Source organism: Schistocerca nitens, chromosome 4 (genome assembly GCF_023898315.1).
Source record: "Schistocerca nitens isolate TAMUIC-IGC-003100 chromosome 4, iqSchNite1.1, whole genome shotgun sequence".
Classification (NCBI taxonomy): Eukaryota; Metazoa; Arthropoda; class Insecta; order Orthoptera; family Acrididae; genus Schistocerca; species Schistocerca nitens.
In genome coordinates this window covers 984,781,186-985,047,998 of record NC_064617.1, presented here as the reverse complement: position 1 = coordinate 985,047,998, position 266,813 = coordinate 984,781,186, and the positions used below count along the sequence as shown (strand labels likewise).

Sequence of the window (266,813 nt, the reverse complement as noted above, 5' to 3'; positions counted from 1 at the left end):
CCTACATCCCTCTGAATCTGCTTACTTTATTCATCTCTTGGCCTCCCTCTATGATTTTTACTCCACATGCTTCTATCCAGTACTAAATTGGTGATCCCTGAATGCCTCAGAATGTGTCCTACCAACCAATCCCTTCTGTTGGTCAGGTTCTACCACAAATTTCTCTTCTTCCCAATTCTATTCAGTACCTCCTCATTAGTTATGTGATCTACCCATTTAATCTTCAGCATTATTCTGTAGCACCATATTTCAAAAGCCTCTATTCTCTTCTTGTCTAAACTGTTTATCATCCATGTTTCACTTCCATGCAAGACTACACTCCATACAAATACTTGCAGTAAGGACTTCCTCACCCTTAAATCTATATTCGATGTTAACAAATTTCTCTTCTTCAGAAATGCTTTTCTCACCATTGCCAGTCTACATTTTATATTCTCCCTACTTTGACCATCATCAGTTATTTTGCACCCCAAATAGCAAAACTCATTTACTACTTTAAGTGTCTTATTTTCTAATCTAATTTTCTCAGCATCACCTGATTTAATTCAACTACATTCCATTATCCTCATTTTGCTTTTGTTGATGTTCTTCGTACATCCTCCTTTCAAGATAGTGTTCATTCCATTCAGCTGCTCTTCCAAGTCCTTTGCTGTCTCTGAAAAAATTGCAATGTCATTGGCAAACCTCAAAGTTTTTATTTCTTTTCCCTCGACCTTAATTCCTTCTCCAAATTTTTCTTTTGTTTCCTTTACTGGTGTTTCCTTTACAGACTGAATAACATTGGAAATAGGCTACAACCCCGACTCACTTCCTTCTAAATCACTGCTTCCTTTTCATGCCCCTTGACTCTTATAACTGCGATCTGGTTTCTATACAAATTGTAAATAGCCTTTTGCTCCCTGTATTTTACCCTTGCCACCTTTAGAATTTGAAAGAGAGTATCCCAGTCAACATTGTCAAAAGCTTTCTCTAAGTCTACAAATGCTATACATGTAGGTTTGCCTTCCCTTAACCTATCTTCCCCCCCATGAACCATGGACCTTGCCGTTGGTGGGGAGGCTTGCGTGCCTCAGCGATACAGATGGCCGTACCGTAGGTGCAACCACAACGGAGGGGTATCTGTTGAGAGGCCAGACAAACGTGGTTCCTGAAGAGGGGCAGCAGCCTTTTCAGTAGTTGCAGGGGCAACAGTCTGGATGATTGACTGATCTGGCCTTGTAACATTAACCAAAACGGCCTTGCTGTGCTGGTACTGCGAACGGCTGAAAGCAAGGGGAAACTACAGCCGTAATTTTTCCCGAGGACATGCAGCTCTACTGTATGATTAAATGATGATGGCGTCCTCTTGGGTAAAATATTCCAGAGGTAAAATAGTCCCCCATTCGGATCTCCGGGCGGGGACTACTCAAGAGGACGTCGTTATCAGGAGAAAGAAAACTGGCGTTCTACGGATCGGAGCGTGGAATGTCAGATCACTTAATCGGGCAGGTAGGTTAGAAAATTTGAAAAGGGAAATGGATAGGTTAAAGTTAGATATAGTGGGAATTAGTGAAGTTCGGTGGCAGGAGGAACAAGACTTTTGGTCATGTGATTACAGGGTTATAAATACAAAATCAAATAGGGGTAATGCAGGAGTAGGTTTAATAATGAATAAAAAAATAGGAGTGCGGGTTAGCTACTACAAACAGCATAGTGAACGAATTATTGTGGCCAAGATAGACACAAAGCCCATGCCTACTACAGTAGTACAAGTTTATATGCCAACTAGCTCTGCAGATGATGAAGAAATAGATGAAATGTATGACGAGATAAAAGAAATTATTCAGGTAGTGAAGGGAGACGAAAATTTAATAGTCATGGGTGACTGGAATTCGTCAGTAGGAAAAGGGAGAGAAGGAAACATAATAGGTGAATATGGATTGGGGGGAAGGAATGAAAGAGGAAGCCGCCTTGTAGAATTTTGCACAGAGCATAACTTAATCATAGCTAACACTTGGTTCAAGAATCATGAAAGGAGGCTGTATACATGGAAGAAGCCAGGAGATACTGACAGGTTTCAGATAGATTATATAATGGTAAGACAGAGATTTAGGAACCAGGTTTTAAATTGTAAGACATTTCCTGGGGCAGATGTGGATTCTGACCACAATCTATTGGTTATGAACTGCAGATTGAAACTGAAGAAACTGCAAAAAGGTGGGAATTTAAGGAGATGGGACCTGGATAAACTGAAAGAACCAGAGGTTGTAGAGAGTTTCAGGGAGAGCATAAGGGAACAATTGACAGGAATGGGGGAAAGAAATACAGTAGAAGAAGAATGGGTAGCTCTGAGGGATGAAGTGGTGAAGGCAGCAGACGATCAAGTAGGTAAAAAGACGAGGGCTAATAGAAATCCTTGGGTAACTGAAGAAATATTGAATTTAATTGATGAAAGGAGAAAATATAAAAATGCAGTAAATGAAGCAGGCAAAAAGGAATACAAACGTCTCAAAAATGAAATCGACAGGAAGTGCAAAATGGCTAAGCAGGGATGGCTAGAGGACAAATGTAAGGATGTAGAGGCTTGTCTCACTAGGGGTAAGATAGATACTGCCTACAGGAAAATTAAAGAGACCTTTGGAGAGAAGAGAACCACTTGTATGAATATCAAGAGCTCTGATGGAAACCCAGTTCTAAGCAAAGAAGGGAAGGCAGAAAGGTGGAAGGAGTATATAGAGGGTTTATACAAGGGCGATGTACTTGAGGACAATATTATGGAAATGGAAGAGGATGTAGATGAAGACGAAATGGGAGATAAGATACTGCGTGAAGAGTTTGACAGAGCACTGAAAGACCTGAGTCGAAACAAGGCCCTGGGAGTAGACAACATTCCACTAGAACTACTGATGGCCTCGGGAGAGCCAGTCATGACAAAACTCTACCATCTGGTGAGCAAGATGTATGAGACAGGCGAAATACCCACAGACTTCAAGAAGAATATAATAATTCCAATACCAAAGAAAGCAGGTGTTGACAGATGTGAAAATTACCGAACTATCAGTTTAATAAGTCACAGCTGCAAAATACTAACGCGAATTCTTTACAGACGAATGGAAAAACTGGTAGAAGCGGACCTGGGGGAAGATCAGTTTGGATTCCGTAGAAATGTTGGAACACGTGAGGCAATACTGACCTTACGACTTATCTTGGAAGAAAGATTAAGAAAAGGCAAACCTACGTTTCTAGCATTTGTAGACTTAGAGAAAGCTTTTGACAATGTTGACTGGAATACTCTCTTTCAAATTCTGAAGGTGGCAGGGGTAAAGTACAGAGAGCGAAAGGCTATTTACAATTTGTACAGAAACCAGATGGCAGTTATAAGAGTCGAGGGGCATGAAAGGGAAGCAGTGGTTGGGAAAGGAGTGAGACAGGGTTGTAGCCTCTCCCCGATGTTATTCAATCTGTATATTGAGCAAGCAGTAAAGGAAACAAAAGAAAAATTCGGAGTAGGTATTAAAATTCATGGAGAAGAAATAAAAACTTTGAGGTTCGCCGATGACATTGTAATTCTGTCAGAGACAGCAAAGGACTTGGAAGAGCAGTTGAACGGAATGGACAGTGTCTTGAAAGGAGGATATAAGATGAACATCAACAAAAGCAAAACGAGGATAATGGAATGTAGTCAAATTAAGTCGGGTGATGCTGAGGGAATTAGATTAGGAAATGAGACACTTAAAGTAGTAAAGGAGTTTTGCTATTTAGGGAGTAAAATAACCGATGATGGTCGAAGTAGAGAGGATATAAAATGTAGACTGGCAATGGCAAGGAAAGCGTTTCTCAAGAAGAGAAATTTGTTAACATCGAGTATAGATTTAGGTGTCAGGAAGTCATTTCTGAAAGTATTTGTATGGAGTGTAGCCATGTATGGAAGTGAGACATGGACGATAACTAGTTTGGACAAGAAGAGAATAGAAGCTTTCGAAATGTGGTGCTACAGAAGAATGCTGAAGATAAGGTGGGTAGATCACGTAACTAATGAGGAGGTATTGAATAGGATTGGGGAGAAGAGAAGTTTGTGGCACAACTTGACTAGAAGAAGGGATCGGTTGGTAGGACATGCTTTGAGGCATCAAGGGATCACAAATTTAGCATTGGAGGGCAGCGTGGAGGGTAAAAATCGTAGAGGGAGACCAAGAGATCAATACACTAAGCAGATTCAGAAGGATGTGGGTTGTAGTAGGTACTGGGAGATGAAGAAGCTTGCACAGGATAGAGTAGCATGGAGAGCTGCATCAAACCAGTCTCAGGACTGAAGACCACAACAACAACAACCTATCTTCTGTGAGAAGTTGTAGGGTCGGTATTGTCTTGCATGTTCCTACATTTCTGTTGAATCCAAACCGATCTTCCCTGAGGTTGGCTTCTACAAGTTTTTCCATTCTTCTGTAAAGGATTTGTGTTAGTATTTTGCAGCCATGACTTATTAAACTGATAGTTTGGTAATTTTCACACCTCTCAGCACCTGCTTTATTTGGAATTGGCATTATTATATTCGTCTTGAAGTCTGAGAGTATTTCACCTGTCTCACACATCTTGATCACCAGATGGAAGAGTTTTGTAGTGGATGGCTCTTCCAAAGCTATCAGTAGCTCTGACGGAATGTTGTCTACTCCTGTGACCTTGTTTTGACTTAGGTTTTTCAGTGCTTTGTCAAACTCTTCATGCAGTGTCATATCTCCCTCCTCATTTCCATAATATTGCCCTCAAGTGCATCCCTTGTATAGATCATCTATATACACCTTCCACATTTCTACTTTCACTTCTTTGCTTAGGACTGGTTATCCATCTGAGTTCAGCTCTTGATATTCATACAGATGGTTCTCTTTTCTCCAAAGATCTTTTTAATTTTCCTGTAGGCAGTATCTGTCTTAGCCTAGTGATATATGCTTCTACATCCTTACATTTGTCCTCCAGCCATTTCTGCTTAGCCGTTTTGCACTTCCTGTCAATCTCATTTCTTAGACATTTATATTCCCTTTTGCCTGCTTATTTATTGCATTTTTATATTTTCTCCTTTCATCGATTAAAATCAACATATCTTGTGTTCCCAAGGATTTCTACTAGCCCTCGTCTTTTTACCTACTTGACCCTCTGCTGCCTTCACTATTTCATCTCTCAGATCTACCCATTCTTCTTCTTTTGTGTTCCTTTCCTCTGTTCTTGAGTCGCGATAGGCACAATGAAAAGATTCACACAGTTGTAGCATTCGGCCATAAAGGCCTTTGTCAGCAGTAGACACACATACACACACATGCACGCGAGCGCGCGCACACACACACACACACACACACACACACACACACACACATCTGCAGTCTCAGTGGTTTCAGTTCTCTGAGACTGCAGATGTGTGTGCAAGTTGCGTTTGCGTGAGTGTGTGTGCGTGTGTGCGTGTGTGTGTGTGTGTGTGTGTGTCTACTGCTGACAAAGGCCTTTATGGCCGAAAGCTACAATTGTGTGAATCTTTTTGTTGTGCCTATCGCGACTCAGCATCTCTACTCACCAGTAGCAACTTTCCTTCTCTGGTATTGTTACATTCCATCCTGGATTTTCCATTGTTTGATTTCCTCTGTTCTTGTCAATTGTTCCCTAATGCTCTCTCTGAAACCCTCTAGAAACTCTGCTTCTTTAAGTTTCTCCATGTCCCATCTCCTGAACTTCTTGCCTTCTTGCTGTTTCTTCAGTTTTAATCTACAGTTCATAACCAATAAATTGTGGCCAGAGTCCAACTTATGCCTCTGGAAAGTCTAACAATTTAAAATGTGGTTCCTAAATCTCTGTCTAATCATTGTACAATTAATCTGAAACCTTCCTGTGTCTCCAGGTCTCTTCCATGTACACAACCTTCTCTCTTAATTCTTAAACCAAGTGTTAGCTATGGTTAAATTATGCTCTGTGCAAAATTCTACCAGGCGACTTCCTCTTTCATTCGTTTCCCCCACTCCATATTCACATACTACTTTTCCTTCTCTTCCTCTTCCTACTATTGAATTCCAGTCCCCATGACTATCGAATTTTCGGCTCCCTTAACTGTCAGAATAATTTCTTCTATCTCATGATACATTTCCTCAATCTCTTCCTCATTTGCAGAGCTATTTGGCATATAAACTTGAACTACTGTAGTGGTTGTGGGCTTTGTGTCTGTCTTAGCTACAATAATGCGTTCACTATGCTGCTTATAGTAGCTTATCCACATTCCTATTTTTTTTACTCATTATTAAACCTTTTGCATTATCCCTATTTGATTTTGTATTTATAACCCTATATTCACCTGACCAGAAGTCCTGTTCCTCCTGCCACCAAACTTCACTAATTCCCACTATATCCAACTTTAACCTATCCATTTCCCTTTTTAAATTTTCTAACCTTCCTGCCTGATTAAGGAATCTGAGATTCCATGCTCTGATGCATAGAATGCCAGTTTTGTTTCTCCTGATGATGACATACTCCTTTGTAGTCCTGACCTGGAGATCTGAATGGGGGAAAATTTTAGCTCCAGAATATTTTACCCAAGAGGATGCCATCATCATTTAACCATACAGTTGAGCTGCAAGCCTATGGGGAAAATTATGGCCATAGTTTCCCCTTGCTTTCAGCCGTTCACAGTACCACCACATCAAGGCTGCTTTGATTTATGTTACAAGGCCAGATCAGTCACTCATCCCGACTATTACCCCGGCAACTACTGAAAAGGCTGCTGCCCCTCTTCAGGAACCACACATTTGTCTGACCTCTCAACAGATACCCCTCTGTTGTGGTTGCACCTACAATATGGCTAACTGTATTGCTGAGGCACAGAAGCCTCCCCACCAGCGTGTATATCCATGGTTCAAGGGTGGGGGGATGTTGTGTCCATCATTTAACAATTGGGTTACTATAGCAACTAATTTCAGGAAGAGAGATGACAAAGAAGAAATGGTGCCGGGGAAGAGCTGTCACCAAAGGGCAGTATGTTTTCAAGATGGGTGCATCGGATGCTGTAACATACGCTGCTTCTGTTGTAGATCTGGCAACATGTTTTTGCCTGGAAAGTGACTAGGCAGCAGGTCCACTGGACAATACGCTGACACAGCCTGTTGTTGAACAATGTGTACCAATCTTCTTCTTCTTCTTCTTCATCTTCTACACTTTAAGGCTTTTGCTCTTGGGCCTGTTCTGTCTCCACTCTTCACTGCTATCTCATTGTGGGTCTTCTTACATCCCTTCTTTCTCTTGGCTGATACATCATGGTCAAATGTGAGATTGTCTCTGCGCTCATTCTTTGTAGGTGATGTTTCCATAACGTTTTTGCTGTAACCCTCTGTACAACACTGGGATATGCACTGCAGCAGCATGCCGCTGGTGCGCTGCACTTCACATCTCCTGCCAACATGGAGCGGTTCCACTTGCTGTTTTTCTTCATTTGTTGTCCTCGGTGTCGAAGTACTGTGTTGCTACACAGGCTGAAAAATGGGGTTTGTAATTTGGACACTGAATACTGTAAATAATGTATCCGCATATGCGCAGTTGCATTGCACAGTCATTTACTTTCACTGTTTATGCAACCCCCCCCCCCCCCCCCCCCCCCCTCAATAATACACATGTATATATATATTTAAACTTCCCATAAGTCTCATTAATAGTTTGAAGATGAACCTCCACATACTGCTACAATAATTTACTGTTGAACATCTACGGAGCAGACACTCACTGTTTTTACACATGGCCTAATTGTTTAACACTTATTCCACAGGGAATTTGAAGCATTGTTGTTCTAACCAGCACAGGTTACTTATCTGAAACTCGGCTGTGGACTGACTGTCTCATGACCAAACATCGGGCCCTTATATATCCTCACAATAATAGGCACCAAACCTACACATTGTTCAGAGTTAAATTTACAGAAATTACAATTAAAACTAACTCATTAAATTAATTGAATATATTGAAAAATTCTGTCTTTTTAGCAGTTTCTTCTACTGCAAGAGTTAGGCTGAATTATTTGTTTTAAATCGTGAAATTAACAAATATCATTGCACAAACAATACTTTTGACAAACTGTTAATTACTTTGGAATTAATTAAGGTGTGGTTTTGCTAACATGTTTTTGAATATAGCCAAATAGGTGTTGTAAGATTACTAATATTCCGTCTTCCAGATGTTTATAATTAGTACAGAATTTATGTTTGTTTATATGTCAACAATAGAATTTAAGTTATGAAACAATTACTGATTTCACCCTATAATGAAAGATACTAACTAGGAATAGTCAAGATAAATTTAAAAATCAATTACATGCCTAAAACTTAAGCACAAAATTATATCTGGTGTTATATTCTTTAAAACTAAAGGCCAATATTTGTCTTTTATCAAAATGCAGATTATATTCATGTATGTCAATGGTAATTAGTTAAACATGAAAAAATGAATTTAAGGAGGCAGATGTCAAAACAAGAGGGGAATTAAATTATCCCAGCTTGCTTCATCACAAACCGTTTCTGCATGTGCTGGCCACCAGAGGCTGTCTGCGGTGGGTCACAAGGCTTGTGTACATGGCAGCCACTGCCCTGTCTGCTGGAGCCCTCCTCTAAATAAGGACACTGCAGCAGGCATTCGCTCTCAGATGTGTTCTTACTGTTTACTTGTATCAGCTTCTGTGTTTGTCGTTCATTTGTATATGGATGAATAAACTTTGGTTTACTGTGACTGCACTGTTATTTGTGTCTTGCATTATATCACACTTGGCAACAAATGTGGTATTCACTTCTTTGTGGACAGACTATTTGATTGTTCCTTTGGTTCCCACGTCTATGGAGTCAGTGCTCAAACCTCTCCTCGAGCAGAAGCAGGCTTTTTTTATGTCAACTACATTGACTGTGCAGGCTACCACACCACTGGCACACCCACTACCTTTCCCCCATTATGATGATGCAGCTGAAGACTGGGAGGCTTTCGAGAAGCAGCTTCAGCAAAATTTTCTCACTTCTTGTGTCCCTGATGCAAACATGTGTCAGACCTTGTTTCTTTCTTGGAGCTCTTGTCAGATTTATTAGTTGTTGTGCCAGGTAGCCCCTCTCCAGGAATCTGAATTGCTTTCATTCGACGAAATGTGTAAGTTGTTGTCAACACAAACATGTCGCAGCTTGTGTAGAGGTCTATCATTCTCAGAAACAGCCCATCAGTTCTATTGGGCTTGGACAGCCAAACTCCACGGCCCCCATTGCAAACGTCAGTTGTTACTGATGCTCATCACGATTGCTGTGCCGATTCTGTTGTCTGCGCTGCCGTCATTTGGTTGTCTCCTGACAAGGAGGTGTGACAGAGTGCATTGTAGTGTGAGAATCCGTCTTTGGCCAAAGTGTTAAAGATTTCTCAGTCTTTCAAGGTATCTCATACTGTGGGTGATCAGATTGAGGCTTGGCGTGATATTTCCACATTGGTTCATGTCCCAGGGCACTCCACTTCCGCCCCTACTCATCCGTCCTGGCCCGAAATCTCCTTACACTGCCTCCATTGCCCGGTTGAGAGTCTGTATGCTGAAGCTGCTGAACTACCACTGTCCTACCGCTGTGACTTTCTCCTCAGCAGGTATGCATGCTGTTTGTCTGCCACGCACGGCCACAGATCCTGTGCCACCTCCTCGAATGATTCCTTTGATCCCCAGTATTGGGCGCATCCCCCTTCTCTGTTATCCCCTGGAGTCCGCTTGTGGCATTTGCTATGGCGGCTTAACTTCACACTACTTGCAACTTTCCTGGTGGCTGTGAACCCTTCACCACCTTGGCTTCATGAAGTGGCCCACGTTAACCTTGCCCTTCATTTGCTTCCTAAGGAACCTATTCCAGCCTCGCTCTATCACCTCCAGTTTCACAACCTTCGCATGGAACTTCGCAATAGTACCTTTGTATGCACTGGTGGCTCTCAGACTGACTGTGGGGTCAGGTGTGCCTTCGTCATTGGCACCCGTGTCTTTCGATATCGGCTTCCACTACACTGCTCAGTATTTACAGCCGAGCTCTTCACCCTGTATCAGGCCACAGAGTACATCTTGTGCTCAGACTCACTCAGTGACCTTCAAAGTCTCTGTGCGCTGTACACCACCCATCCCTTAGTGCAGCGGGTCCAGGAAAACTGTCACTTGCTCACTCTTGGTGGAGCCACTGTGATGTCTGTGTGTGTTCCTAGTCATGTTGCCTGCCAAGCTGCTGACGGTGCTGCCAAGGATGCAGTCCTTGTGCCTCAGCCCACCAGTTCTTATATCCCTCCAATGATTTCTGTGATGCCGTCTGTCAGGAGGTAGTGTCCCTCTGGCATCACCAGAGGTCCTCTCTTCACCCGCTTCCCGCTTATTAAGCCTCTCCCAGCGGCTCGGATGACCTCCTCTCGGCCCTCCCGCTGGTAGGAGGTGATTTTAACCAGCCTACGTACTCAGCACTGCCATTCTAGCCATCGTCATTTGATAAGTGCCGCTACCCCACCACTTTACACATTGTGCCTAATTTTTAACTGTTCACCACTTCCTGACGGAATGCCCATGTTTTCACCATTTACGTTCCCGCTTGGGTTTGCCGTCTGAGTGATTGGCCGTTTTAGGAAATGACACGTGGGTTGTTGACCGCATCTTACTTTTTATCTGCCAAAGCAGTATGGTGAAGGCCATTTAATTTTTAGTTTTGGATCTCTGTTTTTGTATGGTGACTTTTTTAGCCCTTCCTCCACGTCCCTGTTTTTAACTGTCTTCTCTTACATCAGCTAGGACTGATGTATAGTTGTTTCTTTCTTTTTTAACTCCTCTCTCTGCATGTGTTTTCATGTGTGTTCTATAGTTTCATGTATGACCCCAGTTGTTTTTTGCACTGTAAAGGGGAGAAAAAGCTGCCTCCATCATCGCCTGCGATGTCTGCTGTAGGTGCTATGGATGTTTCATCAGTCACCACGGTGCCCGCATTGGAGGGGTATTACAGTCCCATGCACAGAGCCTGGTGTCTGGATACACACTGTGGCATTAGGCCATGGCACAGTAGCCGATGTGTTATCTATGAGTGCCAACGTCTATTTAAGGACAGTACAGCTGGCACCCGCTCTCAGACATGTTGTATAACAGGTGCACACAAAATTGATCCACATTGGTCACCAAAAGGTAATAGGCAGCGATATCAGTGGGCCAACTTTGTCAACATGAGCAGTTCTTGCTTGAAAGGGTGGATCTGTGTCTTTTTGTGCGCATGGTAAGGTCTGTTCATGGTTTGGAAAACAGCTGTGGTGTGTGAGGAAGCTGCAGAGAGACAGTGTTGGACATATACACAGTCATTTCTTCCATTACTCAACATGATTCCTCCAGAAACATGAAGAAGTCTTTCATTATTCCATCTGGCTAGTACAGTGCATTTCCTTCCGCACACAAAATCCTGGCTGAGCGACAGGCGTCGCCACGGACAGTGGGTCACACAGGTGAGGCTGCTTGCACAGTGGACCACTGACATGGCCCATTAACTCGGCGATGGTGCAGACGCTGCATTTGACTGTAACACTGAGCTGGTAGTAAATGATGTCAGTTCGTGTAGCAGAAGGTCACGGTGTTGCCCAGAATGATTCCAAACTGCTGCTCGCACTCTGGCAGTGGTGACTGATCCCAATGGCACCGATGGATACAGACTGGGTTTCACTTAAATGCACAGCTGGCCAAACGATGATGAGCTGCTGTGCAATGGTTAAATATTGCTTCCGTGCATTGACAGTCATGGAAGGTGTGACACTAATGTGTCATATCTAGTTATCTGGGATGAAGGCAGCGAGCTGCTGTCGTAATTGGTAGTGGGATGAGCTGGAGTTCTTCCTGGTTACTGCCCTGGTTTTGTAACTTGGACAGCACTGACATAGAAGTCATAGAAGTCCAATCAGTTTGAGGGTCGCTGACTGATGCCTGGTCGACTTCAGTATGTGGCTCTTACTTCTGCTTCAAGTTCATCTATAGTTTTTTCCCATTACGATATCCTCCCTTCTGCAAAGAAAATTTGCCCCCGAATTTTGCAGGAAAACACACTGGTTTACTTACAATTATTTGCAGTTCACATCCACTCACGGCATATCTTTGCACTATTTACATTTTCTCTCAACTGTAAAGTCTATATGTTCTCATTCACACATCTTTTTACTTTGTCTTATGTTTAGTTTTTTTATCAGCGGTATTGTTTCACACTGTGAGTGAGGAATGGGGCCCAAGAAGGCATCCTATATACTAGTCTTTTCACTTAATATTTACCTGATAAAATTCGCATCTCTCACATTCTCAGCTAGTTACATCACGCTCCTCCAGCAATATCGAACAGAAGTCTCCATTATAGCACTAAGATGTACCTCACATGCACACAGACAATATGACACACTGTGCAGTGCCAACTTTAAAAAAACCAATCAATCCCTTGATCTGCACACTTCTCTTTCTATTAAGCTCTACTGACACTTTATCACTAATGCTTAGAAAATAATGAATTCTATCTACAAGTTTTTACCAGTACCTTATAACCTATCGCTATCAGCTAACAGGAAGAATACGTGTACTGTACACTACATTTTGCCTTAACCTAGGCGGAACAGAAATGGTCTACGTGAACAGAACAATTCATGCACTGTCCTACTGCTTAGCGATACTGGTCTGTGTGAACTCTGTCCTTTTGCTCCATATTCTTATATCCTAGCAATTCAGAAAAGTTTGTTCTCAACAGTAAGAGTTCCATGCTAACGTTGCTTTTCTTGCGGATTCAGATGTTGCAACTTTGGAATCTATCTGAACCTTATTCCTCACAACCCATCGATAAACATGCAAAATACTTCTTCACACTCATTATTCTAACTTCTCAGTTTCGCAATAAGTCTCCAGTACTTCACAATAAACTCAATATCTCCACAAACAGATACCTCTCATTCTACTCTCATTCTCATACTCTAGTGCCCCCACTTCATTGAGCACTCCGATACCACTGACCCAGATACAGGCAGTATTAACAGGTTCACCTGGCCTGTTTTTTGGGAAATGTCAGGGAATTGTAAAGTTTTGGGAAAAGTCATGAATTTTTCACACATTTCTGGAATTTTGTTCATAGCTTCAAAAACTGCCCGCTTTTGTAATGATGCTAAAATATTTGAACTGCGCTATTAGTGCCAAGTGTTACAGAGTTCACATTACATGGCTCACTACAACAGGCTTCGCTGAGTAGCAGATGAATATCATGTACATGAGAACTTTTCAACCAGAGGACGTAATGTGAAGCAAAGTATCTGTGCTACAGTGCAGCTGGCATCTGTTAGTGTTTTGAACTGGGTGATGTCACAAGATGTGCAATTTCCCAAATTGGCATAGCCAATGTTAGTGTTGCAATTTGTTGCAATACAGTGATACAGTGAGATAATGGTATTTCTAACAGACAATTTTGTCTGATCGGTAATGAGAGCTAAGTTTGCCTTAGCGTAAGGATCTGTTACTGTGAGTGTTTTTCTGTAGAATTAGTTTTGCATTAAATAAGCAGAGCAGGTGTTTATTTGTTAGATAATGAAACAATAATGTCTCTGCAGTATGGATACTTTTTGAGAATGCACTCCAATAGTTAACTAAATAAGAAAGGTAAGTAATACAATGGAGCTGACAGACATGCTTGAGTAATGAAAAAGATAACTATAGGAGTGCATAGTTTCATGGCGATATGTACTAATAAAAGTTTCTCAGGCTTCCAGCCATGTCAAGTGATTTAAAATCCATGAGCTTTTGACCGAGTACTCCTCGGCCATTGTCAAGTGGTGACTGTCTTCTGGTTGCTGCTGTCGTCCTTATATAGCCGCACTGCCTTCTGTGACATCACTGGTACCCGCTCCGGTACCATATATGGTAATGTTTACATTGTGCGGACTCTGCACCCGCTTCAACATTCCAATGACTGGATCCCACACTGTTCTTAGCTACAGGCTGCCGTCTTTATTGAGAGTGTTGTCACAAATTTTTATTTTGACCACTTCTCTTATTACGCTATTCCAAAAATTGTTAGTCCATATGATAAGACATCTCGTCGAATGCAATACAATGACCGTTTTCTAATGCGTGATCTGCTACTGCTGATTTCTCTGGATACTGTAGACAAAAACATCTCTTGTGATACACACAGTGCTGTTCAATGGTACGCACAGTCTGTCTGATATAGAACTGTCTGCATCCACATGGTGTTTTATATACTCCTGGCATTCTGAGACCTTTGTCGTCTTTCACAGGCCTCAAGAGTTGTTGAATTTTTGGTGGAGTCCTGAAGATCTAATCGATTTTATGCCTCTTTAGGAGCCAGATTATCTTTCCTGTTATTGAGCCACAGAACAGCAAGAACAAAAACTTCTTAGAGTCCTCCTTGGAGTCTTTCGGCTTACTTATTTTCAGAAAGATAACTGGCAAAATCTGGCAGGTGTTATAGCTGTTTTCCTTGAATGCTTTCCGTAAGTGGCTCAGTTCCTTCGGCAAGTTTTCAGAATCTGAGATGGTTTTGGCTCGATGCACTAAGGTGCCCAGAACAGAATGTTTCTGTGACGGATGGTGATAGCTGTTAGAGTGCAGATTTCCACACTATTTGTTGTATAATATGTAGCTACTTCAATAGCATGATGCATAGATGCGTACCCCTGTCCATGCCCCTCTGTATGCACTGCTTGGCAGCAATGCTGCGCATGCCGATGCATCATGCAGAGAGCAGGCTGCTCACCTTGAGCTATGCTTACCTAAACAGTCAGACACGTGAGGGCAGCTGATGTTATTGCACGCACAGTAGATCACTCATCATAGCAAAACTACTGATATGTGAGCATAGCGATGGGTAACAGCTGGTTTGCCATAAAATGTAACTGTAATGTACACAAACCATTAGTACAAAAGTTTCTAAATCAGACGACTTAAGATTTATGTCACTTTCCAGAAATATGAACTTAACAATTAATGGGCACACTTTGGTTAAATTGCTGTAAAGAAGTAAAATGGGTTCTATAAGTTTACTGTGCCAAGGAACAATTAAATGGGATTCTCTAAGTTTACTGTGGCAAAATGTAAACAAAAATATGAAAACAACCTGATATTGTGATCTTTTTGCATTTTCTTGAATAATACGAGGTGTGAAACTTCCTGGCAGATTAAAACTGTGTGCCCGACCGAGACTCGAACTCGGGACCTTTGCCTTTCGCGGGCAAGTGCTCTACCATCTGAGCTACCGAAGCATGACTCACGCCCGGTCCTCACAGCTTTACTTCTGCCAGTATCTCGTCTCCTACCTTCCAAACTTTACAGCTCTCCTGCGAACCTTGCAGAACTAGCACTCCTGAAAGAAAGGATACTGCGGAGACATGGCTTAGCCACAGCCTGGGGGATGTTTCCAGAATGAGATTTTCACTCTGCAGCGGAGTGTGCGCTGATATGAAACTTCCTGGCAGATTAAAACTGTGTGCCCGGCTGAGACTCGAACTCGGGACCTTTGCCTTTCGCGGGCAAGTGCTCTACCATCTGAGCTACCGAAGCACGACTCACACCCAGTCCTCACAGCTTTACTTCTGCCAGTATCTAGTCTCGGTCGGGCACACAGTTTTAATCTGCCAGGAAGTTTCATATCAGCGCACACTCCGCTGCAGAGTGAAAATCTCATTCTGGAAACGTCCCCCAGGCTGTGGCTAAGCCATGTCTCCGCAGTATCCTTTCTTTCAGGAGTGCTAGTTCTGCAAGGTTCGCAGGAGAGCTTCTGTAAAGTTTGGAAGGTAGGAGACGAGATACTGGCAGGAGTAAAGCTGTGAGGACCGGGCGTGAGTCGTGCTTCGGTAGATCAGATGGTAGAGCACTTGCCCGCGAAATGCAAAGGTCCCGAGTTCGAGCCTCGGTCGGGCACACAGTTTTAATCTACCAGGAAGTTTCATATCAGCGCACACTCCGCTGCAGAGTGAAAATCTCATTCTGAATACGAGGTGTGTTCAAAAAATTCTGGAATTTTGTCAACAAAATTTTTCTACACTTACCTTTTACTTACTGTACGTGGTCTCCTTTGAAATAATCTCCTCCATCATTGATACACCAATCCCAATGCTGTTTCCACTTATGGAAGCAATCTCGGTATGCCTCTTGCTGGTCCATGCAAAGTGTCACCTGCAAATTTTCTTTTATATCATCTATTGCAGCAAGTCTTCGTCCTTTCAGTGGAGTTATCAGGTATGGAAATAAAAAGTAGTCTACAGAGACCATGTCTGTAGAGTACGGAGGATGGGGCAGCATAGTGGTTTCGTTTTTTGTGCAATAATCACGTACCAACAGGGATGAATGTGTGGGTTCTTATTGTGATGCAAGAGCCATGAATTGTCTCACCCCATTTCAGGCCTTTTCCTTCTCAGATTTTCTTGCAGGCGTCACAACACTTCCTGATAGTACCATTGATTAACGTTTGTCCCTGTGGCACGAATTCATGATGAATTAATCCTTCTAAGCCAGGAAAACTATCAGAATGTCTTTGACATTTGACCTGATGTGATGAGTTTTTTTGGTCATGGTGAACCCTTCCCTACCCATTGTGAAGACTGAATCTTGGTCTCAAAGTCATAATCGTAGACCCACAACTCATCACCAGTTATGATTTTCTTAAGGAACATCCCTGTCTCATTTGTGCAATCCAAAAGTTCTTCACAGATTGCAAGGCAAAGATGTTTCTGGTCTTGACTCATAAGCTGTGTGACGAACTTGGCGGCAACACAGTGCATTCCAAGCTGCTGTGTCAGGATTTCCTGACATGATCCAACTGAAATGTTACATTCTTCTGCAATCTCTTCGACAGTCAGTCTTCGATTAGCATGCACAATTTCATTGACTTTCCTGACATGAGTGTTGTCGATAGATGTTGTTGGATGTCCCGAATGAGGATCATCTTTAACTTATGTCCAACCATTTTAAAACCATGTGAACCATTTGTAACACCGATTATGGCTTAAGCACTCATCTTGGTGTGTCTCTGTAAAGATTTTCTTGAGTTTCGCGCAAAATTTAATCCAGACACGCTGCTCCTCTAACTCTGCTGTCTCGAAATTTGCAAACTGTGTGACACAATGTTCTACTCAATACAACACTGAACAATAACTAACAGACATATAACAATGACACTTCCAGCAATTGCACACTAAACACAGGCGTGTGCAGGGATGCCAACCGCATTTCGCTCCAACACACTGTTGGCGCAAAATTACGAATGCTCCAGAATTTTTTGAACAGACCTAAATAAAGAAAAGTGAAAATTTTGACAGAAAGCTTAAAAAACACACTAATACACAAATCTGACGAGTAACCTATTCTAATCTAATTGTTATTACAATCCAAATGACTTATCTTTACAAGAGTGCAAAACTGACATGTCTCATCTAGTGCAGGGCTGCCAGTGATGTTGCTCTGCAGCTCTTGCCATCGATTGAAGATTGTATTACTAAAAGCCCCTCTGATGTCCAGGAAGTTGAAGAGAGCAATTTTCTGAAAGTGTATTGATTTTTCCACTTTTGCAACAAGCTAATTAAGTGCTGTTTCACCTGATTTGCCTGTTTTATATATGTGTTGGTTTACATGTAGAGAAACCTCCTTTCCGTAAAATGCACATTAACCAATTTTTCTAATGTGTTTAGGAGAAAGGACGACAGACTGATTGGTCTCACGTCCTTAGCCCATGTATGATCACTTGTCCCTCACTTTGAAATGAAAAAACCATCAGAGTCCTCCAAGCATTAGGAATGACTCTTGCTGCTAGGCTGACTCGTGACATTCTGCATGGGAATGTAATCAGTTCCTCTCCTGTCTGTTGCAGTGGAGCCAGAAAAAGTCCATAAGATCCTGGTGACTTGAATGGTTGAAACATTCCCACATCCCACTGGATTTTTTTGGTTTCCAGTTCTGCCTTTGGTTTCCTGTAAACCAGTACCTTCCAGGGACTGACTCTTGGTTTGTGTTATCTGCCAGCATGCATTGAGGGAACTTAGTCATGAGGTGCACATCCAGTGTTCCACGCACTGCCCTTGTGTATTCACTATCCTCCTTCCTTACAGTACCTCATGGACTGGTTGGTATTCTAGTGAGGATTTTATAAAGTATGGAGTAAGTAGTTGTGCCTTCACCCTCCTCACAGTATACCGTCTAGGATAATAGCTTCGCTTGCTTAATCACAAGATTGTATTTAGCATGGGGCTCCAGATATTTTGCTCATTATCCTTTCTTTCTTACAAGGTTGAACAGCCTTTCTTACCTGCTTCCTTTGCAATCTCATGGTATGTTCCACCAAGGTGCATTCCTGTTGGCTCACTTCTTAATGGCAGGACAGTTTTCTAAGTAAAAGGTCATAATGACAGAGGGCACTTCATCCGCCATTTCCTCAATGTCTCCTGGATTCCTTACTGACAGGCATGAGTTTAGGTCTTTCCTATATGAGGCCTAATCTGTTTTCATAGGATTCTTATCGGCCATGGTCTTCGTAGCACTCATTCCAACCTTATACTTGATGTATGGTATGTGAGGTAAGATAAGGATGGCTCCATTGGCACATGCCATTGTTTGACAAAACTACCCATCAGAGTGGACCCAAAAGTTACATCAGTCACTTCTTCCTTTCATCTATTCCTAAAGGAAGGTTCCCTGCCACTGTTCAAGATTTCTACACTATTTTCTAGTAGAAATTCAAGTAGGTGCTCCCCTCTGCTGTTGGTGTTGTTGCTTCCCCATGCAAAGTCGTTGGCATTGGCATCACAATCAACCAGCAGTTGTTAACTCTGCTGTGAGCAGCTCTTTACTAGTTCCTCAGTTCCTGGGAAGGAGGAGCTCATCCTTGTAAGGAAGGTAAGCTGAAATCAGTACAACTTCCTTTGTGCTTCCTTCCTCACATTGTTTCATCCTGGTGGTCACTAAGACCAGGAACAGAAGTCTGCCAATCAGTGTGAATGAAATTCCATTCATAACATAAATGCATGTTAGGTTCTCTGAGACGTGAAATGCCCCCTTTATATAGCTAAGGGTCCTGGATCGTGACCACATCCAACTCCTGTCTTCCCAGAAGATGACTCAGGGTGGCAGTTGCCTCTTACTGTGTTGCAGCTTTAGCTGCAACACTTGCAGCTGTGAACTCACTGCAATGGTCCCTTTCAATGTCTTTAATTATCCTGATGGTAACCTGCGAGAACCCTAAGTACAGTTTCAGGTCCCGTTCACACATTGCTCTCAGGCATTCTTCACCAGCTTCCACCATAAGGGTTTGGCCATCTAATACAACCTTTTGGTTGATTATCCTCCTGTCCTCTGTCAAGACTGTCTGATCATGTACCCATAATTGCTTGAACAGTGTCTTCTTTGGGAGAGTATCCTTATGAAGTTTTGATGCCCTATCTGATATCTTTGTAGTCTTGAAGAGATCAGCCACTGTCTTGACCAGCAGCATCATTGCCTCCTATGGGGAAATCTTGGGCACCACCTGCTTAATTCAATCCACTGTTTCCATCATCTCACAGATGAATATTATACACCTTTGTCCAGACAGAGGCTGCTCAATTTGGGGACTGGGCCTGCATGCCCCTAATCTTCTCAAAGAGAGCCCATTGAATAAGCTCCAACTGCTATGAGGTGGTGATGACCAGTGGATACCCCTGTTGGATAACTGCCATCCTGAAAACCAAGACTGCGTTATTATGGGTCTGTTTCCCTATTTCTTGCCTTGTCTTTTTCTGTATCCAGTTGTTCCAAGAAATGGATGTATTGGCTCCTCCCTTGTTCTGTTGTTCCCTGTCTTGGAGGTAGAAGCATTCTGTTTACCCCCTTCACTCTGAGACAGTCTTTTTTGGAAGTCTTATGTTCGATACCCTTTAATGCCCTCCATTTATGATTGGAAGTCATATTTTCCCTTACTTTCCATTTTTGTTCTTTATGTTTTATGCTTTGAACCCTAGACAAGGATTGATTTTGACCCGCCCAACTCTTCATTGATGTTTTCCACTTGCTAGACTGGTCTCTCACCTGATCCATGTGTAGAAACAGTTCCATTGCTTCAAGCCCTGATGTTTGGTTATTTGAGGTCTCGCCAAGTCACTTAGTTTTTGTTTTTTTTTTATTCTGTATTCTCCATTTGGGTCCCACGAGCATAGGGATTTGTTAGCCCCACATAGTGCAATGCTAATTACTCTGGGAGGTCACCTGGTGTCTCTGAGGTTCCATTCATGACACATTTTCCCCGGTGCCACACATCTCTCTATATGGATCACATCACACATTCCCCCCAAGGGGCTCACGATTCTTTTATGAGTTCGTGCGTGGCGCACACGGGGCCCTGAGCTATTGCAGTCAATTATTCCTTCCCTGGCTGCATTTTCTTCACCCTGCCCTCCCTTCCTCCCACCCCTCTCTCCTTCCCCATTGCCACATCCTTCCCCTCTCTTGGTGTTCTGATTTATGTCGACCTGGCTATCCATCTGGTTTCCTATATTGGTTCCAATTTTGTTCCTTTTGCCCGTTCTTTCATCCTTTATGACCTTGAGGTTTGACCTCCACTTCAAAATTTCCTGTTTTTAGTGTGAGCCACATGGGGAAGAACTCCCTCCGTAGCATCTACGGTGTGGCTTCCTCTCCCCTCTTCCTTTCCCTCTCCCTTCCCCACTGTAGCCCCCTTCCACCCTGCTAGGTCACCAGCACGTGTAGCCAGTCGGTGTGATGGGGCTGTTGTGTACCCATATGGCTAAGCCCCCTGACAACACAGAGATCACACTACTGATACCTGAGCTGTTCCCTCCCCACGTATACCAAGGAGTGGTTGCTTGTCTTCTTGTAGCATTGGAGCTCCTGGCAATGGCTGCTGTGCCAGACAGCCCTTGCTGTGGCTGGGCGGCACCCGTGGGGAGAGCCCCTGGTCGGAATGGAATGGGGAGTATCAGGGCAGATGCATGGCGCATGAAGCTTATCAAGTTGCAAAAATCTTGCCGTTCTCAAATGGCTGTCTCTTTGAATGGTAAAGGGTCATTGAATGCTGCTTTGTATGATCCGGCAACCTTCCCTTCCCTGGCTACACCATGGGAGGAGGGTCAGGCTCGCTATCTTGGGACGAAACCCTTTCCCCGTTGAATTGACTTGTTTTGATTTTGACAGGCAAGCTAAAACAGCTTTGGTCTAACTCGCCACTGCCCGCACCGAAACCCGAGTTTACTGTGTGGTATCGCTCCGTGCAAATCTAGTAAAGCCAACCGATGCCCTTAAATAGTGCAAGAAGTCCCTTTACCAGTCTTTTGTTAGACACAATTTCTTCAGGTCTAGTTGTCACGAAGATTCTGTATCTGTTGCTCTCCAACGCCATGCATTCGAAGATTATGTGTGATGCAGTTTCTTCACCCTCATCATAGATCCTACATTTAGGGTCTTCTTCTGTTATGCTCAGTGTGTGTATGCATTTTTTGGAATTCCCATGACCAGTCATCAGTCCAGTCATGAGTTTGATCTTTTTCCTGTTTAATCCCAGGATTACAGAGCTTCTTTTAAAACATTGCTTGGGCATCATTACCTTACCATGTTTTTGTTTATGGACCTTGGTCCAATATTGTAAGTGCTGTTTCCTGAGGCAGTTCTGTAGTTCTAGTTTGATCATAGCCTTGGTGATTGTCAGTCGTTGCCCCCATCCTGACCAGTCTGTTGGCTTGTTCATTGCCACAGGAGACAGGTATCCCACAGAGTTCTGTGCTACGTGCCACACTCTTCTTCATTGCCATCAATGGGCTTGAGACCTCTGTTGGGCTTCTGGTTACCCCAGCATTGTACATTGACAATTTTTGCATCTGGTGCAGCTCCCACACAATAGCATCTGCTGAGTGCCAGCTCCAAGGTGCCATCTGACGGGCCTCTGCATGGGCTACCGCCCATGGCTTCCAGTTTTCTCCCTCCAAAATGCAGGTTATGCATTTTTGTCATTGACCCACAGTGCACCCTGATCCAAAACTGTATTTAGGCGACAAGCTCCTTGATGTTGTTGCACTGTCCCGTTTCTTGTGCCTTATCTTTGATAACAAGCTGACGTGGCTGCCCCACATTTGCCACCTAAAGACTACATGTATGCAGAAGCCTAATGCTCTCTGCCTCTTGGCCCACACATCTTGGGGTGCAGACCATTCCACTCTTCTCCGTCTTTACTGTGCTCTGGTCTTGTCCAGACTAGATTATGGTAGTCAGGTCAATGGCTTAGCAACTCCTTCCACTCTGAAACGCCTTGACCCTGTCCATCATTGTGGGGTGTGTCAGGTTATTGGTGCCTTTCACATTAGTCCTGTTGATACTCTCCTCACAGAAGCAGGGATTCCCACTCTACACATCTGACAGAGCCAACTCCTTATGTCTTACACAATCGCCATTCACCAATTCCCTGTCCATCCTGTGTACCCTGTGCTCTTTGCCAATGAAGGATGTCTCGCTCCTAACACCCACTCGTGGGTGAGATTGCAGGTTAGCATGTGTCTCACTTCCCTCTGTCAGGATCTCCATCTCCACTCACTGGACCGCACCCCGTATCTTTCCTCCCGTGCCCTCCCTGGGATAGTGCCTAGACCACGGATTAAGACTGATCTATTCCGGGGTCCTAAGGTCTCTGTCGCTCCTATGGTTTACCGGCATGTTGTATGTGCCATTCTTGCAGAGTTCCAGAGTGCCTCCATCTTTTACACTTATGGTTCTAAGACAATCAATAAGGTGGGATATGCTTTCATGTTTCCTACTCGCTTCAAACACCATATATTGCTGGGATCATGCTGGGTGTCTACAGCAGAGTTTCTAGCCATTCACAGGGCCCTCCTTTCATTTGTTCAGACTCCATGAGCAGCCTAAAGGCCATCGACCGATGCTACTCTCGTCACCCTTTGTTCTCTGCCATCCATGACCACCTCTCTGCCCTTGAGCGTGCTGCATATTCAGTTGCCTTTCTCTGGGTCCCAAGTCACATGGGTATCCCAGGGAATGAACTGGCTGACCATTTGGCTATAGAAGTAGATACTTAACCCCCTTTCCTGTCACGATTCCAGCTGCGGATATGTGGATCTACATAAAATCTCTCTTTGCTCAAAAGTGGAATGCCAGCTGGAGCGCTACTGCTCGTAGTAATAAAATCCGCACAATCAAGGAGTCTACTGCAATTTGGCAGTCTTCCTTCTGCTCCTCTCGGAAGCAGTCCACCGTTTTATGCTGTTTACGCATTGGTCATACCCAGTTCACCCATTGTTTCCTCCTACGTAATACCCACCCCTGCAGTTTGGTTATGGAGCCAGACTGACTATATCTCAAATATTGGTGAAATGTCCCCTTCTTTTGGCATTTTGTGTTAAGTAAAGCCTTCTCTATTATTTAAATTTAATATTAGCAGATGATCCAAGGATGGTTGAACTGGTCCTCAGTTTCCTCTGTAAAAATGGCTTTTATTTCCACATATAAGATTCTAGTTTAGTCTTGGGGCAGGGGCAGATTGGTTGTGTTTGGGACATCTTTTACAGTCTTCTCAGTCTGTAACCCCACGACTGTGCCCCTTTTTTCCAGTTTTTTAGATTTGGTCTCACCTTTTATTCCTTTGCCAACGGCCTTGCCGCAGTGGTAACACCAGTTCCCATCAGATCACCGAAGTTAGGTGCTGTTGGGGTGGGCTAGCACTTGGATTGGATTGATGACCATCCGATCTGTCCAGCACTGTTGGCAAGTGGGATGCACTTAACCCTTATGAGGCAAACTGAGGAGCTACCTGATTGAGAAGTAGAGGCTCCAGTCACAAAAACTGACAACGGCCGGGAGAGCGGTGTGCTGACCACATGCCCTTCCATATCTGCATCCAGTGATGCCTCTGGGCTGAGGATGACTTGGCGGCCGGTAGGTACTGTTTGGCCTTCACGGCCTGTTCGGATGGGGAGAGAGAGAGAGAGAGAGAGAGAGAGAGTTTTATGCCTTTACTGTATGTGTTTAATGATCATTATTTAATAATTTGACTCCCCTAATTGGATCCACCCACTTTCAACAGACCCTCTTTCTTCTGTGACTCACTTTGGAATCACGGGACTGATGACCTCACCATTCGGTCCCATAACCCTCTCAATTAATCAGTCAATCAACATCACACATTGGGTTGGATACTGGGAAATGGAGGTAGCACTATTGGAGTGGATGTGGGAGAGATGGGACATTGTGGGAGTTTCTTCATCTGGTTCATCCAGTGAGTCTTGTCTGGCATGGAAGACCCTGCCAATAGGTGTGCTACAGCTGGCATATACCTCAGCTTCATGCAAACATGCAAGTCTCTCTGCCTGCAAGGTCAGTACTGTGACAAGGTGATGTCCCTCTGAGGTGAAATTTAAGACACTACAGCTGCTTAGTGGAATCTTGCACAGAGAATAATTTAATCATCACCTTAGACAATATCTAATGATTATATGCTTGTCTTGGCCAGCAAAACGTTTATATTAACCCGTCTTCAGATCTGTAACATTGATGCACAGTATATTATCACACATAATTGTTTCAGTACATCATCAGTGCTCAAACTTTTTGAATTTAATCATTGTGAATACTTGGTTTAAAAATTATGAGAGAATGTTCTATACGTGGAAGACAACTGGAGACATAGGAAGGTTTCAGATGGAGTTCATAATGTTTTGACATAGATTGAAAAACCAGATTTTAATGAGTAAAACATTTGCTGTGGCAAATGTGAACACTGATCATATTTTACTGGTTATGAACTGCAGATTAAAGGAAATTGCAGGAAGCTAGGAAATTAAGGCAATGGAGACTGGATAAGTTGAAAGAACCAGAGATTATTGAGAGTTTCAGAGGCAACATTAGACAAAGGGGAAAGGGAATATGATAGATGATGAATGGCAGCTTTGAGAAATGAAATAGTGAAGGTGGCAGAGAATGTAACAGGCAATATGACATAGTCCAATAGAAATCCTGGGATAACACACAACACATTGAAGCTATAATATAATTTGGCATATAAAGAAACCTACTCATCAAGTGTTTTCTCTTGCTGCCTCTTGGTGAGTAGATTTCTTATCTATCCAGTTAAATTGTATTTTCTAAAATTGGTTATTTTCACTGATATATTAGCTCTTGTTGCCACCATTCCGTCTTATCTAATCCTCTTTTAAGTCTTTGTTGCCGTCTATATTGTTCACATTTTAGTCTGTTTCTGACATCATGTGCTAGTTCCTTCATTTATTTCTCTTTATCAATTATATTAACCAACACCTTGCTCCTAAATCTTTTCTAGTACTAATTCCTGCATACATAAATGGGGCCTGTGTTTTTTTTTTTTTTTTTTTTTTTTGAATTAGGCACATTTCCTTAACCTTTATATATGTTTGCTCCTGCTGCCACTTGATGAGTACATTTTTATGTAGCCAGTTGCATTATATTTTCAAAAATTGATTAGTTTGATTTGATTTAATTTTTATTGTTGTAGAGACCTCAGAGATCATCTGAGGCATTATGAAAGTCAATATTGCACAGTATAAATGTTACACAAATAATTATAAAAGCAAGAAAAATATTACACAAATATTATAGTACCTTCACACAAATACAAAACAGAAAAACTTCTGGTACACATTGATATTGCATAGTCAATTTAGCCAATTACAGACTTCCTCAAATATAGAATCATATACAAACTGATCACATAAAGCGTTGTCATGCCATATTCTTTGCTTCTCTTAAAAATTCATCAGTTTCATAAATACTGAATCTAATTGATGAAAGGAATTCCAGTGGTGAGCCAGTTCTAACCAAAAAAAAGAAAGCTAGAAGGTGGAAGAAATATATGGAAAGGCTACTCAAGGATAATGAACTTGAAGGCAGTATTTTAGAAAGAGGAGGAGAAATAGATGAAGATGAGTTCGAAGACGTGATACTGGGAGACTAATTTTACAGACCAGTGAAAGACCTAAGTAGAAACAAAGCCCTTGGAGTATATAAATTTACCATCTTGTAAAGTCATCAGATGATCAAAACCAATTGCAAAATGGCTTAGACAAGATATCTGCATGGTGCAAAAAGGGGCAATTGACTCTGAATAATGAAAAGTGAGAAGTCATCCCTATGAGTACTAAAATGAGTCCACTAAGTTTTGCTTACATGATAAATCACAAAAAACTAAAGGCTGTTAGTTCAACTAAATATTTAGGGGTTACAATTGCAAATAACGTAAAACCGGAACGACCACACAGATAACATCATGGGGAAACTGAACCAAAGATTGAGATTTATGGTCAGAAGACGTAGAAGATGCAACACGTCTATTAAAGAGACTGCCAACACTATTGTTGTCCATCCTCTTCTGGTGTATTGCTGCATGTAGTAGATCCGCATCAGATAGGATTATTTGTTGGTGCCCATCTACATAGGGAGAAATGGTCACAGCGATAAAATAAGAGAAATCGGAACTCTCACGGAAAGATTTAAGTGTTCGTTTTTCTTGCGTGGTCTTCAAGAGTGGAACTGCTGAGAAATAACTTGAAGGTGGTTCGAAGAACCCTCTTCCAGGCACTTAACAGTGAATTGCCGAATGATTATGTAGTTGTAAGTAGACCTACTTGGCTGCAGTCTCTTCTTCCTCAGTAGAATCCTAATTGTTTGCATAATCTAACTACATTGAACAGTAATGTATGCAATACCATGGATTTTCGGATTCACTAGTATATACATTTGTTTTCCTCAACATACTGTTTTGTGATGACCACTCTTCAACAACAAACAGTACTTCCCATATTATTTCACCAGTAACTATTGTAAAAACTATCTGGTAAATTTTCATCCAAAACAATACCATGAAACAACCAAATACAGCATCCTTATATCTTGATGTCTTAAAAAAATGTCACACTCAGTAGTAGTTCATTACTGTTATCTTTTTTAAGTTCACATATGCTTAACATTGCCTTATTTCACTGAGATATCTCTCAAGACAGTCATAAGTTTTAGTCTGTTATCCAAATTTCGATAGTTAATGACATTGGGCATAAGTATCCTTCAGAACATAATTCCCCAAAATCAGTGTAATAAATGAGATGTATATGCACGTAAATGTCCTGTTACTCACAATAGAAAGTCAGATTCCAGTACATTACTGCACTCTCTTTATATGGAGATGTTAACGTATTTAAAAACAACTGCATATTTTAACACATAAATATATACTGTGTGGTGATAAAGTGTGGATGGCATGTTGTTAAATGAATGAATGGTGCAGAGATGTTAGCACTGTGATTATGGTGTGCAGACTGACTATTTCTTGGGGCAGGGTTGTTTAAGTCCTGTGTTGTAAGGCTGCATGAAAACAATTGATGACTCATTAGTGATGATTCTGAGTTAGTGTACCAGTACACTTTATTATAACACAACACAATTAGGCACATAATGCAGATTTAGAAACACACAATGAAAGAGATGATCCTGATCATATATGAGTAAAACACAATACTTCCTGACATTGGTTGTGATGGTCATTATTAGGCATGAGTCTCACTAGCTAAGTTCCACCTTTGATGGCTGCAGGAATGATGTCCAGATGTGGGATGATGTGGCCCCAGGCTGGAATGCTGGATGGTGGAACCGATGAGCTCTAGATGGTGGGGCTGTGGGAAACGGTTGGCATGGGCTTGGTGGGAGCACGACGTGATGCTGCAGTGTGAGCCTGGTGGCTGCTCGATGCGAACTTGGCGAAAGCTCCATCAGATAGCCTGGTGAAAAGTCTGGAGATGAGGAGAGGACTGCTTGCTTGAGGTTGAACCATGACTTAAACACGCATTTCGTTGAGAAACATCCACGGGCACTTTGTGGGCACGTGATGCGTGTATGCAAACTAGTCCCCTCGATTTGCCATGCCGCTGTTGCTGATGGGCGAACTGTACTTGATGGATAATCATACCTCTGGCGGTGGCTAATACTGACCGACGTGGCTGTTAGACTGTTCATTGAACTTGCTTCAGAAAATTTTTCTTTGTGTAACAGTGTTTCTTATAGTTGTAACAGATCAAGTTTCTATCATTACTTTCTGTGGGAGAACAATTAGGTGGTTGTGAATGTCACATACTTGGTGTGTATTAAGGTACATATAGTTAGCTGCTGATGATTTAGCAAACTCATTGAGCCAGGCAGCATCTGTGTGTTATTTGTAATGTATAGGGAAGGTGCTTCCTTCTTTGCCTGTGTCAAACGATGGACAACTGTTACACTGTGAGTTACGCAGTATGTTCCATTGTGTTCTTATGTTTACTGTGTGGCAAGTGGTGTCCAAGTTTGTTGTTTGTGGAAAAAGATATTTTTATATTGGTGTTTCTAAATAAGTTAGCAATTTTTTGCGTTGCTGTGGCTAAATATGGAATGCTTGTGAAGATTTGTCTAACCAGTTGTTTTTCCAGTAGTTCCTCTATCACTGATGTTGGTTGGAATTTGTTGGATACATTGTCAGTTGATTTTACTGAATAACAATTATTCATTGAAGCTACTTTGATCGTATATATTTCTTGTTTAAAGGCAATATGTGTACATCTGTTTATTGTTAACAGTATATGTTGGTCTTCTGTAGATTTACATGTTATGTTTGTGTTGTTTATTAACAATTGTAAGGTCTAATAAGTTTATGCACTGGTTTGCTTCATGTTGTGTTGTGAACCTTATTTTATTGTAGAGTTAATGGAATAATGCAAGAAGTTTATAAAGTTCATCTTTTGTGGCCTGAGATTAGAGAAGAGTTTCACATACAAATATTCAGTACTAAACAACTTTTTCACCAACTTTATTTTTTCCTTCAAAAATATATTTTCCAGATGGTTGACAAACATATCAACCAGGAGGTTTTCCTGTTGATACCTACAACTAAGCCGTCTTTCTGTTGGCAGATTTTACCATTAAATGAGAAATGATTATGGGACAGTACTAGTTTAAGTAAACTGACCAATTCTTAAATCTTCTGCAACATTAGTTTATATGTTTAATAAGGTTTTTCTAATAATTTCAGTTACGCAAAAGTATGCTGTGTTTAGATCCATGTTTAACAGGGTGCACACATTACCTTTAAAATCCAATGCTATAACACTAGAAATAGATGGTATCAAAGCAATTAGAAGAATAATGGGTATTGCATTAAATCAGTGGACAAATTATTCAACAAAATAAGGGCCAATATCAGGAATAGAAGCATTACGGGAAAAACAGCTGATGCAAAAGAATCTTGAGAAACATTCACTACTTGGAAACAGCATCACAAATAATTATCAACTTATTTGGAAACACCAGTATAAAAATAGATCACTCAACAGACAACAAGCTTGGTATCCACTTGCCTCATACAGTAAACATAAACACCCCAATAACAGAACACAGTTGAACATATAAATTGCAGTGTAACAGTTGCCCTGAATTCTACACAGAGAAAACAGGGAGAACTTTCTGTACACATTACAAAGAAGACGCTAATATTTTCAGGTTCATCCACTTTGATAAATGCTCAGTAGCTCACCATGTGTACCTTAACAGACACAGATTAAGTTAGATCCACAACAGCATAACTGTACTCTACATAGAAAATAATGATAGAAAACTTGATATGCTAGAACAATTAGAAGTAATGTTACACAAATAAAATTTTTCTGAAAACATCATAAATCAGGGCTGGCCACAGTATGCCAAACCACTCATGTGCCAGGTGTGCGGCTGGGGCTCAGCCTATCTCAGCTTTGCTTGTTCCTCCTTGGAATTACCTGGTGTGGTGTGACATTTCCTTTAGCACTGCAATGAGGCATTTTTCTAATGGCACAACTCTCTCCACTTCTGCAGAATTGTGGTGTCAGCACTATTTACCCTTCACAATTTGTTTGTCGTATGAAGGATGTTCGCAGGTCTAGTAGCCTTGTGCACAAAAAGAGCAGCCTAGTGATTTATTGTCACGAGCCTTTAAAATGAATGGGAATGACAGAAGAGAGAGACGAGAATTCTCGATACCTCTTATGCTGTCACATGATCAACTTGTGCTGTGAGTTTGGTATGAAACAACATAGATGAGATTTATAGTTATGTACATCAAAAGCACTTGAGCTCAATTTGCAGGCATTGAACATGTGAAGAAATTCATGGTTCGAATAGTAAAATTTCTGAAGTTGTACACATTATTTCACTGTCAGCTGCAACAGTTTGCAATGGAACTGAATGAAGAGTATGGACAATTTATATGATATTGTAAAGTATTTTCGCTGAGTCAGGACACATACCTGGAATAATTTTTTGATTTAAAACCCACTATTGTTAAATTTATGAAGGAAAAGGAAGTGCAGGAATGAAAATAAGAACATCTGAAATGGATTGCAGACCTTACATTTGAAGTGGACTCAACTGCACACAGCCCACAGTAAGACACTGCAAGATGTGAAATGACTTATTTCTGATATAATTCTGAGGCATTTAAAAAGAAAATGGCATTGGTGAAGGGACAAATTGTGACAAAGCAATCCAGTTACCTGAGCTCACTGACATTAAAGAAAACTTGAGGTTTGAAGAATTCGTTTTGGGCTTGAAAGAACTGCAAAGATAGTTCTCCCAACATTTTGAGGACACTGCCAGTCTTACATCTGTTTTGAGGACACTGCCAGTCTTACATCTGTTTACAAGACTGTTTGCTGTTTGAGCCCCTAGAGCACATGCGGGTATAATTAAATGATCTGCAGGGTAATTCATGTTTTTGAAGACAAATCCTTTTATATTAAAATTATCCAGGATGTGTACATTGTTTTCCTGAGGTAGTTTCCACATCTCCATCACAAGGTCATAAAAGAGTTACAATAATTTGATCATTATATGTGTGTCAAAGACCTTTTTTTCAATTATGAAACTAAATAAGTCATGATTATGTGGCAACTGGAGTGCAAAAATCTGCAAAATTGTCTGCATTTGCCTACGTTTCAACAGTTTGTACCAGATAAAAATTATACTATGTCTTCGGTGCACCAAAAATAATTAAGCAATACCGAAAATGTGTTTTGTTTGTGATCTTTGTTGTTGAAAAATGAAATGTAAAACCACATGATATGCGACATGGCCGAATTGCCATTTAAATACAGCACATTCACAATTTCCTCCTCATGTTCAGTGTGACGCGGCAGTGAGGGAAGTGTCCAGCTAGGCTGAGCAGTGTGGCACTCTTGTCAGGGCACATCTCACAAGCCAAATTCTTGGCCACCCCTTTGTAAATGAACAGGCAGTTTTGCAAGTTTGTTGTATCTGAAGAAACAAGTATTTAGCAGGTGCAACCATCCATAACACAACGTCACATCTGATATCTGCAAATGACATATATATAATAATGTAACATCGTTGCATTATCTTACAAATATTTGACATCTGTGTAAATGTAAAAATATAACATCTTTACATTTGAGTGCCAATGGCCTTGCTGCTGTGGTAACACCAGTTACTGTCAGATCACCGACGTTAAGCGCTGTTGGGCTGGGCTAGCACTTGGATGGGTGACCATCCAGTCTACCGAGTGCTGTTGGCAAGCTGGGTGCACTCAGCTCTTGAGGCCAACTGAGGAGTTATTTGATTGAGGATTGGTGGCTCCGGTCTCGTAGATTGACATACAGCCAGGAGAGTGGTGTGCTGACCACATACCCCACCATGTCATGTGGGCTGAGGATGACGCGGTGGCCAGTAGGTACTGTTGGGCCTCCCAAGGCCTGTTTGGATGGAGTATTCTTTGACTTGTTTGAATTTTGTTTACAAATGTGCTGTGAGATGAAAAGCATATAGACATATACAGGTTGTATCAAAAAGAATCATCCAATTTGCCACATCTATATTCCTGAAACTAATAAACATATACAATGAATTTTGTTTTTTGATGAATGGGAAAATCAAAAAGTTTTTTTTCATACCTTTTCATAAGTCCCCTTTGAGTTACACTGCATATATCACTGCAGTATTCAAACCACACTGCAACAAGCCTGTCTTGAGTTTCAGCTTCCACAGCCGCTGTTATGCGATGTGTCAGTTCATTCATTGTCATTGGCAATGGAGGCACATAAACAGGCTCTTTTATAAACCCCCACAGGAAATAATCACATACAGTCAGGTTCAGTGACCTTTGAGGCTAGTAATGTAATCAGTTGGTCCAGTGCGACCATTCCATTGTTCAGTAATCCTTTGCTTTAAAAACTCCCACACTTCCAGATGCCATGTGGCGATACCTGCTCTTATTGCTACTACATGCAGTTCAGAACTTGTAAGGGGTGTCCCAAGAGTATATGTCTAACATACGATGACAAGAAGATAGAAGAAGTGGACAGTGTTAAATTCTTGGGATTACAGCTTGATAATAAATTCAACTGGGAGGAGCACACCACAGAACTGCTGAAGCACCTTAACAAATCTCTGTTTGCAATGCGAATTTTGTCAGACATAGGGGATATAAAAATGAAAAAGCTGGCATACTATGCTTACTTTCATTCCATAATGTCATATGGGATTATTTTTTGGGGTAATTCATCAAGCCAAGCTAAAGTTTTCCGGGCACAAAAACGTGCAGTGAGAGTTATATGTGGTGTGAACTCAAGAACATCCTGCAGAAGCCTGTTTAGGGAACTAGGGATACTAACTACTGCTTCCCAATATATTTATTCCTTAATGAAATTTGTCATTAAAAATATATCACTTTTTCAAACCAACAGCTCAATTCATGGAATCAATACTAGAAATAAGAATAATCTTCACAAGGATTTAAAGTCACTTAGTCTTGTACAAAAAGGTGTGCATTATTCAGGAACACACATTTTCAATAACTTGCCAGCAGCCATAAAAAGCTTAACAACCAATGAAATTCAGTTTAAGAGAAGCCTAAAGGATTTATTGGTGGCCAACTCCTTCTACTCCATTGATGAATTTCTTAGTAAAACCAACTGATTTGTATATAAGTACAACATAACTTCTGCACAATTTCAGTGCAGTAATGTGTTCATTGAAAATTTGTGTGTGTGTGTGTGTGTTAGTATAATCTAACTTCTGCACCATTTCAGTGCAGTAATGTGTTCATTGTAAATAAGTATTACAGTAGTTGTATTACCTTATAAATAAATAAAAAACTTTTTTATTTTAAATTCAGTGCATTAGTATTTGTAAAATGACTCTTAGTGTTCATTAAAAAATGACGATCATTCCACTTGGGACCTGTGGAATGGTACATTAGCTTATTTGTTTTAGTTGTAAATATTTGTCATGTATTGTTGTTTTTCTGACATGTTCCTCATCCTGGAGGACCTCCTCACTACGGATCAATTGGAATGAAAGTAAATCTAATCTAATCTAATCTAATTGGTAAACGAAGTCATTCGAGTTAGTTTCCAACTGTGGGAAAAGAAAGTTCTTAAGCATATCGAGATATGTGCTTCCTGTAACAGTGTTCTCGGGTGGGGGGGGGGGGGGCGGGGGGGGGGGGGGGGAAGTGGACTGTACGCCTTTTCCTGTGAAACTGCACAAAGCACATTAAATTTCAGTGAGCGTAGCTCATATTCTCACGTTATGACGGCTCACCTTTCCATTTAAATGGAATTTTACCTCATCACTAAACACTAAGCCTGGAAGAAAGCTGTCATCCTCCATCTTGCCAAGAACAAAATTACAGAACTCCACATGTCGTCATTTGTCACCTTCACAAAGAGCTTGCAGTAACTGAATTTTGTATGGTTTCATGTGTAAACAACGGCACAACACATGCCAGACGGACATTGGGGACATGTTGAGTTGTCAAGCTGCATGGCGAACAGATTTCTGCGGACTCCTTGTGAAACTATGGCCATTGCGTCTGATGTCTGTGTCAGACATTCGGGGATGGCCCAGTGATTTGCCTTTACACAAACCTTTTTCTCAGAATTGTCATGCCATCGTCTAATGCTCTGTGCTGTAGGAGGATCCACACCATACCCAGTATGAAAGTCACACTGAACGGTTATTACTGATCCGCTCTACGCAAAATGTCTCGACACCATTTTTTTTAGAATTGAAATGGTCGCACACTGTTGCTACGTAGCGGGAACTATGTAAAACTTGAGAGTTTACTCTTTCCAATAGTACATTGTTCACGCACATATCTCAAATAACATAATAGTTGTGATTTTTTTAAATCAGATGATTCTTTTTGATACACCCTGTGTAAATATCTCTACTACAATATGTCACCTCTCAAGATATCTCATTGTGGAATCTGAGGATTGTCTTTTATTGTTCGAGTCACTACATGGGATTTCTTTTTTAAAGAATGCATCAAAACACATAGCTACAGAGAACAACTGGCTTCTTTTCTTATTCATACAATAACCAACTCAAGTTGCAAACTTATTAAAGAAACAGTGCACTGATACCAGCTGTGACTTTACATTAACACACACATACTGTTTTTGTTTGCTACAATCTTTTTAAATCTCAACACATTTCCTTAAACAAATCAATGTATTAGTGCTTCATAAAAATTTGTAACCATAGTCTCTGAAAATAAATCTATGAACAAAAAAAAGTATTTTAGTTTCAATTAAATATCAACTTTTCTTTCAGTCTTTTAATAGCAATGCTATGCAGCCCAGTTAACAGAAATGGAAAAAGGTTGAATTTGGGGAAAACTTGTGCAGTCGCAAATTTTTGTACAGTGGCAGGTCAGAGTATCGTGAACAACATGCTAAATGTCCCCACTAGTGGGATGATAGTTTGGAGGTGTTCTTCTTGAATAACTCAAAAACAGAGCTTGTAGTGAAAATGATTTCCAGTTCATATAATTACACTACACCACATTACATTTACTACAAAATAGGTTCTATTTATTTTTTCTCAACAACTTATAGGTACTGCACTGCAGGGGATGGAAAAGCTGCAGTTCATTAAAGTAGTGGAGATGCTGAGTCGCAGATAGGTACAACAAAAAGACTGTCACAAATAGTAGTGTTCGGCCTGTAAGGCCTTTGTCAGAATTAGACGGCAAACACTCACATTCACACTCACGCAAACGCAACTCAAACAGACATGACTGCAGTCTCAGACAACAGAGGCCACATTCCATCCTGGATTTTCCATTGTTTGAGTTTATTAAAATAGTTTTTAATGATATGGAATTAATGTTTACTGTTAATCCATTAATTCAAAAGTGTATACAAAACCATAAGGAATATGTTGAATTTAGGGTTTGCATTAGCTGCATTCTAAATTTTGCACCACCCAACGTTTTTTTATGTTTTCTTTCAATTTTTCATTGGTTTTCTCATTGATCAGACACATTGTTTTCTTAGAGTGTTTCTGAAGTGTATGTGGAGCTAAGTTATATAATGTGACTCATTGTCTATGAATGAATACCGTATCTATAAGGGTACTATTAACTTGATCAGTTTGAGTAGGGATATTTGTGACTGATACCAAATTATAAGTGGATAAATGTACCTGTAGTTCACTTTTCCTGTCATATTTCTTTGAGAGATTTACGATGTATGAGCAAGTTAGTGCCTACTTGGGTAAACTAAATATAATTAGTGATAAACAGTTTGGATTTAGGAAAGGTAAATCCACAACAGATGCAATGGACTCCCTCGTAACATTAGTCCTAGATGTGTTCGAGGCTAGGGACGATGCCCAGGCTACATTTTGTGACCTGAGCAGAGCCTTTGACTGTGTAGAGCATGACACTGTGCTGAATAAGCTAGTTTATTATGGTTTTGATGACAACAGTATAAATATGCTCAGGTCTTTTCTAGAGAACCGTCAACAAGTTGTGTGCATTGGTAGGGAGAAATCAAATTTGGTTAATGTTAGGTACGGAGTGCCTCAAGGGTCGGTGCTTGGACCTTTACTGTTTATACTAATGATTAATGACCTGCCCTTATTCATAAAATCTCATACAATATTGTATGCTGATGACACAACTTTTCTACATAAAAGCTCTGATCTAGGTACACTGAAAACACTGACCGAAAATACCCTTGCTCAGTCCTCATTATGGTTCAAAGCTAATGGCTTCTTGCTAAATGAAAACAAAACCCAGACACTTTACTTTAGCCTCAGAGAGATTCCTAACTACCAGAAATTAGAAACTGTTAAATTTTTAGGTGTTACTATTGACAATAAATTGACATGGGAACCACACATTAAAAATATATTGGCTAGGCTTTCAAGAGTGATTTATCTAATTAGAAATTTAAGAAGACATGTTCCCAATGACTATGTGAGATCAGCATATTTTGCCTTCTTCCAAAGCATCATCTCTTATGGAATTTTACTGTGGGGTAGTAGCTGTCATGTAAATGACATTTTACTTTTACAGAAGAAAGTAATAAGAATAATAACGGATTCTGATAAAACAGAACATTGTAAACCTCTGTTTATTAAATTGCAGTGTCTTACAGTAGTAAACATATTCATCTACAATGTTTTAATGTACATTAGAAACAATGTGTCTAATTTTGTGTTGAGAAGTGACATTCATAGCCATAATACTAGAAACAGAACATCTTTAGACGTACCATATCATAGATTATCAAAATCGCATAACTCTTACCTAGTTCTTGGACTAAGGATGTTTAATAGACTAAGTGCTGACTTTAAAGAACTGCCTGTAAATATCTTTAAAGCTAAATTATACAAGCTACTAGTGAACAATCCGTTTTACTCCATTGACGAATTCTTTGAAGATAAAAATACTGTATTCTAACGTGTACCTATTTTATGTAAACCAATTCACTTCGATATAGTAGTTTATGTAGAAATAAATGCTCTTGACTTTGTCTATTGCTGTAATCAGCTGAACGACAGTAAAATTATTATTATTATTATTATTATTATTATTATTATTATTACTGCAATTTAATAAGCCCATCTGTCTGACATATAGCACAATAATTCACCAAAATGTTTCATGGTAATTTCTTGACTATAGACCTGCAGACTGTAAAAATCACAGGTATTACATTTTTCCAATAGTAACCTACAAACATGTAGTTCTATATCCTGATATATATGGGATTTACGTATTTCTACATTTTCGTATTTACATCCCTTTTTTATGAATTTGACACCTGTTCCCTTACCCATAGTGGATCAACATGAATATACGTCTAACTTATAACAACATACATTTTAAGATTTTCTATCTGTATGGTTATGTGGTTTCCAGACATATAAATACCATCAATTTCTGTCCAACTACTATGATCTTCCAATTAAATTAACAACTACTTTACTTTATTTTTTTATCCCCTAATATTCTGATGAAGAAATTGATTTCACTTTATAAAATGAACTGGGGGGTCTCTGCCAATTTCATTTCAATTAATGTTGTCTGTCTGAATTCTGCATTTGATCTTATATCCATGTCTCGCCTGACCAGAGGGATTTGCCTTTGTGTGCTGGTGGCCCACTTGGTTTTTTGTTAATAGATCTAATAGCTTGTCCTTACCCCTCTTATTCTGATGTAGGACATGAGAAGTGTATCCTCATCTTCCAATAGCAACTACTACAGTAGCATCAATATGAAATTTTGCGTCCATTTGAAGGTGCCCTCTCAACTCCATGTTTACTCGCCTATGGTAGACTAAACCAAGGGCTGATCATGGCGCCACATAACTTCCACAAAACCCACATTTGTATGCTCAGCAGATGCTTCTATTTTCTCCAGATCATCCCTAATACTGTACTTTTCCGTTTTTAATCTGGCTGTTTCCAGCTCCCCCAGTTATCAACACCTAATAATTTTTGTTCAAATCCATACACATTTGTACTAAGTTTTCTGTTCCCTGGTTAAGACTAGCAGTTGGTTTCACAAAATGTTTGACCTGGTACTTCGCACCTAATTTTTCCTGTAGCTGCTGGCCTACACCTCTCCTATGACTGCCTCCTAGCAGCAGAACTCTTCTTTCTATGTTCTGTTTTTCACCCAGCTTATCTGTAAGTTTCTTAGCATTTTTCTTCTGCTACCAGCATTTCTCATACACCTGTATGAAGTTCTTCTTTCTCTAATCCTGGTAGCTAGTGATATGTAGTGCTTAAGTGAATTTCAGATTTGACAGACAATGAAACAATCATAGCTCAGCAGTTCATAACTAAATGTCCCTTATTGATTTAAAACAATAGGAAAAGTACCAGCTATCAATAACATTGTCTCAACTTGCACGTCGTACAGCCTCATGAAGCAATGAAGGGTCTCAACTCATCAATGTGTGAGTTGCAGGGTTGATTTTGACGTACTGACAAGTTATGTAATTGTTATTTATAAATTCTGGAAAGTTCGAAGAATTTCTTGTTAATATAATGCTTATATGATTAGTTCAATACAAGGTTTTTTATTAAAGAAATACTATTTGCCTGGAAGACAGTTCAAACCTTTCTTTGCTCTTCCATGTGAATGTAATAAACATTCATTCACTACTGAGCTCTAGTTTCACTGATCCCACTTTCGAATCCAGTGCATGGTTCTGCTGACCATATGACTATGTCCAAGGGAAGCAGAGGCTTCATTTTTAATAGAGACAGCTCTCGTACCTATTACAAACACATATAGCTCCTTTGCAGCATTTTTGTTTATACCATTGACATTATGCCTATAGCGACTGCATTAGATATAAGAAATGTGATGCAACTTTTTCAAATTCCCGTGAATTGAAATATGAACTCTTACAAAAACTAAGGGAACTAAAATGCTGTGCAATCTTTGCTCATTTCGGTTATGAATCCTAAGATATGAATGGTGTGGTGCCTGAACCAGATCGGTTCATTTGAGTTTGGTGCAATTAATCATTTTTGCTATGTCAGGTATGATCCATTCAGCCTGTTCCAACCCTGGATGACGTGATACACTATTTCTCACGTATTTCTCCATTTATTCTAGAACAGCTCTTATGACCCTCCAAAAATATTTTGTCATCTGATTCAAAATTTTAGTTTGTCAAAGTAAATTGTGTAATTTTCGATTTTTTAGTTAAGAATTTCTTAATCATTTTACTTAAATTTTCTTCATTGAAGTGTGTCACAAGAAAGTCACTACAAGGAAAGCTGTAAGGTTTTATTTTTTTTCTCCCAAGCGTCTTGTTGAAATCAGCAACACTGCAGACAACTGTTCAGCAGTTTGAACAGTCTTTCAATAATGTGGCACACTGAGATGTTATTTATGCACAGTTGATATACAAGTCTGGTTCTGCTCTATTTCTTTATGGGTAAACTGTGTGCTGGCAGTGGTAACAAATCTGCCCTTGAATCATAGGTATTTAAAAATATATATTGTTATAATAGAGGGAAACATTCCATGTAGGAAAAATATATCTAAAAACAAGCTTTAAATATGTCTGCTTGTGAGATGTCTGCTTGTGTCTGTATATGTGTGGATGGATATGTGTGTGTGTGCGAGTGTATACCCGTCCTTTTTTCCCCCTAAGGTAAGTCTTTCCGCTCCCGGGATTGGAATGACTCCTTACCCTCTCCCCTAAAACCCACATCCTTTCGTCTTTCCCTCTCCTTCCCTCTTTCCTGATGAGGCAACAGTTTGTTGCGAAAGCTTGAATTTTGTGTGTATGTTTGTGTTCGTTTGTGTGTCTGTCGACCTGCCAGCATCTTTGTTTTTAGATATAAAAATATATATTTATATAAATGGTTTAAACACTTAAAAGTTATTAAAATGCATATGATTTATAAATAAAAATGTTGATGACTTACATGGAGACTGCAAGAGATCCACATTTCCTTATTCAAAGATAAGAGTATTTTACTCACACAGGTCGAAGATAGGTAAACAATCGATTCTCGAGCGCTGAGTGTGCACAGTGAATGTTATTGGTGTCTGATGCAGTTGAGCTGGAAGAGTGTTTGTGGTAATGGCATAGCAGGAGGAGATCATATTGCCTGAGAGTGTGAACCCCCTCACTGTGTGCTGATCCCTAGCAAAGAGAATCATACCAAATGGTGAGAATGTGATTTAGCAAAAGATGATTAAAAATATGGAGAGCTGATATTATGGGATTGTGTCTACTGTGCCAGCCAATGTATTGCAGTAAGGTCAGTGTATGCCAATTATTACAACAGTATGTTGCCAAAGTCTGATTGAAACAACTCCCCTAGTGGTCAGACTGGTTAGCATATATCCCTTAGATTAAAGTCTTTTAAATAAAGAAGTTAGACTGCTACATTATTAGACTGCTAACAATTCAGTTATGCAGTCAGAGGGGGAGGTGTGTATCAAGTTTTTTTTTAATGATTATATATATAAAACTGATGTCTTTGTCTGGTGTTTGATATTGTTAACATTGCTGCATGATTTACAATTGTCATGGCGGGAGGGGGGGTCGATAGCTGGTGATAGTAACTGCGTAAACATGTTTTAGGAGGGATATATTTGGAAATGATAGGTTTATGATCCCAAAACATGCCAGTCAAATGGGGAGGAGAGTGTTTAGTTAAACATGGAGTGATGAGTAAATCTCTGGGCAGATCTTATGGTGATGTAGAGGGAGATGGTTAAAAGTTTCATTGGGACATGATGTGAAAAGTAGTAGCTGTAATGCCTGGGGGATATGTTGGTTTGAGAGAAGCGGAGTATGATGGTTGGTAGTCCTACTCCACATCTTTCCATCACAGACCTCTTCTGAAATGCAACAAACCACCTCACCTACTGCTCACTTCCTATAACTTAGTGCAGTGAAGTAGTATGTATCTTTTTCATAAATACTATCGCCTATTCGTATTTAGAAAAAACAATCTCTTACTTAAAAGCCTTAATGTACAACCACTGATAATTTTAAATGTGAAGCTATGCTTCTAATATACACTTGCTTGCAAAACGTAAGGACGAATGTAACTGTCACATGATATGTCACTGCCAAGTAACATAACTTGATGAAACTAGGACCATCTGCAAAAAGAACAACTACAGTATAGTATGGAGGGCAACTGAAAGAAGTACATAATGAGACCAACAGAAATGACACTTTTATTCAAAGACAATAATTGCACAAAGTCACCATGATTTATTGTGATCCACTAGACATTACAAAAGGTGGGACATTGTTCTTAATAGGGTGTGTGATCACCATGGACAGTAATGCATAGTCTACAAGGTGCTCACATGCTGGCCACAAGGTTGGTAAGGAGTTCTTGTGGTAGGGTGTACCATCCATTCCTCTACCAGCATGACTGACAACTGCTGGATGGTCGTTGGTGCATACGGATGTGGTGCTACATGTTTTCCCATCGCCTCCCACATGTGCTCAATGGGATTTAAGTCGGGGGACAGGGCAAGCCAATTCATCCGCCAGATATCCTCTCATTCCGAGAGCTGCTTCGTTTGTACTGTTTGATGGGGTTGTTCATGAATATGTCGCAACACTGTTGACCGATGTAGTTTGTTCAAGGATTTATAGGTCATTATGCCCATGCAGTATTATGCCTCCACACTGTGAATGCATGGACCACCAAAACGATCATGTTCGATAATTTTCCTGGGTGCATTAAATATTCTCAACTCTCACCTAATGAGTGTACATCTACGATCACTATTCAGACTTTATCTGTTCTCACCTGAAAAGAGCATGCGACCCCCCCCCCACTCCTCAATGGTCCATTCTGCAGTCCGTATGCCCTTGGTACCACCTCAAATGGTGCCATTGATGTGCAGGTGTCAGTGGAACATAACATACTGGTTGTCAGACAGAGAGACCATCCCTATACAGTTGCACTGTGCGGATTGTGTGATTGTATGCATTGCAGTCTTGTTAAATGTGGTTACAATTGCACCCAAACTTCGATGTAGGTCCCTTGTTACCCGATGCATAATATAGCAGTCATCTTTCTGTTGCCGTTGACTGTGGTCGAACTCAACCTGTGCTTCAGGCAGCAATGACTGTGGTTCCGCCTGCTCCCAATGCACCTGAAACAATGGTGTGAGCAACATTAAACTCCTGGGCTACACTGGTCACACTTTGTCCTTCTTCCAGTGTCCTGATGATTCATCCCTCTGTGAAGTTATGCAAATGATGACTCTGGGCAACGTTATAATGAAGAAAACCACCACAGTACACCGTAGCTGCTCTTTAGTTGAAACACATTGTTTTTTTCCGCCCCTTCAACTGCCTCGTGTTGTGGGGCCAGCCCCATTTGGCGTTCCAGCTATGCTGATCTCATACTGGTGTGCTGTTCGAAGTTCCGTGCACGACTGGGAGACCTCTGGAAACGTGCTCCCACACATTCATTCATTTCCACTGAGTAGTTAATAAGTTATCTCATCTATAATTTTTGCAGAGAAGTTTATTTTGCAAATGGTGGTGGCTGAAGATCGAAAATGTACTGCTGTTAGCACACAGTCACTGTGATAAAGCATGTGAATGACTGAGGAATGACTACTGTATGGGACGATCGATATCCTGTCGGTGTGATTGTAAAGTGGCATATAGGTTGATCTATAGTGTTAACTTGAGGGTGGGGCACTGTGCGCTAATGTGTGCACCGATGATTGTAGGATGCCTACTGTAGACTGGACTTCAGGTTCGCTTATTATTCCGTACACTTCTGTTGTACACCAACTATATACATATATGCTTCAGACTGCAAAGAGCAGGTGTTGAGTGACAAAATGTAATGCTTTTGGACAAGTCTTTAAGTCCTATTTGTGTTGTACATGCCGTGGTCATTGCAATCTAGTAATGTATATTTTTGAATGGCGTACCTGAGAAATGCCGACTGTGTATACGACATGCAGTCTCCATTTCTACATACTGATGACAGTTTGAAGAATAGCTTCTATATCGAGAATGGAGGTTCTGCCCTCACATCTGGTAACGTCGTATACACAGTTCAATAGGAAAACATCTTCTTGACAAGAAGTGTACAGGCCTCATTTGAAGAACAATTGTTTCCAGTGTTTTCATTACCTGCATGTCTCCTGATGCATCATAGTACATGTAAGGGATGTCTGTAGTCAGTAACCTCTTTGTCACGGTCCACCGTTAATGCCTTGTGGGCTTGCAAATAAATTATACTGAGAGAGACCCACTAAGAAACATATTCAAGCTTTGATACTATATTGCCGCTTTTGGAGATTCTAAATGAAGTATTCTGTGTACGGTGTGAAATCCTCGTATACTATGATATATACAAGGTGACTTTTTGATGCATGTGGAAATGTTTCATGCAGATAAATGGAGAAAATTTGCAGACGAAAATTCCTCTTCCTTTTTACCACGTTTTATTAGGTAGCTTTCTCGACCCTCTCTATGATACATATTTTGCAATTTATTTTAAATTAACTCCCCGATGAGCCAGAGACTTGAAATTTTAAACTTAGTTCAGAATTGGTTGACAATGCAATATGAACTTTCTTTATGTCGGTATTTTCGATAGGGGTGGGGGTGAAGGTGAGAAAGGTTGGTGACACCAAATATCTCGGCTGCCCTGCAGGACCAGCTTGTTGTGCATGCACAATCAGAATATGCTCCAGGTGGTATGCGAGTGGATGGTTATGACTGAGGGGGGAAGAGGAGATGTATATTGCTCTCTTGTCTGTCTGTTTTGCACAAATTTTGCGATTGGTTTTAAGCTAACTTGGCAATGAGCTAGAGGCTTGAAACGTTACACATACCTCAGTACTGGGTAACAGTGCAGTGCTGACTGCTACGAGGCCTACAGTAGCCACAAGCACAGCCTCAGGCCTGAAGCCGTGTGCCTGCCGGTGCTCGTAGCAGACTCTCACGGCTAACGCCGAGTACCTGGTCTGGCCTGGTGGTGAGACATCCGTCACTCGTATGTGGCGGAAGGTACTTTGTCTACCCTGTTGTTTCTGGATGTGCTAGATACTTGAAACTTTCAACATAGTTCAGAACTGAATGGTAAACTCCCTTCTTGTCGGTGTGTGGCAGAGGGTACTTTGAATACCGCTGCTGTTTCCCCCTTTTCCTGTTCCAGTTGTGAATGGTTTGCAGGAAGAATGATTGCTGGTAAGCCTCCTTGTGAGCTCAGATATCTCTAACTCAGTCTTTTTGCGAGATACAGTACACCTGTAATATACCACATGTCTCTGTTATAATCTCATCAAAATATTTGAAATTGACTGAAAAATTTCATACATGCTAGACTAAAAAGCAGAAAAAATTTAAATAAAAATGAATTTTTAATATACCACAATTTTACATCGGACTAAAAAGTATCAAGTAATTTCTCCTAGACGCGAACAGATTCCGAACCCCATACAGAAAGTCCTGAAAATTCCTGTCTGGAAATTTTTAATGGCTATGAAAATATTTGTAAGGTTTTAAACGAAAGGTGTGGACTGCAAATAATACACTCTTACCAACTGATATATGAATAGTTCATCTTCTTACTGTTAACTGTTGCATGTGTCCCATATTTATCGTTTTAAATCTTACGAGTATTTACATAGCTTTTAAAAATTCACAATTACTAATTTTCCGGACCATCTGTATGGGTTAGGAATCTGTATGGGGTTAGGAGAAATTATTTTATCCTTTTTAGTCCAAATTAAAAACTCATTTTTATTTAAGTAAGTATTTATTTTGTAGCCACCTGTTTAGTCAGTAACTAATGTCAAATTTTTTTAATGGGAAATACCTTCAGAAACTATCTGTCGCCACAACTTGCTGCCGCATGCGGATGTTGGAAAAAGTAGCAATGCAGCAGAGTGGTGTGGTGGGAATGTGCAGGGAACAACATGTCACACTTGCTCACTGACGTTCCCCAAGTATTCTACCGGCCAGATGTTCCCAAAGTTGTGATCCTCTTTCCCTTCGTTGACTACTGAAACTTTTCCTGCATTTTGTGATCAAAGCGCTTCGTTTAGACGATGTAGTTTCACGAAAACTTTGTAATGGAATCATTTTGCTTATGGATTACTTTTATGTTCTTGCGACTAGTCGTTTTTGAGTTAAAGAAAAGTAGCGATATCTTTATAAATATTTGTGTACGTGAAAAATGGTACATAACTTTTCGATCCATTTCAGGATTACCTTTTACATCGTTTGGTTTTCCATACACATCTAAAAGTCACTTTGTTTGAATTGGTTGGGACAAAGGTGAGGAATGAAACGTGCTGTTGTCTTTTCAGAGGAGACATTCCAGTAGTGTCTTAAGTGATGTATGGTAACCATGGCAAACTGTAGTCCTTGTCATTGTCATTGGATGAGAATTGGGATTTCTCTCCTCTCGAATGAGAGTTCGGTGTCTCAATCAGTGCACCTCCAATACAGGGTGAGCCAAAAAGAACTCTACAACTTTGGAAATATATAGAAATTCACATCTCATTCCAAAGTTGTAAACATCCTTTTTGACTCACCCTGTATCCCATTGTCTTTGCAAAGCTCCATTCTCTCATCATCATACAACACAAACATAACATAACACTGTACGCACAGCCATTACAGTCACATACACTCATCAACATATGTACTTAAGACCTAACTCTCGGACACCGCGTGGAAAGGGGCCATTGTGTACGGAGGAAGAAAATCATTTTCAATTAGGCGGCTGAAGAACCCCATGAGGATTCTCAGCCGACTACGCCGTACGACTCTCTTTTATGAAGCTCGTGTGCAGTTCTCGTGTATGTGGAAACTTTAAGGACAGTTGATTTTTCGAGTCACTAACTTACCCCTTTCATCAGTTAGTGCCGTAGTGAAACCCAATATCCTTGTGAAATAAAGAATGGAACTGAAGGGGAAAAAACTGTAGAAGAGGCATTGCCGTGTCTATTTTTAAGATGGATGATGAACTGAGGCATCTTGAATACCTTATTTCTACAGAATCTGGGTCTTGGCGTTTTTACATTCATCTTACTTTGTACGTCACTGTTGTGGCTTTCTAAATGATAGTGGATATTACGATAAAATAGTTTTTTAGTGGATATTACGATGATCCAATGCTATCATCTTCGATTGTATCTACGTCTATGCTATTTTACTTTTCTGTGAACAACATATTGCATTTTGGTTGTCTTGTCCTTTCGGAACAAATCTACCGTAAGTAGACCAGAATATTTATTGATGTCTTCTTTAAGGACTGAATGGGTTTCAGAAAAGTGTTATTCCCATTGCTTTTAGATATTTATGTATTTTATTAAGCGATATGATAGCCTGAGGTCATCACTGGTAACTACCTTACCATACACCTGAGACTTACTAGCACATTATTTTCTTCCATGTATCAGATTCTCACAACGTAAGTTTTGTTTGCTTCTTCTGTTAATGATTTCCAGCCGAAAATGAGACAGTACAAGGTGATTTTTCAGTTGTGTGAGAAGAAATTAATCTTTGACGCGAAGACGTAGAGCAGTGAAATGTGCCACCAGGAATGATTCCTCCCCATTCCACAATAACAGTTAATAGTGTGTCTGGCAAAGGAGGTGTAGAAAAAACAGCTACTAAATTGCAAACATTTCAACAACTTTATTAACTGAAAAAATTATCGTGTACTTACATATATGCACAGGGCAAGCACTTCAAATACTGATACAGTTTTTACTAACTAAAAAGAATGGAATAACTTGAGTGTATCTTACGTTTTAACAATTAATGGTATGGTGCCGCGAACAAGTAACAAGTAAAACGTAAGATAACCAAGTTACGTATTCTTCGCAACGGCGCGTCTTCAGGAACCCAAAAAGTGAAAAATTATGTATGTTATTAACAGAATTAGTACATGGCATGAACAAATTTCATATACATCTGGAAAATGGATGACCGTTGCGTAATCTTCAAGTGTGCTTCACGGTAACTTTTCATATTTAGGAAGTTGGTGCATCACATTTAGCTATAAAATCAATCATTAACAACAAACAGAAAATAACACGTAGTATTTATGATATGTACAACCGTGAATATTGTCTTATGCACGTACCATTCTAGCTTTGTTTACATTAATGAGAGTTTAATTTCTCTTTCATTACTGGTACTAAATGAACGGTGTTAACATATTTAAATTCACATAAATACTAAAGCTCAATAAATACAGTTAAAAATATGGTACTGGTGTCATAAGTCGCGGATTTTCGCACCAGCCTTTTATGTACAGTGCTCCAGAGTCATTAAAATTGTACAGTAATAGTGTTTCGAATGCGCAGTGTCTTACGCTCTCGACATGTGGTCACCGAAAAATAGTCACAAGCTGTTCTGAAAAGCTGGTGCGATGTTATTGTCACGACATGAAACTTTGTTTCGTAGTTGACAATGAAGAACGTGTGCTTTAAGCAACGCGCGGGACGTGAGTATCTGGCGCTGACAGTGGGAGGCTCTGGGAGTGGGGGAAACAGAAGCCTGCGCCGTGCCGGCGCCGCTGCTGTCTGCGCCAAATGACACGTCTGGGTCAGACGTCGAGACAGGAAGGAAGGATCGTGTTCTGAAAACGAGAGAGAGGGTGGTGGGAGCGGTGATGGTAGGTGAATCTTTGGACGTCGGTCACAGCCGGCGGCAAGCGGCGGGCCTAGCGGGAATATGAGGGCAAGGGGGGGGGGGGGGGGGGATAGGCGATGCGGGGATGAAGGGTCGGGCGAGGGACGACGCTCATGTTGAGAGGGTGAATCGCGGAATATTTTTTCGCTCAGATTCCAGTGACAGGAAACCTTCACAAAGCGGGTGCTTTCTGGTCGCTGGAAAACAGGAACTTGTATGTCGCATCCTCTCAGAGAATGAATGGGGGCGAGGGAACAACTCGTTTTCGGTAAGGTGCCTAAAAAAATTCTCATCACCTGGGTAGATATCCGAGTATCAGGCAAGAGGAAGGGTCGAAGGAAGTTTCACTATCAAAACATTCATTAGAACCCCACCAGTTCGAAAGGTGCCTCAATCGGGACGAAGGGCGTGTGGTCTATTGGGTTTTTCTTCATTTGTGGAACTGGTTATGGACAGAGCACCGACTTTCCCTCAAAAAGCACTTCCTAAAGATGTTTCTCGGTGCTGTAATGGTCGGTTGGAACCAAATGAAGACACTTCCAAACTGGAACGGCACCACTACGTCAGTAGATGCAGTGAGCTATGTTTCGCTGGGCATTTTGATGAATGCTGATAAAGCGGCTTGTTCGGTTCACAGCTTTTAGTATAACAAAGTTTGTGCCTCTCAATTACAATAGTGTCGTTTTACTTCAGACTAAAGTGAAGTCTAATGATAAGGTCATTAGCGAAAATGTCCACGTTTGTACCGTAGACTACAGTGAGCGTCATACGAGATGGCGCTATCGAACTACCTATGTCCGAATAGCTGGATAGCTAGCTGGATGGACGATGTCTGAGAAGTACAAGCTGGACGTCTCCTTAGGTTCATCTTCCGCTGGATTCTGTCACTGCTAGATTCACAATGGAAGCACATTTGCTGGTGGGGATTTCTTAGGAGCTTTGTGTCAGGCCGTATTTGGTACTTTTTATAACTGTTCTTTTTCCGAGAAATCCAGTGTGGAGGAACTTTTTTGGGCGCCTTACAGCGATGTAGGATTAGGCAAGGAGCGAGCTCGCTGTGGCGACCGCCTTTGCGCGCTGTTGATGGCCGGAGGCGAGGCGAGGCGAGGCGTGGGCTGCTCAGTGCAGCTCGATGGGCGGCAGGAAGTCGCCGCAGCGCGGGAACCCGGCGGGCACCGGCGGCAGGTCGGCGTGCGTGCCCACGTGCACGATCAGGTTCATGCCGATGACGATGTGGAACAGGAAGTGGCAGTGGAACAGCCAGTAGCCTGCAACACACCGAGCGCCGCGCCTCTGTCAGCAGCAGTGAGGTGGGTCACGCAGAAGCAACACATCCGGCAAGTATTAGTGCCCCCAGGAACGAGTGCCTTGCTTTACAGTTAGTGATCTAACTACCAGTCAACCTTAATCGCCAAAACCCAGTAACTCTGCTGTAGCTGCTGTGAGTCATCCGTCCCACGGACCCCCGCTCCGTTCGCACACCTACAACCTATCCACATAATTTAAGTCTACAGGCTTTCATGGCCGTTGTCGCTGAAGTTAAAATCTTCTGGGTTGTTAGGCCACGTCATATTTCTTCAATGGACACCACAAGATCCTCAAGAAGATCCCAGCACAGGCGTCGAAACGTCGATCATTTCAAGAAATATGATGCGACCTAACAACACAGAAGATTTTAACTTCACTATCTACACAATCTTTTAACAAAACAGTAACTGTCTACTACTAGCTTGACCAGCGTGTACACTATGCAATCAAAAGTATCCGGACACCCCCAAAAACATACGATTTTCACATTAGGTCCATTGTGCTGTCACTTACTGCCAGGTACTCCATATCAGCGACCTCAGTAGTCATTAGACATCGTGAGAGACCAGAATGGGGCGCTCCACGGAACTCACGGACTTCAAAGGTTGTCAGGTGATTGGTTGTCACTTGTGTCATACGTCTGTACGCGAGATTTCCACACTACTAAACATCCCTAGGTCCACTGATTCCGATGTGATAGTGAAGTGGAAACGTGAAGTGACACGTACAGCACAAAAGCGTACATGCCGAACTCGTCTGTCAACTGACAGAGACCGCCGACAGTAGAAGAGGATCGCAATGTGTGATAGGCAGACATCTATCCAGACCATCACACAGGAATTCCAAACTGCATCAGGATCCTCTGCAAGTACTACGACAGTTAGGCGGGAGGTGAGAAAACTTGGATTTCATGGTCGAGTGGCTGGTCATAAGCCACACATCACGCCGGTAAATGCCAAACGACGCCGCGCTTGGTGTAAGGAGCGTAAACATTGGACAATTGAACAGTGGAAAAACGTCGTGCTGAGTGACGAATGACGACACACAATGTGGCGATCTGATGGCTGGGGGTGGGTATGGCGAATGCCCAGTGAACGTCATCTGCCAGTGTGTGTTGTGCCAACAGTAAAATTCGGAGGCGGTGGTGTTATGGTTTGGTCATGTTTTTCATGGAAGGGTCTTGCACCCCTTGTTGTTTTGCGTGGCACTATCACAGCACAGGCGTACACTGATATTTTAAGCACCTCCTTGCTTCTCACTGTTGAAGGGCAATTCAGGGAAGGCGATTGCATCTTTCAAAACGGTGCAACACCGGTTCATAATGCACGGCATGTGGCGGAGTGGTTACACGACAATAACATTACTGTAATGGAGTGGCCTGCATAAAATCCTGATCTGAATCCTACAGAACACTTTTGGGATGTTTTGGAACACCGACTTTGTGCCAGGCCTCACCGACCGACATCGATACCTCTCCTCAGTGCAGCAATCTGTGAAGAATGGGCTCCCATTCCCCAAGAAATCTTGCAGCACCTGACTGAACGTATGCCTGCGAGACTGGAAGCCGTCATCAAGGCTAAGGGAGGGCCCACACCATTTTGAATTCCAGCATTACCGATGGAGGGCGCCATCAACTTGTAAGTCATTTTCAGCCAGGTGTCCGGATACTTTTGATCACATATGTTCTGATATCTTTCCATAAAAAAATAAACTATATTCCTGCTGGCCTCATTTCTTTATTATGACACTCATTCACTAAAATAGCCAACTATAGTATGGTAAAAGTATCAGAAGTTAATCGGTAAAGGGACAAGCTGGCCTTAGAACTAACTGTAGAACAATAAATCAGATTCAAGTAATGAATGAAAGTTTAGGACAGGGCAGCGAGTTTGAAATGCTGCCTACTCTAGGATTATTATATTTTAAGAAAGTTTTTGATTCAGTTTCAACAAATCTGAACAGTAGACCTTGAGAAATAAGGCACTGATTCAACCTATATTATGTACTGAAAAATGTACGTCATTGCGTTAGTGCGAAATTGAGAATTTAAAAAACAATCAGGTGGAGAGGTTCCTTATCAGTTTATTCTCAGCAGACTTAGAGGAACCGTCAGATCTCTCAACTGAAAAAACGGAGGACGACTACATACATGCTACTGGAACATTCTTCGCCGATTTCGCCAGTGGTGCTTTTTATGTTTTATATGTTGATATGTGCCATTTGTTTGTAATAGTAAGATTTTTTGTTTGAGGGGCAGCGGAAATCAAGTTACCTTTGAATGGCACTCAACTTTTATGCATTTTAGCACACATGCGCAAAAAGAAGATTTCTCATGCCACTTCGCCATCATGAAGATCCATAGCGACGTACGTAGCCGACGCTACTGTACTGTGCTGCATTTGATGCAGATAAACTTCAGCAATGACTGGAAGAACTTTACAAGTTTGAAATTATGCCAGAAACTCAATTACAATGAAACTAATCAATATATCAAAAGGAAACTAGTACAAATCAGCGGCAAAACCCTAGAACTAGTCGATCATATACGACACGACGGATGGGGAAGAAAGTAAATACACGGGGGGTCAGAGCTGACCTGGAGTTCTTTGGTATACTAAATAGGCTTTTCAAATCTAAGCTTGTGATGTGCATGGAAGGCAATGTTAATAGTTAGTGTGTATTACTATTACTGCAGCGACAGTTCAGGACTCTTAATGGGCGAACCACTCAGTAACTGAAAGTTTGTCAGCGAATGATGGAGTAGTACATGCTAAGAATTACTGTTAGTTACGTGGTAGGTGGTGGTAAGTTCCTATGGGACCAAACTGCTGAGGTCATCGGTCCCTAGGTTTACACACTACTTAATATAACTTGAACTAACTTATGCTAAGGACAACGCTTACACCCATGCCCGAGGGAGCATTCGAACATTCGACGGGGGCGCCGCGCGAACCGTGGCAAGGCACCCAAGACCGGGCGGCTACCTCTCGCGGCTGAGGTACATGATAGCAAACAAATAAACCATGGGACAGAGTGGAGCGCAAGAAGATATTATGACTGTGATAAAAGTGAAATTGAGGTCGGTGGGGATGCAACCAGGCGATACTGACAGGCGGACCAGGAAAGTTCTTCGCTGGATTCCAAGTGAGAAGAAAAGGACGAAAACCATGACCTAATGGAAGGTGGGCAGACGACGTTAGAAAACATGGGGAAGCAACTCGGATGTGTATAGCCCGCAAATGCTGGGTAAAATCTAGAAGAGGCCTTTATTCAGCAATTAACGGTGATCTGCACATTTTTCCAGGTTTAACAAAATCCACCTTTTCCATACCATTTTCCCTTCCTTCCTACTCCCATCCCTCCAAGAGCTTGGTGTGAGATCCTATTACCACCCACCTCATCCTATTCGTTTTCCAAACATGCTCTCACATAAAATTCACACGAGCATTCGCCTTCCGGTCATGTTATACATACCACACACAGCATCATCAGAATCTATAAAAGTGTCAATCTTTTTCTATCTTTACTTTTCACACCTACGGTGCAGGCCCTTCTCGTGAAAATGATCTAGTGTTGTCACCTACAAAAAAAAGGGCAGCGTAAAACAACAATTTTGTTTTTGCTTAGGCGTCAGCGAAGTCTTTCACTCCAAGAAAGTGTCATATGTATCTTAATTGTTAAAACCCTGGTAGTTCATTCAATATTTATTGTTTTTACATGTTTTAAATCCTTTCAGTAAAGAACAAATTAAATGTTATCACAGAATCGCAGGCAGCATGATCTCTATTGGTGTGGTACTAGAAGAATGAAACATCAAAAAATAAAAAAAATAAAAAAATGAAGATAAATAATCAAGAATAGCTTCATTTATATTAGCTTTCTAACATGTTTCACCATCGAGATGACTTGCTCCTTATTTCTAAAGCACTTTTAAGAAAGTGTAGTTTTAATCTAGACGGGCTGCGTGTAGTTAGAAATTGTTTGCTCCGACACCTACCTGTAGTTTAAATATCGAAGAATAAAAGTACTGACAACACTGTGAATCGAACAGACTAACTTCGCATCTATCGCCACTTCGCCGCTGCCATTTAGTGACCTCGCCCAGATGCTGTTACCTACCAATCTGTAATCTTCCTGTCAAAGTAAACACGAATTTCAGTTTAACATACCTCTCTCGTTATTCAGGTTTATGCGGTAAGCCTTAATGAGTACCCTCACAGCTTATCTCGCAACCTGCTGAATACAGAGCGCAGGGAGAGTAAGAAAGTTCTCACGGTCTGCGCCGTATTCATCGCGACCCCGTGGGTATCGCCGACACGGAAGTATCGGTAAACCAGTTATCGATCTGATCTGCACCTCAACTGGGCTCTCGCTGCCATTTCTTTGACTATGACAAAATTTTCAGCTCTATTGTTCACGAAACTTTGTAGCGATGCTTCACGCCTTCCACATGGTTTGTATTGTTTTGAAATGCAGCTTACTGACTCCCTTTCTAAATACAGTCTCAAAACTTCCATCACCTCTCGCGTCTCAGTAATCGATCTCTGACATACGCCGTTCTAGAAATATGGTACAAAGTGTGTAGTATATTTGCACCAAAGCCGTAAATCGCAGTGACATCGCTCGAATGTTCGATGCACAAGCGAATACTTGGGTGTATTGTTCGCTGCATGAGCATGAATTTTGGTCAGTTTTAGCTACTTATTTTTTCAGTTAAAAACAATGTGTTATACGTTTCCGGCACTATTTTCGAAGGCAACGACTGTGCGAAGCATACTACATTCAACCTCTCTGCGACGTGTGTACTTTGGTTAATTTTATAAATTGCTTTCATTATTCGTTCTGTTGTTTAAATGCAATAGGTCTGTCTTGAATCTAGAAGACAGTGTTCAGTGGTGCGTTCCGAAGCACTATACAATAACAGCGAACAGTATAATATATTGCTCTAAAATATTACAATTTAACGCATGGGGTAAGTCATAATGACTGAAACGATGTCTTGCTGTTCTTGAAAAAAACAAAAATGCAACATGCAATTAATAATTATACACAAGTGTGCCATAATATAACGGCACAGATTCATTGTTTCAGTGAATTATACAATTGCTCGTGGCACATCCACGGATTTTTATCCGAATATGTGAAATTTGTATTTAGCAGTTCATCTAGAGAGTGATTCCGTGATGGTGTTACAAAATTTCAGGGGTGATGGAGAAGTGTTAATCTATCAATCTGAGATAAGGGACCATGGTCCGGAGAAGACCGAGTCGAAGGTCATAAACGAAAATATTTCTGATACTTGTGACATTGGAATACTTGTATCGCTGTAGCTAAGGCTGTAGAGTAGGCAGTCCTGACGAGCACTTCGATTCCAACATGATCAGCCCCACCTCGCTTTGGACTGACGGTTCGTGAACACTTGGATCCGACAGTCCTTGAAAAGTGGATAGGCAGAGGAGGTCCTGCTTCGTGGCCAGCACATTCGCTTGATCTCGCAGCACTTGAATCATTCTGTTGAGACGGAAGAAGATCTCCTGGCAAGAATTCTCTCTTTCTGCGACATTGTTCGGACGTCACTGGGGATGTTAGAATGGGTACAACACAACTTTGTGCGACGATGCCATGCCTGCATTGACGCTGGGAGACGTCATTTCGAAAAACTGTCATAAATGTAGCAGCTTGTGAAACTTGTGCATGTAAATGGGATTCATTATTATTATATTATCGTACCATAGACTTGGCACTTTGTGTTTCTCTGACATCACATTACGTGCGCCATCAACGGGTGAAATTGTCTGAGGGAACTGAACAGTATTCAGCAGGAATCGCGTATATAGTGGTCAGGATTCCGATGTTGGGGCCCTGAGTTTGAACGGTGCGCAAGTCTAAGACGGAACTTATAACTTTCGACTTGGTCATTTGCGGACTACGATCAGTTACCTCAAATGGCTACTTTTACCCTTCTGCAACATCCCTGAAAGTTTGTGCACATCATGGAAAGTGCACAACTCCATAATGCACAACCCACCTTACGCTATGCGCTTAAGAATAGCCTGCTTTTAGGTACACTATCATTACCTATCGAAATATCAATGGGGTTTGACGAATTTATCCGGCCGCATTCCCACGAATTATTTGTTGTCGTTACTGTTGTGATCTTCAGTCCGAAGACTGATAGAGACGGCGCTCCACGCTAATCTATGCTGAGCAAACCTTTTGATTTGTGCCTAACCACTACAACCTACATCCATTTGAAACCACTTACTGCAGTCAAACCTTGGTCTTCCTCTATAGTTTCTACCTTCCACATTTCGCTCCATTCCCAAATTTACTATCCCTTGCGGTCTGGGCGCTGCAGTCATGGACTGTGCGGCTGATACCGGCGGAGGTTCGAGTCCTCCCTCGGGCATGGGTGTGTTTGTTCGTCCTTAGGACAATTTAGGTTAAGTAGTGTGAAGCTTGGGGACTGATGACCTTAGCAGTTAAGTCCCATAAGATTTCACACACATCTGAACTATCCCTTGATGCCTCAGGACGGGTCGTATCGCCGGCCGGAGTGGCCGAGCGGTTCTCGGCGCTACAGTCTGGAACCGCTACGGTCGCAGGTTCGAATCCTGCCTCGGGCATGGATGTGCGTGATGTCCTTAGGTTAGTTAGGTTTAAGTAGTTCTAAGTTCTAGGGGACTGATAACCTTAGCAGTTAAGTCCCATAGTGCTCAGAGCCATTTTTGAACGGGTCGTATCAACCTATCCCTTAAGTCAAGTTGTGCCATAAATTTCTTTTCTTTTTAATTCTTCAGAATTCTTCGGTAGCACTGTATTTCAAAAGCATCTATATCCTTCTTATCCGAACTGTTTATCATCCACGTTTCAGTTCTGTACAAGGCTAGACACTCTAGACACACACCTTCAGAAAAAATTTCCTAACACATTAGTTTATATTCGATGTTGACAAATTTCTCTTTTTCTGAAACATTTTTCTTGCTGTAGCCAGTCTACATTTTGTATTTTATCTGCTTCAGCCATCGTCATTTATTTTGCTGCCCAAACAAAAAACTCTTCTACTATTTGTAGGTTAACATTTCCTAATCTAATTTCGTCAGCGTCGCCTGATTTAATCAGACTTCATTCTGTTACCAGTTCTATACTTCTGTTGATGTTACTCTTATAAACTCTTGTCCATCCAATTGCTTTTCTGCACGTCTCAACCCTTGCCGTCTCTGAAAAAATTACAATGTCTTCAGCAAACGTCAAAGTTTTTATTTCTTCTCATTTTCATCTCAGAATAGCACTTGCAAGTATGCCCGCAATTATTTGCTGTATTTATTACAATCTCTGTTTTCCTCTACACTTTTTACCCTGTACAGATCCCTCTAATACCAAGGAAGTTATTCCTTGATGCCTTAACAGATGTCCTACCGTCCTGTTCCTTCTTCTAGTCAGTGTTTTCCGGATGTTCGTTTCCTTGCCGATTCAGGCGAGAACCTCCTTATTCTTTACCATATCAGTCCACCTAATTTTCAACATTCTTCTGTTCCGATTTTTCCCACAGACCACCTCTCACTATCATACAGTGCTGTGCTCCAAACGTATATTTTCAGAAATTTCTTCGTCAAATTAGACCTTCGTTTGATACTAGATTTCTCTTGGTCAAGAATGCCTTTTTCCCCAGTACTAGCCTGGTTCTTATGTCCTTGTTGTTCCGTCCGTCATGAGTTATTTTGCTGCTTACGTAGCACAGTTCCCTAACGTCTTTACATTGTGATCACCAATTCTGATATTAAGTTTCTAATTTCTGCAACTTCTTATAACTTTGGCCTTTCTTCTATTTATTCTCTAAAGCTTGAGGTTTGTATATCCTTGTATGTTTTTCAAGTGCTCCCGGTTGAGCAGCACCAGTGTACCGTTCCAAGCCCACGATCGACCTGACTGGCGAAGGAATGACATAACATTTGGAGGCGACACCTTATATTGATACTTTCCCTGAGTGTACCGTAGAATATGAAAAAAAAGTCAAACAAAAGCAGGTGAAAGGAAAGACAGAACATACTGGACAAAAGCAGACTGGCGTCTGGCGCACTCACCGGGGTTGTCGGCACGGAACCTGAAGACGACGTATCCGTTGTTGGGCACTGCGATGGTGTCTTTAGCGGGTGGGTGGTTGAACTGACGGTGCAGCAGACCGCGCCTGTCCAAGTCTAGCGCGTGCTTCAGGTTGATCTTCTTGACGTTGCGGTCCGGCGAGCGGCCCATACCGATCACGTTGAAGGCGTACCCGTGCAGGTGGAACGGGTGGCTGAGGTTGGGCTGCTGGACTGTAACAGAGGCAGGAAGGCGCCGGCTGTGGCCTTCAGTCTCGCCCACACACCTGCAGCCACTGTGTTCTCTGCGCCATACACTAGACTGACATTTACATCCCAACAGATGGCCACTTATAGACTGGCCAGTTCATCTCTTGTGTGATGGTTTGAGAATATTGCTATAGAAGTTCTAAGAACATTGAAATACAAGTTAGAAAAACATAAGTGCAGCATTAATTCTCTTACCTTTTATTAACTCATCGGTCATTCGACCGTTTTCATGTGTTCCTAAACTTTATTTTACGTTATTGCACTGTGTGTCTACATAACAAGGTGATTCAGCTGCCCCTATTTATAGGTTTTATGCAACCTGCAATGCCTTCAAAAACCAGGTGCGACACTTTCATATTCTCTTGCTCACTATGCACAAGGTATTTGTTGTGCAGAAAAAATGATCAGGACCTTTCTGTAGGAAATTTAATGTAGTTAAATTTTGTACTGGGATACGTTTTCACTGGAGGCCACGGTTTTCGAGTCATTCGAGAAAAACGTGTTTGAGGGTCACTTTTGTACGTTTTTCTTGAGTAATTCGAGAACTATGGCCTCTAGGGAAAATGTATCACAGAACAAAATTTAACGATATTAAACTCCCTACAAAAAGGTCCTGTTCATTTTTTTCTGTAGGGCTTTGGCGTATAGCGACTGAGACAATGTGAAGATCTTGTGTGTGGTGTTTGAAGGCGTTGCAGGTTGCACAAAATCCATAGGAAGGGGTAGCTGAAACACCTTGTATGTAGCATCAAATATCGCCATTTCAAAAACTTCCCTTGAAATTTCAGGCCATGATGCAGCTCAGAGTAGATATTATTTTTGTTATCCCTTCCTCCCTAATACGCTTTATTCCTTAAAGGACCTGTTCTAGAAATACACAGTTGAATCACTTGTTTTGTTTTAGTTTTGGCAATATCTTACCCCTGTACCAACTTTTTATTCATAATTATTATTCTGATTCGACTTTTTTGTCTTGCTTGCGTATTTCTGAACATCATTCTGTGTTATGCAGGGCGCAGATTAATTTAATAGTTGCGCTGCTGGCTTTCAACTCTAAGAAAAATGTTGTCAGTAAAATTTACTATTTTCCTTACGTATTTAATCTTGTGTTGCTTATTGACTCTTCTAGATCTTAAACGGAAGGGATGATAAACTATTTCTTGGAGTTTATAGGCGAATTTTTTCTGGTGGTCCAGCAGGTATCTGTAATTTCGTCTCTGCAGACGGAAGAATCCCAAACTAATATTATTCATCGTGCTTTTTCATTCGACACTCAGCGTCGACGGAAAGCGTCATTTAGTTTCTCTTTCAAACACTTTTTTTTAAGTAGAGTTTTTTTCGTTCGTCTTCGTTAAAATTGTCACACATTGGTCTAGTGCGATATTCTGTTAAACGATATGTGTTGACAAGGACAGCATAACACGTATAAGAAGTAGCACTCGACAAGCGTCTAGGATGCGCTGCTGCAATGCAGTAACAGACACCGTGACGCGAGAGGATGCTCGACACGGGGCATTTCTGTTGTTGATTGATCGACGGCCAGCCTCAGCTCTAATTTAGCCTGTTACAGCTATCACATTCAAGACGTTTTCGCAGATCGCTTCTGGTGCCGAATCGCTCCGTGCTGTCTGCTACCGCCACACAGCAGGAATACGAGGGCTGTTCGGAAAGTAAGAACCGACCGCTCGCTATATGGAAACGACGACGAATATCAAAAATGTTTAGCTATACCTTCCAGCTACTTTTCTACATAGTCGCCCCTGTGACGTAGACATGTTATAGAGTTGTACCAACTTTCCAACATCCCCGTCTTAGAAGGCAGCAGCCTGTGCTTTCCTCCAATTCTCTACGCTAGTCTACAGCTCGTGGTCTTTAGCAAAATGTGGTCTTCATAGCCAGCGATTCATGTGAGCAGATATCAAGCTCAGGGGTAGCCAATTACGGACTGTATTGTGGGTGATCAATCACTTCCCACCGAAAACGCTGCAGGAGTGTCTTCTTTGTCCCTGGAGAGTGTGACCGAGAACTGTCATGCAGAATGAAACGCATGGCAATTATGTTATGTGGTCTGCATGACATCAGGCGAAATCTCTCATCAGGTCATCATACGAGGCGCATTCGGAAAGTAACGTCCAATTAGACGCGAAATGGGTACCACTGTGAAAATCTGATGGAAGTTTGCACAGATGTGTTGGGTAGTGTCTTTAGTGTGCCCGTCGACCGCTTTATGTCGCTCTTTTCAATTCAGAGCGGAAAGTGAATACTTAGAAATGGCTAAAACAACAGTGTCTCCGCCAAGTATGTCGATCTGGCGAGAGGTTTCACCTGAAGCTATGCAGCCCACATAACATAAATGTTACGCGTTACTTTCTTCAAGACAATTTTCAGCCGCATTCTGCAGGGGCAATGAAAACGCTCCTGCAGCGTTTTCGTTGGGAAGTGTTTGGTCACCCACAATACAGCCCTTAATTGGCTCCCTTCGTTGTTCATCTCTGCTCACATGAGCCGCTGGCTACGAAGACAACATTTTGGCGCAGACAACGAAAGGCAGACCAGCGTAGACAACTGGCGGAAAGCGCAGGCGGCTGCTTTATGAGAGGAGCGTTCTGGAAAGTTTGTACAACGCCACGACAAATGTCTAAGTTGGAGCGGTGACTGCTTTGAGATGTAGCTGGAAGGTGTGGCTAACTGTTGCGAATAAAATGTTTCTGATTTTCACTGTGGTTTTCATTTCGAGACCGATCGCCCTTACTTCTCGAACAGCCTTCTTAATTGGCAGGGTACTATATTTTCTAGGCATCTCTACATCTACATCTACATCTACATCTACATGGATACTCCGCAAATCACATTTAAGTCTCTGGCAGAGGGTTCATCGAGCTACCTTCACAATTCTCTATTATTCGAATCTGGTATAGCGCACGCGGAAAGAATGAACACCTATATCTTTCCGTACATGCTCTCTGTGCGCTCAGAAGTGAAAAGGGCGACGTGACGCAATGACAGGGGTACTAGTGATACTGCCCAACACACCTGTGGAAATCGTCATCGGGTTTTGACTGTGGTTTCTGTCTCGCGTCCGATCGGACCCTAATTTCCGAACTGTGCTCGTACTTAATCGCTGCTAGAGTACTGGTTATTCTTCGTGTTTTGGTGTCACTGTCTGTACATAAACCAGCACGCTATACCAATTTGGGACAGCCTTATCGAATAAGAACCCAAAAACTACACTGTTAAAAAAACTGTAATGAGAAACAAATGCATGAAAAGCACGATGTGCAAAAGTAGTTTGGACTGCCTCCATCTATACATTGCAAAGACGAAGCAGGAAGTACCTACCAGAATAGCAGCCCTCTATGAGGCAAATTTAACGATATAATTCTTTTACAGATACGACAAAACGCGTTGAACATGGGTTTTGTGCTGTTCTTGCGCTATGTGAATAGCGGGCCGCCTGGATGTTTTACACCACATTCCACGATTTAACAGAAACTAGCGCCATCGAGAGGAGCTATACGTGAGGTTTACGTTACTCTCGACGGAAAACGTAGTAAACGTTTTGGCGAGGTGTCAGTGAACTGACTGCAATAACAGCACAAAAAACCTATATTTATTGTATTGCCAGTCTATAAAAATCGTCAAATGAAGCTGACTGAGTTGTTAAGAGTAAGGTCATACTTCTCTATCATTGATGTAATAACGTCTGTATCGTGTATTCAATAAAGGTACTCAAGACTTGGCAACAGTAAGGGATATGAATTGTGAGGAGTGTCATAGCTTAGGTGATGTCCCCGCTCCCTCTTCTGATTTGAGTGTAGAGACGCGGGTTGCTCGTCTGTTGATGTGAGCCCCGCTGCGGGCTGTTGGGGACGGACGCCGCTCACCTTCGTCGACGAGCACCACCTCGACGATGGCGTTGAGCGGGACGTCCACCTTGTGCGTGCACATGCAGTTGGCGCCGCAGTCAGCCGGCCTGTTGTCACCGTTGCAGAACTGCTCGGGCGGGATGTCGTCGATCTGCGACAGCGGCGGCGACGGCGGGAACTGGAACGAGATCTCGTCCACCAGGCTGATCACGTGGTCGCCGTTGGGTGCCACTGCGGAAGAAATAGACGGTCAGCCTCTCTCGCAGCTTACTGCAGTCGTTGGAAAGTCAGAAGCGGGGCAGTAAAACGAACATCCGTGAATTACAAACTGTACTAGACTCACCGCAAAATGAGTGAAGACTTATGAGAATCTATTGTCTGTGGGTCCCAGCCCATGTAGGATTTGTTTACAATGACAAGGTAGACCAATTGGGGAAGGAGGCCATTGGTTCCAATGTAATGAAGGTCAGTCTTCCGTTCTCCGATTTCAAGTTACAGATACGGATATTGGCGGAGGAAGACTGTGCAGCGGTTGGCACTTTACAGTCGGCTTTAAAGATCAGTACTACGCTGCGATCCAACCAGCAATTGCAAAGCTCTCCCTGATTTCGAAAATTTCAGGCGACCGGGAACTTGGTCATTCTACTTATTTCGGGTAACTTTCAAGGATACCCTCTGTGGTACTGTCACAATAAAGCAGGAGACGTAAACTACTTTCTGCTTCCAGGAGCTTCTTCGAAGCAGAGCACGCTTACTGTAAATCCTTGTGGAATTGGGGATGCCTGTTCCACCAAAAGCTCCTGTTTTATTGTGTCACAAAGGCACTAAGATATGAAATGATAATTAAATCGACACCCTAGCTGCAAACGGGCGTTGATATACATCATTGGGGACACGTTGAAAATGTGTGCCCCGATCGGGACTTGAACCCGGGATCCCCTGCTTACATGGCAGACGCTCTATCCATCTGAGCCACCGAGGGCACAGAGGACAGTGCGCCTGCAGTGACTTATCCCTTGCACGCTCCCTGTGAGACCCACATTCCCAACATGTCCACTCCACTACATTCGTAGTGCGTCTAATAGATGTTTGCCCATCACACTGATTACTCGTGGCAGATTAATCTACCAAGTCCCATACGAGTTGGGGCATAGCGTGTGCGTTCGCACAAGAAGGTCAATGGCCGGGTAGCCATATTTAAACTACATATGAAGGTAGTATCTGTTCCCGAAAGAATAGATACCATTGACGACCGTGCAGCTTCTCTAGAATGAAATGATAATTAAATCGACACCCTATCTGCACTCAAATATACTTTTTGTTACTTTTTACGAGCTTTTAACAGATGGTTGTGAAACGTGGTTGCACAATCACATAACTCCAGGTTTACGCTACTTGATCTCTGTTGAATTCTTTTTTATGTTCTATTTTGTATATAGTTAGTATAGTGTCAAGATCCTTTAGTTACACGTATTGTCCCTACGTAGATACAGTAAAACAAACGTAAATCACTGTTCAAGCTCTTTATATCGCGATTTATCTGTGTGTATGTTTTTATGTTCGTACGAGCGTCATTACACAAGGGAAGTATGGTATATCGTGCGAACAAGTCGCATCGCTGTAATCGCAGTAAATACACTCGAAAGGCCGCGGAAAGCAGTACCGAAATCAACCGACAGATTGCTGTCGCACACGGGGATGGCGCAGCGCCTGAAACTTCAGTATGAGCTTGGCCGTCTTACATGATAGATGTAAGTAGAGAGGAACAGCGAGCAAAGGTCAAAATTGCCTTTCTCACTGGCATGAATTCTATTCAGCGTCATACGGAACTGCGAGCAGCTTTGGGTGACAGCGAAAACGTGTGGTACTGCTGTATAATGCAATCACACTGCATGATAACGCTACAGCCCACACAGCTGACGCCGTCAAGAATTGTGTGAAGCGTTGGGGTGGGAAGTCCTCTCCCATCCACCCCACACACCAGACCTCAATCCATACGACTTTGATCTCATTCGCATCTGAAGAAACCATTGTATGAGAGGAGGTTTGCAAGCATGGCGGATATCCTTACGGCATTTCGGCGACAGGTGGCCAATGACATTCAACGGCTTTCCCTTTGTTGGGAACGTTGTCTGGATCCTCTAGTGGTCTATTTTGAAGGAAAGTAGTTGAGTTTCATTCATTTTTGGTCCATTTGTACTCGTGCGCAATAAATTTACACGGAATTCCAATGCGTGTGTTTTATTTCACGCTTTGCCGCGACCTCCTTTACTGGAACTAAACTGCATCACATAAGCTCTGGGAAAAAGCCAAAGGAATTGTTATTTGCATCGACTAGCAACGATAGTTACAGTGCTTGTGCGTTGTAAAATCTCTGGGAAGGCAGCTGTTGCGCAGAGCGTGCGGAGAGATCGGGAGACGGGTTCCAGCGCTTGTAGTGGGCGGTGAGTGGTGTTAACGCTCTAGCAAAATGGCTTTGAGCACTATGGGACTTAACATCTGTGGTCATCAGTCCCCTAGGACTTAGAACTACTTAAACCTAACTAACCTAAGGACATCACACACATCCATGCGCGAGGCAGGATTCGAACCTGCGACCGTAGCAGTTGCGCATTTCCGGACTGAGCGCCTAGAACCGCTAGACCACCGCGGCCGGCAACGCTCTGGCAGTAGAGAGAACCAATTTCGGCGGCATCATGTACGAACGCCGGCCAGATGACTAGTAGCAGGAAGAAGGACACTGGACGGGCGGAAGAGGCTGTATTAATTACGATTGCCCGTTCCTGTAATTAGCCGTCGCTCCACAAGATGCTACCGTCTTCAACAACAGCAGCAGTTCCAAGCAGTTCCAGCAACACAGATTCGTCGTCGGCTCCGAATTTCGTAGCACGCACAGCACTGAAGCAAGACTGTTCATTGGTAGAAAGTATTATCGGCTAACCCAGCAGCACAATACTAAGATACAGTTTAAGTGAATATTTTCAAATCATTACTCGCGTGACTTTTAAAAATTTAACGACAAACGTTACGTAAGAGTGACTTCTCAGTTTTCTTTATCATTAGATACCCACTTAAAATTAGTGTCAAAAAACGTGACAACCTTCAGTTGCCACGTCAGTGTTTAATAATAAATGTTTTTCTTTCCCATCATACTGTACAGGATTTTGGCTGTAAATCGCTCTAGTGGGCTGGCGACCGTAATTATTTCCTTTTCGTTCATTAGTTTAACTTTTGGATTGATGATCAGTGGTACCCCTTTTCTGTCCAGTGTTGTTCGTGAGTGAATGTACAAAATAACTTTAATTTTTCCAAATTGTAGCCCTGTTCGGTTTAATTACTTTTTCATTTTTAGTAGACTTTTCTATCAGAAAGATCGGTTGTACACTTTCCCCCTACTTATCGGTGTTACTTCTTCGGGAAAGATAGCCTTATCCAATTAGAAAAATTCCATTAGGTATACACGCGATCCACGGTCATATTTTATATCGCAAGCAGGATAGGTCGATTAGTAAGGGGGAGGTTACAGTGGAACACTATGTTGTCGCATTATCGTAAGACATACTATAGTTGCCACGACTTATGGAGTGACCCTTGTATTAAACTGTTGGCAGATGGTTCAATAAATTCAAGTTAAGTTAGGAAAGAAAACTAATCACGTTCACAATGCCGTCAAGCTTCAGGATATTCACGCAAGAATTTCGCACTAAAAGTTTCACTCGAGCCATCCTCACACGAGACGTGAATCTGTACGTAGATTTGGATGGGAAAGGCCGCATCGTGTTTAACGTGATTGGTGAGGTTCAAACTGTCACAGTTGTGGACTTATAGAAAGTAAGGTGAGACCTTTTCGTGCGACATATTTTATATGATGGCTACTGAGCATGTATTAGCAGCTGCTGACAGCCTCGAATATCGAAACGCATTGCGGTGTTTTGTGCAGACTACTTGAAAGAGTATTGAAGGTACTAAGCGGTAATGATAATATAGTTGAGAAACGTTACCTCTCCTGCTTGAGAGGCGGAGAGCAGAAGTTTTTGTTGAAAAACTGCCTTTCTGTGGTGGTCCTTTTGCTATGGTATGTAGATATGCGCTGATGAAATTACGATAAACTACAAACGGTTGAACTGTGGAAATGAAAGGAGTACTTGGTGAAGTGTTACGTACCGAGGTATCTGTTGTAGACGTGCGGCACGAAGAGCTCCTCGGGCCTGTAGAAGAGGAAGCGGAAGGGCAGGAAGATCTTGACGTCGGGCCGCTCCTGCAGAATGCCGCGGTCCACGTGGCGCGCGTTGCGCAGCTGGTTGATGCACACGGCGTCCTGGCGGTCCGTGTTGCAGATCGCGTCCAGCGGGTTCAGCACCTGCGGCAGCCGCCCGGCGAATGAGCGCACCCACTCTGTACCTCCCAGGTGGTTCGCCCAAAGACAGGGTGACCAACCAAACAGTTCTCTCAGAGACCCAGACCAGTCTCATCACACGTGCAGAGACTCCCCGTTATCCACTTTGTGGGCTGTCCGTGCGTAGTTTGGCGATTTAAAAACTTATAAAAAACGACGCCTGAATATTCTGCTATAATCAGTCAAATGTTTTCCTTTCCAATACACTACTGTGGATATGAATCATGTTTCCGTATATTTCAGAACAAAATTCAATAGTCAGTTGCTAATACATTTTTATTTCGCTTTACTGGTTTCAACAAATTAATTTGGCGTCTTCAGATATATTATAAATCCTTAGACCTTGGCCATACATTTGTGCAAATTATAATAAGTATATTCTACATCTACATACATACTCCGCAATCCACCATACGGTGCGTGGCGGAGGGTACTTCGTACCACAACTAGCATCTTCTCTCCCTGTTCCACTCCCAAACAGAACGAGGGGAAAATGACTGCCTATATGCCTCTGTACGAGCCCTAATCTCTCTTATCTTATCTTTGTGGTCTTTCCGCGAAATGTAAGTCGGCGGCAGTAAAATTGTACTGCAGGCAGCCTCAAATGCTGGTTCTCTAAATTTCCTCAGTAGCGATCCACGAAAAGAACGCCTCCTTTCCTCTATAGACTCCCATCCGAGGTCCTGAAGCATTTCCGTAACACTCGCGTGATGATCAAACCTACCAGTAACAAATCTAGCAGCCCGTCTCTGAATTGCTTCTATGTCCTCCCTCAATCCGACCGGATAGGGATCCCAAACGCTCCAGCAGTACTCAAGAATAGGTCGTATTAGTGTTTTATAAGCGGTCTCCTTCACAGATGAACCACATCTTCCCAAAATTCTACCAATGAACCGAAGACGACTATCCGCCTTCCCCACAATTGCCATTACATGCTTGTCCCACCTCATATCGCTCGGAAAGTTACGCCCAAATATTTAATCGACGTGACTGTGTCGAGCGCTACACTAATAATGGAGTATTCAAACATTACGGGATTCTTTTTCCTATTCATCTGCATTAATTTACATTTATCTATATTTAGAGTTAGCTGCCATTCTTTACACCAATCACAAATCCTCCAAGTCATCTTGTATCCTCCTACAGTCACTCAACGACGACACCTTCCCGAACACCACAGCATCATCAGCAAACAGCCGCGCATCGCTATCCACCCTATCCAAAAGATCATTTATGTAGATAGAAAACAACAGCGCACCTAGCACACTTCCCTGGGGCACTCCAGATGATATCCTCACCTCCGATGAACACTCGCCATCGAGGACAACGTACTGCGTTCTATTACTTAAGAAGTCTTCGAGCCACTCACATACTTGAGAACCAGTCCCATATGCTCGTACCTTAGGAGCTTGCAATGGGGCACAGAGTCAAACGCTTTCCGGAAGTCAAGAGATATGGCATCCGTCTGATACCCTTCATCCATATTACAGAAACTTAATTAGTATTTGTTTAGCAGATGTCAATGTCTTCTTCATAGGGGTATAATGCCACATGTCCAAAACTGTACATATTGTATGTGATTATTGCAAACACAGACTGACAGTTTAAAGTAACTGAGTCACACCGCCGGCCGGAGTGGCCGAGAGGTTCTAGGCGCTACAGTCTGGAACCGAGCGACCGCTACGGTCGCAGGTTCGGATCCTGCCTCGGGCATGGATGTGTGTGATGTCTTTAGGTTAGTTAGGCTTAAGTAGCTCTAAGTTCTAGGGGACTCGTGACCTTAGAAGTTAAGTCCCATAGTGCTCAGAGCCATTTGAACCATTTGAGTCACACCTACGTACACGTCGAGCTATTGTGCTAGCTGCAAGGAACGTATATAGAGTATAACTAAGGTATGTAAACAAGGCGCTCACAGGTTTCGTTCTGTGTGAGCAAACTACTGAATGAGGATCACGCTACTTGTCGGGTAGAAAGATCTGCATGTCTGGTAATGATGAGTGGTGTCAGCCCATTTTTTTTTCAATTTTTTGACTTACCCAGCTTGGTAGCCAACCCTCCTATATGTTCAAGGCCAGTTACTTATCTGCACGCTTAACGAGCCATTTCCTTTGAAGCGAAAGGTCGAGCTGTTTCAGCCTATTGTTTCAGGCGAGCTGTGCGCGACTAATGCAGTGGACTTTCAAGTGTGACATGTAGCCTTTTTTTAAATTAATATATACAGGAATTTCCGACAAAAACGCGTGTATTTTGGATTATTTTTTTGGATTATTCGTGTTTTTCGTATCTGTGCAGTCTCGGGTTCGCATTAAACCAGATAGTCGCTTACTGTATTTTGAAAAGCAACGACTCCGCTGGCAGAGATACGTTAATTGACGATACCATTAGGTCATTCTTTCAAATTTTGAAATTTTTTGATTTGTCTGTTTTGGTATTTCGTTGCAAGGACATCCTTTGATTTTGTTTCCTCTATCTATATCCCTTCTTCTCTTCCTTTATTGTAATTTTATTTCCCTACAGGGATGAGCTGCTAACGGTTGTTTCCATTCTTCAGCCTTAGACATGAAATTCATTATGGAGATATTTGAGTGTTTCAGAAATAACAAAAGACAATTGAACAACAAACACGTATACTATGGCACGCGGCTTGATACGTCAGTTTAGATCACACTTGATGGTTTTATAATGTACAGGTGCTGATGATGAGGTTACATATTTTTGCCGATGCTGTTTGTGGTGGAAATGACAGTGTTTAGCGTCATTCTTTACTCCTGAGCTGGTTCTCGTAGACATAACTGGTACACTGGACGGGTAAGGCACGAGATATCAGGCGTCTGATCGCGACTGGATCATCGTGATCAGAAGTGCGGAGTCGCGTCAGTGGCTCTGTGCCGTCACTTCCAGCCGAGCATAATCACCGTCGAGAGGTTCATCTGCCGTGACCCACAACGTGTAGATCAACGAGGGCTACCAGCAGCTGACGCAATACGAGCCACAACCCAGAAGGTCATTCACCAGCTCACTACTGCACATGTCAACAGCTGTGCCCTCCAGAACACGATACTTAACGCGAGTGAAATAGAATGCGTGACACGGTTTTTGTCATCCCTCACAACCTGACAATATAGTAACATGATGGTATAACATACCAATCCAATGCTTTGGCGACTGTATCTTCTGCACCTCGCCAAGCAGCGTTAAACTCAACGAAAAGGAACATTCGTTTTGTTACTTACGTGCTCTCTGCTGGGAGAGGGCTGGGAGCAGTCGTGATAGTCTTTGATTTTAAAAAAAAGTTGCGACATATAAATATATCTGAACAGAGAGGAGTTCTTTCTGCTGGTACGAGGAAGAGAGGTCCTCTATGAAATTGTGATGCAGTTGTCGAATCGGATTAGATTCCATTTGGAAAAAGATATGGAATTTGTGTGTGGGAAAAAACTTCACGCATAGAATGTGGGTTTTTAAAGGTAGGTACGTTTTGTCGATAGGAAGTAAAGGATGGTTTGCAGCCTTCATTTGGCATTGAGGGACGTACAATTAATAGGACGCAAAAATGTCAGACGACTGTTTTCCGTATGTTGCTTTCTTCGCCGATTCTGCGGAGAACGTCATTCCACGTCTGTCCACCTAATTTGTAACATCCTTCTTTAGCACCACATCTGGACCTCTTCTACTCTCTTATTTCCCCGCGTTTTCACAGTCCATGATTTATTGCCAGGCAGTACTGAGTTCCAAACGTGCATTCTGAGAAATTTCTTCCTCGAGTTAAGGCCTATGTTGATTACTAATAGACGCCTTTTGGCCAGGCACGCCCTCTTTGCCTGTGCTGGTCTGCATTTTATGTCCTTGCTTCGTCTGTCATGTGTTATTTTGTTTCCAAGGTAGCAGAATTATTTAACTTCGTCTACTTTGTGCTCTCAAATGTTGACCTTAAGTTCATTGTTGCTCTCATTTATGGTGCTCTTCATTACTTTCGTCTTTCTTCGGTTTACTGTCAGTCCATATTCTGTACTCATTAGACTGTTCCTTCCATTCAACACGTCCTGTAATTCTTCACTTTCAGTGAAGATACGAGCCTCATCAGCAAATTTTATCGTTGATATTCTTTCACCCTGGATTTTAATCCCACTTTTGATCCTCCGTCACTGCTTCCTCGACGTATAGATTGAACAATAGGGGCGAAAGAGTGCATAACTGTCTTACACTGTTTTAATCCGAGCCATTCGTTCTTGGTCTTCCACTCTTATTATCCCCTCTCGGTCCTTGCACGTATTGTATACTACCCACCTTTCCCAGTAGCTCACTCCTCTTTTTTTTCAGAATTTATAATATCTTTCACCTTTTTACAACATCGAACACTTTCGACAGGTCTACACATCCACTTAACGTTTTTTTTTTATTTTTTAATCTTGTTTCCTTTATCAAGTCCAACGTCAGAAGTGCCTCTCTGGTGTCATTACCTTCCTAAAGCTAAACAGATCGTCATGTAACAGCTCCTCCATTTTCGAATGGAGGAGGTCAGGTTAGGAAATTTTATGAGCTGGTGAGCTACCGGGTGGTGAAGGTCAGTCGCAAGCCGGAAGCGAGGTGAAGTGCGTGTCATCTGTAATTCGGGAAGTGCGTGGTTAAGCTCTGGACGTGCCATGTACCACTATCATTTGCCTGCCTGCCTGCCTGTTTGTCGCACTGACAGTGTCGGCTAGATACCGAGACACGTGTGTATGTTTAGAAGCTCTTTGACGTCAAGAACGTGACCAACCGGGACTAGCCCACGAGTTCTGCAGCCGTGTGGCCGAGGACGTGACGTGGTCTAGCCCGTGCTAGCGCGGCGGTCGCACAGCCTCGCCGCCGATCTCTCACGTCACCGTCGTAAAAGTGTACGACCCCGTTCCGCACACACACTGCGACTCCGCCCAAAACAGCGACTCGCGAAATATGATAATGTACGCCCGATTCGAGCTGTAGATAAACAGCTGCTGAACGCTGATATTTAAGCCGGATTCGTGTTCCACGAAATTCTAAAAGCAGATGGAAAGCTCTGTGACTAGATGTGAACCGTTGGATGCCACGGCGGCCCCATGGTTTAATACGAATTTTACGTATACAGTTGCTTGCCAACAAGCACTAAAATAAGGAACATTTGTATTCGTTTCACAAAATGTGATTCTTGTACGCTAAACAGGAGAAGGATATAAATACCGTCAAACACTTAATTTTTTTTATAAACAATAGATTGTAAGTAGTCTTCGAAAAGAACTACTTGGACTGGAATGAGGTTTTTTTATCTAGGCATACTAAGGTTTTTGGTTCTAATCAACAGAAAATAGGAAATTACTTATATACGTTTTCGTTTCTCAGGCGATCGATTCCATTTATTTATTCCCGTGATAACATGCTGCTTATTTGTTATGCACTGCGTTCATCTCATTTGCGATGCTGTCTGGGTCGTGAATGACGCGCAGTTATCTTAAGTAGGCCAGGAACGTAATTATTATTACAGATGAAGAAGGAGATGAATGTTAGGTTGACTATTCTGCTTCATTTAATAACTTGGTCACAATCAAAGACAGCTTACTCTGATGGCTGAAATAGAACAGACTAGGAAAATTTTTGTACGTTTGACACAAAATAAGTCACCCTAGATGATGAACATACGATACGCGAAGCAGCTGTCTCTCAAGGATGGCAGCAATAGCGTTTTCCATGTTCTGCAGTCCCCCTTCACGCGTCTTGACGTTACTCGAGTACATCTGACGCGCGCGAGCGCGACACACACACACACACACACACACACACACACACACACACACACACACACACACAGAGGGAGAGAGAGAGAAGAGACACATGAGGTGATTTTGGATTATTATTTTTTCCTAACTGTCCTCTACTAACCGAACACCTCATGATCTAATATGGTTACACGTGAGATGTGTGAGTTACTTCATCTTGCCAAAAATATATCCACACTGTTCTTCATTTTCAGTTAGTCGATAACTACAAATTCTGTTCAACTTTACGAGCCAATTTCAGTTTCACTGTCTTGTATAATTAGTTGTATAGAACAACCGGCGAAGGGCTTAGGTAGCACTTACACGCTTATATGTAAATGCAGTCACCTTGCGTCCACCCGCAGCAAATCAGTGCCGTAAAAGATTCATAATGTTATGTGCGTTGTGGCTTCCCTTATATATAACAGGGCTATTTCATGATATGCGCCACTATTACTTTTATTCAATTTTTGGAATCTTTTGTCGGTGTGCAGTAAAGTTCGCGTAAATATAGTGAGTGCATGAACCACTTTAACGCCTATAGTAGCAAGTGCTGTTTTCTCCAAACTCATATATGACAGGAAGTTAAATGTTATCACCTCTTGAGGCAAAGCATCAGTATTATTTATGGCTGTGGAGTCGATTTCGCCCTGCTGTGGAAGAATCATATTTCTTTCTTCTTTTCAAACTATACTTTTGCACTATTTATTTTTACATTCATGTTTTACTTATGCTTGTATATGTAAAGAAATGGTAGTCTTCAGTATCTATTAGGAAAGGATTAGACACAGTGATGATGCTGCTGAAGTGACGGAATACGTCTGAATAACATGTGTCTAGCACAAAGCTGACTGAACACTTAGTAAATTGTGAATATAAACAGGATGGCATGCATGAGATCAGTATATCTATTTTGTTAATATGTACACATTTAATCAATTATTTGTTTTACAAAAAGATCTGAGATATTAAACATTAAGCGATATTTGTTCGTCAGTCCATAATATTAAGGGTGTTGAAATAGTATTCTATGATCTGGGAGGCGGTAGTGGGGATCAAAACAAGAAAAACAGGACCAGTAAACATGAATTGTCAAATGCATACTATAGGAGTTCTGAACACTTGTTCGGCGTCGCTAAGTGAATCATCTCTCTTCTACTGCAAGCTGTTTATTATTACGAACGACCTACACAATGTTGTAAACAAATAAATAAGAGATGAGAACACATTATTTTGTTACCGTGAAACAGCAGAGCTTCTGATGTAACCCGCTTGCTATTACATACGACCTGCACTTACGAGCAATCGCTCCAAGATGTCTGCCATTCCCTGTGTAGTTATATCATGCTGGTAAGAAAACCGCACTCTAAAAGCATTTCATACACTTACCAGGCCTAATGTATGTGCTGCACTTATCCAGAACTGTGGGTAAGATTTACAAAAACAGCGGTAACAGATGTTTACTGCATGTTGTATCCATGAACAGCAACAGCGAAATTTGTCCTAGGTTGTTTACTGCATTCTTTAGGCCATTCGTAATAGTAAAGAGCTTGAAGAAGAGATGTACAGCCGTGGACAAAACGAGCGAGAACCCTCGCCTTTTCGTTATGCTGATCCGCACAGCTTTAGAGTCTGCTACGCAGCATAACAGGCAAGGCGACGAAGTGCTACCAACATATTATGCAAGTTCGCTCAGATAGCTAGCACTGGAGAAACTCGCATCGTCTGCCACCACTTAGTGGGAAACGAAATACCTCAAGTATAAGCCAATGTGTTGTATTCGCATATATGTGACTATGACTTCGATTTAAAGTGTGGTTATGGATAGTACGTATCCTCAGGTTGCGAATCTAAAATCATGAATAAAGACAGCGGGAAATGAATTAGGCGTCCTTCCTCTTTCGTAACATCAAATATGAACTGCGCAGAAAATCATTCACCAGAAGTGAATAACTTTTTAGTAACACCAGATGATATTAACAGCTTGCCGGCGCTGGTTAGCCGTGCGCTCAACGGCGTCATATCGCGGACCGCGCGGCTGCTTTCGCCGTCAGTTCGAATCCTTCCCCGGGAATGGATGTGTGTTTGGTTAGGTAGGTTGAACTAGTTCTAGATCTAAGGGACTGATGACCTAAGCAGTTTGGTGGCATAGTTCTTAGAGCCATTTTTTTGACCTTTCGCATAAATTTTCTTTACATAAACAGCCGTGTCTTTAGATTGCGTTGACATAGCTCTCTTTTTTACACCACCAAGGGACTGTATACCACAGGAAGTGCGATACATTTTCGCTTATTATGTCCACCCGTACTCGAGATAAACGGGTTTTAAGGGTTGGGTAGACAGATAGACGGTCAAGAAAGTGACACCAGTACGGTTCCATTTTTACCGACTTAGGTGACGAAACCCTAATAACGAAAATAGCTACCACTGTTACTGAAGATGAGGGTCGCATGATAATTCCCCCTACTCTTTGTTCGAAATGTGCCAGTTGCAGTCGATACATCAGAATATTAATCATAGCTACGCTTTCGATCCAAATCATGCAAATAAAATCCATTTGCCTATACACATGGTAATTCAGATCCCACTATTATTTCTACCGCGTTTTAGATGTGCGAGCATTCCCATTGCTAGGAACACTTCGGCTGATGAACGTCTTCTGGCTGTGGTACGTCTAATGGAGAATTCGAAACATTGTAGAATACGTTTGGCAGCTACGCCGCCGTTTATTTCCTGGTGGTGCAGAATCATCCTACTAAATTTACTCGCTAGTAACAGTTTTTTGTTATTTCGATAAACATCCCGAAAGATTGTCACATAAGCGGTGACACAAAGGTAGACAATTCATATTTTTGAGTCCAGAAAGCTCTATGCAACAGAAACTGCAGATCATTTTGCCATTTTCATTGCGAAATTGCCGTCTTATTCCTGTCTGGGGTAATAATAGAGGGCTGTTTGACTGGGTTGTCTGTTAGCTTAGTCAAAGGTGTTCGCTACTGCAAGGGAGGTCTGATTTGTTTTCGGTTCTAATATCGCTGGAGGCAGATAGACTAACAGTAAAGGAATTTTAAGTAATTCTCGGGCCCCCAATATGTTTTATTCCTACCTTTATTCTGTACTGGCGCCCTGTGGATGTCGATATGAAACACTTGTAGAATTTCATATTTATTACTGACTACTTTTTCCGCTTCTGTTAATAATTGAATTGACTTAAGTGTGGCACTGAATGATTTTTAACTGAATTTCGTTATGAATCTTCACGAATTGCTAAATTTGCACACTTTCATGGTAGGTCAGCAACGCTAATCCTGTACGACTAGTCTGAACGTTGAAACAGACCATTTCGCTGCCAAATGCGCATAATATTTTGCTAATTCGTAACGATCTGGGGTACTTTGTCTCAGTAAAACCGTTATGTTATCTCGATAATCTGAAATTCATTTTTATTAGTACAGTTCATAGTAATTACCGTTTCTTCTTTCATTTATATCTTATATGTAGGTGTTGCGGTTAACACAATAATCAGCATTAATATAGTCTTACACATGATTGAAATAGTCTGACAAATTTCGGATAGTTTTTCAATTTCACGCCTGTGCATAGTATGCTGGTAGCACTTCCGTCACCTTGCCTGTTATGCTGTGTAGCAGACTTTAAAGCTGTGCGGATCAGCATAACGAAAAGGCGAGGGGTCTCGCTCGTTTTGTCCACGACTGTACGTCACAACAGCGAAGGTGAACGAGTGCTCGTAGCTGTCAACGTATGCATTTTAGAGCCCATGTTTATTGAACATTTTGTTCTTGTTTTGATGCATACTACCACCTCTCAAAATATGGAATACTTTTTTTTTTAACATGTATAAAGCGACAGCTTCATTAGACATTGTGTGCTGGTTAATTTGAACAATACAGCAGGGAAGAATTGACCATGGAACTGTGGAAGGAACAGTGTTATTATCCTGCTGAAATGATTAAAGAAACAACAGGAATACTTACCGCAATGCCTGGACAAGTTTTCGACCACAGTTCTGTACCGTCGACTCGAATGAAGGAGGGGGGATGGGGCATCTCCATAAGAGGAGAGAAAAACAAATCAGCACGTTATTAGGAGGGAAACTCCCCATCGCACGCGTCCCTCACAATTAGTGGTAAGAGGGCCCAGTGGACAGCCCGTCAGAAACTGAACACAGATCAAGCATGAAAACAGGAAGAAGGTGTACTATACAATACAGAGCTGTCGAGAACAGAAATGGCGTAGTGGTTAAGTGGCTGCCGGCACGGTAGCTCAGCGTGTTCTGTCAGAGGGTTGCATGCTCTCTGTAATAAAAAAACTGAGTGAAGGAATCAACGATCAACTTGAACGGATGTCTTGTGAAGTCCGCAACGACCAAACACAACAATCAACAACGAACAAAATGAAAAAAAAAGAAAAAAAGTGGTAAAGCAGTTGGGCTGTCACACGGGCGTGCCATGTTGAAACCTCCCTCGTGCGAACACTTTTTAAACCGCTACTCGCTGTATTCAAATTTGTATCTGTGTCGTGGTGTAACGTCCGTTTGGAACAGCGACGTGTAAGCTAGGGGCCCATAATGACAGTTGATTCTGCACAGCTACTCTATTAGCAGCCGAATGGAAGTGCCTTTCAAATGAGAACCGCAAACGTTTGATGACAAGGCGACAAGTCACCTAATCCTCCACCGTAAAACAGGTCTGGTGTGTCATATACGACATCACTGACATTACGTGTGTCATATGATAGGAATCTCTTATCGAAGCACCTAATTTATAGATTGGTAACTGAGTGACATATGCCTCCTTGCCTGATAGATCACTCCCAAGGAAACTATGAAAACATAATAATTTGTAGCATGAGCTGCAACAAATGAACGCAACGGTTTCACAATCAGTTTGTGCTCTGGCAAAACACATGTTTTTAACGTTTTTGAAGTTGCGTTCCGTTTTGGAAGTCTTGACTCTTGAATTGCTTTGTTGTAACATAGTTCACACCCGTTTATTTGTTGTTTTCGTTTCTGTGACACGTCTATGTGATATCTCGCCTGCTCTCGCTATTCATCATGTTACTTGCGACGGTAACGTATTCTTACCACATGTGTCATATTCTGTAAGCTATGTATAGTATGAGAACTGCCAAGAGTACAGAAAAAGAGCAAACACTTCAGTGACCGGATGGGCAGTTTGTAATGTCGTGAAAAAAAAGTAAATACGCACATAAATGGCACGAGGGAGATTGGAACAGAGGTCGCTCGCTTGGCAGTCCACCACGATGACCACTTACCCACGACGCCGTTGATGTTTTAGGCTGCTCTGTATTGCACAGTCCAGTACACCTTCTTCCTGTTCTCATGCTTGACCTGCGGCCAGTTTTTGACGGTCTACCCACTGGTCCACCTTACTGCTAAATCTGAGGGTGTTGGGATGGGGAGTTTCCGTGGTTAGTAATGGTCAGCCGACGCCGCTACCCTGTTGACTGGAAGTGAGCCGGCTGACTGACGGATGCGGCGCGCGCACTCACCACGCCCTGCGGCAGCCCCACGTCGTAGGTGGGCCTCTGGGTGAGCGGCTCGTAGGGCCCTCGCGCGTACCGCAGCACCCCCAGCTGCTGCACGCGCCGGTTGCCGCACTCTCCCAGGCCGCGCACCTGGATCCAGTACGCGCCCACCGGCTGGTCCGCCGTGATCACGAAGTCGTACCGCTCACCTGCACACAAGGGAACACCACCGTCACACCGACTCCATCAGTGCTCCAGGCCAGGCAAGCACACCGTACTTAGCTAGGTCGTGCTAACGCACCGACGCTCGACCGAGAGGGCAGATCATATAGGTAGTTTTGCTTGCTAGAATTAGGCGGAAAGTGGAGAAACGTTGGCTGCATAGTGTGCTAGGTCACCAATTTAAGCGCTAACCTTACTGAATGACACCCGAACCGTTCGGTTTTTTTTTTTTTTTTTTTTTTTTTTTTTTTTTTTTTTTTTTTTTGCGGATAGGACAGTTGTGCGCTGCGGTTCAGCATTTCTGGCCTATTCTCGAGGGCATCGTTTTACATAAAAAGCCATTCGAAAGCCAACATCGCACAAAATATTTTTTATTTAAGACAAACGATTTCAACAATCTTAGGTATCATCTTCAGGTCTTACATTTCTTTTTGGTAGCACGTGTTAATTTTAGGCTGACCTCATGCTCAAGATGTCAAGTGAATAAAACTCACTATATTATAAACGTTTATCATAGCCAAAATACACTGAAGCGCGAAAGAAACTGGTACAGGCATCCGTATTCGAATACAGAGACATGTAAACGGTCACAATACGGTGCTGCGGTCGGCAACGCCTGTGTAAAACGACAAGTATGTGGCGCAGTTGTTAGATCTGCAATTATATGCGTAGTACAGTTTCATTTTGAGAGCAACCTCAATTTTAACGTCATACATGTGAGAACGCGTAGGATCTTACCTCTGTAGGAAGGAGTAAACTCTCATGAACTAAAACTAGTTTGAAATGTGGGCCATAGTTTACTTGTTCCTTCTAGTTACTCACTCTAATGCTTGTTCATATCACAGACCGTTTGATTAACTGCTTCAGCATTCTAACTCAACGAGTCCTGACCTCTGCTGCTTCATTCTTTAGTCCTTATTTCGACAAAGCTCCCTGGAAACCTTAATCGTTACGAGGTGACTCACACATAATCAATGAAACTTAAAGGTCACATTCTTGCCGGTCATTTTACAATAATAATTAAAAACAGGAGTTCTTGTGCTAGATAATTATCGCCCCGTTATGATGGAGCTGTAACGAGCTGTTAAGGTGGTTTACGTACAGAAAGACCAGTCGTCACCTTGAGCAAATAACTGTCTCACGACCGCAGTGTAGCGTTTTGTGAGAACAATGGCGTGTGTAGGTTACGGCGGTTTGTCTCTTGTGCACCCATGCAATAAACAGTGGGCCCTCAACTTCTCGGCATTTCCATGAGAAAATGAGACTTTTGCACGCATATAAGTTATTAAACTACAATTTATCACAGCATTTTTGGATCGGTAGTTACGAGAATTTTGCCAGCCGTTATTGGGCGTGTGGTAGTGTGCATATGAAGGCATGTGACATGGCATAACAGTAAGGTTAAACTGAGCTGAAACCTTTATTCTTCTTAAAACAAAAAACGTTGTTCGCAGCAGTAGGTTTCACGCAAAACACAAACACACATACATGACCCGCTCCCCCCCCCCCCCCACACACACACACACAAATATGAGTGTCAGCTGAAGCAATTAAAATATGTTTGATGAAAAAATAATCAGTACGATCGTAAGACATAGTAAAGGTCTAACTAACTTGATAACATATACAGTAAAATTTAAAATGACAAGGTTTTGCAAATAATTAAAAAAATTCACACATGAGTGTCAGCTGACGCAATTTCAATATATTTGGTCAAAAAAATAATCTGTAGGATCGTAAAAAATAGTATAGGTCTAACTTGATAACACGTACAGTAAAAGTTAAAATGTCAAAATTTTGCAAATAATTAAAACAATTCATGTCTATCCTCCAGTCAAAGACATATACGGGTTACTTTCGTAAATCAATTAATAATATATACATGCCGTAAGTACGTCCTTTCCTTGTAAATAATATTTCATAATATAATTTTTATATAAATAACCAATAATTCAGTTCACATTTAAAGTCTCTTCGCCATGAACCTATTGTGAAAGTACTATCTATCTTCGTGAGAGGTGGAGGATGATTATGCGAAAAGGAATTCCTATATCCTTCCTTACAATGCTTGTTATGACCTTACTTTATTACTCACTGAGCCACTTGACAAAATGATCACTCGTCAATAAGAATTTTAATTTGAAATTTTTACGACTCTTCCGAAAGTACAAGTTTACGTTGATAAGCTTCTTGGAAGAAGACGGTGATAAACATAGTAAAAGGCATCACGACATTTTTCTGTAGTATATTTTTCTTTTCTCCCTGTGCTGTGGTGCTTTCATTCGCAAATTTGGAAAGGCTGACGTATCGAGTACTTGAATTTGTGTGATGAAATTTCTTGAACTGAGGTAGTGAGAGTACTAAGGAACGATCCATATGACTTTTTATAGCTGTAGTTTGCAGTTCGAGAGACCTTACCACAAATTTTCTACTATCTATTCCGTTCAGCTGATGTACGACGTCCTTTGCCGTCTTTGACGCAGTTACAGTGTCATCGCATGCCTCCAAGTTTTTATTTCTCCCCTTCCCAAATTTCTTCTTGCTTTCCTATACTGCTTGTTCAGTGTGCAGATTGAGTAACATTAGGGATGCGCTACAAATCTGTCTCACTCCTTTCTCAACTACGTCTTCGCTTTCATTTCCTTCGATGTTATGTCTGTAGTCAGTTTTATGTCCAAGTTTGAAGAACCTTTCGCATCTACATCTACATTTATACTCCGCAAGCCACTCAACAGTGTGTGGCGGAGGGCACTTTACGTGCCACTGTCATTACCTCCCTTTCTTGTTCCAGTCGCGTATGGTTCGGGGGAAGAACGACTGCCGGAAAGCCTCCGTGCGCGCTCGAATCTCTCTAATTTTACATTCGTGATCTCCTCGGGAGGTATAAGTAGGGGGAAGCAATATATTCGATACCTCATCCAGAAACGGACCCTCTCGAAATCTGGAAGCAAGCTACACCGCGATGCAGAGCGCCTCTCTTGCAGAGTCTGCCACTTGAGTTTGCTAAACATCTCCGTAACGCTATCACGGTTACCAAATAACCCTGTGACGAAACGCGCCGCTCTTCTTTGGATCTTCTCTATCTCCTCCGTCAACCCGACCTGGTACGGATCCCACACTGATGAGCAATACTCAAGTGTAGGTTGAACGAGTGTTTTGTAAGCCACCTCCTTTGTAGATGGACTACATTTTCTAAGGACTCTCCCAATGAATCTCAATCTGGCAACCGCCTTACCAACAATTAATTTTATATGATCATTCCACTTCAAATCGTTCCGTACGCATACTCCCAGATATTTTATAGAAGTAACTGCTACCATTAGAACTACTGACATCCTTGGGAGAGCCAGTCCTGACAAAACTCTACCATCTGGTGAGCAAGATGTATGAGACAGGCGAAATACCTTCAGACTTCATGAAGAATATAATAATTCCAATCCCAAAGAAAGCAGGTGTTGACAGATGTGAAAATTACCGAACTATCAGTTAATAAGTCACGGATGCAAATACTAACGCGAAATCTTTACAGACGAATGGAAAAACTAGTAGAAGCCGACCTCGGGGAAGATCAGTTTGGATTCCGCAGAAATATCGGAACACGTGAGGCAATACTGACCCTACGACTTATCTTAGAAGCTAGATTAAGGAAAGGCAAACCTACGTTTCTAGCGTTTGTAGACTTAGAGAAATCTTTCGACAATGTTGACTGGAATACTCTCTTTCAAATTCTGAAGGTGGCAGGGGTAAAATACAGGGAGCGAAAAGCTATTTACAATTTGTACAGAAACCAGATGGCAGTTATAAGAGTCGAGGGACATCAAAGGGCAGCAGTGGTTGGGAAGGGAGTGAGACAGGGTTGTAGCCTATCCCCAATGCTATTCAATCTGGATATTGACCAAGCAGTAAAGGAAACAAAAATAAAGTTCGGAGTAGGTATTAAAATCCATGGAGAAGAAATAAAAACTTTGAGGTTCGCCAATGACATTGTAATTCTGCCAGAGACAGAAAAGGACTTGGAAGAGCAGTTGAACGGAATGGATAGTGTCTTGAAAGGAGGGTATAAGATGAACATCAACAAAAGCAAAACGAGGATAATGGAATGTAGGCGAATTAAATCGTGTTATGCTGAGGGAACTAGATGATGATGATGATGAGCGTTTGGCGTCATTGGCCGGGAGGCCCCTCGCGGGGCAGGTCCGGCCGCCATATCGCAGGTCTTATTACAGTCGGCGCCACATTGGGCGACCTGCACGCCGGATGGAGATGAGATGATGATGAACACAACACAACACCCAGTCCCTGAGCGGAGAAAATCTCCGACCCAGCCGGGAATCGAACCCGGGCCCAGAGGTCGGCAATCCGACACGCTGACCACTCAGCTACTGGGGCGGACAGGGAACTAGATTAGGAAATGAGACACTTAAAGTAGTAAAGGAGTTTTGCTATTTTGGAAGCAAAATAACTGATGATGGTCGAAGTAGAGAGGATATAAAATGTAGACTGGCAATGGCAAGGAAAGCGTTTCTGAAGAAGAGAAATTTGTTAACATCCAGTATTGATTTAAGTGTCAGGAAGTTGTTTCTGAAAGTATTTGTATGGAGTGTAGCCATGTATGGAAGTGAAACATGGACGATAAATAGTTTGGGCAAGAAGAGAAGAGAAGCTTTCGAAATGTGGTGCTACAGAAGAATGCTGAAGATTAGATGGGTAGATCACATAACTAATGAGGAAGCATTGAATAGGATTGGGGAGGAGTTTGTGGCACAACTTGACTAGAAGAAGGGATCAGTTGGTAGGACATGTTTTGAGGCATCAAGGGATCACCAATTTAGTATTGGAGGGCAGCGTGGAGGGTAAAAATCGTAGAGGGAGACCAAAAGATGGATACACTAAGCAGATTCAGAAGGATGTAGGTTGCAGTAGGTACTGGGAGATGAAGAAGCTTGCACAGGATAGAGGAGCATGGAGAGCTGCATCAAACCAGTCTCAGGACTGAAGACCACAACAACAACTGCTACCAGTGTTTGTTCCGCTATCATATAATGATACAATAAAGGATACTTATTTCTATGTATTCGGAATATATAAGATTTGTCTATGTTAAGGGTCAGTTGCCACTCTCTGCACCGAGTGCCTATCCGCTGCAGATCTTCCTGCATTTCGCTGCAATTTTCTAATGCTGCAACTTCTCTGTATACTACAGCATCATCCGCGAAAAGCCGCATGGAACTTCCGATACTATCTGCTAGGTCATTTATATACATTCCTGTACTTCTGTATTTTATTCCTGCGATCTTCAAAATTTCAAAGAGTGTAATCCAGTAAATATTGTTAAAAGTTGTCTCTAATCTGGAAATGCTATAGACGTAGGTTTTCCTTTCTTCAACCTCTGTTATAAGATGAGTCGTTGATTGCCTCGTGTTTTTCTTCGTTTTTCCGGAACCCTTAATCCGTCGGCACACGGACCGTGCATCCGAGCGTTGAACGTGCCGAGTTTCTGACGTCATAGCGTGGAATAGCACACTCGGGAGTCTTTCCGAACGTGCAGTGCAATATCTGGCTTGTCAGATATTCTGAGCGTGCGTCTGAGCGTTGACCAATGAGATGGCACAACGCCACCTACGTCCCATGCACGCCGTCTCCCTTCAGTACAGAGTTGTGAGGCGCCATATTGGCATTCATTTTAAGCCTATATGTATATATGCCGTTTCTGAGTCCCAGCAAATTGAGAATCGCTGGAAAACCCGTTGTTAACTCTGTGATTCGTTCCAGTAAAATAATGAGAAACATCATATTCGTGGCAAAAGAGTTATTGTAACTTGCGTATCATGAGAGTAGGCAATTTGAAGGCAGCGACATACTGAAGATCCACCCAAAACGTATTGTTCTTGGTACAATTTGATACAATTAAATTTCAATTCGTAACATACCTACGATTAAGGTTTCCACCAAGGGGTAACGTAATATGATTACATGTTAGATGTGTGATGTTGGTTCAGCGTAATGACTACCATCACTGTTCTGAAAATGTTGATGTTGGTTCAGCGTAATGAGTACCGTCACTGTTCTGAAGAGTTGGCAGTTAGGGGCGGTGGTTCGCGACTCGACACTCCCTAACTTTTTTTCCTAAAATTCGCGTTTTTATTAGGTTCTGATGCTTTATTATTACTTTAATATAAATATAGACTATAATATTTGGTATTACGCAAATATAAGTTCACCTTTTTTTGAGGGGTGACTTTATTCGATTGGCTTAATCTACAGAAGAGCTTGCGCTACTTGTATAAAGATATTTTGCTCCTTTTTCTTTCACGCTTCGCAATTCACATGTTGCAAAGATTCTGCTACTGGGTAGGAACAGTGATCAAGTAAGACTGACCTTGGGGTTTTACTAAAATGTGAGAATGATGAAATAATGTTTATCTTAGGCAGAGAAGTATTCCAAATTTGTGCCGCGCTGTTTGTAATGGAACTTTTATAAGCCTGTGTCCTTATTGATTGGACACAGTACTTTCCTTTTCGTGGAAGATGGAGGAAATATGCATTTTAATAGAGCTAACGTGGGAATTTTATGCGCGCGCGTTGAGTAAACATTGTGATTTACGAACTAGAAGCATCCCTCAAACTGCCGCTGGAGTGCGTTCCGATCGCGTATACCACGTTGGGGCCCACGTACCGTGTGCACGAGTCGCATCGTTCCTGAGCGTTCAGCAGCACGTTGAACTTGGCACGCTCAACGTTATCGTTCGACAGCACGGTGCGTTTGCCGACGGCTTTACTGACTGGCCCCATTGTCGGGCCTCTCTTTGTCTTTCACTGCTCGTAACGAAACTTACTTTTACTGTTAGTATACCTGAGAAGGATATGATGGTGTTGACAGCCACGGGCTGCACAGGTTCTCCGTCGGTGGCGATGATGACGAGCGGGTGACCCTCGATGGTGAACTGCGCCGGGCAGACAGTGGCGAACGAGTTGATGAGGCGGAAGCGGTAGCGGCGGCCCGGGGTCATCGTGAAGATCTCCAGCGGCGTGTTCGTCACGAAGCCCGTGTTGGGGTCCTGCGGACAGGAGGCGCAGAGTTAGTTAGTAAGAGAAAATTGCCGTTCTCATGGTTTAGGCTTCCACTTCTGTCAGACATTTTCGTGAAGGGTGGTGTGGCAGAAAATCAGTTCGAGGCAATACGTACGTTGTTCTTTTACACGCGGCAAAAAGACTTAAAGTTTTTCGACAAAGAGATGCTCCCGGACGACCATTCTAGTGCGCAGCTAACGCGCAACAGAAAATATTGAGAGTTCAAAACCTTCATGGTTCAGAGTGCAGACATGTAAAATCTTGGAAGGTCCTGCCAATTTACGAGGGCTGTTCGGAAAGTAGGTAGTAAAATCCATGGAGAAGAAATAAAAACTTTGAGGTTCGCCGATGACATTGTAATTCTGTCAGAGACAGCAAAGGACTTGGAAGAGCAGTTGAACGGAATGGATAGTGTCTCGAAAGGAGGATATAAGATGAACATCAACAAAAGCAAAACGAGGATAATGGAATGTAGTCGAATTAAGTCGGATGATGCTGAGGGAATTAGATTAGGAAATGAGCTATTTGGGGAGCAAAGTAGAGAAGATATAAAATGTAGACTGGCAATGGCAAGGAAAGCGTTTCTGAAGAAGAGAAATTTGTTACCATCGAATATAGGCGTGTCAGGAAGTCGTTTCTGAAAGTATTTGTATGGAGTGTAGCCATGTATGGAAGTGAAACATGGACGGTAAATAGTTTGGACAAGAAGAGAACAGAAGCTTTCGAAATGTGATGCTACAGAAGAATGCTGAAGATTAGATGGGTGGATCGCATAACTAATGAGGAGGTATTGAATAGAATTTGGGAGAGGAGGAGTTTGTGGCACAACTTGACAAGAAGAAGGGACCGGTTGGTAGGACAGGTTCTGAGGCGTCAAGGGATCACAAACTTGGTATTGGAGGACAGAGTGGAGGGTAAAAATCGTAGAGGGAGACCAAGAGGTGGATGCACTAAGCAGATTGAGAAGGATGTAGGTTGCAGTAAGTACTGGGAGATGAAGAAGCTTGCACAGGACACAGTAGCATCAAACCAGTCTCAGGACTGAAGACCACAATAGCAACAACAACATTCGGAAAGTAAGCTCCGAAGAAGGAAACGCATGACAGTTATGTGGGCTGCATGATATCACTCGAAATCCCTCACCACTGCCTCGTACTTGGCGTGAGACACTATTTTTAGGCACCTTTACGTGCTCACTGTGCGATTAGATCCGCGCGGGGATGGCCGCGCGGTTTGGGGCGGCATGTCACGGATTGCGCCGCCCGTCCCGCCGGAGGTTGGAGTCCTCGCTCGGGCATGGGTGTGTGTGGGTGTGTGTTGTTCTTAGCATAGTTTAAGTAGTGTGTAAGTCTAGGGACCGATGACCTCAGCAGTTTGGTCCCTTGGGAATTCACACACATTTGTATTTGTGCGATCAGAACTAGAAAGAGCGATGTGACACGATCGACGAGGATACTAGAGACACTGCCAAAGACATCTTTGCAACGCTTCATCGGATTGTCACAGTGCTTTCAATTTCGCGCCCGTCCGCACATTACTTTCCGAATAGCCCTCGTAAATCGTCAGAAGCTAGCAAGATTTTATATATTCCGCACGGAACCGCGAAGGTTTTGAACTCGCAATTTTTTTTTAATGAAGGTACTTGAAAAACATCACTTTTCAGTTGCCATCTTTATACGCAACAGTTTTCGATCTTCACATGTTTTAAGGTCGTTTGTAACAGTTTACATGGCAATATTAAAAGTGCGGCGTCAGATAACACGAAAGTTGTAGGCTGTCTCCAACGAAAGGACGGAACCAGATTGTGTAACGTTAACGAGGATTAATAGTTTTACTGTTGACGACAGTCATGCAATATGGCTTTTAGGTTATTTTCAATTATTAGTTTAATATTTCTATGTAAGCTGTTACAAATGACCTTAAGATATCTGAATATCATCTGAACATTGACACCGGTTGTGTTTAAAATACAGGGTGTTTATAAATGAATATCGGGGTTTTAACGCTTTATAATATTTATTATATTGAACTTATAGTTATAAACGATATGTTAAATGAAAGAGCAACTAAAACAGTTTTACCAAGAACCTTATAAATGTTCAATGTGACCACCATCCGTCACATGGCACACATCAAGTCTATAGCCGAGTTCTTCCCAAACGTTGATAAGTGTGCCTTCAGTGATTGTAGCAACAGCTGCTTCAATCCGGTTTCATAATTCAGGTAGGTCTGCTGGTAGCGGAGACATGTACACACGATCTTTTATGAAGCCCCAAAGGAAAAAATCGCATGGCGTTAGGTCGAGTGAACGTGGAGGCCATGCAAAGCAAGCCCTGTCATTGGGCCCCTTGCAGCCTATCCAGCGCTCGGGTACAGTGAAGTTCAACTAATCGCGTACTTTGGTATGCCAGTGAGGTGGCGCACTATTTTTCTGGAAAATGAACTTCTCTGGCTCATCTTCTTCCAACTGAGGGAAGAGCCATTGCTCTAGTGTATCAAGGTAAGAGGTGCCAGTTACAGTAGGTTCACCAAAAGAAAGGCCCGTAAACTTTCCGCCGGGATACGGCACAAAAAGCAGTCACTTTAGGGGAATCTCGTTGCATTTGTACCACATCATGAGGATTTACCGAGCCCCAGGTGCGCACATTGTGAGTGTTAACATGTCCACTAAGGTGAAAGGTCGATTCATCACTGATGACAACATGATCCAGTAAATCTTCATCGTCATGAAACAACATTTCGTTTGCGAAGTTGGCACGTAATCCATGGTCTGCCGGCTTTAGAGCCTGTAATAACTGTGAACGGTGAGGATGTAGTTGTATGCGTTTTCTTAAAACATTCCAAACAGTCGACATGGGAACTTGTAATTGACGACTAGCCTTCCGGACTGATTTCTTTGGGCTACGAGTGAACGACTCTCTCACTCGCTCGACAGTCTCTTCACTAACTCTTGGTTGTCCTGTGCCTTCCCTTTGTAAAGACAGCTGATATCTTCAAATTGATGATACCATCTATGAATGTTATTGTCACTGGGAGAATCACAGCCGAACTTCAACCGGAACGCACGTTGCACAGTAACTACAGATTCGGTCTTTGCAAACTGCAAAACACAAAACGCTTTCTGTTCACTAGTCGCCGTCTTCGCTATTACCGCTGTCTAGCGGACTGCCGCAGAAACATTGCGCGCTGGTGCCAGACACAACTGTTTGAGTTGTTCTTTCATTTCACATATCATATATAACTGTAAGTTTAATGTAATAAATATTATAAAGCGTTAAAACCCCCATATTCATTTATAAACACCCTGTATTATTTATCAGCAGCTCTTGGCGGTTGAAGTACGACGTCTTTTGTATTGCCAATGAACAGGTCAAAATTTTGGAGGAAACTTGAGAGAAATCTGTATTTTACTAGCTTTTTGCTCATGGGTTCCCTCTCGTACACATGTATCACACATATCTACGAGGGCAGTTCAATAAGTAATGCAACACTTTTTTTTCTCGGCCAATTTTGGTTGAAAAAACCGGAAATTTCTTGTGGAATATTTTCAAACATTCCCGCTTCGTCTCGTATAGTTTCATTGACTTCCGACAGGTGGCAGCGCTGTACGGAGCTGTTAAAATGGCGTCTGTAACGGATGTGCGTTGCAAACAACGGGCAGTGATCGAGTTTCTTTTGGCGGAAAACCAGGGCATCTCAGATATTCATAGGCGCTTGCAGAATGTCTACGGTGATCTGGCAGTGGACAAAAGCACGGTGAGTCGTTGGGCAAAGCGTGTGTCATCATCGCCGCAAGGTCAAGCAAGACTGTCTGATCTCCCGCGTGCGGGCCGGCCGTGCACAGCTGTGACTCCTGCAATGGCGGAGCGTGCGAACACACTCGTTCGAGATGATCGACGGATCACCATCAAACAACTCAGTGCTCAACTTGACATCTCTGTTGGTAGTGCTGTCACAATTGTTCACCAGTTGGGATATTCAAAGGTTTGTTCCCGCTGGGTCCCTCGTTGTCTAACCGAACACCATAAAGAGCAAAGGAGAACCATCTGTGCGGAATTGTTTGCTCGTCATGTGGCTGAGGGTGACAATTTCTTGTCAAAGATTGTTACAGGCAGTGAAACATGGGTTCATCACTTCGAACCTGAAAAAAAACGGCAATCAATGGAGTGGCGCCACACCCACTCCCCTACCAAGAAAAAGTTTAAAGCCATACCCTCAGCCGGTAAAGTCATGGTTACAGTGTCCTGGGACGCTGAAGGGGTTATTCTGTTCGATGTCCTTCCCCATGGTCAAACGATCAACTCTGAAGTGTATTGTGCTACTCTTCAGAAATTGAAGAAACGACTTCAGCGTGTTCGTAGGCACAAAAATCAGAACGAACTTCTCCTCCTTCATGACAACGCAAGACCTCACACAAGTCTTTGCACCCGAGAGGAGCTCACAAAACTTCAGTGGACTGTTCTTCCTCATGCACCCTACAGCCCCGATCTCGCACCGTCGGATTTCCATATGTTTGGCCCAATGAAGGACGCAATCCGTGGGACGCACTACGCGGATGATGAAGAAGTTATTGATGCAGTACGACGTTGGCTCCGACATCGACCAGTGGAATGGTACCGTGCAGGCATACAGGCCCTCATTTCAAGGTGGCGTAAGGCCGTAGCATTGAATGGAGATTACGTTGAAAAATAGTGTTGTGTAGCTAAAAGATTGGGGAATAACCTGGTGTATTTCAATGCTGAATAAAACAACCCCTGTTTCAGAAAAAAAATGTGTTGCATTACTTATTGAACTGCCCTCGTATATCTCACGTATATTTAACGTATTTCACTCATATTTGTACACAAATTTCATCTGCATCTGTATCGAATTTCGCCCCACAGTTTCATTTGAATTCTAAGAAAAGTTTAATTCTGCCTGGGTAAGGAGTGTGCGGTATTATTGGCTCGCTACGGTGCTCAGTCTTCAGACCTGGTTGACGCACCGATCAGTAAAAGAAAAGAGACAGATGGCGCTTCATATTTTTGAAATATTCCAAGTCAGCTAAGTACAGGAAAGAAATTCTGATGGTTTTCGAACATTTTTACTTGTCACCCCTTCTCATTCATACCCCCTCCGCTAGAGGTATGAGGGGTTTCTTACTATCACAGTATTTTTAAAAAAATAATAATAATATATATATATATATATATATGCCAAATTTGGTTGAAACTGGTCCATATGTTTTTGAGTTGTGTTGAATTATATAGTCATGGTGGTCATCAGCTCCTCTGTGTGCGAGAAACAGTTTGTGACGCAGCCACACAGCATCATACGTTGTAAAGTATACTGGTGTTTGAAGCCACTGATTGTATATGTAAAGACGTCTTCTTTGCAAGGAAGTGAATCCAGGATTGAAAAATTAGAAAATACATTTATGGAAGTAGAAGGTGATATGTATCAGTTGCAGTTAATGTTAAAGAAGGGCCGGCCGCGGTGGCCGTGCGGTTCTGGCGCTGCAGTCCGGAACCGCGGGACTGCTACGGTCGCAGGTTCGAATCCTGCCTCGGGCATGGGTATGTGTGATGTCCTTAGGTTAGTTAGGTTTAAGTAGTTCTAAGTTCTAGGGGACTTATGACCTAAGATCTTGAGTCCCATAGTGCTCAGAGCCATTTGAACCATTTAAAGAAGGGTAAATCTAGATATGAAAATTTCTCGTGGATAGAGCAATGAAAAGTCCCGAAAGTGATAGAAACATCAGGAGTAACTATCAAATATCCGTAATAAAGTAATTTCTATTCAAAACTGCAATAATAAATTTGAGCAGTTGTTTAGTCAGTTAACATCTGGCAATTTATAGCTTAAGTAGAAAAGACAACATTAAAAGTCTTTCTTAAAATCAAGCAGTTTTTTTTAGATGTAACGAGTCTGAACAGGGCAATTGTTTTGCCATTTAACATTGCCGCTTCGTGATTCCTTTACAATAGACAACACTTAACCTTTTCAAGCACGTCTTTAGTTCATGAAAAAATTAAATATGAACAATTGTTTAACTAGTTAATATCTCTCAATCCATTTGTCAGTTAAAATAAACCGGGTATAAAACCTTTTTCAAGCTGAGCAATGCGTTAACACATTAAAGAAAGCAGTTTACCAAAAACTTGCTTACAATTAATCGTCTTAATAGAACCGTCGCATCTTCCTTTCTCTGGTGCTATTTCTGGTATCAGGACAGCCTTCCCTCAACTTCGGACAGTCACTACCTGCAACTTCTGCTGCTGGGTGGCTGCATTACAAACTGTTTCTCCAGATAGAGGACCTGATGATCATAATACGTAGCTGTCTTACAATACAGCGCTCAGTCGCACATATTACGGCTCCAGCTTCTTATGCAACCAACAAAGCAATCCCAGGCACCTGCCCCGGTTGACCGTCAAGAACAGCACAGCTTCTGGCCTTTACAATAGGCGGTTATGCCTGCAGCCGATCAGGTTTTTTACGTTTTACTAAGACCATGTTATCCTTCATACTTGAAGACATGTCTGTTATGTGATGTCATCATTGTAAACTCTTTTCGCAAAAATCCGAAGTTAGGCTGTGTAATTTCACTGGATGTTGTATTCTTCTTTGGTCTTCATTGCATTTTCTTCTGTTCTGTTGTTTGTACAATACCGCGAGGGTGGCCAGTGACTGAAACCGATAGTAAATAAGTAATTTTACAAGACAGTATTGTGTCATGCATTTTTCCAGGAACATACACGATGATTCAGATGCCCCTACCATCGGGACTATGCAACCCGCAACTCCCTCAAATACTCCTAGTAAGATTTTCATTTTCTCTCGCTTCTTACACACGAACTATTAGTCCTACAGAAAAAATTGACACGACATTTTTGTAGGAAATTTAATGCTGTTACAGTTTGTACCAGGATGCGTTTTCTATAGATGCCGGAGTTTTCGAATTATTCAAGAAAAGCGTGCAAAAGTCACCTCCAAACACGTTTTTCTTGAATAATTCGAAAACTTCGGCCTCCTACGAAAACGATCCCTGAACAAAAATTTAACTACATTATATTTCCTACAAAAAGATCCTATTAATTTTTTCTGTAGGACTATTAGTTTGCACGTAGTGAGCTAGGGAACAGTAAATTCTTGCCAGTGGTATCTGAAGGCGTTGCGGTCTGCATAAAACTCAGTGACAGGGGCAGCTGAGTCACCTTGTATATGCTGTTACTGATGGCCCGAATAAAATGTTTGGAAATGGAAAGTATTTCACCACGAAACATCAGTCCGGTATTTATGTAACTTTGTGGAGATGTCAGCACATTCCGAACTGGTGTCCATCATCAGTGATGAGGTGTGATCCCCAGAGGTACAAATATATTCTTGTACTTGTTGTGGCATGGAAGCAAACAGTCTCTGAATCTCGCCTAGAGGGATTTCTTACCATTCCCGAAACCTATATTGTCTCAGTTCACGAAGATTGCTGGCTGGAGCCTGGTATGAAAGTATACATATCTTCCCATCGCGCCCTAGGCATGGTCTGTGGGTGACAAACCACGATACCGAGCATCCCAGTTACGTATCCGTCCACATGTTCTTCTGGAACTCATCTAACGGTTGTTGTGGTGTCGGACTGTGGGAAAACGGCAGCTCGCCCGCCCTTCAGAGAGACGTCGGACGCGCTCAGTGTGTGGAGTACCTGGAACTGCCCCCTGCCGTTGATGAGCACGTTGTCCGGCTCCTGGCCGGGGTTGACGGCCAGCCGGCCGGGGAAGCGCTCGTTGGCGGACTCGTGCATCCAGTCGCTGATGAGAACCACGTGCGTGGTCAGGTCGTAGTCGTACAGGTGGCTGTTGGGGTCCTGCGACGGCGGCTGCCTCACCACGATGCTGCCGTACAGGCCGTCCAGCTTCTGCAGCCCTGTCGGCGAGAAACGGCAAGTTAGCTTCCCTCCTGTACCCCGCCCCTTCTGAGCTTTGTAGACGAAAGCAGAGAACAGTATCAGAAATTAGGCTTTCACTTGGGTAACGATGAAATATTGCCGGAGTGTGGCTAGGAACAGAGTATCAAAGTAATAAATTTCTTGTAGGACATTAGAAATTTGATTGTGTAAATCAACATACTATTTCGAAAAATTTAATGTTTATGGAATTAATAAACAACTAGTTTGAATCAAAATTAACAAAAATAATGCGAAACGTGTTACTGAATGATTCTGAAAACTGAGAAAATTTTTGTGATTTGGTGGAAGTCACGAATGAATTCCTTTACCATACAATTTTCTGTCCACTAAAAGAAAAATTCGGAGTAGGTATTAAAATCCATGGAGAGGAAATAAAAACTTTGAGGCTCGCCGATGACATTGTAATTCTGTCAGAGACAGCAAAGGACTTGGAAGAGCAGTTGAACGGAATGGACAGTGTCATGAAACGAGAATATAAGATGAACATGAACAAAAGCAAAAAGAGGATAATGGAATGTAGTCGAATTAAGTCGGGTGATGCTGAGCGAATTAGATTAGGAAATGAGACACTTAAAGTAGTAGAGGAATTTTGCTGTTTGGGGAGCAAAATAACTGATGATGGTCGAAGTAGAGAAGATATAAAATGTAGACTGGCAATGGCAAGGCAAGCGTTTCTGAAGAAGAGAAATTTGTTAACATCGAGCAGAGATTTTAGTGTCAGGGAGTCGTTTCTGAAAGTATTTGTATGGAGTGTAGCCATGTATGGAAGTGAGACGTGGACCATAAATAGTTTGGACAAAAAGAGAATAGAAGCTTTCGAAATATGGTGCTACAGAAGAATGCTGAAAATTAGATGGGTAGATCACGTAACTAATGAGGAGGTATTGAATAGGATTGGGGAGAAGAGGAGTTTGTGGCACAACTTGACCAGAAGAAGGGATCGGTTGGTAGGACATGTTCTGAGGCATAAAGGGATCGCCAATTTAGTATTGGAGGGCATCGTGGAGGGTAAAAATCGTAGAGGGAGACCAAGAGATGAATACACTAAACAGATTCAGAAAGATGTAGGTTGCAGTAGGTACTGGGAGATGAAGAAGCTTGCACAGGATATAGTAGCATGGAAAGCTGCATCAAACCAGTCTCAGGACTGAGGACCACAACAACAACAACTACCTCTTATATGTGTCGATGACCATGCAATTAATAGACATCGTACACGGTTGGTATTTTTTGGGTAAGTGATACAAATATTACAATTAATCAGGTCTGGAAGACAGCAACAGAAGAAACTATGGACAGCGTTTTTTTTTAAAAAAAAATAATAAGTAGTTCTGCGCAAATAATTTAGAAAAAAACAGAATATATCCAATTCTGTACGAGAAGTAGAATAACACAACGATTAATTTTGCAGTGAACACATGGTGTGTCGTGGGGCGATCACTCTGTTTTTTTTTAAAAATAATTGAAAAGCCACGATCGCTTCAATGTCGTTTAGTAGATGACCGGTTTCAGCACTCTGAAGGTGCCATCATCGGATCTGAAACGTGGATTAACATTTATAAAACCATATGGACATCATGGCACATGAGGCAGACCATCTGATAAAAATCATTTTGTATCGCTAAACGATATTGAAGCGATCGTGGCTTTTCAATTATTTTAACAACGAGTAAGGTAGAACGTGAAGAGGAGTCACTGAATGCTCAGTACATAGCATGGAAAGAGTCATTGAATGCAGCACGTCCTTCCACATTCTTCTGTAATCCAATGTTAAGCTATGTCTTTAATGAGTTCGTTGTCGACGAGACGTTAAAACCTATCTTACTTTCTTTTATACCATTTTCTCTTTGCACTGCGTACCATATTACGGATACTACGGAGCGTTATCTTTCTTACAGCTGCCCGTGTCATAATGCGTCGTATTAGTTTCTCGGTAGCAAACAAGTCTAAAAGCTATTGACAAGAATGGCGAAATCAGAATATCGTTTTTTAGATTGCAATGTACCGGTGTTCGAGAGGAACGGCGAAACTTCATTTACAAGTACCCGAGTATGATCGAAATCAAAAAAGTTTGCTAAATTGGCTTCTTATATATTTTTAAATTAAGAACTGAAGGCTTTTATTGATTTAAAATCTTCTAAGACAGTGACCTTGCCATTGGCTGATCACGAAATTTCGCTGTTAGTCTTTCATTTTTTTTCTTAAAAAGACGAGGACTGAAAAAAATTCGGAATTTTGGAATCCGCGAGGGTCTGCACAGTATTCTGGGACAGCATCCCCGCGACGACGTCTAGAACAATCTCTCGCACTTTAATTGCTGCCTTTCTGGACTCGAGTTCATTGTTCAGCTGAATACTGCTACGTTCTCTTCCGTACGTCGTCCTTGTCGCAACAACGTGGATCGTAGCGGTGTGGCAGCTATTAATGAGTAAGGGTGTTTTAGCAGTTCACGGGAACAGTGCAGATGATAAAACCGACAGAAAACTGTAAAATATCAGTTAGTAGGCTTATTGCTCAGATGTACACATGTGATTTACAAAACATTTCAAATGAGTTTAGAACAAGAAAAAATTCATCGCCAGGTTCTTCAGAAAAAAAGGAGCATTTTTTTTTATTAAAAATGAAACTCCTCCAGCTGTACTTAAGATTTTATATGTATTTGGCTACTAGTTTCGACGTTGCGTCCACGCCATCTTCAGGTTCAAATAGTTGAAATGGGTCTGAGCACTATGGGACTTAACATCTAAGGTCATCAGTCCGCTAGAACTTAGAAGTACTTAAACCTAACTACCCTAAGGACATAACACGCATCCATGCCCGAGGCAGGATTCGAACCTGCGACCGTAGCAGCAGCGCGGTTCCGGACTGAAGCGCCAGCCACACACAATTGATTTCATCAAAGTGTACGGACCTGAAGATGGCGTTGACGGAACGTCGAAACTAGTAGCCAAATAAATATAAAATCTAAAGTACAACTGGGGGAGTTTCATTTTTAATAAAAAATTATACCAGCTGTGTCCCACCTTCATCCTATTTAAATATGGATGTACGAAGAAAAGGAGCAATGTGGAATCACAACTATTTTCCAGAAACGGTTACTGTAGAGAAACAGGAACCATCGTATCTAGTTATAATTAAAAGTACGTGTCTCCCGGGCACCAATGCCATACGCTCATAATTATTATTATTATTGGAAATGGAAATGTGTGGCTAGGGCTTCCCGTCGGGTAGACCGTTCGCCTGGTGCAAGTCTTTCGATTTGACGCCACTTCGGCGACTTGCGCGTCGATGGGGATGAAATGATGATGATTAGGACAACACAACACCCAGTCCCTGAGCGGAGAAACTCTCCGACCCAGCCGGGAATCGAACCCGGGCCGTTAGGATTGACAGTCTGTCACGCTGACCACTCAGCTACCGGGGCGGACATTATTATTATTAAAAGTAGGTCATGAAGCTGAACTGTGAGGTAGGGCAGTACGCTTCATAATATAATTCAACTAGTGTAAGTAGGCTGTTAAGGTTTTTTTTTTATTGGTAACGCCACGTAGCGCTCTGTATGAAAATCACTGGCTGTGCTGTGTGCAGTCTGTGGCTGGTTTGCATTGTTGTTTGGTATTGTAGTGTTTGGCAGCTGGATGTGAACAGCGCGTAGCGTTGCGCAGTTGGAGGTGAGCCGCCAGCAGTAGTGGATGTGGGGAGAGAGATGGCGGAGTTTTGAGATCGGACGATCTGGAAGTGTGTCCATCAGAAAGAGTATATTTGTAATATTGGATATCATGGACTGATATATATATTATGATTTTTCAACACTATTAAGGTAAATACATTGTTTGTTCTCTATCAAAATCATTAATTTGCTAACTATGCCTATCAGTAGTTAGTGCCTTCCGTAGTTTGAATCTTTTATTTAGCTGGCAGTATTGGCGCTCGCTGTATTGCAGTAGTTCGAGTAACGAAGATTTTTGTGAAGTATGTGATTTGTGAAAGGTATAGCTTATTGTTAGTCAGGGCCATTCTTTTGTAGGGATTATTGAAAGTCAGATTGCGCTGCGCTAAAAGTACTGAGTGTCAGTTTAAGCACAGTCATGTATAATTTTTCTAAGGGGACGTTTCACTAGGAACGTCTATGAAAGATACAGTAACTGTTAACGGATGCTTCCTTTGACTCAGTTAATAACATTGGCTTCATTCAGTATACACAGCCTGGAAATTCATAATCGACACCAAATAGATGTTTCCAGCGAGTGTTTTGTTGTGTAATGGATCTACAGCATTGACAGGTGAGAATTGTGGTCGAGAGATACGAGCTGCTGCGGTATAAAATGCTAACTGATGCATACCGGCATAGAGCAGTTTACAAAAAGCAGGAGGAGATCGAGAGGGGGTTACGGTAGAGTGGCGACGGAACTAGCGTGAAGATAGAAATGTGTGCAGTTAGAAAGATGACGGTGAGGGTGAGATGTCGCTGTCGGTGGTAGCATACCTGTGTGGGCGTGCCAGAAGTGCGTGCCCGCGTTGCTGGCGGTGAACTGGTAGCGGAAGGTGTTGCCCTGCTGGATGGGGCACTGCGTGACGAAGGGCACGCCGTCCGAGTACTGCGAGCCGCGCTGCCACACGCCGTGCCAGTGGATCGTCACCTCCTGGCCGTCCATCGCGTTCTCCACGTCGATCACCACCTTGTCGTTCTCGCACACCTGCGGCCGCAGCAGGCGACAGCGTTAACGGCAGCCGGCAACTGGGCGTCTTACTGACTCACTGCGCCCGCGTTTGTTCAATCAGACCACACACCTCACTGCTTACACTAGAGACATATGTGTGTTATGCATGACAGCTAAACACCATGTGTCGATGCAGTGCTGCATCGCTTTGTAATGACAAGTATATTCGCCTAACTATTGTTCAGTGCATGCATGAGAGGGGATGCTTCTTATTATAGCACATATTAACTGTTCTCCTAGTTCCATTCACTGGTGGTGAGCTAAAAAGAATGACTCCTTAACACTGGTACAGTACCACTCTGAAATTCACAGAAAATGTGTATCACAGTCATAGTCACTGACACTATTTTTAACTATTGTTAAGCATCATCATCATCATCATTTAAGACTGATTATGCCTTTCAGCGTTCAGTCTGGAGCATAGTCCCCCTTATAAAATTCCTCCATGATCCCCTATTCAGTGCTAACATTGGTGCCTCCACTGATGTTAAGCCTATTACTTCAAAATCATTCTTAACAGAATCTAGGTACCTTCTTCTTGGTCTGCCCCGACTCCTCCTACCGTCTAATGCTGAACCCATGAGTCTCTTGGGTAACCTTGCTTCTCCCATGCGTGTAACATGACCCCACCATCTAAGCCTGTTCGCCCTGACTGCTACTTCTATAGAGTTCATTCCCAGTTTTTCTTTGATTTCCTCATTGTGGACACCCTCCTGCCATTGTTCCCATCTACTAGTACCTGCAATCATCCTAGCTACTTTCATGTCCGTAACCTCAACCTTATTGATAAGGTAACCTGAATCCACCCAGCTTTCGCTCCCATACAACAAAGTTGGTCGAAAGATTGAACGGTGCACAGATCACTTAGTCTTGGTACTGACTTCCTTCTTGCAGAAGAGAGTAGATCGTAGCTGAGCGCTCACTGCATTAGCTTTGCTACACCTCGCTTCCAGTTCTTTCACTATGCTGCCATCCTGTGAGAATATGCATCCTAAGTACTTGAAACCGTCCACCTGTTCTAACTTTGTTCCTCCTATTTGGCTCTCAATCCGTTTATATCTCTTTCCCACTGACATTACTTTAGTTTTGGAGATGCTAATCTTCATACCATAGTCCTCACATTTCTGATCTAGCTCTGAAATATTACTTTGCAAACTTTCAATCGAATCTGCCATCACAACTAAGTCATCCGCATATGCGAGACTGCTTATTTTGTGTTCACATATCTTAATCTCACCCAGCCAGTCTATTGTTTTCAACATGTGATCCATAAATAATATGAACAACAGTGGAGACAGGTTGCAGCCTTGTCTTACCCCTGAAACTACTCTGAACCATGAACTCAATTTACCGTCAACTCTAACTGCTGCCTGACTATCCATGTAAAGACCTTTAATTGCTTGCAAAAGTTTGCCTCCTATTCCATAATCTCGTAGAACAGACATTAACTTCCTCCTAGGAACCCGGTCATATGCCTTTTCTAGATCTATAAAGCATAGATACAATTCCCTGTTCCACTCGTAACACTTCTCCATTATTTGCCGTAAGCTAAAGATCTGGTCCTGACTACCTCTAAAAGGCCTAAACCCACAATGATCTTCATCCAATTTTTCCTCAACTAATACTCGCACTTTCCTTTCAACAAAAGCAACGAAGCTAAATTTCATTAAGTTATTATAATACCAATATAGAGAGAACAATATCTGAGAAGATAATACTAGTTTCAAAATGAAAAAAAAACAAAAAAAAGCAGTGAACTGCTGGAAGTAAGTATTCTTCCCCAAAATCGTTCATGTATTTCCACAAACCTGTCACCTATGAGCACTGTGCTGAGTGCAGTACAGCTCACTGTACATTGACTCAAATGTGGGTAATTGGTGAAGGCATCATTAGATGAATCTATCAATAAATTTCCGTGCTTAATTCTCAGTTTTGACATTGTTTGGACAACAGTGTTCTGAGCAACAGGACTGTCTCTGATAACAGTAGGTTATGTTCTCCAGTAATGACAGTTTCTTCCTTCATGACCCATTCAGCTGTGCTTTCTCTCTGGGTGCCTGAAGGTTCCAGAGTAGGTTAGACACTTTCAGCATAGTCAATATCTTCTCTGTAGAGGCATCATTTTTAGAATGGGTTTGATTAGCAAAATAAAGTGACCCAACTTAACTCATTTACTGTTGTTGAAATATGCATCACATTCACAACAAAACGGTTCAGACGCTGATAAAAGAAAGTTACAAGTTGTATACAACAGGGTCACGTTTACGTTTCAATAATTATTTCTGTCGTATTCATGACAATAAAGGGCCATCTCCTTCTAGATCACACACACTATTGAATTTTCATTGATAACACCGCACTAGCTCGTCTGATAGCGGATGTTCAATTAAATAACAGAATTTAATGGGGGCAGAGTAACCATACTAGAGTTAAATGATTCCGCTAGAGATTTTGTTAGTTTGCTCCTTATCTCGCTGGTTCGTACGATTGTGCTTTTTTGGAGGTTGTGAGGTATACATAGAATTCGCCCCCAAGAACAGTTCTTGAAGTTCTATAAGTAGATGTTGCTGTTATTAGAGCTATCATTCTACCACCATTTGCCATTTCAGATTCTTCGACACTTGTCTCACAATCTCCCACCACGTGACACAGTCCTTTTATCATTTCCCTTCTTCTTCTTTGTATGTGCTGTATGCCTCTTGCTAGTCCAAGATGGTAGGAATCTCACAAAGTCAAGCAACCTTCTAGTGTAGGCTGTACAAGCATTTCGTAATGATTTTATAGATAAATGTAAATACCAAAGTGCCACTGCACTAAATTCGAATCTGTAGCTTGTCCTTGATTCACCTTATACAGTATTTCAGTTTCTTACCTTCCCATATTATTATTTCCTAATATTTATATGATATTGCTGATTGTAGTTACTAGCTTTTTAGGTTTCGTAAATTCTGGCCTTACAAGGGGAGACCGCCAATTGTGAAATTCAGATTCGATTCATACTGCGCATAATAAAAGCTCATGGCCAGAGGTGTAATGTGGCAAAGCACCAAGATGCACTTCTCAGCCGTTGTCGAGAAAATCGACAGTTAAAAGAAACCGTTGCGGTGAAATACTCTCTACGATTAATAATTTTCTACAGCGTCGTGGCGCAGCGGTAAGCGCTCGGGTTCGTAATCCGAAGGTCGCCGGATCGAATCTCGCGCCGTGCAACCCTTTTTTTTAAGTATTTGTTTTTTGTAATTCAAATATATATATAAATATATATAATTCCCGGCAATCAGTTGCAACAATTATTCTTATAATAAGTTGTTGAAAGTCGTTTGTCGTGGAAAAACTGGCGACTTCGAACATCATTATGTTTTCCGCAAACAAAGTTGTATTTCACAAATGTTCTTAATTGTCTTCATAATGTTAACCACGTATAGTTAACGGAAGACGTAGAAACGGTATTCCGAAACGAATACGTATAGCGTAAGTCAAACGTTCGAATTAGAATAGAGACCCCACGAACACAAATTTGCTGCGTCAGGTATGAAATATAAACTCCGTTACTCGCTCGACACACTTGAAGGACAGATGTTGAATGGGCCGAAACGAGCCGCCGCATAACAGCGTAGTTGCCTGCTAACTTTGAAAGAAGGTAGATGCGGTCCCTAGCGCAACTTATAACATCGTCGAAAATCAGTGCGGACGGGAGAGCTTTGGTACACCCTGTTAAAAAAACGGAAAAATGGAGGCGGTACAATTGGAGAGCGATCCGCCTTCACCAACATGCATAAGCAATTCATTAATAGTATATATATATATATATATATATATATATATATATATATATATATATATATATATTTGAATTACAAAAAACAAATACTTAAAAAAAAAAGGTTGCATGGCGCGAGATTCGATCCGGCGACCTTCGGATTACGAACCAGAGCGCTTACCGCTGCGCCACGACGCTGTAGAAAATTATTAATCGTAGAGAGTATTTCACCGCAACGGTTTCTTTTAACTGTCGATTTTCTCGACAACGGCTGAGAAGTGCATCTTGGTGCTTTGCCACATTACACCTCTGGCCATGAGCTTTTATTATGCGCAGTATGAATCGAATCTGAATTTCACAATTGGCGGCCTCCCCTTGTTAGTTATCCTGGTGCAAGACGCCATTGCTGTCTGGGGAGACATCGAGCGTTAATGGACACAAGTGGTCCACAGTAAACCTCACGTACTCCACACCTGTCACAACGCGTTGCGTTCGATTACTATCACAGGTACCATGGAACCCAGATTAATGTCAGCCATGGCATTATAGCACTCCTACCGGCCTTTGTCTGCGCTGCTCTGCATGTTTCGAGCAGCTGTTCGCCTAGATGATGGCGTATCCGGACATGACAATCGACAAGGTGCAGCAAGAAACGTGATTCATCGGATTAGGGGACATATTTCTATCGATGCACGTTCCAGTTTCGAAGATTCTGTGCCTAGTGCAGTTGTAATAGATGACGTCGCTGGATCAACGTGGGAATACGAAGGGATCACCTGCTGTGGAGCCTCATTTTCAGCAGCGTGCACTGGACCTTGTGCTTCAGAACACTTGTGCCTCTACCAGTACTGTGCTCGGTCGTCAGATCTTCCACAGAACATCGCCTACCGTGCTTCCTACAATGATTCCCCATTCGTCTCTGCTTCGCTTATACCGAGTGGTCCAGCTGTCCGTATCGGTAGGTTTTATAGAATTGGCAGTGCCTTCAAAACCACCCGTGAGATTCTCATATCGTTTCGCTCGCTACGTGCAAACTATTATTCCTATAGAAGAAAATGAACAGACCTTTTTGTAGGAAATTTGATATAATGAAATTTTGCAGTGTCACTCGTATTCGCTGAAGGCAACGGTTTTCGACTTGCCAAGAAAAACGTGTTTGAAGATTATTTTTATACGTTTTTTTGGAATAATTCGAAAACTACGTCGTGTACGGAAAATGTATCACAGTACAAAATTTAATTTCATTAAATTTCCTAAAAAAATTGATTTTCATTTTCTCTTTAGGACTAATAATTTGCATGTAGCGAGCGAGAGAATACGAAAATCTTTCATGTGGTATTTGAATGTGTTGTGTGTTGCATAAAAGCCACAGGTAGCGGCAGCTGTACACTTTCTTTACTTCATCATGTGACTGCAACGCCAACAGATGGCATTTTAAGTCACAGTGGGCAGTTGTCAATCTTTTGGCTCATCGGTGTATATGTATTGTTTAATCTTTACTTTGTGGAAGATGTTATGTAACCACATGAGTATGTAGCACTTTCATTTCAGAACAAATATGTATGTATTACTCTTTACTTTTTTTCCCCTCAATATACTGAAACAGTTACACTTGTTGTCTGTAGCAGGGTGTGTTATTACTACCTGTTGTGAGTTATTATCGGGAGTTGAGACACCACAAAAGAGTTTAAAGCTTTACCACACTCTTCTTGTGATCAGCTACAATAGAAGGCAGATCCCCACTTGAATTTTTCTGCCCTCTCACTGTAATATAGAATGCTCACTGTTAAAAAGTTGCATCTGGTGGTTTGTATGCCACATGCATCACAAGGTGAGGGGGGGGGGGGGAAGGGGAAGAGGGCCTCTCGCCGGAGTCTGAAGCAGTGTCATGCCAGTGCCCTATCCGAAAAACTGGCAGAGAAAGTAAAAAAAAAAAAAGAGCACTCCGTCTTCAGGCCACGAGTGGCCTACCGGGACCATCCGACCGCCGTGTCATCCTCAATGGAGGATGGGGATAGGAGGACCGTGGGGTCAGCACACCGCTCTCCCGGTCGTTATCATGGTATTCTTGACCGAAGCCGCTACTGTGCGGTCGAGTAGCTCCTCAATTGGCATCACGAGGCTGAGTGCTCCCCGAAAAATGGCAACAGCGCATGGCGGCCTGGATGGTCACCCATCCAAGTGCCGACCACGCCCGACAGCGCTTAACTTCGGTGATCTCACGGGAACCGGTGTACCCACTGCGGCAAGGCCGTAGCCTGGCAGAGAAAGTGCACATTTAAAATGTTTTGGTTACATTTCTTGGTATTCTTGTTGGCGTGCTTCCTTTTCTTGGACTTCGCTGCGTCACGAGTGAACTCGACGAATGTTGCGCCAACTGCAGCCTTCTTACGTGTGTCACAGACAGGTACGTATAAACATTAGCTCTCACCGGCGGCTCGACTCCGAAATAATTACCGTTTCATAACCTCGCCGTAGACAAGCAATTAGGCTGCGTTTCTGTAAACCTTTCGAGCGACGAAGTCCTGAGTCAGTACTCTGTTGCACGGTTTCCCCGAGGACAGGAAATCTGCAATCATTGTCACGTCGCCGTGCCCCTAACGACGGGAAGCCGCCTCAGATTACGTGGAGGCGTGTCGTGAGACCCACTCACCTGTATGCTGGGCCCGGGCAGCATCCTGTTGACGGTGAGGATTCCGCGCTCGACGCCGTCGGCCAGCACGCACTGGCAGTGCGACCACACCGTGTTGGTCGCGTTGGGCGTGCACACCTGGCAGGCGCTGCAACACAGACACAAGGGGACGAGCAGGTGAGCCGAGTCCCAGGCAGGGTCCAGGTGAAAAATACACTACTGGCCACTCAAACTGCTACACCAAGAAGAAATGCAGGTGATAAACGGGTATTCATTGGACAAACATATTATACTAGAACTGACATGTGATTACACTTTCACGCAATTTGGGTGTATAGATCCTGACAAATCAGTACCCAGAACAACCACCTCTGGCCGTAATAACGGCCTTGATACGCCTGGCCATTGAGTCAAACAGAGCTTGGATGCCGTCTACACGTACATCTGCCCATGCAGCTTCAATACGATACCACAGTTCATCAAGGGTGGAAACTGGCTATTGTCACGAGCCAGTTGCTCGGCCACCATTGACCAGACGTTTTCAGTTGGTGAGACATCTGGAGAATGTGCTGGCCAGGGCAGCAGTCGAACATTTTCTGTATCCAGAAAGGCCCGTACAGGACCTGCAATATGCAGTCGTGCATTATCCTGCTGAAATGTAGGGTTTCCCAGGGATCGAATGAATGGTAGAGCCAGGGGACGTGTCACATCTGAAATGTAACGCCCACTGTTCAAAGTACCGTCAATGCGAACAAGAGGTGACCGAGACGTGCAACCAATGGCACCCCATACCATCACGCCGGGTGATACGCCAGTATGGCGATGACCAATACACGCTTCCAATGTGCGTTCGCCGCGATGTCGCCAAACACGGATGCGGATATCATAGTGCTGTAAACAGAACCTGGATTCATCCGAAAAAATGACGTTTTGCCATTCGTGCACCCTGGTTCGTCGTTGACTACACCATCGCAGGCGCTGCTGTCTGTGATGCAGCGTCAACGGTAACTGCAGCCATGGTCTCCGAGCTGATAGTCCACGGTGCTGCAAACGTCGTCGAACTGTTCGTGTAGATGGTTGTGTCTTGCAAACGTCCCTATCTGTTGACTCGGGGATCGAGACGTGGCTGCACGATCCGTTACAGCCGTGCGGATAAGATGCCTGTCATCTCGACTGCTAGTGATACGAGGCCGTTGGGATCCAGCACGGCGTTCCGTATTACCCTCCTGAACCCACCAATTCCATATTCTACTAACAGTCACTGGATCTCGACAAACGCGAGCAGCAATGTCGCGACACGATAAACCGCAATCGCGACAGGCTACAATCCGACGTTTATCAAAGTCGGAAACGTGATTGTACGCATTTCTCCTCCTGAGAAGGGGCATCACAACAACGTTTCACCAGGGAACGCCGGTCAACTGCTGTTTGTGTATGAGAAATCGGTTGGAAACTTTCCTCATGTCAGCACGTTGTAGGTGTCGCCACCGGCGCCAACCTTGTGTGAATGCTCTGAAAAGCTAATCATTTGCATATCACAGCATCTTCATCCTTTCGGTTTAATTTCGCGTTTGTATGACGTCATGTTCGTGGTGTAACAATTATAATGGCCAGTAGTGTAAAAAAATACTGTTAGACGTTACACAATGACACACTTTGATGATGATGTTTGGTTTGTGGGGCTCTCAACTGCGCGGTCATCAGCGCCCGTACGAAGTCTCAAATTTTCTCACAGTCCAATCTAGCCATAGTCACAAATGATATGATGAAATGATGATGACAACACAAACATCCAGTCCCCGGGCAGAGAAAATCCCCAAGGCAGTCGGGAATCGAACCCGGTACCCCGTGATCCACAGGCAGCAACGCCAGCCACTAGACCACGACCTGCGGACGACATACCTTGACAGACTGGGGAGTAATTCGAGCTGTGTTAGTATAGTGGGAAGTAGGTGCCTAGGCCGCTTGCTGTGGGAGGGGGCCGGGGGAGGGCGCGAGCAACAACGTGGTACCTGTGCACTCCTGAAAACTTCTCATGACAGGCTGTTCATGGGAAATTAAGTCTTCCTTTGTCACGGCGGTAGTTGCGGCGTTGTCTTGCATCGAAGGCAGGTGTGAAGATTTACAGAATGTTACCGAAACAAAGTTCCCAGATCATTCCCTGTCCCTTGCTGAAAGGAACCGTTGTAGCACGTTGGCGCGCGAATTACGCCACCTGTTCCCAGCACAGTACCCTCGTATATCTGCCCAACATACGTCCCCATTTCCCACGAGGACATCCCCTGATCCTGCTGCTTAAGAGTTTACATGTGTATGCCTACTGAAAGGATGAATCAAAATTTATGCCACAGCTGGGATTCGAACCCAGGTCTGATGCTCACTAGGCTAGGACACTAACCACTACACCACCCTGAGCCAGCCGATGTGGCCGAGCGGTTCTAGGCGCTACAGTCTGGAACCGCGCGACCGCTACGGTCGCAGGTTCGAATCCTGCCTCGGGCATGGATGTGTGTGATGTCCTTAGGTTAATTAGGTTTAATTAGTTCTAAGTTCTAGGGGAGTGATGACCTCAGATGTTAAGTCCCATAGTGCTCAGAGCCATACACCACCCTGGCACACTGGCTCTGCACAACGGCAGGAACCACCCTAGCGCGCGACCCTCTTCAGTACAAATTCCCATCCACGCCTCAGCCTACTTGGTATCCCCCCTAAACTCTAACAGCATTGCAGGGTCTCTCCAACTGTACTTGAATGGTACCCCAGCGTCGATCGAGACGGGAGATTCTGCCCGAAACTCAGGCACAGGTGGTTTAATCAAGTGAAACTATATGGTCTCAGAGACCTTTCGAAGTCTCAGACGTCTGTGAGGCATATGGATGAGCGATGAATGAAAATATACACAAAAGCCGGCGTAGTGGTTAACCCATCTGCTTAGTGAGCAGGGAAACCGGGTTTGAATCCTAGCCTTGGTATAAAGTTTTGTTCATCGCTTCAGTCTGCAGATACACATCACAGACGTTTGAGACTTGTCACTGGAAGCGTATAGGTTCACTTCATTGATATCTGTAGTTCAGTAGTTGACTGTGGGCAAACAGACGAACAATCTGTAGGTCTACTGAAACAAAATTCAGATTTGTAATCGCAGAGTGATTCTAGTAGACTCTGAACAACGCGTTCTTGCTATACCAAAAGCGTGTTTATCTGCACTTCACCTACGGTGTAAATGCATCTACTGAAAACAGAAAACAACATTTCGTGGGCCAGAAGAGAAGGGGACAACGAGTGAAAAATCTAGGTGGAGGAGATCTCCACTTCAAGAAATTGAGTGTTCTTAACCTCCATCGGGTACCAGATGGCACAAAATGCTGTCCTCTTGGTTCAGTCCTAGGCTCTTAAGAGCCGATTGTACGGGGCAGTTTGTGGTTGTTTGGAGGGTTTCGCACATTCATCTCGTCGAATGCTAGCCAAACAACCCATCAATGTAGCGGTAAAACCGCATGTTATTAAACTTTAATTATGACAGTCAAAACAAGAAGACATTAAAATAAAGCAATAAATTCACCAAAATGATCAGACGTGAAGTTTTGTACGCAAATACTGCTGCATAAGTTCAATAGGCGTTTTTAAAGATTTTTTTTGTTTCAGGCGTTTCTAAAGTTTATTTTCTTTTTCTCCACTTTGTGGAGTATTAATCAGTATAATTTTTGCTGGTTATTTTTGTTAGTGATCAACAGGAATTGCTCAGGTTTTCTGTTATCAGAAATGGCCATTTTAGATCCTTCTCGCCGGCCGCGGTGGCCGAGCGGTTTTAGGCACTTCACTCCAGAACCGCGAGACCACTACAGTCGCAGGTTGGAATCCTGCCTCGTGCATGGATGTATGTGATGTCCTTAGGTTAGTTAGGTTTAAGTAGTTCTAAGTTCTAGGGGACTGATGACCTCAGAGCCATTTGAACCATTTAGAACCTTGCCCCGTCTTGCACAAATTCATGTGGAATACTTGGAATGTTCAATAAAGAGGGGCACTAACTTTCTGCGTATGGAAGCTGTCTATGTCCATCTGAGAAAGCTACTCGTCAGCCGCTGCAGATGCCCGCGCTATCGTTCTTACCGCTTACGCTGTCCAGTTCCAACACCGAATGGAAGTGACTTCATTTGTGGCGACTCTAAAGTTGCTGCATGTGTTGCGTTTCGTGATTAGCGTTATGAAATAAAATTTTGTGTTTACCTATGGTCTGTGACGAATTGAAGACAGTTTTTGGTGAGTTTGCTATGCTCCATCGAGCCTGTTTACGTTGATAGAAGCAGTTTCAAATTGGCGAGGCAAGTTGTGAGTTGTCTGTCACGGTCCTGGCATTGACAACAGTTGCCACTATTTCGCAGTGACCCACGTCTCATATCCATCAGCTTGCGTGCATTCTGGAGATAACTGGAAGCATTCACACTCTTTTAAAGGAACATTTGCACATGTCTAGAGTGCGCGAAAGCTACACTCCTGGAAATGGAAAAAAGAACACATTGACACCGGTGTGTCAGACCCACCATACTTGCTCCGGACACTGCGAGAGGGCTGTACAAGCAATGATCACACGCACGGCACAGCGGACACACCAGGAACCGCGGTGTTGGCCGTCGAATGGCGCTAGCTGCGCAGCATTTGTGCACCGCCGCCGTCAGTGTCAGCCAGTTTGCCGTGGCATACGGAGCTCCATCGCAGTCTTTAACACTGGTAGCATGCCGCGACAGCGTGTACGTGAACCGTATGTGCAGTTGACGGACTTTGAGCGAGGGCGTATAGTGGGCATGCGGGAGGCCGGGTGGACGTACCGCCGAATTGCTCAACACGTGGGGCGTGAGGTCTCCACAGTACATCGATGTTGTCGCCAGTGGTCGGCGGAAGGTGCACGTGCCCGTCGACCTGGGACCGGACCGCAGCGACGCACGGATGCACGCCAAGACCGTAGGATCCTACGCAGTGCCGTAGGGGACCGCACCGCCACTTCCCAGCAAATTAGGGACACTGTTGCTCCTGGGGTATCGGCGAGGACCATTCGCAACCGTCTCCATGAAGCTGGGCTACGGTCCCGCACACCGTTAGGCCGTCTTCCGCTCACGCCCCAACATCGTGCAGCCCGCCTCCAGTGGTGTCGCGACAGGCGTGAATGGAGGGACGAATGGAGACGTGTCGTCTTCAGCGATGAGAGTCGCTTCTGCCTTGGTGCCAATGATGGTCGTATGCGTGTTTGGCGCCGTGCAGGTGAGCGCCACAATCAGGACTGCATACGACCGAGGCACACAGGGCCAACACCCGGCATCATGGTGTGGGGAGCGATCTACTACACTGGCCGTACAGCACTGGTGATCGTCGAGGGGACACTGAATAGTGCACGGTACATCCAAACCGTCATCGAACCCATCGTTCTACCATTCCTAGACCGGCAAGGGAACTTGCTGTTCCAACAGGACAATGCACGTCCGCATGTATCCTGTGCCACCCAACGTGCTCTAGAAGGTGTAAGTCAACTACCCTGGCCTCAAGATCTCCGGATCTGTCCCCCATTGAGCATGTTTGGGACTGGATGAAGCGTCGTCTCACGCGGTCTGCACGTCCAGCACGAACGCTGGTCCAACTGAGGCGCCAGGTGGAAATGGCATGGCAAGCCTTTCCACAGGACTACATGCAGCATCTCTACGATCGTCTCCATGGGAGAATAGCAGCCTGCATTGCTGCGAAAGGTGGATATACACTGTACTAGTGCCGACATTGTGCATGCTCTGTTGCCTGTGTCTATGTGCCTGTGGTTCTGTCAGTGTGATCATGTGATGTATCTGACCCCAGGAATGTGTCAATAAAGTTTCCCCTTCCTGGGACAATGAATTCACGGTGTTCTTATTTCAATTTCTAGGAGTGTAGATACCGCTATTGATTAGTGTGGATCAAAGAAGAGATGTGTTGAGGCACGCTGCTACTGTAAACAGTGTGCGAATAAGGTCATCGTCTTGTTACTGCAGTATAAGTCAAATGGACATGGGATGGACATGTAGTCAGGCAAATAGACGCTAGGTAGGGGCATGAGATGGACATTTAGTCGGCCAAATATATGGTAGATGGGCCAAAGGAATCCTTTATTGAATTCCGAGAGATGAGAAAATAGTGTATGACCTAATAAAAGGTTGGCTGGTGTCGCCAAAATAAACATGTAGGAACGACATGGATGCGCTTAGAGCTGAACACCGTAATGTTAGGAGAAGTTTACAGCAGGCATCCATCCAGCAACGAATGTCGGATGGCTGATCTAATAACTAACATTTACGTGTAACAACTGGCAATAGTGTTGGGTATCAGGAAATTTTACCCTAACAAGAGTCCAACTAGCAGTTTGTAACACTAAAATGTGCCGTGTTTACAAGAAGTTTCCCGATTTAAGTCGCACAGCTTTTATGCAGCAGGTGATGAGGATTTCTGATTCAGTTGCTGGCAGACATTTTGCGAAACCGATATTTCACGCCTGACTGTCGAGTATTGTAATGAGGAAGTAAGCCGTACATCACAATTCTCGGGAAAAGTGTATGGGAGAATTGCTTACTTGTGAATGACGTCTCAAACAAAACGGTCACGAGACGTGGTGGTGGAATGTCTTTAACTGTTTCTTACGCTCATGACGGCTGTGATAGGCAGGGAAGTCCAGTTATATCGAAACCGTCCTGTACTACACGGAAATGTTTGCTTATTCAGCTCGAGACTGACAGGTGAAGAAGCAACTCCGCTTCGAACGGAAGGGAACACGTCGCTCTACTCGCAAAAAGCTTCTCTCTCAAGTTCCACCGGCCATTCTTCAAGCGGAATTCCGAGGCCATTTGACTGCCTACCACGTACTTCTCCCGCAGGGGCTGTGACGACTGGACGAAAGAAACGGAGGCCTTAGAGGTGAAATACAATCGTTTTTGTCGCAGTCCGTCAGTCTGCAGGGTAAGGCTAGGAGTGAGCTGTACCGGTAGCGCACGGGGCTACCGCAACCGGACAACAGCTGTCGTCTAATTATCGCGTACATATTTGGACTTTTCGCCGCTGACGGCGCTCGTTCGTCGCAACTTGCGCCGCTGCACGCTTCGAACCAATCCTGTGAGATGCTGTGAAATGTATCCTTCTCTCTATCCTATCAAATGCATATTACATTCCAGTACATAGAAAAAACTCGAAGGGGTCGACGTACAAATGTAATCAATTTCTCTACAATGAATACAAAAATGAATTTTTACCTACTTCAGTTTTGCTCGCTGATTTATCAGGTGGCGTTGCCAGTTACCAGTTAACAATGGATTTCCAAATAAAGGTTCCCAGTTATTTGTTAACAGCATTGTGTTCAGTACTTATTATGTTACTCAACACAAATGAGCAGTATTCCTGTGGTAGGTGGCATATTTTGTTTACATCAAAATACATTCGTTGTGAAACGTGTTAATTAAGTGAATGAAGCCTATTTCGCATACGTTTTGGTAGTTTTCCATTTCTTTGCTTATTTTTGGTAATTGTTTTATTCAGCCCAATCAGATTAGAGCCCTTAGGAACATTTTCCGTCAGAACAGAAAATATACATACTAAATCCATGTAGAAAATTTGGTCCCTCAAGTTTTTCCTGTTTTTGCATCACTGTCGCCTAGTGAAATATACATAAACATTTGAGTAACTATTATGACGAAGTTGATAATTAAAAATGAATGATATTGGGGATGATAGTAATAATAATAATAATGAAGCAACTTTAGGTTGTAACAGCAAGGAAATATCTTGATGATTGATTGTTTAATCCCATATAACCTGGGACCTTTGAGAGCTTTAATGGTTCTCTTGGCACGCCCGGCAAACAGATTATCAGCTTCAGATAGAAGGATGAAAGTCACATAATCGAATTTCAGAAGAGAAGACATTTCTCATGTCGAACGTCAGAGCAGCGCCTAGAAAAGTATTGATAAATCAGGCGGAAATAAAACAGACAGAGGACTTTGAATACCCATCGTAGTTCATTCAGCTTAGAACAAGCAAATAAAAAAAACAGAGTCTTTAGTCGAGGAGTTGTGAAATGAAGTAATTAATATAAAAAATCAGGCAGAACAATTAGGAAACAAAGAAAAAAGTTTCTGCGGATGATTTTCGGCTCGGTGGACTGAAGGGAAAAGAAAAGACTACAGAAGAAACAAAATCAGTCTTACGTGAAGTCACGATCTCACATGACAGCAAAAGAAGAAGAAAAGGACAGGCGAGAAGGGAATCACTAAATGGTCGAAAGCTCACAGAAGGCGAATACGAGAATGTTGGGCGAAGCTTGGAGCTCAAGGAGGAAAAAGATTTTGAATACTTGGTAACCCAGATCGCCTGATTTGAGGTGGTAATAACAGCTCTAAACATATACATAAACAATAACAACAATACTTAATAACAATATCAGTTACAAGAAACATATTAATAATATAAATAACTTCAGTTTAAAGGCAGCATTACCCGCGCCACTATTTCCTTACTGTGCATAAATTCAGACGGATCATTTCAAGTAAGGGTTGGAAGGAGCTGGTGTAGCAGTTAACACATTGCCCTGCATTACAGGGGAGATGGGTGTAAATATCCATTTGGTCGTACTAATTATTTCCCAAAACCCAATCCAGGTGAGTGGTCTGCGCTCCCTAAGTCCATTCGTGTACAGCCGAATGAGTTTCCCGACCTTTTGTCCAATCAAGTCCAGCTGAGTCAGTGAAATACCCTCTGTGATCTATAATCCGAAGTTGTTTCAACCATTAAATTGATCAAAGCAGATTGAGAACGACAAAACAGTTTCTATTGTCTTTCAGAGATTGGAATTTTGGAACAGTGTTGTAGGTCTCACGAACTGTGTACCACTGGGTACGCACGTGACTGGCTAATGAAAACGGAAAGAAAATGTGTTAAATTTTCATTATTTTCTTGGCATTTTCCAGATTTAGAAACGTCTGGAAATGGGTACACTTATTTTCCTGTCATTGCCAATGGAGGTACTTGAATAACGCATCAAGCGAACTGATACTCATGCGTTGCCTGCAGCCATTGAAAGGGAGCGAGATTCTCGCACTTGTTCTAGTTTTATTGAGTTGCACGATAGTAGTGAAACTGTATTTGGCTGCAACTCTAATCCGTGGTAGGATATCTACAAATTTACGATTTTGATTACCTAATTTCAGAGGAACAGTGTTTGTAAGTACGTTTTATAACCAAGATGCGCAGTCGGGAACGTGTTTCAGTTACGCCTACTTGTTATTCAGGCGGTTAATTGCCCCTGCCCTGTAACCAGAACAGAGCGGCCGTGTAAGGCTGGGCTGTATACAGCGGCTACAGCAAGCGACGCCTTTTTATTCAGGTTCACCAACAGTGGAGGCTAACGAAGGTGATGGCTTTTTACAAGCTGAGTTTCTACACTCTGAACCACGTGAGTTCTATTCAGTTACATGTATGTGAAAAACGTTCAAGTATTTTTTAGACAACGGATATACACTCATGCTCATAAATTAAGGATAATGCTGATACACGGTGAAACAACGCTCTGGTGGACGGTTTGCAGGTTTAAATCAGCTCGGGGTATGACCATGCGGTGCATTTGACCTGCGGTCGTCGCACGGTGGCGTTGGCAGCAATCCACATACGCAGAGGTGTGTTGGTGCATGTCAGAGTACGGTGCAGCGAGTAGGTGTGCAGACGTTTTCAGACGTGCTAATGGTGAGTGTGTTTTGAAAAATGGCTCAAAGAACACATATTGATGACGTTATGAGGGGTAGAATACTAGGGCGACTGGAGGCTGGTCAAACTCAGTAGGCTGTAGCACGGGCTTTCCGTGTGCCACAAAGTGTGATCTCACGATTATGGCAATGATTCCAGCAGACAGGAAACGTGTCCAGGCGCTACAGTATGGGACGTCCACAGTGTACAACACCACAAGAAGACCGATATCTCACCATCAGTGCCCGCAGACGGTCACGGAGTACTGCAGGTAGCCTTGCTCGGGACCTTACCGCAGTCACTGGAACAGTTGTCTCCAGACATACACTCTACAGACGACTGAACAGACATGGTTTATTCGCCCGGTGACCTGCAAGGTGTATTCCACTGACCCCTGTTCACAGGAGAGCCCGTAAAGCCTGGTGTCAAGAACACAGTACATGGAAATTGGAACAGTGGTCCCAGGCTATGTTCATGGACGAGTCCAGGTATAGTCTGAACAGTGATTCTCTCCGGGTTTTCATCTGGCGTGAACCAGGAACCAGATACCAACCCCTTAATTTCCTTGAAAGGGACCTGTACGGAGGTCGTGGTTTAATGGTGTGGGGTCCGATTATGATTGGTGTATGTACACCCTTGCATGTCTTTGACAGAGGAACTGTAAGAGGTCAGATGTATCGTGACGTCATTTTCCACCAGTATGTCTGCCTTTCCAGGGGTGCAGTGGGTCCCACTTTCCTCCTGATGGATGATAACTCACGGCCCCACCGAGCTGCCATCGTGGAGGAGTACCGTGAAACAGTAGATATTAGGCGAATGGAGTGGCCTGCCTGTTCTCCAGACCTACACCCCATCGAGCACGTCTGGGATGCTCTCGGTCGACGTATCGCTGCACGTCTTCAAACCCCTACGACACTTCAGGTGCTGCGCCAGGCACTGGTGCAAGTATGGGAGGCTATACCCCAGCAGCTGCTCGACCACCTGATCCAGAGTATGCCAACCCGTTGTGCGGCCTGTGACCGTGTGCATGGTGATCATATCCCATATTGACGTCGGAGTACATGCGTGGTGTTTTGTAGCACATGTGCTTAGGGACGGTTTTCTCAATTTATCAGCAATATCGTGGACTTACAGATCTGTGTCGTGTGTGTTCCCTATGTGCCTATGCTATTAGCGGCAGTTTCGTGCAGTGCCACGTTGTGTGGCACCACATTCTGCAATGATCCTTAATTTATGAGCATGAGTGTAGAAATATGAAGAATAGGATCAACTCTGGATGGATTCTTAAGCTCCTCGGGCACTTTTGGTCACGCTTTTGCTCTCCTACTAAAGGAACTGCAGGCTTCGCTGAGAGGATCGACGCTGAATTTCACGAAACCCTTGACTTGTCGTACCTTATACACGCAATGGCCTAATTGTCGTAATTAGGAGGGGAGCAATGTTTAACAGGGCGGATCTATAAGCAGGAGTAACCGGAATCAGCACAGTCATTGGAGATCCTAATTTAACACTGTCGTAATGGATGAGTGGCATCAGGTCCGCTACCAGTGACTTTGTTACCATCTTTCGCCTACTTAGTCGGCCGGTACGTAACCACCGAAGCACGCCTTGGAGTAAATAGATCGTTAGGTTCGCTTTCCCTCGTGACAAAGTAACTAATGTGCTGGTATTGAAAAGCGTATGAATGCCTGCGGATATCTTCCGTCGACCAACAACACTAACAAGAACAATGTACCAAAGCTGGTGTTGGCATTCAGTAATGTCTCTTATCCATCAAAGCTAGTAGTATGTTCCCAATCACCTCAAAATCGACGGGATTTTTAATAGAATGAAACGAGCGAACAGCTCCTATCGTATCTCAAAGTGTAGCTCTGTAACGAACGTGACTACCGTTGTATAAACAGAGAAGTCGGTAATAAAAGTCCAAACATGACCAAATGGTATATGTTTAGGCTGTCTGTCTTGCAAGGGGAGACGCGGCATAGCTATGAATGTGGAGATGAGTGGCTTTCAGAGACTACTGCCGTTCATAGTTTCGGCAGTTGGTTAATTCCGTCGTACTGCATCAGAGCTTTCTCTCTCTCTGTCCTCGTTCAGACAGCGTCACTAGACGTTTCACCACTGCCGTGTTGTGGTGAGTCGTCAGCCAGGCATTCTTGACGGAAAAGTTGTCGTGCTTTCCCCAAAAGAGTTCCTACCACTCAGTGAAGAACGAGTCAGTTTGTAGCGTCTCTCCGCAGCGCACCTATGTTTGTTAAAGCACACGGCCATTATTCTTGATCACGCAATAAACAGAACAATGTCGTAACACATTCTGTGCTGAACCCTCTTTCCCACAGTCCCAGGCGATACTCACACGCCGGCCGAAGTGGCCGTGCGGTTAAAGGCGCTGCAGTCTGGAACCGCAAGACCGCTACGGTCGCAGGTTCGAATCCTGCCTCGGGCATGGATGTTTGTGATGTCCTTAGGTTAGTTAGGTTTAACTAGTTCTAAGTTCTAGGGGACTAATGACCTCAGCAGTTGAGTCCCATAGTGCTCAGAGCCATTTGAACCATTTTTGATACTCACACATGTAGTTGTGCTGTTAATACACACCTTGAACGCATCCTTCTCAGGCGAGGAACTCTGAGTCCGTGGAAGGCTCGGAAGGAGTTCAATGCGGATGACACATGGTATGGCACTGGGCTGGCATTAACTAGGAACGGAATCCAAATCCCCAACTGATCAACCAGATTAAAGTGTCTCGTGGTATCTGCACCCACTCAGGGCACCAGATGAAGCGGATGGTGGAGGATTGGGGGGGATTTCCACGTTCGGCAAGTAGTTCTAATATACCCAAGTGAGAAAGGGGGAGCGAGGAGGGGATGAGGTGGGCAGTAATCAGTGGAAACGAAAAGTAGACCACTAAAAATAATCGGTCAGAGTCTGCTTATTCTTCTCCATAGAGAAGGGACAATGACCATTTGGGAATACTGAAGGAAATAATTTTTAAAAATATGAAGTAATGTGTGTTAGTGCTTAGCTCTGCCAGTGGATTACGACACCCTACAAATGATTGTTTGTACTAGGTAATAAGTTAACAAATAGTTCAAATGGCTTTGAGCACTATGGGACTTAACTTCTGAGGTCATCAATCCCCTAGAACTTAGAACTACTTAAACCTAACTAACCTAAAGACATCACACACATCCACGTCCGAGGCAGGATTCGAACCTGCGACCGTAGCGGTCACGCGGTTCCAGACTGAAGCGCCTAGAATCGCTCGGCCACACCGGCCGGCAGTAAGTTAACATGCCGATAGTTTTTTGTGTTAGTAGTAGTAGGCAAACCCGCCCAACATTTAGACATGCCTTGTAAGGGACGATGGAAGGAAACGCTAACGCTGAAGACCGAGTTCTGAGCCGCAGAAGGGTTGGCTGTGACGTCAGCGTCGCAGCTTGCTACTGTGCACACATCGCGTGACCCCTGTCATATAGTCTACTAACCGTTCTTCAATCACAACTCGACCAGATGCAAGTGGAATGTATGTTGCGCATAGCACTGTTGTGGAAAGTAATAGGGGAACAGCTGCAGTGCATTACTCCGTATGCATTTTTCTCCTATGAACTCTGTTTCAGCAGTGACAGAATGCTCAGTAGTTTGCGAGGGCACAAAGTGACTCCTGGATAGTCATTATCAAAGGATGGTGAGGGAAGCAATGGTCCAGAGCCTGTAGGCTGCTCAAGGAGTCAGTACAGATGACGAAGGACTCACCTGCGCAGGAGCGGACATGTTCGAGAGCGCCAGAGATGGCTACCAACTCTTCATTGGAAACACTGCAGCCATCCGGCAAGGACCGCTGTCCAGTCTGGCCAACGTGCGCGTAAGCGAGCCATTTTGGCAGTCTGGAGAGCATTCAAAAGAATGAGGCCGACATGTTAAAGGCCCTACCAGCTGAATCCTTTCAGCGCTGCTACCACTACTGAGGACAACGACTGCGGCAGTGTATAGTTGCCGAATGGAAATACTTTGAAGGCAACAGTATTATTGTGTGAAACAAATAAAAACCTTGGTAGAAAGAATATTAGATTCATTACTTTTCCGACACACCTCGTATAATTTCGAAAATGCGTCTATACCTCTAGGTTCAAGAATGGTTCAAATGGCTCTGAGCACTGTGGGACTCAACTTCTGAGCTCCCCTAGAACTTAGAACTAGTTAAACCTAACTAACCTAAGGACATCACATATATCCATGCCCGAGGCAGGATTCGAACCTGCGACCGTAGCAGTCGCGCGGTTCCGGAATGAGCGCCTAGAACCGCTAGACCACCGCGGCCGGCTATACCTCTAGGTGCTGCTAGACTTAACAGGGCTGCATAAAGCTGTTGAGACGCGTGAACAGACTCGCTGCACCACGAATTGTTCGGTGCCGCGGCTGATCCCACGGGCGTGTGGCACTTAGTCTAGATCTAGGAGGACAGCGGGCTACTCACGCGCCCAGCACGTTGTAGAGCTCCAGCGTGAAGTGGTAGTAGCAGATGCGCGGCGGCTCGTCCTCGCGGCAGGCGCGCGCGCACTCGTCGGGCGCCGACAGCGACGGGTTGCGCCGCAGCTCGCTGAGCGCGCGGCTGCCGAAGTCGATGGTGCGCAGGCCGGCGGCGGCGGCTCCGGGCCCGCGCGCCGGGTGCGTCTGCACGAGCCCGTGGCTGGCCGTGAAGTAGTTGGTGCCCGCCGTCTCGAAGACGGTGTCCGGCAGCCGCCACGAGGGCTCCGCCGTCTGGTCCACCACGACCGCCGCGCGGGGTTCTGCCGAGGCACACACACAGGCATCAGGACAGAGTATTCAGGGGTTAATAGTACAGGCTGACAATTGTTGAAATGTCTCAAATACACTGAGGACTCAAAGAAACCAGTACACGTATCTAATATCGCCCCCGCGAGCACGCAGAAGTACCACAACACGACGTGCTATGCACTCGACTGATGTCTCAAATAGTGCTGGAGCCAACTGATACCATGCATCCTGTAGGGCTGTCCATAAGCCTATTAGAGCACGTTGCAAGGCATCCCAGATAGGCTCAATAAAGTTCGTTTCTGGCGAGTTTGGTGGCCAGCGGAAGTGTTTAAACTCAGAATAATGTTCCTGGAGCCAGTCTGTAGCCATTCTGGACGTGTAGGGCGTCGCATTGCCCTGCTCGAATTACCCAAGTCCCTCTGAATGCACAGTGGACATGAGTGGATGCAGGCGATCAGACAGAATGCTTACGTACGTGTCACGCATCAGAGTCGTATCTAGACTTATCAGAGGTCCCATATCACTCCAACTGCACACGCCCCATACCATTACAGAGCCTCCAACAGTCCCCTCCTGACATGCAGAGTCCATGGTCTCACGAGATTGTCTACATAACCATGTACATCCATCCCCTCGATACAATTGGAAACGAGACTCGACCGATCAGGCAACATGTATCCAGTCATCACCAGTGTGCTTTTGACGGGCAAAAGCGAGGCGTAAAGCTTTGTGTCGTGCATTCATCAAGGGTACACGAGTGGGCCTTCGGCTCCGAAAGCCCATATCGATAATGTTTCGTTGAATGGTCCGCACGCTGACAATTGTTAACGGCCCAGAATTGAAATCTGTAGCAATTTGCGGACGGGTTGCAGTTCTCTCACGTTGAACCATTCTCTTCAGTCGTCGTTGGTCTTCCGAGATTGAGGTCCACTCCATTCGAATTGTAGTTTTCAGCTCGGCCACAGTCTCAAACTGTCGTCGTTGCGATAAGCACGTCGCGCTATCATCTCCCATAGATTCGCAATAGAATTTAAATCCGGACTTGTCGATCGCTAGCTCAGAAATGGACTTCTTTTATCTTGAAACCACGACTTTATTTTGGCAGACCTGCGAATCCCAGCCTTATCCAGTTGGAATAGTAAATTATAATCGACATATTAATCATACATGCGTACCAATTCAATTTCCTACGTTCCTGTACAAGCATCGGACTTCATTTTGGAGTGCAGACATGCGATGATGGGCGCGCATTTAGCACAAAATGCTACCGAGACCATAACGCTGCCACCGCCAAAGTTTCTGTTCATCCGACCGTGTTCTTCAGCACGGAGATCGTATCGGTAATACTGGAAACTATGTGGCGCACCAAAATTCAACTACTTCTCTTCACAGAAAATTATTTTGTTCCATGACATATGTTGTTCCGCTAACTTCAGTTGAACCTCTTGATATGCAGTGTTTAAAGGCGGTGTGAAGAGCCGTTTCTTGAATACCAGTTTCACGTCTTGAGCCAGCATTAGTCTAACGGGTCTGGAAGTGACTGATAACTGCAAATCAGCCACGATTTGAGAGGAACACAAGCTGTTGACCTTTTTTTACGCACAATGAAACGTATATCTGATACTGACAATTTTCGTGTTTGGCCATATTTATCATTTTTCCCATACATTGCATCCAGTCTGACAACATGGTTGATAACAAAAATTGGAACGCACTAATATCTTAGCAATACGGTGATTAGATAGATCTATTTCTTTGTAGACCTTAATACTTGGTTGTTCGTCACCCCATAGAGGCCTTCCACGCGGCTTTATCACAATAACTGTCGTGCGACATTAGCAGACACACCTCCAAACTGTAGGTGTAGCGAACAGGTGACATTCATCACTTTGCGCGTCATCTACCGGACCTGCCTTTATACCAACTTTCCGTCCGATCCTACCACAAATTCCGCCTTTTTTTCAGCTTAAGTCCCTGGCCTAATTCAAATGCTGAGATTAGAGTCTATTTTGTTTTGCTTTGTTGTAAACCGAACGGGTAAAATACGTACAAAATCAATACGTAAAGAAATATGTTGTTACACAAATAACCATGTGCCTTTATACCCATTTCCACCACTGTATCTGGCGGTCAAAACGCATACGCGAGATTTACATATTCTCTCGCTCGTTACCCGCAAACTACTAGTCCTACAGAAAAAAATAAACAGGGTCATTTTTGTAGGAAATTTAAAATACTTAAATTTTTTATGGGATATGTTTCCGCTAGACGCCGTAGTTTTCGAGTTATTCAAGAGAAATGTACAAAAGTGACCTTCAAACGCACCCAACACTTCGCCCCTGCCTGTCGAGATTTCATGGCACTCCTTCCGACCACTGTACAAAAATTTGCGACTGCACGAATTACTTCCCACATTCGACCTTTCCTGATCTTCACTGACCGGCCTTACTACGCCAGTGGCTTAGTAGAGTACTTACAAATAGTAAAATTGACGTTTATGTAAATTTTTCCTAAAAATTTTGTTAATTTCAATAGTATGAAATAAAAAATTGCGTCGTTGTATTCGTCAAGCCTTCTGACTACGAAAATACTGTGCTTGTAAGGGGTAAGTATGGCTGGAATTGTCCACATAAGTACTTTTAGCGTAACGTTAACAAAAGCCGTTCTTCTTCCACAGAAAGGCAAGGATCTGCTGCACCAATTTAACTAAGTTTCGTGAAATACAGTACTGTCCAAACCAACCTTAGACCTCATAAACTTTTTACCTGTACTGATTGCCTTATTGGTCTTTTGTTACAGATTCATCCAAAACACAGCAGACACTCTAATTTTTACACAACCTTGAAGTGGCCTTCACCTCTTATGAAGAATGTTGAGCCGCGCAATAAACCGACAGGGCCGTTCGTACCAGCTGGGAAGCTGGACAACAGGTCCAGGAAAGGGAACGGCAAACCTGTTCCAGCAGAACGCTGTCTAGAAAGCGTTGACGCGGTGTCTTGCACGCAATTGTAGAGCCGCCGTACGTTTGAGGAGGAAAAAACCAGCTCCATAAATTGGATTAAGTGGCAACGAGAGGCGGCTGCTAACCATATGTAGTCCGACGCAAAAGTCGTCTCAAGTGCCATCGATGAACGGACTTGATAATCCAATTGATAGTGCTATATGTTCTCAAATGTCAATTCTGTTCGGTTCAAGATTCCTAGAATCGAGCCCCATTATACAAAGCGAGGCCGTGACACTCTAGCCACCAGATGACACCAGAACTGTCACGAAGCGCAGTATGGACAGCGGTCGGGTTGAGAAAGACTTGATGTGCAACTGTACTGCCGTAACTATTTGGAGTTACTGCAGTTTCAGTTCATCTCACAGCCGTTAGCAGGCACGTGGCGAAGAACCAAATGAGCTATCACAAGGGCTGAGTGCATATCCAGATCCTCAGGACAAAATACGGAGCGTTAACATGGGAGGCAGCTAACCTAAGATCTTAGTCATGATCTACCAGCCTCGGCCGGACATTTACAACCGTACGACTTGTAACACTCTCTTTAAGGAATGTCCCTCCCGCACGAAAATAAGAATCGTGTCTGGGTGGTCACGGTGTATACGAATGGCAAACCTCTTCCACAGAGCACTGTTGCCGAAGAAGTTGGACTGGTAACATGACAAGATTTTGTTTTCCTGTAGCTGAAAATATTTGTCTAAATTTTTTGGATTGTGTATAGAATTCTGAGTTATCAAGTTTGTGACCTACCCCTCGTGTTATTCAGGCTCTACATAAAAGCTTTCGGGTCTGACAGTAGCTTGTCTGAAATAAGACAAAGGACTTGGACGATCAGTTGCACGGAACGGATAGTATACTGAAAAGAGGTTATAAGCTGGTCATTGATAAAAGTAAACAAGGGTTATGGAGTGTAGTCGAATTGAGTGCGGTTGTGCGGAGGGAACTGGACTAGAAAGTGAGACATGGAAAATAGTTTTCATATTTGAGCAACAAAATAATTTGAAAGATTTGTACACCAAATGAAATGCTAGTAAATCACAGTTAGTTTGGTATATTAACATTTGGTGTTCTTTGAATGCAAATATAATGAAAATTTTCACTTTTTTCGGAAAGTCGTCACTTTAAATATCTTTGCATACTCAACACGTGACCGATACACAGTCGCTGATTTCCAGAGGTTGCGTTGTTTAGAAAAGCGCGGGCGCCTTAGTGGGTAACAAGCGAGTCGAGTCGAATCGCTGCCTTGCGCAGTAGCAGTTGTGGAATCGTGAAGAGAGGGTGTCGTTGTATCATGGCGGAATGATCAGCTTGGGTAGCAGACGTGTGGCACAAAGATTGCTATTTGAGATATTCCGTGATGCGTAACTTTTGGATGAGGGATGATTTTTAAGTTGACAGGATAAAGAAACAGCACTTCAGAAAAAGGCAACTTATTTTGTTAGCGGCAAGCATGAGTTCAGTAGCTACTGCTGTGCAAAGATTTTATTGTGTCCAGTAATATCTACGTGTTTGTAATCAGGGAGAACTATCAACTACGTGTTCAGTATTCTAATTATCATTTAGATTAGTTAAATAGTAATGTATTACGAATCCAAGAAAACAAATTTTTGTAATAGAAATATTTTGTAGAAGCAGACATTATCGAGTATGACGATGCGGAGAGAGAGAATGCTGGTTATTCGTATTAGATGGAGTTCACTTTCGGGTCATTAAAAGCATTTCAAAGTACTTCGTTTTGTCATTTATAGATATTTCATAAAGAGTATTCTCAATGTTCAAAGAAATATGTTCGGTAAAATTTGCATTGCCAAGACTTCCACGTTTGCGTGAACAATAGTTAATAATTTTGAAAGACAATCAAGAACTATTTCCCTGAAACATCAACTTGAAAGGAAAAAGAATAAAAAGGCAAACTGGCACGCAGTTATTTATTTCAGGTCATTATTTGCGGTGCAGGCACAGCAGAGCGAAGTTATTCGTTGTAGGATAAGAATTTATTGTACGGCCTGAAGGAACATTCGAAGATACTTCGCTATTGTAGCCAGTCATCTCCAGGTGACTGGCAGGCGTCCAGCTGAAATGTAGTGGAGTGAGGTTTACGACGACCGACTGAAATCCCGAAATTCACCGGGAAAATTTTATATTTCACTCCAAAGAAACATTTCTGGCAGAATATTAGGAGCAGATTTCAGTTAGTGAGGTTTCATGTAAATTCAGCACTCGCGTTTTTGTTATAGGGCACATTTAAATTATTTAACAATTATGAGTATTCTTGTGAACCATTCCTTTGTGCAATCTAATGTACAGACAGTCAGATACATTTTAGATTACTTATAATCATAACCCTAAAAAGTAATTTGCATAAATTAGTTCACGTTGAACAGTAGGGTCACGACACCGATCGTAGATCTGAATCTGGAATCGGAATTTAGAAGTCGGACAGTTCTCATATTTTCAGGCAACTTAAGGGGATTCATCCAGGTAATATTAACAGCGACCGGCGATATTTGGGCGGGAGCACACCCCGTTATTTTGAAGGCAAACTGCAACGGACAGGTCGCTGTTAGTGCAAATATTACGTGGCTGAATTCCCGTAAGTTGTTTGAAAATTGTGTACGCCAGGAGACACTCAGTTCTCAGATTGTTTTCGAGGAATTGAGTTACACACAGTTTCTCCGTAAGACTCCTAGCTATAGAGGTAACTTTCAAACCGACTACGGTAGAAGTAAAGAAGATAGCAAAAAAAGCGTTCCTGAAAAAGAGGAGTTTGCTAACAGTGAATATAAATTTAAGCGCCAGGAAATCTTTTGTGTGGGTATTTGTTTGATGGTGAACGATGACTCTAAACGAGAGGAGGGCAGAGGCTTTTCAAATGCAATGTTACGGAAGGATGGTGAAGGTTAGAAGAGAGCAGGGTTGTTTTGAAAATCAGCCTTATGCAAACACAATTTATTTTCGTATTTAGCCAGACATGTTTCGACACCTATGTGTCATCTTCTGTGGGTGATTTTTTTATTTCTGTAAAATGCAATATCAATTTTATAATAATTTATGTATTGTAGGACTAAGAATTACAAAATGTGGATTTTGCTTTGTTGCATTTAGACTTTCGCCTTAAGATTACATCGGTAAATGAACTGCATTATTATTCATCTGTTTTTTGTGCCCTTTCTCGTCGCTTTTTTTTTTTGACAGCATGTCATCTGGAAAGTAGCCATGCTGCGTCTGCAAAATGCACATATTGTAATTCTTAGGCCTACAGTACATGAATTATTATAAATTTGATATTGTATTTTACAGAAATAAAAAATCACCCACAGAAGATGACACATAGGTGTCGAAACATGTCTGGCTAAATACAAAAATAAATTGTGTCTGCATAAGGCTGATTTTCAAAACAGCTCAACTTTTAAATCACAAACACGGAAAAACGTCAAGAGGAGCTTCAAAACTTAGTAAAATTTCGAAGCGAGGTTGATATGAGTGTTGGGTGCAGTAGTAAACGCGGGTACGAGTAGACTTGCAGAAGTTGATTACCGTAGAGATCTGCGTCAAACTAGCCTTTACACTGATGAGTGCAACGGTGTACACGAGAGAGATATCTGGTGCACGTTGTGACAAGTTCTTCGAGAATAAACTAGCATTTTCGGAACGCAGACTTCCTTACGTAAAGTAGTATGTTTTGGCGTCACTGGAAGTTTGTAGAAGTAGTTTTGTCCGCGCCGTGTGTAACGATCCGCCTGTCCGCGGGTGTAATTATCGCTGCACCGGGGCTCTCGTGAAAGGGACCGCTCGCGTGCCGGAGGTGTACACGTTGGGTGTGAGACGGAGTCCGGGCTGACTTTCGCCACGTGATTTACGACTGACAGGAGGGAGCAGGCGCGAAAAGAGGGGCGGGAAGTGGGCCAGCAGCCGGCAGGGGGCGTGCCTCGCCCGCCTGCACCGCAGCCGTTCCGCCACGCGGCGTCCCTCTGACTGCGACAGGGGTGCCAAGGACTGTAGCTGTGCGAGCGAGCAGCACACCCGCAAACCGGTCTGCACTCGTCCACGACGCTAACCGAAGAACGCCACCTGCGTAGCCCTCGCTGCAGCCACACCGCTAGTGGAAGAATGTGCGTAGCAGGCTTCTGCGTGGAGCCGGCGCTCAGCCACTGACAGCACGGGTTCCGCTGTATAAGGCGCTGCAACTTGTTGGCGTATCGCCTGGCGCCGACGCCAGGGCCCGAGTAGAGATGTGTGACGTTTGCCGCTAGCATCTGGTGGCCGTGTTGCATATGCTCAGAGGGCGCTTTGCTCTTACCGTGCCCCTCGTGCCTCTGGTACCGGACAGCTATTGGCGCGACCCTAGTGGTACCGAGGTGCCCAATCGTTCGCTGCTGTTTACAGAGACTGGAGTAGTAATGAGTCATTTTGAAACGTAGACTCTCGCAATTTTGAAGTAACATTCTCCTCGATCTGCTTTCCTGTAGCGTTGTAAGATGGCAAGAATATGCCCTTTACATGAAGTCATTAAAGATCACCGAACTCACCTTGAGCGAACAGTAGGGCTGAACAAAAATGACTGACAAGGCACAATGCATCTTGTAGAAGGTATAGTATCGATGTATTGGAATAATTAATGTCGGGTGATGGTTTTAAAGTAATTCACGCGCGCGATATGATAACTTTGTGGAAACGCGTCGATGTTCTGGAGGATAGTTTATCCCAGGGAAGTATTCAGAGTTGACCGTAGCCGGATGGCGGCTGGGGAGCGGCGAAGGGAAGCGACAATAGGCAGCTTAGGGCGGCTCAAGCTCTGAGAAAGCGGTAACGGGGCGCGGCCTCCAGCTGCCTTAAGATGAGTGACAGTTAGTGGGTGGTTGCCTCCATGCTGGTGTACCGGGAAACAGACGGAGAACTTGTACACCTGTCGATAAATGTCCTTCGTCCCGTTTTCAGTGAAATGTGCAAGAAAGCCGCGCAAAGCTAAAGTGGAACGGTCAACAGAGGCCAAAATATGCGTGTTCACGACTTAGCAACTTCACGCTGAATTCACGGCCCGCAGAGTCTGAAGCAGATCAGGTGAAGAGCGACAGAATGAAATACGCTGGCCCTCCGATGGGAATGTAGGACCAAGGAATTTGAAGTACTTTCCTGGGAGTCAGAATTTCGGAAAAATTGGTGCTTTGTGCAGACACTAACCTTGATGGCTGGCCTGGGAGGAGCTAAATAGCAGAAGTTGAGAGGAAGGGAAATTTTGTGGGAATTTGTTCACTTCCCAGAGCAGGCATTGGTTGGCACAGGGAAGTGACGCATAATTAACGCGACTTGCGCTGCAATTGCCATAACTGATTTTGCTGGAGGGGAAACCGAGGCGAAGAGCGGACTGGCAGAAGTCTCGGTAGAAGTCTTCCGTTCCCAGCTTGCCTAGAGTGCGGATGTGGCGTTCTTTACTCAGCTTGCCTGAGAGAGAGTGAGCATCTCTGCAGTTTAGGACTTAGCAAACGGAAGGATTGAGCTTGCAGATAGGAAGTTTTGGTTCAGCTATGTACTGAGCAAGATAGCTAGGAGTGAATAGAAGAGCGCAGCTTTGCAGCACCACGAGGTCGGCCGACGTCCGAACAAAGACGCCGCCCCGCCACGCTGAATTCCGTCACATTGCGCCTGCTCCAGCTCGAGTTACGCCACTGATTAATTTGTTGGATCAAGTCAGCAAAGCTTCCACAAGGGTTTCATGCGCCGTGTATTGTAGAATTCTTCTCGCACTTCGCATTACGCCTGGGTCAGTCGATAGGAATTACTTTTGATTTATCGCGTTTTACTCCACGTAAACGCAATTTATTCCCACTGCCTGTTAGGAGGGTCATGTAATATGATGATTGAAGGACGTGAGTTAAAATAAATTTGTGTTAATCGACTGCATGTGTTTTCAATCAAGTAGTTGAAATCCCAAGTCACTTTCTTAATTAATTTTACGTTCAACATTTGCATCTGGTATTCAATAGCTGAATATAACATCAATGTGCACTCCTTTTTAATTAAAAGGGGTCAATTCTCAATCAGTTAATGTCAACACTGCCACCGCAGTTCAATCAGGAGTCACAGGGCCTTATTACTTTCTTTGCGTTATTCGATATTGCTACAGTTTTGCACTCTCTGTTGATCTGTTAGTCAATCAGCTGGGGTGAACACACGCCAAAACCAGATAAGTGACGGGTGGGGTGTTGCAGCGTAGACATCGTAGTTTCTAGGCACCTCAGTTACATTCTCATACAATTCGCTTTGAGCTAAACAGAACGTGGCTCATAGGAGAAAAGTGGACCATTACGGAATATGGGGAGTAGCTGACAACTGGTTCACCTCTTACTTTACCAATAGACAGCAAAAGGTCATTCAATATTCGTAATGTTGAGAATGGCGGTGATGTAGGGTCTGAGTGGGGTACGGTCAAGTGGGATGTGTCTCGGGGATCAGTGTTGGGGCCACTCCTGTTCCTTATTTATATAAATGATATGCCCTCTAGTATTATGGGTAACTCTAAAATATGACACTAGCTTGGTAGTAAAGGATGTTGTGTGCAACATTGGCTCCGTTTCAAATAGCGCAATTCATGACCTAAGTTCATGGCTTGCAGAAAATAAACGAACGCTGAATCACAGTAAGACTCAGTTTTTACAGTTTGTAACGCACAATTCAACAAAACCTGACGTTTTAATTTCACAGAATGAGCATATGATTAGCGAAACTGAACAGTTCAAATTCCTAGGTGTAGTGGAAAGCCAACGTTCAGGATTTTGTTCAGACTTAATGCCACCATTTTTACTATTCGAACGGTATCTGAAATGAGTGGGCGTTCGACACGAAAATTGGTCTACTTTCCTTATTTTCATTCGCTATTGTCGTGTGGTATTAATTTTGGGGTAATTCTTTCCATTCTGAAAGGATATTTTTGGCACAGAAACGGGCGGTTCGGGCAATAAGTGGTGTAAGTCCACGATCCTCCTGTCGACCCCTGTTCACGGGTCCGGGTCTTTTGACACTGGCCTCTCAATATATATATATATATATATATATATATATATATATATATATATATATATATATATATATATTTCTTACTGTCGTTTCTTGTTAGCAATATCAGCTTATTCCCAAGAATAAGCAGCTTTCTCTCGGTTAATGCTCGGCAGAAATCAAACCCGCATTTGGATCGGACGTCCTTAACTGTTGTACAGAAAGGTGTGCATTATACTGCTGCTTGTATTTTCAGTAAGCTACCACTCGAATTCCAAAATATCAGCAGGAATCCATGCGCTTTCAAATCGAAACTGAAGAGTTTCCTCGTGGGTAACTCCTTCTATTCTCTCGAGGAGTTCCTTGAAAAATTAAGCTGATTGTTGTTGGTATTGTCGCTTGCATTTACTTACACTTACGGCTTGCCTTTTTTCGGGTTCATAAACATTTCATTTTTATCTGTTATTACTTTTATGTTGTAATTTCATGTACTGACACGTTCCATTACCTTGGATATTAGCTCCTCAATTTGGTCCTATGGAACGTGACGTGTAAATAAAAAAAATGCTGTCTAAATAAACCCGTGTAGCTCTTCTTTTAATCTTATCACTTCCTTTAACTGCTCTTCAGAGACTGTATTAATGCATAGCTTGTAAGCATGTTTGCCAATTCAACCAAAGGACAACATGGATTCAAATATAACCATTTCATTTTGGACGATGTATTTAGTGTTTGGGGAAAAAGGTATCTGTGCACGGATTGGTGTGTTTTTCAAGGTCGATATATTTATTGAAGAAGTTTAAGTGGATAATACAAACAATACCGAGAGAAAAGGGATCATTAGCAATTAGAAAAAGTGAGATAAGCCGGCCGAAGTGGCCGTGCGGTTAAAGGCGCTGCAGTCTGGAACCGCAAGACCGCTACGGTCGCAGGTTCGAATCCTGCCTCGGGCATGGATGTTTGTGATGTCCTTAGGTTAGTTAGGTTTAACTAGTTCTAAGTTCTAGGGGACTAATAACCTCAGCAGTTGAGTCCCATAGTGCTCAGAGCCATTTGAACCATAGCCAAGTGAGATAAGGATTAGAGATACCATCTTAAAGCAACGTACTAGAGGAGATGCTGGCCTACGATAACAGTCATGATTTTCACAGTGCACTATGTCGATGCAAGAAAAAAATAAGAGATAAAGATTGGATACTGCTAGCTCCACTAAGGAACCGTTTATCCAGTCGCGTTGGTGGTCGACTGTGTTTCTGCATCAAGCAGCATCATAACGATGAGAGACGTTTCATCAAAATGGATCAACTCAGTGAGAGATTACGAGATTTACGGAAACGCAGGAACATTAAGCCTGAATAACCGGAGACAGGTGTAAATGTCAGTGGTGCATCTCAACCACTGCGTCACCTCTACTGCCACTGCGGTTCGAACCCGCTAGTTGGGCGAGCATCTATTACCGATACGAGCTGCTACGGAAGAGAGAACATTAATGTGTAACTCTCATTCAAGCTATGCGGGCAGGTGTCAGAAACAAGTAACGGGATGTGAGATAGAGGTACCCATTGTCTGCTGGCGATCTGGTTTTAAGGTCGAATGTCCTAAAACAACCGAAGACCGTGAAATGGTGAGGTGAGGTGAGAGAGAATGTGACAAGCTGTTCTTTTTTTTTTCTGAGAAGAGAATGGGCTAGGGGAACAAGTGCCGCAACTGGGCGTCGCGAGCAGCTGAAGGTCGCTGGAGACGCGAGAGCCCGGCGGGGGGGGGGGGGGGGGGGGGGGCTGCGACGGGGGGTGGCAAAAAGCCCGGCACCAGGCGGCGGCGCAAGCCCCCCCTCCCCTCCCCCCCGTCACGGGCGCTGCTTCCGCGTGCCGCTTTTTCGCCGCTGCGCGATATTTGGCCAGCGGACCGTGCAGCCGGCCACGGGAAATTCGAGAGTGCTCCCGTGAGGCGGCAGTCGTCCGCCCGTGCCCTGGTACTAACTGGCCCGCATTCAGTCTGCTCGCCGCCTAGGTCCGGGAAAACGTTTTCACCCGACTGTGTAAGAAATTTTTGCGGCCCAAATTGCCCTAGGGGTAGCAGTTACCGCTCAAACAACCGGTTTTCGATTACTTCAGTTTTTTTTTCACGTCTGTTTAACCTGAGTTTTAAAACCGCTCAAAATACCAGTTTCTGAAATAAACTATTTTCGGTTTTTATTCATACTGTTTCCTGTAATAAACATAAAAATCGGACAAAAGCTGAAAAAATTTTTGCTCTCTTACTTTCAACATGCTTAGAATCAAAATAGCCGATGTTTACAAAATTGAAAGAACGGTTGCGGCGTTGAAATGGTTCAAATGGCTCTGAGCACTATGGGACTCAACTGCTGAGGTCATTAGTCCCCTAGAACTTAGAACTAGTTAAACCTAACTAACCTAAGGACATCACAAACATCCATGCCCGAGGCAGGATTCGAACCTGCGACCGTAGCGGTCTTGCGGTTCCAGACTGCAGCGCCCTTAACCGCACGGCCACTTCGGCCGGCGGTTGCGGCGTTGACTCTGCTTCAGCGTTACCAATAAAATTGTAGGAATTTCGGAACATCGTCGTGACTGGGAACGAGACATGGCTCCGGTACGTCAACTCCGAAACTAAGTAACAGCCGAAGCTGTGGATGCTCACTTATACTCCCAAAAAGCCCATATCATTTAAGCAGACTCTGTCAGATCACAAAATGATGGTAACTTTTTTTTCGTCATCGCAGAGGAATTTTGACAAGAGATTTCATGAGAGAAGTTGTTGAGATTACTGGGACAGCACAGGTTTGTAATGAAACTAGAGATACGACAAGAAGTCGTACAAGAAGCACGCAGAAAGGAGTGCAGTATTCTGCTGCATCCATTTTCAATAAGCTACCACAAGAACTCAAGAATCTTAGCAGTAGCCCAAACACTTTTAAGTCTAAACTGAAGAGTTTCCTCATGGCTCACTCCTTCTATTCTGTCGAGGAGCTCCTGGAAGAGCTAAAAAATTAAGCAAATTCCAGTGTTACATTCTTGATTTTCTTTATTTAAACTTACAAATTGTCGCCTGAATATGTTTCTTATATTTCATTTTATCTGTTTCTACAATCGTGTTATAATTTCATGTATTGACTCGTTCCATGACCATGGAGACTTCTCCTAAATGTGGTCCCACGGAACAATAAATAAATAAAATAAAAATAAAAAATAGAAGTACTGCACAAAAGCTTAACAGGTCACTTAGTGAAACCTCGTCAAGTGGTGAATGACTGACTTTATTATATTCTCGGGATAACCCATCATCAGATATGAGATACATCAATTTCTACAGATTATATGTTACAAACGTAACTGTCCCAGGCTCCTAAGGCCAATCCAAAGCGAACCCTGCCGGCTAGTTACTAAAGGGATCATTGTCGTTCATGACAATACATGGCCCCGTACTGCGGATCGAAAAAGGAAAAACTCAAACTTAAGTCCCGACTCGGCACCAACCGACTTTCATCTACTCCCCAAGATGAACGACTTGGTGACTACTGAGCACTTCACGACCGACGATGAAATCAGAAGACACTGCCTACGACCACCTCAAGCAGCTGGCAGTACTGCTCTCTGATGGAGGAGAAAAGAAGCTGGTGTCACGGTGCCACAGGCGTTCGAATTTGGGTGGCGTAGCCGGCCGCTTTGGCCGAACGGTTGTAGGCGCTTCAGTCCGGAATCGCGCCACCGCTACGGTCGCAGGATCGAATCCTGCCTCGGGCATCGATGTGTGTGCTGTCCTTAGGTTAGTTAGGTTTAAGCCGTTCTGAGTTCTAGGGGACTGATGACCTCAGATGTTAAGTCCCATAGTCTCAGAGCCATTTGAACCATTTGGGTGGCGTACACGCGAAGACTTAAAGTCAACAGGAAATCCTGCGAACAACGGATGAGGGGCAACTGGGAGATTCGATATTCCCAGATATCTGGAAGCATTTGACACAGCGTCCGTCTGCAGAGTGTTAACGAAAGTGCGAATATATGGAATAGGTTCTCAGATATGTGAGGGGTTCGAAGACCCCAGTACATCGTGCCCGACGGCGAGTGTGGATCAGAAGCAAGGGTGTCGTCCGGAGTGCTCCAGGAGAGTGTGATAGGATCGATCTTGTTGTCTGTATACAAGCGATCGGACGGTTAGGTTGAGCGGCAAATTGCGACTGTTTTCTAATGATGCTCAAGTGTGCCGGGAAGTGTCGTCGCCGAGTGATTATAGGGGGCTGCAAGATGACTTAGACAAATTTTGCAGTTGGTGTGATGTATGGCTAGCTCTAAATGTAGCAAAACGTAATTCCTTGTAGACCAACACGAAAAACAGTTCTTTGACATTCGAATACAGTATTAGTGGCGTGTCTCGTTTACGCAGTCATGTCGATTAAAAATATAAAAACAATTTTGCAAAGCGATATGAAATGGTATGGCCAAGTAAGGTCGGTGGTAAGAAAGGCGAGTGGTCGACATCGGTTTATTGGAAAATTATAAGCAAATCTAAATTATGTATAAAAGGAGACAGCGCACGGAACACCAGTGCTACCCATTGTTGAATACTACTTGAGTAATTGAGATACTCACGAGGTCGGATTAAAGGAAGCCATCGAAGCAATTCAGAGACGTGCGACTAGGTTAGTTACTTGTAGGTTCGGTCAACACGAGGAGGAGAAGATTAGTATTTAACGTTCCGTCGACAACGAGGTCATTAGCGACGGAGCGGACGTCACAAGATATCCCTTCCAGTTGATCGTTGATTCGTTGACTGAGGTTTTTTTTTTTATTACAGAGAGCATGCAGCCCTCTGACCGAACACGCTGAGCTACTGTGCGGGTACCATCTGAGCTACCCAAGCACGACTCACGCCCCGTCCTCACAGCTTTACTTCTGCCAGTACCTCGTCTCCTACCTTCCAAACTTCGCAGAAGCTCTCCCGCATACCTTGCAGAACTAGCACTCCTGGAAGAAAGGGCATTGCGGAGACATGACTTAGCCACAGCCTAGGGGGTGTTTCCAGAATGAAACTTTCACTCTGCAGCGGAGTGCGCGCTGATACGAAACTTCCTGGCTGAATTGAAGCTGTGAGGACGCTTCGTGAGTCGTGCTTGGGCAGCTCGGTTGGTAGAGCACTTGCCCGCGAAAGGCAATGGTCCCGAGTTCGAGTCTCGGTCCGGCACACAGTTTTAGTCTGGCAGGAAGTTTCATATCAGCGCACACTGCGCTGCAGAGTGAAAATTTCATTCGGGAATATCAGTTTAACTTATGATGATCCCCGTAATCAACATTAATTTGCTTTCCGAGTGCGGGGCGAGGCAAAATTCGTCATGCTGGGGTTTGCCTCGAGATATTTAGGAAGATGACGCAAAGTGTAGACGTGGATGGCCGGGAGAGGATTTGAAGCCCGCTGCTCGATGCTGTGCCTCAGGCAACGCACCAACTAGTTCGGCCGTGTTGTACTCGGGCAACAGCCGAAGCCGGTTGCACCGTTCCCACGGGGCAGCAACGAGACTCGGCCAGGGACCCACAACAGACCTGCGGAGGGAGGCGGCGGTCAGCGCCGAGCAGGCAGGCGGTGCGCAGGCAGTGAGCTGCCGGCGGTCGGCGGTCTGTCGGCCATCCGGCTCGTTCCGCTGTGCCCGGGGCGGGGTGAAAGTCGGCCTGGGCCGGAACCTTGCGAAATGCTCAAAATCTGCCGGCGCGCCGGGACAAAGAACGCGGCGGCGCCGGGCCGCGCCACCTCGCGGAAGGACGCCTTTTTCTCGGCCGCCGGCGCGCCGGTTCACCGTGGTGGAGGAGACAGGCGGCGCAACGGGGGCCACGCGCCGTGTTGCGACAGCCGGGCGGAAGGCGCGCGCGTTGCTCCCAGCGAAAACGAGAGTGCAGGGGGCAGGGGGCGCGGGCGACCTCGAGGCTGCGGCGAGGTTGCTTTTTCCTCTCGCACTGATCCCCCCTGTATCTCCCTCCTGTACGTATTGCATTTGTACACATATGCATCTACCCGGAACAGGTTACTACCGAATTACGTGGTCATTCAGACTGAGAACACGACGCCAATTTCTTAACATGGCGTAACAAAAATGTTGTGACAAACTAAGAGGAATCCTAGAGGGTGTCTAGGGAAGGAAATTCCTGCATCTATACATAGACAGAAGCGGCAAATAAACTGATATAGGCATGCGAGTTGTGACAAACTAAGAGGAATTCTAGCGGGTGTCTAGGGAAACAAATTCAAGCATCCATACATAGACATAAGCGCCAAATAAACTGATAAATGCATGCGAGTTGTGAAAAACTAAGAAGAATTCTAGCGGGTGTCTTGCGAAACAAATTCAAGCATCCATACATAGACAGAAGCGCCAAAGAAACTGGTATAGGCATGCGAATTCAAATACAGAGATATGTAACCAGAATACGGCGCTGCGGTCGGTAACAACAAGCGTCTCGCGCAGTTGTTAGATCGGTTACTGCTACTAAAATGGAAGGTTATCAAGATGTAAGGGAGCGTGAACGTGGTGCTACAGTCGGCGCACGAGCGATGAAGTGGAAGATTTTCCCGTACCACCATTCCACGAGTGTACCGTGAATATCAGGAATACGGTAAAACATCAAATCTCCGACATCGCTGCGGTCGGAAAAAGGCCCTGATTCGTTCAACGTGATAGAAATGCAACCCTTCCGCAAACTGCTGCAGATTTCAGTGCTGGGCCACCAAAAACTCAGCGTGCGAACCATTCAACGAAAATCATCGATATGGGCTTTCGGAGCCGAAGGTCCACTCGTGTACCCTTGATGACAGCACGACATAAAGCTTTATGCCTCGCCTGGGCCTGTCAACACCGGCATTGGACTCTTGATGACTGGAAACATGTTGCCTGGTCGGAAGAATCTCGTTTCAAATTGTATCGAGCCGATGGACGTGTACGGGTATGGAGACAACCTCATGAATCCGTGGACCCTTCATGACAGTCGAGGTCTGTTCAAGCTGGTGAATGTTCAATAATGGTGTGGAGCGTGTGCAGTTGGAGTGATATGTGACCTCTGATACGTCTAGATGCGACTCTGACAGGTGACACGTACGTAAGCATCCTGTCTGATCACGTGCATCCATTCACGTCCATTCTGCATTCCGATGGAGTTGCGCAATTCCAGCAGGACAATGCGACACCCCACACGTCCAGAATTGCTACAGAGTGGCTCCAGAAACACTCTTCTGAGTTTAAACAGTTGCGCTTGCCAACATTACTTAGCATATCTGCGATGCCTTGCAACGTGCTGTCCAGAAGAGATCTCCACCCCCTCCTACTCTTGCCGATTTATGGACAGCCCTGCAGGATTCATGGTGTCAGTTCCCTCCAGCAGTACTTTACATATTAGTCGAGTCCACACCACGTCGTATTGCGACACTTCTGCGTGCTCGCAGGGGCCCTACTCGATGTTAGTTAGGCTGGTGCACCAGTTTCTTTCACCCTACAATGTATTATACAAATGTATGTTTATACGGGATATGTATCAGCTTATAAGTAACATGCGTCTGCACGGAACAGGGTACTACTGACGGCGTGGTGATTCCTATTGAGAACACAACGCGAATTTTTTAATGTGCTGTAACATTCCCTAAAACAAAACAAACATAATTGGTGGCCAGGTGTCGATGGGTGTGGTTTGTGAACTGGGAAGTTTCGATTTAAGAGAGAGGGAATCGGGCAATAACTTCTGCAGCTAATTGTGGAATGAGTTGATGAGGAGACAGGTACGTCGCGAGAATGGAGAGACTCAAGGGATTTGTGTGGGGCCTGCATTGCGCTTTGTAGAGAACTCGCAGTAGAAGACCCAAAAGTGTACTTTTCCGCTCTGATAGTGTCGCGAAGGTGCTTCTGTTTACTGTTAGCGCGTCAATAACCATGTGTGGGAAGCAGTACTTTTGAAGACTAAATCCTCGCACAAACGAAAAAATGGCTGACATCGAAATAAGTGTCCAAGGAATAGAAAAGCAACTGGAATCACTCAACAGAGGAAAGTCCACTGGACCTGACGGGATACCAATTCGATTCTACACAGAGTACGCGAAAGAACTTGCCCCCCTTCTAACAGCCGTGTACCGCAAGTCTCTAGAGGAACGGACGGTTCCAAATGATTGGAAAAGAGCACAGGTAGTCCCAGTCTTCAAGAAGGGTCGTCGAGCAGATGCGCAAAACTATAGACCTATATCTCTGACGTCGATCTGTTGTAGAATTTTAGAACATGTTTTTTGCTCGAGTATCATGTCGTTTTTGGAAACCCAGAATCTACTATGTAGGAATCAACATGGATTCCGGAAACAGCGATCGTGTGAGACCCAACTCGCGTTATTTGTTCATGAGACCCAGAAAATATTAGATACAGGCTCCCAGGTAGATGCTATTTTGCTTGACTTCCGGAAGGCGTTCGATACAGTTCCGCACTGTCCCCTGATCAACAAAGTAAGAGCCTACGGAATATCAGACCAGCTGTGTGGCTGGATTGAAGATTTTTTAGCAAACAGAACACAGCATGTTGTTCTCAATGGAGAGACATCTACAGACGTTAAAGTAACCTATGGCGTGCCACAGGGGAGTGTTATGGGACCATTGCTTTTCACAATATATATCAATGACCTAGTAGATAGTGTCGGATGTTCCATGCGGCTTTTCGCGGATGATGCTGTAGTATACAGAGAAGTTGCAGCATTAGAAAATTGTAGCGAAATGCAGGAAGATCTGCAGCGGATAGGCACTTGGTGCAGGGAGTGGCAACTGTCCCTTAACATAGACAAATGTAATGTATTGCGAATACATAGAAAGAAGGATCCTTTATTGTATGATTATATGATAGCGGAACAAACACTGGTAGCAGTTACTTCTGTAAAATATCTGGGAGTATGCGTGCGGAACGATTTGAAGTGGAATGATCATACAAAATTAATTGTTGGTAAGGCGGGTACCAGGTTGAGATTCATTGGGAGAGTGCTTAGAAAATGTAGTCCAGCAACAAAGGAGGTGGCTTACAAAACACTCGTTCGACCTATACTTGAGTATTGCTCATCAGTGTGGGATCCGTACCAGATCGGGTTGACGGAGGAGATAGAGAAGATCCAAAGAAGAGCGGCGCGTTTCGTCACAGGGTTATTTGGTAACCGTGATAGCGTTACGGAGATGTTTAATAAACTCAAGTGGCAGACTCTGCAAGAGAGGCGCTCTGCATCGCGGTGTAGCTTGCTGTCCAGGTTTCGAGAGGGTGCGTTTCTGGATGAGGTATCGAGAATATTGCTTCCCCCTACTTATACCTCCCGAGAAAATCACGAATGTAAAATTAGAGAGATTAGAGCGCGCACGGAGGCTTTCAGACAGTCGTTCTTCCCGCGAACCATACGCGACTGGAACAGGAAAGGGAGGTAATGACAGTGGCACGTAAAGTGCCCTCCGCCACACACCGTTGGGTGGCTTGCGGAGTATGAATGTAGATGTAGATGTAGAACTGGAGGCTTCTGTATCTTCCGTCGCCAGAGTTATAACCGGCTACCGGCAGGTCTGATTTCGGTCGTAGCTGAGCGGTTCGTCTCACTTGTATGAGTACTGTGTACTAGCTCTGCTCTTTGACGGTGTGCTCCTTGCTACGCGATACTCGGGCTTACGAGCGTGTCCTGAGGAACACTCTACCGATTTCCTGGCTCGATAACACCCTGGCTGTCGGAGAGATTTCCGGAAGAAAGTGAGCAGCCGGCGGAGATGACCTCTGGTGAAGACAATTTGCGCTCCCGGCGCTCGCTGCTTTAATGGGTCTCCGGTGGGCGAGTGAAACTGCAGCGAGATCGGCGCGGGTGCCTTTAAACAAGTGAAACTAGACTTGATGGGCTGGCCTGTAGAAGGTGCCCTCTGCGGTCAAACCGGAGCACAGAACTGCGCAGCTGTTGTTTACTACGCAGAATACAGGACATATAGTGAGTAATTTGATACAGTGTTAAAGTTCATGGCGAAACCTCCAGCTGTCATTTATTTTGCACAATTCGCTGCTTGTTTCGGTCAGTAACCATTTTATCAGGCTTAGCTGACATAAACGGCAGGAAAACTATACCATAATTTGAACAGAACTAATTTACTCTTTTAAGGCTACCATAGTACGCAAAAAAATTTCTCACGATAATTTTCGTCAGTAAGCAAGTCCACGTCGACAGCTAGTAACACACTGACCAGTGACCAGCGTGTTATTAGCTGTCTATGTGGACGTGCTTCTTGACGAAAATTGCCGTACACAGTCATTATTGTGAGAAGTTTTTTACTTTCTATTATGGGCTTAAAAGTATAGTTTTGTACAACTTATGGTATAACTTCCCTGCCGTTTTCGCCAGCTAACCTTGATAATGATCATTGATCTAAATCAGCAGCGAATTGTGCAGAATAAATGACAACTAAAGATTTCACCATAAGTTTTAATAATTATTATTATCGCCACCTGCAAGCATACATAAAAACAATTCAATGTACAAAACGGCAGTGTGTACGTTGATAAACAACGGGATGGTGCCTCGAGATGAAAGAGGAGTCCGTCGAGGTGTTTATAAAAGCCTACCGCAGTGAGGCATCGAAACGAGTATGACACAGAGAAAGCCGAAATACTAAACGTCTTTTTCCATTACTGTTTCGCAGAGGAAGATCGTACTGTAGGTATTCCTTTAAACCTTCGCACGTACTTCAGAACGACAGACGTGGAAATAAGTGGCTATAAGAAAGGAAAGCAAATGAAACCGCTCAACAGTAGAAAGGAAAGTGGACCTTACGGGTTATCAGCATGGCTCTACATAGCGTATGAGAAAGAACTTGCTCCCCTTCTAGCAGCTTTGTACCACGCATCGCTGGAGGTGCGAAGCGTCACTAATGATTCGAAGAAAGCGCAGGCCATTCCCGTTTTGAAGAGGAGTCGTCGAACAGGCGTGCAAAACTATAAGCCTCTATCTCTGACGTCGTTCTACTGTACAATTTTGGAACACGTTTTACGCTCAGGTATATTGAAATTTCTGTCCCCTGTACGAATGAACGTGGACTCCGAAAACAACGATCATGTGAAACCCAGGTAGCTCTCTTCGTCCACGAGACCCAGAAGGCAGTTCACGCCATCGCCCAAGCTGATGTCGCGTTCCTTGACTTCCAGGAGGCGTCTGATACAGTTCCGCACTACGCTAGTGGTCCCTTCTCGCTGAACTCGAGTCTTCCCCTCTACCACATCTCCTCCAGGTCCACTCACGCACACATCCAAGGTGTATACCTAGATCACAGCTTCGTCTGGACCTATCACAAGTCCCAAAAGACTCGTTTCATCTTGCGACCCTGCGCCACCTATTTCTGTCTATTCTTGACGCGTCCCACGGTTCAGAGGTAATTTACACTAATGGCTGGATGGTTGATGGTCACGATGGGTTCTCTTGTGTTCATGCAGGACATACATGAACAGCGCTCCTTGCCAGATGGTTGCCGTGTTTTCTCTGCTGAGTTGGTAGCCATCTCTCGCGCTCTAGAGCGTATCCGTTGCTGCGCCGGGCAGTCCTTCCTCTTTTGTAGTGACTCCTTGAGCGCCTTACAGGCTCTCGACCAGTGCTACCCTGGTAATGGTCAGCAAAGAATCCGCTTACACCCTCGAACAACATGGATGGTCAGCTGTCTTCGTATGGGCTCCGGGAAAAGACTGAATCCCAGGAAATGAACATGACGATAGCCACAGCGCTACTCATAAACCGACTCTGGAGATCGGCACGCTGGAAACTGATGTCCGATCGGTATTACGCCGTAAAGTTTTCGGGATCTGGAATACTGAATGGCGCATCCTAACTAGGCTTCATAAGTTACGTGCTATGAAGGAGACACCAAATGTATGGAGGTCATCCATACGAGCCTCTCTCAGGGACTCCATTGTCCTTTACTGCCGTACTTGGTTCACTGACGGTCATCCTCTACATTGCGAGAACCCATCCCAGGGTCGCTGTGTCCCTCGATTAACAGTGCTCCGCATCCCGTTGCACTGTCTCAATCTGGCTGCCCTGAAGCGGACTTTTAATCTTCCTCATGCATTATGTGTGGTGTCAGGCGCCAATGCCTTGACGGCTGGTCCAGCGCCTGTAACTTCGACGCCCTGCAGCGTCGTTGGATGACGCTTCCAGACGCGGGCTCCTATCCTCGACTTCTTCCTCAGTGCACCCTCCACAACCCCCTTAAGTGTGTCGCGACATTTCGGGGACGCCCCGTGTACCAGAGTTCTACCGGTGCAGTGCTGTTAGCAGTGACCTGCTAGGCGGCGTTCGCAGGCTGACGCGCCCACGAGAGAAGTGTCGCGCTACGGCGCCTCAGGCTGCGTCGCGTGACGCCACGGACGATAGCGGACGGAGGAGGCGGCGGTCCGCGGCGAGAAAGTGACGCGAGAGCTGCTGCCGAGGTTCCAGGCCGTGCAGTTAACAACTGCGCAGGCGCGACCGCACGGGCTTACCTTGCCGGCCAGTCGGCGGCAGCTGGGTGCACACACGCGTTACCTTACGTGTCAGTTTAGCGGCCCGTCGCGGCTTTGACAGACGAATCGCTAGCGACGCTCAAAATACTTTTGACAGGCCAAATTCCTTTAAAGGCAGACAAAAAATGTTATGTAAAGAATAGCCTGTTAACGTCTCTACATATTATAAGATATTATTTTACTTTACTTGTCTTGTTCCACTTCCATCACCCTCACCATTACTTCCGATATTTCAACACAGCTTTCATGGTACCTATACACAACGCAAGAAACTTAAAATCTTGAAGTATCACTGCTTTACTAGTTGTTGGTTGGTTGTTTTGGGGGAAGGAGACCAGACAGCGAGGTCATCGGTCTCATCGGATTAGGGAAGGACGGGGAAGGAAGTCGGACGTGCCCTTTGAAAGGAATCATCCCGGCATTTGCCTGGAGCGATTTAGGGAAATCACGGAAAACCTAAATCAGGATGGCCGGACGCGGGATTGAACCGTCGTCCTCCCGAATGCGAGTCCAGTGTCTAACCACTGCGCCACCTCGTTCGGTTTTCTAGTTGTATTTGACCTCAATTACTTCCTGTTTTTCAAGATTCCTTCATTCTATTCACTTCCTTCCGATAATTTTCATATTGTTTGTCTTTGAATCTACAAAATGTCCGTTGTTAGCAAGTTCTGTTTCATTTTATTCCGTTTCTTTTGTTGTTGATTTTGAGTGGCCCATTTGTTTCTCCTTTAGATCAAGAGAATCTTCGAGATTCACTTGCGACAGACAAGGCTCATCTATATCTACATCTATGCTCCGCAAGCCACCTTACGGAGTGTGGTGGAGGGTACTTGTGTACTAGTGTAGCTTATCCCTTTCCCTGTTCCAGAGGCGAATGGTTCGCGGGAAGAACGATAGCTGGTAAGACACTCTGTGGGCTCGAATCTCTCTCATTCTACGTTTATGGTCTTTTCGTGAGATGTAAGTAGGAGGAAGCAATACATTGGTTGCCTCTTCTGAGAACGCCTCTCTCGCAGCCGCTACTGCATCATCTCCGTGACGCTTTCGCGCTAACTAAATGAAACTGTAACGAAATGCGCAGCTCTTGTTTGGAGCTTTACTACGAGGGATACTCGGAAAGTAAGTTCCGATCGGTCAAGAAACGGAAAGCACTGTGAAAATCTAATAAAGATTTGCACTTATGTGTTCGACAGGGTCTCTAGTATACCTGTCGGTTGCATCGCATCGCTCTTTTCAGTTCTGAGCGTATGGTGAGCACATAAAGATGCGTAGAAAATAGTGTCTCACGCCAAGCATGAGGTTCTGGTGAGAGATTTCGCCTGATGTTATGCAGCCCACATTACAGAACTGTCATACGGTTCCTACTTCGTGACAATTCCCGGTCGCAGTCTGCAGGGCCAGTGAAAATGCTCCTGCAGCGTTTTCGATGGGAAGTGTCTCATCACCCGCACTACAGCCTGTAACTGGCTCCCTCTGTGTTTCATCTCTGCTCACATTAAGTATTGGCTATGAAGACAACATTTCGATACAGACAACGAGCTATAGATCAGCGTAGAGAATTGGCAGGAAGCATAAGCGACTGCCTTCTATGACGAGGGTATTGGAAAGTTGCTATAACGGTGCGACAGATGTCCTAACTGAAGCAGCGACTATGTAGAGAAGTAGCTGGAAGGTGGAGCCAACTGTCGCAAATAAAACGTTTCTTATTTTCAATGTAGCTTACGTTTTGCGACTGTTCGGAACTTACTTTCTGCACAAGCCTTGTATTTCCTCTATCAATTCTACCTGGCACATGTTCCAGACTGACGAGCAACGTTCAAATAGTTTCAAACGAGGGTTTTGTAAACTGACTCCTTTCTGGGTGGACTAAAATTCCCGAGGATTCTTCCAATGAATCTCAGTTTGGCATCTGCCTTACCTGCAGTTAGTTTTACGTGGTCGTTCCAAGTGAAATCGGTCCGTATACATACTGCTAGATGTTTTATGGGTGTAACTGCTTCCATTGATTTTTCGGCAATCGCTTAATCATAGAGTAACACGTATTTCTGTCTGTTTACACTCAGTACGTTACATTTGTTTACGTTGAGGGTCGACTGCACCTGGCACTAGGCTACCCCTTGGGCGGTAAAAGTGACTTTGTACGCTGACGAACAGCAGGCAGATCGTCTCGCAATGTTGTTTGTTAATCAGTGATTGCGAGTGATTGCCATAATCATCAGTGGAAAAGATGGAAGCTAGCTGCTGCGTAGACAAGCCTTCTCTCTTATGCATGCGATGATCTGTCGCCTCGTTGAGTGACAATTTCGTACACGTGTTTGGACCTGCAGTTTATTTTTTTTCCTATATACCGAAAAGATGGGAAATTTTAGAGGGTTCCAGGAAAAAAATAAACTGCAGATGGGAACACATGTCTGTAAACGTCATCCACATTTATAGGAGACAGAGCTAGTCTACGCAGCAGGTAGCTTCATCTTCTCCACTGTTGATTATGGCAAGCCGCGCGGGATTAGCCGAGCGGTCTGAGTCGCTGCAGTCATGGACTGTGCGGCTGGTCCCGGCGGAGGTTCGAGTCCTCCCTCGGGCATGGGTGTGTGCGTTTGTCCTCAGGATAATTTAGGTTAAGTAGTGTGAAGCTTAGGGACTGATGACCTTCGCAGTTAAGTCCCATAAGATTTCACACACATTTGAACATTTGATTATGGCAATCAGTCACGATTACTGAATGGCTAACAACATTGCTAGACATTCCGCCTACGGTCCGTCAGCGTACAAAGGCATCTTTGCTGCCGAAGGGGTGGCCTAGTGTGTCAGGCGCCAGAGCCTACAACTTGGACGCTCTGTAGCGTCGGTGCATGACGTCTCAGAACACGGCTTCCTATCCTCGATTTGTTCCTCAAGGCATCCACTACCACCCCTCTCTTATCCGCGACATTTGTGGGACACGCTCTTTAGGCGTATCGCTTGTTCCTCACCACAAGATCGAGTCAATGTCTATTTTCTACCTTTTATTTATATAATTCCATTCCTCGAATGAACTTTACTATTTTTTAACAGGGACTACTTCTGCGGTGACATCATCATCATCATCAGCTACAAGGGGCAGAGGAAGCCATTGTAAATACCGCGAAGTGGGCGGATCCGTTTCCGTACGCTCTAACGGTAGGCTGCCGTAGTTTGTCAGTGATGTCGACTGTAAATTGCGTTTGAAGAGAACAGACTCCTCCCAGTCACCGAGAGATTCCTCGTTAATCACGCGCCAGTGTGAAGACTCTAAAGTGTTGAATGCCAGCCGTTACTTCTTTCTCTCAGGCTTGTCAAAGGAGCAATCTGGACTTTTAACCTCACACCCACGCCCTGCCAGAACCAGAACGGAGCACGTCATCGGCAGGGGAGAGGCAAGGCCGCGACCCACAAGTCCGTTAGAGAGGGGAGTGGGAGGAGGAGGAGGAGGGGGGGGGGTGCGGCTGCGTCGCCTGCGGCCGCTTCTCATCTCGCTATGCCGACGCCTGCGCAGGTTGACTTTAATTTTTCCAGTGACAGACAAACGGGCGCTTGAAATTAATTATAATTATTAAAAAAAAGTCGTATCTTAGGAGTCCCTGGTTTGTCAGTTAGAGGTGGGACTCCGTCACCTCCAAGGTCCGAGGGATTTTGCTCTGATTATTGCCAGCATCATATTTAAAGTACCAGGGAAGCAGGTTGCTAGCCTTACTTGCCCCGAGTCCCATTGGGTTTTACCCCTAACGGCTGAGGGACTAACCGGTGGATTTGGTAGTCTTTGCCGTATGAGCACAAAGGTGACCACGACTCAGAATATGTCCGAGATGCCCAGCCTTATTCCAAAGTAACTGGTATCCCGACTGTCGGGACTACTTACTTGGCCACTCATACGTTGCCCGTGGTTCATGAACTAGGACATGACTACAGGAACCCTCACCATGAACCACATGAAAATCAGTGTGGGTTTAGGCCTCTTAGAGGTTGTCAGGACCAGATCTTTAGCTTACGGCAAATAATGGAGAAGTGTTACGAGTGGAACAGGGAATTGTATCTATGCTTTATAGATCTAGAAAAGGCATATGACCGGGTTCCTAGGAGGAAGTTATTGTCTGTTCTACGAGATTATGGAATAGGAGGCAAACTTTTGCAAGCAATTAAAGGTCTTTACATGGATAGTGAGGCAGCAGTTAGAGTTGACGGTAAATTGAGTTCATGGTTCAGAGTAGTTTCAGGGGTAAGACAAGGCTGCAACCTGTCTCCACTGTTGTTCATATTTTTTATGGATCATATGTTGAAAACAAAAGACTGGCTGGGTGAGATTAAGATATGTGAACACAAAATAAGCAGTCTTGCATATGCGGATGACTTAGTTGTGATGGCAGATTCGATTGAAAGTTTGCAAAATAATATTTCAGAGCTAGATCAGAAATGTAAGGACTATGGTATGAAGATTAGCATCTCCAAAACGAAAGTAATGTCAGTGGGAAAGAAATATAAACGGACTGAGTGCCAAATAGGAGGAACAAAGTTAGAACAGGTGGACGGTTTCAAGTACTTAGGATGCATGTTCTCAGAGGATGGCAACATAGTGAAAGAACTGGAAGCGAGGTGTAGCAAAGCTAATGCAGTGAGTGCCCAGCTACGATCTACTCACTTCGGCAAGAAGGAAGTCAGTACCAAGACTAAGTTATCTGTGCACCGTTCAATCTTTCGACCAACTTTGTTGTATGGAAGCGAAAGCTGGGTGGATTCAGGTTACCTTATCAATAAGGTTGAGGTTACGGATATGAAAGTAGCTAGGATGATTGCAGGTACTAGTAGATGGGAACAATGGCAGGAGGGTGTCCACAATGAGGAAATCACAGAAAAACTGGGAATGAACTCTATAGATGTAGCAGTCAGGGCGAACAGGCGTAGATGGTGGGGTCATGTTACACGCATGGGAGAAGAAAGGTTACACTAGAGACTCATGGGTTCAGCAGTAGAGGGTAGGAGGAATTGGGGGAGACAAACGAGAAGGTACGTAGATTCGGTTAAGAATGATTTTGAAGTAATAGGTTTAACATGTTAGCACTGAATAGGGGATCATGGTGGAATTTTATAAGGGGGACTATGCTCCAGACTGAACGCTGAAAGGCATAATCAGTCTTAAATGATGATGATGATGATATGAAGAAAAAGGTCTGGTGCGATACTGTCCATTCTGCACTTGAAGTATTCCGTACACTTCACTACGGCTGCTGGGCGCTAAAATTCATCATTTGACTTCTCCCCAAAAGTAATAATAATCGCGAACATGTTCGAGAAATATTTGCGTATCTGTTGATGAGATATGTCAATATGTCGTTCAGAGTTTTACTAACTTTTTATCGTTTGGGTCGTTTCATTTATTATCTCAAGGGAGGCGAGTGCCCGAATATTCCTTTGAAGAGGCCATAGCAGATTTCCTTTACAATCTTTCCCCAATCCGAGTTCCGTCTCTAATGACATCGCAGTCTACGGTACGTCAAACTAAAATCTTTGAAACCGAAACAGATGGCACAGTGGTTAGCACACTGGCCTCCCATTAGGTAGCACGAAGTTCAAATCCCCATCCGGCCACCCATATCTAGGGTTTCCGTGATTGCCCTAAATCTCTGCAGGCAAATGCTGGGATGTTTCCTCTGGTAGGGCACGGCCGATTTCCTTCCCTTTCCTTTCGTAATTCCACGTTTCCTTCCGTCACTAATGACTGCTCTGTCGATAGCATGTTAAGCTCTGATTTCCCTTCTTCCTTTCGAATCTGTCCACGTTCCTTTTTCTAGCTGTGTATTTGTGGAAGGGGTATCTGGTTACGACATTTCCTTACAACCGAATACTCAGGTTAAACATGTGGATCCAAAGCGTTATTCTTTTATTGTTGGGGCACTAATTCCATCATTCAAAACTACAAGCCATATTCGTACGTGTACTTCTCTGCGTGTATCTTCAGAACCTTCAAATGGCTCTGAGCTCTATGGGACTTATCTGAGGTCATCAGTCCCCTAGAATTTAGAACTACTTAAACCTAACTAACCTAAGGACATCACACACGTCCATGCCCGAGGCAGCATTCGAACCTGCGACCGTAGCGGTCGCGCGGTTCCAATCTGTAGCGACTAGAACCGCTCGGCCACCCCGCTTCAGAATCTCGTGCTGTTGATTTGCCTGCGGTATAGTTTTGTTTGCCAATAGATGGTTCTGTGTACCTGGAGGTATGTTTATTTCGTTTATTTTTAGCTGTTTTGTACACTCCTTTGGTTTCCCGCAACTTGACTTGAATTTGTGATAACTGAGGGCCTACAGCAACGTAGAACTGATAAGCGTCGCGACAGAATGTTTTCCAGCCTTCATGAGTGGTTACATCTACTCCTGCATCTACTTGACTACTCTGCAATCCACATTTAAGTGTTTGCCAGAGGGTTCGTCGTTTCGCAGAGTGTTCATCAAATTACCCTTAGACTATTTCTCTGCCATTTCCGTGCGAGCTCTGATTTCTCATATTTTATTACGACGATCATTTCTCCCTATGTAGCTGCGCGACGACAAACTATTTCCGCTTTCGTAGGACTAAGTTGGTGATTGAACTTTCGTAAAAAGTTCTCACCGCAACGAAAAACAGCTGTCTTTTAATGATTATCACCTCAGCTCACGTATAGTATCCCTTACACTCTGTCCCCTATTTCGCAACAACACAGAACGAGGTGCCTTTCTCTGAACTTTTTCGATGTTCTCCGTCAAGTCCATTTGGTAAGGACTCCATACAACGCACCAGTTCCTCACAAGATGACAAGCAGCGTTTCTTTTTTGTGGTTCACTGCGTATTACCGTCATTCGGATGGACTTTCGCTTTGCGGATACATCTGAAGCTGTTTCAGTTGCCGTGGAAACGGCAGTTTTTCAGCGCGAGACGCTCGACAGTCTGCCGTAAAGGAAAAACCTGGACACGAAACTAGCTGTACAGATTGGTTTTCTTGCCGCTCCGATGTTTCGTGGAAACGGTAAAGGGTATGGAGTGAAACCGTTGCATCAGACGTCTGGCGCTGCAGAAGAAGCGAGAAGTGACGCAGCCGGCGGCGATGCACGGTGGACGTGCTCGGTTTCGCGGTCGGTTTGCGACGGCGCGCATGCGCGTGTGGTCAGCCAGTGGCGGCAGTCGCCCCTTCCAGCTCCACAACCCGCTGGAGTCGAGAGGCCGCTCTCTGGTCCGTCACGACCCTCTCACGGGAGACGCTGGACTCACGAAAGCGTCCTAGACTGCAAGAGAAAACCGTGATTCTGCTTTATGAGGCTGTCAGGGGCATTTCGTCCCACCGTCGTAGCTCTTGCCGTTTCTACTGATACGGCACTCGGCATTCGCAGGCTGCGCCTTCTCAGTTGATAATTAAGTCGTAACTAACCGGCGCCAGATGCAGACGAAAGGAAAAGAGGATTAAGGTCAAAGTGTTGCAGACTTCAATCTTACCAAAGCAGGAACATGAATTTATTTAGATGATGATGTTTGGTTTGTGGGGCGCTCAACTGCTCGGTCATCAGCGCCCGTACGAAGCCCCGGTTTTTACACAGTCCAATTTGACACAGTCCAATCTAGCTTCTGTCACGTATGATGATGATGATGATGAAATGATGAGAACAACACAAACACCCATTCCCCGGGCAGAGAAAATCCCCAACTCGGCGGGTCATTTATTTAGACAAGATGGGGAAAGGACGCCATTTTAGTAGCTTCAACTAGAAGCAATTTAAGGTAACAAATAGCATACCTGGACCGGGATTTCGGCTCCACTCCTCTGGAATGCGACTCCTAGATTGACTAAGGCAATGACTTTGGTGAGGGTCGCTTAAAAACGCAGTTACGGGTACCCTTTTTAAAATACATTCAGATCAACGCGGTTAAAATATCGGAAACCTAGAAACTGATAACACAAAATTTTCGGTCAAACTTTCTCTCTTCATCCATCTCCCTTTAGGTTTCAACGAGTATGGAATAACCATATTTCCTGTGCCTAAGTGATTCTGCTGTTCGTAGCTTTCTGGTAAAACACACCACACACACACACACACACACACACACACAGACACAACTATACATGCAGCTTTCTAAAGCAGACCATAAACTTGTAATATGTAATAAACTGTAATATGTAACAAATGTTTCTGATGTACAACCTGTAATATTTATTTTGGTGCTCATTTTCCAAACTTTTCCTCGGTACAGAGCTGTATAATCGTGTACATTTAATCTTTTGAAGAGCACCGTCAAGGTATTTGTGAAACAAAAGCATTGGTGTCATTGATAAAAAGGTTGTCACCTTACGCACCGGCTCTCTGCACTGGTAGTATTGTTAACCACCGCTTCCAAGTCGTCACTCGCTCAGAAGATGGTTCAAATGGTTGGTTCAAATGGTTCTGAGCACTATGGGACTCAACTGCTGAGGTCATTAGTCCCCTAGAACTTAGAACTAGTTAAACCTAACTAACCTAAGGGCATCACAAACATCCATGCCCGAGGCAGGATTCGAACCTGCGACCGTAGCGGTCTTGCGGTTCCAGACTGCTCGCTCAGAAGAGGACTCCAGCAAGAAAGATGAAACGTTGGACGGAAGAAGAAGTTTTAGTCCTGTTGCGATACTTAAATCAACTAGTTTTTACTGTCATTTAGAACTGACAGAACATTAGCTGTTATGGCCGGTATCATTAAGCGGGTTCTCGGTGTCGTGTGCGTTGAAGAGAAATCCGTCTCACTTAAATAACAAATAGACCGAACAAATGAAGTGCAGACATTGGCGAGTATATAATTAGTGCGATCGCTTCGTAGATCTAATGGAGAAAAATTTCGAGTTGACCTTAACTGCCAGTTAGAGGAACAGAAAAAATGTATTGTTGATTTATTTTTCAAAACTATGGATAATTAATACGATCGCTTAAAAGTCTGACGGAGAAAATTTTCGACTCTACTGCACCTAGCAGCTAAAGGAACAGAAAAGGTGAATTGCTGTTTCACTTTTCAAAACTGTAACAGCGATCAAGTTTTGAACGCAACCAAGAGAAATAATTCTTTCTGATAAGCTTTTAGTTCAATGCCCACAGTTTCTACTTATCAGTACAGTACTATTGAAGTCATCCGTCCTCATCAGTCACTCCAAGCAATATGTACAGAGTGTCGAAAACGTAACTGTGAAGTAGATATTTATAACTGAACTTGGAATGGACATTTATTGCCCTTCAAAAATGAGCACAGAATGCTTGGCTACTTGACCGTGGCTAAAGATGTCTTTAAGTATACAAATTGCGATGTCTTTAAATATACAAATTGCATGTTCATGCAAAAACGAGTTTTGGTATTCTATATTTGTACGCAGTTCCACACTTAAGTTGCTTTTGCACATGTAGTACTTTTCACATCAAAACTGATTCCTGGTATCATCGCAACTTTTTGAGAAGCGATACAGGATTTTGATTTACTAGCGGAAATCGTTTATCAGGAGAGGCGAATGAAAGAAAAGCTGCGTCATCGTCGCGAATGGAACAGTGACCCGAGAATGTAGAATAAATTTCTTTTATTTCACGTCTATGGTCACAAACTTGTAGGTCCTCAGACTACCGGTTTCGGTCACGAATGACCATCTTCAGACCTATTTCATATTAGGACATGTTTTTAATCAAGCAGATCTGAAGATGACGTACAAGTTCGTGACCATAGATGTGAAATACAATAAATTTTTCCTGTAGACATCTATGCCGTCTTCCAACGTCAGATTTTATTTGGTTATTTTTTTAAAAGATAGAGATTTTCTATGGCCGCACGTAAAGGAGCGCAGTTTGGGCTGCCTCCAGACCATGCCTGTCGCTACAACGTCGCACTTCTGCACGTTAAAGTCAGGTTCCAACTAATTTAAATCAGGCTGTAGCGGTCGGCATTTCAGTGTAGTATTGCGGTGAGGTGGCGTATTTGGACACTAAAGCACAGCCGACTGAGGCAGAGTCTGGACGAGTGGCTTCCGCCACGGAAACTGCGAGGCAGACAGCGATATGTTGCAGTGCCGCAGATCTAGTGGTGCGTTGTTACTGACCTACAGAACCGGGTACCACGTGAAAGCTGTAAACCACCTGTTATGTGAAGTCGCAGCGGATGTCTGCGGTATAGAGGAGTTCCTTTTCTGCTACCAGAAAAAAAAGCGGTAGCAGACGCGAACTACCCCGCTTACTTCAGTTCTCCCGTAACTTCAATATCTGCTCCGCACGGTCCACTCACGCGCCCGTTTTCGAAGACGGAAAGGGAAACTCGAGATTGACTTTCTACGGCTCGCTGGTTCTTCAGATGTGGAGCAGTGTCACTTTTCAGAGCAGTCGGGGAGAAACTGGGTCCAGTGGAGCCGCTGCTGCTGCTCTAGGTGATGCGTGTGTGTGTGTGTGTGTGTGTGTGAGTCGGAGCCGCCCAGTCAAGTTCCGCCCGCCTCCTCATTCGGTCCGCCCCGGACGTCGCACGAATGGCGGCGGCTTTCTTCGCGCTGTCAGAGAAAGCGTGGAAAAATGGACGGATCCTTGCGGCGTGCATTCAGAGTCGACTGGCTGCCTTCCCGCGGGCCGCCCGCGGTTAACGGGGACATATGGACAACCTGAGGACCAACCGAGCCGGACTATTCAAGCAGGCGACAGCAGGTGTAGGCCTTAGCAGCCGGCAGCTTACAAGCTTTGGAGCGAATTACGGCAGCAGTGCGGCATGTCGCAGGACTCATGCAGATTGGTTTTGGCCTAGATGAAGCCTCGTGATCATCAGTTGCTACACTACTGGCCATTAAAATTGCTACACCACGAAGATGACGTGCTACAGACCCGAAATTTAACCGACAGGAAGAAGATGCTGTGATACGCAAATGATTAGCTTTTCAGAGCATTCACACAAGGTTGGCGCCGGTGGCGACACCTACAACGTGCTGACACGAGGAAAGCTCCCAACCGCTTTCTCATACACAAACAGCATTTGACCGGCGTTGCCTGGTGAAACGTTGTAGTGATGCCTCGTGTAAGGAGGAGAAATGCGTACCATCACGTTTCCGACTTTGATAAAGGTCGGATTGTAGCCTATCGCGATTGCGGTTTATCGTATCGCGACATTGCTGCTCGCGTTGGACGAGATCCAATGACTGTTAGCAGAATATGGAATCGGTGGGTTCAGGAGGGTAACACGGAATGCTGTGCTGGATCCTAACGGTCTCGTATCACTAGCAGTCGAGATGACAGTCATCTTATCCGCATGGCTGTAACGGATCGTGCAGCCACGTCTCGATTCCTGGGTCAACAGATGGGGACGTTTGCAAGACGGCAACCATCTGCACGAACAGCTCGACGACGTTTGCAGCAGCATGGACTATCAGCTCAGAGACCATGGCTGCGGTTACCCTTGACGCTGCATCACAGGCAGGAGCGGCTGCGATGGTGTGCTCAACGACGAACCTTGGTTCACAAATGGCAAAACGTCATTTTTTCGGATGAATCCAGATTCTGTTTACAGCATCATGATGGTCGCATCCGTGTTTGGCGACATCGCAGCGAACGCACATTGGAAGCGTGTATTCGTCACCGCCATACTGGCGTATCACCCGGCGTGATGGTATGGGGTGCCATTGGTTACACGTCTCGGTCACCTCTTGTTCGCATTGACGGCACTTTGAACAGTGGACGTTAGATTTCAGATGTGTTACGACCCGTGGCTCTAACCTTCATTCGATCCCTGCGAAACCCCACATTTCAGCATGATAATGCACGACCGCATGTTGCAGGTCCTGTACGGGCCTTTCTGGATACAGAAAATGTTCGACTGCTCCCCTGCCCAGTACATTCTCCAGATCTCTCACCAATTGAAAACGTCTGGTCAATGGTGGCCGAGCAACTGGCTCGTCACGATACGCCAGTCACTACTCTTGATGAACTGTTGTATCGCATTGAAGCTGTATGGGCAGCTGTACCTGTACACGGCATCCAAGTTCTGTTTGACTCAATGCCCAGGCGTATCAAGGCCGTTATTACGGCCAGAGGTGGTTGTTCTGGGTACTGATTTCTCAGGATCTATGCCCCCAAATTGCGTGAAAATGTAATCACATGTCAGTTCTAGTATAATATGTTTGTCCAATGATTACCCGTTTATCATCTGCATTTCTTCTTGGTGTAGAAATTTTAATGGCCAGTCGGGTATAAACGTGTGTGGTGCCAGCGTGAACTCCAGATAAACCCAGAGATGCATAGGATTCGAGTAGGAGACCGTAGCTGGCCACTGCAGGAGGGAGAAATTCGACGTATGCTCCTCTCCTCGAACCAGTCGCTGACACTCGTGGATCTGAGGTACCTGGGAATTGCTGTCCGCTTAGCATGTTGTTTGAGATAAGTCTACAGGTCTCTTACAAATTGCACGCTAAGCAATCGAGCTAATTATTGCAGACGTGAGGAGACCAACACCAGCTCCTCCCGAATAGGATTCACCTTTAACCAATGCCAGTATTTTGTACAGCTTACATCTCATCTTGAGTACAAGACATCCACAACTGTTGTTACCAGTCTCGTGGGTAATTGCATAAAAACGTATTTATTTACCCCAGTGGTTTACGGCTCCTAGGCCATCGCGGAGGGGTGAATCATTTATGAGTACGGTACAGAAGTCATGTGATAAATAAAATTCACCACTTGATAGCGGTCTTAGAGCCGAAACAGCAGGGGTAAAATAAACACGTTTTTATGCAGTCACAGCTGGAATTTAATAAAATTTTGAGCACTTTGCCATCAAATGCAGTACGATAAAAGGAAGGAAGATTACATTTTGTTGTCCCGTTGACAGTACGGTCATTATAGACTTGGTACAGTAGTGGTAAGGTACGAGAAAGCGATGCCACAGACCTTAGTACGTACTTCGAATATCTTGAGGCTATTTCTTCAGAGTCTTTGTTTTACTCGCCCAGCCCGAATTGTAGCTCCCTGTGCCCATTTGCAGAAGTGTACAGAAGGCAAAACGAGAACAGTGTGTCAATAAACAATCTGTCGATAGGAAAAGGAACAGCTGTCAGAGGTTCCTGATCATCAGTCCCTCGCTGTCTCAAACCCATCATTTTTTGTATTTTATACTTAGGTCTCTTGCAGGATGAACGATGTTGAGGGACGATTACGGAAATTATCTGGCTAGCGCAAGATAAATCGCAATCTCTCGACCACATCGCCTGCCACGATGGTTTATTGCACATGCAATTTTATTCTGTGTACAGGAAACAGAATACACATATGCATACACTAGGATTACACAACCTACTTTTGTGTGGGATCATCTGAGCCACAATTAAATTAAAAACATTTCTCATCCCCCGGATCTGACCAAGATTTTTGGGATGTCTGTCTCAGTTGTAAGGCGAATTCCGGAGACAGAAATCCCGTGCAAAATTTTCTGAACTTGGGCTCACTCTGCCCCCATTTACAACTTGTAACGCCGGAAATGCATATCCTTCTATTTCCATCTATTGTACTATAATTTTTTTTCCTTATTTTGTTACCTGAATATATGACATTTCTGTGCCTTTATATATTGTAATTCTTATACTATATATATATATATATATATATATATATATATATATATATATATATATATATATATATGCATCTATGTCGATGTATAATTGGTTTGTTTTGTAAATATTATTTGTATTTTACGCTGGGTCTTGCCTAGCGAAAACTATGCTGTCGAACGAATACATCGATAGGTCATGTGGAGAACCAAAGTGTGTAGGATCTTTGGTAGTGTTAACTCTGCCGCGTGGAGCGCGGGCAGCGAGAGGGAGTCTGGCTGGAGTAGCGAGTGGAGCAGGTGTGTTGTGTGAAGCTCCCGCGAGTTGCCGCGTTTTCGGGGTTGGGCAGCATGTAATTGCGCTCGACTTGCGACGATAGTTTCTGACATGGTGTCGCGGACGGGAAGCATTAGCTGGCGCACATCAAGAGCCCGTTTCGTCTGCTGACCGTGTCGAGAAGAAGGCGCGCCAACATCCAGCTTCAGCAACAGCGACGGCCGACAATGAGTGACTGTCGCCACCTCCTCGATCGACGGCTTCAAACCTTCAATCAACCAACAAGGAAGACTAAAAGCACGTAAAGTTTCAGAACTGTGTGGCAGACCTCAGTTTTTCAAACTGTTCCATTTGCCTCGCAAAATTACAGCAAATTAGCATGAACCTTTGTTGCTCATTGTCCCAATTGCATTACCAAGCAGGGTCCCTTCCTTTTCCGAAATGAACCCGAGTGTCGTTGAAATTCAAACGCCAGCATAATTCCATTTCACTGCTTTAATTTCAAAGTTCAGTTAAAGTATTCATAGCTGGCTACAATATTTAGATTACACAAGCATAAATTAAGAGTGCGAGTTTTGTTACCATATTTTAGCTTACCTGTGACTGCAGCTGAGCTTGGTACGTACTAAATTTTACTATTGTTAATTGTTCACAATCATTTAATTCAAGTTCAAAGCTAAATCTCTTATTTCTAAATTGCGTAGAATCAAGTAGCTTTTGAAATAATTGTTGAGGTAGTCCAAGACTAACCGTATTCTGCTGGATTTCGATGTGCTTCAGAAAGAATGCTCACTATTAACTTCAGTCACTAAATTAAGTTTCGATCTTCCGGTTTTATTAATTCTTTTGCTAAATGAAGTCAGAGTGTAGCGAAATTTATTACTTCTGACAAACTTTCAATTTTCGCACTAGACGTGTCAACCTTCAGTTGCCACGCTTCTACTGCTAATTATATGTGTAATAACCTTTCTTTTTCAGCTACTATAGCAATTGTCCATAGGACTGGCGACCGTAATTTCCCCCAAATCTCAAATATCTAATTACCGCTAGTTAATTGTTAACGTAACGGCCGCACATTTACTTTCTTTATTAACTTTACCCCTTTTCAAAATTAATTTCCACCAGTTTCATTTGCATTTTTCCTTTCATTTAGATGTAACCCTTTCCTCCCTCTTTACCGACAGATTAACTTCGGTGACGATTGCTTTTCCCAAATTTCCATTAGGTACACGCGGTTTAATTTTTCACTGTCATTAAGGTCGGTAAGTGAGGGGGAGGTTACAAGCTCGCTTGAAATTTTGCTGTAAAGACTCTGGCCCTCAAATCTTCCTTTCTTAGGGGCCTCAGAGCTTCTGCAGCACTGCGCGAAATTTCGTTGGCGGTTGCGGCCAGAATCGACGTACAGATGGCGATGTGCGGCGCACATTACGTGATGTACAGCTCCAAGGATTTAAACGCAAACGTTTATTGGCGGACCTGGCTTAATTCTCCACACCGCTACACATGTGAAAGAAAGGGTTGTCTGCCTCGCTTTGACGTACGAGGCGAGGTTAAACTTCTCACAACTCCAAAGTTAATGATTAAAATTGGAGTACGTATCTAATTACTACAGAAAAATATTCCGAGATCCGACTACTGGGATGCTGACGATGACAGTTGGAAGCACCGCCTGCAGCTGGTTACTAGCGACACTGGCCTATTGTCCCGACAACAACAAAACAGGACTGCAGTTCACAGTCAGTAGGAAAAGGATCAGACAGATACATCACACTCAAATTTGTACGGAAATGAAGGGAATTTATTGCCGTGAATGAACGCTAGTCAAGTGTGTCACTTTAGCTGCTAGTCACACCGCCTGCAGGTAGCTGATGGATCCATGTTTAGCTCAGAGGTGCATTTTTTTTAACGAACAAGTTCACGCTCGCTAATCCGCGCAACTCGCCGTGATAAATCGGTAAAGTGCCTAAGCTGAATTCCACGCCTGCGCACGGGAACGTAATTTCAGTGCACTTTTTAGGCTTTCCGCAGCGGAAAAGAAATCTCGTTGATCACGGAGGAGAACTGACTCCTGAACTGCGGAATGATGGTTACTTTAAAACATCGACTTCGCACCACAGAGGCCACTACTCGTGGATTCAACGCCACGACGGCAGCTGGCGCCAATTCCACCACATTATTTAGGACACTGGCCTTTCAGCCAATCTGAATGAGGGGGGGGGGGGGTGTAGACATTCTCATTGGCCATTTTCTGCTCCTGCTCACAGCGCTTCTGTGAGGTGCTGCCTGCTGCCCGGCCATTGAGAACTTTTTCGGCGACGGAAGTCGGAAACACTGCCCTTCATGGGGAAATAATTCCTTCACTGAGCGCGCCACGTGTACTCCGACCGCTACTCATTTAGGAGGATTAGGGAAAGACGACATGATTACCTCCAGGCTGTAGAAAGCCTTTTCCCATGGCGAACAAAAAAGTGACCGGAAGGAGCAGACAGGCGGAGTCCATAAATGATATCTTACAATTCTACAGTGGGTCAGAAGTGGAACAGCCCAAATTATCTTTAGGTGTAGACAATGGGGAAAAAACGGTGGAAACTTTCGGTTTCTGTGGCTCTGGATACACCAACTAGCCTACATATATGTACATACTCCGGAAGGCACCTTAGGGTGCGTGGCGGCGGGTTCCCTGCACCACTACTAGCAGTTTCCTTTCCTATTCCACTCGCAGACAGAGCGAGGGAAAAATGACTATCTACATGCCTCCAAATGAGCCCTAAATTCTCGTATCTTATCTTCGTGGTCCTTCAGCGAAATGCATGTCCACTCTCGGTAGCTGAGTGGCACAGTCGGCTTTCAGCCGTGATACCGTGCGGACGGGCTCGGCGCGCCGGGCAGTGCTCCGCAGGTGTTGTTGTTTACCCGCTAGCGCGCGGTCGCGTCGTTGTATTGCCGTATAGTACCTGTACCGACCCGACATGGCGTTCTCATATCGAAAAGCTACAATCAAACTAACGTTCAACGCATCGTACACGAGACCGAAGGCCCATGAAATTGAACGGTTTCTACGAGACATCATGCACATAGAACCACAAGAACTGATAGGAATTCATCTGTCTATTGTAACCAGCACAGTGTACCTCAAACTGATTGACGAAGCGGCCTGCGACAGATTACTCCAACGATCTACAAACGGCTTTCGCTTCTGTCACGCGGACGGTAATGTGAGCGTGGTAGGAGTTGACCATGCTGGTCTGGGGGTGCGTACCGTGCGCATCTTTGAACTACCGTTCGAAGTTCCTGCCAACCTAGTCGTTGATGCGCTGCGGCCATACGGCACAGTTCTGAGCCACACAGAGGAGAAATGGAACACATTCGAAACGTACCCTGTCCTTAACGGGGTACGACAAGTGCGCATAGAACTTAAGAAGCACGTTCCATCATATGTTTTCGTTGGTGGCTGCCGCGCAATTGTTATATATGATGGACAACCGAGGACCTGCTCGGGCTGCGGCCAGGAGGGCCATGTTAGAACTGAGTGTCTGCAGCGTCGCCTCGTTCAGGTGCCCCGCAATGAACTTCCCCACCGATCCACTATGACCTCTCTCCCGCTCACATATGTGGAGGCGGCACGACATGATGTGATGGATGATCAACACCTGCTACCTCCTAAAGCCGCTGCCAGCTCCGTTGGAGAGTCAGCGCCGTCGACGACGCCGCAACCCAACGGTGCAGATGTTCCTACAACCTCTGCCCACCGCAGCGTCGTGGGCACCCAGCCACCGTCACTGTCGGGATCGGACACAGGGATTCCTAGCGACCGAGACTGTGTCGAGCCCCGCCCTCCAGTGGATGTCGAATCTCGGACCCGCAAGCAAAAATCACCCAAGCGACACAAGAAGAGGCGATTGTCAGCTGACGAACAGGACAGGGATGTGAAGCCGGCAGAAGACATCGACTTCGTTGACTCGTCCACAATTGCAACGGACTCCAGTGGCATCATTCACCAGAAGGTGCCTGAAGACAAGGAACACTCTCCTAACTCTGGTGGCCCAGAAACCGAGGCGCATTACGTCGACTCCCAAAATGTGGGCTCCTGTGAATGCGACCAGCCCCCAAAGACTTCACAATCGTCTCTTGGTGATTGGGCAGACGATATGGAGGCAGATGATGCACAGAAAACATCGATATCTCCACCAGAGCCCATGGCTGACATTGAGCCCGGAGGGCTCTGCCAGTCAGGGACTCATACGGCACAGTAATGCACAGCATGCAGATGGATGGCTGTGTGGTGTGTGAGATCACTGTGGGCTTGCACCGGCACACTGCCTCCGCCACTTGATATGTCTCAGTCATACCGTGTGGGAACAGTCAATGTAAATGGTGTCCACTCCACTGTCAAGACCCGCATGTTACACGACATGATCAGTGCGGCAGACTTGGACATTGCCCTCCTCCAGGAGGTCCGTCCCGAGCTGCGTTTAGACCTATATGGCTACACCACGTACAGCCTACCCGTAGGCGATGGCGCAGGAGGAACGGCCATCCTTCTCCGAGATGGCATAGACGCGACGGACGCGACGTACTTGCCGAACGGGCGAGGCATCGCACTCACACTTGGCGCAGTCCGCCTCATTAACGTCTACGCTCCCTCCGGTAATTCGCACCGTGGTGACAGGCAGGTCTTCTATTCGGAGGAGGTAGCCCCACTTTTTCAAGGCAATATGGACCATTACATAGTGGGCGGCGATTTTAACAGTGTTCTGCGGCCCGAGGACCAGATACCGCATTACGTCCCATGTCCAGCTCTACAAGCATTGATACGTGACCTCGCGCTCCACGACACATGGCTCGTACATCATGGGACCCAGAGTGGATATACGCACTTTACCAGCCATTCTGCCAGCCGTCTGGACCGGATATACGTCTCGCGTGCCCTCCGCACAGCAACCCGTGATGCAGAACTCTGGCCGACGGCCTTCACGGACCATCTCGCGTACATCTGCACTGTCACCTTGCCCCGGCAACTCACAAGACGCAGCAGGGGCCCGTGGACGCTGAACGTCTCCCTCCTTCGCGAGGAAGCGTGTCGGCTAGCAGTCACTGACACGTGGCGTCGATGTATCAGGCGCCTGCCCATGTATGCTTCCACGTTGCTGTGGTGGCTGGGATGTGTCAAACCTGCACTCCGAAAGACCTTGATGGCCTACGGGCGTGACAGATCGAACTGGCAAAGGGCAACATCGGAATTTTACTATACAGCGTTACGTGAGCTGGCGACGCAACCGCCGTCTCCCGAACGTCAGATGTCCGTACAACGCATCAAAGCTCGTCTACTTCGCATCAGGACAGAACAGCTAGAAGGTGTCCGCATCCGTGCGCGAGTGCAAGACTGTATCCCCAACGAAACAGCGTCAGTGTATCACATTGTGCGCGAGAGGCGCCACCGCAAACGTCAGCTCATTACGGCGGTAAACACGGAGGAGGGCGGCCGCGCAGTGACACAAACGGACATCGCGCACACGTTCGCCAGACACTATGGGACCTTGTACATGGAAGATCCGCGAAATGTACGTGATTATGACGAGCTGTTGCACGATTTTCCCGCCCCTCGGGACGTGGCACCCGATGATAGTCTGCTGTTGCCCATAACACCCGACGAGCTGACATCGGCCTTGGCACGTGGAGCACCGAACAAGTCGCCTGGACCGGACGGCTTACCCCTGGAATTCTACCGCACTTTTTACCACCTTATGGGTGACAAGTGGCTCCAAATGTTTCAAGACCTGCTCCGCCCTGATTTCACTGTCCCCACAGAATTCACAGAAGGCATCTTGATCCCAGTACCGAAACCGAATGGTGGTTGTAGGTGGCAGGATTTTCGCCCACTCACACTCCTCAACAACGACTACAAGATCTTCGCCCGTATCCTCCGCGCGCGTCTCCACACCGCTATCGGGAATGCCATCCACACCGATCAGACATGTTTAGGTGGTGTCAGCAACATTCATACGGCGTTAGGAGCATACCGTGACGTTATTGCTTTGACGGCGGCCTGCAAAATACGAGGCGCCCTTGTCGCCGTAGATTTTGACCACGCATTCGACCGAGTCGACCACGGCTTCTTACGCGCAGTTTTGCAACACATGGGCCTCTCTCCGGAGTCTGCACAGGTGGTCCTTCGACTGGTCCACGGAGCGCGCTCCCGCATGATGGTCAACGGTTATCAGTCTGGTCACATTGTTGTTGGACGGTCAGTGCGACAAGGGTGCCCCCTGTCGGGTATATTATTTGCTGCAGCGCTTGAACCAGCTTTACATGGTCTACGGCAGCGATTAACTGGTATCTCCTTGCGGGACGTGACCTTTCGTTGTGGTGCATTCGCCGATGACGTGGTGTTCCTGGCCAGATCAGAGGATGAAATGCATATGGCGCTACAGTGGCTACGCCAGTACGGGGCGGTCGCTGGGAGTGTCATCAACGTGAAGAAGACAAAATACATGGATGTCGGACGGGGGCTTTCCCACACAACGGCGGTGCCCTTTGACAAGGTGCCCGTACTCAAGTGTTTAGGAGTGCAATTCTATAGCAATGTCCGCCGCACGGCGGCGGCTACGTACCGTCGGCTCCTACACCAGACACGTGCTCTGCTGCAGGACAACAAACTGCGACGCTTGGATATGCTCCTCAGAACACGTTATGTCAACACCTATCTTGTCTCAAAACTGAACTATTTTGCGCATATCCTTCCCTTGACAGCTACGATGGCCGACAGATTTCAAGCAGCATATGGACATTTCGTAAGCACCGGTCTGGTTTTTAAAGTCCGATACGCCACCCTGACACTGCCGCAGCGGGCGGGCGGCATCGGTTTAATTATTGTATATAACCGTGCGCGATCGCTTTATATCAACACTATGCGTCGCCAGTGGACCTCTGCCCACGCCACTCTGACGGGCACCCTGATTGCGGAAGTGGCGCCACACTCTCTGCATCCCCCGGTTTCTGTAGGACACATTTCATCGGCACTCACCCACATCAGAGAGTTCTTGATTGACTTTAGCTACTTACGGTCAGAACTCCCGACGACACGGAAGCCCAGCACAAAAGACTATTATCGCCTCTATCAACAGCAGCAACCTGTAAATACGGTCACCCACAGACAGCCTGAAGTCGCCTGGAACACTGTGTGGCGAGCGGTACACACGCCTTTTCTACCTACGACGGTGCGTTCATTGTGGTACGTGGTTGTGAATGGGAAGTTCGCTACTCGTCAGAGGCTACATTCCATACATCTGACGGACGACCCCTTGTGTCCGACATGCTCAGTCGCTGACTCGGATGCACACCGTCTGACGTGTGCCGCGACCAGCGAGTGCTGGCTACTGACGCAGCGCATGCTGGCATTACTCTTGCGGCGATTGCCGGAGTCTATCTCCCCTGATGACGTATTGCGCCCCGACGGCGTATACTTTCCATCAACCAGAACGAACGCCGTTAACTGGCTGAAAGGCATGGCCGTTTACTATATATTTTGCGATGCTCCCAAAGGCACACTCGACTTTTGGTCCCTATTGATGACGACACATGCGGCTTTCAGCCGCCACCCGAAGTACAGAACTCGTTTCGCTAATTATTTAGGTTCATTATTTGCGGATCCTCCTGCTCACTGGGGCGTTCCGGGTATGAGACGCTGAAAATGAAGAAGAATCCTGGAGCATATTGATCCTCTACGGACGGAATAGGGGGGAACCCCTCCCAACAGACGAGAAGACGACCCGGACGCTCGGCTACGGCAGTTGTAGGATCTTTCTTTGTAATGAAACAAAATAAATCTATAATACAAAAATAAATGTTATAAAAATTAAAGAAATAAATAAATAAAACAACATCGACAAACCCAGTACATCCTCTTCCTTATCCTTCGATCCTCGAACTCGAACACGTTGCTTGGGCGTGGCGGCGGGATGGCCAGGCTTCGGGTGTCGACCCCTGCCCTACCCGTCGTCCTGCTCCTGCAGCGGTTCATTAGATAAAAAAAAAAAAAAAAAAAAAAAAAAAAAAGTGGTCAGCGCGACAGACTGTCAATCCTAAGGGCCCGGTTTCGATTCCCGGCTGGGAATGTTTTTAATGTTTTTAATTTAATTGTGGCTCAGATGATCCCAGAGTGGGTGTTGTGTTGTCGTAATCATCATCATTTCATCTCCATCGACGCGCAAGTCGCCGAAGTGGCGTCAAATCGAAAGACTTGCACCTGGCGAGCGGTCTACCCGACGGGATGTCCTCGCCACAAGACATTATTATAGCGAAATGCATGTTGGCGACAGCAGAATCGTTGTGCAGTCAGCTTGAAATGCCGGTTCCCCAAATATTCTCAACAGTGGTTCTCGTGAAGAACGTCGGCTTCCGTCCAGAGCTTCCATTTGCGTTTCCGAAGCTTGTGCGTAACATTAGCGTGTTGTTCGAATCCACCGCTAACGAATCTATCAACCTGCATTTGAAATGCTTCGATGTCTTCCTTCAATCCGACCTGAAACGTATCCCAAACACCCTAGCAGTATCCAAGAATAGGTGGCGCTAGGGTCCTATACGCGGCGCCACCTTTACTGATGAACCACTCTTTCACAAAATAAACGGAAGTCGGCCATTCGCATTCCCAAGCACAGTTCTGACATGCTCGTTCCATTTAATAGCGATTTGCAACGTTACGCCCAGATATTTAAATGACGCGCCTACGTCGGGCAAGACGCCGCTACTGGAGTATACGAACTCTATGGATTTCTTTTTCCTACTCATCCGCATTAAATTATATTTTTCTACGTTTAGAGCCAGCTGACATCTATCGCATCAACTAGAAATGGCGTATGAGTCATCTTGTATCGTCCTGCAGTCGGTCAACTGGCCGGTCGGTGTGGCCGAGCGGTTCTAGGCGCTTCAGTCTGGAACCGCGTGACCTCTACGGTCGCAGGTTCGAATCCTGCCTCGGGCATGGATGTGTGTGATGTCCTCAGGTTAGGTAGGTTTAAGTCGTTCTACGTCTAGGGGGACTGATCATCTTAGATGTTAAGTCCCATAGTGATCAGAGCCATTTGAACCATTTGAATTGGTCAACTGCGACATGTTTCCGTACACTTGAGCATCATCAGCAAACAACTGCAGATTTGTGCTGACCCTGTCGGTGAAGTCATTTGTGTATATAGAAAATAACAGCGGCCCTATGACACTTGTCTGGGGCGCTCCTGACGATGCCTTTGTCTCTGATGAACACCCGCCACTGAGGACAACGTACTCGCTTGTCTTAGTTAAGAAGTCTTCGAGCCACTCGCGTATTTGGGAGTCTATTCAGAATGCCCGTACCTTCTTCAACACTGCAATAGGGCACCGTGTCAAATGCTTTTCAGATTTGTAGGAATATGGAATCTGTGTGTTACCCTTCATCCATACTTTGTAGTATATTGTGTGAGGAAAGGGCAAGCCGAGTTTCACACGAGTGATGCTTTCTAAAACCTTGCTGATCCATGGAGGTAAGCGTTTCCGTCTCTAGGAAATTCGTTACATTCTAACTCAGAATACGTTCTGGATTTATGCAGAAAACAGACGTTAAGGATATTGGTGTGAAATTTTGCAGGTCCGTTCTGTTAGCCTTCTTATATACGGGAGTAACCTTCGCTTTTTTTCCACTTGCTTGGGACTTTGCGCTGAGCCAGACATTCGCAGTGAGTGCAATTTAAGTAAGGGGCCTATGCCGTAGAGTACTCTTTGTGAAACCGAACTGTGGTTCTATCCGGACCTGGCGACTTATTTATTTTCAACTCTTTTACGTAGTTGTTTCTCTATGTTAGGGATTCTTATTACTATGTCGGCCGTACGGAAGTCTGTTCATGGTATTTTTGCACGATTCTCTTACGTGAACGCTTTCTGAAAAGCGGAATTTAAAAGTTCGGTAAAACTTCGGTCTGACATGAAGGCGAGGGTGGAATAGTGTGGGAGTGAAGGCGTAAAGGCACATTGCACAACGACTCCTCCTCGTGGCTGCCTCAAGTTACTTTCCGCGGTAGACGCACACACCGTGGTGTTTACACAGCTTCCCGGGCTGCGTCCTCCATCTGTTGCCCCTGTGGACACTAGGCGGGCGAAAACGGCCAGCGGGTGGCCGGCGGCGGCGAGTTTCTCCGCCGTAAAACTCTCGCGGTCGCGCCCGGCCCCGGACTGGTGTAGTCCCGTCTTCTCCCGAGGCGCGGCTCAGCGCCGGGTCCACGGGGGAAACTGGGCCGCGTCAGCCCGCGCCAGTCGCGGGTGGCCGGCGCCGACACCACAGTGGACGGCGACTCCCACGCGCCGGCCGGCCAATCCGCCCACCCGCAGCGGGGGCGGACCCGTCTGTCCGGGAGTCGAACCGGCTGACTGCGCGGACCATCTGCGCGCCTGCTCCGATGTGAGTGGAACTGAAGGGAGCGATGGTCATTTGTTTCAGGTGCACAGCGCGTTGCGAAAACTAGGTTGGTGCACATATACGGCCGACAGAAGAATGCAACACCCCGAGGACAATTTTATGGACAAGTGCAGAGACAGCTAACTCAACACTGCAGGAGTATATGACAGCAAATTCAGACCAAATGAAATCCATATCCCAGAGTACAGGGTGCAGGAACAGACGCATCATCACACAGTCTGCCCCCGTCTCCCAATCTAGCTGCAGCGCAGACGGGTGTTCTCGCCTTGAAACGACCATCCTCTCTGTCTGGTGAACTGCGCGGTCTTTTATAATCGAAGGCGAACGCCGCAAGCAAACTCAAATACTTTTTAAATGTTTTATTTTAGTTTTGCAGTGAACACATCGTGCATAGTGGGGCGATCACTCTGTTGTAGAAATAATTCGAAAGCCAAGATCGCTTAAACGATTTTAATGCCATAACCGGTTTTGGGCTTCCATGCCCATCTTCAGATGGCTAATATTTTTAGTTACACAGATGTGTTCACCAACAACATATACTCTGCTCCCATATTGCACAAGATTATTTGAGTATTCAGTGCCACTTGTTTCATCAATAAAAATGCGCCGAAGTGCTTACATTTGCTTATATATTATCCAAAATAGTTGCTTTGACGTACCTAAGTTCCAGTAGATGGCAATTTGTTTTGTAGTGAATGCAACTGTTTTGCAACACGTGTAAGTAAATGTAAGCACTCAACACTATTTTTATTACTGAAACAACACAGAAAGTGGCACTACATACTCAAAGGTTCTCCTGCAGTGTGGCAGCAGAACACATGCTGTTGGTCAAAACATGCGTGTAACTAAAAATAGTGGCCGAGCGGTTGTAGGCGCTACAGTCTGGAACCGCGCGACCGCTACGGTCGCAGGTTCGAATCCTGCCTCGGGCATGGATGTGTGTGATGTCCTTAGGTTATTAAGGGTTTAAGTAGTTCTAAGTTCTAAGTGACTGATGACCACAGATTTAAGTCCCATAGTGCTCAGAGCCATCTGAACCAATTTGAACCAGTCTCTGCAGTGTGCGTCCGGTCGGCACGCGGGATTTCGGGCAAGTTTGTGCGACCTTATTGTGCTGATGGCAGACGCCTCGCCCAACGGCTCGACGCACTTTTGTTCACTGACAGGTCTCCGTAGACGCTCTACAAGCGCCTATGAATATTTGGGATGGTCTAGCTTCGTGCCAAAAAAACATTCAATGACCGTTCTCTGCTTGGAACGCAACTCCGTTACGATGCCATTTTTAAGTCTACGCATAGGTCCGCCACGTATGGGAACTTCATGTAACTATAGGAACTGAAGCAGCAATATTTCACGTTGTCACACAACAAACTGCGCATTTTTTCAACCGAAATTGGACGAGAAAAAGTGTTGCATTAGTTATTGTACGTCCCTCGTATTTCAAGAAGATAACGCGAGACTGCACGTTGCTCGTGCGCTCCTGACATACATAGACAGAGAGGGTGTTCGACTGTTGCCCCAACGAGCGACTCCTCCAGATCTTTCACCCACGGAAGACGTTTGTTCACGGTTTGCCGAGAGTCTGGCACGCCAACACTCGACAGCTACATCTTCACGGTTCTGCTGCCGACTGTCACGACGATTCCAGTAGTATCGGTACTGTATTCAGTGGTTAATTCTTTTTGTCAAAAATGTGGGACGGTGGTACATAGTTCACCGAAAAAGGTAATGTAGGGAGAACTGGGCTAATCTGCACTTAGAGGTGCGTGGTAAAAATCCTGTTATGGCTTTACGAAGTCGGCTTCTGTGAATGCTGGAACTGGAATTTGTCCGACACGAAATCTTCGCCTTTCCCTCCATCCTCCAGGTTCGTTGGACTGGTACAGAAACAGGCTTTTCGAGCGATACCTGTTCCCTCGTACCGGCGCACCGAGCCGCGGCTGCTTCGTGGGATATTTAGCACGCTGGACAGGACAGGCGCCGGCGGCCGTAAGTTAAGTGGCGGTACTGGCTGACAGGTTAGTGTCCGGGCGACAGGTGTCGGGCAAGGGCGCCGAAACCGGCCGGGCTGGCGGCGCCTTGAACTTGGCAGCGGCGCCCCCCCCCCCCCCCCACCACTGGCGCTCACACACGTCCGTCACATGGCCGGGCATCGCAGCTCGCAATCAGCAAGCGGCGCACCTCGACCACAACTCCAGGTTCCGAGTACAGGCTTGCTAAATTCTCAAGGTACCCTTTTTTCTGGTAAACTGCGTTCCACGAGTCGGATTAATGACTCGAGCGACAAGGACATTCCGCATTCGAAGACTACCTAAATGCCTTTCACAGTGCAACAAGCTATCTTCGGTCAACACAGAAACGAGCACGCGGAGTATCTATGCGAACAGACGATGTCAGAAAAAAAAATCCTCTACGACATTTAATTTGCTTCAAATGTGACGTACTTCTAGGCAAAGAGTGTGAATTGGAGAAGAAGTTCGGTTGCTTTCAAATGCAGCGTCAGCACTCACTCACATCGATTACGTTTTATTTGTGGGACAGAAGTCATCAGTCTTCCGACTGCATCGATGTCGCCCGCCACAACTTTCTCTATTGTTCCAACGTCTTCGTCTCGGAGTAGCACTTGTCCTCTATTATTTGTCAGGTGGGAAGCTGCGGTACGCAAAATGAAAACCAAACATCGTCGCCAAAGTCCTGATCACAGCTGACAGCTTCTGCAGTGTGACACTTTGAAATAATGTTCAGCCGGCCGGAGTGGCCTAGCGGCTCTAGGCGCTACAGTCTGGAACCGCGCGACCGCTACGGTCGCAGGTTCGAATCCTGCCTCGGGCATGGATGTGTGTGATGTCCTTAGATTGGTCAGGTTTAAGTAGCTCTAACTTCTAGGGGACTGATGACCTCAGAAGTTAAGTCCCATAGTGCTCAGAGCCATTTTTTGAAATAATGTTTATACTGAGTGCGGCGATTGGTATAGAAATGAAGGAACAACGTAGCACCAGCTTTATATGAAATAATTTTCACTGCTTAGTCACTCGTTAATCGCAGTATTAGCACAACACGTTTCCCCAGGGTGTTGCCATCATCAGGTGCATCACGGTCATATGTACGCAGTCCGAACCCTGATGAAGGCTATTTGCTGGGTGTGGCAGTGAGGCCATGTCCCGAAATATAACACTGTACAGAAAGATTCTTTTAAGGTTTCCAGAAATTATTGCAACCAGTCGCCTTTTGTTTTGTTTTTCAATTCTTATTGTAAAGCGATTGGTTGCAGTAATTTCTGGAAAGCTTTACTCATCATGGTCGCAGTGTTTCACATCCATAATAGATAAAAGTTTTAGGGATTCATTTATTCCAGTGTACACATTTTGTGCGTTGTATGCTTACATCATCTCGTCGGTGTCCTTACGTACATTTTTTCTGGATACGTATTTGTCTGGCACGCCGACAACAGTAAAACACAACACCGCGCTTCCTCTGTGTATCAGACAAATAGAGTTCCAGCAGAATGTAACTAAAGATATCACTGAAATGATTTAAGCATACAGCTCACTTCGTGTATACACTGAAATAACTGGATGTTTCTGTATTTCGCGACATGTTCTCTCTGGCACATCCAATAAATAATGCTCACCACACATCAGATTAATAAACATGTAACTGTAATGCACCGGATGGCAACATGCTGCCGAATCGCGTCGTACTAATAAATATTCACAAAAAGTGACTGAAAGAAGACCCATAGTGTTTAGAGCCATTTGAACCATTTGATCAATAATATCGATTTCCTGTTAAATTATGGGACATTGTAGCTTCGCGATTGTTTGAGGACTAATCATGTAAGTAGTGGTTTTTAAAAGTGTTTTCCACAATTTTTCTGCTTATGCACGTTTGACAAATATTTTTGAAAATTTAAAAAAAAAATTTTTCCCTCTATATAAAATCCTATTCTAAAAATTGCTTTGTAACTAACGGTGCATCAACTTAGAATGCTCCTGTAACGGTGTGAAACGGGTAGTAATCCTAGTAAAGGACTGTATAACAGCAAAAGCTGCTTCAAGAGTCTTTATTCACTGTGAAGCCGAAGCGAACTGAAAAGTTAAAATTAGTTGTAAGAGGGGAATTTGGAGGAATTAGGCTTGTTCATCAAGCTGAGGAAGGAAAGCTTTCCCGTTACTCGTAGGAAATACATGAGATGACTCCATTGCGTACCGTTGTTATTCGATGGTCTGTATATCAACTTCATTTGACTCGTACGACCAAAGTTCAGACATAAATCCGACAGTTCATATTTAGATTTCCCGCGGTTTTCCTAAATTATTGCAGTCAAACCGCGACGGAATTATTATCGCATCCTCGTCCAATTAAGCTAATTATCCGCGTCTAAATGACCTCGACGTTGACAGCTGAGCAGCAGCCTATTTGCCTTCGCAGTGAAGACTTTTTTTTTTCTCGACCTTATCGGGGACAAAAGAACTGCTGGACCGAATAACAACGGCAGTCCGCATCCGAGAACCCAATTAGCGGCATCCGGACGCAGCGCGCTGGTCGCTCGCTCGGGTAGCGAGAGCATCGCCTGCCAGGACCAGACAACCGTGCGTAATCCTCAGGCGATACTCTGCGTGCCGGAACGTAACAGGATTTACATTTCAGCGATGTTTTTAAGACGCTTGACACAACTCCTTAAATTTTGTTAACTCGACTGTGAAACAGTGCTGTCGACGGCAGGTTAAATCTGAAAAAGAAGAGACCGAAGAAACTTGGCCCATGTTACAAGGGGGAAGCGTTAGAGACGGGAAAAGATGTTTGGTATTAACAATACGGGATACCATTACGTACATTACCGGGAAATGCAAGCAATTCATTCACTCTTTTTGGTATGCATCATGGTGTTAAGGAGCCTTGAGTCTGATGACGGGATGGAAAGTGTTTAAAAAACACTGCGAGACATGATTTATTTGAGGTACTTTATGTGGGTTGCTAATGACTGAGTCATGCATAGGTCCTATTCGTATAATCTGACAAGATACATCTACACTGAGGCTTTGCGTGAGCCTTGACGCCTGTGTTCTTACGCAATGGGGACTTTTTACACGCACAGCTCCTTGTGAGAGTTGAAATATGTGTTACATGTATGAAAAATCTCTAGAAAATAACCAAAGGCTGAACCGACGACAGGGTATTAGAGTTTACTGCTTCATCAAGTCCCATGTAAATTGCGTATGTTGTGGAAGACCTCACAGTTGACGCCGCGCGGGATTAGCCGAGCGGTCTGACGCGCTGCAGTCATGGACTTTGCGGCTGGTGCGGGTGGAGGTTCGAGTCCTCCCTCGGGCATGGGTGTGTATGTCTGTCCCTAGGATAATTTAGGTTAAGTAGTGTGTAATCTTAGGGACTGATGACCTTAGCAGTTAAGTCCCATAAGATTTCACACACATTTGAACATTTTTCTCACAGTTGGCTTTCACGAGCGCAATACATGACTAGTAGCGAGTCGGCACAAGGCGCGTTTGACGCTGTACTCGATGTCTCAAGCGAACAGAATTGGATTCGAATCTCAACAGTAAGGCACCTCTGAAACAAAACGTGAGCTTAGCTATAAAACGGGAACTGCTTTGTGTACAGTACTTTATGGAAGATATGCACAAAGGAATATTTCGTAATTACCTGTCGACTTAAAGAAGGAGATGGGTAGAAATTAACCTTTATGTCACAAGGGCGTTTTGTATTCGACACTTAGCCCTTTATAGATCAGGTTCATTTGGTTTACAGACACGACACACTAGTCACCATCAGCGCTGTTTTTTGCGCAAAAGAAAACAAAGAAATCTTGTCAGATCCGACACTGCCTTGTCACAGGAAGGTTAATATTACAGACTTTTTGGGATTACTCACAAAGACACACACAAACATCCACTTTTGTATGTAGAAATCCGATAACTCTAGAGGAATGCGTCGATGTAGCACTTCAAAATGTTTAAACTGTAAGTATTCCAAGTGTTTCAAAGCATTCTACGATTGAGATGAAATATTTCACCGAGCCCTTTTTAAACGATGTTTACGTGTCGTAGAGGTGGAACTGCACTGTTTCAGCAACATACGTATTCGCATTAAACTCAATTTAAACCTGCCTTTAGTGAAAAGTTCCACTGGAACCTTAAGCCAATAAAGTATTGCTACACTCATTGTAAACACCACAAACTTCTCTGTTAGAATTAAAAAAGTAGAAAAGAATGACAGGTACTTCAGTAAATTAATGCATAAAACACTGATGAGTATTAAACATAAAGAGAAATGTTCGCGACTTCGGGAACGTACTATCGCTTGCCGAAAACGTTATTTTATTGTCCGCAATAGTTTATGAAATATTCCCGGGGTTCTGCTGTGGAACACGTGATTATGAGTGTAGCAGGAATGCAACAGGGACAGAAAGGGCTTCTAGCCAGGTGCTGGCCGAGGTGGCCGAGCGGTTCTAGGCGCTTCAGTCTGGAACCACGCGGCTGCTACGGTCGCAGGTTCGAATCCTGCCTCGGGCGTGGATGTGTGTGATGTCCTTAGGTTAGTTAGGTTTGAGTAGTTTTAAGTTGTAGAGGACTGATGAGCTCAGCTGTTAAGTCCCATAGTGCTCAGAGCCACTTGAACCATTTTTTCCAGCCAGGCCAATAGATAATGGGTATTATTATGACATGTGATTCAATAGCCGAGTGCAAGTCTTTCAGTAGGATGCTATTCCCGTAACTTCAGTGTCCCTAATCTATTCCAGTTATCCAACCGAGGAAACGAGACCTGCACTTTAATGTGCAATCCGAACCAGGTGCCGATTCTTCACGTCGTTGAGAGGCCAAGGGTAGATTAAAGGCACTCGCAAATTTCCGTTGTGCTACCGGGATTCGATCCCGAGACCTCTCGGTTTCCAGGCACGGGCTTTACTGCTAGACCACCAGATCTGACATACCAAGAATTTAAAACAAAAGATCAAGAAGACGAAGCAGGGGAAGATCAATGTATCAAACTGGAAAACATACTCGGCTAACATGGAATCATATAGCTGAAGGCCGTAAAGTATGGATTAAACTGGAGGAGGTACCCACCGTTGGACGTCGAACCGTTAATGATGTTGATGATAAACTGGTATATGTGGTGTCTGTTCTTTCCGACATGAGTGAATAATTAAGGTCCAATGATATCTTCAATGCGGGCTCGAACTCTTACGGAGATCGGTGAAACGCCGCGAGTAATGAGGATAATGACCAAGGAGCACAACATTCCTAGTATGTGGTCAAGTTGAGAATTTGGGTCTGACGGGAGGCATGGTAGGAGAGTACGTATAGTTGCCATGACAACTGTGTCCGGATGGCACAGTGGTCGGCGCATCTCCCTAGTAATCAGGAGACCTGGATTAGAATTCCGGTCCAGTACAAATTTTCAACTTTCTCTATTGATTTAAATCAACGCTCAACTGCAGGCAATGTCTGTATTCCTTTGTGCCTGGATGGGTAATAGCTGAAAGTATAGAAATTACAGAGTTCGTCTTAAAAAACTGGGGCAACGGCCTTGCCGCAGTGGATACACCGGTTCCCGTGAGATCACCGAAGTTAAGCGCTGTCGGGCGTGGCTGGCACTTGGATGGGTGACCATCCAGGCCGCCATGCGCTGTTGCCATTTTTCGGGATGCCCTCAGCCTCGTGATGCCAATTGAGGAGCTACTCGACCGAACAGTAGCGGTTCCGGTCACAAAAAACCATCATAACGACCGGGAGAGCGGTGTGCTGACCACACGCCCCTCCTATCCGCATCCTCAACTGAGGATGACACGGCGGTCGGATGGCCCCGATGGGACACTTGTGGTCTGAAGACGGAGTGCTTCTTCTTTTTTTTTTTTTAAGCTACCAATAACAGTTTATTAAAAGTTTTAAATAAAGTATAATGTAGCAGTTGATAGAAAGACGTTTTGCTTCGATAGCTCAGTTACTTTTGTCCAGTGCGTGCTGCGAATAGCCTCGACTGCAGGCGTTTTGCACGGAGGATTTGCCCAGCGCAGTAAACGGCGGAAGGATGCAAAGAGTTACGACGCGCACCGCAAGGAATTTGGTAACAGCCAATGCCGGAGCATGCTGCCGGTGGGCGGAGGCTCCGCAATAAAAGTAAACTGAAACTTTGACCTGAGTAACGGCCGGCGGGTCGGCCAGCCGTGTCCCGCCCGCTACGCGACAAAACTATTAAACCCGGCAAGCGGCTTGTTAACACGCTAACACACGTCCGCGTAATAAATACGGCCGCGGAGATAAGAATTGTGGAGCGCGCCAACGTATATAACGAGCCGAATTCTCCGAGGACGAAACTTTTTTTTGTGCTGGTGTGGCCACTACTTACACGTACACGGTACTGGCCTAATCGCATCCCTCGTCTACCGTTCGTCACGCATTGTAAACCGTATCCTCATAACGCCATGATAGTAACTTGCGGTAGGTTGTCGTAAGTGAAATCATTCTGCCCCAAGTTTTTCTTAGAAAGGACGGAAGGATGGAGACTGGAATAAAGCCGTCAGAAGTTCACTATCGACACAGTAAAATGACTATTTTACACTAATTCGCTACAAAGAGCTACACTGCTGAAGGTGAAGCAGCAAGAACAGGAGGGTGAAACGAAATGAAACTTAACAGATTGAGGCGGTACGTGGTTTTTATTACAGTGATTACAAAATAGAGCGTAATTTACGAAGAACTTGGCAACATGAAGTTCACTTGTCAGTATTACGTTGCACTCTCTCTGGCCTCGATACACTCACCTATTCGGATGGAAAAGTGTCATCAAGACGTTGTGTACTCTCCTGAGGCTTGCTGGTCCACAACCAACAAGTCTATTTGCATGGCCGTCCTCCGCAGCAAGTTCTGTATACGAAAACCACCTTTTCTTCCTGCACTGTATTTTATTTCTCCCAGACGCGTTTCGCCTTTTTTAATTTACGGCATCTTCAGTTGGATGCAAGATGACAAAGTTTTATTTTGGTATGTGTTATTTGTAGATTATGAAACAGTTGACATCTGGTTTTTTGTGTAAAGAAGTGGTTACTTACAATTCTTCGCGTTTTCCGTTGTTATGTTCAAAATTTTCGTAAATGAAGTTATTGTGCGACCTCCAGCATGTGACCAGATGAGAGGAAACGCAGATGCCGGCCAAAAACGCGAAGAACTGTAAATAATCACTTATTTACATAAAAAAGAGACATGAACTGTTTTATTATCTAAAAATAGCGCATATCAAAACGAAACTGTATGATTCTAGATTCCACTTAAGATGCCTTAAAGTCAAAATGGCGAAACGCTTCTGGGAGAAATGAAATACAGTGCAGCAAGAAAAGACTGTTTTTCTTTACAAAACAAACGTGGTCCACAACTGATGTGACTGGTCCTTGATGTCGCTCACACTGACACTGGGCCAGAAATGATGTCGGCGCCGGTTCCAAGCGCGTGATATCGGGGACAGATCTGGAGATGTTGCAGGCCACGCAAGTAGCTCAACATCACGCAAACAGTTCATGGAGATATGTGTCATGTGTCCTGTTAAAAATAATAACATCACCGTACTGTCGCGTGACAAGTAACACAGCACAGCACAGCCAGTACCTCGTCTCCTACTTTCCAAACTTCACAGAAGGTCTCCTGCATACCTTGCAGAACTAGCACTCCTGGAAGAAAGGATATTGCGGAGACATGGCTTAGCCACAGCCTGGGGGGTGTTTCCGGAATGAGATTTTCACTCTGCAGCGGAGTGTGCGCTGATATGAAACTTCCTGACAGATTAAAACTGTGCGCCGGACCGAGACTCGAACTCGGGACCTTTGCCTTTCGCGGGCAAGGTATATGCAGGAGAGGTTCTGTGAAGTTTGGAAGGTAGGAGACGAGATACTGGCAGAAGTGAAGCTGTGAGGACGTGGCGTGAGTCGTGCTCGGGTAGCTCAGATGGTAGAGCACTTGCCCGCGAAAGGCTGCGAGGTGCCGGGGCTAGCAGTGTATTTAACACTGAATTCCTCTAGAATCTACATATGTAAATGATGCTATAAGCCCCCCCTATTCTAACTCCGACTTTCACTGTTGCACAAGGATTAAAAAAAATACGCGAACTGACTCTAATCAACCCTGTCAGTGGAGTAGAAGAGAGTTTGACACCTGCAATAATTTAATTTGATAAATAAGTTAAATAAACGAAGGTTTCATTAACATAGTGAGGAATGATAGGGTTGCTCTATCGATTAACAGAATGAAAGTTCTGTCCAAAATAACAATATGATTTATTAAGACTAAACACAAAATGATAAACAAAAACACATGAAACATTTATAATACATCAAACTGGCTCAAATTGGATACTCAAACAAACGCTGTGAAGGTGAAGTTGTCCCTAAACTAGATTGTGAGGTTTATGACGAACTGGTATGTGGAGCCAATTCCTTCCCACTCAAATCTTAAGAGAGACACACAGCTAACCCAACATTAATTGCTGCTAGTGAAGACAGAACAAAGTTAGAAAAAGACGAACAGGCGCGCTCTGCTGAGCTCTGATTATCACCTAGGAAAATCCCTATCTGCCGGTGCTGCGGACATACATTACCAAACTGTCTTCTTAACTGCCAGAACACGATCTGGCGTATCGGAGGCGATGGCTGGTTGCTTCGACGTCCTCGACCGAAAGGCGAGAGCCGACTACCTAGAGCACCCGTACAGGCCGAACACACAACATTCCCGCCCCCACGACAGTGGCCGTGGTTAAACGTTCCAATCAGCAACTCGAAAACCGGCGGAAAATTCCACTCCATTGCCGGAGCACTACCATTCAACGAATGGAGATTCTTGGCGTCAATTTCTGCGCAGATTTTGCTACGTCACGGAGCTATGCCCTGAGCAAGCCAATCACAGTTACTATTTTGCAGAAAGCGCGGGAATTTTCCCGCCACAACTGCCTGGGTACACAAGTCATTCCCACGCCTCGCTGGTAGCCCGCCAGAAAGTGTTTTCGCTAAGATTCTGCGAAGTAACGGAACCTCTAGCCCAGCCGCTACTTCAGACCCCTCCGGGCGTGTCTTTTGACAATGTCGGCGTCTGCAAAGCATTCACTCGGCTTCCTCACACCCGTCGGCTTAACCCTTTCCAGATCAGCGGAGCACGCCTGTCACCGGACCACCCAGGTGACGAGAGACGCTGCGTGGGAAGTCCGCGTGTGAAGGAATAGCAACTTTTCACTGCATACAATTAGAGACGAATATCGTAAGATAGAAATATGAGAGGGGGCTCATGCCACCTCTCAAGGCAAAGGTCGCGAGTTCGAGTCTCGGTCCGGCACATAATCTGCCAGGAAGTTTCATATCAGTGCACACTCCGCTGCAGAGTGAAAATCTCGTTCTACATCACAACACACGATCTCCGTGGTGTACCGCTGCGCCGGCAGGGTTCCCTCAGTGTCTATTACCCGTGACCTAAAGTCACACCCGACGGCTCCCCAGAACACGACGCCAGCAGTAGCTCCGCTGCGCTTTTCCGAGGTAATGGAAGAGGGGGACCTCGCCTACGGTGGTCATCCAGGGGACGAGGATTCGTAGCTGAACACGGTGCTTCCCCTTCACGGCAACACTCCAAACGGATGCGCTTGTGTCGTGGCTTTCTTGGCAGCCTACACATGGGACAGTAATTCTCTCGTTCGGCTGCTGCTAGTCTCAGACCAATGGTGCGAGATGACACAAGATGTTAGGGGGACTCCTTTTCTTGTTCTCGGGTAGAAGGAGAAGATGTGACGGTGTGCTCTGTGCCCAATATGGCGATCCTCCGTTGTGGTGGTCAGGCGTGGCCGATCGGTACCTTGAGCATGACTATGCCTGCCCCCGCCTTCCAGTGCAGTCCAACATTTGGTCACCGTCACAACCCAATACCGAGCGAGGTGGCAAAGTGATCAGCATACTGTGCTCGCATTCGGGAGGACGACGGTCCAAATCCGCGTCCGGCTATCCTGATTCAGGTTTTCCGTGATTTCCCTACATCACTTAGGGTAATACCGGAATGGTTTCTTTGAAAGGGCATGGCCGATTTCCCTCCCAATCCTCGACACAATCCGATGGGATCGATGACCTCGCTATTTGGTCCCCTTCCCCAAATAAACCAACGAACTACAAGCGAATACCCCACAAATCTGATATTGCGCTATTCGACCGGCCGGGCAGATGGAGACACAAGAGGCCCCTTTCAAACTCTGCGAGGTGCCGATAACGCTGCCTTACATGAATCCGTGGCACCCCTGTATCTTTCACGGTGGTCATATCTGACACTGTTCATGCCCCTTGGCCAGGAAACAGCACTAAACGCTTACGACACTAATGCACCACGGCCGTTCTATCTGTCACAGAGACAAACCCGTCGATGGGGGTGTGCGTATACGGGGTTAGATTGGCACCCAACCACGTCTTATGGGTGCTTCACTTTTTTGTGTCGCAGAGTCTGTAATGAGCGGTAAAGACCGTACTGCCGTAAGTCCCTGTCCAAACAATAATACCAGTGGCAGCTCTAAACGCGCCAACACTGTGTGCTAGTTTAGGATTCGAACTTCAATCTTTGCATTATACGGAGTACGTTTTCACCGACGCGTTTTCCGTACAGGCTTCCAGGTGGGCCCAAAGGTTTCAGCACCTTTTAGGCTGATAGGCACTCGTACTTTAATATTGGCCACAGCCGGCCGTGGTGGCCAAGCGGTTAAAGGCGCTACAGTCTGGAACCGCGCGACCGCTACGGTCGCAGGTTCGAATCCTGCCTCGGGCATGGGTGTGTGATGTCCTTAGGTTAGTTAGGTTTAAGTAGTTCTAAGTTCTAGGGGACTGATGACCTTAGAAGTTAAGTCCCATAGTGCTCAGAGCCATTTGAATTTTATTGGTCACACCTGCTATGAAGGTAATATGACGTCAATTTTAATTTCCTGTAGATTAGTTCGAGGTTTGGTGTACCATTACATATCACGCTATCATAGAACCTCTTCTCATTTATAGACAAGACAGTGCTGATGTTGGAGGTTTTCTAGCCGTGTTCGTCATTTTTTGACTTCCATTCTGATACAGTAAAAGCATACACTGTATCGGAATTTGTAGCCGGGTCCTTGCTTAGACTCACGGACAAAATAAATTTACTGTAAAGCTGCATGATAGATGCATATTACCTTAGCCAGAAGAAAGGAGAACGATGATTTGGTTGAATGTTACCAACAGAAACAGATAACCGGTTGAATAAAACGGCGTGCAGTGTATGAAGTACCGCAGCACATTTGCTTCGTAAGGTCGGCATGCCTGCAATACTTGCGTGCTCGCTGGAGCGTTGCCCATATGCCAGATCTTTCTTATTGTCCTCGCATCATTAGTCCCTCGTTAGGAGGTTTATTTCGCATTCATTGTCAGCGGAATTGAAAAATGGGGAAGAGAGTAGGAGGAATGTAGTTGCGTTTGACTGGAAGTCTGTTTTAAGAGCCAATGGACTACATGTAGGGAGAATATAATTACTCCCCTGTCACTACTGGTATGTAACGAAACAGTACTGCAGTACTGTGTGGTGGTCCTTCATCGACTGGCAACCAACGTTATGACTGATATTGTTTGATTAACTGAAGTTTCTTAGTTTTTTAAAATATACAGTTAACTATTCAAACAAGTAGACAGGTAAATGTAAGGATAATGACTTTTATCATATCACATTTTGAAAGTAAATCTATGACACTCTTTTTCGGGCCAGCCGCGTGTGCTGGCCTTATTCAGTGTTGTAGGCGCTCTGCCAGTTTCCAGCTGCAGGGGGAGGGTTGTTTTTGTTCGACCCTAAGAACATAGGCTGTTCTTTCCCTAATCTCCGTAAATGTGCGGCGGTTGGAAGCGACTAGGTCGACTTTAAGGGCGAGTAAATCCCCCATGTCGGCCGGTGTTTGCCGAGCCCAGCTGGAGAGAAAGTCGTAAAAGTCGTAAAAGTCCTACCAGGAAGCAGCACCTTGCAAAATCTCTATGAGAGGGAGCATAAGATGGTCAGCGAAAATGCCTATATTTTGCTCCTGATTCAGATTAGCTGTGAGACTTGAGTATAAACTAATTTCATGGAAGCGGTCTGTAGCTAGGTGAAATCGAGTAGCCGGCCGGCACTTTAGCGGAGGTGCTGATTTCGTAATGTAAGATGCCGGGAGCAGATGATCTTTCGCGATCAGCAGACTTATTTCTTGCAGTACGGAAAATTGAGAGGTTCCGAACCCGCGTTATCGTGCGCGGGCGCGAAATTCGCGCTGAGCTTTCCGGTGTTGTAGACGAGTGTTCCCGTTAAGGGAGCGTGCGCAGACACACCCTTACATCAGATCGCGGAGCGAGTAGTGGACCTGGACGAGGCTGACTTGTCGAGCTTTTAATGGAAGCGAGTAAATTCTATTTGGTTCCGTGGAAGTTTAAGTGCTGCGTTATTCTGAAACGTCGGCATTGAACCGTATTTCTGTTTTTCTATGCCCAGATTATCGGCGGAAGCCGCTAGGAGCCAGGTGGAGGTAGTGTACGAACAGTTAGCGGCGTTCGCATTCCAGTCGAGTGGTCGGACCTCTGAATCTTCTTGAGAGTAGTTAGATAGGTCTATGGCTCTTAATTATTGACTTTGGAGCTGTGACAAGTTTAACCCTGTCCCTCGTCTCAAAGCCAGGTTGGAGATCCTTATTCAGACTGATTTTACATGGGATAGTCACACAATCAGAACTGGAGCCAGGGACAGAGACTCTTGTGACATTATCCTGACTGCCTTGTCCGAGAATTACTTCGAGCAGATAGTTAGAGAACCAACTCGTGAAGCTAACGTTTTAGACCTCATAGCAACAAATAGACCGGAACTTTTCGACTCCGTGAACGTAGAAGAGGGTATCAGTGATCATAAGTCAGTGTGCATCAATGACTACAAGTGTAATAAGAAATGCCAAGAAAGGAAGGAAAATCTATTTGCTTAACAAGAGTGATAGGGCACAAATCGCAGAATATCTGAGTGACCACCATCAAACGTTCATTTCTGAGGAAGAGGATGTGGAACAAAAATGGAAAAAATTCAGAAACATCGTCCAGTACGCCTTAGATAAGTTCGTACCGACTAAGGTCCAAAGCGAGGGGAAAGATCCACCGTGGTATAACAATCATGTACGAAAGGTACTACGGAAACAAAGAAAGCTTCATCATAGGTTTAAGAGTAGTCGAATCATAGCTGATAAGGAAAAGCTGAACGAAGCGAAAAAGAGCGTAAAGAGAGCAATGAGAGAAGCATTCAACGAATTCGAACATAAAACATTGGCAAACAATCTAAACAAGAACCCTAAAAAGTTTTGGTCATATGTAAAATCGGTAAGCGGATCTAAATCCCCTATTCAGTCACTCGTTGACCACGATGGCACCGAAACAGAGGACGACCGAAGAAAGGCAGAAATACTGAATTCAGTATTCCGAAACTGTTTCACTGCGGAAAATCGTAACACGGTCCCTGACTTCAGCCGTCGCACGGACGCCAAAATGGAAAATATTGAAATAAACGATATCGGAATTGAAAAACAACTGCTATCACTTAGTAGCGGAAAAGCATCCGGACCAGACGAGATACCCGTAAGATTCTACAGTGATTATTCTAAAGAACTTGCCCCCATTCTATCAGCAATTTATCGTAGATCTCTGGAAGAACGTAAAGTACCTAGCGACTGGAAGAAAGCGCAGGTCGTTCCCATTTTCAAGAAGGGTCATAAATCAGATGCGAATAATTATAGGCCTATTTCGCTTACGTCAATCTGTTGTAGAATAATGGAACATGTTTTATGTTCTCGTATTATGACGTTCTTAGATAATACAAATCTCCTTCATCATAACCAACATGGATTCCGCAAACAGAGATCATGTGAAACTCAGCTCGCCCTATTTGTCCAAGAAATTCACAGTGCCGTAGACACTGGCGAGCAGATTGATGCCGTATTCCTGGACTTCAGGAAGGCATTTGATACGGTTCCGCACTTACGTTTAGTGAAAAAAATACGAGCTTACGGAATATCGGACCAGGTTTGTGATTGGATTCAGGATTTCCTAGAAGAAAGAACACAACATGTCATTCTTAACGGTTCAAAATCTGCAGATGTAGAGGTAATTTCGGGAGTACCGCAAGGAAGCGTGATAGGACCTTTATTGTTTACAATATACATAAATGACTTAGTTGACAACATCGGTAGCTCCGTGAGGCTATTTGCAGATGACACGGTTGTCTACAAGAAAGTAGCAACATCAGAAGACTCGTACGTACTCCAGGAAGACCTGCAGAGGATTAATGAATGGTGCGACAGCTGGCAGCTTTCCCTAAACGTAGATAAATGTAATATAATGCGCATACATAGGGGCAGAAATCCATTCCAGTCGATTATGCCATAGGTGGTAAATCATTGGAAGCGGTAACGACCGTAAAATACTTAGGAGTTACTATCCGGAGCGATCTGAAGTGGAATGATCACATAAAACAAATAGTGGGAAAAGCAGGCGCCAGGTTGAGATTCATAGGAAGAATTCTAAGAAAATGTGACTCATCGACGAAAGAAGTAGCTTACAAAACGCTTGTTCGTCCGATTCTTGAGTATTGCTCATCAGTATGGGATCCTTACCAGGTTGGATTAATAGAAGAGATAGACATGATCCAGCGAAAAGCAGCGCGATTCGTCATGGGGACATTTAGTCAGCGCGAGAGCGTTACGGAGATGCTGAACAAGCTCCAGTGGCGGACACTTCAAGAAAGGCGTTACGCAATACGGAGAGGTTTATTATCGAAATTACGAGAGAGCACATTCCGGGAAGAGATGGGCAACATATTACTACCGCCCACATATATCTCGCGTAATGATCACAACGAAAAGATCCGAGAAATTAGAGCAAATACGGAGACTTACAAGCAGTCGTTCTTCCCACGCACAATTCGTGAATGGAACAGGGAAGGGGGGATCAGATAGTGGTACAATAAGTACCCTCCGCCACACACCGTAAGGTGGCTCGCGGAGTATAGATGTAGATGTAGATGTAGATGTAGATGTAGATGTGGTGCAAAGAATTACTCCTGGACCGCCAGTAAGCTTTTCCGTATTAGTTTGTGGTGATAGGCTTACAGGTCGCGTATTTGTCTCGCGAATCATACACGGCTAAGAGTGCGGGACTTCTGGCCGCAGCTGCAAGTAAAACTCGGAAGCACCGAGAAACGGATGAAAGGAACGTTTTAATTCTTCCGACATAGAAGCAGTTTAATTCTGACAGGAGATTAGTTGAAACTTCCTGGCAGATTAAAACTGTGTGCCGTACGGAGACTCGAACTCGGGGCGTTTTCGCTTCACGGGCAAATGCTCTACCAGCTCAGCAACCCGGAAGTTTGGAGTTTGGAAGGTACTGCCAGAAGTAAAGCTGTCAGGAAAGGTCGTGAATCGTGCCTGTGTAGCTCAGTGGGTAAGGCACTTGCCTACAAAATGTAACAGAGCCGACTTCGAGTCTCGGTACGGCACACAGTTTTAATCTGCCAGGAAGTTTCATATGGGCGCACACTCCTACAGGATCAAAATTTCATTTAGCAGAGTAATTCTACAGTGAATATTTCACTCTGCAAAGGATTGCGCTTTAATCTTACTGGCAGATTAAAATTGTTCGTCACACTGGGTCCCGATCAGCGAACCTTGTTTTCCCCCGGTAGCGTCAGCTATGAGATCTGACTAAAGAGCATCCACACTGATGATTTACTAAATATGGTCTACTAATTGTCATCGCCATTGTCATTTTTGTCCACACACGTCTGCGTTCGTTCCCTCCACACCTCAAAAGATTTCTGTACGTCGTTTTCCGGTGGGTTACGCAGGAAGTGCTGCTGCTGGAAAACCTCTACACCAAAACACGCGCCCACCGCCTCTGAGCTGATCCATTTTGATGACGTTTGTCGCTGATTAAGGACACAATTCAACATGGAAATGCCGTCGCGTACTTACATGCCACAGAAAATTGTCCTCGTTTAATGCCAGCAGTCAAGAGTGCTGTTTGTCGGGAAGTACGCAACCTGAAAGTGTCAGGAAGGCGATACCAACATACTTACGTAGTAGCTACTGAGTGCTATCATCGGAATATTTTGCATTCCATCCATTGCAAGACGTTGTCCATGCAGCAGCTGAAACTCGTGCGGTTATCGATCCGGTTCGCGCGGCGATCCAATCTCAGTTGTGACTGAGACGCTTCGAGTCGCTTAGTTAACGAGGGTCATACTGTGGAGTGTAAGTACGACCTCCACGCAGTAGCACTCAGCCACCTACGGCTCGTAATGCAGCGCTCGTGCTGGATGTTACCGCAAGTGGCTACGCGAGGCCACGGAGAAGGCAGTAGCAGTGTTGTGGCACTGGCGGAGAGGCTGTTGTGTAGAGCTGGCAGAGAACAGCGTGCTGGGGAGGGGAGAAAGTGCAGGGGGGAGAGGGGGGAGGGGGGAGGGGGATAAGCGACCTGCGACCTCTGTCGGCGAGCCCAGCCGACGCCCTGTCCTCTGGCTGGCTGACTACAACTAGCAACTAGCACAACTAGCAACTAGCAACGCTGCCGGCAAATGTCCTCAGGAGGAGAGTGGCTGGCAGCGCTGACGTCTCTGGAGGGAGGCGTAATGGGATGGCGATGACGGCGCTAGGGAGGCACGCTATTTCTGTCCAAGCCATTCACTTACTATTAATTTCCAGAAAAAGGAAGGGGGCCGAAGTGTGTCCCTAGATTCTTCACTTAATACTGGTTCTTGAAACTTCGTAAGGAAACTTTCGCTGAATAATTGGCATCATCCTCTAAGCGACTGCTATTGCAGCTTATTCATTGTTGCGTGACGCTATTCCGTGAGTAAAACAAACTTGTGACTATTCGTGGTGCTCTTCTTTTGTATGTTCAATAGTGCCTTTTAGTCCTGTTTAATACGGGACGCAAATTGTGGTGTCACCGCCAGACACCACACTTGCTAGGTGGTAGCTTTAAATCGGCCGCGGTCCATTAGTACATGTCGGACTCGCGTGTCGCCACTGGCAGTGATCGCAGACCGAGCGCCACCACACGGCAGGTCTCGAGAGACGGACTAGCACTCGCCCCAGTTGTACGGACGACATTGCTAGCGACTACACGTACGAAGCCTTTCTCTCAATTGCCGAGAGACAGCTAGAATAGCCTTCAGCTAAGTCCATGGCTACGACCTAGCAAGGCGCCATTAACCATATCTGGAGAGAGTCTCACTTATATTATCAAGAGAAATGTACCATAATTAATTAAAGTTAAGTATACGAGAAGCTCCGTTCTTTTCTTTGTAGCATTCATAAAGTATCCTGTTTCAGACTTAACGCAAGACGGCGTGAGTTGACGCGTGCCCTTTCGGCTACTTCTCAGTGTGGCGTAGCTAGCTTGCTACGCCACAACACAAATAATTTAACAATTTTGTGAGACGAGACGCCGGCCGGAGTGGCCGAGCGGTTCTAGGCGCTACCGTCTGGAACCGCGCGACCGCTACGGTCGCAGGTTCGAATCCTGTCTCGGGCATGGACGTGTGTGATGTCTTTAGGTTAGTTAGGTTTAAGTAGTTCTGAGTTCTAGGGGCTAATGACCTCAAAAGTTAAGTTCATTTGAACCATTTTAAGAAGAGACGCTTAAGTGGTTTGTAGGCAGTCTCCTTTGTAAAAATGGTTCAAATGGCTCTGAGCACTATGCGACTTCTGAGGTCATCAGTCCCCTAGAACTTAGAACTAATTAAACCTAACTAACCTAAGGACATCACACACATCCATGCCCGAGGCAGGATTCGAACCTGCGACCGTAGCGGTCGCTCGGCTCCAGACTGTAGCGCCTAGAACCGCACGGCCACTCCGGCCGGCAGTCTCCTTTGTAGACTGATTGCACTTTCCCAGTATCTTGCCACTGTATTAAAGTGTGCCACCTGCTCAACTTACCACTGATCCCATGTGATCATTCCTTTTCTTATCCTCACAATGTGTTACACTCAGGTATTCGTGAGAGTTGGTTGACTCACTTGTGACTCACTGATATTGATATGGTGTTCTGTGATACGCTCACTTTCATGATTCTGAACTTTTAAAACACGGTGACAATCTTTGCACCATTTTAAAATCTTATCACGGTCTGTCTGAATATTTGTGCACCTTTTTTCACATAGGCCACTCTGACGAATACCACCTCCAAATTTAAAGATAGAGGTGAGCTTTCTGAGAATTTCACCATTGAAATGGAACTTAGACAGCGTTGTGTACTGGAGAAGATTGTCAGGGAATGGACTAGCTCAGTGTCATGGCTATCTGCAATGAATATTGGTTACAAGAAAGATAACCTCAGTGTACCTTGCCTAGCCTTTGCAGATCATCTGGCCTTGTTACCCAATCATACAGAGGAGTCTACTCACCAACTACAGAGTCTCTACAGTACAGCAGTAGAAACAGGTTAGAGAGCCAGTATATTTAAAAAAAAAAAACCTAAGTTCATGACTAACATCAAGTGAGCCCCATGTCCAATTCCATTAGAAAGCACCACTATTCGTAAAGTCACTGCAGCCGAGTATTTAGGAGAGTAGATATCAGATGTGCTAAGCTGAAGAGCATCAAGAGCATTTACATCTCGAAGTACCTTTCCGTGAACCTTAAACCGAAACATTCGAGCTCAGCAGTAAGGCCCTCCATTTCGTACGCCTCTGACTGCCTGTTAATGAACAGGAATGGCCCACTGAGGAAACTGGAGGTCAAGGAGCGGAAAATCATAAGGAGAATTCAAATGGTTCAAATGGCTCTGAGCACTATGGGACTTAACATCTGAGGTCATCAGTCCCCTAGAACTTAGAACTACTTAAACCTGACTAACCTAAGGACATCACACACATCGATGCCCGGAAAAAATGGTTCAAATGGCTCTGAGCAGTATGGGACTAAACTGCTGAGGTCATCAGTCCCCTAGAACTTAGAACTACTTAAACCTAACTAACCTAAGGACATCAGACACATCCATGTCCGAGGCAGGATTCGAACCTGCGACCGCAGCGGTCCCGCGGTTCCAGACTGTAGCGCCTAGAACCGTTCGGCCACTCCGGCCGGCTCTTAGGAGAATACTAGGGACAAGAAGAGAAGAGGATGGCCAGACGCTACAGTGACCTGCGTTACCTCGAATGAGACATCAGTATCACACCTGTGAGGAAAAGGCGACTGGCCTTCCTTGTACGTTTGACCGCATCAACCCTTGCCGACTCACGAACAGGACTGGCCATAGATAGAGGGAAAACCTCCAAGAACAAATGGATCACCACAGTGAAATTAGACCTGGAGGAACTTGTAATTCCACTAGAAACCATGTAGGACCGGCCCAGATTGCAGCGGATGACTGCAAGGAGTATTCCCAGAGTCCCTTAGCACCAAACAGAGCACGGGAACCAGCAGAGCAAAGTGGACAGACGAAAGGAAGCTTGCTCACAGCCACAAAATGAAAGCCTTCTGGGCCAAGGGGAAATAGAAGACACGCGTAAAGAGTCAAAACGAGCCCCATGGTCTTAAGTAGTTTCAAACGAAAAGAACAAGAAGAAGAAATAGATACGATGTTGGTTCTGATAAGAGCGAAAGTTAAGTAGCAGTATCAGCTGAGACAACGATGTACAGTATATATGTATATATATAGGCAATTAATCAGAAACTTTCAACGGATATGTAAAAGCAACTGTTGGTCATGCGTTGTCGGCGGAATAAGTAACGCTCCGGAGCGTTTCCGGCGCGGTGGGAGCTGGCTCTCACGGCTGGCTCTCGAGGCAGGCTCTCGGGGTGACAGTGCTGCAGGCGGGCGTCTCCCAGCTCTCCCAGCCGGTCGGCATCGGCGAGCCCCACCCTGCGCGATAGCCATTGTTTGGCGCGCAGCGCCGCCGAGGCAGTAAATAACCCCGTGGGGGCAGTCCCACCAGCGCTTTGCAGCTCCACGCCCGCGTCCGTCTCCGCTCAGGAGAACACGGCTCGCGAAGTTTCCTTCCACATCTCATAAGAAAAGGCCAGGTTGGAGTATGGGTGCTTCAAAGCTGTGTTTCGTCATATGAACAGATTGTGCACTGTCGGCAGTGACGGTCGTTCGCAAGTCTGAGGTCTACCAGATGAACAACTACTGCCCGAGTGTGTGACTCACCCACATGGCCAATTCTCTCCGGCATCAGTCTGAGTTCTAACTACAGTTTCTTCTAAATAGCATTAATCTTAGTCTCCATCAATAACATAGATTCCCAAAGGTACGACTTTCATGGATATCCTTACTCTGTAGTCGAGTGTTTTCTACCGTTGCAGATACATGGTTTCATGTATTGATTAAGGTGTATTTCAGCTTTATAAGTAACGAGCATACACTTCGAATAATATTTGTTTATTGTTCTAGTTATAACGGTTCAAATGGCTCTGAGCACTATGGGATTTAACATCTGAGGTCATCAGTCCCCTAGAGCTTAGAGCTACTTAAACCTAACTAACCTAAGGACATCACACACATCCATGCCCGAGGCAAGATTCGAACCTGCGACCATACCGGTCGCGCGGTTCCACACTGAAACGCCTAGAACCGATCGGCCACACCGGCCGGATTCTAGATAAATATAATAACATAATATCGATACACTGAAATATTTCGCTGCCTCTGTGAATCGGTGTTGCCACCTACACCCAATGCAAAACCAGTCTAGCGCCATCTTGGAAACAGACGCGCATCTGTACTCGTCTGCCAGCTATAGCCGTCGATATTGTGTTAAGACTGTCAGCACAGCTGCCCAGATACGAAGCGCCCCTGTTCAGGTGATGGTGTTGCCTTTATTCTGATGCTTGTGACGTAATTCTATTGTCGTCAAAGAGTAACTCAACGAGAGAAGTGCTAAGCGTGTTGTTGTTGCTGCATGCCCTGGGGAAAAATTACGGCCGTAGTTTCCCCTTGCTTTCAGCCGTTCGCAGTACCAGCACAGCAAGGCCGTTTTGGTTAGTGTTGCAAGGCCAGATCAGACAATCATCCAGACTGTTGCCCCTGCAAGTACTGAAAAGGCTGCTGCCCCTCTTCAGGAACCACACGTTTGTCTGGCCTCTCAACAGATACCCCTCCGTTGTGGTTGCACCTACGGTACGGCTATCTGTATCGCTGAGGCATGCAAGCCTCCCCACTAAATTAAATTTAATATAATGTTAAGCTATACTGATCGTTAATTATGCAGATAATTCACTGCATTCAAATGACAGCGTTACAAATTTCCGATCACTTGCAGATCATGTTTATAATATGCTGATTGAAAGGGATTGAAGGACGGTGGAAAGGCTAAAAACAAACTAAAACAAAAATCAGTAGAAAAATGTCAAAATAAAATCATACAGAATGTTACCGTGATGTATATCAAACGTTTCCAATTGATCAGATGATTACAAAACTGTAATTAGATTGTGTCTAGGTAAAGTATTACGAGAGTTATCGATGTGTCTTAATTCATGTATGTAATTATTTGAAAGTAATTAAAACATGTTCCTTTAACTAAAACTAAGTATCAGGGTAGAGGTATTTCGACTTCGAGCTTCGATTGAAGCATGTCAATTACTTTAAAAGGCTTTTATGAATGAACGTCAGAATTGAGGTGAGCAGGGTTGAGAATATCAGGTTTTGTAGAACTGGTTAATAGAAGCTACCCCCCACAAAACCTGTTATGTCACTGCGAATAAGAAGTCGTTCTGAATGCAAAACATGTAAAGTTGGCGGTAATTTCTAAAAGAGAAACGAAATATGGTAATTGAACCAGACGAAGAAAGTTGATAAAGTGAAAGTAAGTTAAAAGATTAATGTTGAAAGGGACGAATAATTTCGGGCAATATTGTGTTGTGGCCAAAAACTGTCTGTTATGTTACATTAGAATCAACATTTATTTAGTAGGATTTAGGCTGACGTGAAGAAAGCGGTTTTTACCTGAAGCAAGCCATTTGAAATAGACTGACTGGTCGCAACAGACCTCGCATTTATGACCGAACGAGACGGTGCAGTGGTTAGCACACTGCAGTCGCATTCGGGAGGACGACGGTTCAAATCCGCGTTCGGACACCCAGATTTAGGTTTTCCGTAGATTCCATAAATGGTACCAGGGGAATGCCTGGACTGTTCTTTGAAAGGGCGCGGCCGATTTCCTTCCCGATCCTTGCACCATTTCGAGCTTGTGTTCCGTCTCTAATGACAGCGGCGTCGACGGACGTTAAATCCTGATCTCCCATCCTTCATCTCCTTTACCTTCCTTGGAACGCATTTCCGGCCATATATTCATGTGACCTTTTCTGCTCATCCCTCAGGGATCGTTTCCTGTACTTTTTTCCCATTTGGCAAAATTACCCTGTGTGTCTGGCAACATCATTTGGCGAATGCGACTCTTGATGGACATAGCATCGAACGCTGTCACCCTGCATGAGATTTATCACGCCACCATTACGAGTATGATTACAGAACTGCGTTTTAACTAGAGGAAGGTGTAGAAGACTCTCGAATTATCTACAGGTGAAAGGGATTGTGATTATGTTTATGATAGAGTAAAATGATGCAAGATGATCTGAAATTTCAGAAACGTACGTTTAAAATTTTCTGAAAGACAGGTCGTATACAATATCTACAACAACTAATAGGGGACAATAACAATTGTAGACCGAAACCAAAGAGACCGTGGTGAAAGGGTGTCAGAAAGGGATGCCGTGTCTCGCCCCTGCTCTTCAATCTCAACACCGAAGTAGCAGTAATGTATGTAAAAGAAAGGCTGATGTGTGCGATTAAAATTCGCGGTGAAAGGATATCAATGATAAGATTTGCTGACGACATTGGTGAAGTCAGTGAAAGTGAAGAGGGTTACAGGATCTGTTGAATGGAATGAACAGTCCAGTGAGCAGAGTACATGGTCTAACAGTATATCAATGAAAGATAAAAGTAATGAGGTGTAAGAGAAATGAGATTAGTGATAATTGGGGGCCACAAAGTAGACGAAGAGAAGGAATTCTGCTATCTCAGAAGCAAAATAATGCAAGATGAACGAAACAAGGAATTAGTAATTTTTGAGAACATTTCCCGTGGAGTAGAGCGGTTTTTGTAGTACTTTAAAATGAGTGTTAACAGTACCGCACCTTTATTTTTGTGGTTACCGATTTCGGTGAGTTTTTGACCATTTTTAGACTTCACACAATGAGATGGTCAAAAACTGACCACAAAAATAAAGGTTTCTTGCGGTCAAGACTGTTCATTTTAATGAAACAAGGAAGACGTTAGAAGCAGATCAGCACAGGTAGAGATGGTTTTTCGTCGCTGAAACAGAGCACTTAATTTGAGGAAGAAATTCGTGAAAATGAGCGTCTGGAGCAGAGCATTGTTTGCAAGAGAATAGTATATTGTGGGAAAAACAAAAATGAAGAGAATCTAAGCGTTTACGATTTGCTGCTGTAGAAAGACTCTTAAAACGCAGTAATAAGAAGTTAGGAGGTTATCTGCAGGACCGGCGAGGAAAGGAGTATGTGGAAAATAACTACAAGAAGTCTGCCCCCGGTAGCTGAGTGGTCAGCGCGACGGACTGTCAATCCTAAGGGCCCGGGTTCGATTCCCGGCTGGGTCGGAGATTTTCTCCGCTCAGGGACTGGGTGTTGTGTTGTCCTAATCATCATCATTTCATCCCCATCGGCGCGCAAGTCGCCGAAGTGGCGTCAAATCGAAAGACCTGCACCAGGCGAGCGGTCTACCCGACGGGAGGCCCTCTTCACACGCCATTACATTACATTGCTAGAAGAAGGTACATGAGAGACAGCACATGTGTTTAAGACTTGAGGGAATAAATTCGATGGTGTAGCAGGGATCCGTGGAGGGAAAAGAAACTACAGGAGAAGACAGAAATTGGGATATATCCAGCAAATAATTGAGAACTTTGGGTGTCAGTGCTTCTCTGAGATGAAGATGTTGACTCAGTGGAGCAAATCGTAAGCCGACAACAAACCCGGGAGGGGACTTAACCTAACCTCGTACAAGTTGTACACAGTGGGTCTCTTCTAATTTTCGTCAGTGTGTTGCTGTTATCTGATCTCGCAGTCTCTTCCAGCTGCTACAGCCCAAATACTCGGTCGAGTCTCGGCTGGCGAGGCCAGCTGACCAGCTGAACGCGAGGTTAATCGCGTCGGAAATATTTGTGGCGAAGAAGGGAAAGGGCCGGCCGTGCTGGGCGGTTCCGTGACCGTATCTGGGGGAGGGGGTGGGGTGGGGGGGGGGCGACCGTGCGGCCTGTGCGGGCTCCTACGGTCAGCGGCGTTTATCGGGGCGCGGCATCGGCGAGCCAAAAGTCAGTGGGGCTGTGCAACTGGAGCAGAAACGGCGGCGGCGGCAGCGCGAGGCAAGGCTGCCGCCCGCCGCCGCCGCTGTTATCTCAGCACGACCGCTTTGTTACCCGCTCTCCGCACGGGAGTTAAATTTTACGGCCGCGGCCTTGACGATTTTCGGGATAAAAATCTCGACAAATAAAGCGAACGGGTTCCAGCCGTCACAGGCGTAAACACCACCTGCTCTCGTCTTATCACGTTTACTAGAAAGTTTCCAGAACCGTGACTTGTAACCGGAATGTTGACGCAGTTTTACGGACTCGGCCCGAAACCGTTAAGTCGACTAGGTGCTGACAGATCGGTGTAGCAAGTTTTTATATCTTTATTGTCGCAGCAGAATGCAGCTTTTAGGTGGTTTTTTTTAGATATTAGGTTTGATAGAAGTCGAGTTCGTGACAACGGCACACTGCGTGTTTCAGGAGGACAAGCGTATACATTCTTAGGTGACAGACTGCAACAGTATAAAAAAATGGTTCAAGTGGCTCTGAGCACTATGAGACTTAACATCTGAGGCCATTAGTCCCCTAGAGCTTAGAACTACTTAAACCTAACTAACCTAAGGACATCACACACATCAATGCCCGTGGCAGGATTCGAACCTGCGACCGTAGCGGTCTCCCGGATCCAGACTGCAGCGCCTATGCAACAGTATAACTATAGGCCCTATTCATAATACAAATGTCGTTACTCTTCTGTCCTTTCCATTTGCGTGCTTCGATGTGGAGCCCAGCATTATTTATTTTGGCTCATGCCGAGTTGAATATCTAGCTACTTATAGTATTTCATAGTACAGGTGACAAATTTATACAAAACGATGTACAGTTATTTGTAAAAACCATGGCTAGTGGTGCTGCCATGAACGAACATTGGGACACATATAGAGTGGTCCAGCTGCCCCTGCCGATGCCGTTTTATGCAGGCTGTACCCGTATCAGAATTGTTATCCAGACAGGCGACAGCCACGTGATCGATGTAAGTTCTCTCTCAGAGCTTTGGACGGCTTCTAGAAAGCCGAATCATACTGTAAGAAATACAACTGAGAATTGGCCATGAGTTAAATAGTTTTCTTGGATCAAGATGTAAATTAGGGTTCAAATGGTTCAAATGGCTCTGAGCACTATGGGACTTAACATCTGTGGTCATCAGTCCCGTAGAACTTAGAACTACCTAAACCTAACTAACCTAAAGACATCATACACCCAGTCATCACGAGGCAGAGAAAATCCCTGACCCCACCGGGAATCGAACCCGGGAACCCGGGTGCGGGAAGCGAGAACGCTAAAATTAGGGGTGTAGTCATACAGACCAAAGTCTGTGCACAGATGTCTCTGTAAAAGTTTGTTCTGTGTATGGTGCTTAATCTTTCGTTAATGGTTCAAAACGTTGCCTTATAAAGTGTGCTTCACCATCAGAAACAAAGAAATTAACATGAGATATCAAAATGAAAAGTGTGGAAGTAACAGCTTTCCAGTATATGACCCAATGAAAAGATTAATACATAAAAAGATTAATACATGAAAAGATTAATACATGCCCCTACCGATGTCATTTTATGCAACCCCGCATAACAGAACAATGTCGTTGGCCAGTTCGCTCAGGGGATGTGAAGCAGAATAAATGGTGATGTAAACAAAGACATCTTAGTCCTATTGCGCACATGTTGTTTATGAAACTACATTATCGATGCTTGTCATAGATTAATCTTTCCACTGGGTTATATACCTGACAGTTGTGACTTCTACACTTATTATTTTAATACTCCTGTTAATTTTGTTGTTTTAGATGGCGAAACACACATTATAAGGCAATGTTTCTGAATTATTTACGAAAGATTAAGTACTACAAACGGAATAAATGTACGGAGACATTTGGATAAGTATGGCGGAAGTAAGGTATGCCCTGGTCCACAAATACCGAGTAACTCATGACCAGTCCTCACTTTGTGCTTTTTACAGAACGATTAAGGGGATACGGAATCGGATTTTGGGTTAAAAAATCGAATTTTTTTTTATTGGCGTATTATATTCTGCCATGTTTCCTCTTTAAAATGACGTATCATACATAGCTCTACTACAATTATAACTATTTTATTTTTATATATTTGTGAGATCGGGTATTGCGCTTTAGTTATACACGTCTCTCGTGGCTGACCATGAACTTTTTGGCAGTACCTTTAAAGTGACATGAATTCAAATATCCCGGTTTCCAGCGACTATTTATACACTAGTTGCCCGAAAATGTTTCTCTCTGGTTTCCTCAAGTTACTCTTTGACTTTGTGGCGGGACTGTTTTGTAAACAGTGTGATATAAGAAAGTAGTTGTTGTTGAGTTATTTCGTATTTAGTGCTTCATTTTTCGCAGTGAAAATGCCTAGAGCTAAAGCAAAAGTATTTAAAAAGCGTGTGAACTGGCAAAAGAAAAGAAATAATGATTCATTAGCAAAGCAAAGCAGTTCATCATCATCACTGTTGGAAAATGTGAATCCACTTATTACTGATTTGCCGAACGAACTTACACCAAATGAAAACAGTGCTTCTCATAAAAAACTAAGAGATTTGGAAGAGAAATATAATTTACTTGATAGAGGGAATGAAGTTTTTGAACTCATTGATACGAATATATTGTGTGAAGCTCTTGAAAACAGTTTGTGCTGCAAAAAATGTCATGGAAACGTTTCTCTGAAAGTAGAATCCCATGTTGGCCTGGCTGCCCAGTTTAATTTAATATGCAGTGTTTGTAAATACAGCTGTAAGTTTCCAAGTTCGGTTTCAGTAACTGTAAATAATGGATACAAGAAAACTGAACTTTATAGTGTAAATATTAGGTTAGTTTATGGATTGCGAGCAATTGGTAAGGGCAAAGCAGCTGGTGATATGCTATGTGGTGTTCTAAATCTTCCAAGTGCACCTTCAAAGTTTGAAGCTTACAATTATGTACTAGGATCTGCAGTTGAAGATGTAGCACAGAAGTCAATGCAGGTTGCTGTGGAAGAAGCAGTGGAAGAAAATGACGGCAGTCGTGACCTCACAGTGGCGTTTGATGGCACGTGGCAGAAAAGGGGCCACACCTCCAACAATGGTGTTGTAACAGCAACTAGTGTTGATACTGGCAAGGTTATTGATGTTGCAATAATGTCTAAATACTGTAGGTGCACAGGCAGGCTGAAAAATGAACACAGTGATGACTGTATTGCTAATTATTATGGTAGTAGTGGTGGCATGGAGGTTGCTGGGGTGAAGAAAATTTTTCATCGCTCTTCACAGTGGTATAATGTTCGCTATGTCAAATATCTGGGAGATGCTGACTCTAAAGCATTCAAAGAAGTTTTGGAAAGCAAACCATATGGGAACAGTGTAAATATAAGCAAACTTGAATGTATAGGACATGTGCAGAAGAGAATGGGTGCCAGGCTGAGAAGGTTAAAATCAGTTATGAAAGGGAAAAAACTAGATGATGGGAAAACCTTGGATGGCAGAGGAAGATTGACCGATTCCATAATAGACCACATTCAGAACTGCTATGGCCTTGCAATCAGGCAAAATACAGGCAATCTTGAAGAAATGAGGAGAGCTATATGGGCTTTATATTTCCACACCGCATCCACGGATGAGCATCCACAACATGGTTTGTGCCCCAAACGTGAAAACAGCTGGTGTAAATACAATAGGGGACTAACAACAGGAGAGAAATACATTCACCACCACAGTCTACCATCAGCCATCATGGCAGAAATAAAGCCCATTTTCAGAGATCTGGCTGACAGAAGTCTTCTGATGAAATGTCTTCACGGAAAAACGCAGAACCCCAACGAGTGCTTGAATAGTGTGATATGGCATCGTCTCCCAAAAACAGTGTTTGTCGGAATTAATACACTACATTTTGGTGTGTATGATGCTGTGGCAACCTTCAATCTTGGAAATATAACTAAATGCCAGGTCCTTCAAAAGTTGGGTATGTGTGTTGGTTCCCGTACGGTACGTGCTATGTTCTTTTTAGATCAGCACAGACTAAGGCATGCTGATAATATAATCAAGACATTAGTGAAAAAAGCAAGACAGGTGCAGAGGGGTGCCAAAAGAAGACTTGAAGATGATTATGAAGACTGTGAAGGGGGTATTAGCTACGGATCAGGAATGTTTTAATCTTCTTTCTCCGTTTCCCGTAAGTTTACTTTTTACTTCATCTAGGAACATTATCTCAGGTACTGGTCAACCTAGAAGTCTGAAATTTTTATGACGTAGTGACATAGGTCCCTATTACATACTGAAACAACGATTTTTTAATTACTTGATTTACAAAAGACTTAGGGGTGATAGTCTAGTAAAAAGCGATGGAAAAAATTTACTTAAAAATAAATGTACAATATCTCTGTAAGAAAATACTTTGACAATAAACTGTTGTTTCAGTATTGTTGTAACATATGAATGCACATACAGTAAAATTTTTACCTCTCTGTCTCCAGTAGTTTGTGAGAAAATGTTCCCTATAGTAGGCATATATTAACATTGCGGGGATAGGTGATTCCGTATCCCCTTAAGTTTGATAACAGTCGCCCATAGTCTGGATTATGTGACTGTCGCCTGCCCTGATACCGATCCTGATACAGATGTACTGCAGATTGCATAAAACGACATTGCTAGGGGCAGCTGAAACGTCCTGTGTACACAGAGGCCTCTGACATGTATGAATTTCAAATGAACATTATTTTCAAGAAAATTGTTTCAAAATTTCCTTTCACAACAGTAGGTCTATAATGTCCGCAGCTCGTGGTCCTGCGGTTGCGTTCTCGCTTCCCGCGCACGGGGTCCCGGGTTCGATTCCCGGCGGGGTCAGGGATTTTTCTCTGCCTCGTGATGACTGGGTGTTGTGTGTCTTTCATCATCATCATCATCATTGACTCGCAAGTCGCCGAAGTGGCGTCAACTAAAAAGAACTTGCAATACGGCGGCCGAACTTCCCCGCAGGGGCCTCCCGGCTAACAATGCCATACGATCATTTCATTTCAGTCTATAATAACTGTGACGAAAAAAAGTAATGGATAGGGGCGGCAAAAACTGTCTGCGGTCCTTCTGTATGACTTGTATGACAGTATCTAAAACATTATGTCTGGGGGTCTTTTACGGCTTGGAAAGCCGCAGATGAAGGGCTGTCGTGACCTAGCGGCGGTAGTGTATTCGAAATTCTGTCCCATGCGGAGTGCAACAGACCGAGATGTGCTTTATATTGACCCAGCACCGGTATTACCAATTCAAAGTGCCGTTTCTGTACCCTGTCGTGCAACTGACACACACAACACTCTGCATATAGTAGGTGCACAACATCAGCAGCAATTGCCGAAACGCCAAGTCTGCCACCAGGTAACCTCACAATAATGAGTACCTCAAAGTCATGTTATCTATATTTTTATTGCTAGGAACATGCCCCGCTCACATTAACGTTAGGGAATCACATGTAAAATCCTATTCTAGTCATACAAGTTGCATAGGTTAATTACTAAGTTAATATCTTAACCACTGAATGGCTGTCATGAATCATAAACTCCGTCCTATTCTAATCCCTTCGTTTAGAATTAACTACGTGACGAATTGATGGTTGAGCGAAAGACACAACGCCCAAGGAACGAAGTGTTTGATGTGCCACACGTCAGCAGTAAAGCGCGTCACTCAAATCTCGCGGTCCCTGTAACTAGTGTCTTTTCAAACCCTAGTCTCCTCACAGGCTCAAACGAACAGTGGGCGCGTTAACCAATCGGAAGCTGGCACATCCTTCACCTTAATTAAGTCTTTATTATTAATTTTTAAATCAACTCCCAGTTGTACAAGTGGAAAAAAAATCTGCCTAGATGACGTGCTGGAACAATTTTTGCAGTGAAGTTGACTGCCCGTTTTATAGTAAAGAGAACATCCACAATCCAAGTGGTGGCCTGTGATTTGTTGTTTTGTATTCTGGGGGTTACCAGCGTGCTTTTGGCGGCAAGGGAGAGCACGCACCGGTGCCAGCCGTTGCGCCTCACTCCGCTGGGTTTTGGCGCCTTCTTGTCGCAGGCATTTACGGCCCCACTGCCCCTTTTGAGCCAAGTGTCACTCGGTAAAACAAAGCGGTAGTGGTGGTTTTTTGCTCCCGCCACCCGAATTGGCTGCTTCTTTTCACTAAAAGCGTTTTGAAATACACGAAATACGTTTTACAAAAATAAGAGAAGTATTAACTTTCTGTTAGGTGAATGTGTTCCTCTGTAAAATGACTGTGGAATGAAATTACGATCATTTCTATCCTACAATGAAACGCTACTGTAAGGAAACTAAGGCCAAAGCATGAGACGGACACCTGCGTCTTACAAAGAATCTGAAATATCACCATCTGGGCTTTTACGGACATCCGGTAGGTAGAGGTTATGCAAGCATTCGGTCACGGCACTATTGGTGAAATTACTGGGTTGTTATAATTAAAGTGCATTGTGGGCTGTAATTACTGTATGGCAGCGAACCTTGCTAGAGATGCTAATGCGTTAATGCAGAACCGATTTACGCTGAAAAAAATTAGTTCCAATTTTGGCCACCAGGTGCAAATCTGGCGCTGTATAGCCCCACGTCGACGTCTCCGGTGCCCACACTGAAGTAATTGTGTAAGCAGCTGTTAATAATAAAATCAGTGTTATGTCTTTCTCCCTGGTTTGGTCTTTTCCGTCCACACCCCGTTCCTAATCTACACTCCTGGAAATGGAAAAAAGAACACATTGACACCGGTGTGTCAGACCCACCATACTTGCTCCGGACACTGCGAGAGGGCTGTACAAGCAATGATCACACGCACGGCACAGCGGACACACCAGGAACCGCGGTGTTGGCCGTCGAATGGCGCTAGCTGCGCAGCATTTGTGCACCGCCGCCGTCAGTGTCAGCCAGTTTGCCGTGGCATACGGAGCTCCATCGCAGTCTTTAACACTGGTAGCATGCCGCGACAGCGTGGACGTGAACCGTATGTGCAGTTGACGGACTTTGAGCGAGGGCGTATAGTGGGCATGCGGGAGGCCGGGTGGACGTACCCCCGAATTGCTGACCACGTGGGGCGTGAGGTCTCCACAGTACATCGATGTTGTCGCCAGTGGTCGGCGGAAGGTGCACGTGCCCGTCGACCTGGGACCGGACCGCAGCGACGCACGGATGCACGCCAAGACCGTAGGATCCTACGCAGTGCCGTAGGGGACCGCACCGCCACTTCCCAGCAAATTAGGGACACTGGTGCTCCTGGGGTATCGGCGAGGACCATTCGCAACCGTCTCCATGAAGCTGGGCTACGGTCCCGCACACCGTTAGGCCGTCTTCCGCTCACGCCCCAACATCGTGCAGGCCGCCTCCAGTGGTGTCGCGACAGGCGTGAATGGAGGGACGAATGGAGACGTGTCGTCTTCAGCGATGAGAGTCGCTTCTGCCTTGGTGCCAATGATGGTCGTATGCGTGTTTGGCGCCGTGCAGGTGAGCGCCACAATCAGGACTGCATACGACCGAGGCACACAGGGCCAACACCCGGCATCATGGTGTGGGGAGCGATCTCCTACGCTGGCCGTACACCACTGGTGATCGTCGAGGGGACACTGAATAGTGCACGGTACATCCAAACCGTCATCGAACCCATCGTTCTACCATTCCTAGACCGGCAAGGGAACTTGCTGTTCCAACAGGACAATGCACGTCCGCATGTATCCCGTGCCACCCAACGTGCTCTAGAAGGTGTAAGTCAACTACCCTGGCCAGCAAGATCTCCGGATCTGTCCCCCATTGAGCATGTTTGGGACTGGATGAAACGTCGTCTCACGCGGTCTGCACGTCCAGCACGAACGCTGTCCAACTGAGGCGCCAGGTGGAAATGGCATGGCAAGCCGTTCCACAGCACTACATCCAGCATCTCTACGATCGTCTCCATGGGAGAATAGCAGCCTGCATTGCTGCGAAAGGTGGATATACACTGTACTAGTGCCGACATTGTGCATGCTCTGTTGCCTGTGTCTATGTGCCTGTGGTTCTGTCAGTGTGATCATGTGATGTATCTGACCCCAGGAATGTGTCAATAAAGTTTCCCCTTCCTGGGACAATGAATTCACGGTGTTCTTATTTCAATTTCCAGGAGTGTATTACATACGGAAACATTTCTACCGTCTTTCTTGCATTCATAGCGCCAGACTGGTGGCCAAACTTGGAACCATTTATTTTCTAGCGCAGATAGCTTGTATATTAACGTATTATACTGTAGTATCTACCAAGGTTTGCTACCATGCGACACTCACAGCCCACTTTGCACCTCCGTAAGTAGCTGCACTTTAATTCCAACCAGTATCTCGGTACTCACCTGAAGCGGTTAAAGGAAAACTTCTGAAAGCACGAATCACGACGGAGATTTGCCTCTCACCTCTCGACTAAAAATGAGGCGTATCGACTCAGAGTCGTCCATCCACTGATGACTCATTCCCGACTTTAGTTTTCATGCGTCACGTAAAATATGGGGTAATAACCACTGTAATTTCAAGCAGTTCTCTGCTCTTTCAGGGCAAAACCTTTTAGTCTGACGCTGCCTCGACAAGCTGCACTCTAATTTCGTGTGGGAGGCACGTGCGGTTAAAAAAAAAGTGTCGCAATGACTCTGCGAGTTCATCCACCACTTCAGCGTCGAGGAAAGGGCTAACCAGCAGCCCCTCCCTAGAAACTTTCACATACCTTAATATGGAAACAACATTTCCTGCAGCGGATTTTGGAGCCCAAATAATTTCACCCACTCTTTACCGGTTCCGAGCCGGCGAGCTGGGGAGTCTTAGATGTGGTACGCCGCCCACTTACCGACGCACAGTTACAGAAATTATATATTTGTGGCGGAAGGAGTCGAGCAGTCCTCTCGTCTCCACTTTACTGCGGCCGTTCTTCTTCGCCCTCGAGACTGAGCACGCGCCTTTCACTGAGCTCTGAGCCGGACAACGCGCCCCACTCATTCAGAGCGCGAATAACCGGTTCGGGTTGCCGTGTTTCAGCTGAGTAGTCGCACGCCGACACCTCTTGCGGACTACCGTCTGGGGTAGGCGTTCTGCAAAGACTTTGTCGTCGTCTACGTGCTGCAGAGAGGAGAGGCTCAGAGGCTGTGCAGCAACAGGTATCGACCCTACCTCTGCAAAATTGCTCCTAATCTCGACTCCCGTTGTCGACCTGACCGTTATATAAACCAGCCAACCTGAAGAAAAGTCATCTGCTACCAAATTTACTTACTTGAAGATAAAAAAGATATTGTTCTACCTGAAAACCTTATAAGGACGGAACAACTGTCACCATTGTATTCTGCGAAATTCAGTCTCTGCATGGCGACTTTCCAACTTTTTACTCCTTATACAGGTAATTAATACGATATAAATCAGTGTATATACTGCTGTACAACTTCTAGGTACTTCTTGCCGATGGGCCGTCGAAGTTCTGGTGAAATGTTAGTTGCAGAGTACTACATCGAACAAGGTCTACCTTTTTTCCTGCCTATTTTGTCAGGGCGATCTCTTTAATGTTTCGACACATTGCAGACGATCAAGGTTTTCGGGAGGTTTTCCGTGGATGGGGCTCAAATATTGGAATAAGAAATCCCCACCAAGCAATGCGTAACTCCGTTGCGTCAGTTCTAGCTCGTTGGAATCTGACCGAAAAGAGCTCTAGCGAAAATGGTCAGGAAAAAAGATAGGGCTAATTGGCTATTTTACACGCTAATGCGTTCTGTCGTCGGACGAAACCGTATCTTCGGAGAGAAATCGTTGAATTTACAGTCACGTTCGCCGTAATCAGATTTAAACTGGATATGTAACGTATAAGTTCTGCGCCGCGACCATCGACACTGTATTAACTCAGGTAATGTGAATGAGTCATTCCCGCGTACAGTATACTTCGATTTGCAGATGTAAAACATGACTAAAGGGTGGTGACCTGGCCCGACCTGGCGGTTTTCGAAGGCGAGTTTTTCCATAGGATGACTGGTGTTTCGAATCATCCTACGGGAACAAACTAACGAAGGTTCCGGCAGACAGTAGTATTTTACAGCAGTTATTTTACAGCAGTGGTATCAACAATGAAAGGTTTCGCTGATTGGTCCAAAGCGTGCATACTAAATAATCAGAATCTGTCAGATAAACAGAATAAATGAGAAGTAATATTATTGAAATAATTACGATAATGGAATATAAAAAAATAGAATGAAGACCCACCACATTCAAAAACTCGGTGCACTGTATCTCCTGTCTCGTGTCGGTGGTACACCGTTACCATAACTACTGCTGTTTAGTGAACCAGCGTCCTTAGGTAACACTTTGTAACCCTTAGGTGTCATTTAAAGCAAGGGGACTTGTCAATGTTAATTACAAGTAAAACATACAGGCATTTCATAAAAAAATGAATATGTCCCGCTGAAATTCAAAATATCCTCTATACATTGAGCATACCGTCATTACATAAAAAATAATCTGTTATAATAATGACTACGTCTTCTGACGTTAAAAACTCAGATTTATGTGACATATTAAGGGCACTGTCATTTCATAAACATTAGTCAGTAAAAATTAAAATGGAGAACTGTGTTGATAAAACATTTCAGCGTATATCTATGACATTCTACAAGGCAGACGTTAACATAACTTTCGTTCTACTGTAAGGTATCTAAGCATATATTTCGACAACTTTTTACTTTCGTAAGTTGAGCTTATAAAGCGTAACGGCTTTATATTAAAATATATAGCAACGCATTAATTAAATAATAAATTCTGTTTTACTGCAATGGAAATTTAACATACAGATTTCTTCTGTATCATCTTTGTTTTTAGACTGAGGTCGTGTGCTGTTTAAAAAGCAGGTGGTAGAAATCGGTTGTTGCCGATGTACTGAGCAACTGCGGTCTTCATTGTCCAATCCAATTGTCGATTTTTTTTCTTTCTCTTTTAAGTTGTCTGATCGCTTCAGGGTGATCAATGGTGTAGAGAAGGTGACGATTTCAACCCTGTACCGCTCGTCAAAGCGAGGCTGGCGACTGTTATTTAGGTTGGTAGTATACAGCACTGCGCAGAGAGTATCCCAGTCCACCATCAAATGTTTCAGAGGAAGACTGCGGAGCAATACATCTTGTGTTCGTTGACTCTGTACGCGTGGTCTAGGACGCATTGCCACGGTTCGCGGGGCTTCCCCCGTCGGTGGTTCGAGTCCTCCCTCCGGCATGGGTGTGTGAGTGTGTGTGTTAAGTTAGATTAAGTAGTGTGTAAGCCTAGGAACCGATGACCTCGGCAGTTTGGTCCCATAGGCACTTACCACGACCCGCGGCCGCCAGTGGGGCTTCCCGAGATGCTATAAAAGCCCCGTGCGCGGAACGAGTTTCAAAAGAGTTGAACGACCTAGTATTTCCTGATGATGACAAGTACGAAACGTGCCGAAACTTAGCTCAAGGCTACGACGTCATTTGGCTGCTAACCCGTGGTGATTTCACCGGTGAATTGTACAGAGAAAGTGTGCATTATGCTGTGATTTATAAGGCGCAGCTGCAGTAGCTTCCTGCATGCGCGGTCAGTACGCTACGTGTGCCCGGCCGGCACTTTGGTGTGATTTAGAGGGGCACCTGGGCGGAGCGGCGCGGCCGGGCTCCCTAAATAATACCCGGCAGCTCATTTGCCTAGTTGACAAAGGCCCGGCGGAAGATTTAACGGCCATCGCGTCGCGTAATGCTGCGCTAATTGAACCATAAACATCTGCAAGGGCGGGCTCACAATCGAGAAATTAAAAAGTACGGCCCGCGTGGGTCGTAAGAGAGCGCGCCCGGCGAGCGGCCGCCCGGCTCGCTTAGGGAGCGCGTAAATCCCTACAAGAGCTGGTCGGCCGCTGAGCCAGAGAGCCGGACCAGGGGCTAGGTGGCGACCGGGGACCGGGGACCAGGTACCAGGGACACGCCCACCCTCCGCGCCGCGGCTGCCGTCGCCGCCCTCCCCACGAGTCACCACCGTCTGCGTTGTGCCTTTTCCTCTCTTCCTTGTGCCTCACCGATGTCTTTCTGGACGAACAGTCACTTACAGAGACTAACTCACAACGAATGAGAATTACCTTCTGAAGGCTTTAGTTTATTTGTGTTATTAAAATTTGGAGACTTCAATGCATGATTAGAACAGCAACTCTCAGCAGCAGGTGTGGCGAATGATGTGCAGAACTACAGACCTGTATCTCTAACGTCGATCAATTGTAGAATTCTGGAACACGTATTATGTTCGAGTATAATGACTTTTCTGGAGACTAGAAATCTACTCTGTAGGAATCAGCATGGGTTTCCAAAAAGACGATCGTGTGAAACACAGCTCGCGCTATAGACACGGGTTCCCAGGTAGATGCCGCGTTTCTTGACTTACGCAAGGCGTTCGATGCAGTTCCCCACAGTCGTTTAATGAACAAAGTAAGAGCATATGGACTATCAGACCAATTATGTGATTGGATTGAAGAGTTCCTAGATAACAGAACGCAGCATGTCATTCTCAATGGAGAAAAGTCTTCCGAAGTAAGAGTGATTTCAGGTGTGCCGCAGGGGACTGTCGTAGGAGAGTTGCTATTCGCAATATATATAAATGACCTTGTGGATAACACCGGAAGTTCACTGAGGCTTTTTGCAGATGATGCTGTGGTGTATCGAGAGGTTGTGACAATGGAAAATTGTACTGAAATGCAGGAGGATCCGCAACGAATTGACGCATGGTGCAGGGAATGGCAATTGAATCTCAATGTAGACAAGTGTAATGTGCTGCGAATACATAGAAAGAAAGATCCTTTATCATTTAGCTACACTATAGCAGGTCAGCTACTGGAAGCAGTTAATTCCATAAATTATCTGGGATTTCGCATTAGGAGTGATTTAAAATGGAATCATCATATAAAGTTGATCGTCGGTAAAGCAGATGCCACACTGAGATTCATTGGAAGAATCCTAAGGAAATGCAGTTTGAAAACAAAGGAAGTAGGTTACTGTACACTTGTTCGCGCACTGCTTGAATACTGCTCAGCAGGGTGGGATCCGTACCAGATAGGGTTGATAGAAGAGATAGAGAAGATCCAACGGACAGCAGCGCGCTTCGTTACAGGATCCTTTAGTAATCGCGAAAGCGTTACGGAGATGATAGATAAACTCCAGTGGAAGACTCTGCAGGAGAGACGCTCAGTAGCTCGGTACGGGCTTTTGTTGAAGTTTCGAGAACATACCTTCACCGAAGTGTCCAGCAGTATATTGCTCCCTCCTACGTATATCTAGCGAAGAGTCCACGAGGATAAAATCAGAGAGATTAGAGCCCACACAGAGGCATACCGACAATCTTTCTTTCCACGAACAACACGAGACAGGAATAGAAGGGAGAACCGATAGAGGTACTCAAGGTACCCTCCGCCACACACCGTCAGGTGGCTTGCGGAGGATGGGTGTAAATGTAGATGTAGAATGTACGGCAACTGCACCGAAAGCCCCTTCTATTATTAGAGACAACGATGATTGACAGAGACACTGATTTATTTAATCTGACAAGATTAGAGCCATAAGACCCTTTCTCAAATCTAATCAGGCATTCTAATTTTTTTCATTGCATTTATTGCAATAACCTTAAGTTACATCTCGTATGCAGCATTATTAACTATATAGTAATTAATGTAGAAGCTACCTTCCGTTTAGAGGTGTACCACGAGTAATTTAGTAAAAATAATAAAAAAAATATCTCGCTGGTGGTTTTTGCACCCGGTACCTACCACACTTTCCCATAGCCGAACCCGAAAGTGAGCCCGTATTTCACATAAGAAGCAGTTAATTCTAGTTGGCTTTGCTGACAGGCCACGCTTTTCCGAGCGGCGTCTGTAGGTGACCAGCAGCATGAGTGGAAGGAGAGTGGTGTTGTGTCCAGCAGAGAAGCGGCCAGAGCAGAGGCCGGCGAACGCTCTCCTCCCACCCCACCTCCCCCGTCTCTCTCAGGACTTGGCTGAGGGCCCAGAGTGACTCATCCCTCCGACTCTCCGTCTTCCTGACACCTTCTCTAACTGTGTTCAAGCACCAACTGCTCCTGTGGCTCATCTGAATAACTGATGGCTACTACGTCGACCCACGGTGCGCGACCTACGTACCTCATATCAAAAATACACATTACATTTTTATTTTTCAAATTCCCTTTTTTTTTTATCACGCCCATATCAGACGCCCACTCCTTTCTCCGTCCTGGCACCTGTACATTAGTATAGTGCATGAAGAGGAAAAACCGAACAAGTGCTATTAGGACTTGCGCCCCTAGGGTTCCTTACAAACTTACTGATTTATATAGATGCTGCATCCATCCTGGGAATCAAGAATGTCAATGATTTTCGCTTGCTATCGGTACTTATACTGGAAAGATGCCGGACCCGGGGATTGCAAGGCTTTCGAGAATATTTTAATTTTAAGTTTAACTGTCGTTTATTTTATTAATTTCGGCGTTATCTTAACGTGCTATGCTAAGTGGCAAAGGCAGATACGTTGACTTCGTCTGCTCTCGCCCCTGTTGCGAATATTGGTAGCATTTGACAGAAGTCTCCAGAGAAGCAAATGGTACATCCAGCCATTGTGCTGTTGTCGCAGCCGTCAAACTGTGCTGTGGAATGCTTAATACCGTGGAATGCTTCATTAGATATTTTGTGAGATATCAGGATCTCATTCCACAGGACGGAAGTGCAAACCTGCATCAAATACCAGTATTACATTGCTCCGAAACATTACAGATGTTATGCGTGTTGTATAGGCATGTCACTGTCAGGGTATGTTTGCTGGCACTAGTCTGGCGGTCCCCTAACTGTTGCTGTAAACCTGATCAAAATCCCTGCAGCAGTTCCTGAGATTTTCAACGGATTACTCCAATACGAAGTAAGCTTGCAATGGCAAAGGATATTTTTATGTGACATAATTCCAAATTAACAATTTTAGAATGTTTTCCTGTACTCGTGCTGTGAAAACTTGCTTCCTGTGAAATTTCGTGATTCTAGGTCAACGGGAACTATCCTACAGGCTTTGATGAGTGAGTTTGGGGGTATCAAAAAGTTTGCATATCTTTTTATTACACTGGCTTATAAGCTTACATTCTTTACACAGCCAAGGATCCGTACATCTTAGTATGTGACTTAAGTTACAACTTGATACCTCTGCCCGTTGCTGAGAGAAATGTCTCTTAACAGTCGGACAGACAGATAGACAAACGGACGGACAACAAAGTGATCGTATAATTGGTGCGTTTTTACCGATTCAGGTACGGAAACCTAACAGAAAACGGAAAACATGGGGAAGTAGCTTTAAATTGGGACGACTAGCAGCAATGGAGTCACAGATGTGGTGGAAGAGAGAGAGAGAGAGAGAGAGAGAGAGAGAGAGAGAGAGAGAGAGCAACGTGATGAAACACATTTTATGTATATAGGGGAAAGGAAAGTGACGTGACTGACTGATGAACGAAAAATGCAAGAAGCGTAAACGAGAAAAGACGGAAACATTTGCTTTGCTGTTTAATGGAGGGAAAGCTGGTCATAAGCTTAATTTTTAACGAAACTTTATGAGTGGCAGGAGGAAGTGTTTCAACTTATTAGTGGAAGCAACAGGGCATTTTATTGTCAGCAGAGTGTTGGCTATTTCTTTCCATAGGGGGCGGCAGTAACAAAGAAACAGTTTGAGAATGCTTTGGTTTATGGATGGGCACAGCTATGGAACCAAAAAAATGAGACCTTGTGTTTGAATTATGATGTGCCGACAGAGAGCTGATCTGTGATGCAAGGTACTGGATGCTCACACACTGAGGAGCCGATGAAGTAAACATAGCGCGTGGCAGACACGTAGGTTGCCTGGCTGCAATCACCCTAACTGGAGGCGTGAAGCAGTGAGATGATCGTATAGGCAGATGTTGCAGATAGAACGGACACAAGATTTCATAGTTAGTTCTAAGCATCTAGCGTTAGCTGGAGGTAAGATTCCCTGACTGGTTCGGCAGCGTCACGTTCCTCTTCAGTTTCAGCAGTTCGACCCCTCTGCTGGGATCTGAAACCAGTGTCGCGTTCACTTCAGGCTACAGGATTCCGACTTCAGTGGCTTTCCGTCACCGGGGAAGTAACTATCTAGCCACTGCAGGCAGGGACTATAAACTACCAGGAGTGAAACTGTTGGCATTCTCGCGGCCACTTGTTGGGTTGGGTTGCCCGGCGGTGCTCGCCTCGGCTGACGGATGGTTCTTCTGACGTACTGGGGCGCGCTAACGTCTGGGACTTTTCCCTTAACATTACCGCCATAGTTTTCCTCTCGCAATCTGTAACAATTGTTGGTTACGGCAGAGGGATCTAGGCTCCGTATATCTTCTTTGTTGTTGAAAGTATTGTCATGTTTCTGAATTTCGATTGCTTCCCTGGACAGACATGTGTCGCAATAAAAAAAGGCACTCCCTCGTCAGCAAGATTCTGACAAAATATATGCACTCCGCGACCGGAATTGGAGTCAGTACCTGCCGGGATCAGTGTCACAGGCTTTCTGCAAAATCGCGACCTCAAGATTATAAATACGAGCTGGCGAGTTCTGTGCGATGCTTCATGGCTCTGAGCGCTATGCGACTTAACTTCTGAGGTCATCAGTCACCTAAAACGTAGAACTACTTAAACGTAGCTAACCTAAGGACATCACACACATCCATGCCCGAGGCAGGATTCGAACCTGCGACCGTAGCGGTCACGCGGTTCCAGACTGTAGCGCCTAGAACCGCTCGACCACTCTGGCCGGCTTGATGCTTCATACTCAGGACAACTCTTCGAAAAATATGACTATGATATAGTCTTTCATGTATTGTAGGTTTGTGATGTTGAAGATTGGAAATTAACTAATTTAGTACGTTAAAAGAATTCGAAATTGCGAATGAGGACAACCATCAGCTGTAGAATGGAATGACGACAATGACAATTTTTTGCCGGACCGGTACTCGAATCCGGATATCCCTTTTATCGCGAGCGGTCGCCTCACCATTTTGTTCTCCTTTGCTGATCTTGTTTCGTTCGTTATCGTTCGTTCTATTTGTTCGGGGCGAACGTTCCTTGACATCTGTTCAAGTTGATCGTTAATCCGTTTTTTTATTACAGAGGGCAGCTGTCCCCCTGACTGAAGACGTCGACCTGCCGTGCCGGCGCCATTTGGCTGTCTGCGCACGACTCACAACCAAACCCAAACTTCCGTATGTCGTCAACGCTGCGTGTAGGACCTGTACCCGTGCATCCGTGCATGCATGTCCAAAGGACATTGTAAGTAGGCTGTTTAGGTTTCTATGTTGGTGACGCCACGTAGCGCTCTGTGTCAAAATCACTGGCTGTGCTGTGTGCAGTCTGTGGCTGGTTAGCATTGTTGTAATATTCGCTATTGTAGTGTCGGGCAGCTGGATGTGAACAGCGCGTAGCGTTGCGCAGTTGGAGGTGAGCCGCCAGCAGTGGTGGATGTGGGGAGAGAGATGGCGGAGTTTTGAGAGCGGACGATCTGGACGTGTGTCCATCAGAGACAGTAATTTTGTAAGACTGGATGTCATGAACTGATATATATATATTTTGACTTTTGAACACTATTAAGGTAAATACATTGTTCTCTATCGAAATCTTTCATTTGATAACTATGCCTATCAGTAGTTAGTGCCTTCAGTAGTTTGAATCTTTTATTTAGCTGGCAGTAGTGGCGCTCGCTGTATTGCAGTAGTTCGAGTAACGAAGATTTTTGTGAGGTAAGTGATTTGTGAAAGGTATAGGTTAATGTTAGTCAGGGCCATTCTTTAGTAGGGATTATTAAAAGTCAGATTGCGCTGCGCTAAAAACATTGTGTGTCAGCTTAGTGTTGATCAGAATAAGTAAAGAGAGTAATGTCTGAGTACGTTCAGTTTTGCTTAGCTGTTTGAAAAGCAAATAATGTAAGAGGTTTATCAGCACAGTAATTCATAAATTGTTGTGAGGGGACGTTTCAACATGACCGCGTAGCAAATCATCGGTCCGTTATTTAAGAGTATTACATGACTTGTGCGTAGACATGCAATGCCACATACGTCCAGAAACCTGCTGAAGAACTGTAGGACACCTGATACAGATAATCAGTGATGCATTTTCTTCCAAGGACATACAGACAAGCTATTAAACAGGTGATCATAGCGTTTTGGCTCATCAGTGTGTCTTTCGGTGCCCACACTGTGTTCTAGAACGTGAGGTAAGGCAGTCTGTACAATCTCCCTGTCGCAGGCTCCACGACGTAGCTGGTGGTATACCGTAGTTGTAGCCGTCTCCCGCGGTAGTGTTCCGGATAGTGACTCAGGTCGCCTGGGAACTGTGACGCCGCGTAACGGCTGCTACGCAAGTCGCGGTCCGGAAGGCGCGCAGAACAACGGTGGGCGGTCGCAGCGACTCAGCTAGCTGCGCTTTGTAAGCCTAAGGGGGCGGAAGCTGACGCAAGAGCGCGCAGCCCGCGGGGACACGGCGCGACGCGCGCCTAGCGGCGGATCTGCACACCAGGGAGCGCTGCCGGCGCGTGGGACGCGGTAGGCGTGTCTCTCTGTGTGTGTGTGTGCTGCTGGCTGCGAGGCCGGCCGCCCGCGCACGCCCCTATTAACCTGCTAGGGCTTAGTCATCCAGCGGCCTACTGACCGGCGTTGCTCTCGCGGCAGATCACAAACACATCACAGCAAGCGTAAATTCCGATAAGATTGGTTGGTTTGTGGCATTAAAGGGACCAGACTGCGACGGTCATCGATCCCAATTCCGATAAGAGCTGCGGGCACCGTGCTACCAAGCAGGAGGTAACATACTCTACTGGCCATTAAAATTGCTGCACCACGAAGATGACGTGCTACAGACGCGAAATTTAACCGAGAGGAAGAAGATGCTGTGATATGCAAATGGTTAGCTTTTCAGAGCATACACACAAGGTTGGCGCCGGTGGCAACACCTACAACGTGCTGACATGAGGAAAGTTTCCAACCGATTTCTCATACACAAACTGGCGTTGCCCGGTGAAACGTTGTTGTGATGCCTCGTGTAAGGAGGAGGAATGCGTACCATCACGTTTCCGACTTTGGTAAAGGTCGGATTCTAGCCTATCGCGATTGCGGTTTACCTTAAAATATCACAGGCAAGATTTTCAGATTCCATCGCTCGCTACGCGCCAACTACTAATCCTACAGAAAAGTGAACAGGACCCTGTTGTAGGAAATGTAACGTAGTTTCTACTGGGATAAGTTATCGCTAGAGGCTGTATTTGCTGATGTTGCAGTTGTAATGGCCAGAGTCGCATTTTCCGGTGGAGGCTTCTTTGTGCTCGGCGTACCGAGATTCCTCCCGCGCTATAGACGCCGGCAGCGACCGGAAGCTCTAGGACGGAGGTGCTGAGGTCAGTACGGCGCGCCGTTAGCGCGCGGGCGCTGGACCGGTTTCTGAGCTCACCGGCCGAGAGTGAGAGGGACGGAGCGGTCTCCGCGGTTGGCCAGACAAGGCGTCCGGCTGAGAGCCGTGGGCGGCGGCGGTGACGCTGCACTCTGCTCTCTCTCTCTCTCTCCCCCTGCCTCCCCCGCGCCAGCCCAGCCTCCTCCTCCGCCGCCAGCGGTTTCTCCGATCGGGGAAAAGTGGCCGCCGTCACGCTCCGGTCTTCCCTGGACCCCCCGGTGTGGCGCCCGCCGGTCCCGTCGCCTCCAAAAACAACTCGCCTGCCCGAACCGCGTCTCACGCCGCTACTTTGTGGAAGGTGTAGGTTCGGTCGGCGCGTCTCAGTTTCTGACGGTAAAAGTTCTGCGGCACCGAAATGGGCGCGTCGGCAGGAAGACTTCCTGTGGTGTCACCGCCAGACACCACACTTGCCAGGTGGTAGCCTTTAAATCGGCCGCGGTCCGTTAGTATACGTCGGACCCGCGTGTCGCCACTATCAGTGATTGCAGACCGAGCGCCGCCACACGGCAGGTCTAGTCTAGAGAGACTCCCTAGCACTCGCCCCAGTTGTACAGCCGACTTTGCTAGCGATGGTTCACTGTCTACATACGCTATCATTTGCAGAGACGATAGTTTAGCATAGCCTTCAGCTACGAACTAGCAAGGCGCCATGTTCAGTTACTATGTCTTCTGAACAGATAATATTGAGACTCATGTACCGTCAAGAGCGACGTTCATCATCAATGGATTAAAGTTTAGTATGAAACTAGTTACGTCCGTTTTCTGACTTCTCATTCCTTGTCATGTTGCAGACCTCACGTCAGTATAGTCCTTCCCTCCTCAAGCCAGCCTGTGTGAGCTAAAACGCGGGCATTTCGGCCTCCATTCGTAACACAAAACTTCCTTCCTTTCGTTTGTCCCTGCAGCTGCCGTGACTTCACGCAAAGTCCCGATCGCGGCTGCGGCGAGAAGCCACACGCTGTCAGCGATGAGCGGCGCGCGAGACGAATTTCGCAACGTCCTGCTCTGCTGGTATACAGGGTGTCCCAGGAGCAATCGTCATTATTCGGGGATGTGCCAGGAGAGGTCATTCGATGGAAAAAATCTGCTAAACAGGGATCCTAAATTGCGTACCTTAAGAACCACGAGCACTTCTTCATCTTCGATACTGTGAAAAAATCTCCTCTACTGCAGGTTCTTCGGTTCCCATATTTTTGTAATAGGTAGTGTGAACCAAAATAAGGAAAAAATTGTCTACTAAACATGGGCTCTAAAATGCATATGCGTAAATGCATATGCATAAAATGCATGCATATGGAGGTGTCCAATAGAAGCGATGTGTTTCACAGTCTCCAAGAAGAACAACTCCTCGCGAGTCTTAAGGGGGTTAGGACGTCACACGGGCGGTCTTGGAGCAGGAGAGACACCACAGGACATTTTAATTTCCACTGTCTATACTTTAACGAATAAATTCATAAAACTTTGTCAGCATGACCAGGAAGGATTCAGGTTTCACAATCATAGCAGTGGAAGTTCAAAAACATAACAAAATGTGAAAGTTCATCATTTTTTTCACTTCCATTGGCTGCGTTTGTTGCTATAGGTACACGTTTCTTCATAAGTAAGAGAGATTCTTCGATGAATTTTACACAGCATACAAACCATACTTACAGATGTATGAAACTCTAGAAATTATTTAATTTATGAAAAAAGAATGTTCTGTTATATTTTACACTTGATGTTTAGAAAAAAACTCAAATTTTATAGTTAATTATCTCAATTTTTACCACAGTTTTTAATAGATTTGGAAAATTCTAGAGTTTCATACACCTGTAGATATGGTTTGTACGCTGTGCAAAATTCATGGAAGAATCTCCCTTACTTATGAAGAAAAGTGTACCTATAGCAACAAATGCAGCTAATGGTAAGTGAAAAAAAGGTACAATACAAATGTAAAGAAATTAAATTATTTTCTTATATTTTTGAACTTCCACCACTATAAGTGTAAATCCTGAATCCTTTCTGGTCATTCTGACAAAGTTTTACGAATTTATTTTTAAAAGTATAGACAGTGGAAATTAAAATGTCCTGTGGTGTCTCTCCTGCTCCAAGTCGTCCCGTTTGACGTCCTACCCCCCTCAAGATACAAGATATGTCCTTTAAAGCCCATCTTTACTATACATTTTCTGTTCTGCTTTGGTCCATACTACCATTTTCAAGACATGGCAATCCAAGATCTTGCAGTGGAAGAGACTTCTTTCACAGTACGGAAGATGAAGAGGTGCTCATAGCTTTTAAGGTATGCAGTACAGAGCCCGTGTTATTAGACTTTTCCCTTCGAATGATCGTTCCTGTCATATCCCTGAATACTGACTATTCCCCCTGGAACACACTGTGTTCGGAAACGTTTATTGGCGAGGCCGAATTAATCCTTTGCGTTGGTACATTATCAACTCAGTGTAAGAGAAACCAGCCACGCTCCGATCTGCGAGACGGGTTAAATTATGCAATAATGATAATACCTTCAGATGTATATACCGGGTGATCAAAAAGTCAGTATAAATTTGAAAACTGAATAAATCACGGAATAATGTAGATAGAGAGGTACAAATTGACACACATGCTTGGAATGACATGGGGTTTGATTAGAACAAAAAAAAAAAATGTTCAAAAAATGTCCGACAGATGGCGCTTCATCTGATCAGAATAGCAATAATTAGCATAACAAAGTAAGACAAAGCAAAGATCTTGTTCTTTATAGGAAATGCTCAATATGTCCACCATCATTCCACAACAATAGCTGTAGTCGAGGAATAATGTTGTGAACAGCACTGTAAAGCGTGTCCGGAGTTATGGTGAGGCATTGGAGTAGGACGTTGTCTTTCAGCATCCCTAGAGATGTCGGTCGATCACGATACACTTGCGACTTCAGGTAACTCCAAAGCCAATAATCGCACGGACTGAGGTTTGGGGACCTGGGAAGCCAAGCATGACGAAAGTGGCGGCTGAGCACACGATCATCACCAAATGACGCGCGCAAGAGATCTTTCACGCGTCTAGCAATACTTTTTTTTTGTTGTTGTTGTAATAAAACCCCATATCATTCCAAGAATATGTGTCAATTTTTACCTCTCTATCTACATTATTCCGTGGTTTATTAAGTTTTCAAATTTATACTGACTTTTTGATCACCCGGTATTATCATAATTGCGCATAACTAGTAGCTGCTGTCCCAATACCCGTTAGAAAATGGATGTTTATAAAAGGATTAAATATCTCTCTGCTCCAAGGTCAATAATAAAAAGCCCGTTCATACAGCGCTTCTACCTGGCTCCTAGTAACCTGTTACGATAATTTCTACAAAAGCAAAGACAGGAATGCAGTTCAAAGGTAGCAGGGAAAATGTCACGCAAAAGCAACACGAACTTCCACAGGAACAAATGTAATTTATTAGTTTCAATCAAACCTCGTTCACTGAACACAGCTAGGTCCTGGATCCAGGATCTGACAAACTGCGATCGAAAAGACGCGCGTACATGAAAATGCGTGTGTCTGTAAATTGGATTCGTTCGATGAGCCACCGCATGATATTATCGACGACAGACAAAGGCGAATCTGTAACGGACAGAGGTTATATGACATCCGTAGTATTGCAGATACATTACTTGGCAAAAATATAATTACTAAAAGAGCAATTACTTCCCATTAATCAACACTATTTTGACAGTTCAGTTGTTTGCCTGGACTTCTCGTAGGCGCATTTCGTGACAAACATCGTGATACTGCAGTGCCGAAAAATTCAACAATAACGAGATGCATTGTGTGTTTTCGGGAAAGCGGACAGTTACAGAGGTGAAGAGAACCAGCATGCCGCCCATTTTGGCGGACGATAAACCATCTGAGGTGAGGAATGTGATGCTGTGTTGACCTTAAAAACAAAGGTTAAAGGAGACCGTTGGTCCGCTCTCCGATTTCTTATGCTGAGGCTCACAGAACGACGCAGAAGTTTTAAATTTGGTGCATATTATTTCCGCAGACTGAAGGAAGTGAAGGCACGGGATAAAGAAAAACGTCTAGCGTATTGTATTCTACATGGTTTCGGTCACGTCCGTGGAATCGCTGACCTGCGTCGTGTTTTGTTCACTGATAAGACATGGTTTCACCGTAATGGATACGTGAATTTCTTCAGCCGAAAACACGTCAGACTGTCAGAAAAATGGAGTGTGGTGTGCCGTATCGCGTTGTCAGAAACTGAGCCACATTTTCTTTGAAACTACAGCGAACAGCGTTGTGTACCAAAACATCGTTACACAGTTTGTTTCGCTTCATCAGCATGACTTTTCAGTCGCCCTGTATCAGACGTATCTCTGCCGAGTATGTCAACACGAACTAAACAGCAACACCCGCACGAAAACCAGAAGCAGGTTGAGCAGAATTCCACGCTCGCGCACTGGGACGCGCCTTAGAAATCTTGTAGGCCTTCCGTACCGGTAACGCAACCTCACCGATCGCGAAGCATCGATAACTGCCGACTTATGAAATTATAACCACTTCAAAACACAGAGGGTAAACGGCTTTTCTCGTACCTTATCGAGGCCTAGAGGCCAAGTACCTGACACAAGTGAACTTTATTTAATTTCTGTACTAGTGAGTTAAATCACTAACAACATTAATCTTGTAACAGTTGAGTGCTCCTTTCACCCAAACACGCACAGACTCTGATTCGTTGATTTTGCGATGATTCCTCGTCACATTTTTTCCTTTTAAACCGTCAGCCACAGGAACTGAATACAGGCATTTCCTTCGGTCATTTCCTGCTCCCGCTACTAGTACTTTCTACCAAAGTAAAAGATTTATTTCTCGACGGTGTGGGAAAACACCTGCCTTAAGACAACGACGCAAGCTCTCAAAGAAGCGTTATGCCTTGACAACAATCTATTTAGAAGGAATACGGAGAGATCAGCTTATCATCATCCAGGCTGAACGAAAGACCTCTTCTGGATACCAGAAATTGTCTCTAGCATCCACAATAGCCAATAGGCCAATCCTTCCGGTGAAGAAAACAAGCGGAATGTTACACGCTGATAAAATGGAAATTACATCGCTAATTTTAACGCATCGCCATGTGTTAAGAAGGATGGGAGATTAGTGTTCAATGGTCAGCAGAGATGTGGCAGCTAGAACCGAACGCAAGTTCGGATACACCAAGGAGCCGGCCGCTGTGGCTGAGCGGTTCTAGGCGCTTCAGTCCGGAACCGCGCTGCTGCTACGGTCGCAGGTTCGAATCCTGCCTCGGGCATGGATGTGTGTGATGTCCTTAGATTAGTTAGGTTGAAGTAGTTCTAATTTCTAGGGGACTGATGACCTCAGATGTTAAGTCCCATAGTGCTCAGAGCCATTTGAACCATACACCAAGGAACGCTCAGAAAATGGAAACGTCTCAGCGTTTACCTTGATCGATTTACGATAACAACGTGAGATGTAAAGCAGTGTGACAGCACGGGCTTTGGAACAGGGGTCAGAAGTGAGCTCCATATACTCGCTTTAAGTTCGCGAGCGGGTCGTGTAGCGTGATCTCCGAACTGGCCGTGTCTGTATGCTCGGAGACTCAACTCGTGAGTCTACGCCACTGGACGTTCAACCGAAACCCGTTACTCGGGTCTGCTGTCGTTTTTTTTGTTTTTTCGTTTGTTGTCATTTCCATTCCGCATCAGGTGCGGGCTGGCAGCAGCATAAGGGCTGCTCTTCAGCCGAGAGACATAAATAGACAGAAAGACAAAAAATGTTCAGATGTGTGTGAAATCTTATGGGACTTAACTGCTAAGGTCATCAGTCCCTAAGCTTACACACTACTTAACCTAAATTATCCTAAGGACAAACACACACACCCATGCCCGAGGGAGGACTCCTCCGCCTGGATCAGCCGCACAGTCCATGACTGCAGCGCCTAAGACCGCTCGGCTAAACCCGCGTGGCGACAGGAAGACATTTCAAAACAATATAAAGAAGATAACATGGCGTAGTACAGAAACAAAAAAGGGCGGAACAGAAGAAAAAATGGTTCAAATGGCTCTGAGCACTATGGGACTTAACATCTGAGGTCATCAGTCCCCTAGAACTTAGAACTACTTAAACCTAACTAACCTAAGGACATCACACACATCAATGCCCGAGGCAGGATTCGAACCTGCGACCGTAGCAGTCGCACTGTGCCGGACTGAGCGCCTAGAACCGCGAGACCACCGCGGCCGGCAACAGAAGAAAAGAAAACATACAATGCGGCGACTGTAAATCGAAGATAAAAATGTAAAAAAGTATGTTACACAAAGGAAAAACACGCACTACATTAAAAGGCAGCAGGAAAATTACGGCCGGAGCATAAAAATTCGTAGAACGATGAAAACAGCCACGTGACGGACGGTGTAGCAAGAAACAGTCATGGACGAGAAACACGTCGACCACACAATTAATACCACATCAGTAGATGACACCGTATAACGGCTCCCTGCTGTCTATTCTTTTTCTTTTTCTTTACTGAGTATCGATTCCCCCCGGAGGGGTCGGGCTGCAGCAGCTTAGTACGTCACTCTTCAGCCTACAGAATTTGTTTTAAAAAGATGAAGATAATAAATAATAAAAGCAGGCGATAAAAATCGGTGACTTAAATGGTAAAATGGCGTAAAATCTGGAACTTAGAACATGGAAATTTTTTTTTTCTTTATTGAGTTTCGAGCTGCTGTCTAGTTCAAGTGGACCATACCAGCGTAGAAAGGAAAGCGAGTGCCCAAGTGTAGCCGAGGATTCACTGCATTGGCGCTATATACGCAACAGATGGGCACTGCGATTATTACGTATATGTCAGTATAGTGAGTGATCGGTTAGCAGTGAATATTATTCTACGCGTGTGTAGAGAGAGAGCATTAGTAAAACCGACAATCCGCAGGTACGGATTCCTGACTGGAAATCGACGAAAGAAGGTCCAATGAGCCTATGTCCGGAAATGCATCGTTGCCACAGTAGATGGCGCTGATGAATTACAGTTCGTATGACCATGTACCGTGTGTTCCTTGAGTGTTGCAGGCCGTGTGGTTGTCACAGCGTACTGTAAGCAGCAGAATGGTCCGGTATTCACGTTGGCAATAAGCAGAGGTGGTGTTTGTGTACGGCCAAACTGAGGGAAACGGTCGAGAGGCAGCGTAGCTACACCAAAACAGACACAGTCCTCATCACACAACATTTCAAGCCCTTTTTGGACGTTTGTGTGCTCTTTGGTTCCTTGAGACAGATGAACGTCCATGGAGGCGGCGGACTGTACGCACGCCACATTTGTAGGACCGGCTTGTAAAAGATATTGAAACGAACATGCAAGGTCCGGACAAGTGGCCTACCAACATGGTGTAAGCCAAAGTACGGTTATGTGTATGCTGCACGACAGCCGCTACTATCTCTGTCACCTGCAACGAGTGCAAGCAATATCAGCAGCGGATTTCCCCCTACGGGAAGGTTTCGTTCTTACCAGGCAGTCACAGTTCTGGGATATCTGTCATCAGTCCTCTTTACTGACGAAGAAAGCTTTACCAGAACTTGCCTCATCTACCCGCATAATCATAACCTGTGGGGTACAGACACGTCACGTGGTAGGAGGGACTTTCATTCGTCAACGCCATCTGCCGTGGCAAGGCTGCATTTCCGGTCACGTGTTCATAGGAGTTCTTTGCCCTTCACTTCCAGCCAGGAATGCGTCCCTGCAGTTTGTCGGTTTTATTAATGTTCATCCCGTATATGTATCATTGTGAATGTGTGTTTGCATATGTATATTTGCTTGTATTTATGTATATTTATAAAACTTTTTCGGTGGTTACTGTAAAGTTATTGTAATATTTAATTTCTATTCACCTTCTTTAGATGCCATCTGATCCCGACAATCGGTCATTGTACGTCACGACTAGGCTTACTTGCCTGGACATTTCAGTAAGAGAAATAGTCGGCGTGTAGGAGTGGATCAAAGCGCGGCCGTTGTCAGACTCGCCAAACTGGCGAACTGCGACGAGAAGAAAGGGAGCCGTTACGGCACTGACGTAACGGCGGTGTCTCGATTTCTAATGTATGCAACCCGCGATGTCAGACTGATACTTCGTTCCTGGTCCCTAGTTTAGAAGCCCACTGCTCCCAATTACATGTCCAGATCACTAACCACTGCCCCATCTCGCTCGGTCGTCGGGTATGCAGATGAATGTTTACTAGTCACAAGCTTTGCCACAGGAGAAGAATCCGCATCTGCAAGAACTTCAAGTCATTTTCTACACTTTCGTGATTCAGTCACAATTTATTTATACAAAACAGGATCACAGATAGCTCTGTAATAGGCACTGATAACTGTAATTGGTTTCTACCTTCTTTAGTGGTCAGTGCACTCTGATAAAGAACGGGATTTCAAATTCGGGTGTGTGGAAGTTTTTTAACTCGCTGGCAATGGGGTAGTGAATGGGATTAATTTAGAAGGAAAAGTAATTGAATGGGGAAGCTCTCTGATAAATGCAGCACGCCTCTGAAACCTGGAAATGTCAGTATCTGGCGAAGTACTAGCGCTAGCCGGCCGCTAGTGGCCGAGCGGTTCTAGGCGCTTCAGTCTGGAACCGCGCGATCGCTACGGTCCCAGGTTCGAATCCTGGCTCGGGCATGGATGTGTGTGCTCTCCTTAGGTTAGTTAGGTTTAAGTAGTTCTAAGTCTAGGGGTCTGATGACCTCAGATGTCAAGTCCCATAGTGCTCAGAGCCATTTGAACCATTTTTTTACTAACGCTAGAAGAGTGGCACTTTATACAGACATCGCATGTTTGTACTTTAAGGGTGGAAGAAATTTAGCCAGAAAGGGGAGGGGGGGGGGGAGGAGAGAAGTTGTGATGTACTGTTTCTCATAGCTGGACTATGCACCAAACTCCTGGACTAAATCGCAAACCTCTCCGCAGTTTCTCGCGGAACGATTGCTAGTGGTTGCGTAGATTATGATCCACTGATCGGACGAGATATTTGTTAGATCCAGTTTGCCGCTTTGGTGTTGATAAGAGAAATACGGTGGGTGATGTTAGTGAGTTTATTTTTCCACAGTTGTAGCAACTAATAGATGCTCACACACGACACACATAAGCACTTGGCACGTTACACCGAGAAATGTTGTGGGCGAAAGTCGGAATGTCTCGCAAATAACCATGAGAGTGACTCACAACGTTCGCGTCTGTACCAGTATGTTGGACATCTTCCTGTAAGTGTGTTAATATACAAGATTTATCAAAAAGAATTATCCGATTTTAAAAAATAATAAATATTATGTTATTTTAAATATGTGCGTAAACAACCCTCGAATTTTACATGGTACAATATGGGAGGGATTGTCCAAAATTTAATGTGTTTCATGCAGTTTCACGAGAAAAAGTGTATGGTCAATTTCTCTTTGCCGAGAACGCTGTTATAGGAAGCATATATCTCGATATGCTTGAAAACTTTCTTTTCCTACAGCTGGAGACTTATTCGAACGACTTTATTTACCAACAGGATGGGGCACCGCCACACTGGCGTCTGGAACTGCGGGAATTTTTAAATAAAGGGATTACTGAACGATGGGTCGGTCGCACTGGACCAAATGATTCAGCCCTACATTACTGGCCTCCAGCATCACCGGACCTGACTGCATGTGATTATTTCCTGTGGGTTTTATAAATGACTCTGTTTATGTGCCTCCGTTACCAATGAATGAACTGAGACATCGCATAACAGCTGCTGTGGAAGTTGTAACTCGAGACATGCTCGCCGCAGCGTGGGCACACTGTGAAGACCCCATTGGCAAATGCCGTGCATCTCAAGTGGGGCATATTGAACACGTATGAAAATGTATGAAAAAGAAACTTCTTGAGTTTCCCGTTCATGAAAACACAAAATTCATTGTATATGTTTATTAGTTTCAGAAATATAGACGTATCTACATCAACATCCATGCTCCCCAAGCCACCTGACGGTGTGTGGCGGAGGATACCTTGAGTACCTCTATCGGTTCTCCCTTTTATTCCAGTCTCGTATTGTTCGTGGAAAGAAAGATTGTCGGTATGTCTCTGTGTGGGCTGTAATGTCTCTGATTTTATCCTCATGGTCTCTTCGCGAGATATACGTAGGAGGGAGCAATATACTGCTTGACTCTTCGGTGAAGGTACGTTCTCGAAACTTCAACAAAAACCCGTACCGAGCTACTGAGCGTCTCTCCTGCAGAGTCTTCCACTTGAATTTATCTATCATCTCCGTAACGCTTTCGCGATTACTAAATGATCCTGTAACGAAGCGCGCTGCTCTCCGTTGGATCTTCTCTATCTCTTCTATCAACCCTATCTGGTACGGATCCCACACTGGTGAGCAGTATTCAAGCAGTGGGCGAACAAGTGTACTGTAACCTACTTCCTTTGTTTTCGAACTGCATTTCCTTAGAATTCTTCCAATGAATCTCAGTGTGGCATCTGCTTTACCGACGATCAACTTTATATGATGATTCCATTTTAAATCACTCCTAATGCGTAATCCCAGATAATTTATGGAAGTAACTGCTTCTAGTTTCTGACCTCCTTTATTGTAGATAAATGATAAAGGATCTTTCTTTCTATGTATTCGCAGCACAATACACTTGTCTACAATGAGATTCAGTTGCCATTCCCTGCACCATGCGTCAATTCGTTACAGATCCTCCTGGATTTTCCATTGTTACGACCTCTCGATATACTATAGCATCATCCGCAAAAAGCCTCAGTGAAATTGCGATGTTATCCACAAGGTCATTTATGTATATCGTGAATAGCAACGGTCCTACGACACTCCCCTGCGGGACACCTGAAATCACTCTTACTTCGGAAGACTTCTCTCCATTGAGAATGGCATGCTGCGTTCTGTTATCTAGGAACTCTTCAATCCAATCACACAATTGGTCTGATAGTCCATACGCTCTTACTTTGTTCATTAAACGACTGTGGGGAACTGTATCGAACGCCTTGCGGAAGTCAAGGAACACGGTATCTACCTGGGAACCCGTGTCTATGGCCCTCTGAGTCTCGTGGACGAATAGCGCGAGCTGGGTTTCACACGATCGTCTTTTTCTAATCCCATGCTGATTCCTATAGAGTAGATTTCTAGTCTGCAGAAAAATCATTGTAATCGAACATAATACGTGTTCCACAATTCTACCACTGATCGACGTTAGAGATATCAACTCGGATGATTCTTTTTGATACAGCCTGTATTTAGTGCAATAAACTGATTGATTGCTGCTGTTTCGTAAAGATAGGAAGATCAAATTCTGTGAGCGGTTTGATGATGAGTCGAGGCTTAACTCCAGAAATCAACAAAAACCAGAGTTTCTGCTATTCACAAACTGCACCTTGAAATATTGGTACTAAGTCAGAAGAAGAAGAGAGGTATGTTCAACATGTTATACGTCGCTACAAGACTTTCCAATTTCAGCGACTCCTACGATAGTCTATGAAAGAGCCTGTAGCGGGTACCGTGTCACAGTCCCTATGTGGACGACGGCCATCCGCAAGCGCAGCAAGTGTTTGTGCCGCTGCCTCAGTCACTGCTAGACAGCACCGGCAGTGCCGGCCAGTTATGCAACGTGCGCTGCGCTCCAGATGGCCAGCTGCAGCCCACGGCGTCCAGGCCGCCTGCAAGCCGCATCGTTTCACGGACTCGGAGCCGCACTTGGCGAGCGAAAACCTGCCGGACAGCAGGTAGTCTTTCCCCAGACGTGCCGCTATCTGTACAAACGTCAACGTAACTTTCCGCGGCATATTCAGTTGCAAAACACAAACGCGAATAAAAAAAATTCCGCCATACTGGTGCTTCCAGTTTGGACTGGATGGCGCTCTACAATAACGATTTAATGAAACGCCTACGATTTCATTAGTAATCCACAGTATTCGTCTATATTATGCAACTGTCCGTCCTTTTCGACAAACAACTCGTCAGGTTAGCGGCAGAGTATATTAGTCTGATGAATCCCATGATAACCCACCACACATTTAATGAACCACCACACATTATTTTAAGACATCACGCGGTAGATATCTGTTCTGGAAGACGCTACTAAATCCGTGAAGCCCACATGCTTTCCATCATCATGACCAGCTGACCTCTGTTTGTGCAACCAGATGTCAGTTTAATCAGAAAGTAATAGAGATAATTCAGGTTGTGATCTGAATAACAAGTGGAACCTGTTATTTGCTTGTATTACAGTGCGGTATACTCATTTTCACCGATCTGTATTAAATATTCTTGACGTGACAGATCCATTTTACATACCCGGACAGGCCTTTCCCTAAATCGCTCCAGGCAAATGCCGGGATGGTTCCTTTCAAAGGGCACGGCCGACTTCCTTGCCCGTCCTTCCCTAATCCGATGAGACCCATGACCTCGCTGTCTGGTCTGCTTCCCCAAACAACCCAACCCAACCCCGACAGGCCAAAATGTATCGAGACTGGATTATTAAAAAGTAGAGAAAAGTTGCGATGGTGGTTTTAATGCTTCAGGTATTCTACATAGTCTTCCCCTGTTGAGTTCAACGTACAGAACGTTCACACAACCGTGTGAAATGCTCAGAAAAGTCCTTCTTTCGGATGTTATTCAACTCCCGTCTTACATTGGCTTCAGTGTCGGTAATGTCGTCAAAGCGTTCACCATTCATATGAATCTCTCCAGTCTGTCGTTTTGTGGTAGGTTGACGTCAACTCTCGTAACCCGCGATGATATTTTTTTTCCAGAAAACAACTGTCCGCTTTTTTCATTTCAGTATATTCGCGGCAGGCGCCCACCCAGCTGTCTGTGTTCGGGAGTCGATGTGAGCGGCACAAACTTGGCATATTTTCCTCTTCTTCAAAAGATTCTGGAGGATGCCTTTAATACCTGATACCTGTCCACAGCGATTTTTAACACAACACGTTGACACACTACGGCCGTAAGTGCGCTACTTCACACCACCTGCACATAGCTGACTGATGGAATGCACACCTATTGTTTCCAGTAGCTACTGCGCTGACGCCGCTTGTACGCCAAGAATAAAATCGTTCTCGGAACATTTTGGACGGACGGTGCGCTGTTACGGCGACCAACTTTGATATTTTAAGTGTTTGCCGCCACGGAATTCCTTATGCACTGCTGAAATATGCCTCGCGGATCATGGCTGCATGACTGAAACTAGTGGCTAATTATGACCATACACTGAACAGCCACTTTGTATAATTCGTGATAGAATTACTCAAACAGATTCGAACAGAAGAGCACTTGCTGTATAAAACTTCTATACGTGAATGTTTTAAGGATTTTACATCCTTTTGCAACTAGTTGCGGCTCACTGTCTATGACAGTTCTTAAGTAATCCTAAAAAGCCCTTGCTACGGCTATCGTTTTCTTGCGTAGCGTTAGGTAGAGAGCTCTAGGTAAGACGATAAAAAACAAACTGACCTAATACAAGCTCTTATTTTATTACATCCCCAGACCAAAACCTGACTTAAAACACTACGTACAACGTATTTCGTTATTGTGTTAGTACACGTTTGCCTAAAAAGGTCACAGCCTGTTATTTAGACTTCACACGAGACTCTGAATCAATGGAACATATTTGTTGTTGAAGTGACTTCGCCAGCTACGGAAAGAACCTGGCGTGACCTCGGAATCAAGGCAGCGACGCTGTTGCCGTCGTGACCTGCACTCCACCACTACTTGCACTTGCACCGGGTACCTGCGGGAGGAATTTTTCACCTTTCGCGACGATTTTCCTTCACTGTTACTACACAATGAGAAACTGGTGCACCCCAAGTTCAGCAAACCACTGAAGAAGCAACTCTCATTGACGGAGTCTGCTGCCACATTTAGACAGCGCTTTCCCCATACACATGTACGTCAAGGCGTCTACACACCTTACAGCCTGTGGCAGAGGGTACTTCTCACACAACTATGGTATATCCCCCCTTTCCTCTTCCAACCACGAATGATGCTCGTGAGGATCGACTGTTGGGGGGCCTGCGTATTAGCTCGATGTGGGATGCAAAAGAAAAATAGGTGCGGTACCTTTCTGCGAATCTCTCTGCATTTTCGTCCAGTGATAATGGGAAAGAAAAAAGAACTATTGTCGTAATTGTATTCTCCTGATTAGAATTCGTTCCTTGTCGATTAGAAAGTTCATCGTCTTGCCGCTGCTCCTCCTCGCTTCAAACCTGAAGACTGATGGAATCATAGCATTAATCTGTTGTTTTTATTTATTTATTTTTTAATCAGTAATTTTCTGGTATGCAATAGAACGGGGATCGACCAAATGTCGTAACTTCAGATCTTGAGAACAAAACTCTCAACTTTCGTTCGTGTTCAATCGTATCGATACAACATTCCTAGGGCCAGTAGGATGATACGTCCATACAGAAATCAGAAAGCTACAGAAGAGACTTGAGAGTGTTTCACACAGATGACATCCACAGACGTAAGAAGCACCTTCCGCTCAGTGCTGACGACCTGTGAAGTACAAATTGCCTGCCATAAAGGAAACGGAGCACCTTCCGGTGTTGGCTGGGGGACCCAAAACGGTTTTGCAACTGGAGACATTACGTTCCTTCGTGCCTACTTGCAGCTACTTGTGAGAGGTGTGATTTGTTGTGTATCTGGTTCGTGTAAATCAGTGAATCCTCGTATCCAGTTATAAAGAACGAAACTTCCACGTATATAACGCCATATCTCTCGAACTATGTGCCATACAGTGACACAATTTAGCAGGCACATTCAGTGGTGTATGTGGACACTGTCTGCAAAATGTGTTACGAATAGATTTGGCAGTAATGAAGTAATAAGTTAAAACGCTTTGCTGATACAGCAGTTTTACTGCCGGTCGCACGTTCGAATCCTGCTTCGGGCATCGATGTGTGTGCTGTCCTTAGGTTAGTTAGGTTTAAGTAGTTCTAAGTCTAGGGGTCTGATGACCTCAGATGTTAAGTCCCATAGTGCTTAGAGCTATTTGAACCATTTGAAAGTCAGTACCGCCATTAGACTGTTGTTTATTTACTGTGTTACACTTACACTTACACAATCATGATTTCGGCTTCAGAGTGCCACTATCAGGTGTTTTAAGTGTTATAAATTGTCTAAGATAGCATACTGCCGTATTAAAATATATTAGACGCACTGTCTAAGAGTCCATATTTCTGGCAGAGCCTACTGAATTGTTTCATTACTGAGTACACCATCTTTGACTCAAAGAGGCAGAGGATGACCGGGCAGCCGTCGACAGGGCTTGGGTATTCGTGGCCTGCACGAGGAGCTCCTATCATATCATACATAACAGGAAAGAAGAAGGGTTATGTTTCCGGCAGACAGTTGTAAAGAGCGATTGTGTCATGTCGCAGAGTGAGGAGAAGTGCGGGGGTAGATCTTGTATGCTGTTAAGTGTGTCTGAGCCTCCACAAGAGCCCAGCGCTTACGTCCATCGTTATGTATGGCTCAGTGGGGTTAATATACCTAGTGATTCAAAGAGAAAGAACAGAATTCATTTGTGCATTATAGACAAACTATAGCAGATGCACACATACTGCGCATGTCACTGGATAGAGGAAGGTTCAAAGTTTTAACACATCTGCGCTGTTGTTTCTTTGCAGCAAATGGCGACTAAACCACAAGAGAAATCGTTTTGTGTGTCTAAAATTTGAGCGAAGTCAATCCATTGTTCTAGTGCAACGTGCGTTCCGCCATCGATTTGCCGAGAAGGTGCCTCTGCACAACCAGATTTATGACTAGTATTCAAAATTCTTGGAAACTGGTTCCATATGCAAAGGGAAGAGATGAAATCGTCGAGCGTATCCGAGATGGGTTCACACGGCCTTCTCGGAAGTCCACAACACGGGAAGGCCAAGAACTTCAGCTTCCTGAAACAATGGTGTTGCGTGTTCTGAAACGACGCCTGCATATCAAGCCTTACAAGATGCAGTTACTGCAGAAATTGCGTCCCGGCGACGATAAGAGAAGGTACGAATTTTTCATTTCAGTTCTCCAGGATATGCCAGAGCATACTTTTTCCGAATGACTCATCTTTCCCTGGAGAATTGACGTTTCACCTATCGGGTAAAGTAAACCGCCATAATGTAAGAATTTCGAGGCCACAAAATCCTGGAGTCGTCATCGGACACGAGAGAGAGTCACCGAAACTCTGTGCCATTTCTGTTCACAACGTTGACAGACCTTTCTTTTATGCAGAGGAAACAGCGACAGGTATGTCATACCTGGACATGGCGCAAAATTGGTTTTTTCCTCAACTTCACGAAGATTGCAAAGATTTCATTTTTATGCATGACGGCGCCCCGCTTCAGTTTCATTTTGAGGTGAATCTGAACAACAGCATCCCACAGCGTTGGTTTGGAAGAGATGAACAACAAGATCTTGTTCATTGGTTTTTGCCTCTCAGGCCACCAGACCTCACACCTTGTGATTTTTCTCTGTGGGAGTACATAAAAGACGGAATCTATGTCCCCCCCCCCACTATGGCAGCAACTCTTCAAGAACTTAGAAATTGAAGTTGGGGTCCATAAAGATGGACCTGTTGGTTCGTGTGGAGTGGAAAGGACTATCAAAAAAATGGCTCTGAGCACTATGGGACTCAACTGCTGTGGTCATAAGTCCCCTAGAACTTAGAACTACTTAAACCTAACTAACCTAAGGACAGCACACAACACCCAGCCATCACGAGGCAGAGAAAATCCCTGACCCCGCCGGGAATCGAACCCGGGAACCCGGGCGTGGGAAGCGAGAACGCTACCGCACGACCACGAGATGCGGGCGGAAAGGACTATCGTTTCGATGTTTCTCGACCAGCACATGTTGCTCATGTCGACTGTACGGTATAGTGTCTATTCGAACCTTTCTCTGTCCAGTGACATGCACAGTGTTTTCCTATCTTTGGTAGTTTCTCTGTAATAAACAACTGAAATCTGGTTTGTCTATTTGAGTCACGCAGTACAGGGTACTTACAAGGGAACCTCCCCATCGCACCCCCCTCAGATTTAGTTATAACTTGGCACAGTGGATAGGCCTTGAAAAACTGAACGCAGATCAATCGAGAAAAGAGGAAGAAGTTGTGTGGAACTAGAAAAAAAATAAACAAAATATACAAACTGAGTAGTCCATGCGCATCATAGGCAACATCAAGAATATTGTGAGTTCAGGAGCGCCGTGGTCTCGTGGTTAGCGTGAGCAGCTGCGGAACGAGAGGTCCTCGGTTCAAGTCTTCCCTCAAGTGAAGTGTTTACTTTCTTTATTTCCGCAAAGTTATGATCTGTCCGTTCGTTCATTGACGTCTCTGTTCACTCTAATAAGTTTAGTGTCTGTATTTCGCGACCGCACCGCAACACCGTGCGATTAGTAGACGAAAGTACGTGCTTCTCCAATGGGAACCGAAAACATTTGATCTCAAGGTCAGAGTTCAACCGATTCCTGCACAGGAAAACACGTCTGATATATTCTATACGACACTGGCGACGGCATGTGCGTCACATGACAGGAATATGTTGTCGACCCACCTAACTTGTACACTTGGCGAATGGGTGAAAAGATTCTTCTACCTTGCCCGATTTAGGTTTTCTTGTGGATGTGATAATCACTCCCAAAAAAGTGATGAAAACATAAGAGTTGGTCACATAAACTGCAACAAATGAATGCAACAGTTTCACAGTCGCACAGTTTTCCCTGTGCTCTGTCAAAACGTATGTTTTTAACGTTTTCAAGTCTTTCCGTGTGTAGACCGTCAAATCCTGCAAATGTACAAGCAAATCTGAACATATCCTGGAATTTTGGAGAGCGAAGTTGATTATGTGTGAGTGCCTGAACTTTGATAATTGTCTGAAAATAAAAAATTAAACTTTTCACTCGAGGGAAGACTTGATCCAAGGACCTCGCGTTCCGCAGCTGCTCACGCTAACCACGGGACCACGGCGCTCCTGAGCTCACACTATGTTGCCTATCTTGCACATGGACTACTCAGTTTGTATATTTTTCTTATTTTTTCATAGTTCCACACAACTTCTTCCTGTTTTCTCGATTGATCTGTGTCCAGTTTTTCAAGGCCTATCCACTGTGCCAACTTATAACTAAATCTGAGGGGGGTGCGATGGGGAGGTTCCCTTGTTAGAACAGCCGCTCGTGGTGAGAAGGCGCGAAATGTGGAGACAGGTCGACGGCGGACGACGGCTGTACTGGAGTAGGGGACCCTCATGTGAGCGTCAGACGGCCAGGCCCCTGAGGGGAGAGTAGCACGCGGGGCACGAGCGGTGTGCAGATTCGTTCCGCGCTCGCTGTTCCGGGCGCATGGCGGGTCCGCGGGCGGCTCTTTGTGCGGGGGAAGAACAGTAGAACGCGGCACTCGACTGCGGAGTACCGGTGCAGCACCGAGAGCTCTCGAGAGACGGACTCGCCTCGCCTTTCTGGGTTAGACGGTCAGCGAGTGGCGGCGAACTCATATTGCGGCGTCGGGAGCAGGTGGTGCTCGCTCCCACCCCGACGTCACGTCTCGAGCGTGGTACGGTGCGGACTTTTAAGTCCGAACATACGGATCAGGCTCCCAGCTATGTGCGTGGCTCGAAGACTTCTACAGTAATAGAACCCAGTACATTGTCCTCGACGGCGAGTGTTCATCAGGGACGAGGCTATCTTCAGGAGTGCCCCGGGGGAGTGTGGTAGATCCGTTTCTGTGTACATAAATGATCTGGCGGACATGGTAAGCAGCAGTCTACGGCTGTTCGCTGATGATGCTGGGGTGTACGGAAGGTGTCGTCTCTCAGCGGCTGTAGGAGGACAGGAAGACGGTTTAAACAGAGTTTCTGAAATGTCTGATGAGTGACAGCTCTCTTTAAATGTAGGAAAATGTGAATTAATGCAGATGAGGGGGAAAAACAATACGGTAATGCTCAAACACAGCATTCGTACTGTTCTGCTTGATGCAGTCACGTCGTTTAAATATCTAGGCGTGACGGTGCAAAGCGACATCAAATGGAACGAGTACAGTACTTTAAAGACAGTACCGCCATTAGGCTGTTTTTTATTTGCAGTCTTACATTTACACGATGATGATTCCGGCTTCAAAGTGCCATTATCGAGGGTTGTAAGTGTTATACAGTGCCTAAGATGGCATAGTGTCGTATTTAAAATACTCTATTAGACACATTGTCTACGGGTCAATATTTCTGGTAAAGCCTACTAGGCTTGTCTAATAGTGTATTTTAAATACGACAGTATACCATTTTAGGCACTGTATAACACTTAAAACGCTTGATAATGGCACTTCGAAGCCGAAATCATGATCGTGTAAATATAACACTGCAAATAAAAAACAGTCTAATGGCGGTACTGACTTTAAAGAAATATATTATGACCCACATTATGAAAAAATTATTAAATGATAGTAGAGAAGGCGAATGCTCGATTTCGTTTCATCAGGAGAATTTTAGGGAAGAGTAGCTCTTCTGTAAAGGACACCGCGTATAGAAACTTGTGCGATCCATTCTTGACAACTGCTCGAGTGTTTGGCATCCCCACCGGCGCAGATTAAAGGAAGATATCGAAGTAGTTCTGAGACGGCCTGGCACATTTGTTACCGGCGGATTCGACCAGCAAGCAAGTATTTGGGAGGCGCTACGTGAAGTCAGATAGGAATCCCTGAAAGGAAGTCGACGATCTTTTCCCAAAGCACTATTGCGGAAATTTAGAGAACAGGCATTGGCGGCTGACTGCAGAACGATCTTCCTGCCGCCAACGAATATGTCGCTTAAGGACCTCGAAGAGAAGATAAGAGAGACTAGCGCTCGAAGGGAGGCAAGTCGACAGTCGTGCCTCCCTCACTCCCTTTGCGAGTTCAGCAGGAAAGGCAACGACTCGCATGGTACAACGTATCCTCCACCATGCGCTGTACGGTGACTTTCCGAGTATGTAAGCAGATGTAGGCTGTGCAGCTGCAGAAACGCTGCAATGTGTTCTTGTGACATCAATCAGTTCATCTTCCTTTGGTAAACACCTGCAAGACAGAGCAGAAACTTTTACTTTTGGATAGTAACAACGCATTTTCTATGATCTTTACGGAGGACAGAAATCAACACGCATCCCACAAACCACGATCTTGTAAAACTCATCTCGCTTTCTTTCGTCCATGAGACCCAGAGGAAAGTAGATAAACGCGTCCCAGTTAACGCCGCGTTCCTTAACTTTCGAAACGCATTCGGCACAGTTCCGCACTGTCACCTCGTAAACCTAATACGATCTTACGGAATGTTGAAACAGCTTTGTGACTGGATTTACAACTTTTTAACGAACAGAACAGAATGAAATTCAACATTGCCAACTTGGAGCACGCGACCTGCACTGTCCGTGAAAGAAGGGAAGCGCCCAGAAGCAGAGGTGGAAACGAAATGAAACTTCATGGGTTGACAGGGTGCATGATGTTATTTCAATGGTTACAATATCAACTTGACAGTATGAGCCCATTTATTAGTACGATGTTGGACCCCCTCTGTCCTGCATGTATGCTCTGATTCGATTGGGAAGGCTGCCACAAATCTGTTGCCTGCTCTCCTGAGTCAGGCTGGCCCTCGACTGCTGTACCTGGTCCTTGATATCCTGGATAAAGGCGCTGGTCTTATTTCAGATTCTAGATTTCGGCCTTACGCCATTATCAAGTGTTACAAATGCAACACATTAAATCACAATAAAAGTGCAAGTATCAGACAAAGTATCAGAAAAATATCAGTCCAACAGTTAAATTAGTCAATAGGCTGTATAATTTGTTCTCTTATTTACGTATTAAAAATCATTGGACTTGAGTAGACCACAAGTCATTGTCAAAACACGTATCTTCGGTCATATAAACCAATTTTGTCATAAGTTAATGTGAGAACGCTTCTGTAATTCCCAGTAAATTAGCCTATGACATAAATTTTCTCGCATATACTTATGACAAAATTGGTTTACACCATCGAAGATGCATGTTTTGACGATGAATTGTGGTCTACTCAAGAGTAATGATTTTTAATGCGTAAGTGAGAGAACAATTCATGCAGCCTATACATTAATTTAACTGTTTTCCCTGCTTTTTTCTGGTACTTGTACTTTTATTGTGGTTTAATCTGTTGCTCACGTAACACTTGGTAATGGCGTAACGCCGAAGTCTAGACTGAGGAATAAAACCTATTGTACAGTCAAATGGTGGTTACATCTTTCAAAAAGTTTTATATGACAGTGGTTCCACATAAAAGTAAAATCATTAAGACTTACGGGTCGTCAGTTTCTCCTTCAGTCCTTCCAGCTGGGAAAGCCCATGGTACATCCTGGGTTATACTATGTAGGCCTACTAATACGCTGATGTGTACTCACGGTGCTTAGCGGATGAAGACGGATTGTTTGTACAGAGGAGAGCGGAGCTTTAGGAAAAGGGAACGTGTAATTAATATTCTGCCAAATATAACTGCTTTGGTTCAAGTTGATGCAATAAAAAATGGCGATTGACACACACGTGTGGAGGAATGCAGACAGCTGACGGTAACTTTACGAGCTGTGGCACCACATGGCTCCGGAACTGCGCTTCGCAGACGACACTTTCCCGGCGGCCTCTGCAGGTAGCTGTAAGAGCAGCAGCAGCAGGCAACACGGCCAGGGTTTCTGGGCTGGCGTTCTCTCTGGAGCTGGTAAATGGGGAGACGGCTGTCCCACCATCACCACAGTGTCGAGAGGCGCTGTCTGCATTTGTAACAACGGCTTCCTGTTCAAGAGGAGAGCGCAAGACACCAAGGACGATGAAAGTGGCGCTCTAATTCACAGCGAGCTGTTACCAGTCTATAGGGACAACACAATGAGTCAGAGTATCGTGAAACACATTACAGTGTGCACCATAGATGCACGAAGACTGAGACTCAACAAATGCGTGACAGCAAATAAGTCCAAAATGACAGATCAAGGAGCTCACTGGTATGCTAAAAGGATCTGTGTTACAATGACTGAACGATTGTAATATAGTATGAAACCGTCTTTCGAACAGTTGAAAAGATTAACTAATTTAGATGCACAGTGATACTGCAGAGTCTATACAGTTTCGACGTACGAGAATCTTATTTCTCTCTGCTCGGGTTACTGAAGACTCATTTGAATAGCATACAGCTTAAAAGAAACATGCGTAGTGTCGACAGTGAAGTACGTGTTACGGTATGTCGGTAATTTTCGTGGTTGGCGTGCGCCTAAGATGCGGAATGATATGAAGACTTCTTACAGACTTGTGTACTGCGCACAGTAGAGGAACAGTTCCGAGACGATGACTGTTCAGATCAGCATGACAGTGGGTCCTGTCATTAAGCAGGCTGTGTGAAGCAATGATCCGTGGACAGTCACATTTCTGAAATGGACTGGCCTGCGCAGAATCCCGACCTGAAGCCAGTGGAACACCTTTGCGATGAGTTATAACGTCGATTTTGCTCCAGATCCCGGCATACCATGTGGCTAGCTCTCCTGATTTCGGCTCTTGAGGGAGAATGGATTGATATTTCTCCACAGATATTCAGACAGCTCACTGAAAGTATTCCCAGCAGAGTTCACACCGTCGTCAAGGTGAAAGATGGACATACCCTATGTACACTAACATGTGTCCGAATATTTTTGATCAGATAGTGTAAGAGAATTCTTTCGCTTTTCCACTACAGTGTAATTCTCAAATTTGGTTAAGCAAGTCGTTATGCTACCTTCTGCCACTCTTCATCACCTTCGTTCATGTTCCGTTTATCATTAAGCCATATTCTGCCTCGTGTACGTCGTCCGTCTTTTTTTTCCGACCAGGTCTTCTAAGCATATCTTATATCGGGCAAGAAGAGCTGCGAAGCTTCGAATTGTTATCTGTTCCATCTGCACTTTCATTCTTCTTCGGAAAATTTGTTTCATTTGTTTCATTGCTTGTTCCCTGTACGAGTCGAACGACAATAGAGATAATACCGAGAGCTGGCTTACTTCCGTTTTAATACAGGCTTGTAAAAATTTCGGAAAATAAAACTGACCTGGAGAATATTTCATGCACTTTAAGACAGCCAACCCAACTTACATCATTTGCAACTGGGATAGATGATGTAAGTTGGGTTGCCTATCTTAGAGTGCATGAAAAATTTCGTTTGGAAGTTGTATTTTTCCCCGTCTGTATTTCTTCATCTTACGGTTTCATCATGCCCAGTGGGGTTCTGTAGATGTTATGTATTATTCATCGGTCTCTGTTCGTTAGCCCCAAGATCCTAAGGATTGTGAAGGTTAGGAAATTTTGATACCCAAATTAGAGCAAAAGAAGTGAGTCGGCTGGAAGAGTTGCTGATATACACTGAAGCGCCAGAGAAACTGGTATAGGCATGCGTATTCAAATACAGAGATATGTAAACAGGCAGAATAGGCGCTGGGGTCGGCAAGCCTATATAAGACAAGTGCCTGGCGCAGTTCTTAGCACGGTTACTGCTGCTACAATGGCAGTTTATCAAGATATAAGTGAGTTTGAACGTGGTGTTATAGTTGGTGCACAAGCGATGGGACACATCACCTCCGACGTAGCGATGAAGTGGGGATTTTCCCGTACGACCATTTCACGAGTGTACCGTGAACATCATAAATCCGGTAAAACATCAAATCTCTGACATCGCTGCGGCCGGAAAAAGATCCCGAATCGTTGAACGTGAGAGAAGTGCAGCCCTTCGCAAATTGCTGCAGATTCCAATGCTGGGCCATCAACAAGTGTCAGCGTACGAACCATTCAACGAAACATCGATATGGGCTTTTGGAGCCGAAGGTCCACCTGTGTACCCTTGATGACTGCACGACACAAAGCTTTACGCCTCGCCTGGGCCCGTCAGCACCGTCATTGCTCTGTTGATGACTGGAAACATAATGCCTGGTCGGACGTCTCGTTTCAAATTGTATGGAGATGTTGGACGTGTGACAACCGCATGAAGAGATGGACCCTCCATATTAGCAGCGGACTGTTCAAGCTGGTGGACGCTCTGTAACGGTGTGGGGCGTGTGCAGTTGGAGTGATATGGGACCCCTGATACGTCTAGATACGGCTCTGACAGGTGACACGTACGTAAGCATTCTGTCTGACCACCTGCATCCATTCATGTCCATTGTGGATTCCGACGGACTTGGGCAATTCCAGCAGGGCAATACGATACCCCACACGTTGAGAATTACTACAGAGTGGCTCCGTGAACGCTCATCTGAGTTTAAACACTTCCGCTGGCCACTGAACTCCGCAGACATGAACATTATTGAGTATGTCTGGGATGCCTTATAACGTGGTGCTCAGAAGAGATTTCCACCCCTTCGTTCTCTTACGGATTTATGGACAGCCGTGCAAGATTCACGATGTCAGTTCCCTCCAGCACTGCTTCAGACATTAGTGGAGTCCATGCCACGTCGTGTTTGCTGGGGCCCTACACGATATTAGGCAGGTGTACCAGATTCTTTCGGTCTTGAGTACATACCAGCAGCACTGTCAGCTCTAGCCATCCCACGACTGTAGGGGACAGTGTGACGAGCGAAACGCTCGGCAGCGCGGGCGTGCAGCGCCTGCATCCGCTGCAGCACGCCCGGCCACACACTCGCGGGCGCGTGCGGCGGTCTGGCAGCCCCCTGACCGGCGCGCAATGCGGCTCGGCCGCTGCTCCGCGTAACCCGAAACTGGCCGGCCTTGTGCGTGCCAGTGACCGCCTGGCCGGCCGTGTTTGGCCTTCGGCGGCACGCTGCCAGGGGTCACAACACACTGCCGAACTCTGCACAAAAGTGTGCATACGGGCGGTGTGCAAAGAGCGCACCACGGCGCGCCTTAGCAGCCTGACAAACCGGTCGGTGTCACGTGACACTCCACTCGATGGCCGCTCCACGTCGTGCGTTGCTCCTTTTTTTTCTGCCTTTATGTTATTCTGTACAAGGCTGCTTCTGGGCGAGTCAGTGGCACCTGTTAGCGAGAAAAAGTGGGCCATTGTGTGAGGTTAACGTGCGCAGCCACTGCTGGTTGTTTTGCTTTTATCTTCACGCAGTATGGCCACCTTGATTTTGTAAACATGTGCCTTACTGCCCGCCACGTTACGGCTGATTTCTTTCAAAATTAACATGAATTCTGAACAAATTATTTCTGCAATAATGTCGCCACACGTGACAACCCATAAAGAGAAAAAAATTATCCTGCTACCGACGTTTTAAGAAAGCCAGTCACCTATCAGATAATAGCTTCTTCACTTTAAAGGTAGAACATCTGTGGGAAGCCAGCCAAACCTCACAGGGCTATTGAGTTACGATGTTTCTGACAAATTTGGGTTTGGGCGATCACAACTTCCTGTGGTATTCCTTTAAGCAATTGTAAATGTTTCAGTGTCACTTTTGGTGCTCTGAGTGGGAATACAAGCTGCACTGCAGACTACAAACTTCCATACTATTCTTAGCGGCTCACGTAGGGCCTAACCTAGAGTAAAACGTACTTGGTGTGGCCTACGGACCAGTCAGTTACATCATACGTGTTGTAATACTTTTATAGTAAACGTTGATGAAGCACCGATATTCATATTGAATAAATTATAGCCGGCCGGAGTGGCCGTGCGGTTCTAGGCGCTACAGCCTCGAACCGAGCAACCGCTATGGTCGCAGGTTCGAATCCTGCCTCGGGTATGGATGTGTGTGATGTCCTTAGGTTAGTTAGGTTTAATTAGTTCTAAGTTCTAGGGGACTGATGACCTCAGAAGTTAAGTCCCATAGTGCTCAGAGCCATTTCAACCAATAAATTATAATGTATTTTGTTTACGTGTGATTTCACGACAGTACTCAGAATCCTTGTAGGTGATTTCGTGAGGCATGAAATCGAAACATGTAAGTGCCATGATAATGACTCATATGGCGACCGTGTTGATGAGTAAGAAGTAGGTACGCTATCAGTCCACTAGTTACATTTGTGAAATGCTGTCCAATGAGGATCAGCATCGTTTGTGTGATTTTACTATTATCGAGATGAATTGCATATATTTCATTGGCGGTTTATGGCTACAGCTTTAGCGTACCTCCACAGCATCACGTAAACAAACCATTACTCCTTGTGAAGAAGACGTCAAAACCTAGGTAAAGGAGTTAGAATAACCCTCTCTTTCCTGCAACTGATTGTCTGTGTCTCAGTTTATCCATGCGAAGATTAATTCTGCATTTGGCACATCCAGCCATGTTCAGCGTTCAAGTAAGTGGTATCTACCTTATGAGCAATCCGAGATACGTCAAGTTTTGACATGTGGGCTTTAGTTTTCGAGGAATTGATTCATAACAAAGAAACTTACGCATTACAAAATTCTAAATCACCAGATTTGTAGCCTTCACTTAAACTACCTTGGAGACTAGAAAATTTTTCGTCTGCAGAGATCCTGTTGCTTAGAAGACATTACTTACGCCAAAAATTCTGAATAGGGTATGCTAGAATGGTGTGTTTAGACGAAATAGTCTCGAGTTACTGTATGCAACTGAGGGTCTCCGCACTTGTAAATTTGTTTATAGAAGTTTTCTAGCAGAAGAGAAGAGAAAATGCAGTCATTGAATGTATTATAGAAGGCCTAGCTAGCTCAGCCGGCAAGAACATTGCCCGAGAAAGGTTTTGCTAGAAATTAGTTTGGGAAGGCGTATCATCTTGGTCGCCAAATACGTGACACTTCCAAGTATGTCAATACAGTAATTCGATATTGCTGACATATTCATATGAGAGATCCCTCACCTGTACTGATAACTAAAATTTATTTTTTATTTAACCGTTTGATTTATTGATTTAATTTTATAGTGGCTATTTTCGACCAATATTTGATGCTCTTAAGATATAAAGATAAGAACAATAAATTGGTGCAAGGCAGATACTTTTTTTTTTACTTCGTTTTGTTTTTAGACCTGAATATGATGAAATATGAATCGAAACTAGTCATCATAAAAATAAATGTCCAGTGGAGACTGAAGTGAAGGATAAATTTTAAATTTACCAACTGTCAAAAATGCAAAGAAAGTTTAAATATCATTGGATGATTTATGCATAAAACTAGAATGATAGAAAGAACCAAGGAAAGTATTTACTCGTCTGCTAATCGAAAATCGCAAAGAGATCTATACTCCTAGATGTCTGGGACCGCTTCTCTTTATACAACTGTACCGACGTAGGTACTGTAGTAATTGCGCAAAACGCCCGCGTTGTGTTGCGTGACAGAAGAGCAGTCACTGGTACATTCCTGCAACACGACTCGCGACTTCTTGGGGATCACACAAAATGGATTTTTAGTGTGGACACGGGAACCACTTTTCCAAGGCACCGAGCGACATGGCGCAGAGATAAGGATTTAGATTATGCGAGACAGACGGGATTTAATTCCCCCTCTGATCTGGCCTCTTGAGCTGGGTCTGATTATTTCAGTGGCTTCACTAATTCACTAATACGAATTGCGGGATGTTTCCTGGTTCACGACCCGTTTCCTGCTCCATCCTTGTTCAGATCTGTGCTTTTTCTACTTTTCTAACAACGTCGTCACCGACAGAGTTTTAAATGAAACTTCCTGGCACATTAAAACTGCTCTACCACTTGCCCGCGAAAGGCAAAGGTCCCGAGTTCGAGTCTCGGTCCGGCTCACAGTTTTAATCTGCCAGGAAGTTTCATATCAGCGCACACTCCGCTGCAGAGTGAAAATCTCATTCTGGAAACATCCCACAGGCTGTGGCTAAGCCATGTCTCCGCAATATGCTTTCTTTCAGGAGTGCTACTTCTGGAAGGTTCGCAGGAGAGCTTCTGTAAAGTTTGGAAGGTAGGAGACGAGGTACTGGCAAAAGTAAAACTGTGAGGACGGGACGTGAGTCGATCTTGGGTAGCTCAGATGGTAGAGGACTTGCCCGCGAAAGGCAAAGGTCCCGACTTCGAGTCTCGGTCTGGCATATAGTTATAATCTGCCAGGAAGTTTCATATCAGTTTCCGCAGCAGAGTGAAAATCTCATTCGGGAGGATTTTAACTGATGATCATCCATCTTTCCAGAGACTCGCAGCTCCCAGGAAAATAACCACCTGCACTGTAATGGCGGGGTAGGTGTCGGAGTTCATCGCCCCCTGGTCGATTTTCACTACTGCATCTTCAGCAGGAAGTGTGACCTAGGTGCAGGTGCGCGAGCCACACACGCGATGGAATTGGAGGGGCTACGCTCGTTTACGCACGTGCGGCGCTTACCTCTGACCCGTAGCACTTGCGCGATGGGCAGTTGGCCAGTACCTTACGGAAGGACTCCTGTGGGCAGGCAGAGGGGTCAGGGGTCAGCCAACGCTTTCTGGTCTCGCTGCACGTACAGGAGCGAGGTGGTTGCCTGCGCGGGGCTGGTGCATCGGCGCCGAGGGCACCCAACCCACTCATTACGAAGGACTTCCGGCTGACGCGGACAATTTCATCTGCCGTTCTTAAGTCCACCACGTATCTGATTAATTCGCGGTCTGCATATTCCTTCGGTCGAGGCGACTTAATGCTGTCAGAGGGATCGCGTTGTTGACAAGTGCTGCACATTATTCCGGAACGTGAGTAATGTGAGGGCGACACTTCGTGATATGGTTTAGCATAAGCCAATTCCCCACAGTGACTGCGTGACGTGCTACAACAGAGTCACAACAACACACCGACAGAGATAGCGCAGTGGGCTCATACCTGGGAGGATGATGGTTCAGATCCCTGTCTTATTATACACATCTACGTTTCGTGTAATTTCCATAAATCGCTTATCATGCTTACTGGAATATTCCCTTTCAAAGGTCGCGGCCAATTTTGTTTCCCATCCTTCCACACCCTGAGTTTGTGGTCCGACTCCACAATGACCTAGTCGCCAGTGGGATGTTAGAGCATAAACTTGCTTCCTCTCTTCACAACAACAATAAAGTAGTAAATTACTGATAAAATGGAAAAGTGCTGAGCACGTTCAGTCACGTCGCATAGTCAGTCTCTAGTAATGTTGACTTGCCAGTCACTGTAAAATACATTTGTTGCGTACTATATTAACCGCTATCTAACTCTGTGCTCGTCCAATCGTCGAAGCTTACTTGCTGCTCACATTATATCCGTAGACATAATGTTAGTAATGGATAATTAATAGCTACGATATACGCACTTCTTATTCTCTTGTCTAACGCACGTGAGAATTTTCTAGTCTTCATCTGAAAATGGGCGAGATGATCATTACCACCACCGTGCCTCCCACGTTCGCATTTTCGCACAAGAGTCCTAATGGAGACTCAATAAGGCATAGGCCCATGATACAACCGTTGTCCTCGGTCAGCCCCTTCGAGGTATTTTTTTTTTTAACAGGTTTCGGAATTTAAGCGCCAGCAAATGACGTGGTACCTCACGGCTCCTACACGTACATATCTAAAAAGCTGGTCACACGAGCCGTGGTATCTATAACTCCCTAATCAGTGCAGGCTACCGAAGATGATCGAAAGTGACTCCTTTTTCTGTCCTAACCTTCACAACGTGGTTGTCTGTTCTCCGCCCGATAATATCTTGCGTACAGGTAACCGATTTTCCGTCACAAAAGCAGAATTTTACTAATTTTTATGTGATTTATATGTTGAACTGTGTGAGATTTTGAACCGGTATTTAAACGTAGCGTACATAGTACATAAAATACGTTATGATGTCGCACGCAAATTCCACGAACTGCACACAAAGTAGTTTTCGATCGCTGCTGCAGAACCTTTCCCACTAATTATCCAAGCGAGTTTGTTCTGAAAGCGAGCTCTCGTCTCTCAGGAAGTATTGTATGTAGAAGTGGCCTCGTACTGTTGATATCTTGCGCAATCTGCAACGATTTTCTTGTTGATTACGGTATCAGGACGTTTTCAAGATAAGGTGTAGTATATCCAATGGCCACGCCCATTGATGGCTAATAAGTGATCGGTTTGTGAACTGTTATTTAATTGGGACCGAATTTCATATTTTGCGAGTTCCCATGACGTATTCAGAAAGGGCAATTAAAGATTACAGCAACATGAGACAAGTGAATGGAAAGAAAGCATCGGCATCTGAAACAGAAAGTAGAAATCAGCTTCACGTGAGGCAGAAACTGAGAGTTGAAATCAGGGACTTGAAGTCAGTGAAAGTTGGAAGTCCGGTACCAACTCCGATTGGCTTTAGACTGGAAACACAAGTGGCAGATCGAGTTCCGAAATCCACAGTTTCAGTACAACAGTGAAATCGAGGTCCGGTTGTGGGCGTTTTAAGTTGCAAACTTGGCGCAGGTCGAGTTTGGCACGATGGAGGAGACCTCGCGAAATAATCCTGGCGTACGTTTTAATACGTGGATCACTGTTACACTGATAATTTACAATACTGCTGCCACATATCATAGAAGACCTTGAGAGGAAATTCTACGACATTTAATGTATTTACCATTTATGTCATCTGGAGTAATGATCTATTGAGTTGTTATGGAACTAATTTCTGAGTAGTTAAGTTAGGAGCTCTGCATGTGAGATTTTAACATTATACTTACATTTTTTATTCAGAATAAATAGTTTCTGCCAGTTGGACTCGATACAGTAAAAATGTTTCTTTCTTCCTGAGACTGAGGCAAAGTATTTGAAGCAAGAGTATGACTTTGACACTCCAAGAATTTCGATCACTGCGACATTGTGACGGGCAAAAACCTGTTTGGATGGGGTGGGCTAGTTTGTGAGGAATCGCTTAAACTTTACCTCCAAACGATAATACAGTTGGCGATTCCAAAGTGAAAGCTAAGGTATGCTTCCCGTCGTAACTCAATCTTCATCGGCAAAAGACACGTTAAGGTGGTTCAGGAGGCCATTGAAATGATAGAAAGTACATCAAGAGACTTGTCTTACTCACAAAATTGCTATTCCAGCTGTTTGTGAGCTATTCTATTGCACCTATCAAATTAATCATTTGAGTATCAACATTTGTAGCCCTTCAGACCTTTGACTGTCAGTAGTCCAGTCTTTAAGATGGGCTTTCTCGTAATGCCGGAAATAACATGTCACCGCCACGTCTCAAATATAAACAGATTTTATCGAGCGATTTCGGAAGAGAATACTGTGTTTATCCGAGATGTGAAGAGCTACCAAGAACTATGAGAGGTGAGGTGATCTCTAGGAAAATTTCCTCTCGTATTTTCCTTGGCTGCTTACAAATAAATCACTGACGTTACGTATCTGTCGTAGTTATACAGTGGTATTAGTGCAATGTTACTATTATTACCAAAAGAGTGGTTCTACATATGGAGTACAATACGTAAGTATTTGACACTGCCACAACTATCAAACGGTCGTAAAAATAAAATGAACATTTTAACTTTTTACAGTAAAATAACGTGTTTGGAGATGACACAACATGTCACACAACGAAGTAGTAATCGTAATAAAGTTTTATTGCGTAAATTCAGATTTCAGCAACCTACGCGCACAGGCCGAAGAAAATAGTAAAATATCTTGTATATAATGACCGTATGAAGTAATTTCCTTCATTACTTAATCACTACCACTGCTTGAGACTTAGAGATATGCCGTTAACGTTTCATTGAACCTTCCTACCATGCAATGCGAGCTTAATACGACACGAAAAGATGAATAAATGTTCGATAGATCATGATTCATGCAGATAAGCTAACAGAAAACCGTTATTTGTTCTTCTCATAACGTGATAAAGCAAATAAAAGTATTTATCACGAGCACTGATCTATACTGTATTACGCACCGATGTCCGGGTTTTTAAATTAAAAGCGTAGACACCCAAGAAACCTGAAATTTGGTGCCTCATTTTATGCTTAGAGAACAGTCTAAACTACAGGTGGCTATTACGTAATATATTTACGAACTTGAACTCAAAATTCAAGGTCAGTCTAAATAAATGAAACAGTTCTGTGCATGCCTTGTTGCTCCAATGCAATAAATATTTTTCTTCTTTTATCGCCCCGCCCACAGAAGTAAAATGCCTAACAATTTCGGAAACTTCGGCGACTTGCGAGACAATGATGATGTAGGACACACAACACCCTGTCCCCTGCCGGGAATCGAACCCGGGCCCCCTGCGTGGTACGGGGAATGCTACCGCTACGCTACGGAGACGGATAGGAAATAGGAACAGGTTCAGTGACTGAATTGAGTGGACCATTTTACATTCTTTCACCAGCAGAAGTGTCTCTGCAAAGACTGTAAGTGAACAGCTGCAAAACTTTATAAACAGTAAATTGTTGTTTTCAAAGAAAGATTTTTTGGTGCACTGGAATAAACTGTATATTCACTTGTAATGAAGACAAATCCTTGACTCTGAACCTGCACTGAACGTCTGTAGCGCAAGATGTTAAAGAGCCCAGTTATCCCGGTGGGACTAATCACTAAGAAGAAGAATTTCTATCACAAGACATGTGTTTTGGGTAATGCTTGCAGTAATAATCCATGAAAGTTGTACGGTAACTGCAACTAATCAACACTATAGCCACGACGTTTAAAATAGCTCCTGCGAGGTAGACAACCCGCTCACCTCACTGTCTGTGGGGATATCGGTCGCCATCTACACGTGTAGAAAAAATTACGCTGGTTGTTTTCGATGATTCATTTGGCTGAAGCGATCGCACTGTTCTGTGAAAACTTGCAGCACAAGTACCGGGAATGCCTAACACACCACTTTATTACGAATAACGTGGCTCTTACAGCTGCCAAGTACTGTCAGTCACATTCCACGTTAAACTGTTAAAGTTAGTTTACGATTTCCCAGTAAAGCACTTAGTGGCGATAAGTGCTTTGCTTTGTGCATACATCCTGCAATGAAACAAAGAGCGCCATCAATAATGTCACCCTATTTTGACACAGGGAAAAGGAAACTGGGTAGTTACGAGTGTAGGGTTACACAAAAAAGTGGTTAGGAATTTCTCAATCCTACACATGCATTTCATTACAAGTGGGATTTGTAAATCAAATTGATCCCTTGTGTAACAAGCAATTTTCTTAATAGCGTTGCAGCCAGTACACTGGAAACATTAAAATAACATTGTGAGCCGAAGTGTTATACTTGTGAGAGATAAATTTAAAAACCACATAAAATATACAAAATGCACTAAAAACGAATACATAATTGAAAGAAAACGCAGTGAACTTATCACATCCTGCAGAAATGAAGACAAGATAAAAAGAACGATGGCTTTTTTAGAGCTTGTAATGTGTGGTTATAGCCTCCAACGAAGTACGTTGCGAAGCCCGTTACGGAAGCAGGAGTACTACGACTAGCTGTGTCTTGCTGGCAGTCGGCCACGTCGCAATCCGAAGAGAGCGAACTCGCAGAGCCGTCGGCGTGCAATCGGCTGGAAAGTCCGGAGCAGTCCTACAAGCTGTTTCCTGTTCTTGTTGTTTCTAGGCATTTCAGTGGTTCTCTAAGCGCTATAATTCGAGCAGCATCTGGCACTACGTCACCGGACATGCCACATTCCTGTCCAGATGACATGTTTACACTGAACTGACTGTTACTGCTCGTAGCAGATTCTCCGATAGAACACGTACTCTACCGTACAACATTGACTATCTTATCGGGCATCCGACGTTCGATAGTAGCAGAATCTCATGTATTCTGGCTTTGAAGTAACAAACATTCAGGTGAATTTTCACCAAGGTTTATGCGGTCTTGCATAAAGTGCTGTCGGTATTGTAATTTCGTTGGCTGGGGTCCCGCAAGGTTTAGCGTTAGGTCCTATATTGTCCATTCTGCACAGAAAAGTTGGCGGGTGGTGAGGCAGTCCTATATGGCAATGAAGTAATTTTATTTAAAACCATTGTTAAACTTAATTTCACAGCTAGGTAACTCCAGCGACATACAAACACATCTAGCTAGATATGCAATTTACTACTTACAAGGGAACCTCCCCATCGCACCCCCCTCAGATTTAGTTATAAGTTGGCACAGTGGATAGGCCTTGAAAAACTGAACACAGATCAATTGAGAAAACAGGAAGAAGTTGTGTGGAACTGTGAAAAAATAAGCAAAATATACAAACTGAGTAGTCCATAGGAAGATAGGCAACATCAAGGACACTGAGACCGCAGGAGCGCCGTGGTCTCGTGGTAACGTGAGCAGCTGTGGAACGAAAGGTCCTTGGTTCAAATCTTCCATCGAGTGAAAAGTTTAATTTTTTATTTTCAGTTTATGTGACAAACTCTTATGTTTTCATCACTTTTTTGGGAGTGATTATCACATTCACAAGAAAACCTAAATCGGGCAAGGTAGAAGAATCTTTTTACCCATTCGCCAAGTGTACAAGTTAGGTGGGTCGACAACATATTCCTGTCATGTGACGCACATGCCGTCACCAGTGTCGTATAGAATATATCAGATGTGTTTTCCTGTGGAGGAATCGGTTGACCTATGACCTTGCGATCCCATTGGAGAGGCACGTCCTTCCGTCTACTAATCGCACAGTTTTGCGATGCGGTCGCAAAACACAGACACTAAACTTATTACAGTGAACAGAGACGTCAATGAACGAACGGACAGATAATAACTACGCAAAAATAAATAAAGTAAAATTTTCACTCGAGGGAAGAGTTGAACCAAGGACCTCTCCTTCTGCAGCTGCTCACGCTACCACGGGACCACGGCGCTCCTGAGGTTCCGGTCTCCATGATGTTGCCTATGGGCCCATGGACTACTCAGTTTGTATATTTTGCTTATTTTTTTCACAGTTTCACACAACTTCTTCCTGTTTTCTCAATTGATCTGTGTTCAGTTTATCAAGGCCTATCCACTGTGCCAACTTATAACTAAATCTGAGGGGGGTGCGATGGGGAGGTTCCCTTGTTAGTAGCGTATTAAAAGATCTTGCACTCAACGTTGTGCTCACTCCTACTTGATGTATACACCTTTTACTGTGTGGCCTTATTGTCTTTAGCTAACGGATAAAGCGTATTATTTTATGTCTTACTTGTCTGATTCTTTAGACTAGTGAATTTTGAGATAATTGTTGCCCTGCTGACAACACGTTAAAGGTTCTCACTGACAGCACTTGGTGCTAAACTGAGTGGAGCTCCGAGCCTTAAACGGTTGCTGCGCCTCCTGCGGCAGACGCCTGCGTTCGCTGACCTTACTGTATTTGTTTTATCATCGTATTTTACTGGTGTTTGGTGTTCTTATAGGGTACTCAGCTTCTCATTAGTGATGACGTAAAAAACTATGTTTGAGGACATACGGACAGCATAGCAGCTGATTAGAGATCATAATAACATATTACAGTAGTTGGTGGAAATAAACAGTACAAGTATATTAATTTGTACTCAAGTGATATTGCGATATAATAATCTTATTATAAAATTACATCCGTCATGTAGTAAATTAGGCCATACTTAGACATTCACTAAGGCCTGACAGCTGGAGGAAGCTCACTGAAGAACCAGGCCGCTGTAGCGCAACCTGCTTCTGCATTGTGTTCGTTACTTTTTCGGTCAGACGGTCCAGATATCTGCAATGCCTGCTTCGACGTGATGCACCGTGCATTGTGTCATGCTCATGTTGTAGGAATTTTCGTTGTTGTGGTCTTCAGTCCGAAGATTAATTCGATGGAGCACCCCATGCTACTCTATTCTCTGCAAGCCTCTTCATTTCCGAATAGCTTCTCCATTCTCCAACCTTATGAATCAGTTTGCTGTACACACCTCTCTGTTTCCCTCTACGATTTTTATGCCCCGGCACTTTTCTCCGCTACTAAACTGGTGACGTCTTGATGTCTCAGAGTGTGTCCTATCAATCGATGCCGTCTTCTTATCAGGTTGTGACGTAATTTCTTGTCTCCGCAGTTCTATTCGACACCTTCTCGTTAGTTAGGTGATCTACCCGTCCAATCTCCAGCATTATCCTGTAGCGCCGAATTTCGAAAGCTTCTATTCCCTTCTTATCTAAACTGTTTATCGTCTACGTTTCACTTCCATACATGGCTACGCTCCATAAAAATACTTTCAGAAAATACTTCCTGACACTTGAATCTATATTCTATGTTAAAGAATTTCCCTTCTTTATAAACGGTATTCTTGCCATTGGCAGCCTGCCTCGGCCGTCATCAATTACCTTGCTGCCCACATACCAAAACTCTTGTACCACTTTAAGAGTCTCATTTCCTAATCCGATTCTCTCAGCATGGCTTCATTTAATTCGAATACATACTATTATTCTTGTTTTACTTTTGTTAGTGTTCATCTTATATCCTACTTTCAAGACACTGTCCGTTCCGTTGAAGTGCTCCTCCGAGCCGTTTGCTGTGTCTGACAGAATTGCAATGTCATCAGCAAACCTCAAAGTTTTCATTTCTTCTCCCTAAACTTTATTTACTGCTCCAGATTTTTCTTTTGTTTCCTTTACTGCTTGCTCAATGTACGGATTGAATAACGTCGACGTAGACTACAACTGTGTCTCATTCCCTTCTCAACAACAGCTTCCCCTTCATGCGCGTCGACTCTTATGACTGTCGTCTGGTTCCTGTACAAGTTGTAAATGGCCTTTCACTCACTATATTTACTCTTACTACCTTTAGAATTTCAAAGAGAGTATTCCACTCAAAATTGTCAAAAGCTTTCTCTAAGTCCACAAATGCTATGAACGTAGGTTTGCCTTTCTCTAACCTATCTTCTAAGGTATGTCGTAGGGTCTGTACTGCCTCGCATATTGCTGCATTTCTCCAAAATCCGAACTGATCTTCCCCCAGGTCGGATTCTACCAGGTCTTTTCATTCTCTTATAAAGAGGTATAGTATTTTGAAACCGAGACACCTGCTAGCAGCTGCTTTCAATGGAATTGGAATGTTTATATTCTTCTTGAACGCTGAGGGTATTTCACCTGTCTCTTTCACCTTGCACACCAGGTGGAAGAGGTTGTCATGGCTGTCTCTCCAGTGTGAGTAGTTCGTCTACTACTGGCACATTGTTTCAACTCAGCTCTTTCAGCGCTCTGTCAAATTCTTCTCGCAGTATCGCATCTTCCGTCTCATCTTCATGTTCATCTTCATTGTGGGAATACACTTGTAAAAAATATGTCGCGTCTGTGACGGTAGTTACGAAGTAGCTTATCACGGTCCAGTCGGCGCCGTAAAACAGAGTTCCGCAGCCGTGAGAGCTGCATTGGCGTATCTTGAGAAACAGGGCGGCAACGGGCGAGACTTCCTGCCGCGGCGCGCATTGGGAAAGCCGCGCCGTGCCGTCTGGCTGTCTGTCTGTCTGTCGCAAGGGGCAGCAGCGGCGGCGTCCGGCCGAGAGGCGGCCCGGGGCAGCAGCAGGTGGCAGCTGGCAGGGGAGGTGCGGAGGCGGGGGGCGAGCCGCAGTCAGCAGGTAAAGTGCACAAGTAGCCAGCGCTCGGTCTTCTGGGTTCCAGAGGCACTGCGCTAGTGCCGTAGGGTTGCGGCAAGTTGAAACGGAAAGGGAGATGTATACAAATGTACTGCAAACTCCGTCCCTTGAAAATTTCTCTCCTTCGTATCTCCTCTGCGTTACCCCAGATGACGTGTTAGTGACCTCATTTGTACTAAGATTTCAGCACACGCGAGATACCTATTTGCTTCCATCGCACTGAGTGGAATGCATAAGTTGTAATAAATGTTCACCAACCTGCAGTCTTGTATAGTTGCTGTCCCCTGCGCAGAACAGAGCACGTACGTCGTGAGTCCGTTATCTTGAAGCTCTAATAAACTCTTAGCGCGGAACTGATACTGTATAAATAAATCTTCATTAAGATTTTTTAATATGGGATGCCAGTCGCTTATTACCAGTAGATTACTAGAAACTGGTATTAAAATCCATGGAGAAGAAATAAAAGCATTGTAATTATGTGAGAGACACCAAAGGACTTGGAAGATCAGTTGAACGGAATGGACAGTGTCTTGAAAGGACGATATAAGATGAACATCAACAAAAGCAAAGCGATGATAATGGAATGTAGTCGAATTAAGTCGGGTGATGCTGAGGGAATTAGATTAGGAAATGAGACGCTTAAAGTAGTAAAGGGGTTTTGCTATTTGGGAAGCAAAGTAACTGATGATGGTCGAAGTAGAGAGGATATAAAATGTAGACTGGCAATTGCAAGGAAGGCGTTTCTGAAGAAGAGAAATAACATCGAGTATAGATTTAAGTGTCAGGAAGTCGTTTCTGAAAGTATTTGTGTGGAGTGTAGCCACGTATGGAAGTGAAACATGGACGATAAATAGTTTGGACAAGAAGAGAATAGAAGCTTTCGAAATGTGGTGCTACAGAAGAATGCTGAAGATTAGATGGGTAGATCAGGTAACTAATGAGGAGGTATTGAATAGAATTGGAGAGAAGAGGAGTTTGTGGCACAACTTGACAAGAAGAAGGGACCGGTTGGTAGGAGATGTTCTGAGCCACCGAGGGATCACCAATTTACTGTTGGAGGGCAGCGTGGAGGATAAAAATCGTAGAGGGAGACGAAGAGATGAATACACGAAGCAGATTCAGAAAGATGTAGGTGGCAGCAGGTACTGGGAGATGCAGAAGGTTGCACAGGATAGAGTAGCATGGAGAGCTGCATCAAACCATTCTCAGGACTGAAGACCACAACAACAACAACTAGAAACCGCACAATTACATTCCACTTTATGAATCACAACTAATTTCCATTCTTCACACGTTCATAATAAGTAAACAAACCAATGAACTGCGTCTTTGCGTAGTTACATATCCAGATAACCACAATTGCTAATTAAGTCCTTAACCGATACCGACTAAGGCAGCTGAACCAGCTCTGATCATACAGCCGAACCACTTCGTCTGCCGTCCAAGTAAGGCGTGATCAGAAGTGCTTCCTCTGCCTTTTCGTTTAGCAGTTGTTTACTATTCTGAGGCTTATTAACACTTTAGAAATAACGGAATGATAGCCTGTTATTGAGAGATGCTTTGAAATGAAATGCAAGTAAATTAGCTGTTTAGTTTTTCTAATATTAATAACCGAAGTTGATCATTTTGGTGCGCAACTTCCGAACGCAGCAACCAGTCGCGGAGAGGGACCGCAATTTAGGCGGTTTTTCTCACGATACCCGTACCTGACACCACATTACGTCATCTTCCCACTGCTGCCTCCTCAGCTGTTCTAACAAAAGCTTATTGTACCTGAATATTACAGGCCAGAAGTATTACAGGGTGTAAACTTTCTTTTTTTTCCCCTTTATTGTTAATCCATGCCTCAGATGCGGGCCGGCAGCGGCCTACATACACCGCTCTTCGGCCAATAGACACAACAGATAGACATAGAAGACAGAGAAATATAAAAAGCGTGGTAATACATGATGAGCATTTCACAATATATTAGAAGTCGTTCGACGGAAGGCACTGTACACAAAGGGTGTCACCATTCGAACAGACGAAGACATCCTGTTTCAGACGCGAACGTAGGAGAAGACCGATGAAAATAAGGCTGTAAACCTGGTGCCATCTATTCTGAAGTAAATCCAGACAAGGAACGACCAAGATCTAAATTAGTAATGAGCAAGTAGTTATTATATTGATAAATGTAGTTAGTGAATAGCGATACTTTAATGATTAATTAGCTGGAAATTGTTGCCTCTTTCAAAAGAACAATCAAAGGAAATTATAGAGTAATCGCTATTATACAGTATGGTTTAGTTTCTAGGTGGCACACTCGCACACTGGCGGAAGAAAAGTGAGTACACGTAGAAAGACGACGTCGATTTTGATCCAACGACGGCATAATGCACCTGGGGCAGAGTAGATGTACCGATAACGTTTTCAACGTCGTCGGCCACCAGACAGCATAGAGGCGTAGCTACCAGAGGGCTGTCCGTGTCCACTCTTTAATGGGGGATGCTCACGAGAAAAAGGCTCAGTTTGGTGCAAACGTGGCGTGTGAAGCTAACAGACAAACATGCCACGGAGACGCAGTCGTGCTTCCTACAGCCAAATGAGCGAATTTGAAAGGGGCCAAATTGTGGCTTTCTGAGTGACGAGATTGTTCTTTCGGACAAATACCACACAAGCTGCACGTGCTGATTCAATTGTGCAATGATGCTAGTATTAGCAGTCACGTGATTATCCTCACACACGTAGAGGAGGTTCCGGACGTCCACGCAGCACAGACTCCCGCCAGGATCGTCGTATTGTAAGGGCAGACAGCACAGGTAAAAGGGCCTGTCAGCCCAGACGTGTCAACAAGGACTGTATTTAACCGGTTATTATGGTTCAAATGGCTCGGAGCACTATGGGACTTAATTTCTGAGGTCATCAGTCATCTAGAACTTACAACTACTTAAACCTAACTAACCTAAGGACATCACACACATCCATGCCCGAGGCAGGATTCGAACCTGCGACCGTAGTGGTCGCTCGGTTCCAGACTAAAGCGCCGCTCGGTCACACCCGCCGGCAAATGAGAGTCTCCACACCTACTATTCCAAACTGGGTGCCCCTATGTCCCATCCGGCCTACAGACATACTGGGTTGAAAAGAACAAAATTTGTTCTATAACAGTTCTATAACTCTCAAGAGTACGGAATCAGGAGTAAGGAATGGAAAAAGGTTCTCTCTCTCGTACCTAATCTTCACTCCTACACAGAAACTTTCCATGTCTGCTGTAGCACCCTTCTGTCCAAATTTCTGTTCAACATCTATCCTGACGAACCGGCATCACCTGCTTGGACTGTCTGCTTAACCGTCAGCCCCCTGCTTGATGTCTACTCGAAACATAATCATTTCATATGGCAGACGCTGCGTGGCTATTATCCTTACAGAACTATTCTCCACAAGGATAAGTCAAGATGCAGGTACAAGAAGGAAACATATTTAAAATTGACGTTTCACGTCCATTAAATTAAATTCACAACCACCCTGAAGTTCTTCCAATGTTTGGATGGTGAAATGGTTAAAATGGCTCTGAGCACTATGGGGCTTAACATCTGAGGTCATCAGTCCCATAGAACTTATAACTACGTAAACCTAACTAACCTAATGACATCACACACATTCATGCCCGAGGCAGGATTCGAACCTGCGACCGTAGCAGCAGCGCGGTTCCGGACTGAGGCGCCTAGAACCGCTGGGTCACCACGGCCGGCTTGGATGGTCAACCAATACATCTCTTACAGCAATGTTTCCATCAACAGGGTATTCCTTCACAATTGTTAGTCACTTTCTTCTAATTCACTAAAACCGAAGTAACGCTTTAGTTTGTAGATATATGAAATAGTAAAAAGGGCGCCCACAGCAGTCAGTAATAGTTCAGGTTATTACTGCCACTGATGAAGACGGTATCTTCTTTGACAATCTTTGAAGCTACGACTTTCAAAAAAACGGTTCAAATGGCTCTGAGCACTATGGGACTCAACATCTTAGGTCATAAGTCCCCTAGAACTTAGGACTTCTTAAACCTAACTAACCTAAGGACATGACACACACCCATGCCCGAGGCAGGATTCGAACCTGCGACCGTAGCAGTCCCGCGGTTCTGGACTGCAGCGCCAGAACCGCACGGTCACCGCGGACGGCTGCTATGACTTTCGCAATGGCTTCTACGGTTAGTAGTGGGTATCAAATCACACACCGAAGCTGCTTTGAAACCCGTCTCCACGATGTCACCTTGCTTTAATTGGAACAACCATGTATTCATCTCGACGAACACAAATCTGACAGTATCCAGTCGTAATGTACCGCAGCTTTTCGCCTTCCGTTGTTCCTTTGTAATGACCAAGTTTCCACAAACAGTTGATTTGTTGTCTATTTGTAGAGCAGTGGCAGATGCATTTTCATAAACTTCGTCCATCTACCTTCATCCTACCATCATTCAACTTACTTTGTCGTACTCATCCTACAGACCTTCCTTCACCACCGAGGTATACTGGTTGTTGGACACGCAACAATATTCGATTATAACCAGTCGCGGCGTAGCATTAAGTAGGAGCACCAGGCGGTGCTACCATTTGCAGGACTTTGGCTTGGGTATTCGTAATCTTTTCATCCCTCTTAGCAATTTCTCTGCATACTGCCGTCAAACACGTGACGAGAATGTAGTCCAAAGGCTCACTGCGACAGCATGGCACCGATGACTCGCGGCATAGTGGAAGTTTCGCCTAAGTGCTGTCCTCGAGACACCACCTGTCCCCTAAACCAATCAGGTGTCACACTCATTTCCTCTTCATGTCATCCAACGACTACCTATTGCTTCCTCTATCCATACACTTCATCATACTCACTTAATTCTCTACATTCGTTCCCACAGAAGGTGGGCTAAGACACCTCACATGCTGCTGTGCTGTCACCATATCCAAAGGCCTTCGTCACGTTACTCCCTATTTCGCTGCACTGTATACCTGTATCACGTCCTTATTTGTTCAGGGTGAAGTCCACAACTCTCACTCGCAGCCAAGGAAAACAAGCAGGCCTTTCCTTTCATTTTCAAATCCCCTCCTCCAACCTGCCCCTGCTACCCCCTCCTCTGACTATCCCCCACGCTCTTCCGTACCTCCCCCCCACCCACCCTCACCGTCTCCACTGACATCTACAAAATGGCTGCATTGTTTAACAGTGGATTTCCCTAACGCGGAGAACATGAGAAGATCCGTTCGTATAGTCTGGCACTTAGGAATTGAAATATTTCGTTCACTCGTCATACTTAATGGCGCGACATCATTTAGGCAAGTGAATGTCTAGTTTAGTTATATGATTTAGTGATTTGTTGCACGTCAGCTACAGTTGCAGTTTATGAGTCACCACATCAGGTGGCGAACGTCTGCAAAATAGCTGTGGAGTAACCAAGTGCACAGAGAGTATTGTATCCTGTACACTGAAGGTAGTGTGAAACAGTGTTGTTATTGAGAGCGTGAAAAAAGTAAAATAAGGCGCTATCTGGGTACAGGCGTCAACGACAATTTCTCGTTCGCTTTAGACAAGAGATCCGTATTTCTGTGTGACGCATTCAGGCTGGAATCTCACCATAGCTTTCTTGGATGGGGCACTATGATGGCGAAGGCTTGTTAAACACTCAAAAATTACACGAATACTTAGTTAAAGAGTTTATACCCTCAGATGCTGCAAGTCAAAGCGTTACGTAGTCACAGAGGATGAAAACGACATAAAGTGTTCTATTTTCATAGACACGGGGGACGGGCTGAAAAAAAAAAATCCTGTCAGGAATCTTTAGCTACCGGGACAGCTTTGACATTTCAGCTAAAACCAGCGAAGAGCACAGTACTCTGTGTTTTCATACGTGCTATAACCATAAATTGGGCACTATTAGTATTTGGAGTGGGGGAAAAAAGTAGCTACTCGCAACTTTGCTGGGAACGACATCATTCTATTAGGTGACGGAAACTAAAGCAATTTTGTAAACAAGCGAAAGACAGGTGGCTGCCAATTAACGTGATAGGGGAGCGAACGGCGGCATGTTCGCAGTTCAGCAGACTGGGAGCGTTTTGCGGTCGCGGAGTAGGAGGACGTGCTCGGCACGTGCCTTCGGCATTACCCGAAGCCACGGAGGCAGCCACTGGTTACACAACTTAGCGCTGCGCGACTCCAGATTCCGGTCTTCGTCCAGAGAGTTCTGAGGGCTAACTGCAGGCGGGCACCGGCAGCCTATGTTTTTCTCCCCCTACGGTCACAGAACTTTCCGGAAAATGAGCCCGAAAACAGTGTGCTACGGGCAGAGGAACTATCAAGCAGATGGCTGATGTACGCGAGCACTAAGCAATCGTGAACAGAAATTATGGAGATGTAAAACGAAAATACCACAAGCGAAGGCCAGCATTTTGTGTTCCGCCACCGGGAGAACGTCTAAGGGTACCAGAAATATAATTCTACGTTTCTCAGATTCCAGATCCCGAGATGGTGATAAAATTATTAGTGGTTTGCCAAATTTGTATTACGTTAATATGAGAACAGTTATTACGGAAATATGTCTTTAAATACCATGCAAATACAAACGTGGTACAGTGGCTAACGTGCTGAAATCACGTTTAGGACGAGCGTAGTTCAATTCTCTGTCTGATTATCCGAATTTAGTTTCTTCGTAGATTGTCTGCATCATTTAACACGAGTACGGCGGTGGCTGACTAAAGGCCGGTTTCACACGTCACCCTAGTCCGTTTCCAGTTTTCGCTCTGTCACTAATGGATCCAATCACGACAGGACGTTAAATAATGACCTAATCATTATCCATTTCATAGTCACTGCATTTAGAATGTGTAGATGGCTCAAATGGCTCTGAGCACTATGGGACTCAACTGCTGAGGTCATAAGTCCCCTAGAACTTAGAACTACTTAAACCTAACTAACCTAAGGACAACACACACATCCATGCCCGAGGCAGGATTCGAACCTGCGACCGTAGCGGTCGAGAATGTGTAGATTCTTATGAACACCTGCTATGGTACAAGATGTCATCCGAGGGGTTACCACGACATATTCCGAGGCATTACGTGTAGCATATGAATGATGTATTGGATAAAATAAGGATATAAATAATGTTCTATTTGACTTACGATATTGCGACTGCTGGAGATATTGTCGTTACAGGTTCATTGTAATATATTTACTCACTGGTTGGAATGTATGGTGTTGGCAATCCGTAGCCACTGTTTCATGGAAGCTTTCACAGATCAGTGACGAGCGATTTTCTGGAACTTTGCGAGATTCGGTGAAACGATGAGCGTCGTTTTCCCAACAAGAGCTCTTTTGTCGTCGTCGTAGGGACATTAAGAAGTGGTTTGCTGAGACAAGTACTTATGTCTAGACCCTTTCCAGCTTTGTGAATATCGCGCAGCACAATACAAGGTTGACACTGTCATAAAGCTTCTAAGGTACACGACATACAACTATACTATTCACTGTAGCTGCCTTCGAACACTTTACCCGGAGGAATATTTATGTATCCGTATTATGTGCACAGAACTGTTGTCACAGGACAAAGAAATGACGTTTCCGATGGCCTCGTAAACTCAGCAGAAGGTAGCCGGACTCGCTACACTTGGAATCATTTCTGGAATTCGCGCAGACCGTGTCACAGAGTAAAGCATGCTGGCCGAGAGGGGAACTGTCCTGTTAAGTCAGTAACCGCCTGCCTTATTGACAGAACCGGCAGAAAAACACGTGATGGATTTGGCGTCCCGCCAACATTTGCCCGTTACTTTTCGCATTTGTAGCGCAGCTGTTGGCGGGCGGTGCTCTAGAAACGAGACACACTCCTCTATCGTTGAAGGTCAAGGTATGGAATCAACACGCGAACATATACATCTGTGCGGCCCTTACCAGAAACGAAATTTTTCCGCGCAAGGAGCCTTCCGTTGTCACTTGGACGAATGTTGCCACAGCCCACCAGATGATGCTAATATGCTATCGTTAATACGTAAAAAACAGTTGATCATTAAATTTTTGGTAATCTAGTAGGGGATGAAGCATCTGGTAAAGCGGTTTTTTCCCTTCGTGAAAGAGCTTTAGCACCAAATTATCATGGTAAACTCAAGTAGATAACTAGATTTCGGGACTCAACACTTAGGATCTCAATTATATGTGTGTTACAGAGTAACAATTTTGTATGTCGTCTCCGCTCAGTGCAGAAACAAATTCTTCCGCAAATCGCATTTGTACTACAGTGGATGTACAGTTGTACATCCACTGAATCCAGAGTGTGGAAACGCTGAGATGATAACTACCTCAGTCCTTAAAATTTCGGAGAGTTGTTCCTTTTATGAAGGTCACTACGTCCTGTTTGTGCACCAGAAGTATTACTGGAACGCTGTAGAACAGCAGCTAAATTCTTCGATAAAACGGTTGTGGCAAAGTGTACGTTAAACGGTATGTCGTAAAGAGGTCGGAAACTCTCACTGCTGAAGGAAAACGACTACCGAGGTTAGAGCGAGCACTCGTCCGTGGGTGATTGGCAATAATATCCGGAGTATTGGTTTTGTCGCACGTGCGGCTAAAAAGTGGTCTAGAAAGTTACCGTAGCGACGTAATCTGGAAGAGGAAATGTTGTCATGCCAGACGAAAGTGTGTATCCCACGGGAATTGTTGCGGTCAGTAGGCGTGTATTCGTATTGCACTAACACGCAAGAGTTGCAGGCATGCCATTGACTCTGAGGGCAACAACTTCACGGTGTTTAGCACAATAGCTGCAGCTTCGTAAGAAACTCGAAGTGTGAGCTCCATTTGCATGCCAAATCGCACAATGAGAATTTAAAGAGTGTTGACTCGTACTTGGAAAGACAGCGCTTCAAAATTTTCGTAATTTCGGTTCAAATGGCTCTGAGCGCTATGGGACTTAACATCTGAGGTCATCAGTCCGCTAGACTTGGAACTACTTAAACGTAAGGTGAGCTCACACATGCGTGCGCAAGGCAGGATTCGAACCTGCGACCGCAGCAGCAGCGCGGCTCCGGACTGAAGCGCCTACAACCGCTCGACCACACCGGCCGGCTCCGTAATTTTGCTAAACCACTTTGAGCTTGATTCTTGGTTGACGTCACAGTTCAAACCTTGCCCAGGCCTAATGCTACATCGTTAATGATCACGATTTCGACGCAGCGTTGGAGCTCTAATCACTCTCCTCCCGTAAAGCAACAGAAGGCGCAGAAGAAGAAAAGACATTAAACACACAAAGATAAACAGCGGGTAGAAACACGTGTCGTTGGGACCTATGTACTGAACAAACACTCGTTTTACTTCGTGTAACTTCGACGAAACTTGACAGTACAGTGATGGTGACGGAGCTGAAGGGGTTTATATGTGTTATATTCTCGGTGCTACTGTAAGGAATTATTTGTCTGTATAAATCGCTTTGGTGATTAATGGTGGTGCATTTCGACAGGTACAGTTTGTAACCCTAAGTCGCTCTTAAGTAGTAGACATGCAATGAGTTGGTGACAAAACGGTCCCTCGTTTTTGAGCTTTCCGAAAGCGCAACTGATTTGGGAAATCTGAGAAGCCGAAGTTTACTTCTGGGTTGAAAAATGGTTCAAATGGCTCTGAGCACTATGGGACTTAACATCTGAGGTCATCAGTCGCCTAGAAATTAGAACTACTTACACCTAACTAACCTAAGGACATCACACGCATCAATGTCTGAGGCAGGATTCGAACCTGCGACCGTAGCAGTCGCGCGGTTCCAGACTGTAGCGCCTAGAACCGCTCGGCCACCCCGGCCTGGCTTACTGCTGTGATTGGACCACTCGTCGCTTCTGGGAAGGACATAACACTGCGAAGGATCGTAAATTTTGTAATCGACGGTGAATAGTAAGGGAGGTAAGTGCAATTTAAAGTGCGTAAGAAGCTCTAAAACAGTCGCACAGGTAGAGAGCGTAACGTTGAAGAAACCGTTGTGATGTTTGCATCAAGTCATTTGGGGATATCGAAGTAAATCTGGAAAATCAGGCCGCGCGGGATTAGGCGAGTGGTCTAAGGCGCTACAGTCACGGTCTTTGCGGCTGGTCCCGGCGGATGTTCGAGTCTTCCCTCGGGCATGGGTATGTGTGGTTGTCCTTAGAATAATATAGGTTAAGTAGTGTGTAAGCTTAGGGACTGATGACCTTAGCAGTTAAGTCCCATAAGATTTGACATACATTTGAACTTTGGAAAATCGGTCAGGTGAATGGGACTCTTCTCCATAATAGAGCTCGTTATATGAGCTGTCTCCCAAGGTGATGTGAAGAAATTAACTTTTCGTCGATATCGAGGCCGTGCGTAGCGAGGACTAGTAGCTGATTTGGACAAGTATGCCGAGGGCTTTGCGAGGAACCTATTCGCATGGGGGTCTGCGCTGACAGGACACTACCGAGAATATTGAGCTAGGACAGGGGCTCCGCTCCGTACGAGGGGAGTTGCCGCCAGCTTGTTCGGCCGCAGTGGACGTAAGTTGTCGCGGACGGTCGAGTAGAAGCGTCACTGAGAGCACAACGAGTGTTTGACCACGCGTACGATCCCTCCGTTCGACACTGGAGACTCGGCCTGCAGCACTTGTGGTACTGTGGAGACGGCGCGGCTAAGCTACGGGGAGCAAAGCGGCGGACTCACCCTTCTTGGAGCGCCTGCGCGCCGCTCGGCCCTCGCGGCCGGCGGCATCGGCCGCAGAAGCGGCCAGCAGCACCATCAGCAGCAGCAGCAGCAGCGGTGCGAGCCTCGGCGTGGTCCAGTCCATGGCGCAGGGGTGGAGGTGCAGGAGCGGTGCGGGTCCGTTCGGTGCGCGCTGCCGCCGACGACTGAGTGGCGAGCGGCGGTCCCGTGGCGCCTTAGCGCGCGCCGTTCACCTGGCTAGCCTATATTTTCACTTCCCACTGCCGCGCCGCGCCTCGCCCGCTCTCCGCTCGCCGCGCCGCTCTATCACACGTTAGAAAATGCGCGCGCGCGCGGGGGACCCCCCCCCCTCCCCCAGACCTCACTGCTCTGTCTCGGCGGCCCCCACCCCCACCTCCACCCCCACCACCAGCGCCCCACCCGCTGCTGCGGCGGCGGCACGGGTACGGCGCGCCCCGCGCGTGCCTGTCGCGCGCCCCGGCGTGCTGCTCTCTGCAGGTGAAGGGCGGCCTTGCGGCCGGGCAAGGCTGGCAGCCGCTCCGGCAGGCCCACCCCCAGCCGCCGCCTGCCGCGCCGCAGCCGACCGCGTGTCCCGTGCCACTCTGGCCGCGTGCACACACACACACACACACGCGCGACAATTGTCCACTTGTGCGTGGAAAGGCGCAGCGGCGCATAAAGTCGACGGAAAAATCGTAAAGCCTCGCCGACAGTCTTTTCACTGGACTGACACCGGAGAGCTGCACAACAATCGGTTGACAGCAGGTGGCGGCCGCACGGACTCCATTTATCAGACCGCGTCGCACGTAGTCGGTTCACTAGGGTCCGGGACTGAATTTCTTTACGGGGAGCTGGTAGCGCCGTTAGGTAACAAATGCGGAACTGTGCAGATAAAAGCACCACTGCCCACTGCGCTCTCGAATACCACCTGACGGCGGGACAGCTTGCTGACGTGGTAATGAAAGTAGTCTCAAAAGCTTGTAACGGTGCTGCTGTGTAATCTTATCAGTCCGTCGCTGACATAGAAGACTGCAAACCTTCTTTCCTTCCCGTCTGGGCAAGCTGTGCAGTCACTAGAGTACATGTAAAGCTTCCTGTGAGAGGGTAAATGCTAGCTACAATGAAGTCGATAATTCGATCGTAATATTGGCATTTTAATTTGATATTCCCCATAACTGATAAAATTTAAAAAAAAAAAAAAAGTGAATCTCTTTGTGCACCCACACACTCCCGAGAATGGCACATTAACAATTTGCAATTACGCGCCCCTATTACCGGCAGCTGCTTTGATAAATACTCGGCACATCGCAAGGATAACTTCTAGATCGAGAATATTACGTAAGTTTTTGGAAGTGGTTAGACGTTGGTGAAAATCTCGCTTCTGAGCACACAAAGAGCTCTAACCGCAGAACTCTGCACGGAACACGCGACGCTCCAATGCTGCGATGTTGTTGTTGTTGTTGTGGTCTTCAGTCCTGAGACTGGTTTGATGCAGCTCTCCATGCTACACTATCCTGTGCAAGCTTCTTCATCTCGCAATACGTACTGCAGCCTACATCCTTCTGAATATCTTTAGTGTATTCATCTCTTGGTCTCCCTCTACGATTTTTACCCTCCACGCTGCCCTCCAATACTAAATTGGTGATCCCTTGATGCCTCAGAACATGTCCTACCAACCGATCCCTTCTTCTGGTCAAGTTGTGCCACAAATTTCTCTTCTCCCCAATTCTATTCAATACCTCCTCATTAGTTACCTGATCTACCCATCTAATCTTCAGCATTCTTCTGTAGCACCACATTTCGAAAGCTTCTATTCTCTTCCTGTGTAAACTATTTATCGTCCATGTTTCACTTCCATACGTGGCTACACTCCACACAAATACTTTGAGAAACGACTTCCTGACACTTAAATCTATACTCGATGTTAACAAATTTCTCTTCTTCAGAAACGCCATCCTTGCAATTGCCAGTCTACATTTTATATCCTCTCTACTTCTTCCATCATCAGTTACTTTGCTCCCCAAATAGCAAAACTCCTTTACTACTTTAAGTGTCTCATTTCCTAATCTAATTCCCTCAGCATTACCCGACTTAATTCGACTACATTCCATTATCCTCGTTTTGCTTTTGTTGATGTTCATCTTTTATCCTCCCTTCAAGACACTGTCCATTCCGTTCAACTGCTCTTCCAAATCCTTTGCTGTCTGACAGATTTACTATGTCATCGGCGAACCTTAAAGTTTTTATTTCTTCTCCATGGATTTTAATACCTACTCCGAATTTTTCTTTCGTTTCCTTTACTGCTTGCTCAATATACAGATTGAATAGCATCGGGGATAGGCTACAACCTTGTCTCACTCCCTTCCCAACCACTGCGTCCCTTTCGTCTCCCTCGACTGTTATAACTGCCATCTGGTTTCTGTTACTGGGAAATAGCTGTTAAGAATTTTTTTTTTTCAGAAATAGCTGTTAAGAAAAAAATTCGATGCCTTCCGCCGTTTCGGAGTTAATTAGCGCAGAGGTTAGCTGGTCAGGCCGCTGCACGTGCATATTCGAGCTGTCCGCTAAGGACGGTGTCGCCTAAGATGTTCCTCGTTTCGTTTCCCAAAACCCAACAGAAAAAACGATACCGAAATTGGACAGGGGACGATAGTACGGAGCGAATCGCAGCCAGAGGCTGTCATCTACACCATGAGAACAACTGTCACAGATTGTGATGTGTACACGTAGACTGAAGCGACGAATGGAAATTGTAAGCGATGACATGTCGGTCGGCGAATCATTCAAGTCTAGGAAGGCAAGCGTTTTCACAACGATCAATCGCTAGTGTAAACCAACCGCTGCCAGAATTTCCAATAGCGACGTCCAAAGTGAAATTAACACGGCAGGCATTTCATATGACTGCTTGGGCTGTTCCATTTCCTCCAAGTTTGTTCTCGAGGCTGATGATATGTTTGTACACAGGAATGCGGTGGCGACGTTGACGATACACACGACGACGAGGCATAGTCCTTCAATGCTGAGCTCACAGCGCAATAGTTTTGGAAATTCTGGCCGGCCGCGGTGGCCGAGCGGTTCTAGGCGCTTCAGTCCGGAACCGCACGACTGCTACGGTCGCAGGTTCGAATCCTTCCTCGGGCATGGATGTGTGTGATGTCCTTAGATTAGTTAGGTTTAAGTAGCTTTAAGTTCTAGGGGGACTGATGACCTCAGATGTTAAGTCCCATAGTGATCAGAGCCATTTGAACCATTTTTTTCTGGAAATTCTGACGGCGGATGGTTTACACTAGCCATTGTTCGTTGTGAAAACGCTTCCCTTTCTGGACTTGAACCATTCGCCGACCGTCTGAACCAGGGTCTCCTGCCGACTAGGCAGTTGCACTAACCACTACGCCATCGTGGCACAAGGCGGTTTTCCACCGCTGCACGGACAGCCGTAGCCCTTCAGTCCAAATTCCCATTCACTTCTCTGACCACTTGATATTCCCCCTAAACTCGAAAAACGTTGTAGCGGATCTCCAGATATAATCGAATAGCGTCTCGGCATAGAGCGAAACCGGCATTCCTGGCTCGAACCCAGGCATAAGTCTGTGGAACCGTATAGTTTCATTTGATTGGAGGACTGGTTAAGGCGTGAATGAGAATTTTGATTGAGGAGCGAGGCATATAATTTCTTCTGAAAATAATTGTATCTGGCGGGCCGCTTGAATTTGCGTGCCCAACTAGCCTGATTGGCTAACTCCAGTGATAATTAACTCAGAAACAGCGTAACGTAGCGAGTTTGTTTCGTAACAGTTATTTTTCAGAACAAACTTTGCCTGCAGCACCCTTACAAGCTTTTCAGACTGCTTGCGACCACCCTGTATAAGAGGAACAGAGACGACTGGGAATCAGCCTAGCGAATATACGCCCGCCAAATAGGGGATTTCGCTGACGTAAGAGTCTTGACGAGGAAGAGAGTGTTATGGCCTGGCAGCTGGGAACGAGCATATCGAAAACGGCGGCGCTAGTAGGCAAGTGTCGTAAGCACCTCTGCAAAGTAGTTGAAAGACAGCGAAACCACAAGTAGGCGGCAAGGTGTCTGGCGTCCACGCCTCATCGCAGGATGTGGAGGTCGAGGCTTGCCCGCTCTGTGTAGCGGGATAGGCGGCAACCAGTGCCGGACCTGAAGCTGGTGTTACCGACCGCACCGTCCAGCTTACGCTGTTGAACACCGGACTTCACAGCAGATGACACTTAAGCATTCCCATGTCGACCCAACGAGATGGTCGGCTAGGATTGCAGTGGGCACGGCCTCATCGATATTAGGTAGTAGATGAGGGGAAACCCGCCGCCTGGCCGGATGGATCACGGTTCTTGTTGCACCAGGTCGCAGGCGGTGTCCGGACACGCAGTCGTCCACGAGAAAGCCTGCACGAATTATGCACCCTGCCACTGGATGCAGCCAGGTGGGGACGGTACCATGCCGAGAGCGACATTCAGCTGGGCTTTCGTGGCACAAGTGGTAGCAATCGGAGGCCCAGTGACAGCCGTGGACTACTTGAACATTATTGTGGACAACCTACAACCCTTCGTACTTGATGTGTTCCATCAGGATAGCTGTCCCTGTCGCAAGGGCATAGTCGTGCTATAGTGGTTTGACGAGCGTGACAATGAACTTGTAACGCCGGAAATGCATATCCTCCTATTTCCATCTATTGTACTATAATTTTTTCCTTGTTTTGTTACCTCAAGATATGACATTTCTGTGTCTTTGTATATTGTAATTGTTTTACTATTTGTATATATATGCATTTATGTCGATGTATAATTGGTTTGTATTGTCAATATTATTTGTATTTATACGCTGGGTCTGGCCTAGCGAAAACTATACTATCGAACGAATACATCGATAGGTCGTGTGGAGAACGAAAGTGTTTAGGATCTTTGGTATAGTGTTAACTCTGTCGCGTGGAGCGCGGGCAGAGGGAGTCTGGCTGGGGTAGTGCAGTGGAGCAGGTGTGTTGTGTGACGCTCCCGCGAGTTGCCGTGCTTTCGGGGTTTGGCAGCATGTAATTGCGCTCGACTTGCTATGATAGTTTCTGACACGGTGTCGCGGACGGGAAGCATTAGCTGGCGCACATCAAGAGCCCGTTTCGCCTGGTGACCGTGTCGGGAAGAAGGCGCGCCAACATCCAGCTTCTGCAACAGCGACGGCCGATAATGAGTGACTGTCGCCACCTCCTCGATCGACGACTTCAAACCTTCAATCAACCAACAAGGAAGACTGGAAGCACGTAAAATTTTAGAACTGTATGGCAGACCTCAGCTTTTAAAACTGATCACAAAATTACAGCAACGTAGCATGAACCTTTGTTGCTCATTGTCCCAATTGCATTACCAAGCAGGGTCCCTTCCTTTTCCGAAATGAACCCGAGTGTCGTTGAAATTCAAACGCCAGCATTAAAATAGCATCATTCGATTTCACTGCTTTAATTTCAAAGTTCAGTTAAAGTATTCATAGCTGGCTACAATATTTAGATTACACAAGCACAAATTAAGAGTGCGAGTTTTGTTACCGTATTTTAGCTTACCTGTCACTGCAGCTCAGCTTGGTACGTACTAAATTTTACTATTGTTAATTGTTCAGAATCACTTAATTCAAGTTCAAAATTAAATCTCTTATATCTAAATTGCGTAGATTCAAATAGCTTTTGAAATGATTGTTGAGGTAGTCCAAGACTAACCGTATTTTACTGAATTTCGATGTGCTTCAGAAAGAAAGCTCACTATTAACTTCAGTCACTAAATTAACTTCCTATTTTCCGGTTTTATTAATTCTTTTGCTAAATTAAGTCAGAGTGTAGCGAAATTTATTACTTCTGGCAAACTTTCAGTTTTCACACTACACGTGTCAACCTTCAGTTGCCACGCTTCCAGTGCTAATTATATGTGTAATAACCTTTCTTTTTTCAGTTACTATAGTAATTGTCCTTAGGACTGGCGACCGTAATTCCCCCCAAATCTCAAATATCTAATTACCGCTAGTTAATTGTTAACGTAACGGCCGCGCATCAACTTTCTTCATTAACTTTACCCCTTTTCAAAATTAATTTCCACCAGTTTCATTTGCATTTTTCCTTTCATTTAGATGTAACCCTTTCCTCCCTCTTTACCGACAGATTGGCTTCGGTGACGATTGCTTTTCCCAAATTTCCATTAGGTACACGCGGTTTAATTTTTCCCTGTCATTAAGGTCGATAAGTGAGGGGGAGGTTACAAACTCACGTCGATGTCCACTAGATTCGTCTTTGCGATGGAACGCATCTGGAACGCTGCCAAACACCGGTTCCGCGCGTTTACGAACAATCATTCACTTCACTGAGAAATATTTCCGCAGTTGGTACAAATACATTTCCAAAGTAAATTTTTTCACTCTCTGGGGTACACAAGTCGTTCTGGACTGTTACAAGCTTCTGAAGTTGAAACTCACAAAGCCATTTTTAAGATTCTTTACGGATGTTCCGTTGCATTGGACCGCTGACTCTCCAAGCATTCTCGGCAGTGAGGGTTGCCGCCACCATGAGGTCACTGCTGACGAACGCTGGGCTGCTCCACTGTAGGTCAGCTGTGTGTCACGTTGCGTAATTTTTCTCGAGCGCTACACATCGCTGTGAGTGTGCACAAATTCCGGCCACGCAGGCGCGTGAGATTTCGGGCGACGCCGCGACGGTACGAAGGCGGAAAGAACAGACGTTCCACTGTTCTCATAATTTTGAGTGACATAAAGACAGTCTCGAAAGGAAGCTCTCTTATTCTCTGTGCATACGAACGACACGTCAGCCATTGAGAGCAACATACTCACACAGTTTTCCAAAGAGGCTCATCTGCATCTGCACGATTACTCTGCAATTCACAACGAAGTACCTGGCAGAGGGTTCACCGAACCACCTTCAAGCTATTTCTCTACCGTTCCACTTTTAAACAGCGCCAGGTAAAAACGAGCCCTTAGATCTTTTTGTGTGAGCTCTGATTTCCCTTATTTTATCATGAAGATAATTTCTTCCTGCGGAGGTAGGCGCAAACAGAATATTTTCGCAGTCGGAGGAGAAGTTTGGTGTTAACTAAGGTAATGTGCGTTCACTGGACATTGGGCATTTGATCTCTGATACTTCTAGACAGTAGTCCAGTGTCTTACCACCTCATTTGAGATACTACCATGTTTATTTAAAATATGACTGCTAAGGCTGGATTTGAATTGCATGGCGCTTTTCGTTTTCAGTGTACCTGTTTGAATTTCACGTGCATGCCAGAGCTGTGTATACGTACAGGGTGTTTCAAAAATGACCGGTATATTTGAAACGGCAATAAAAACTAAACGAGCAGCGATAGAAATACACCGTTTGTTGCAATATGCTTGGGACAACAGTACATTTTCAGGCAGACAAACTTTCGAAATTACAGTAGTCACAATTTTCAACAACAGATGGCGCTGCAAGTGATGTGAAAGATATAGAAGACAACGCAGCCTGTGGGTGCGCCATTCTGTACGTCGTCTTTCTGCTGTAAGCGTGTGCTGTTCACAACGTGCAAGTGTGCTGTGGACAACATGGTTTATTCCTTAGAACAGAGGATTTTTCTGGTGTTGGAATTCCACCGCCTAGAACACAGTGTTGTTGCAACAAGACGAAGTTTTCAACGGAGGTTTAATGTAACCAAAGGACCGAAAAGCGATACAATAAAGGATCTGTTTGAAAAATTTCAACGGACTGGGAACGTGACGGATGAACGTGCCGCGTACGGCAACCACAGAGGGCAACGCGCAGCTAGTGCAGCAGGTGATCCAACAGCGGCCTCGGGTTTCCGTTCGCCGTGTTGCAGCTGCGGTCCAAATGACGCCAACGTCCACGTATCGTCTCATGCGCCAGAGTTTACACCTCTATCCATACAAAATTCAAACGCGGCAACCCCTCAGCGCCGCTACCATTGCTGCACGAGAGACATTCGCTAACGATATAGTGCACAGGATTGATGACGGCGATATGCATGTGGGCAGCATTTGGTTTACTGACGAAGCTTATTTTTACCTGGACGGCTTCGTCAATAAACAGAACTGGCGCATATGGGGAACCGAAAAGCCCCATGTTGCAGTCCCATCGTCCCTGCATCCTCAAAAAGTACTGGTCTGGGCCGTCATTTCTTCCAAAGGAATCATTGGCCCATTTTTCAGATCCGAAACGATTACTGCATCACGCTATCTGGACATTCTTCGTGAATTTGTGGCGGTACAAACTGCCTTAGACGACACTGCGAACACCTCGTGGTTTATGCAAGATGGTGCCCGGCCACATCGCACGGCCGACGTCTTTAATTTCCCGAATGAATATTTCGATGATCGTGTGATTGCTTTGGGCTATCCGAAACATACAGGAGGCGGCGTGGATTGGCCTCCCTATTCGCCAGACATGA

At 44.6% G+C, this 266,813-nt stretch overlaps 1 protein-coding gene and 2 pseudogenes across 1 annotated transcript; 1 reads left to right on the top strand and 2 right to left on the bottom strand.

Annotated features, from left to right (window-relative positions):
• Positions 1-46,476: 46,476 nt before the first annotated feature.
• LOC126253693 (uncharacterized) lies at positions 46,477-258,552 on the bottom strand. Its single transcript, XM_049955219.1, has 11 exons — positions 258,366-258,552; positions 117,269-117,581; positions 103,075-103,201; positions 96,427-96,637; positions 91,677-91,897; positions 83,778-83,982; positions 76,727-76,911; positions 65,192-65,387; positions 61,046-61,258; positions 56,895-57,125; positions 46,477-48,770 (listed from the first exon to the last, which is right to left on the bottom strand). Exons 1-11 carry the CDS (start codon positions 258,487-258,489, stop codon positions 48,622-48,624), a joined length of 2,175 nt encoding a protein of 724 aa, XP_049811176.1. The 5' UTR covers positions 258,490-258,552; the 3' UTR covers positions 46,477-48,621.
• Positions 102,563-102,680, bottom strand: LOC126254266 (5S ribosomal RNA; annotated as a pseudogene).
• LOC126253953 (5S ribosomal RNA) lies at positions 171,927-172,044 on the top strand (annotated as a pseudogene).
• Positions 258,553-266,813: the final 8,261 nt, after the last annotated feature.

Coding starts and splice junctions, on each gene's coding strand:
- LOC126253693 (XM_049955219.1), bottom strand. CDS start 258,489: ATGGACTGGACCACGCCGAGGCTCGCACCGCTGCTGCTGCTGCTGCTG. Junction 57,126..61,045: donor GGTGGTGCTCGTCGACGAAG/GTGAGCGGCGTC, acceptor CCTCTGTTACAG/TCCAGCAGCCCAACCTCAGC. Junction 48,771..56,894: donor GTTCCGTGCCGACAACCCCG/GTGAGTGCGCCA, acceptor GGTGTGTTGCAG/GCTACTGGCTGTTCCACTGC.